Source organism: Xiphophorus couchianus, chromosome 21 (genome assembly GCF_001444195.1).
Source record: "Xiphophorus couchianus chromosome 21, X_couchianus-1.0, whole genome shotgun sequence".
Classification (NCBI taxonomy): domain Eukaryota; kingdom Metazoa; phylum Chordata; class Actinopteri; order Cyprinodontiformes; family Poeciliidae; genus Xiphophorus; species Xiphophorus couchianus.
The window spans coordinates 15,116,144-15,404,501 of record NC_040248.1 but is presented as its reverse complement, the minus strand read 5'-3'; the positions used below and the strand labels follow the sequence as shown (position 1 = coordinate 15,404,501).

Here is a 288,358-nt window from a genome sequence, read left to right as displayed (position 1 = left end):
TGGTCAGTCTCCAACAATTTGTGGAAAATCCCACTTATCTCTATGGACAGACAGGGGGAAAAAACTATGCCCCATGGTTCATTAGTTTGTGGGACCACAGCAAAAACTCAAAGCTCTCGCACATGCTGTTTATGATTTTTATCATAATTGTGGTGAAATTTTGGACTACTGTAAAAACTGCAAAGCATTACTTTATTTCATTGAGATTTTCAGGCATTAATATATGCACAATTATTTTTTACAGCCATTCTTTTGAGAATTTACTGTCTCATGAGTCATGACTTGTATTGGGCCACATGTCAGCTGTTGGATAGATGGCCTCACATTTTACTTCAGAATACTTTGGTATATATACTCTGGCAGCTTTCAGATTAAACTATGGAAATAAAGACCATAAAAAAACAAACAAAAAAAAAAAAAAAATATATATATATATATAAATGCCTGAATTTGCTGGAATGTTCATATTTTAAAAGATTGGGAGCTTCTAAATACTTAGGAAAACCCTCGAATTGAAGCAACGATTGCTTCCCTAAGGTCATTGCTGATGTCTTTTTCTATTTGTCATTTGTCTATCGCCTCCAGAATAGCAAACTGCCCAAACTCCTGCTTTTAAAAAGGTATTTGCACTTGTCATTCAAGTGTATTTGATTGGAAACACCTAAATCCCTTATTCCCACCTAAATTCTTTAGGAGGTCCAAGGGAGTAGATTGTTTTTTCCTTACTATCAATAAAGACATTGGGAAAAGTAGCTCTTCTTTGTGCAGGTCTGAGGTTGTCAGGGCCTCAGAGGGCCAACACAGAAGTGTTTGAGAAGCATTTCTTACTCATGTATGGTAATTTCTCCTATTAGCCTTGTTTTTAGAATAATGGTAGAGACTAAATCCTGAACAAAACTTATGTACAGTACAGACCAAAAGTTTGGACACACCTTTCTAATTCAATGGGTTTTCTTTATTTTCATGACTATTTATAAGGCAAGAAATCCCACTTATTAACCTGACAGGGCAGGTTGACCTATGAAGTGAAAACCATTTCAGGTGACTACCTCTTGAAGCTTATCAAGAAAATGCAGAGTGTGTGCAAAGCAGTAATCACAGCAAAAGGTTGCTACTTTGAAGAAACTAGAATATAAGGGGTATTTTCAGTTGTTTTACGCTTTTTTGTTTAGTGCATATTTCCACATGTGCCATTCATAGTTTTGAGGCCTTCAGTGTGAATCTACAATGTCAATAGTCATGAAAATAAAGGAAACTCACTGAATTAAAAGGTGTGTCCAAACTTTTGGTCTGTACTGTATGTGCACACATAAATTTCACACTCAACACAAAAAGGCTTTAGGCTGAATTGGAATCTTTAACATCTGTGCCAGGTGAAGGTTTTGACTAGAGAAATACATGTTTTGAGTAAAGAAATGAAGAGATTACTTTGAAATCACACTTTCACAAGGCACCAGATGACACTAGGCAAGTTAACTCTTTTAATAGCAAGTGATTTTCAGCGGAACCACGCTCAGGAAAAGCTCTTACTTGCCTAAACCATTTGTGACAAAGTCATAAAGAAATTTAACAAAATGGCATTAATAGCAGGGCACATGTACCTTCAGAACAGGAACAACATCTGAGGAAATCAGAACACAGTTTAACACTCACACAGCAGTGTTTTTGGCAGCAAAACCCACACAGATTTTGCAACACTGTGCAAATTATCTGACTTAGCAGGCCTCTAAGTGTGACCAATCACTCTGTGTAGACCGTGGACAGTTGGATTATCTGAAAACACAGGCAACTTCACTCCTTGTGTCCATACTGTTGTTTCAGTCAGCCATTAAAATAACAATAAGTACAATACATACGCTGCCATAAGCTGACATCCATCCAATATGCTGTAGCTGCAGGGGACTCAATGGAGAGTGTGCGCACTTGCAGTTGTACGCCTGTGTGGCTGCGTTTGCATATATTTGTCTCCAAACAATGAATGGACATGATGATAATCACATCTATCTTTGTCTTTGTACACCCTAGTCTTTCAGAACAGCAACAATAGAGTGTGTGCCTGTGTCTGCATTGGTGTTTGAGTGAGTGTGTCACTGCCTAATGATGCAGCGGTAATGATGGCGGCGCGTGGCGTCCCTATCATGTGGCGAAAAATTGATTAGCTAGGGGTCACATACAGAGGAGCCTGAAGCATGTGTGTGTTTGTGTGTGTCGGTGTGCCCGAATGTGTAAATGGTTGAGTGTTGTTGTGAGTGTGAGCATAAAATGTTTTTGTCGTCAGACCTCCTAAGCTGAATATTGATGTATTGATCAGGCGCTTGTGTTGCTTAAAGCCATTTGCTCCTAAGGGAGTCCTGCTAACACACATACACAGAAACGCGCACACAAAGCACAACTGTATTGACAACTGTGTCATCTTTTCTGTGCGGACAATTGCTGACAACTGGCGTTGTTTCTCGTCATATTGTGTCATTGTCTTATCAGACAGAGACAGTGTGCTGCTACAAAGCACACCTGCCATGCGTCCTTTCACTGAGATGCTAATCCAGACACACGAACCTAATGACATTATACAGCATAATAAGCATGTGTCCCACCTTTTGGCCCTCTACAGAACTGCTATAAAAGTTATTTATACTTTCAAGATGTTCACACTTTTGTGTCTAATATGCAAATTAGGGATTGGAAAATAGAGTTAAGATGATGCGGTACAAAATATGTTTTTTTGTGCATGAACTAGTCATCTGGTTCCCTGTAAGTTTTGCCCAACTTACATTCTTATATCTTTGGAACATTTTTTACATTTTGGCAAGTCACAACCATACATATCAATGTTTGTTATTGACATTTTATGTGATAGTGCATATTTCTGCACGAGAAAAAAACAAATACATTTTATTTCAATTCAGATATATTTCAAATAAAAATTTGAAATGTGTGATGTGGATCTGTTTTTCCAGTAGCTTAGTTAGACCATATGTATCTATGAATTTTTATTTTTATGGATTCATTAAATTTTCGATGTGACTTAGATCTTAGAACTTTGTGCCATTCTAACAATAAGCCTAGCTCTAAGAAACCCGTAAGCACTGTGAGCACTACTCGGAGAGCAGGCAGTGCTAGACAAATTTAAGCCTTGCATAATATCTAGAGTGGAAGAATCACAAATCAAATTGATGGCCATAATCAAATGTCACCGAATTAAAACCATCCAAAAGAAATCAATAATTTTGAATAAGATCACAAACAATCTGTTGAAACACTCCATCAATCATATGGTCAGGTTCGCCTTTTCCCTTTATGTGTCTGAATACTTATATGGAACACCGGAAAGATTAATAACCATCAAACAATGCAGTGGTGCAGCATGGCATGCACTTTATCAATCAGTCAGTATTTGAGAAGCACAAATGCAATTAGCTAATGTGTTTGCCCAAACTCATCAGAAGATGCAATTAGTATGAGGGAATGGATAACCTCACATAATTTGTCAGGGAGGTGGAAGCAAATGTGCCACAGGATGGAGAAAGAGCTACAGGAAGTAAGGACAAGGAGGGGAGGTAACCAGAAAGGGGGGAAAAAATTACAGATGCAAAAGACATAACGTGTTAACACAACGATGAATAGACTGCTGACTGAAATGGGTCTTATCTATTGCACCTCCCAATCCATTGCTCCTCCTCTTCTCTCCCTTCTCACTCTCATTTTCTAATTACAACAGATGGCATTGAAGTGGCAGTCAGAGCATATTTCATCGACAGGGAATAAAAGCAATTAGACATTCAATTTGGAGTGTAATTAATCCTACATCAAAGCCTTCATTAGTGATTGCTCGTTAGTGAAACATGCCTCTCTGAGAGGCCCAATAATGGCCCTCTTCGTCAGGGGATCAGTGCTAAGAGGGAAATCAAACAAGGTTAAACAAAAGCCATTGTTCCACTGGTAGACAGACGAAGACAAATGAGGTGTTAAGGCTGGGGTTTCGACTGACTATTTTACACACATTTTCCAACTCAGAGCTGGTTTTCTGGTTAGAGGTCTTAACTGTTCAAACTGTGGCTTAATGTGATTGCCTCCTATATCAGTACTTCAGCCCTTGAGTTCCCAGTTAGGCTGGATCATGCTAAATGAATTTAAAAGTCTCTGGTGATGGCTCATTTATTCCGTTGACATAACTTTGTCACAATAAGGCATTTTACTACACACAATCTATATCTGGCAAATGTCCTTTTAAATTAGTGTTATTTTTAAATACTACTTTGAACACTCGCTGATTAACTTGATTGGCAGATGTCTGCAGGTGTATCAATGATGCGATGTACGAATATGTAGGATAAGATATAATAGATGAGATGTTACAACAATGTTGCTTCACCGGAATTTACTTACTAGAATGTAAAATACTAGTAATACTAGTATTTTGTTTGAAGATTGATGATCACTACATGCATGTTGTTTTTTTATGTCATCATTAGTGATGTAGTTGTAGCTGTTTTTTTTTATTGTTTTCGTTACTAAGATGCCATATCATCGATTCAAACATTACCTTGAATCGGTAGCGTTTGTCAGATTGTGCATATACCAACTTAACAGGGTTAAAGAAATGCTTTTCATATATACTCATTTCACCCTTTGCTCATCCTTTAATTTATTGAGTTGACTTGCTTGGTTTTTTGCATTTTTTCATAAGTTCTACACATAGAATACAATTAAAAGGGAAGACTTTGAAATACGATGAATATTTTTCTTCTTGCTGTAATCACTGCAAAACACAAAGCTGCATATATTGACTACAGCTGAAGCCAAATGTTGCTGAAAAGTAATGCTTAATTATGCTGTGTTCTGCACTCTTCCTCTTTTAAAATGGTTTTCAAAATTTTTCTCAATTGCTTTGGCAAATGTAAACATAGGACTTTTATAGTTTGTAAACTAACTTGCGCTCTGATGCTACCAAAACACATTTTTTATATTTTCTTTTTACATTCCTGTAGAGTTTTTTTTAAGTTTGGGGAATTTGTGTTAAAGTTGTAGTAAAATTATTGCACAAAAAAAGTTTTTTGTTTTCCAAAAAAAGTTGCCGTAGAAAACGCTAGATCTGAAGAACGACCGTTCATTCTACGAAGTTGTATGTGATTTGCTACAATTATTCCAATATCCAATATTTTAAAACTGCTAGTTAAGGTTAGAAAAAAAAATAAATGATGTTGAAAAAAGTCAAGCGCATTTTGTTTAGTTGAAAATCAGTTTTTCCTTTTGCATTTTATTTTCTGACGCATTTGACATATTGGATTGTTAAAATAACTTCTCAGTATCACTGTTGAGACATTGATGCTCTGTTGTACACATCAAAACATACACTCAGATACTACCCATAACCAAACATCCTGGACCCACACACATCAAGCAATATTATGGTCTGATATGATGAAACTGGTTGAAACTTGCTCCAGGTGTACTGCATCCAGTTTCTTGTATGCTGTTGTTCTGTGAGCTGTGTGCTTCTATGTCCCCAAGAGGGGATTCATATTCAACTCTGATCGGCAAGGAAAGTCAGGTGAGGGGTCGCAGTAAGGAAGAGTACTCGCATGCAAAATTGACACCAGGAGGTGAGGAGCTGGCGAAGAACAGGGGGATGAGGGGATGAATAAAACAAAGTGTGTCTCTGACTGGGGGTGTCTTCAAGAATTCTAAGACTTCATTTACTCCAGAGGATGGTTTGTGTGAGTGTGTGCACTCCAGTGTATTTTATGATACATCAGAGAGTTTGGTTATGTGTGCTGTCTGTGCACATGAGAGTAATACAATACCCGTACAGAGGGCAGTACATGGCGTGTCTGTTGCCCCAGACACACATCTATGATGAGCAGATGAAAAATGAATTAAAGAACAACAGAAGAAAGGGAGAAAGCAGACTAAAAAATGAGAGAGAGCTGTGGCTCCAAATAGTTGTTTCACTAGTGTGTGTGTGTGTATGTTTTAGCATTTCTCACCTTGTAAGGCCAATTTTTCCAACAGCTATAATGTTTTGAGGACCTACTGCTCCATATGGGACCCAAAGCCCGGGTTCCATAAGAGGTGCTGTTTTTGGGTTGGGAGGTTTTGAACTCTAAGGTGTGAATTGTATTGAGAGTTAGGCATGCAATGGTTAGGTTTAGGTAAGGGTCAGGGGTCGGCTTTAGAAATAAATGCAAGTCAATGAAAAGTTATTGTGAAGTTAAAATAATGTAATTTGTGTGTGTGTGTGTGGCCATCTTCTAACACATACATTGTGGGTACCAACTGCTCCGTACAGAGGTCAAAGCACAGACCACATAACATTTGAGTTATGGGTTAGGTTTAGGATTATGCATGCATCTAGTAACGGCTTATACATCACAACCAAAAATGTAGACATTGATTACTGATTGTGAAGTTGAAGGAAAATTGTGTTTTAAAAAGCTTAAATAATATGGCGTACATTTGTAATTATTCCCCTTCATTCTGATGCCCCTAAATAAATCTAGTACAATAAAATAAAAATATTAAAAAAAATAAATAAATAAAACCTCCATGGTGCACTGTGTTTCAACCTCCATGTCGAAACACGGTGAGAGCAGTATTTTGCAGGACTTTTTTTTTTCTTCAGGGACAGGGAAGTTGGATAAATTGATGGGGATATGAATGAAGGTAAATCCCATGTTACAACTGTTAGATGCAGTCAGAGCCTTGAGTGGGTCACCTTCTAAGAAGACATTGACCCAAAGCATACAGCCACACTTACAATAAAAAAGGTTTTGATAAAACAAAAAAAGTTGCCACAATGATCCAGTTAAAAGGTTCATTGTTCTTTATAGGATCATAGAGAACATGTGACAATCAAATATGTCTGAGATTGTATACAACTTTGCTTTGGACTATCACATACAATCTCAAAAAACAAAAACTGTGCCGGCTTTGGTGCTGTAACATGAAAATAATTTGGAAGCACTGTATGTATAATTACTTTACTTCCTATAACAGAATAGATGAACCTATATTACCATATTATTTATAATGTTTAATTTAGAATATTAATAAAAGAGGTAGTGACCGAATTTTGTATGTGTTTTCAGCTAAAACCATATTAAATACATTTGTCCATCTTTAAAGAACTGGTGCAGTTTATCTTATATATTGGATTAGAGGGAGGGAAATTATTCCAAATTATAGGTGTATGTTATATTTTTAAGATCATAGTTCTCAAAGGTCAATATAAAATAATTACAGAATTATATTCTACAGAAGTGTTTTCCTAGGAAAAAAAATATCTCTTTGTGTGGTTTCGTCTCTGTTGCTGCCAATTTTGTAGCAGTCAGGATTTAGGAGGATGCACAGTTTGTCATTTGGCCTCTGAGACAGATACTAAGAGTTTTGGCTGTGACTTATTTGAGCTAATGGTCCAGAACATTGTGAGCACCCCCACACCCACAGGCAATTTCATAGGCGCACTGGGCCAGTGCAAATGGCCCATAGTATACCTCAGTGGTCAACACACACTTGCCAGGCCCGACATAAGTGCACATTTCAGCATGCACATACACCTGTACATGCAGGCAGTAGTCTTTCTAGACCTATTTGTGTCCCTTGGAGGCCATACTGGTCAGTGTTAAACAGTCATGATTTTCACATAGCTTCTTATTGAACGAAGTAGGCCATGCAAAAGTAAGGGTAAATAATAATGTAGATGGGGACAGTGGTAGACAATTGTAGTAAATCACACAACATCAAGAACCATAAAGGGATGGACAATCATATCAAGAAAAAAGGATATGAAAGGAAAAAGGAAGGTATCCCTGGTGAAGTGGAAGAAACATTGAATGTCCTTGATCAGACGGTCAGTCTATGTTTATGCAGTGGTTTAGTTACTGAGAGGGCAGTTAATTTTCCTTGAAAATTCCACTTTAGTCTAGACATTTGAGAAGCACATTTACAATATCTGAACTCTCAGCAAGACACCAAAATGACTGGTCAATTATTTCCACCTGGGGCAGTCACACAAAGCGCACTAACAAAATACACACACCATCATTGACATACACATCAGAACAGAACTATAGCCTGTATTTTTTTCTCTTTTTAAATTATTTTTTTTACACACACTACATGTGCATGTAATAAATGGTCACAAATATCAACAACACTACAGAAACACAAAGACTAATGAAAATGGCTATTTGGAGAAACTTTAATTTGGTTGATTCAGATTGCTTTTAGTTGCCAGAGGTGCTTAACCCACCTGTGGTGTGGTTGGAAATTATGCTGGATTTCATTATAATACATTGCAGATGGTTATATTGTGATGAAAATGATTCTGTTTGGGGAAAAAAAGGTAATTAAAGTTTGAGGAAGTGAGAGAAAACCAAACCAAGCTATAACCTAACATGTTACTTCTTTGTTCTAGCCCGGTTTCTTCAATAAGTTTAATAAATACTGTGTAGTGTGCAGCATTATGACATAGTTTTTCTATAGATAATAATTTGATAGTGAATGTTTATCCACTTTTTATTTGAAGAATATTTTAGAAACGTCGCATTCAGCAGAGGTCCACTGGCATGATGTTTGCAGAGCGCACTTACATTGATAAACAGTCAAATCCCGAGACGAGGTGCCATCACAATGGAAGCACATCCTCACTATTAATGTCCTTGTGGATGCATTGAAAATGAACCAATAGAACATATTGATTACATTGTTTCATTTATCGCTAAGTTTCTTTTCAGTTTTATTTTTCTCTTGGTTTTCATCATGTCCGTGGCCGCACCATAGAATTATTTATTAAATTATCTCGACCATGAGGAAACTGTGTAGATAACATTATTTTCCAGTCTAATCCATTAAATTTCCCTCACTCATGAGGAGACATTCATGCAATATATGCACACCTCCCAACAACCCAGCTGCACTCCCATTACTTGCCTTGAGGAACTCATGAAGAGGTTCAAAGGTTGTATGAATATTATTATTGTTGTTCTTATTTGACCCAAAGCAAAAAACAGAAGACAAACACACAATTAGGTGAAGCTTTTTAAGTTTAGCATGCTTCTAATTTTGCTCTGGCCTGCACATTATCAGATATAATTAACCAGGATGGCTTTAAAACACTGCAGGGTATGTCCTTGCAATGGTCAGAGCACAATCCGATGGAGCCACAGAGCCCTCTGTTAATTTTATTTTCATTTATTAGCACATATCTCCTGGAGGTATTTTGACTAACGAGGTTTCAGAGGGCCTTGCTTGAGTTATATGTGCCCTGTCATTATTGATTTCCCTGAACATTCAGTACAAAGAGGACAACACACTCTGCTCTGCTGTTTATGGGAAATTAGTGCACCACAGTCTTGTTCTTTGCAGGCAAATAGTTGTGTAAAGACAAAACTATACTGACTCATTTTGTGTCGCAGAGGATGAGACTGACAAAAATATCACTAAAGTCAAATACAATCAGGCAAATGTAACTTATGAGGGATCCTTCATAGCTTTATTTTTAACCTACTCTTCAGGTATGTTGTTTTTCAGTTTTGACTTCAGATCTGGAACTAATGCTCATAAAATGGTGGACGACTTCTTAGTCTAAGAAACTAGTTCTTAGAAAATTGAGATTAAATCCCAGTTTATCTCAATAAATGGAATACAATTTGCTGTTGTTTGTGTCTTGCTTATGAACTCTCTTCAATGTTCATCTCTCCTCCTTTGTACCTTTCTACAAGTCTGTGCCAAATAAACATGCCCACTATTCAGTTGAAGTCCATCGTCCTATATGCACTTGTCCTTATGTTCATAAATGGCAGCACTCAATAGCTGAACAACAAACCTACTGCTTCATTTTCACAATCTTTGTAAATCCCAATAAAAAGAGATGAAGTAATATATACTGTATATATATATATATATATATATATATATATATAAACTAATGTACACTTAGTTAGTGTATATGGAATTGGTCTCTTGGCAGATTATATGTTTATAAAAAACCTCATGTTACCAACATGGGAATCCAACGTTAAAAGGTCTGAGCATTCAGTGGTGAACATGTTCTCAGTCCCTTTAGTCTTATGCCCAACCCATTGCCTTCAAAAGTCACTAAGCAGTCCATCTGTGTGTAGTGTAATCTCAGTATTAATAAATATGTTCTGTGAAGGCCTTGGATGTTTATTAAACAACAAATATGAGCAGCATGAGGAAGCATAAAGAACACAGCAGACATATAAAGGCATAAAGTGGACCTTTGCTTTAAAACAAGGTCATATTATAACACAATGTCTAAAGTTTGGAATATCTCATTCATCATACATCAATTTTTCAAAAATATAAATTATTCCAAATTCTAACTTACAAATACTTGGCTTTCCACCTAAACCGATAGAATGGGCATGGAGAGACAATATCAAAGAATCATCTAATCCCCAGTAATTCTGGCAGATTATAGTTAAAACAAATACATTTTATGTTAATTAAATGTAGTCACTTAGAAGCAATATACAGTAGATATGATTGTTTTTATTTTTGTTTTAACAAACAATCTTAAAAAAAAAAAAAAATTCTGACCAGACATTTCCTTTTCCTGGGGGTTTTATTGCATGCTGGATGTAAAGGAAATAAAGGGAAAGGAAAATCACTCATACTGATCACTAGTCCCTTTGGATGAAACTGGAATGTCTGTGATTCCCTCACTTGGACTTCAAATTGACTTGTGAACAATTCTGAAATAATCTTGAATATATACAGGGTTCTGGACTCTGCTAGAGTTTGCATGACTTAATATTTTTTTAAAGTCAAGGTCAACATGATAAAAGTTCAGTCGACTTAAACTAGTCATGACATTGTGGAACTGCAGAGGAAAATGCTTCACAGACAGCTTAGACAGAAGTCTATTATGCCAAATAAAAAGCAGTGGGACACAACTCTGCTCTTCTGTCACTGTGGTCTGAAAAGTTGCACAAAGTTGAATTTGTTTTCTTTTATTTTTTCTTCTAAAACCAGATACCGATAATAAGGTATAGTCTCATCTGCAACAGGTGAACCCACAAGTAAAATTATTACATAGATCATAGTTGTGCAAGGTGGAACGTTATGAGCTAAATTTATTACAACTGGGTCACCTTTGATCACAGTTAAATTTAGCACGCCTACCAGCTGCTCCAGGCGTCTCTCCCTCGATATGCAGCAGGCTGCTCCGGTGACTCTGGGCAGTGGCTCTCTGACTTTGCGGGATGAACCGACATGCGAACAACAGCAGGGCTAAACTCTGTCGGATCCTAAGAATACAGTTTGAACCATGTTCCCAGATGTAGTCTGTGTTTTTATAAAAGCATGAAACTGCCAAGTTAGAAGTTTGTACAAGAGGGGCGATGATATGAGTTGGGTAGTTAAACAAGAGCCTGATATTAACATGCCACACATTATTGTCGTAGCATTATTCCCTGAGAGTGCCAGAGATTGCACTGTCTCTTTGGTAAATTACTTAATATTTTTATACAATCAAACTCACCTAGTAACTCATCTTTCATTTTCTTGGGGGGAGGGGAATTTGTCACATGAGTTTAACAAGTTGATGTGATGTGTAAAACATCATTGCTGAGCAAAGAATCGACTAGTCTAAAAGTTGACTAATTGTTGCAACTCCTATCTACCACAGCTGATCTGAAGCAAAAACAAAACTAAACTTAGTCGTGCCTTTAAATGAAAATGCAGTGCTCAAAAACACAACCAAATGTTAAACAAGTGCTTGAGATTTGTACTTGTGATTGAGCTTATACTTTGATGGCACTGGTTCCAAGTCGCACTCATTGTCAGCCTATCATTGTTTCTGGCTCTCCTCACACTTCTCAGGCTCAGCACTCAGATAAATCATCATAAGATGATGTCAGCTGGCATGGACCTTGAAGGGGGGTTTGCCACAACTGCTTAGAAAGTCATTAGGAAGAATACGTACTATTTTTTTTATTTTTACTTATTTTCTTAAACCTTTAGCTTGTCTTTCAGATACAGAGTTTCAAACCTTTGGATAACACTCATGAGTCCAGAATGTTGTTATAGCAAGGGTGCATTTAGGTCACAAGCAAAGAACATGCATGCATCTACATAAGCAATTTTTCATTAAGGCATAAAAGTTGAAAACGTATTTGAGAGGATAGACTGTGGAATAAAATACTTTTGTAGCTTCATAATGACATGTACCCAAGGTCAGAAATCTGAGAGTTTCTACTACTACAAGAAAAACTAGCCTGGTTAAAAAAAAAAAAAACAAACAAAAAAAAAAAACAACCTTTGTTGTACGCTTTGCTTCATACAGATGGTCTGGACCCTCGGCTATTGAGAAACGATTGCCATGTATATATACAGTATGTTTTGAAAACCATCCCAGAGGATTAAGTCTATCAATCTGGATTTGTTTCCACTCTTAACTTCCCACAGCAATGAAACCTGGCTCTGTCATTTAATTGATCAATTTTTAAATTTTTTTTTTCGAGGGACTCAAGATTTTGGATGACAAGTTGCTCGACATAGAATTTGTTTCTTATAGTCACCCTACATATGCAAAGTATTCAATATGAACTGTGTTGAACCACCTTTGAACAATAGTGAAGTGTCTTAGATGTCTCTTGGTACAGTAGCAGGGAATCTGTAACTAAACAAAAATAGTTGTCACACAGACACCCTCTTGTCTTCCCTTGCCTTTTCATCTGTAAATTGATTTCCTCCTTCCTGAAACTCTAAAACATTCAGCTAAAGACGAAAACTACTTTAACCACAGAGCTAAACAATTCCTTATTGAGTTGCAATCTGGACATTTAGTTCAAAGCAAATCTGATACTAAGAGTATGATGGACATCGATGAACAAGATCATGTTAGAAAGGCTTCTGGAAACTCTTGATTGTATTTCTTTATCTGTCAGACTTCATTGTAAGTCATTGCGGATAAAAAAAAAATCTAAAACATGAACGAAATAATGGGCTTTCTGTGTTGGAATATAATAAATGCTGTTCTGCATTTTGGGGTTTATTTTGTGGTTTTTCATCCACATCCCCAAAAGGTCATAGTACCTTATCCTGCTGACATTTAGAGCATTGATAATATTCCCTCACATATCAATTTCACCTATTTTCTCATCATTCTCGTTTCCCCCTAGCAGAAAATGGAATCATTTGTGCTTTCAGCAATTTGTTATTGATTGGGAGAGCTCTGGAAATAGAGGGTTGCCATTATGGCAATGCTGCAGCTACAGTTAAATTGAGTTTTAAGCAGGCCTGCAAATGTATCATTTCACAGCCATAACACAAAAGCTTTTAAATCCATGAACCTAGGGATGGATCAAATGCCTAAAAATACCAGTCTTCTCTTCATATTGAGGGCTATTAGAATTTCTGTCGTTAAGAGGTTTTCGGTAATTCTGTGGAATGTGACAGTATGTGGCTGCATTTCAGGAAAGAAAAAAAAATACTGTTAAGATCAATTCTCTGTCTAGCATCAGGACTGTTTGAACTGTACCATTGTGGAGGAAATACTGTGATTCAATATTTTATTGTTGGTCTGTGTGATCACTGTGGCTGCTGGGGAAGGATATATTAAATTACATTGGCCATATATATTTATTCCTTATTTACTTTTGGAAGTATTGAGGGAATCAATACATGTCTAACCACATAGGTACCAAGATAGACACAGACGAACGGACAAATATACAATGCACTATCAGTATTGATGCTGGACCCAGACAAGTGGTGGACTGCTTTTTTTTTTTTTCCCAGCACTCAACATCTACCCCTGAGCTCTTCTTGCCCTGCACTCGGGGGACACGTACAGTAGGACTGCCTCAGGCATGGTCTTCACCACATCATCCTAGCTCTTGTGTGGCTGAGATGTGAAAAAAAAAAGCATGAGTATGCAGCAACTCATCTTACCTTCACTCATAAATAATAGAGGCTTTTATTAATTAGTAATCACCTGAAATATTTTATTTCTATTGACCAAGGAGAATGAGATCTTGTGAAGAAGAAACCTTCACTCCCTCCTGGGGCAAGGTCCAAGCCTTTTATCCCCAGGAGGACGGTGCCAAGTCTTTTCAACATGCGAATGGACCAGAGGCCTTTCATTGAAATGATGCATTCGCTTAACATACAAAACCTGTTAATATTTGGTTGAATGTCTCTCACTGTGATCACATTCTTTCCGTTGCTTCTAAGATAGTCCTCACAAAGCTTCAGCATAATGTACTGCCACAGACTCTTGTTAATGCATCCTTGACAAAGTTTCAATTGGGCTTTGGAAAATTATTTCACTATTATAACATTCCATAACATTTTTGGGGTCAATGTCATTATGGGACACTCAAGTTTACACCATTTGTATCTTTTGCCAAGCATAGTCGTAGCAGCATCATGTTCAGTACTTGGTTTAATGTTGGTACTGGTTCTTTAAGCAAAATAGATGAAAAAAGGAAGATGTATTATCTCTTTATTCTTAGCTTTCAACCAGAACCTGTTATTTGAGATCATGACTTTTTTTTTTTACATATTTATCAGAAATATATGCAGTTTATATATACTGTTCTTAGTCAATGTCCATGGCAGGAATTCAACTACAACATTTTACTACTAATTATTTATATCCATGGGAGATTTGTGTAGGAAGTAATATTTTAATTGTTATGCCAAAGTGTTGTTGTTCTAACCAGAAGTAATATTAATTCTTTGGAACAGCCCAGCCAGGTTTATAGCTTAGCTCCCAAAGGAATATGTGAAGCGAGCTAAAAATTAGGGAGATGGAAAAAAGGCCTTTTACGTCTGGACACTTGGATCTCATCACCAAAGATAAATGGTAAAAATACTTGTGGAAACATGCAAAAAGCCATGAAGAAATTCTAAGAAGAGTTTTATAAGTGTAATTCCTATAAATGTGTTTCAAAGGATAATTTAGTTGGCTGTAGATGATCATTGATGTGTAATTTTTTAATGGACTGTTAAATTGTATTACGTTTTGACAATTGGTAGTCCATTTTCATTATTTTGTCTGATTTTCTATCAAATATAAACATTTAAATAACATCTTAAATCTATGTCAGCAAGTAATATGAAAAAAAATTCGAGCTTAACTGTAATTTCTTCTTGAAAAACATAGTCAAATGCAGATTTAGCTTTATCCCCAGAACTCACCGATGGGAACAAAAAACATACAAGTTGTCCTGATAAAGTTTTTCTGTTAGTCTCTGTTTTATAGCAGTAATTAGTTAGGATTAGGAATACAGCCCATTTCAGAATTAATTTTGTATAATAATTTCCAGACTATTCTGCACTCCTGAATATAAGCTGCACAACTAACTTTGAAAAGGCAAAAAAAAAAAAAGTATACTTATATTGGCCACAAGTGTCTATGAGCTGCAGGTGTAACATGAGATATTTACACAGAAAAGTTAAACCCAAACAAATGTATCTCTTGTTCATATTCTATGATCAGTATTTTGTGTTTGAATACACCAAATATTGTGGGGATATTGTGTTTTAATGGAAGCAAACTGTGGCATTTGCTGCAAATATTAAGGTTGTTTTTAGTATGTGAAGGATTTTATTTGTAGCATCTCATATACAACTTGGACATATTGGTTGAATGTGATATGGGTATGACTGCGTACGTAAGTTATGTTTGTATTTGGAAGTATTTGTGAATCATGTTGGATTGCTGAACTGAAAAATATATATTTTAAAAATAGTCATGTTTTGCATGGGGTCTATCAACCTTGTCTCAGTTTGGCTAAAGGTTAGCTCTGAGTGTTTGGATGTTGACCAGCAAGGACTGTGGGCGCGTGTGTGTGTGTGATTGCATGTTTGTGCCTGTATGTGTGTGCATAGGAGAGAGCAAGCGCGAGAAAGAGAGAGAATACCAGACTCTTAATGATCCCTCCAGAGAGGGCTTGCTGTGTGTGTGTCGTACTGAGGCTCGGTCAGGGAAACATGGGGAAATTAGCTATCTCTCTCAATAACCTCCGATGAAAGTCTGCCTCCTACCCACTATACTGTCACTGGCTTCTCAAGACAATAAGCCAATTAGACCAAACCAAGCTAAGGGCCAAGGCCCTGTGTGAGTGTGTTGGGGTGTGCAAAAGTGTGATTTAGATGTGAGGGAGAAAAAGAAAAATGGCCACACTGATTTCCCATGTACATATACTGTATATTGGTTATAAATCTTAATATGGATTTTAAGTTACACTGGAATAGAATTTTACATTTACGCCTCAATGATGGTGATTGCAGAAAAAGACATTCAAAAATACTGATATCCTCCATATCGTCACTGGCGTCCAGTGAGGATATGACAATTAGTTAGGTTTTGTAAGGTTACTTGTTTTTTTTTCTATCAAGATTGTTCATGTCTCTGTCAAAAACATCATTTGAAAAAAAATAAATAAATAAATAAATGTACTGAATTTATATAGTGCCTTACCCGTCATACTGATCACTCAAAGCACTTTACACTACAGTCACATTCACTCTTTGTCATTCACAAACGTGCACACATTTATCCACCAATACACAGATTGGTAGGCAACTTGGGGGTCATTTTGATATGAGCCATGAGGAAACTGGAGGGAAGCTACAACCTTCTGATTGCAAGATAAATTACTCCTCCACTGAGCCCCAGTTGCCCAAACTGGTACAAGGTAACAAGTGTAAAAGAATGTCTAAATATAACATTTCCAAAACCTCCAGCCTTAATCCGCAGGGATAGTGTTTGAGTATCATGACACTATTGTTGTGGGCTTAACTTGGCAATCACAAAGGCACCATGTCCAGTGCTGGAGTACCTTGAAAGACCAGTTTCAGGTAAGGAACATGGTTACGTCCAGAAATCTAATCTGACCCTGTTCTTTGGTGGGAGAAAATAGCACATAAGTCCATGTTAAAGTGCTGCTGTAATGAATTGGTTCACTCTCATTTTAGATCAGGTGAAAAAAAGTAAATGGTGAGGCTCAGGTATACTTGGTTACAGCTTTACACACAAAGGATAACCACTGTCCATACGTTTCCTGCTTTAATCCCATACATCTGAAGTTGATCAATTGATTAAGTGATCACAGCATTTTTTATTGAGTGATCAAAGCTTACCTTCCTTCTTAACCACCTGTTAAAATGTTGCATAAATTGAGTTATTACAGCTGAAAGAGTTATTTATTTTTTATTTATAAATTATACACCGTCTGTCCTGCTAATAGTTTTGTGAAGATTTAACTTTAGTTCAATATTTTTGTTAAAAATTAGTTTGTTGAAGATTTCGCTGTTATTAAAGCTCTTCTATATGTTTGGAGTGCTGGTTATTCCTATTCTTCTTTTGTATTTATTGTAGGTTTTCCCATTAAGTTCTCATAGGTAAGATGTCAACCTGCACTTAGCCTGAGTGTGCAGTTTTGAACTTTAGAATTAAAGCTTAAGACTTTATTTCTAAAGTTGTGAACTCTAGAAAGAGGGTTAGGGTTTATTTCCAGTGGGCATAGTATTTTTCTTGCGGCATGAAATCCCAAGATTTCATGATTCAAACAAACACCTTGATAGTTTTAGACGTTGCGTATTTTGTACAAAGGTAAATTAACTTTAGGTTGACTTGTTGGTGCTATCCAAATTAACTTTAATACTTTTATATTTCATTTGGAAAATATATAATCTATAATATGAAAATATATACAGTATCAAAAATTAAATGTAGTAATTCTTTGAAATCTTGTTTATTAATTCAATATGTATTGGTGTTTATGTGACTTACTCCTCTGGCAATATGTCATGATTTAATTTAGATACCAGTATCAAGATTGTGTCATTATTTGCAAATGAAGTATATTATTGCTGCCTCTCTCTTTTTCCCTTCCCATCCCCCTCATTGACTCTGAGTTATTGGCCTGTCTGTTGATTCCATAATCCTCACTTTACTTGTGATGCTCAATTAAACTGCATGCATTAGTAGAGTTGATGTGGAGGTAGGACATTTGTAATCAAGCATATTTATTCTCTTTAATCACTCCAGGGACCAAGAGACCTCAGGAAGGCATATGCACAAGGATGCATGCAAATGTGTCCACACACACACGTAAATCCTTACAGCCAACCCGTTCTATCCAACAGCACACACACACAGCCATTCATTCCGTAATGGGCAGTCCTTGTATGCATATAAAGTGCTGATGCTGGGCTTAATCAAACCTCAACTTGGTATCCTTGACTTCATCACCTCCACCTTTCCCCCCTCACCACCTTGGTCCCTCAATCCCAAGCCCATATAATGACAGTACGCTAGTTTACATATCAATGAAGAGCTCTGTTTTTTAACATGCTGCTCGCTAAACCAAGCAAGGCAAGCAAACAGTCTGTTAGGTCACTCCATTCCTCAGGTGTATTTTAAAAATATATGGCGACTTGTATAGAGTTCATGACACTGTCCTCTGTGGCAGTTGGTGGGCTGTAGGTGGAAATAAGTGCAAACGTTTTCTCTTATTTTCATCACAATGTAAATTTTGATTACGGATTATGCTGTAGGTAAATTTAGGGATATGTAATTATGATAAGACTATGATAAAGTAACAGTGGCTCTGATATTTTGATGGACAGGACGAGAGAGACATTATCAGTCACGCTTTTATTTCACAGCACAATTTCTCCTCTGTCAACTTGGACAAAGAGTAATCATGTGCAAATACACTCCTCTGCCAGTTAATCTCTGGTCGCTGTCAGTAATCACATATATAAGAGTGAATGGGACTGAAAGGTAGGAAATAATTAGAAATATTCCCAATGGCTGTTCTGGGAGTGGAACTCGGCAAAACTTCACTTTTAATTAAGACAACGAAATTACACACAAGCGTTCACGCCAGCACACACAAGCATCAAGCAGCACATTCACATTATGTCGTATGAACAGACAGCCATCCCTACAAATTGAAACTCACACTAATGGCAACATACCCATTGCAATCTCAGTGAGCAACAGGGGAAATAAAAGGTTAGTTTAAAGAGGGTTTAAAACTGCTCAACACCTAGACTGGGTCTTTATTTAGTAAAAACTGGGAGTCGTGTATTATAGTGAAGTTCCTTGAAAAATGTGCAAAAACCCTGTTAGCCTTCCGACATTTTCTTACATTACAAACATAGTTTTTAATGTATTTTGGAGTTTTATGGGACACAACAATATAATGTAGTGCAGAATTGTGAAGTGAAATGAAAATGGAATCTATTATTTTCAAGATTATTTGAAAATATAAACCAGACAAACATTGTATGCCAATGTGTTCAGTTCCCCTGGGTAGAGAAGTCATTGTTCACTAGATACAGCTGCAAGTTGTTTTTTACATGTTTCTACAAGCTTTGCACATCTAGAGACTCAGTTTTGTAATTATGTCAGATTTTAAGGATTTCTTATTTTGGTTATTGGATCTTTCGGTTTCTAGATCTGCTTGACTGTATAATTGCTTGATCCAGTTTTCAGAATTGAACAAAAGGGTGGAAAGGAGAAGCAACAGTCAAAGGGACTGAGCAGTTTGGAAGCTAAGGTCTTTCAGTTTTTGCCACATATCTTTAAGTTGTGGAGGGTGCAATTTCCTCTGAGATCATGTTTTCCACCACAAAAAAATATTTTGTGTAGGCCAGAACATTTCAGTTTTGGTTTCACCTGTCCATACATCATCGTCCACATATTTTCTGTGTACCATACAATTGTTGTTTAAAACTGCAAGCATGACTTTTTATGGCTTTCTTGTAACATGGATTTCTTGTCACTTATCAATACTCGTCGCACTACTGGATCTGGCAACTAATAACTGTCCTCTCAATAGATTTTCCCACCAGAGCAGCAGATCTTGGTAGTTCTTCAAATTTTTACCATCTTGGCTGTTTCTCTAATTAATTTTTGCCTTGCCCACCCTGTCAGCTTGGGTGGACAATCATGTCCCAATACTTTTGCGATTATTCCATATTTCAATTGATAGGTTGCAAATTGTGGTTAAATTACACTCAGGTGGACTCCATTTCCCTACTCTATTATATTACCTCTTGACTCTGCACTGGATAAATGAACAAAATTTAATTTTAATACACATGCATGTTACAATGAGGAGAAAAGAAATCTAAAGATTTGAACAAGATTTCTTCTTCTTCTTCAACTTAAATAATTAGGTGTTATTTTGAAGTGGTCTTCCAAAAAAAAAAAAAAAAAGCTCCAGAGAATAAAATACTCTGGAGCTTTCAGTTGCAACTTTAGAAAATGTCAAAAGTTCAATGGGCATAAATACTTAAAGGGTACTATATCAATTAATAATCACAGTTCTTTGTGGTTAATTTTTTTGTCTATAAGAATAACAGATATAAATAACATCACAATATTTGAACAGAAATACACCTTATCTTAATTGCTACTCAAAAAGTGCATGAAAAATTCTCTGCATTTGTAAAGTATCCAGATTTTTTTATGGATGCATGTTCACCATATGTAAAGTCTGGAGCCCGTTTGCCTCGTCATTTTTGTACATTTCTATCCTACGGACATTAACTACCAAGGATTTTATGAGATTCCCATCTGCTAATGACAACATAGACAGAGAATAATCAACATTTTTCATCTTGCCTGTGTTCTGCCTTCAGTCTTTTGTACTTCTGCTCTGCCTTAGAACCCTGTCCCAATTTAGTTGGACAAAATAAAGGGATCTTCTTAATATATGTGAGTGTGTTTATATGTGAGATGAATAGAAGTGTATGCATGTTTTTCAAATGTGAATGCCAGCTATCCAAGCATTTTTTTTTTTTTTCATATTTCTCTTTATGTGTGTGGCAGTGGCACTCTGTGTACGTCTGTGGATGGAGTTCACAGACGAGATGCAATAATTGAAGGCCCTCCTGTGGATTTCACACAATCAACATGGCCACACTGGAGGTGATGAAAGTGAATCAAAGATTGAGGGTAGAGTTGGATTTAAAAAGGCTTTCAGAGCCCCCACCACCCACCCTCAATTCCTCAATTATACCCACAATGGCTTATTAATATACCCACCTTCACTGCATTTCACCCTCTTTATTTCCTTTCTTTCCGTGCTTTCTACATCACAGAGCCACAGAGTGTTATATTAATATTACCCTGTGCCTTCATCTCTTCATATCAGACCGAATCTCCGTCATTGCTTTCTCGTTCCCCTCACTTCCTCTGGAATCCATCCTGGTCTCCGTCCTTGTCCTTCATATTTCTTAAAACCCACTACCCTTTGCTTTTATATCTGCCCAGATCTTCGTCATTGTCACCCCCCTCTACCCCCTTTCTTCTGTTCACCTTCACTTCACTGCCCCCCCACTCTCAACCCTCCCACCCCCAATCTCTCCACCTTTTTTTTTAATCCTTTTTAATGAAAGTGCGGACCCTGCTGCTGTTGGAGGTGATCCTCATTCGACAGTCCCAGTGTGCACTGATTGTCTGTCTGCAGAATGGCTCAGGAGAGAGATGAATAGGATAGATGAGTCTGTATTGGGCCTGCTGCTGTAATTCACATAACACCGCTTTTCTATACCATTGCTATCATAGCTCTCTGTGCCTCCCCTGCTTTTAAATATAGAAGGATTAGGCTGAGAGATATCATTGTAGCAATGAATAACGCTCTATTACCAAATTTGAGGGAAATCTGAGCCATTAATTGGTCGGTATTTGATTTCACTGTGACATATTCATTGAGTCTCCGGCTTGTATCATGTCAGGATATGTGGAGGGAGGTGGAATGCTGGGAAGGAAGCAGAAATAGGAGGGAAAGGCACGAAAGCTTTGCCATTATTACTCACAACACGTTTCCTTTTGATGTCGCCATCGTCACTTTCCTACTGCGTGTGTCTAGACCCAGCCAGAGAGAAGTTTCAGGATCACAGCAACAAGGTGTAGAAAACATTGAATCAATGCTTTTGCTGACTCTTGAAAGCAGCATTCCCGTTTGATGCCGCAACGTCGAATGAGAGTTAAAGGAAAAGAAAGGTATGTACAAGGAAACAGTCATATTCCCTCCAACCCCTCCCCTTCATTTTCCTCTCTCCTTTGGCTTCCTTCCCCGCTCCCTCTTTTCAATGCTTACCACTGTCATTGTCTCATTTAGCCCGTCTAAAAATATAGTCTTCCTCCCCAGATGTAAAGGGGGGAGAATTTTCGACATGCGTGTTACCTTTTCATCTGCGAGGCTGGAAGAGGAATCTTGGGGGAAATCAGGTGTCTTAATGACAGCCGAGTGTGCTGCATGGGTAATGCCAAGCGCCGGCATTTGCAGTACACGCATTAAATTATTCACATCAAAAACTCATTGTTTGTTACCTGACAGAGCTGTGGAGAGAGGTGGAAGGATGATGAAAAAGCACGATGAATTAAACATCAGGAGAATGGAGTGCCTCAGAGAAGGAGAAGCAAACAGAGAGAGTGAAGAGACAAGAAGAGAGGAAGGTGCATTCAAATGGGATGTTTAGAATCTAAAGATGTACTCTTGTCTTTTGAGAGAAAGGAGGTGGAGTTGAAAGAATGTGTCAGTATTTACATCTGTGATTTTATGATAATGTGAAAGACTGTTTGTACTACTCACATATTAGCCCTGCCACCAATGACAGCCAGTCAGGATGTAAATCAAGAAGCCAAAACAGGAAGTGAGAAGTGTAAGCACACAGATCCCTAATGGTCTAGTGAAGCTGCTCACATATTCAGAACAGGATATATCATAGGTAAATGGAAGGAGATACTGATTCCTTTAGGAATTGATATTTTTTTTTTAAACTACCACAGTATCAAAGAGTTAACTATTTTTTTCACTGGATATTTAGGAGGAAACCATCTCTTGTTATCCTTTTAAGACAGGCTAAGGTTGAATATCTGAGTTGCTGAAATGAAATAATGTATTAAATTATAATGAACTTAATAGGGGCAGTGGCTTAAAAAATAAACAAATATGGATTACTATTGTAAGCCACTTTGTTATAAAGTCAGAGCAATTCACAAACTATCCACTGATCAAATATTCAATAGCTGAATTCATCAGCCCAATTTGTGAAGTGCTGACCTGCTTATAGCAATTTTATGTGATTTCAATTGTTCTATAAGGGAAGCAAATGCAAGCTTTTTCTGAGTAAGTTGGAAATTAAGGAGTCTGAACAATAAAATGTTGACAAAAATATCTTACAAACAGCCCAGCATTACCGAATTATCTATTTACTACTGAAAATCATCTTAAAATAAAGCCTAACAGAAGAAAGTGCATCTAATCTGATTTATCACTGTACAAGACAGGTTATAGCTCATCTTTATTTTTGCTTTTATATTTATTGTAATATAAACCATTTCTTAATATATGTATTTTTTTCTATAAAATCATACCAAAATATTAGTGGCTTCTAACTTGATATTTGAGGAAAAAAAAAGAAAAAAGAATGGTAACTTGAAAAGTATTTCTGTGGTGATTGATTATTTATTACTTATACAAAGTCATACCATGTGTGAGAGAGACCAGTCAGTGTTGCACAGTTTTGGAGTTGGCAGAAGTTCTCAATTTTTCTGAGAAAAGGACTGTGATTTCAGATTACAGTCATATGAGGCTTGTTCGTCAGATTAAACGTTACTATGGTAAATGGCAACATTTAAATATCAAACACAGTGTATCAAACACACTTTTCATTAAGCCCACATTTATGTGTTAACAATGTTGTTTTAATTGATCTATTGTAATATTCCAGTATACTAAGAGATTAAATGTTGTATTTTTATTAGCTTTAAGTTGAAAAGTATCAGAAATACATTGATTTCTGCTTAAATTGATATCTCACTTAATAATTTGGGTTATTGGCATCATTTTCAAAATGACATTGACTGTACAGTTATCAGCTGGCATGTATTTCCTGTAGAGTTAGTAGAACACAATTTTCAAAATTGTGTGGTTCCTTCCTCAAAAGGAACTTCTGCTGATGATTGACAGCTTACACAAACAGATGACATGTCTCCACTGTAAATAACTTCCAGGCTTCCTCTGACTTTATCATTTAACATGTCACTGATGCTAAAAATACAATAGTCACCATCCCTTAATCACATCTTCTAAACTGAAGAGTGTTATCAGAGCAGCCTGTGCGGGGTATTCACTGGTTGGAAACCCCCCCCCCCAAAAAAACAGCCATCGATCATGACTGGTCAAGCGAAAAAATGCTCTGATTCCAGTCAGGAGCTGATTTCTCTTTATATCTCTTTAATTTACTTAGTGAGGTTAAAAAGGCACCAAGAATCAGTATTTAAAATGTGAGAAAAATGTTTTTACATTAACTGATTATCATCTTGATAGACCTATCAAATCATAAAAAGCCTGTTTCAGTTCAAAACGATTCTCTGGCTTATGTTATTGGATATCAATTCATGTTTTGCGGCAAACACGCAGAACAATTTGATGTAAGAATGCTCTTCCTTTACTCAGTATAATGGGCTTGGTCATTCTATTGTTGGTAGATGTTCTCTCTGTTAGCCCAGTTGTGAGTTGAAAGCCCAATGTCAGTGTGTACAAAATTGGTCAAAAGAAATTAATAAATGAGTAATACTAAGTAAACTTTTTTTGTGTCGAACTGAATGAGTCATAACCTATATTTTCATCGTCATATTTTGTATAAACACTTTCTCAAACAGGCCTTAATGAAGCTGAAAACTTTAGCCTAACCCAAGTGGAAACAAATAAAAAAATAAAGAAGAAATAAAAGCAACTGACACATAAACACTCCCTTAATGTAAAAAGGAAGTCACAGAGGAAATTATTAAGTACAAAGTTAGAGGTGCTTAACTAAAGTGAGGTAATTCATTTTGATGAGATAATACATTAGCAGCTATTCCAGCAAATTAATGTTCAAGCATTCTTTAAATATGGATTAGATTTAATACTTCATGAAGTACAATGGTAATAGCTTGCTTCACCAAAACAAAATGTAGGACTTAACAACGTACTGTAATTAATACATTACTCTAAGTTGTGTTATGCAAATTGTTTCTGCTGAAAAAAATTAAAAATTGATTATACAACTAGTTTAAACGTGTTTCCCTTTGGTTTGTGCGCACAAAACAAGAGGGCTAGAGCAAAGGGAGGAAAAACACATGCATTTATCAAAGGGTGATTAAGTTTAGGGCAATGATTCACTAAATATTTAACAGCTTTGCTTGGTGCAAAGTATATCATGAATTATAGATGCAGAGGATGAGAGTGTCTTGGTGTAAAGCAGTGTTTAAAGACCTAACCTACAATCAGGGAAGAGCAATTACCATTGTAATAAATGATAGAGTTAAAAAAAGTCCATTCGTTATTTCTAATTAATTTCTGAGGATGATCACAGTGGGAGGGATGGGGTGACGTCCATTAGTCTCTGACACTTTGGGGCCCTTTTGGCCTTGATAAATGGACTCCATAGTTCAAAATGACATAAAGTAGTGCACACATGCAAAAGCTTAAAGACAAACATGCATGCTCTAAATCATAATTACTTTTACATGGACTTAATATATGCAGGGCATTTTGAAAATGGCCTGCATATAATAGTTTTTCAATTTTTCATTAGAATATCCTTTTCTTAGTTTCTTTGTATCAACAGCGAGAAGTAAAAAAACAAAAAGAAAACACAATTTTAATCCTCTGCAAAACTGGAACATTTTATAAAAGTCTTCACCACATTTCTTGTATGTGTTCTGTTTCTTCCTTTTGATTTCATAAAGTGTCCAGCATCCTTTCAGCAGTTCTTTTGCTGATTCCATATGGTGAGGGTGGTGGAGGGAGGGGAGATGTTGATGCACTGGTTTTTCAACTTTCATTGCACATTACTTGATGTCATATCACCGAGGAGGAGAGAAGAGTTGTAAGCATGGATCCTATATTCAAAGTCACTGGAGCATTCCATGTGTAGTGCTCTGAAATATTGATGCGTAAGCAAAAACGCAGTGCGTCCTGTCACTTTCGGGAACATGGAGGGGAATGGAAGTCACAAAGAAGAAGGATGATTCCACCTCTCTGCTTTTTTAAAAAAATTCTGGTTCTACCCAGTTTAACTGTCAGTGTGGATAATTCACTTTTTCAGTCCTGAAACAAGTTCAATGAAATACATGTAAGGAGAAGAGGTGTGAGTAAATTCAGGTCAATCAGTAAAATCAGTTATCTATAAACCTGTCCATACTTCTACATGCATGATTCAGGTCCACAATGAAGGTGTTAATCTTGTGCAGCACCTCTAATATGACCAGTTATTCTATTTTACACTCTGACTTACAGTATATTTATCCTGCATGCCAAAACAATGGGCATCAATTTTTTACTGTTGTGAAGAAACACCTTCCTCTGTGCTTGTTTGCATCAAATGAACCATTTCTTTTATTCATTCCGCTACTGTTGTTTAATTGATTATTTGTCTTTTTCCCCATTTAATTTTCTTTTCTTTCCTCTGTTTTTTTTCTTCTCTAGACTGAGGGAGAGTTGGGTTTCAGTGGCTTCTGGGGCAACACTGATGTTAAGCCTATCTGGCTTGTCTTTGTGTAGTCTTATTGATCCTTGGCTAAGACATTAGAACTGAACGTCATGTCAAGGGTTTGGTGACCTCTAGCAGTCTCTCTCCAAGTGATAACTTTGATAAGCCTCATTCCTCTCTGTGTTCTATATAGAGCTGTGCCCTAACCTTTAGCCCATCTCTGTGTTTGAGCCTGACCTTTCTTTGATGTGTAATACATACCACGTGCCGTCCCACCACCGAACACGTTCATTCAGACAAGAGATATACACACATGTTCATATGCACACGCGCTTACCAACACACACGCATACACACACCCCAACGCACACACCGTTAGTCAACACCCTGAAGCACCAACTCCCATGGAACCTTATTAAAACCACCTTCAGTGGAAACGGGGGAAGTTCTCAAAGTCTCCATAACTTGTATAATGTGTTGTATGAATAATGTTTTCTTCTCCTCATTTCCCCCTTTTCAATCGTTAATGCAGAAAAGCACAGACTTCACTCACACAAAAAGACAAACGCCAACGTCCGCTTGCCACTGATGGGCATGTGTTATTTACTAAAGGCAACGAGCTGGCCGGGCAGAAACAAAAAGAAATACACACACACACACACCCACACCAAACCTAAATCACTTTTATACAATCACGTCCTCTTTTCATGTGCACACACTGGCTCAGATACTCACACACACACACGCAGGCATACACACTATTTCCGTTTGATGTTTGCCAGTCATTCAAGATCCCTTACAGCTTTGCCCTGCCTCCTGCCAAATAACAGTCTTCATTAATTAAAAAAGAAAAGGCAGTGTTATTATAATTCTCTTTGCTTGCCCCTTGATGTAAGTGAGGAGTGTGTGTGTGGTGTTTTGTGGCTCTTCGAGAGTTTGCTTTCATCATTGTCTAAGATTCCCCACAGCTTTGCCTTCCTGCCATCAAACTCTCTTGCTTTCTTTTTGTCTTTTTATCCAATGAGATGAAGTTTGGAAAAGTTGCTCCTGCCCAACAGGATCCTTTTCAGCGGTTAATGCCCTTCCCAGCTGGCAGGCTTCTAACAGCCCACCACCAGGCGACTAGTGGCAAAGTCGGACAATGTTATTAGCTTTGCAGCTTTTTGCAAGCCGTGGCTGGTGGCTTGAAATTAGAGATAGCTTAAAGCTGCCAAAAGCTTGCCGAATGTTTGCTTCAGAGCTTGCTTTTGTTTACTTGTTTTGCTTGTGCATACAAGGTATTTTTTTTTCAAGAGAATTGTATTAAAGATATAAGAACTAGTCAACTTATAATATTTTGTAGCTTGTAAAGAGGAAAAACAGACTGAACAGTAGAATTATTTTGCATGCACTACATGATCCTAGGTAAAGTCTTTGACAGACGAACACCTCTAGGCCCAGATCCATAGATGGAAGCTGCTGATGTCTAGTGACAGCTATTCAAGTCTTGAGAAGCGAAGGGACTAGGGCACAACATATGGAAGGACAATTAGAAGGAAAGACAGACTTTAATTTATAACACTGATACAGCAACCTGACAGGGAAGCAGGTTTAAAAAGCTGATGAGGAGAGGAAGGACAATAAGTGAGAAAATGGAGCATGCAGGCTGCACTCTGTTTGCAAGAGCTAAACTTATTAGTCTGTTCTTAATGCCTCTCAGCGCAGATAGCATTAAGAAATACACAGTAATGATGATTTGTGTTCTCCTTTGCCAACTTAGTGGAGCCCACTTATTCCACATGAGTGTTATAATTGGCACCTTATTGCATTAGGGCAGAATGCACTGTGTGATTTCCTGGGTGTCATTTTTGACTAATGGATTCTTAAGAATAGTAATCTAATAACTGTCATTATTTCATCCTTGCTTCTCTTAGAAAAAGCCGTTGTAATTTAGAGGAGGAAGGAGTCTAGGCAGTGGATGTGTTCGGGCATGTTGCAAATTAATCTGGACACCTAGTAAACAAAAAGAGAGCAAACAGAAATCAATTTGGATGAGTGAAGAACTCCACTCTCAAGGCTGTTAGTGTCTGTATTAAGCACAAATTGTTGGGGGTTACAGTTTTTTTTTTTGTTTTTTTTTTTTGACCCTGGAGATGTTCCTTCCATATTCTATAGCTTAATAATCAGTGTATGTGAATATCTGTTTTCAGACACACATGGAGCCTGCTCGTTAGTTGCTGGTGTACTTTTCAGCAGTCCCCGGCTCCACATTACTTTGTGTTCAGTAATCATACCATTTCAATACACACCACAGCATCTCATTCTGCCTAAAAATCTAAAAACCTTTTGCAGTACTACCAGCCCTTCTGTTTCCATTTCCACATACCTTGATCCTGGTGTTGTGTCACTAATAGAGGTGATGTACTGTTTATTTTATTGATCATGTGTTTTATCCGAGCATCAATGCAGGGTTCACTCACTGGCATGCTCATTCCCTTTATCAAAACAGACACTGGACCTCTGCTTTGAGGCTTTCATCAAGCAAAAACACCCATTATGGTCTCTGACTGGCTTGGCTTACTCAGAAAAAAAAAATAAAAATCTGCTGGTGTTCCCCTGACACGCATCATCCCAATTATGCCCACACAGATGAGGATATACACTTACACAGGTCACAGAACACAAATACACACCTACAGCTACATAAGCACTTATAATTTTGTTTCAATCTCTGACACACGTTTTGTGTGCACTCATACTAGCTGATTTTATTTTTTCCACACAGATATACGGTATTATAACAATTTTTTATTTTTTTATTTTTTTTGCCTTGTTCTCAGAAACACACACAGATGAGTACACCCCACCATTCATCGAGTCTGTGTTTGTCTTTTGAGACTGAGGCAGTGCAGGAATGTCAGGATGGAGGCTGATCTGATGGTCAGGAGTGTGTCCTTCTGAATAACCCTCAACAATCAAACGCACACATTTTTCAGCTAAACACACAGCAGAGAGGGAATAAGACAGTCCAACACACCACACCTTCCCGACATGCCTTATCACCCCACCGTCCCTGCAGCTCTTTTCCACCGTCGCTCCTGTCTGCCCCCACCACACCCCACCACCACCGTCGCTGTCCTCTCCACCACTCACCATATCACCCCACCCACCACCCCACCCTACAGGGAGAAAAGGCTGACTTGCATTCAGCAGCGTCTCTCTGGAAAGAAGAAATGAATAAAAGAAAGGAGACGTCCCGTTGACAGTCAATGTCTGCGCTGCCAGGAGCCAAAATAACTGTCAGCAAATGCTTGTGACTGTCCAAAATGCCACTGAGACAAAAAAAAGATAAATAAATACATGAAATATAAAAAAAGAAAAAAATAATGAAATCCTCACTGCTGTCCTGCAACCATAATATTTTCTTGCAAAAAGAGAAGAAATTCCTGCAGAGTTGACAGCATTGGACATGCAGTTATGTAGAGATTTTGTATAAAAATGACAACATTTCTGAGGTGTGAATTGAAAGTGAAAATTCTAATAATAAACTTGCACCCAACACTAAATAGTATGGATGTTCTTGTGTTTTATTGTTCTTTATCTCTGATATAGATTTTAGTCACTTAGCAATAGGCATTTGGGGATTCTGAATATGTCTCATTCTTAGTTACAGAACATGCGTGAGTTACAAAATGCCTTATATAACACTGAATTTCAAATCTAATAACAATTCCCTTTAATATTTCCATCAATGACTTCCCAGGCTATGCAGTGTTTCTTTTTCTTTGACGGGGACAAATAGTTTGTCGAAAAACCTTTTACAGGGACTGGCTTATCATTCTGCTACAAAACAGGCTGTCTTTTTCAGGGGTCTTTTGTATGTTTTGCTTCTGTTGACATTGGTTTCATGTGCAGCAGTTGCTGAAGTGTTAGACTGTTAACATGTTTATGCTCTGTTTTGCTGGTGGATGATGAACTCAATGGTAATTCAACTGAAAGCTTCATCAGACACTTTTATGCCATTCATTTAAAAATAAGATGATTGAAATTCTGACCCAATAGTTGGATTGGATTGTAATATTCCAAAAATACCCACATATGTGACTTTTTTTTCTGACCTGATGCATCCCCAGAGAATACTCTACCCACTCAAGGACAGTACTACTCTAGGCCTCTGTTTAGCCATACTATAGAAAGTTACTTTATTTTTGCACCAAGCTGACAACACTGTATAGCTTTTTTAAGTACATTCATCATCACGTCTTTGTTCCTGCGTAGTGAAGTACGTAAAGTGTAATTGCGGCTGCTTTGATTGTCATACCAACTTCTCTTTTAAATGAAGATGCCTCTTTATTCCTAAATATTCCCCTGTGCAATTTTAAACAGTAATTCAAGCACTTGTCCTCAAGCCACACTGCTGTTGATTAAGTGTTCAAGTTTGATTCATAAGTGCACTTTGGCAAATTGCAATTTACATTTTTTTGATTTTATGGTTAGCGTTGAAATATCTCAAATAAAATGTACTTCCAAGTACATGCTCTTTGCATCTATCTCTGTCCCAGTTATAGCGACCTGTAAGGTGCTGACAGATTCTGACTATATTCACCCTGACTTTTCTCTAATGATCATTAATCGCAATTGGTGTGAAAAAGCCTCAATGACCTTACATATCAGTGTCAAACCTAAGACTGCCTCTTATGGCAGACATCCTAATCGAGTGCATGTCTAATTTATGGGGCTGGAGTTTGCCATTAAGGGCCTGATCTGTGGAATTAAATAACTAGCAGACCTTCCCTGGTTCTGGACAGCAGGTGTAGGGGGAAGGGAGATATCATGATGAATTGCCCACCCCTCCTCTACCTCATCCTTGACTTTGAAAAATACTGTCTCTGCGTTTTAGGTCAGCTTCTGACAACAATTAGGCAGAGCAAAATAGATAGTCTATGACCCCCTCTTTTTCCTTTCCTCCCCCACCTCACCACTGCACTCCTCTCTCTCCCCCTTTTCTTTTTTTCTTTTTTCTAGTACAAGATTATGTGTGGAGGGATTTAAAATGCAGTGTAATGCAGAGCTTGTGAATAGAGAGAGACACAGTGATACTTTGGGAGGCAATAAGAATATGTCAGGAGAGAAAAGTAGTCTCACAGTCATAGTATAATTAAAATGATTTATTTAGAGAACAAAAAATTGAGGGGGGATTAAATTATTGCAAGGCCCTACTGAATATTTCAACCCCAGTTTATGAAAAGCATAAAAGTTTTGTTGAAGCTTTATAATGAACATGTCATGCATGATCACTTATTATATATATATATATATATATATATATATATATATATATATACACACACACACACAGATGTCTTTCTTTTTTGGCTTGATTTTATTTCCACTAGATGTTTTCATGGATGTCACTATTGATCTTGCATTGTGATGGAGGTCGATCCAGCTAATTCCCTTTTTCATTAGAGCAAAGCCCCCCAAATTCTCTTAGTAGATCTGCCTCTTAGAGGCATCCAATCTTTGGCTTCTCCCAGTGACATGAACGTAAGCCCAGTGCTGATGGGGCCTGGTGTAAATGTATTAGCCTGCGCCTGTGCCCCTAGCCTAGCCAGCTATAATTATGTTAGAAACCAATGAGACAGCTGGGAAATCAATATGCTAAGACAGATTGAGTGGAGATGTGTGGCCAGTGGAGTGGGAATAGAGAGGCCTGGCAGCTTCCTGCAGTGTGAAGGAGCTAGAGTCGACGATTAAGCCATAGACTTAGCATTTACTGCAAGGATTCACTGTCTGAATCTAGTTAGCATTTAGGGAAAGATCCCTTTGAGCAGACGGTGTTTCTATTAGATTGGGGCTTCACTTGTTATCTGAATGACCTATTATCTTTGAGAGCCAAGAAAAGACATAACAGTTTCCACATATAAATTGTTTATGGTTTAAATGGGTGGCTGGGTGTCTTTTACTTTTTCAGCATTACATGTGGTTGAGGATTAGTATTCAGATGACATTTAGCTAAGGAATTGTGTTCCCAAAGGTCATGTTATCTTGGTTGCTGTTATTCTGAAGTGGTTTAGCAACTTATCTTAATTAGGCTGCCCCTTGAATCCATAACACATACAATACCTGATTTTCTTAAGTAATATTTGTTGTAAGATGTTTTTTTTTTTTTTTTTTCCATCACTCAATCTAAAATGTGGACAAATCAAATGTGTCTGCTGTCTGCATGTTAATGTCAAGCCTAGCTATTCCTCCCAGAAGCCCCTTTATTCAGCATTGGCTGTGCTGGTGATACTGTTATCCCTGAATATTGACTCAACTCTAGCTTGGTTAAACATGCCATTTGTAATAAGCTAGGGGCCCCTGCTAAGACAGTGGCTCCAAGAGAAGTAGACTTTGTTTTCTGCTGTTGCTTTAACTTGTCTCTTTAACTTCTGGTTAACCGAGTAAGCACACATGTTTATTTATTTATCTCAAGATTACCCAAACTGTAAAGGACTGAAACAAGCAGGGCACAAAATGACTCATAGGCGGGTTGTGGTGAGGAAGGTCAAGCAGAAATGGGTCAAATTAAATTATATGCCAAATAAGACATTGATACTGGTTTGTATAAGATATAAGTTTTAATAAACGATACCTTTGCTTTCTATAATCAGCTAGGTGGAGGGCAAATGGAGGATGAAGTGAAAGACAAAGTTTCAGTGCATTGGCAGGGATTGAGGGATACATTAAAGTGAGGGGAAGAATTTTCTTGGGGTAAGAAGGGTGTTGAGGGCATGGGTTGGGGGGCATGCATCTGCTCTCAGGCCCAATCAATTGCTCCGAAAGCACCGATCCCTAACAATGGGCCCATCAGTGAGCGAGCAGAGTCACAGGCGTAAGTGCACCCAATAAGTGTGCAATTTCTGCCCATATGACCATCCTGACACAATTGCTCTAATTTTCCTCCTTTGAAATGACTGATAAAAGACTTAGGTAATTGCTACGCCACAGAATTTCTTCCATGATTAGGGAAAGGAGGAGGGAGAAACCCGGGGATGAAGAGCAACAGCGAGAGACTGAGAGGCTTGTGTGAGCATGGGTGAGAAGTGACACAGCCCCAGGGCCTGAGGATGGAGACTAGAGTGTCAGTTTGTGAAAAATCCCAAATTAATACTTGTCGCTTCATCTCCCCTCCTCACTGAGTGACCGTCCTCTGCTTCCACCATGGGATCTTATTAAGTGGAGGTAATTTGTCTTGACAATGTATTGGAAATCACTCGCTCAGATAAATTCTGGCAAAATATATTCAAAACATGGTGGTGTTGAGTTTTGGTGGCAGCTAATTCGAATTCTTGTCTTACCCTCTGTCTTGGGTTTTTCTTCTTTTTTTTTCTCAGTAAGTCAAGTGTGAGACAGTGTAGGGATTAAAACATAAAATAAATGTGTCTGGCTGGGGTCGCCTTCCATCACACAAATATGTGCTTATTAGCATTTTGACTACAATATGGTCGTCTACCTTCAAAGCCTCTTAAACCACTGTTGCATTGTGTTCCTGTTGGTGTTTTTTTTTTTTTTTTAATAAATATATGCATCAGTATTGGTGTGTCCTAACCCCAATAGATGTAGGGGTGTGTGTGTGTTGCTGCTGTTTGACTCGGAAAGCATGGCACAACCTATGTCACTCCTCACTATGACCTTGTCCTTTGTAATCAACCCTTCTTTATCTGATTTTGCAGGTGTGCGTGGGGGGGTGGGCGTGATTGTGTGTGTGTGTGTTGTACTCTCACCCATCTCATTGAAAAGATGTGTATTTGGGTCTGTGGCCTTACTTGATTGGAGTTCAGTTACAGAGATAGAGTGGTAGAAGATGTGCACAGGGACAGAGGGAAATAGATAAGAGAATAGTAGTTTAGTCGCCTCAGTAACTAACCAACTTCACAGGACACCCAATCAGCTTCACCAAACTCAGAGTGTGTGTGTGTATGTCCTTCGGTATGTGTGTGTGTGTGTGAGACATTGTGACAGACTCCGGAGGTGCCGATTCTAAACACAGTCTCTGCCAGTGCCTGGGTAATGTTGGCTAATAGCTTAATCAATACTTATTATGGCCCTATTGGTTCACTAAAGTGTGAACAGAATCTCTCCACGCACAATGCCTCGGTGCAGAGAATGAAAGACGGGGAGAAGGAAAGGGAGAAGAAATGTCTTCAGCTGATCCAGACAGACAGCCTAACCTCCCTCATGGGATTTCCTTTTTCAGGAATCCAATGTTCCCAACGTGACTGACTTGGATTGGAGCCCGTGGGATGAGACCAAATCTTTTAGCACACCAGACGAAACACTAAACGTTTTGTTTCTCGTATTCCAACGTTTTACTTCTCACTGGTCATCTGCGATTTGAAAGTCTGTGTGGAGTTGAGAACCATAGTGATGGGGTTCTAGTGATTATGGAAAAAGTAAATTTGGACAAGGAAAGAAAAAGAAAAGACATTAAGTTAGCTACTAGGCGTGTGACAGTTCATCCAGCTACTGAGATAAGATGATGCATGATGTTGAGTTCAAGAAAAATTTTTATGAAATTGTAGCACTATTTCTATGAAAAGTACTACATTTTATATTTTCACATATACAACAAAAGTCTTCTTGGATGACAAAACATACGATTTTCGATTTGTGCGGAATAATGCAGTTCATATTAGGACTTGCCCATATTCATTTTCCCTTTTTTTGTTTTTCAAAATCAATGTAAAGTATACATTTTCTTTTTGCAAGTGCTTCAAATAACTAGCAACTATGCTGGTTAGGTTTTAGCAGTGATTTCGATTCTTTCGTTAATCACTGAAATCACCATTACTTCCTTAAATAGATAACATTGTACGTGTTATGAACTGAATTTGACTCTACTATGTCGAAATTAGAATATATGTAAATTAATTTGAATCTGTTGATATGTGTGACTTGAATATATACTCATGTATATGAATTGTCTGTCTTGTTAAATGCCATGATATGACATGATAGTTGTGAATCTGTACGATATATAAAAACTAAAATGTAACAAGTTATTGGTGATCAGCTACACCTGGATTTCTTTTTAACAGTATATATACTGTATATATGTATATATATATATATATATATATATATATATATATTATATTATGAGATCTTTTTGCAGTCCTATTAGTTAGCACTGTAGGATACATTTGACCAATATTCTTTTAGCACAGGAAAAGTGAATTTGGAGAAACCCATTTAGGCTGCACAGAAGGAAGACTGAACACACTGTAAAAGTAGACATCATAATTACGACATAAGTACCAGTGTTTTGTTGAGGTGTATTAATGCTGCTGGTTTACTAAGGATAAACCTGCATATATATATGCTGTAATAATAAAGTGACGATGACTAAAAAAAGGAACAACATCAACAGTCTTTAATAGCATGAAATGACTCTCATCAAGTGCAATTATGATTTGCAAGGCACAGTTAATGACACAGAAAGAAAAGAAAATGTATAAATGCACCATTTAATTAGATGCATATGCTTTTGTCATGTTCATTAAATTGGAATAGGATAATAGTAATAGTTATTAAGAGAAGGTAAATTGGAAAAAGCAGGAAACGTGATAATTTAGTTTTATATTGAACAACATCATTAAATGAAATTAAGATATTCACGTAAACTTTTTTTTTCTTATCTAACATTGCCTACACCAAATCAGATAGAAGCTTTAGGAATATAAACTAAGCAGAGTTAAACATGTGATGAGAAAAGTTGACCCACCAGTTTTATCTCTATATATGTTTTTTTATACATTAATGAAAAGATAATTCAGCTCCTTTTTTCTGAAGTTAGTTAATACAACAGAAGCAATAGTAATCATCACATGAGAATTTTTTTGTTTTGGCTTTAACATTAGCGTTATATGTTATTTTACTTTGTCACATATGTGTTGAACCTAAGCTACTTTGACAGATATGCTCCCATTAACTATGCCATCTGTCTTCGTCACTGCAAAAGACAATTTCCATTTAAAGAGCCAAATGGTCCAAACTGCAGTCCAATCACTTCCCATCCCTCACCCACAAAATCCACCTTGTTTTATGATTCAAGCCCTGTTTACAGTTAAAGGAATGTTCCGTAAGTAGCTTATTGATGTGTATTTTGGAGGCAGAGTAAATGGAGAAAGGTTAGCTCGGAATAGTGTTGTGCATTTCAGTGGAGTCATGTGAGAAATGTTTTGAATTGCCTCTGATTGTACGAATAAAATACATAGGCAAAATGTGACACAGTCCAACGCCAATCCTGCAAGCTCTCTCCACACAATTCTCACAGGGGAAAGCGGAGGGCTCACTGCAGGAAATCAGAGCAGTGACTGACAGATTAATCATTCTGGTGTTTGGTGTATGCATGTGTGTTCACATGTTTCTGGCTATCTGGGAGCTAGTGTGGTTCTGTGTGTCTCTCTCCTGACCTTGACAGATCCATAGTGGAGCAACAGCCACCTTTAAAACTCAGTCATTCAGACGCAGCTGGTGGCTACAAGACTCTGAAGTTAACACAATGTCCACTGTGGAATTATCCACAGAGAGACGACTTAACCAGTTTGTACTTTAGAATTGCATCAGATTAATGTAATTGATCATTGTCCTTAGTTTTTCACATTTTGTCACTTTCCAATCTCAAACTTCACTGTGTTTTTGGGAGATGTTCAGGAATGACCTACATAATTTCTTAATCAATTTTGAAGCAAAATATGTCTTCAGATTCATTCTTCAAATGAAAATTTAAAACATATTGTGAGAACTTGTATTCATGCTTGCTAAGCCAATATTTCCAAGAACCTTTACTGCATAACTGTTTTTTTTCATGCGTCTCCACCAGCTTTGTAGAACTGGACACTTACATTTTTGCTCATTCCTATCTGTCCTACAATGAAAATGGTGTTTTTCTTATGATATTCTGTGGCAACCTTTTTAGGCCATTTAGGTGGTCTAAAAAGATTCTATTCTTTGTACTCTTCTATAAAAGTCAGTTTTGTGGAGTTCACAGCCAGCAGTGGTCCTGTTGAGATTCTCACACCAGAGCAGTGGCTCTCTGCAGCTTCTCCAGAGTTCCCACGGTCCTCATGACTGCTTTCCTTGCAATCTGTTTGGTGTGCTTTGCTGTCTTTGTGAAACTCTTTGAGGAAGAAAAGAGCTGTGTGTATACTGAAATTAACTATTTACAAAATGGGTGACTTTTGCTCGCCATACTGCAAATTTTCATAGGTGAAAGTTTTTCCAACACATTTTCATTTTCTTAATAATAGTGTAGGGTTTCTCCATTCCTTCTATTGCAATAAAACAAATGTATTTTCCTTTTGTAATTGTTTTTTCTTGAACCAAGTTATTTCATCGTTGGTACAAAAGCAACTGCTACAACAGTTCTTCTCTTCCATAGTGTAACTGAGATTTTACCCTACAGGAGCCTCACATTATACTACCCGTCAGCTACAGGGAGCCCGACCCAGAACTTGGTTACTTCTAATAGCTCTTCAGTATCATCTCCATCCCTCGAGCCACTGATCTTCGCACAGATATTTTCCTTTCCGTTTTATGGTTAAGGTTAGGGAGATGGTCCTGGGATATCTGACCCTGAATCTGTGGTGGGAGATGAGTTATTCCTCAGGCATCTGTGCTTCTCGACAAACGGAAAGAGGCAAGGTAAGCCAGGGGGCAGTATGGGTCCAACAACCTGCCCCATAGCAAGGTTGAAGCAGGCGTGTGCATGTCTGTGTGTCGGGTTTGTTTGTGTGTGTTTCCTTATATACACAGGTATTTTTGTTTTCATTTCACGTTGGCGTTTTAACTTTCTGCTTGGATTTATCTTAAAATCTGACTTTAATTCCCTTTCTTTCTTTTTTTTGGTGCAAATGTGGACGTGCAGGTGTGTTTCCCTGTGTGTGCTGGACGTGCAGGGGAGGGGGAGATGTCATGTTCAGTTTGTGTTTGGCTAACCCTATGGTCTCCACCCCTAATAGCAGGGTCTATGGGGTGTAGACACATGCCAATATTCATTGGCAGTTGAATCAAGCCACTTAGATACCATCTGTAAACAGGACTCAGAGGGCCTGGAATTAAACTGAAGGCTGGAAACATTGGAGCTCACTGCAGAGATTACCAGAGGTTGATCCAGGTTAATGGGCTCTGTGGCCATAGATCAGTTACATAGATATAGGCAGGGCTGTGTGTAAAGCCTCAGATCTTACAAATCATTGTTGGTCATAATATCTGCAGAATGGTAGATGGATTTTAGAGCAAAATAACAACTTTACTAATGATGGGAGATTATTATATTAAGTTTTTGTCAAATTAGCTCCTGATTGAAGGATTATGAATTTCCCAATATATCCAAAAATATACAATAAAGATTTGAAGTGCCTTTTAATGTCTTATTCCCCATTACTTGTTTGCTTAAAAGTCAACAAATGCATTTAAATATATTGATTCGCAATTCAAAAAACAGAATTCGGTAAAATGCCCTTCCTTCCCTCCGTCTTATTCACCTCCCTACCTCTCTGTCTCCTTACTTCCTTTTGCCACCATGGTGTTCTGCTCACCAACACTGATTCATAATCTATAGCTGTGCCTGGGAGACCAGCAGCTATTGATTTAACGCCTACAGTAATCCAGCGCTGTATCCGCTGCTTGTTAGAGATGCTGGGGTCTAGAAACTGGGGCTTGCAGAGGTAGAGAGGGACCAGGACAGATGAAGAGAAGATTTTTTTTTTTTTTTCCTGGGGCGGCAAGTCTTTTTTTATTATAGTTTTATTCTATCGTTGTCAAACTACCTCAATAATTTAAAAATGTTATCTCAGTGCTTTTTCTAACGGTCAGACAGACTAAAAAATGTGGTCACTTTTTTTCCCCCACTAATGCAACACTATTAAATTATAATATCCAAAATTAAAATGATAAAGATATATATAAAAAAAATGTCTTAATGTGGTTAAATAAGGATAAACATTGTAAATGTAAAAACATATAAATGTATAAACAAAGATGACATGCTTTTGAAGAACTAAGGAATTTAAGAAGCACAAATCTTAATAGCCTGTAAAGACTGTTAAAACTAAGATAATTCATCATTATGCAGGAAAATGAAACTAAAATCTACATTTAGGTCAAGCAAACTAGTGTAAATACTTAACCACAGGAATAAAACAAATATAGTAGTGATTTAAATTAATTACAATCAAGACTGGACTAGGACCAAAAAAGTGGCCCTGGCATTTTTGGCCATGGCAAATGACCACTATTGATCATATATGCGTCGGCGCACGACATGCCACAGGACATGTGGATTTTCTGTTGTTTCAAATATTACATTAAAATGCAGAGTAACATGTTTAAAAAATCATCAGCAAGGTAGTGAAAACTAACGTGTGCCTTGTGAAATTCCCCATGTCATTTTATAATATTTTGATGAGTTCTTCATGTTTACCAAAATATTAAATCCAGTAACCCACACATTTGATTCAAGTTAGTTCAATTATGTTTAATATCAATCCCTTTTTTTGGTTATTTCATTTAATCTTTTAAAAATAAATTACAATGACTACTTTCATAACCAGATGTTTTTTGGTATAGCAAACTTTGTTGAAAATTCATGAAGATTCTCTGTTTCTGTCTCAGTAACCGTAGACCACTGACACATTCTGCAATCAAGTTCTCACTTTAAATGAGTGACAGCTGAGATAGCACTGACACATTCATACAAAATGCTAATCATGCATGATACAAGAATAATAGACAATGTCGCTTTCAGTTCATTAAGCATCCAGGTAAGTGGACGTGCAATTTGATAGTAATTATCAAATCTACCCAATTTAGTTTGACCCATCCATCATGATAATTGCACCATTCCCTGAACAAATGTTCAACTGTGATATAGTCATCTATATGTGAGCAATACCTTTATCATCAGAGTTCCTTTTCTTTGGAGATAATTGCAGTCTATGCAATTTAGATCTGTCCACTAAATGATGGCAATGTACTTCATTTCATGAGTGACAAGAAAATGTGCCTACCAGGAAATGCAACACTGAAAATCCATAAAAGAATTCAATTAATGTGAATGTTGGGATTATGGGAAGAACTCTCCTTTTAAAATAAAACAAATCCTCTCTATTCCATGTTTTTGCGTTTCCCTTTTGACATGATGACTTTTCTAGTGCTGAATGCAGGTGCACAAACAATGTGAAATAATGTCTGCCTGTTAGTCTATGACAGTTAAATGAAAACTGTACAGTTAATTCTGTGAGGCTCCATAATCAAGAAGATGACAAATGACAAAAAGGTTGAAGAGGAGTACCAATCTCAATCAAGTGCAAACCGTCAGCTCAGAGACAAGACAAGGACTGTGACCTTCATTAGTCTGGTACAAATAATTAGCTGACCTGAGCTAATGTGTGGCGCACATACGCAAACACATTCATGCACCTTGAGCACTGGTTTTTATGTGCCCTTTAATGAAAACAGGACTGGTGCACAAAGCTGATTGCATTGTTCTGATGAGTTTCTGGCTTGAGTGGTCTTCTTGATTGATGAACGCAAGGATGGATAGAGGAGGATGGACAGAAAAGAAAACTCTTGAACGTATGAGTGCCATTGTTCTAAAATACGCCAACTGGTGGGGAAAAAAAAAACAACCATCTTTTTGTTTTATTGTGCAAATGTGTTTAGAAAGAATGGGCTAATCAGGGTTTTACTGGCTACTACAAATTTTGAGTTCTATTTCAGGGCTGACCTAAAAGGTTTTATTTTTGATTATTGTTATTATTACTATTGTTTTTTGTTTTTTTTTACTTTGTCTTTCAAAAAGTGTGATAAAAAAGAAATACATGGGGCAACAAGTTGCTCAGCAGGATATGAGATTCCTGTCCGTAACATAGATGTCCTCGGTTTAATTCTCGGCTTTGGGTCGTTTACTGCATGCCTTCCCCCTTCTCTTGTTTTTCCTAACAATATAGTATTAGACCCATCATAAACCAAACAAACAAAAAAGTTATATGGATACAGAAGAGTGCAATTCTGCCTGAAAGCCTTGACATTCCCAGATTTATTTAACATATTTACAAATAAAAGACTTGTATATTCCTTGTCGAGAAGTCACACATTACAGAAAATAGCTTTGATGTACCAGTTCACGTCAGATAATATCTAAACACTCATTTCATAAACTTACCAAGTCAGTCCTAGACAAAATTTTGGCCTTTTTTTGTTGCACACTTTAAAATTTCAATAGACTTCTAATTTCTCTTTATTCAAATTTATGAATTTATTAGAGAATATCCAAGTTGTTTGTGAAAATTTAATCATCTGTATGCCCATAACATTTTTTTGTATCTGTTGACTTGTACTTCATCATATTTTGATTGATATGCAGGTTTTGAATGCAGTAAATTAAGGATTTACTAGATAATCCAAGTTTATGCATGAAAGTATACATCCCTAACTTTATCAGATTTTTATCCACCCATTTATCAATTGTCTTTCACGCAATCCAGGATTGGCTTAGAGGGGGTCCACCGCCATGGTCTTTTCATCCAGGGGACACCCCCGGATGTCCACAAGATGTTGCTGAGGTCTTCGTTAAGAGGGCATTCATAATGGACTGACCTGCTGTACAAACATGGCACATTTTCTAGATAATTTCTTTAGAACACTCTCACACTGATTAAAAATAAAGAAACTCTTGCCGCCTTGTAGAAAATTATCATCTTGCTCCATGACTTTGGTTCTGTCATGTGCTATATGTGCAGTCACTTCACCATGACCAATACGCTAATCTCTGCAATTCTCCTTTGGCCACAGGGAGCTGAAGAAGGTTAACTTCACCCTCCAGGGTAGATAAAAAAATGAGCAGGAATGGGCGTCTGAGATGGGTTATAAACAGTGATCATTAACTCAGCGATACAACTTGCTGGCACACAGGGAGATCCATCAAATCAAGCTGCTTGGAGGACAGTTTCCTGTTGAAGGACAGTAAAACACTTAAATCAAATAATAATTTGTTGTTTAAGTCCAACAGGGAAATCAACTGCAATACTTGTATGTATGTCTGATGTAAAAAAAAAAAAGAAAAAAGAAATAAAATAACTTAGGAGTGCAATTCAGTCTCAAATTCACACTGTGTCTGAGAGTGTCGAGGTTGTGATTTGCTTGTAGAAACTGATACCTTAAACTGCAGTAGACAAGCTTTTAACAAAAGGTTAAATGCAAACATGTCACTCTGAAAGCTGTCAGCAGCAAGTAAAATGTGTCAATGACTTGATGAATAAGTGCCTCCGTACTCTTGTCCATTTCTAGGTCTTTGAGCTGACACTTTTAGCACAGTACTAATATATTCTGCCACTAGCGCTGAAGACAATTAAGTGAAATTGCTGCTTTCTCATCTAGATTTGCCTGTCTCCACCATTTTCATCTCAATCCAATCTGAAACCATTTGAGCCAATAAAACGATATTTACTTCATCTTCTGTTACAAGCTTTCAAAATTACAGGCTTCAGGAAAAATCAATACAAAATGCCATCTTAGCAGCAGATGTATGCTCTGTGAGAATGCTAACTTTTCCTCCCTGCGCGTCTCCCCATTCTCCCACACAGAGACGGTAGGAGGAGACTGGGGGAGGAAAGCTCCTCACTAACAACTAAGGGGGTGTGCGGGGTGGATATTGTGGTGGATGTTTATAAACTACTTGTGCTTGCAGGCCGAATGCACGATTGTCTTGTCCAAGACGCTAACCTTTAGCATCTCGCTGCGCTTCGGCGCATCTTACAAAGTTCACTGTGAGAAGGGAGTCTTGACCCTGCGGATGATTTGGAGGACTGAAATACCACTTTCATTTATTATTTATCCAGGCTGGCCGAGGGGAAGGCAAGTCGTGGTGCTGTCATACCTGACTGGCTAATGTAAGAAGTGGCCATCTCTCTGCAACCCTAGGGAATCAAAGCCCATTACTGGTTTGAGAGATTGCCTAATGTCCACTGTGAACACACACAAGATAAAAACATTAGGAAGAGAGGAAGATGTGTATACACAAAACACACAACTCTGCAAACAAGAAACTGTGTAGCCGTCTAAGATGAGAGGTAGACATTGTTCAGAATCCTGAAGAAACATTTATAATTTAGACCCCTGCCTTGTAGGATTTCTTGTAAGTCCAGTAATACCGATTAATCAGGACATACTTTAGAAAGATTTTTCTTACACTCAGATGCAAAAATATATATACATATAAAAATTATATATGGTATTTGTCATTAGTTTTTTACAGAAACCAGCAAATGTACTCCTTGAACTTCTTTACATTTCATTAGATTACAATTTTTAACCATTTATTACATCTATGTAAACCATCACCACTGTGGAACATGGTGGTGGCATCATTATGATGTGGAGATTCTTCTTCAGTAGGGATAGGAAAACTAGTCAGATTTAATGTGAAGATGGGTGAAGGGAGCCCATTAGTCTAAGAAAAAAAAAAAAAACTGAGACTGGGTTTAAAGTTCAACTTCCAGCAGCAGAACAAGCCTAAACATACAGCCTGAGCAATAATGGAGTTTTTAGGTCAAAGCATGCCTATGAGTGCGAGCTGAAGTATAATTCAGGACTTATGGTAGGAGTTGTATGTGGCTATTCAAATATGTTTAGGTAAAGATGTGCAGCATTACAAAAAAGAGACCTGTAGATATAACAGCACCAACATTTTCTGTAAATTAGTTACCTCGAGGGACTGAATACAGGATATACTTTTCAAATTTTTATCTTTGGATAATTTGGAAAACCAGTTATCAGTTTTCGTCTACTTCATTGCACTGCTTTGTGCTGCTGGTGTATCACAAAAAAAATTCAATTGAAACACACTGGTTTGTGATTGTGACTTAAAAGAAATCTTTGATTAAAGGGGTAAGAATAATTCTGAAAGACACTTTAGAAATGACTCGATTTTGTACTGAATAAAAAACTATTCCATTATTTGATGAAAATTGAAATTATTTATTAAGATAATTTAAAATCTGTCAGTTCTAATATCATCCATATGACTCTTTATTTGTGTTATATGGTGTCAAAAGCTTTAGTTTATTTGAAGGTTGTTTTTTTAATTTTTATTTTTAAATCATGTTTTAGCACCTGGCGAGATGTGAATAGCAGCTTTATGAGTTCAGTACATGTTGGTAGATGTATCTGTGTTTGTGTGTATAATTATCAAGATGGAGGCTTAATGACCCTTTGGATCTTCAGCCAATGTGAAGCTAATGAAGCATATATGTTTGAAGTAGAGGCCTTTGCCTTTTAATAGGATATTTCTATCAATACACAGATAGGATTAATATTTCACAGTTAATGTTTTTTCTTGAGGAATTTGCAAAACAAACACAAGATGAGATTTCATAGCTGCTTGCACAGGAAAATGCAATTTTCTCAGACTTAGCTGCTGATCTTTTTAATTACGAACTTAATAGCATTATAGATTTTTGAATGATGAATTCTTATTGGCATTTTTATAATTACAGGTCTTTATTGCTTTTATGAAAATAATTGCCAAGGCTCATTTACCTCTCAAATTCAATGATATGGGCAAATAACCTTCAAAGCATCAATTCCCATTTTTCAGCACTTGACGCTCTTAAGTAAAATGGAAAGTTTTCTATTTTATTTTAAATTCTCATGAAATTGTTTACATTGACAGACCTTTTGCTCAAGAATTATAGAATTTGATCCCTTCCATGGATTTATTTTTAGAGATTACTGCATGTGAGCAACATTTGTCATGCGCTTAATTGTTGGTTGAACACAATGTTCAAAAATAACACAAGGCCTTGAGTCATCTAAAACCAGAACAATGCATTCTGGCTGTGGTGATGCAGGGCTTGGCCAGAATAGCACGTACATGTCAACATAATATCAGATGTGCTGCTGAAATGACGGGACCTCCTCAGCATTATCACATGCACAAAGGCATAGTGTGCCAAGGCTGCTTCAGAGTTCCAACCATACAGTAAATACATCTGGACACTTTAGCAAAAGCCTATTTAGAATAGCTGGCCGGGGTTTCCTCATGTGGACTGCAAAGGCCTCAGAGCAGCAGCCGTAGACAAACAGTGGCTGAGAGCCATACACCGTTGATAAGTTACACAGTGAATTTAAGCAGGCAGGGATAATTCAACCATATGAATTCGTGGGAAAACAAAAGCAGTCTGAAATTTATACTCGCTCAACAGAATCAACTCCTCGAATTAAAGTCTGACTTGTTGCATAAAAACAGGACTTTGCATTTGAATACCCGTATTGCCTCTAAAAAGGAAATATGCATCGATTTAGCCTTGAACTCCCTGTTGAACTTGGCTGCTCTACAATGTTATGGTTTCCCAGCACATTGCTCTGTCGGATATCCAGTATGGACACACAAAATAACCGGAAAGAGTATTTAGAGCCTTTTTGGAATGAGCTGGATGTAAATTTCACCCTTAACATTTGCCAGAAACATCTGTTTTATTCATAAATGCAAAGTTTAAAGAGCCAAAACTGTGACATATTCCAACTCATTCTTCATTTAATTGTCTAGGAGGAACAGAAGGGAAGAAAGAAATGTCAAAGCGTGATTTTTGTTCTTTTTTTTTTTTTTTTTACTGCCTAGATGGGTCGACCATCTTTACATAGCATGGATTTTTTTTCTTTTTTTGTTTTCTCTATGGAGCATTTGTAGAGTCAGTCCCATTAAAGCAATTTCATGAAGAAATTACCACTTTTGCTTACACTGACTTTAGAAATCATATGTTTTTGCACTGTTACTTGAACACCCCTGTTCACCTCAGATGTGTGGGGTAGTTGTTGATAGGGGAATGCGTTTCTCGTGGAGTTAAGGAGCGATGGCAAACAGCAGGCTGGGTCTGCTGAAATTCTCTTCTTTGTTTTGGTTCCAAGATGTTTGGTCTCTATGGAACTGGATCCTCTGTAGTGCAGCGTCAGTGTGGTCTGAGGACTCTCGGTATGTTTGCTACACATGTGAATATGCTCGACAGATGTATGCCGGCTTCCAGGCAGACAGACTCTCCTCCCCCTGGCCTTGTTGGCTCTGATTGTGACATGGTGACACACAGTAGCATCTGGAGTTCACACTGGGTCATCCGGGGCAAACACGATACAGAACCCTACATCACTCACTAAACTGGGAACTTCCACAATTTTTTAAAAAAAGGAACGGTTGTGAGAGCCTATTCAAAATATGTCTACTTACTTGTCTACTTTTACAATCTGACGAAGCAATATTTGGGATTTATATTTTTTTAGCAAGGTTATTACCATTCTTAGTTTGGTATATGGTAGATACAACAGCTTAAGAGTTTTATAGGCTTTGCTGAAGAAGTAGTATCTTGCAAATGTATTTATGTTTTTATAACTTAACATTTCCTACGTTAAAACTACAGCCTCAGATATTTTATTTTTATTTCATGATATACACTTGCATGATGTAGAATTTAGCTGTGAAGTTGAAATAAGCTGGCAATCCATTAAAAAAAATGTGACAAATGAAAATCTGAAATTTGTGTTATGTATATAACCTGCTTTACTTTGATTCAACTAAATAAAATGCACTTGAACCGATTAACTAAATGTTGCCCAATTTTGTGTAATTTAAATAAAGTGCAAAGTGAGCTGTTCTAAAAAATTCTAAGATACTCTGTAAACAACTCTTCAAACATAAGCTTTACCATTTTAAAATGTCAGACATTTCTATTTAATTGTGTTTTTGTTTTTTTCTTCATAACTTCACCTATTTTGACAAAAACTGAAAATCACAATTTTCTCAGAATTTTTGTATTTTTTATCGCCATTTCTGTCCTGGCAGCATGTTACTGGCGTTCTCGACGCAAGTCGTCATTGTATCATCTCACTGAAAATATGCAATGAGTATCTGTTCAATTAATTCTAACTTATAATCTAACTTTAATTGTCATTGTCAGGCGGACTGAGACATGTTGCTTTAAAACAAAAAATAAAAAAAAATCAACCAGTTAGTCGAGCAGAGAGCCACAGCTCTCGTATTTTGGCGATTCAATCTAGTTGGTACTTTGATACAGATGAAAGAAGGTTGGAACTGTTAAGACTGAGATGTGTTAACAGTAATTGTAAGGGGAGATTTTTATTTTTCACTTGAGGCTACCAACAAAAACTTGTGATACCCACTTTATAGAATTGACCCAAAGGAGAGGAAATCAGCTGTGTGTTATTGATTGTGCTACTACTGTGAGCAAACAGTCTAGAGAGAGTACTTCTGATCTTCACTCTTTTTTTAATGGTTCTTTGGCATCAATGTGGCAACCTTAAAATTAATTGCGCACAACCACGATCTAATAGTTAGCCTAATAAAAAAAAAGGTGTTTGTGTGTTGCAGTCACACGTCTGTAACATGATGAAAAATATAGATCTGAAGCGAAATGCTGTGAAACGTTTCCTTAAAATTTTAACCGTTCATACTGTGCTCTTTATGCCATAAAGTCAGGGAGAACAAAATTTATTTTAACAATATGTTTTTTAAAAATGAGGTACTCGGATTGAATTAAATAGATGGATTTTTTTCCTGATTTCTTAAAGGAAGATCTTTGATACTTGATTATACAGAAAAATGTATGTCCACTCAAGAAAAAGCGAAAGCAGAAAACAAACAAAAAACTTTGTCTGAGACTACTTTTCTACAATTCCATTGTCAGCTGACAGCCAGCCGCGCTCACAGACAGTGACATGTCAGCTCATGAAACAAACATTTAGCAAGTGTACAACAACAAACCTGCCAGTTGACGTGAACCCATTTAAATCCATCTAGTCATGTAAATAACGTGTTTCAGTGTGCTTTCAATTAAAGCGGAGGACGAAGTGCCATTGCAATCTTTGATGGATGAGCTGAGATATTGGAGTGTACCGTTGGATGACAAAATGTTCCCGCACTCCACCTCAACTCCTCTTTCCTATTGATTCTCCTGGCGGTTATTCATCAGGGCGGTGGCCACTGTCAGTTCAGTTGCTCCTTCTCCTCACAAAACACATTTTCCACAGTTATTGATAAAGCTATTTGACCTTTTATTCAAATGTCTGTATGTGTATGTGTCTCTGTGAAACATGCACACATCTGTGTTTTCTTTTTCTCTGCTCTTGCCAGAGGCTTGCAGATCACTGCAGCTACATGAATAAAGTCAGGCTGTTTTGATTAACGCCAAATGAGTAGGTCTATTCTTTGCAGATGTCTGTTTCAGCAGTCCTGGGCCTTGCTTTCGCACTACCAAAATAAACCCTGAACCTGTTTTACAGTTTGGCAGGAAAAAAGGACCCGCATACAGTACATCGAGTTTGCACATACATAGGCCTGTATTCATATACGTCAGTGGTTTCCCACATACTGTGACATACTGTATTCCTTCATGCATACTTTTTCACTGTTTTGAAGAATTTCTCCTACTTTGTCTAGGTGTAGACAGGCTGTCTTGGAGACAAGTAAAATATTAAATCTGCATTTGGTTATAGAAGCAAACACTGAAGTCGCTGCTACGCAGTTTCTGTTCAGCACAGTGTCTGATGACTGATGAGATATATTTGCCCTTAATGATTTTCAGAGAGAATAGTGTTTGCCAAACTTGGTTTCATTATTCTTAAAAAAAAAAGACAATGGACACATGAATAAAGATTCAAACAGTCTTTATATTAGAAAGTTTTTATTGTTATTATTTTTAGCACAAGCGGTATTACATAAACATTAACATTACATAAAGGGCAGTTTATGTGTTTATTCCTTATACAACATAGATCTTTACCTCATCTGGAAGATATCCAATGGCTGCAAACAAATCCATCATAGATCATGACTAACAGAAGATGAACTTTTAGAAGGATGAATCTTAGCAACTATGCTGTTCTCTATTATGTTAAGCGTTTCATTTTACCTGCTGAAGTCTTGCTCTCTCTCAATCTCACAACCTGATTGAACAATAAACATGTTCTGACACTTTATAGAAAATCCATTAATCATTTAAACATCTTTTTAGATCTGTTTCTACCTATTAATTCAGCTTGACCACTTTACTGATACTCATAGTAACAAAAGTTGAGTCTTTATTATGTAGTTGCAACATACAGCGATGATCACCCTGGTAGCATTAATTACTTCACATTTTTTATTTCTTGATTTAAAGAACAAAGAGGATCTGATGTTTTATTTAATAAATCAATCCGAACATTTGATTTCTCAGTGCATCTCTGACACCAAATTCGTTGAAACATATCTAATAAAATCGATTGGATCTAGGTATGCTATGTCAATGGGTATTTGGTTTAAAACTAATTCTGGATTCAAAATAATATTTGTGCCAAAACCACAAGTAAAAATGCTATGCAACCATTTTATGAAGGTGACATTTCAAGCACAATCAGTATGAGAATAGGAGTGAAAAGAAAATCTCGAAATGAAATGGACTAAAAAACTTATACGACTACATTTTAGTGCCATGTTCAACATTTTTATGTTAGAAAAAAAATTTGCAATACCTGCTGAACAGTTTCCTATTACATCTTACTTATTTGATTTTTCTTACTAAATGTAGTTAAAGAAAAATATTTGTTTTAATATGACAGTCAACATGGAAGCATCAAAGATGAAAAAAATAAAAAAGAATGTCAACTTTCAAAACAAATCTAATGTAGAATATTTTATATAGAATGGGATTTTAAGCCTGCTAGATTGAATCCTGACACTTTCATCCCACAAATTTCTTACTTAGGTCTTTCCTTCCCATTAATAATTAAGATAGGATCTGAGAGTTGGAAAAAGTAATTTCCCTTGAAAGAACCGGATAAAATTGAAATAAAACCTTTCCCTTAAAAACACAGACCAGGAGATATCCAAAAGCTCAATCGGTGCCAATAAAAGTGGGAAACAGAAATCTTTCTAGCAAAACACAACAACAAATACAAGTCCAACCTATTGAAGTGGAGAAGTGAAAAACAAGAGAGATTTAAGGTGATTCTCATCTTCCACTCCAAAGCCTTGGCACTCCCCAAAAAAGTGGGAATGTAATTTCCCAGACTAGGAACATAAGCCAAGAGTAATCTGGCCTGTAATACCTCCTAGTCCTTAAATGAAAGCCCTCCATTTTAAGTCTTCAACCTCGTTTTTTCCCCCTCCCTTCCACACCTTTAATAGGATTTGGTAGAAAATGGCTTTGTGAATTGCTCCTCTTCGTCTTGCTCAAGGAAGAGCGAGCTATTCTCATTGAGAAGGGCTTAATTGCTTTAAATGACTGATGATACATTTAGGGAGAAGGGCCTAGAGGTAGGGGCCACAACCAAACACACAAAAGATAGCACTCCCAGTTTGAAGGGAGGAAATGTAAAGTGAATATGTTTGATACTTTTTTTTTTCTGCATATGCTGATAACAAAAATGATATGCAAGAGACAGACGTATCTGAAGGAAAGATCATAAGAATACACCTGCTATGTATGTATGTATGTAAACATGCAACTCCTTGCATTAATTTGTGTATGTGTCCACAGAGTTGTGTGTGTCTGTGAGGGTCGCCAGGCAGTGTTCGTCCTATCGACACCCCAGTAACAGACTAAATTAAGGTTGTGATGAATTGTAGCTGTCATGGCAGGAGAGAGGCGAGACTGCACTGTATTCTACCACTGATTAGGTGAGAATAGGAAGAAAGATCCAGAATATCATTATCAATATGTAGCACTATATTTTCATTAACTTTTTGTCTCTACAAACGACAGCTTGATAGCGGAATAATTATTATTTTTTTTTATTTCAAAATGAGATTAAATATTTGTAGGCTTGTCTGTGAAGAGAAGTTGAAAGAAACTTAGTTTATACTGTGTTTTAGCCGATGATGGGAACATATATGTTAACCTTAAATGTGCCAAAAGATCTCTGATTAACAGGGCTGTGTACGTTTTCCACAGCATTAATAAAACTATTTTTAAAAAGTGAGAAATATCCAATTAAAATGAAAGGGGAGAAACTCAAAAAAGCTCTTTCATCATTGCAAAAGAAGCTCTTGGCCACTGAAGACACAGAGGCTTTTGGCTGTTTACTAAAAGAAGCAGGAACTCACAACAAATGAAGAGTATTGAGGGGCATTTTCCTTTTGGTGCACACTGAGCTTTGAAACTGGTTTCCGTCAGGTACACCACAAAGGCTAGTTTATTTGCTGAAGCGATACACCTTAGGAAACAACCTGAAAGGACGAGTTTAGCTCTGGAAACTGAAATTCTCTGTATTTTTGGGGTTAATTAGACAGAATTGTTTTTTTGGGGTTTGAACCAATACTAAAATCACATATACAAGCAATGTATGCCTAAGAAGCACAACTTACTTTCCATAAGGAAAAAAAGTTTAGCAAACATGAAAAAGGTCATCATTCTGTAATCATCATTTTTGTTTGAACATCACAGGTATATGGCATCATTTTTAATAGTGACTGACTTGAGCTAGATACACTTTTTAGTATGGTCTGACTACATATATTTTTCTACTAAATGGCTTGCAGAGAGATGTTAGTGGTATTAAATCAAAGTAAAAGTCATTGCAAATGATAGCAATTCAGCCACAAAGTGGTAGGCAACATAAAATCACAGCGTTGGATCAGCAGATGCTGAGGCACATAGTCTGCCAAGATTGCCTAGTTTCTTCAGAGTTGATGGCCACAGACCTCCAGACTTTGTGTGGCATCAGATTAGCTGTTTGTGGAGAGCTTTGATGGGTTTCCAAGATTTAGCAATTGCTTATAAGCCTTACATCACCAAGTGAAGTGCATAGCTTCAGATTTACTAGTGGAAACCATGCCACTACTGGTCTAAAGCAGCTGAAACATGTTCTGTGGAGTTGAAGTATTGCATCTCTCTCTGATAATGCAATGGATGAGTCTGGGATTGGCAGTCACCAGGAGAATGACACTGCTCTTACTGTATTGTGTCTTGTCGAATTGTTCAACATGGAAATTTCAAAATTTGCTTAAGCATCCTCCTCCACCTTTATTGTTTTATAGCTGCAGATGATGGGCATGCATCACAATACACCTTATGGAATAAGAATGTGATGGTTGTCAAATCCAGATGAGAGTGAGATCAGATGAGTTTCTCAAGATTTGGTGGGACCATTAGTCCTTTAATCCTAGAAACGTTCGTTGGGTGATAGAAGGCCATCTTTGTAATTGTCTTGGTGTCTCCAAAGACTCAGGTCTGAGTCCATAACATCCAGATTTTGGGTCTGATCACTAGTTTCTAGCTGTAATAACTGAAGCTGCGTGCTGACTCTTGATCATTCTTGTTTAGGTCCAAAGATAACTTCAGCGTTACAGCACATACACGCATTGATTTGCTTTATGCTTGGAATCACTGAAGCAAAGACATTGACTCAATGTTTGAATAATCAGGTGTCTGAAATATAGAGCTGCTTATCACTTTAATAATTTTTTTTGTTGTTGTTTTCATATTGCTTTATTTTTACATCAGGTGTATGAGTGGAAATGATTACATGTTTTCTTCTTTGTATGTATCTCATTCAGGAAGAAATATATTATAGCAAAAAAAATCCTATGTACATTAATGGGGAAAATATTGAAAAAAAAATTCTGCTAAATGCAGTTGGGGTTTAAAGGTTTTTAGCATTCACAAATAAATAGTTTGGGGGAATTAGAATTTCTTTAGGGTGATACAGGTCCTCTTGGCTCCTCTAGGACTAGACCTTAGCTTTAGCCATCTAGGTCAAACTAATCTCGATTATTTTGTTTTTTTTTACTGCAGAAAGATACCAAGAGAGTTATCTACAGCAAGCAACATATTCAGTTTATATAATCTTTAAACATAAAAGTGACCCTTTAATGTAACATTGGCTAGAAAACCAGTCTTTGTGTGTGTATTTGGCTAGTGCTTGTTAATATGGCTAACATGCCAGTAGTGGTTACTCTAAAATTACTCACTTAAATGAATTCTGAGTTATTACTGACTTATTATTATAAATATTTATCAAATGCAACAGTGGATAAAATATTTAAATGTGTTTGAAATTGTTCACCCATTACAACTCTTCATGATTCACAGAGTTATCACATCTCTGCTAACCTACCTTCCCTTTAATTAGCTTCTGAGAACTGAGCAAGCTGTGTATGCTGGTCTTCATGTTTGCTTGACATATATGTAAATATATCACAACATACACAAACGTTACATTTATTGCAAAAGCCAGGTGGGCTAGAAAACATGTCAATGAAATAAAGAATTAAAAGAAACGTCGCTTTACACAGTCATTTCTCACACCCAAGAAAAATATTCACTTTGGTGCTGTTCAGCCAGTTACTTCCAATGTCACTGTTCATCTAATCATTTTCATAAATTTTCAGAGCCACCTGTTTCTGTAGGGTTGTTAGGGCAGCTCAAATGTGAAAACAAATGTGTCTCTTCGGCTAGAACTTTCTAACATGTCAGTGGTGGTTACCCTCAAATTACTCACTCAAATGAGTCCTGAGTTACTACTCGGATAAATATTTATGAAATGAAACAGTGGATGAAATGTTTAAACATTTTTGCTGTTTTATGGATGAAATCGTCAGACTGAAAAAAAAAAAAGGTTTAAATATGTTCGTTTACATATGACTGTTTTCAAAACACAGCGAGTACAAAGAGATACTTAGAGGGGGAAAAAAAAAACTTCATCAATTCGTCCTCTTACTTGACCTTAATATTTCTCTTGCGTCATGGTCATCTGTTGTTGCAAAGTGTGTTGTTTGAGTTATAAATTGACAGAAGGGCACATATGTTTTCAGTTTTTCAATTTTTACTGAAGATTATCTAAGCAACCCAGTAAACATTAGTTAACTCCTACTGTTTCCTGTGTGTTTACATTTCAGACTGACATTCCTCTTGGCGGAGTTTCTCAAAAAGTGTTTACACCATGTGATAGTGAAAATCTCAATGGAAAAAAAAAAACTATTTTAGGTGATCCAAACTCAGGTCCTTGGTGGTTGGGAGGATACAGATACATCCTCTTGTAGTGGTGTACTGCGAATGTGTATATACTGTTTTATCAGTGACCCATATCCTGTTTACCTGATAGAGGCAAAAGCTCAGTGTCGAAACTCCTTAAAAGTCAAAGCCAAAGGGGTAGGGGGGTGGAGGAGTGCATCCAAACGTATACCACATGTTATTCCCCCCACACACACGCACACCCACCGACACCCCCACACACGCACACAAACATATCCACCCACACCCCACCACCCGCAGGGCGCCATGGTTACCTTGGAACTTTAACGTGGACCAGCTGGTGTACTTGGGTTGTGAAATTGCATTGCACTCACACACGTGCACGCCCGCACACACACATTTGCAGAGGATCAAAGGGAGCAAGAGCCCCGCACAGCAGCCTTTCTGCTTCTGCCCTTGGCTAAATGGACGACCAAACATTCCAGTCTGTCGAGCCCAGTAATATCTGACCCACAGCCTAATGAAGATCGACTGTGTTTATAATTCTTATGTTTGCTCTGATCACTAACATAATCCCTTCTATACACAAAACATGGGAATAGAAAACACTCTTTGTTTCTTCAGATTAAGTCAAAGTCCAGAAGAGGAAAAGAAGAATGAGAGAAGCACTTTTAGATGAAATCCGAATCCCTGTTTCAGTCGACTTTGCAGCTCTTTGCATTTTCACACAGGGCATCACATGATCTCAAACAAAAGAGAAGGCACCAAGGGATGTTTTTCTGCCTGCTTGAGACTTTGACACCTGCCTCGCCTCAGCAAATTGGAATGGCTCACTCTCAAATGAGATTTCTGTTTGCTGCAAGGGTAGAGAAAAAAAGGTCACCCATTACAACTATTCTACATGATTCACAGAGTTATCACATCTCTGCTCGCCTACCTTCCCTTTAATTAGCTTCTGGGACCTGGGCAAGGTGTGTATGCTTGTCTTCATGTCTGCTTGACACACACCACACAGAGGATCTATTTCTCATCTGCTTTCTCGCACAACATATTTGTTTGCACTAAAATTAAAATCCCATGCTGCCATACTCTGACACACTATTTCTCTTACAACAAATCTATTGACCTGTAAAACCTGCCCTATTTTAGATTGCACTGAGAATCGGAGATTACCCTTATCACTGTCATTCATTTTGGTAAAGATAGTAGATTACAATTCTGGAGTTGAACTTTTACACTTGCACACATTGTTGTCTTTATTTGGTAATAGTTTTTGTTGCTACGCTTCCAAATATTGAAATAATATCAACAGCCACCTCATTCAGCTCAGCTCTTCTCTCAAACTGTGGAGAATGGTTGTTTGCAGCACAGGCAATTTCTGGTAAGCTTTATAGCATCAAACTCGTGCATTAGATATGTCACAGGCAAACATTAACGATTGGGTAACATTTAAAACATCCCGACTGCATGTGGGAGGCTTATGAAGTTCTCTAACACTTCATCCCTGACTTTTCTTGCGCGTCCTTTGGTCTTTATCAAGGGACATGATAAAGACCAATGAACCTTTGAGGCCTTCACAGAATACGTGTATTTTTACTGAGGTGAAATTACACAAAGACTTTTTGATAATTAGTCAACTTTTTAATATATATTTTTTCTTTTTTATGAGGGAGCTAATGCCATTATACATAAACCTCAAAGGGAGAAAAGGAAATTATTTAAAATCTGCATTTCTATCACATATAATCCTACATAAATTGTGAATACAACATGCCAGAATGTGACTAAAATCAAGGTGCATGGATACATTTGTAAGACACTATTTATACATTCACAGACCTCATGTATCAATACCTTAAGGATTTAAGCAACTCTCTAAGGAAGACCCCATTGCATTTTGAATCAAACCTATAGGATCAATAACCTTGTTACACTTTAAATGACAAAGTGCTTTGAAGGTGCCTATGCCGGTACATTGCCTCAGGGTAAGCTTCCAGTGTATAGATTGAAGTCCAGATCGTTTATGGTGTGATTTTGGTTATGTAGATGGCTATATCTGGGGAAAACCCGAAACTCATGGGTATTGGCATTTCTACTAATGAATTATCTGAATAGGGAGAAATGGAAACTGGGATTATTACAAAAACTACTTTTAAATAATTCAGCGCAAGTTATACATGGGCCATCTGATTGCGTGTAGGATGCAATAAAATCCCTAATGATGTGATCAATCTTTTTCTTCCTGCTGATGTTACATTTTAGATTTTAATTACTTTATGCTCTTTAAAAAATATTACAGCCAACCTGGAAAAAGTCAGTGTAAGTGCTATCATGAAAACATGCCTACCAAGCAACTTTATAGAATTACATCAAATAAATGTCCTGAAGAAAATATGTTTTAGGAGAGCTCATTTACATGAAAATAAGGAAAAGGATAAGGTGGAGCTTTAAAGTAAATATGTAATTGTGGTAATTTTAAGACCTATCAGCTGTTGCAGTGGTCATTGTGAATCTTTAAACATATGGAAATGACAGACAAGCTCAGAGATTTTGCTTGTACACACCAAGCAACCCTGATAACTCTATTACCAGTAATACATAGCATATACTGGAATACAAACAACTTTGTTTATTGCTGCAGCTGTGGACAGAATCCAGACAAGATCTTAAAAATCTCAAGACTCCTCACTCAATCTCAGGTAATTCCCACAAAACATGTTTTTCCTCTGTGTATTACTCATACTTTGCCACTCTAGTAATAATCTTTAGAAATCCTTGCATTTTTAAATCATGTGTTAGTATGACATCAGATGACCTTCACTTTAAGTCAATATGTCAATAGCTGCTCAAATGAAGTAGTGGCCTGAAAGCTAACGAAAGAATCAGACGAAACGTGAATTTTCATTTCTCTCCCATGGTCGGTAATTACAGCTACTCTCCCCTGTCCTCATACTCTCAAGCTGTCTTTACCCACAGCGAGTGCAAATGTAAGTATGTACAAGACAAAGAGAATTGAAGAAAAAAAAACAAAACGAGCCTGATGTATTATTTTAGTCACGCTGGCCACGTCTGAAAACATTTCACAGGCAGTGAGGGGAAATGTAAATCTAAGTTTGCAGAATCTTTCACACACACACACCCCCCCCCCAATGCACATGCAAAGAAAGAAGGAAAAAAAGCCTCATCTCCCCTATACACACATAATGCATTAAAATGGAAAACAGTTCACACTGGCACAGACATTGAAGGGGGCCCTAATATTTGTTTTTCCCTCCCCCTGTAGTGTCCTCATTGCCCATGACTAAATTTATAATAATCTCTGTCTCAGAGTCCAGTGTTGCTTTCAGAATTCATAACCAGCCCAGCTATGTTTACCTCAATCTGGCCATGGCCAGCTACAGGCCTGTGCCTTTGCTTCAGTGATACTGCAGCTGGTCCCAAAGCCAGTAATCTGCCTGTAGGTTGGATTTTCTTTGTGTTTTCTGGTTCAGGAATTCTCACAGGAGCAGGATAGACATGTAAAAGAACATACATCACATTGTTCAACCAGTGTTTGCAGAAACATTTATCAAAAACGAATGACACACTAACAGTGTTGATAGGGAAAGTATACCAGCGGTGTCTACAACTTGCATGCCCACTTGCAATTTAAAATTGACATCTTTTGATTTCAAACATGAAATTTTATTTTCTAATCCTGATGCGTTAACAAAATTTCAGAAAATCAGAAAACTAGACTCTTATTGATGGACATTATAATGAGAAACTGCATCAAGATCTTCTTCTCTGAGACCTGTAAATGCACTCATTTACAGCTCCATACGTCAGATCTATAAATGTCAAAGCACTGCAAGAAGCTAAGAGCATGTTGCCACTTTTATGGGCTATGCGTCATTAATGTACCGTTTTAGGAACGGGATTTGGTTAATTTGTAATGCTTTCGATTTTTACTGATCAGTTCCAAGTGTTGCAGAAGCTGCTTATATGAAGTGGAGCCACGTGGATAACATCATGTGTGTACTTTGAAAGCATCATGAAGGAGAGCAGCAACCTGCACCATGCTGGTTCCGCTCCTGTAGAAAATTACAGTGTGGCCGCCTGCCTCACAGGAGGCCTGCAGTTATTACTTTTTATATAAAAAATTAAGTGAAAAATATTTTCGGCTCAAGTCGAGGATTTTATTCCGTCTTATTTCCTTGATTTTGTTGACTCCCTTTTTTATAGAATATTTGTCTTGTTGCTTTAAACAGGCCCCTTTATGTGTATACCTTTGGTACAAAATATGTCATCTGCTTAATCTTTGATTTCAATGTTACGGATGTGGTAAGTTGACAAATGTTCTTGTAAAACATATTTCTCCCTTGAAACAAATTACATTAATTTTTTGCCCAAAACATTTTATGCTTAGGGCTTTAAATATGTTATTTAAAATTTCTGCAGCACTAATCTTCTTGAAAATTGGATTTTCCAAACCACATCATTTTATTTTCAATTGGAGTCCTCAAAGAAACATTCCCGATCAGGTGGAGGGAACAGAAAAATAAGATTTTTTTTTAACTGCTGGAGTTTATGTGACCTTGCGTCAAGACAAATCATGTGACTTGTGTTGCTTCACTCTTGAGAATATATATATTTTTAAATTTGCATGTTTATATTTTCATTTTTGGTTCAATTTCTGTCTGCCTTCAACCACTCCATGAAATGTAACTACGTTTATGCATAAGTAGTTGAAAAGTGACGTAATTGGTAGTATGACGCCATTGAGAACACAAAATCGTTTTGTCTAACCAGGTTATCATGGGTTAAAGGAGGCACAGTCTCTTTCAGTTCCAGGATTTAAATGACATATTCTGATCTTTATTCTAGTAATGTTAGGGTGGATAAGTTCTACTAATACATGTGTGGAATTTGCTAAATGTGACTGCGACTTTAACTTCTAACTGGGATTTTCGTCAATTAGACCAAAGTGAAACATTCTGGCAGCTAACCCTTAAAGTGGGTTAAAATTAAGGATTGGTGTGTGCAAAAGCTAATCTGTATCATTCTTTAGTAAAATAATAATTTATTTTTATTTTTTGTGTAGATCCGCCACCTTTTCATAAAGAAAGAAATACTCATTTCTTGAGCAAGGAGCATTTCTTGGACCGGAGCAAGGAGTAAAATGTATTTTTCTGCAGCCAGACAGACACCAGCAGCCCCACACTGATGGAGGCACACGGTAAATACAACTTTACCTGTGCCACGTGTGCACAAGATGTGTTATTTAGAGGTTTGAATGGTCTTGCATAATCAATTGGCTAAAACAAATTTTGTACGTTATCACTTCCAGGGGCCTTACCTGAGGCAACACACTCTTTGCATAAATCATAAATCAGACAAATCTCATAATTGAACCAGTTATGTTCCTTCCTACTATCAGGTCTTATGTTTCTTGCCTGAAATGCAGAGTGATGATGATGATAATAATATGCATGTCAAACACAGCTCATAAATATTAGTCTTCGTTTCACTTAAACAGATGAGCACTATTCAGGCATAGAATTTACCTATATTTTGTATAAGTATCTGCATTTGATGTATTAATATGCAAGCTATAAAGAATAATAAGGGAACATCCATGTATGTTTTGCTGGCTTTGTATTTGTAGTTGCATTTCAGTTTTAACATGTATGCCAGACATGACAACTTCAAGGTAACACTATCAAGTCACCTGAAAGTGCAAAAAGGAGTCAGTTCCCTTAATACTCTCATTTAATGACTAGCTTTAGTCAGAAGAAAATTAACATCATTAAAAGTAACAGTGTTGCCAACTTCTTCAGGGATTAAAAGTTAATATATGAGCAATATTTAATACTTTGTACATCATCTTCTTTTTAATATTGTCCAAAGTTGACTCTTGTTGATATTTCTCTCTACCATTGCTTTTCAATATGTCTGTTTCATGATATAAATGAGAGCCACTGCAAGTGTGTAGAATGGAATGCATGTGTGTGCGTGTGTGTTGCAGTTTCATCTTATTATTTCAAGGACAGGTCCTAATCATGCAGAGTGAATGTACGCAGGCATTACAGGAACATATGCATTAACCTTTTGAATATTTATGTCATAGCAACACACAGTAGCAGAAAAAGGCACACTCAGGGCAACTGCACACAAGCAATTTGTAGTATTGAATAGCTGACACAGTAAAATTTCCAAGCCTATTAACAATATCACAGCACAGTCATTGTTGGTGCTGCAGCTCTTGATGAATGTGGTACTGGATCCGTTCTTCTTAATTTTGTCCCATGTAGCTTGTAGCAAACGGCAGGTCCAAGGCCCCCACTGATGACATCATAGGAACCATAAAGGGTAACAAAAATTAATCTGTTTCTGAGTCAAGCATCTTGTGTGTCTCCACTGACACGAAATGTATTAAGTTTATAAGAAATGATACACACTTTGGGATAAAAGTTGTGGTATTTTTTATTATTATTTCAAACAGAAAAGACAGTTTGATTACATTATTTAAGAACAGTGCTCTTTGGAGTTTACTGAGTTACATTACAGCTTATGAAAATCAAAAAATGAAGAGCTATTTCATATTGCATACAACTTAAGAACATAGACCCAAACTAATACAGTTGCATGTACAAGTGCAAACAAGTGCCTGTTTGTATTTGTTTACAATGTATGGCAAAAAAAAAAAAAATCCATGACAAAAAATCAAACAGCAAGGTTGTTAGTTTGTCATCCTACTCAACCATTTCAAACACTTACAGATACCATACCTGCGGATGCAGTTCCTATAATTTGGCGATAACAAAACACTTACGGAAATCAACATTCCATCTAGTATTTACACACCATCAATACAATTTTCATCCCATCAATTAGAATTTTTAATATCCCGGTTGACATTAATGGAGATTAATGGTCTCTTTCCATGGTGAATTCCAATGTCATCTATTATCATTCCAGCCTTGGTCCCAGTCCGCTCTAATTACATCCTCAAAATTCACTCTCCTTCGCAACCCCCAGCGTCCTAAGTACAATCAATAATTTTAATTTTCGGAAGCCACCCAAACCTCCGCCGGTTTCTACATTAGTCCTACTCTTTTGCTCCTTTCCTCTTTCTCCGTTGATCAGTTCCCAAATGAAACCAAATGCAGCAGAATAAAGCCTGATGGAGGGAGAATTAATTGTCCATCTCGTCAACAGCTCCAGTTGATTCCTTCGTTTGTTTGTCCGTTTGTCGACTCGCTCGTTTCCCTCGTTTCTCTCTCGTGTCTGCTGTGTCGTTCCTCTCTCGTCCTCTCTCTGTCTGGCGCTTGGGGGGCGCTTCCCTCTCTTTTCCCCCTTCTTGCAATGTAATTAGCATGCAGATATGCATCGCCTTATTCGCAAGTCAAATCGCCTTGGCATTTTTTTCCCCCCTCTCTGGATCTCTGATCCAGTCGAGAGCTGTGATTGTTCTTATTCAGCTTGTTTGATCTGGTAGGCAAGCGCCCATATCCTCTCTCAGCCTAGTCAAACTCAAACCCATACAAATAGAAAAACAGAAAAATTCAATATTTCTCTTCCTATCTGCTTATGTCAGCGGTTTGCACAGCTTTCCCTGACTGACTGCTCTTCGTCTTCAGATGCAAAATACATGAAACATGAAAATTTAAATACACTTATAATCTGTCCTTTTCGAAACACCTGCATGCTCTACAACATTTCCGAGCCTCTATTTCTGAGGCTTCTTTTTATTCTGCCACCACAGCTGACTTCACATAATGCATGTTTGCCTTTGGATGCCTCTTACGTTGTAGGATAGGATATATTCACATGGAGAAGAAATGCAAACCAAAGTGTGTTTTGTTACCCTCATTTCCTCTCTCAAATACACTGAGCAGGTCTGCTGGTGCAGGAAGGTGATTGCTCAGCACATTTCAATATGAACACCGTCTTCCTTTATCTAGTTGCCATTTGTTTCCCTGTCATAAAGTATCTAGAGCCAGCATTTTCTTTTTTTCAGTGCCAGTGAAAGGAAAATGGCTCAAACTGAAATGCAGTTGTCAGAAACAGAAACTGAGTTATGAAATCTATATTTAAAGACACTTGGAGAGGAGAAGTTTGTTAAATGTGTGACCACAACTTTATCTTTCAGCCTTGTTTTTACGCAGGCTTTCATGGATACAAGAATGTCAAAGAGTGCATATAGATACTTTTAAACATTATTCCCTGAGCACTTCCCAATGGAAACAGTAAAACACTAATTGTGATTTATTTATTTATTTTTTTAATAACTGTCATTCCAGGGATGTAATCACAGTACATGAATGTAAACATCAAAGTGCCAGAGCAGATTATAGAGGAGTGTTTCTTTGCATAGTCATGGTATTGTTGGCACTTGACCAGTCTTTCAGTGTGTACCCTCGCCCTACCCCAACCACTACTTTTTCTATCTTTTATCCCACTCCTCAAAGCTAATCTGCGCTATATTTGCAATCAATGCATGCCTGCCATTCACATGGCATATCAGAAGCAGGTGCCAGGCACCCTTTACCCCTCTCTCTGCTCCTCCTCCTCTCAGTAAGCGTCAGATTTTGCGCCTACTTGCCACAGAGTTCTCTGAAGGGTCCAGGTGGCATGATGCCCATGCTCCTTTTGCAATCAGGGCATAAGACAAAGAAACCCAGCAAATGCAACAAAAAACATTTAAAAAATAAAAAAAAATAATCAAAAATCAAGATGCATGTCTCAGACCCAGCTTGGAGCTTCCGGTGTGTTCCATATCCACGGGCTAGGTGTTGTTGTTCCATCTCTCTCCTTCTTCTGGATAGTTTTGAGATCAAAGGCTAAGGTGTAAACCGTCCTCCAACCTTGAAACTTCCTCAGCTTGTGAGCTAATCACAGAACTCCGGTATGTGTCTTAAGCCCATACAGTCTCACACGCGCACAGACACGCCAACAGAAATGCACATGAATGCTGCAGAGTTTTATTTCTCCCAGAGCTCCCTGCCATCTCGTCTGCCCGCTGCCTCGGAGGAACTGGGAATACAATGGGATCTAGCAGGGTATTCCTCACACTTACATACGCTGGATTTAATTTTCACGTGCACTCTGCAGTTGTTTGAGGCTTGAGGAAAGTGAATAATCAATTGAGTATTGATTTCTTGTACAATTTTGTAAATTTCAAAGGCAAAGACAAAGAGGGGTAGCTTAAGGAGAGTCGCTACGAGCAAGAGGAGCCGCAAATTAGCCAGTAAACACAGCCAGCGGAATAAACGAAGGCAAATGAATGAATGAACGAATCGCTCGTCACTGAGATATGCCTCTGTCTTTTTCTCGTTTTCTTCATTGTTTTTATTCCCTCCTTCAGAGGACGTAACATGTGGAACAATGGCTTTCTATGGAGACGAAGAGATGGCGAATGGGCAAATAAGGGTTAAAAGCAAAAGCTGCAGGAGGAGATATAGTGACAGAAGGACATGGTAATTAGGGAGTCTGCTACACACACCTCATCATTATGGGGAGTATGCAAATTAACCGGCTGCCTCTTTCTCTTTGTCATGGATCAGAAGGCAAGACATGCAGGGAAGAATTAAGAGCTATTATTCTACCAAAGGAGCGGCGGGCATATGTAGACGAGACCGAAGAGGAAGAGAAGGAGGAAGACTTTTTAGCCACTGAGATATGCATTGGAGTTCACCACGATGGATAATGAAATAAAATATCAAAAACTAGACTATCCCCGATACCGTAGGAGACGCGAACAGGAAACGACGAACGAGAAAACGGCAATCAGACATGCACCTTGATTCCCTATTATGCCCATCTGCGTATATTGACGGGATGCTCCCTGGATGATAATTACCTTTTGGAATATTGAATTGCTAAATGAGCCTAGGAACGAAGGAACAAGAAGAAAGAACAAAAACAAGAGAGGAGCGGAGGTATGCAAAAGGCGCTAATGATATTCAGAGCGCTGTGTGTCATCTGCATGATGACAACGGCCAATTATGAAGAACGATTTGCTCTCTGGCACAGATAAGCAGCAGAAAAAGGGAATATGGTTGAAGAGGAGGGGTAAGCGAATGAACTTCCTTGTCGCTTTCTGCTTAAGTTCCCATTAATATCTGCTTATTTTGCTCATTGTGGATTTACAGTAGAAGTACAAACAATGGCAGAAATTACGCAAGTTGGAAAAAAAAACAAATAACAACAAAAAAAAACGGACGACCTTTTCTTGCATTGGTCCTTAAGAGAAATAAAGGCCATCAAAGATGAGAGTATCCATCCAGGGAAGATGTATGGCTTCTTGGAGTGGTGTTCCATTGCCATGTCGCTCAGCTTGGCTTTTGTTCTGATGATGCCCGCTCCTGCACCAACCATCGCCCTGATTAGCAAAAGATCACGTTGGAAAACAAGGAAACGCAAACGCTGTGCCATCTTCCACAAAGCCGCCTTCTCCCTTTCCTCATCACACTACAGAATGCCTCCCCATAACCGTTTTGCATATTCACATGCCGCCCCGCCTGCCACAAAGGACTAAACAGTGTTATGCAAAACAGTCTGGTAACCTCACTTACATAGCGATGAGATGCACAGTGTGAGAAAGTGGGGAGAGGGGGTGGAGGGGGCAGGTTTGAAGGAGGTAAAACACGACGGGGGGGCCTCGACGACAAGAAGACACTGTGAGGTGGGGGGATTGGGCCACAGGGGAGCTTGTTGGCACTAAAAAGGGGCACGTGTGCTGATACCACTCCTACTGCGTGATGACAGAAAGAGGCAGGCGTGGGAAAAACAGAGGAAGGGATGGGAGGGGGGGAAAAGAGGAGGATAAGGGCATGTTGGCACTAAGAGGGGGCACGTGTTGCTGGAGGAGGAGGAGCGACATGGGTGGGCGAGGTGCAGTGGGAGGCGTGAGGAAATGAGAGGTTAGATGGGGACACAGCAGGGGTTGGGCACTAAACATGGACTGAGATGAGGAGTTTGCCGATTTAGGGGCACCAGCATTAAAGAAGAATTTTTGTACCATTAAAATTCAAGGCACACGCATCTCTTATCAGATACCAGCAATACATGCCAGGGTGGTTTGGCTACCACACCTGCATTAAATCATGGTAACTTTAACACAAAATCCACAGCGCTGCATGGGTCTAATCTCTGTATGTGCAGCCATTTTTGCATACTGTTTAGTATACACAATAATGAAAAAGTTCTTTATTGAAACCTGCAGCATGAACCAGATGATGTGCAGCAAACATTTAAACACTGTTGCTAAGGAAAAGCCCCACATATATATCTGTATCACTTTAAAGAAATTGCTTATCAAAATCTAGATGCTTTTCTATTTCTTTTTCATGAATAGTTAGTATTTTTAAAATGTATTTACTTAAAAGCTGAATTTTGTGTTATTAAAGGTTCTATAAAACATGCATTAATCTTGCATAAATCTTCTTATGATGTCATTGTATTATTGTTTACTGTTCAACTGTAAAACTAAAATATTCAAATGAAACATGGTCTTCATATGGAAGTGCAATTTAATGTAAGCACACAGCTTTGCTGTATTGAAGTTTGATGTGGACGTATCAATTATTCTCTTTTTGCCATATAGAACAATTGATACTTTGTTCTTTAGGCCAGGGTGTAAACTCTAGCACTCAAGAGTGTGACTGTTGCATTTAGCTCTTACATGTGTTCATGGTTCAACACCAATCGACTCAAATGGCTGCATTGCATCCTCACCATGCTATCCAGTTTTACAGAGTTCTGACAATTACCTAATTGATTCAAGTTTGTTGATGCAAAGGCATATTTTTAAGTTGCAGGACAACAGACATTAAGGGCTGTAGTTGGACTTGTGCTCTACACTATGTCAAATTAGTTGAGAATATATGTAAAACCATAAATGCAGCAGAGGGACCATTTTCTTCAAGTCAGCAGTCTCATTTTGAAGTGATCTGATCTGCATCAAATAGTATTTTTTTTTCTTTGTCTAGTTTCAGATTATTCATTTAATTTTTCTCTGAAAAGCACAGGGCCTTTCATGAAGCTTTTGACAATGAATCCAGCTCAAAAGAATGAAATAAAAAACAAATAATTTCCCATGTTTTCCAAAAAATGTTTTAATACTATGTTATTCATTTAGAATATTATTCATCCATGTACTGCATCTGTTATAGTTGTGCAATTCCATGGTAGTTAAAACTGAAAAAAAATAAAAAACCTGGGTTAGAAAACTGACAAGACATTTGAAAGTACTCCTTTTCTGTTCTCACAAACAACATTCAAGTTTTGCCCCCCTCAAATTCAAATTAGCTTTTTTTGATGTATAATCAGCCGTTCCTCTCTTTACCAGTCTAAATATCGAATATTTTGAACTAAACATATTTAAATGCAGTCAAGAATAAAAATAAAGAATCTGTAAAAGAACCCTTTAATTCTGCCTCAACCTTTAGCATTGCTAGGTTAGCAGGTTCCAGCGTTCTAACAGGACTTGTAAATCATTCGTAGCTTTGTTGTCACTCTGACACTCAAGCCACGAGTAGGTTGCCTTGTCTAGAGTAGACGGTCTCAGTATTGTCTAGGCTCAGGTTGGGCTGAATCTTGACCTTGGTGACAACAGTGCAAAATGGGTTTGACTTCAGTGAGGAGTTCAAGTTCGTTGTCTTAAGAATCATCCAGTGGCAAAACTAATTTGATTAATTTCACATTCTGTTCTAATTCACGAGCAATAGTAGTTTCACATGTCCTACTTCAGATGCAAGCCTATAGCTTTTAGCCTTGCTAAGTGAATCATCTGTGGCGCTATCGAATTACCCTCAACAGAGACCAAAGGTTACTCAAAGGCCTTTTAGTCATCCACGCCAGTATGCCAGCTAATTTACAGCAGACTCATTAGACCAGCATTAAACACAATTTCCTGTCGACAAATTTCATTTGCCAGAAAAATCATTACCATGGCAATAATAAACAAGCTTCTATAGTAGTGGCTAATGGCAATTTGAGTAACCTAATGTGGTTAGAAACCACTCGAAATAGCAACGGTGACTTGAAAGACTCTGATCAAAGTTAAGTTTAAGATAGATGTTGACAAGATGTGTATTACTTTAACTTTGGAGTTTTTATTTCTTTCTCCTTTCTTTATGTTTTGCTTCTTAAGCTTTGTCTTGGGCCTGGACACTGACAGTGGAAATATAATGTTTCATAACTGTCAGTGCACAGGGTTGTGTGTAGCCTGGGGTTACTGTACTGAACAATAAACCATAATTTGATAGATGAGAAATTACAGCGGTCCATCTACTGTGCAGGGCCTTCACCCCAGGCAACGCAATACAGCTTTAGATGATGTGTCACACTTCTCCGACAAAAGGAGAAAAATGAAATTATGCTCTTATACTTTGTTAACATTGTCTTCCATTGTTTTGAATGTAACGACCTTGTTTGTTTTATGTAAATATTCTAATATAAATGGGAGGCCTCTCACTGGCACTACTGGTTATTGATGGGTTGCTGTCCTTTAAAGCACCTTAAATGACAGTGTGAGAAATGCAGGAAGTAATAATTGCTTTTAGTTCATGTGTTGCCTACACTCGTTAGTGCACTAATGATTTATATTTAGCAGACACTGACGACATACCTCTTTTCTCTCCCACATGAGGAAAAACGCTGTTGATTAGCCATGTGCCACAGATCATGCATCATAGGTAGCAAGTTCTCATCAGTAAGCCAATGCTTTCACCACTACCAAACATATATCTCTTGGAGTGTAGCATGGGTTTGCATTGGTGCAAGTTGAAAATCATGTGTTCTCTATAATACTGTGGCTGTGAAGAACACCGACCAACCATTAGTACACCCAGGAGCATGCTCCTGTGCAGTTTCATATACATCAGCCATACAGGACTCATTTGATTCTGTCCTGTAGTGAATGACTGACAATCATCCAGACATAATGGTTGTGTAAATTAGTGGGCCGCAATAATAGAATGCATGAAATGGAATGTTTTATGTGCTAATGTTTAACATGGAAGCCACCACTGCAGCAGTGTATGGGGTGAAGAGCAGCTACTCTTCACCTTACTGTTCAAGCGGTTGCTCCATGATGTATCACAAAGATTCCTTGTATCTGTGTTTACAGTGTCTACATCTCACAGAGAAATCAATACAAATCAAACTAATGGCAAGTCCTTTTAATGTTAGACGATGTACATTGGCTTACACGTTTTCACACTCCTGTCACAGTACAATTACAATGCATTAGTTGGTACTATGTATTTCATTGAGATTACTTGACAAACCAACGCAAAGTACACTACACCTCTAGAGTAAAGTAATGATTTATGAAGTTTTTCACAAGTAAAAATCCCAAAACTGACTTGCATCAGTCCTCTTTACTCAAGATAAAGCTAAATAATAATTTCCCTGCTGGGATGAATAAAGTAATTCTTCAAATCCAATCAATTGCTGTCAAACGTAGCTTAAATCAATCAATCAATCAATCAATCAAATTTTATTTGTATAGCACATTTCAGCAGCAAGGCATTTCAAAGTGCTTTAAATGTTACCATCCTGGATGCAAATTGTACTTTTCTTTTTTTAATGCAGTTGTTCTACAAAGGCCTCAAATGTTTATTTTTTTAGCAGACATCAATGAACAAGTGGCATCGCAGAATCTAGGAAACCACAGACGGATCAGGGATGGAGCAGAGTTACTTTATAAACCATCATTTCAAGCTAAGCATTCAGTAAGAGCATTATTCAGTTTGTTCTATTCAGCTCAGTTCAGTTCAGTTTTGTCATTAAATATGTAGAAGAGGAATGGCAACAGAAAAATTTCTGAGATCTACATATATGGACAAGAAGAGCAATGACCAGAAAAGCAGCCACAAGAGCCAAGGTAACTTTGAAATCCTTACAGAGATCCACAGCTGAAGTGGGAGAGTCTCATAGGATTTCCCTTGTAGTTGACAAATATCGCTTTTCTGCAAGGATTATCTTATCAAAGTCCAGACCTGAATTTAAACTAAATGTTTAAAAAAGTGCTGCTTGTTGTAGATAACTTAAATTTGCAAAGGCAACAAACTAGACAACAATATCCTTCATTTGCAGTGTCACATTAAGTGAGAACAGACCACATATTATGCTCTGTTTGGCAGAAGACCAAAAATACATTGGTGAACATCCCTGACACAGGTGAAGTCTGCATACTTCACTTTTAAAATCCCAAAGCATTACAAAAAAGGGTCAAAGAGGTCCTGTGGACTTCCTGTGATAGCTCCATGGTGACAATATACCGGTTATCTCTGGTGATTTAAGCTTGTTTTGGTTGCCATGAGACCTGAGGACTGTACAGTCAGTGTGCATGTTACCTCCTCTTTATGCCATAGCATAAACAGTGAGGTGTGTTGGGATAAATTGGACAATTTAAAATGAAAATGATCTAAAGTAGGCTTTCAATATTACAACATACTGTTCATAAAAAAACACTGTGAAGTTGCTTAATGTCTCTGTCAAATCCCAGACCACAGTGGGAAAACTTTAAGCATTTCTTTCTCGATGCATGCCAATAAATGTCAATAAAACAAAGTGCAGCATTCAATGGAAGAGCATCCAGCTGTCACCCACAGTGATGTGAGAGACTGATATGGAAATATACAAAGCCTGTTTGGAAATGTTATCGGTTCCTAAGGTGACTATAGGAGCTTAAAACATTATCAATAGTTGCTTTATTAAATAAGCAATGGCACAATGTGATGCGTTGGGTCCTCTTGTTTATCTGAGAATGTTTTTACCTCATTGTTGGAACAGTCCATGTATGTTTTTATCACATTCTGACTGTAAAACCTCAGGAGAGTTGTAATAGGATGTGCTCACATTTTTACCCTGACTGTACATAAACAGTATGCCTTGACAGTTGGACTGTTAAGTGTATTACACCTTTAATATATTTTTGAAAAGCTTTGTCTAGTATCCGCTAGGCTAATCCAACATTTTTATTTTTTTATTTTTCCTGTTGCGCTGTGTGTCTTGTCAGATATTGGCAGCACTAACATTGATGAGGGAAACATTTTGTCCCTGTTTTTGAAGCTGGTGAAGCCCACATCCTCAGAAAAATGATGTCATGTGAAATGAATGGCTTTTATTCTTCAGTAATTTTACGATCTTTGCATGAAACCCTATATGTTAACCTCACCCCCTTCCTCCTCGTCTTAGTTTAACAAGGGTGATATAATAGGTTTTCAGTGAGAAGTTTTTCTCCTCCCTTTGTTCTGGGGCTGTGTCCTTATGCAACGTTTATTGGATTAAAAATCAGTCAGTGCAGTGAGACAAAAAGGTAGAAAAAAAATGCTAAACTCAAAAGTGAAGCGCTGGCATCGCTGTCCCTATTGGTCTTTTTATTACAAATTGAGACCAAATCACTGTGGAAGGCACCAGAGAGCAGGGGGTGTGGGGCAGATTTATCTGTGATTTAAAGCAGCAGCATTTATGATCAGAACCGTGTCTGTGTCTGACAATTAATGTGACTTCAGTCAGTTTTATGGCCGGATTCATGCAGGGACTGCGTTTCATAGTGATGATAGAAGACAGAGGGAACATAAATAAGAATATACATATGTGAAATCCATAAAGGGATACCGAATGGTTTATATGGGGAAGGGAAGTTTGGGTGGAAGAGTTCATCCTCCACATCTGAGTTGCCACAGCAGTAGTAGGACATCTGTGGGGGTTTGTATATTATGGTGCTTTACATGTGTCTGGATTCTATCAACTGAAGAGGTCTGAAATGATTCACATCAGTCTTTCTTCCCTTAAAAACACATTTCAGTTTGTAAAAGAGCTGTACCTTTGCACATTGCATTTGCAAAGGTATATTTTGGAAATGTTTTTAATAATTTATCGGCTATAATTTGTGTTTTAATTGTTCAATTAAATATTAGAATTATTACTGTCTGAATTAGCCATTTTTTAACTTATTCCAAAAGAAATACTCATTTTTAAATTAATTTGTGATAAAAGAAATTTGCAAATGTAAACAAATAAGAACATACAGTATATACTGCTCTCCATGCAGTATATAGTTTGCTTAATTAAACTGAACACACCTATCTTAATCTTGGAATGATGATGTTCTCCCTTGTACCTTGTAAAAAGTTGCATAAAATAAACATGACATTTTATTCTTTTAATTTAGTTCCCTTCCTTTTCATTTTCATTATTTCCTGCAAAAGAATTTTAATCAAGATAACTGGAGCTTAATTGCATTGTTTTTCATTTTTGAAACTCATTTTCAAACTCAATTTCATTACGTACTTTTAATCATATTTATTCGTTCAATTGTCTTGAGGTTAATTTAAAGACAGAACCATGTGACACACTTACAGCAGGGTTAGATGAATTGCTTATAAGGCTAAATTAAATAAGAACTTTATGTATTAAAAAACAGTGGAACTCAGTATTTGCCATGAAAAATCTTAAAATTAAAATGGCATTGCATTTTTATTAGGGAAAACGATTTATCATGATAATACTGTCAGCATGTGATTTGTAATGAAGAGTCTTTGTGTGTGAAGGTTGGTGCTTTACACTTAACTAAATATCTGAGACTGTCTTTTTGACGTAAGAAACATGACAGTTCTTGAGTTGTAACAGTGTGTGGTAGAGTCAGCTGATAAAGGAATCTGCTTTGAAGTGAAACTCAGTTTTTGAGTGACTTTGGACTACATTTGATCATTCTTGCTTTAAAGCCTAAAATATTTGGACAAATCAACTCAGAATTGGATAATGCCATGATTAATCATCCCTTTAAATCAATTTGCGAAAGCATGAAAGCGAGAATTTTTGAAACTATTTTGGTATCAGGACCACCTTAAAATTATACAATCCTTAAAACTGCAACTTAAGGACATGTCAAATTTGGACTGATTTCAGATCATTTAAAAACTGGTCATTCGTGCAATTTTTACTCCAGATGTGAAAGCAAAAAAGAAAAAAAAGAAATTAAACAGGAGATTCTTTGACTTAAGTGCTAAAATCTTGCCTTGTAAGATGATTGTGCTTTGAAATCCTTACTTTTAACAGAAGTGGTCCAGCAGGTACAGGACAAGCCAATGTAATATTAGAAAGTGGGTTAACGTTTTAGGTCTTCAGATTTTAATAAACTTTAAACTTAAATGCTTCAAATTGCTGAGAAGGTTTGACAAAAATACCAACATATTTTTTCTCATCATTTGAAAACAGCCTGCCTCTCTCCACAACATCTCCATTACAAAGTTTAGGAGGGATTTTCAGGGAACACTATAATAGAAAACATAACAATTATGATCTGTATTCCTGTTTGATCTGTGAGACTTCTGAATGTTAAAGGACTGGACACAAAAGATTATTGTTCAGTCAACATGACAACATTCTGCCTCTCTGTCCCTCCTTCTTCCTCTCTAACCATCAGCTGCACCATCCACCTTTCATCAGGCCAGACCATTGATCCTCCACCTGGCAGGGGGTCCTTTCAGTATGCAGCCTAATGTTCTCATTATGTTTCCTGCCTGGTCCCTCTGCTGATGACTGGCTGATTACCATCTCATTAAGAGGCACAGCTAGGCAGGGGAGAGAAGGACCTGTCACAGTTTAAGGAGCTCATCAGAGCACAGAAATAATAGAAGCTGGAGACTTGTTTCATGTCTAATGATACCTGAAGGGAAATTATTTCTTTATAGGAGAAAATGGCCAGGAAGAACACGGACTGTGAAATATGGGAGACAGTTATTGGAAAATGTAACTTTTTTTTTTCTTTCGAAATTTGTTTATCTTCCAAAAATGTAAATGAAGTGGATTATGCTCATAAGTCTAAATCATGACAGTGACAAATAGAAAAAAAAGTTCCTGCATAGTCAAAAACAACCATCACTCAGGATCAAAATGTATATTTCTGAAACAGCAAATTCTTTAGCATAAAAGACAAATTTTACCTCAATAGTAGAATATTACAAAAAATATAAATAGAATATTTAAAAAAAATGTTTTTTATATATACTGGCAGTTGAAGAGCATTTTACCATTTTAGAATATGGTGGATATTAATGTGCATTGATTCACCTGGTTTCTTTCAAGGTTTATGGATGAATCGTTTTTGACACTTGCTTATTGGCGTGTCGGGGTGTGTGTGGGTGTGTATGTGCAATTGCATCTTTATTCCTCCATCAATGTGTGTTGGGTTTGTTGGGGTGTGTGGGGGGGAGGGCGGGGGGTTACTGAAAACCCCAAGGTAATCTGAGGCACAAAGGCAATGTCATTATAGACATGGGAGGACATTATTCTAAAATGGCAAGTGATGCAGTGCTGAGACAGTAGATAAGGTGAAAAGGAGAAAATGTGGAGAAAAGAGAAAAGGAGACGCTGAAAGCTTGAATTTGTCATGGACAGATAAAAACAGGCCAGGCAGGAGGATGCTACGATAGGGCTGTTGTTTTTTTTTTTCTTCTTCTTCTTCTTTCTCTCTTTTTCTTTCATCCATCTGTTGTTCCCTGAATCGCTGCCTCCTCTCTTCCTGCTCTCCTATTTTTGAGCTTTATCTGACGTACAATGAATGCTGCAATTTTATATGAATAGACAAAGCAGCGATGACATGCTGCTTTATTCTGACGATTGACCTTGAAGTAGATGAAAGGAAGGAAGAAAAGGGGAAAGCAAAGGGAAAAAAAGAAGGAACCAACCATGTTGTTTAAATCTTGTCTGCGTCATGTGAATCTTTATTAACAATATCAAACAAAAACTGCTCATATATTCATGTATGCACTGCTAATGAGACAATTGAGACATTTTTACATTCCATACATACAAAACCCCCATTTTGAAATGCATGCGTTTATTAGATTTCATTGAAATGATAATAATAATAAAAGAAAAAAACTCAACCACCTCTGTTCCATACAAAAATGTTAGGAAAGTAAAGCAAATATACAGCTGAAATCTATTTCTTCAGTTTAGATTGTTTACGTAGTAACAATTCAAATCATCTCCGGAAAATGAAACACAAAAACAACTAGATCTAGCTCAAACCAAGTCACACGCAGTCTTAACAATTTCATAAACCATCATATTTACATTTAGCCATTGACACAGAGTCTAATTCAGAGTGCAGTCCAGTCATAAAGAAAAATAAATTCTAAACTTTTTTTTTTCTTTTTTTTTTTTTAGGGAAGCAGAGAAATTAGATCAAATCTTCACTCGGATGCAGTCCTCTTTACCATGGGTCCCCAACACTTGTCCTTTGGGCCCACTATCCTGCTTTGCTTGTAAAATGTGTTTCCCTGCTGCCACATTTGACTTAAATGATTGGTTGATTACCAATGCAAGGTGGGAGAAGGTGAACCAGTTGTGCCAGAGTTGGGAACACTTCTAAAATCATGGACACCTACAAAATCAATCAAGAACATAATGCAAATTAACATTTCTCAGGAACTACTCAAGCATTAGGTCACACTACGAGGATATGAGGCCGAACTGCTCTGACATGGAGGAAATCTATGAATATGATATAGGTGCTGGTGTTGGCTTGGTCAAGATGAGTTGCAATCCTTTCACAAGGGGTAACCGTTGCATCTTCAACATCTAATTTATTTTAATGGAAATGATCTAAGATCCAGAGAACTTGCCAGCTGAGATGTCAGATCTTTATTACAAGGCATTTGCAGAGAAAATTAAGGAGAGCAATAGTCCTGATGTCAAGTAATGAGTATAATGGTTACTGTCCAGGGCAGTATTAGTATACATGAACATTGTGACTAAAGTTTGCTGATGCAATCTGGTTCTCTAGCAATCTGAGCCTAACAGGTCACACTTAAGGACATAGTTGATTCTAGCTAGTCCAAACTATAAGCATTTTCAGAAAGCAAAATCTTATGCTCAGTCCAAAAACTAGACTGGCTTTCAACATTTCAAATCAAAAACAAGACGGTTCTAAAACAGTTAGTGGCTTGTCTTCTTGAATATATTGTTTTTTAGTTTTTTAGACACGACATGGATGAACCTTCTTGTAGACTTCAGAGAAAAAGTCTGTAAGGAAGCCTGTGATTAAAAAACAAATATTTATTTAGTTTCCTTCGTTTTTCTACGACATCGATGCAATTCTTGCCATAAAACAAAGTAAAACTTCCTTGAGAATGTCTAGTTACAAGCAAACCAAATCAAAAGATGGTAGACTGATGATTGAATGTACTGTCAACCTTTTTCGTCCTTCCAAGACTAAGGTAGCAGCTGTCTGATGTTACCTGGAGTGTACGTGTTGATGTAAACACACTTTGACACACCTAAAGTCATAGTGGAGGGGTGCACATTGAAGACGAAAAGGGCTTTTATGTGGCCCACGAATGGCAACTTCACTTGTGATATAAAATCACCCAAAGCATTGACGAGGCTTTAGATCAAGCAAATTAATGGACACGCTCTGACATTCCTTCAAAAACCACTGGCTTGTGTTTGAAAAATAAAGTAAAAGACATATAAGAAAACTCTGCAAGTTTCAACCTAAATGACTTTTGTAAACAACGTTTGTACTCCTTTTAGAATTGTGCTTTTATATATTGTCTAAGACGATTATTAAGATCAGCAGAAATGTTTATAACAAAAACCAAATGACTGTTGTTACACACTTAAAAAAAAAATAGGATGAAAATATAGAAAAATGTGGAGGGCAAAACAGAATAGAAAAATATGTATATTTGACACGGACACTTGTTAATTTGGAAAGAAGCAAGTTGAACTTTTTATTATGTTTCCGTTTAACAAAGATCAAATCTACTCTTTGACAATGGTACACTTTCAACTCCTCCACGTATTTAGGTGTTGTATTTATACTTCTACATGCTTTCACATAAACTGATAATGAGGCTATTACACCTGGTTAAAGCTGATTACGTCCTGTCATTAATTGACAAGTTAATTAAGAATGTCACTGAGCCTCCTTTGTGACAGGTGTGTGACTCTGTCCAGACAGTGATCTTTTAATCTCCTAATGTGAGAGGAAGAATAATCTCACATCTGGAAGTTCTACTACCCTATAATTGCAGATTTGTGCTGAGCAGAACCTGCCCCCTGCCCCCACTCAAGACTTGGAGAAAAAGAATGACCTGCATTCAGCCCCCTCCAAACATGCAGACACAATCACATTTAGAAGGGATAAAATCTGCGTTAATTTCACATGACTTGCCCTTTCCAAACCAATTTAGGTTTTGCTCTGTTAGTTGATGTTGTTTTTAATGTGACACATACTGTGACACGCGCTTCCACAACAGATGGATTAATGTTTTCCTTTTCTCTGTGTACTTTTCTTCCTTTTTTTTTCCCTCTTTCCAATCTTTCTCTTGCTCTCTGGCTCTGTTTCACTGGCTTGCAGGATTTCATCTAGACAGGTGCTTCCTGTCCGGACTTTGACATAAAATTAAACACAAGTCCAGATGTGAAAAGTGTGTGTCTGCTTGTGCAGTATGTCTAAGAGACGGAGGGTAAGGCATCCTTTTTGTACATGACCTGGTTGTTTTATCACAGTTGGGAATAATAGCAATGAAAAGGAATAAAATAGATCAGAAAAGGAGAAGACGGATAAGAAAGAATGTGGCCATAAAAAGACACGTTTGTTACAAATGTATTGAGCTGCTTAATTTTCATTGAATCCACGATACTCAAAATTCAAGCCCACACAGAGACTTTGCTTTACATTAAAACTGCAAAAAAATTGCAAGTTTCTCTTTCATACCCAATCAGTAAGAGACGAAGCACAGTTGCAGTACAGGCATGTGCCATTGTTTCCATGCCACAAGCACAAAACTCTTTACTTCAAGTTTATCCTGGGTTAATAGCATCACAATGAATCTTTGAAAGACTTATTAAATACTGTCTATAAAAAGATGTGTATTTCTGTTGTTCTTTTGCCTTTCTTGTCCTTGTGCAGAGCAGAGAGGCTGGAGACAGAGAGGAAAGAAAGAGCAGGAGAAATGGGAAAGGTCATGAGTGATGGATGCTTTGTGTGTGTCTGTCATTCCCAATTACTGAACTTTGCCTTTAAAAGCGTCGCTCAGATGCATTTCTCATTTCTGCCTCTTTGACTGATGAAGAGCAGGCTCTGACTGGGGGCGCTGTGTGTTTTAAACACTGCATCACTAGTCATTCGGTATTTACTTCAGATACAATCCACGGCTGCAGCAGCTCCTGCTTTGCAGTATTCTACCTCTAATTTATTTTCAATTTTTATCCATTCTTGTGTTTCCCTATCAATCGTTTCCCGCGTGATGACGTCTGCTACAGTACATTGGAAAGAAAATTGTTTAAAGTAGCAACATGTAGAAGTACAATACCTTACAAATGTATTGATTCCCTTTTAACACCATATTTTTAATATTTGTGAAGTAAGAGCCACAAACTTCAGAACACTTTGTGGGATTTGTGCGATACACCAGAAATGTTTTAGGGTGTTATTGTGAAGTTGAATGAAAATCACAAGACTTTAGAATTGTTTTACAAATAAAAATAGAAAGGTGTGATGTTAATTTGTATTCCAGTCCTCTGAGTTAGTTAATGGCTATTGGTGAATATCTCTACTAGTTCTGTACATCAAGAGACTGGAACTTTGCCCTTTTGTCACAAAATCATTCAAGATCAGTCGTATTATATGGAGAGATTTGGTGAACATCAGTTTTCAAATCTTGTCACAGATTCTGTTTTTTTTTCTGGACTTTGACTGGGCTTCTTTAATGCATCAAAATTCTTTGATGTAAACCATCCCAGTTTCTCGGTCTGAATGTTCAGGGCAAATGTTTGACCGGAAGTTGAACCTTAACCTCAATTTTATAAAGGTTGGCAAGTGTAATAGCAGAGTGTAAATCTAGCTGTTGATTTGTATGTATGTTTTCTTGTCTGACCTGCAGATAGTTGCAATTCCTACAGAGTTACTATGGGCCTCCGGGCTGCTTCTCTAATTAATGCTCTCTTTGCCGAGCTGTTCAGTCTTGATAGGTTTACAGCTGTGCCATGATATCTCCATTTCCAGATGGACGAAACGGTGCTTTATCAGATTTTCAAAGCTCGGGACATTGTTTTATAGCCTACACCTGCTTTGAACGTCTTCCATAACTTTCTCCCTTACCTGCCTGTTAGGTTCTTTGTTGCTGATGGGTTTTTGTTTGCCAGTGTTCTCTAACAAATGTTTAAGGTCTTCAGAGAACAACTTCTCTGATTTATACGGGAAAACTCTATTGACTACATTGGGCTTTTGGAAGCATGATTTTATTTATATGGCATTTAGATTTTATCACTATATTCACCATTCATATAATCTTACTTCCACTACACATTTCAATAAAATATCCAAAAGTCGGTTGTTACTGTAAACATGAAAAAGTATTGATACTTTTGAAAGGCGATATAGAAAATGGCCCCCTGAGGGGAAGCTGGAAGTTAAAGCATTAAGGGTCTAGGCTAAGTAGCTCCATAAGAATCTGTAGAGATTTGAATTAGTCATGTTGTAAAACAGCTACTTTTTCAGGTACAGTTTAAAAACCTTTTACAGAGGATCCAGGAATTGTGCCAAAGACGGTGGAGCACAGAATAACCCCACAGTACCTTTCCTGAACTTGTTGCTGTGCGCTGCCAGTCAGCTCACTGAACGAGTACACCTGTTCCTCTCTTACAAAAACAAACAAACAAAAAGATAAGTTTGGCCAAATGAGTGCCAAACTTATGTAACACTGTTACCTGAAACTACTGAAATTCAAAGTAAGAAATAAAACAGCTAGATATTATAATAATGATTTTTCTGTAAACAGAAGGAATATGTTTATTTTCTTTTCTTAACCCTCCTGTTATGTTGCGGGTCAAATTGACCCGTTTTAAAGTTATTTATTTATTTTTTTTAAATACTTGGAAGTATTTTTTTTGCATGAAACTTTTTCTATTTGTCTTAATAGGTGCACTCTACATATAAATTGAAAATTTATTCATTTTACACATTTGTAACACCCCCTGCATCTACTTTTTACATAGATACTGTTTGGGTCAATTTGACCCCGCAGTCAAGTTAAAGTGCAAAAAAAGATTAAAAAATGTCCAATTTTATATGTTTTCTTGCAGCTATGAACCATATTTCACCACACACACACACACACACAAACACCACACCCCTACATGCACACACACACACACAAGCCCATTTTCTCACTATTCTCTTTACTTCACTAGGAAATTGCGAGAAAGCAGGTGTTCATACAACTTTTGACAGGAACCTTTTCTGTTCCCAAATACTCTTTGCATGACTCACTAGTCTGGATTTTAATCAGCGGGTCAATTTGACCCTGAACAATATATGTGTCTCAAGTTCAATTATAAAGATCACCCATTGAAAATAAAAGTGTAATATAAAAGTTATATATATAAGTTGTCGTCACTGATCCTTAATTTCTGAGAAATAAAAAAAACATTCCACAAATATTGATTGAAATGGTTAGTATTGGAGTTAATAATCAGATACAAAAATGTTTTGGAGGAATTTTTTGATTTCTGACAGTACTGCATGATTAAACACTCCCCTGGTCAAATTGACCCACGAACATTTTTGCTGTACTCTAGAAGCGAACATAACAGGAGGGTTAAGTTAAAGTTTATTGACAGTTTTAGCTGCCTAGCTTTACGTTTTTCTCTTAACAGAAAAACCATGTTTTTTTTCACTCAAGGTTTCCACGACAAAAGAATATCACCAGCCAATGACTAATACTGAGCAGTGCAGATAAATGCTATTGTGTATGCTCGGTCTTGCAGCAAATGCACTTGGAACACAGATGATCTGTTTTTAAGGCTTATTGTCCTCACATTTATCAAATCATAAACACAAACTATTAAAAAGTAAAATAAATTCCAGAAATAGCTTCCTAAAGAGGAATGCATTGTATATATGATCAAAAAAATCCTTTAGATGTTTAGAAAAAAAAATCAATTGAAGATAAAAGCTCTTTCCATTCATAGTGCACTATTTTTTCAAGGAAATTATTTTTGAATAAATGAATGTTCCACATTCTTAGATTCCCCATATCTTTATTTCTCTGTATGCACCTGTTTTTTTCCCCTCACTATCTGCTTGATAGAATGGTTAGGAGACTTTCATTGCCCTAGCTAACACAATAGTACTCATACAACCAAAACATGTTGTCTTTGGCATTATTTTACCAGCAAAAGAAAAGAAAAAAAAAAGAGCAGAAGGACAGGTGCTATGGCAGCCAGCTAGGTTAATCTCATCTGTGGTCTGTCAGCCTCCTCACAAAAACTTTAAAAAATGTCATGCTGGCTGGCTGTAACACCGTGACACTCAACAGACATACAAAGAAGAGGTGGGTGGATGGAGAAGAGGGAGTAAGCAGAGATGGAGACTGACCAAAGAGAACCGAAGAAAGAAGGTTGGGGGAGACAACTGTTCACAAAGGAAACACAAACACATTGTAGAACAAAACAGAGATGGGTGAGATCTCCAGCACCTTCCTCGTCCTTTCTGTTTCCACCCACCGACTATGTTAAAATCATTCCCTGTTAATACATCTATTTTCTGCTCATGAAAAGCTCTGTATGTGTCACGATAAAGGTGGAGGTGGTTTGTGAGGTCGACCCGAGCAGAATTTTACGAGACAAGCTGCGCTGATATATGGCCGAAAGAGACTCCATTAAAACGCTGGACCTGTGCCATTTGGGGGAAATGGAGGTCACTCATGCTAAGGTCATGTGACATCTATAAAATCAAACTTTTCCCTAATATCTGGTCATATATCACCTCTTCCTTGTATTATTTTTCTATACATTTTCTTTCAATTTTTTTTGTATGTATATATATATAATATTTGAATTCTAAAAAAAATGTCCTGGTTGAGGATGATCGTTTTTCAAGATGTGCAATATGGGGAGTGCTTTGGGGTGTGCATGTATGTGTCTGTGTATGAAAGGACTGGGTTACGTTCAGTTTTTGATGAATGTACCATATCAGATCTGAAGAAGAGCGCAAGGGAAACAATCTGCTGCAGTGTACTCTTAGAAAGACGAGAACAGGTGCGTAGGGCCACGGTCGAGAGTCCATTTTTTTCTTTTCTGTCATTTCACCTTCTCTTTCCTCCATCACTCGTTGCCCTGGTTGGATTGTGCTTTCGTTTCTCCCTTTGGGGTATCCTAATTATAGCTGCTTCGTGCTTTCTTTTCACTCATCTGACACATTTGTCTCTATACTCTTTCTCTTTTACTTGCAATTTTTGGTGATGATCTTAAACTTATCTGCTTAGTTTAGCTCCATCTGCACCACCTACAAGCCAAAGAAACATGCCATTTCTCTTCTCCACTTTTCTTTTCCTCACTTGTTCTTGCATCTTGTGTCCCTTTAAGCCAGAGCGTGTGTCCTGTCTGTCTTCCCCGTTGCTCCCAACTCCCTAGGGCATCATTTCCAGGCTTCATTTGTTTGAGGGCTTTCTAATCTGGGGACTGGGACAACCTCAGTCCACCGTGCCCTCGTCAATCATCCCCGCAGAGGAGCAGAGAAGAGGTGAGCAAGGAGTAGAGAGGAGGAGGAAGAAGAGTAGAAGGTGATGGCATGATTAGTTATCTGTCCCCTCTCGCCCACTTTCCCTATTGCTATCAACCACCACTCCCTCCATCCTTTGAGTCTTTCACTTCCTGAGTCTTTTACTGCTGCTGCGGTCGCTCCATCTATCTTACCTTCTTATCTGACTATCCTTTCTCCTCTCTACTGGGTCTGGAGAACCTGCGTGTAGCGCCAGCCACTGCTCTGTCCATCCCTTTGTCTATTTGTCTGTCTGATTGTTTGACCTCAGCCCCAACGGTGGTCTCTTTTGTGTCGGCGGACAAATGAGGATGACCTTTTATTGTAAAACAGACACCTATTGGGAAGGATGAAACAGACAGTGTTTAAATTAACAACAGAGAAAAGAGGAAGAGGGAGGCCATTTCAAATGGAGGAAGGGATGGAGAGAAAGAGAGTACAAAGTTTTTGAAGTTGTAATAATTATAGAACAGTGTCTGCGTCAAACTAGCATGGCCACTGTTCAATAATAAAGTCCCCTACCTAGCTGGCAGCTATTGATGAACAGTGGTGGAACAGTGAGAAGCAGACCTCTTGAACGTGCCCTGGACCCATCAGTATGGGTGCATGAATAATAAATGGCATTGACAGTGGAGGCCATAAGAGTAGACAGAGTATTATTGCACATGAAGGTCCATTCTGATTTTGATTATTTTTATTCCAGGGGGCTCACAAAAGGCCAGGAGACCGTTGGTGAATATTCTAAAAGGGCACAGGGCTGAGATGGGCTTGATGGGAGGCTTTGATTTCTGGCTAATAGCCACTTCAAACAGGCTGGGATGGCTCTGAGACAGGGGAGGAAGATGACACAGGGGCTAAAGGACAGAAGGACCAGACACCCACAGTAAGGGAGGCTGCACAAACACAAGATGAGCTGCATTTTACAGTATCAACTCATATTAATATTCAGAACATAACATGGCAAAAAAAAATAAAAAAATATCATGGAAGAAATATTGTCAACTTTAAGATGAGGTCTATAGACCCTGTATGTACAGTAACTACCAAATGTATTCATCGCCTTTCTTCACATTTTGACACTTCACAACCATAAATTTCAATGTGTTTTAGTGGATTTTTTTGTAGAAGACTGGCAGAAAGTAGTGAGTCGATATGAAATTTAAGGAATATGTCATTTTCAACTTTTCAAAAGTGCTGCCTACATTTGTGTTCAGCAATTCTCTTTGTACTTTTGCCATAAGTGCAGCTGCAAGGGTTCCATGGTGTCTCTTTGCAGCTTTAAACATTTAGGCACTAATATTTTGGTGATTGCTCCTTCTCTGTAAAATTGGATACAGAGCATCAATGAGAAGCAAATGAGATCAATGAGAAGCAGTCTTACAACTGATTCTTGGTTAGTTTTAGGTTTGGACTTTGGCTGTGCCATTCAAACGCAACAATAAGCTTTCATCTTAACCTTTCCATTGCAGTTCTGGCTGTATGTTTCAGGTTGCTGGCCTGGCTGAAGGTAAACGTCTCAAGTTTTTTGTAGCCTCTAAAAGGTTTTCATCCAGGATTGCCAAATATTTAGCCAAATTCATCTTACCATCATCTCCGACCAGCTTCTTTATCCTTGCTCAAGAAACGCCTTACCACATAACTATCTGGTGTGCTTATTTATTTATTTTTCACTTGTGTCTTTAATAGCTCCCTGAGACAGTCATACAATAGCTGTATGTATGCTGTGATTAAATAAGCTTTGTATAATAATTAGGTAAGGACAGTTGGTTGCCTGGGTTACATTTAGGCATGCTAAAGCAAAGTACGTAAAAACCATGTGTTTGTTTCTTCCACTTCAAAATTATCTCCAGCTTTATATTTATCTATCCCATAAAACAGTAATTACACTGCCGTTTATGGTTGTAATGTGAAAACATTTCAGAAGGCTGTGTGTGTGTGTGTGGCCTCACTGGATAAAAAGTTGTTTTACTCACACCTCGGAAAATGCAGAAGCCATTAGTGAAATGATCTGGTTCCTCTTGGCAGATTGCATTTATACTGTACTGCCAGCGTACCCAGATGAATGTAATGACACATTTTGTAACCGAAACCAAAAAGACATAGAAATGTCTTGGCATTCGTTCATGTCTTTACTGTATGCCACCATACTCTCTTGCCAGTCTTTCTTCTACTCTCTCAACAAATCAATAAAAATAGACAATAGTGGATGTATTGAACCGATGACTAAAGATTTGGAAGGAATAGATCACAATGTAAGATTAATTAATATTCCTAAATTAATCTGATTCACTATTACAAATGAATGCCATTTCTAATCAGCTCGCTTTCAAACACACAGACATTAGACGATATAAATCTTCCTTAGGCTTTAGGCCCGCCTCTTCTTCATCATCGCAAGTTCTGATTTATCTGCACAAGAAATCCTAATAAATACACACCGACACAGAATGAAATTGCTGCATGATCCAGACAGCCCCCATGCCCCAGTCCCAATCTTTGTTTCTTTTAATTACAAAGAATGAGTCTGGGTAGGTCACACTACACAAATCAATATCTCAAAAAAATATATATTCAAATTTGACCTAGAAAACAGTGTTGGTGCCCTCATTTTATCATTGATTTTAGATGCAAGGCGATTTAGTTTTTAGAGATTTTTCTTCTTCTTTTTTTTTTTTTATTTGCTTGGCGCCAAACAGCGCATAAATATTTACTCCGAAGATAAAGCACAAGTTGCAAGAGAATGAGTATTGAGTTTGGAGGTAAGCATGTGTGTATGATTCAATATCCATTCAAAGAAAAGCTGTACATTGTCCCAGTAAAAAAGACAATATAAATATAGGCATATTTGTTAGAGGCAGGGTCAATACCATAAGGTAGCTCTGAGGCTGCTTAGAGAGATGCTTTGAAATCGATGTTTTGTCTGGCATCCAGCTCATTGTCTGATTACCATTTTGTTTCTTACAGCAAGCCAGATTAATTTATTTTTCAAATTCAATCAAGATGAAACATCATTTCTCTCTGTTTTACTACATCAAAAACTGTGGAAGCTTTTCTTTTGATGGACATTTCTTTCTTGAAATAACATGGAAAACTGCACAGTTTGGGGAATGCTGAACTTGCATACCTTTTTCCATACTATGCTGCCTCCGAGTAACCACATATTTTCACCAGGGAGCTGCCCTGTACAACCACAGACCTGTACTGTTGGTGATCGAGTGTCACTGGGGCTGCTGGGAGTCAAGTGCTCCTTTAAGCCAACTATCCACTATAGCTGGCAGAAATCTCTTGGGGTAGACACACAGTGGTGAAAACATTTAGAAGATCCACATCACCCTCAGCTTCTATCTACACAAAGAGGTGCCAAAAAAAAAGTACACTCACAGGCAAGGATTCTTTGGAAGTACTGAAGAAGAATGGATTACCAACCCACATATTTTACCTCCACACAGGCGTCAAGCTATTTTTACTTTCCTTGTATAAGGTGCAAGAGCCTGTGCTGCTGCATAGCTTAGTAACAAACCTCAAGTTTTTCAGAAAAAAAGAAATTCTGTTAAAGTTTGTTTCAGTACAAATATAAACTTTAACACAAAAATGAAAAAAACAAAAATGTTTGCACACATTTAGTTGAAGCTTTGTGCAAGACATAATCTTCCAGTCATACCCATTCCATTAGTTTTCGCAGGCTAACAATACATTTTGCTTGAAACAAACTACTGTGTGAAACAGTTGTAGTCTGATATAGCAGATTTTTTAAGATTGTAAATAAAATACTGAATATACCTGCTTTTGATTCAGATAATCCGAAATAAAAGGACTTTAACGATGTTCCCATCTCACATTTAGTTACTTTTTTTTATATAAATAAAACCTTTTTTTTTACAGACAAAAAAAAAAGTTCAAACATGACATCTTTTATTTGTAACTTGGAACCAATATGAATAAACATAGTAAATAACTTCAGTTTATCCTAATGCATGACTTGTAGTAGACTAAAAAACTTAAACCATTTTTTCATTTGCTCATTTAATGTCAACATATTCATAAAAACGTGTTAAAATCCATAATCTATTAGCATCCATTTGACCCTCTCAGAGGGAAAATTCCAGTGTAACAGCAACAAAGTTAGAGGCCATTGAACCATATTGATTTACACAAAGACATGAATAGAAAATAAACAAGAAAAGGGAATTAAGAACTCTACAGTTGAGTGTATCGTTATACAGTGGAGAAAGTGCAAAATTACAACTGTGCAGTTATTAAAAATAGAATACTCTGATCCAAAGTAATGTGTATATGAGTATGGGTATTGAAAAATAAATGTGCATTTGTATTTGTGCATGAAAAATAGAGGGGTATTTACAATAAGGGACAATAAAAAGGTTCAAATGAGCGCAAGAATGTTATTTGAAATGAGAAACACTGTCCTCATACCAGCACCTATCGATCCAATAACTTACTTGATATGTGATCCATTACTTGGAATCCCACACTCGTGGTGTCCAAAAAAGTCCACACAAAACATGTTGTTGTTGGCATAGAATAAAGCTTTGCTGAGGAATACCAATTGAACATTTTCTTTTTTTTTGTTTTTTTTTTCCGAAGAGTTTTTGCGGCGCTAGTGGCTCGTATTTTTTGTACAGTAGGCAGACAGGAAGGAGGGTGAGGAGAGGGGGGAAGACATGCGGTAAAGGTCGTCGAGACCGGGAGTCGAACCCACGACGTCCGCGTCGAGGACTAAGGCCTCCAAATGTGGGGCGTGCTAACCCCCTGCGCCACCACAGTGCCCTCTTAGACTGGTCACAACCCCAATTGAACATTTTCAATCTTGTTTGAAGCTATAATCACTGACGTTAATGTATATTTTTGTGATTTTATGCAGTGGGCCATCACTAAGTAAGCCAAAAAAAAAAAAATAATAATAATACATGAGTTATAGCATTTAGTATTAATTCATCCATTCAGTCAGACTGGATAAAGTTGTGGAGAAATTTCAATCAGGGAAACATTGTAGTGCATTCCACAAATCCGGCCTTTACAGGAGATCGCCAAAAATCATGTCATCGGTCACCATTGCTTTCAGCAACATCCTTTTTCCATTCACAGAAACCCTTTTATTGCATCACAATCGTGTACTACTTGTGTTTGTCATGCATAATCATCCTAATACATACCAACATTCCTATTTGTAATGAGACAAAGTTTCAGAACATTAAAGGACACGTGAAAAAAGTTTGTTTTCTTTTTACAAGTTAGCAAATCTAAAAGGTAAACTGTCTTAAAAGTCCTTCCTGATATAGTTTGTATCTGTTTAGCCCTATGATTTCAAATGTGTGTGCGTGTGTGTGTTGGTCCAGTTGACTTTTGAGTGAATTTTTTTTTTCTTTTTCCGGGAGTAAGGAGATGAAGAGGATATAAGCCTGGATTAAGTTCAGAGGATGGTTTTTATCCTTGCAGGGGGTCTCTAAACGGTAAGCAATGGATGCAAGGTGACCCTCTCTGGACACCCCAACACACACACACGCCCACACCAGCACACACAGACAGAAACTAAAAACACAAAATAAAAAATAAATTAATTAAAAGACAAAACAGGTAATCATCATGCATCCTCAGAGAAACACACACCTGCACACATGCATATAAACCCATAGTCACAAGCGCATGACACACGAGTCTAGACTAAACGGGTAATCATTTCACCCACTTACTTACAAAAGCGCACACACACGGGACATACAGGTGTGTATGATCCACAAATAGGGATTATATATTGCTGATGTTGGAAGTGAAAGAAAAGATTGCTCTGCCAAAGCTTCCTTCTCAGTGTCAAGGCACCAACACTAACAGCATTGTCACCAGGTAGAATCACACCTTCAATAGCTTCTACTTCCCTTTTATATATATTTTTTGTATTTAGGCTTTAGATATATATATATATATATATATATATATATATATATAAAAACAGGAAAAGCGGTCATGAATGCGACAGTGATCTATCAAGAGGCATTAGACCTTGATCATTGATGAGAACTTTGAGTAGTGAGTGACTTTATCCTCTGCTTCTTTGTCTGTACTGTCAAAGAACAGCAAATGAGCAGGTGAACAGGAAATCTAAAAGAATAGACAACTGATTCCTCTTACGTCTGTGTTGTTTTTCATTCGCATACATGTGAAAGCAGTTTATTCTTTTTTTTTTTCTTCAATATTATTCCAGTTCAGTGTTCAGGTCTGAGGTGCTGATCAGATTTGGGCCTTGAAAATGAGATTTCAAGGAACTCAGCTCATCCCACAATGTTGAGTATGACCTCCTCTTTGTTTCAACGCGAACTCAGAGGCACACCCCGGCAAGTCACATTCTCTTTGAAGCATATTTGACAAAAAATATCTCAACACAGTTTATTAAGAAAGAAATCAATAGGGGAACAAAACAACAAAAGCTACAAAGATAACAGGAACTTATATGAAACAGGCAACATAGAGTAAAATGGTTGTTTGAATTTGAAGACTTGTGCCTTTGGAGCTTGACTTGGCCTTTGAGGTGGAAGTTCAGGTGTTATGTTTGATTGAAGAGCAAGTTCTTTAAATGCTCTCATTTTTTCCACATTTGTTAGCTAGACTGCTTGTAAAGTTCCAGAATATAGTAAATATCTATAACACTTCACACACAAACTTGTTTTGTGTATCTATCATAAACCAACACAAAGGAGTGCATAATTGTTAAGCAAAGGAAAAGGAATGCTAGGTTTTAGAAGTAATTTGCAAATAAAAATAAGGGTAGAAATCTTATGTATTTAGGACTTTGACCGGGTCATTTTGACATCAGTATGGTTTTGTCTAAGCCATTAAATTGCACCTCTGGCTGCAGTGTGTTCTTGTCCAAATAGAAGATGACCCTCTGCCCCTCTTCTCAAGTTTTATGCAGCCTCTAACAGGTTTGCCTCCAGTTTATTCAGCTCAATTCACCTCTAACCAGCTTCCCTGTCCCTGCTCAAGGAAATGTCTGTCATACCTATGACATGATGTTGTCATCGATATGCTTCACAATGATGTCTAGTGTTAGATTAATGCCACACATTGCGCTTCACATGCAATCCATGCAATTTCATTTTAGTCTCATCTGACCTTTGTCCCATGCATAGTTTGTGGCAAACTGCAAACTTAACTAATCGTGGCTCGTCTTTCAACCGCTTTTTTCTTTTCTTTTTTTTTTCTCTCCAAGGTGAGATTTGTTGACTGTATGACTGATGGTCGTCATTTGAAAAACATTTTCCTCTTTCACATTTCTGAACAACGTTGTGTTGATCCATCACCCCAAATCCTAATAAAACACATTGAAGTTTGGGGCTGTCTTTTGACAAAACATCAAAAGGTCAAAGGGTATGAAAAATGATACTGTAACCACTTTTTCCACTGTCCTATCATACATTGTCTCCCTTCTAGCCACCTTTAGCTGCTTTCCTCTCTGTGTTCCCCTGCTCAGCTGGCAAACAGCTCCGCTCCTTCACCTTGAAGAACACCCCCCTCCTCCACCCTCCCACCAACAGGATCATTCCAAACAACTCTTTCATTCAGGGATGGTAATCAGACTGTCACACACTGACACACTCCCACATACACACCGTAATGGCAGTAAGTGATTAGCTTCACAGATGAGGGATCATTTTTGTCCATTTTCTGTGAAACCCTGATTGCTCCCGGCATTCATTAGCAAATCACAGAGGTCAAATGATTCAGCGGCAGCACTCACTCTTTTGAAACCACCTTGCACAGTCCAAGATGAATAAAACGAGACTACAAATTAATAGACCCGCCGTACCCAAGACGACTAGTTTTAAAAATGACAAGGACAAGAGTGTTATTATGCCTCTTTTCTTTATGTCCGTTAAGTCTATTTAGAACATTTGAAACAGTAAAACTATGATTATTTTTAATTATCCTCTGAATTCTATGGGACTTTTTTTTTCCCCAACAGTATCCATCTGTGGTGCTTAAGGATGTAAAGCACGTGGGGGGATATTTCAATGGCACCGTGTGTGGATGTATGATTGAAATGTGTAATCCCTGGGCAACTGGGGAGCCTTGTGTGATGGAGAGAGCCCAGCTTCATCATAGCCTCCACAGGAGACTAGATGAGTCCAGAGTGTGGGAGACAGACAGAGACATAGAGACTGAGGAGGGAAGGGAGGGAGGGAGGGAGGAGAGACACCATACTGACAGTATGAATGATACATCATATGATTGTCTTGGACAGAGCTGTTCTCTCTGACTGCCTTTACTGCTCTCTCCAACTGTCCTCCATTTCACAAGCCCTGTTGGACTGATTTATTGCACTCAACAAAACTGCAACAGACTAGACTTGGGTAGTGGTGCCCGTTAAGTTTTCAAACTTTACTTCACCAGAATGATTTTTTTTAATTCTTTTCTTTTTTTATTTTAGGGGGCAGGGTCAATTTTCACCCAAAGATATATTATAACTAAGTTAAGTTTAACCAACAGAACTTGCGTCAAGACTTAATATTGTCTGCAAGATTATTTCAAGAGGGTGTTTGTTTGTTTTTTTTTGTCTTTGGTTTTGGTTTGCGACTAGAACACAAACAGAGGTGACATGTCAAGACATGTCTAAGTACTACCAGCATATCAATAACAATCAATAGCATTTGAAAAACGAAGGCTTTCTGTTTCCTTTCTTCCCACTGCTCAACAAGCAAAGGGCTGCAATAAACACATGTCATCATTGGGATAACAGGAATGGTGCATTTGTGGGATGTAGGTTACATTTCAAAGGTTTGAAAGGCCAGAGAAAGCTACTGTCTGTGAATTATTGAAGAGGTAAGGGATACGATGGAGAGTGTGAGCAGCATTTACAGTTCAGAGCCTAGAAAGACAACTGGCTCTCACCGTAAGTTCTGTGGATGACTACGATGGGAAATCTATACACACTAACCTTTCTTTGTCTGTGGTGTTATTGAAATTGACTGGTCAGAGGGACAGTATTTCACAAGAAGATGATGGAGGGAAGCCAGTCACTTCTGATACCTGACCCCTTCAACCCTTTAACTCGAAAACTGTGTTTGTATGGTTTATGGATGATGAAAACCTTGTAATCTGTGACATACTGCTCCCCGATTGCATCTCAAACCCCTCCTCAGCTTCTTTGTTTACTTTTATGGCTCATAGGAATTCTCACATCTGATAGGTGTTTCTCTAACTACCATAGCTATGCAGCTGAGAGTTATTCAATTTTTACTTTTAATAAAACACCTTTTTTTCCTGTTTTATGAGAGTATACGTAGTTCCTTCTAAACTCTGAAATATATCACATTATGTCCATAAGAAACATCTCTGGAACGATGTTTTGCTTTGGACAAAAATACCAGAAATTTTTACCACCATTTTGCACCTATTTTCTAAATTCGCCAATTTACCATAAATACTGACAATCATCAGAAACGACAACATATGGAACTGCAAAGAGGATTAGGTGTAAACATCTCCCCTATCTCCAGCAGTCACGCCATTGAGGGAGGGCAGGTTGGCAAATAGGCTTTTCACATTTCAGACGCCACAATGTCACTCCATCTCATTGCGGCATCCATTACGTGCTACCTTGGGAATGAGAAGAGGTCCATGCTGAGAATCAGGGCAGAAAATGGCCGCCCGCCAGGAGGGGTAAAATGGACAGCGTTATTATTCCGACTCCCCCCAGGGGGAATTGGCCTGAATATAGATATGCAACATTATAAAACCAGGTTATTATCTGGGTGCAGGGTAACGGCCTCTCGCCTGTCTCTCCTCAATGAAACTCACACGTACACACTCTGAGACAGACACACACACAGCCTGCACACGTATTAGGAAATCTAGTGCTGCGTACTGAGATGATTGTAGTCTTGCTGGCGATTGAGGGATGTTTACCATCCTTGTTGCTAATGGGTATTTTTTGTGTGTGTGTTTTCACAATATCACTGTTTTGGTCATGATTTCACTGTTCTTTCATTTACTGGAAATTAGAATCAAGCTTCCCTATGTTCCCATATCTCCCTTTCTCTCAGCCATAATATCGTTTTATGGTGCAATGATATTTCCGATTGCAGGAAGGGATAGAGCCATTCGCCTCATATCAGTGAGCATTATTCACTTATGGGTTTCTTGTTTTAAAAGATGTTTCTTTTGTAATAAAATCATTGTTTGGATGAATAGCTCTCTGTTGTTGCTGTGTGTGCAGGCTAAGGTTTATCTAAAAGTTGTATGGATTATGCCTGTGTGTAACAATCTCATTGATATAGCTCGTTTCTTTATAAATAAAACACTCATATGCACTGACAAATGGACATTTAATGTTATTTTTGTATGCTGCTCCAGACTAGCACAAGCAATTTCAACTAGGCCCAAATCAGATGGCTACTTCCTTCCATCTAAATATGTTGTCCTTTTGTTTCTATGTATGTACACATGATACTTTCCACCTCTATTTTCATCCATTGTCCATCTGGTACAATCTGTCTTTCTTCTCCTGTTCTAGAATTTTCCTCCTCTGTTGATCTTTTCTGATTATGCTTCCCCTCTGTGGATTTGCTCTTACCTTCTGATGTTTTTCATACAGTCTAATAGCTTTCTCCTCTTCCTCTTCTTCTTCTCTCTATCTGTCTATCTGACTTCTCCAGGTCTGCTCTAATTCCTTCCTTTATTCATGAACCTAGCCCTGCTGGTGTGGCGGTGCGAGTGGGCGTGTGTGTGCGGGTGTGTTTGTGTGCATACACAAGAGCAGAGGCAGACAGTAAATAGGAATATGAATCTTTAAGGGCCTGCTGTTACTGTGGCTGAAATGACTTTTCAGAGTCGCAGTGATTTTCCAAGAAGGATGTTGATGAGGGCCGAATAGCAAGAGATGTTTGGGTGTGTGTGTATGTCCGTGCCTGTGTCTCTAGGCTTTAGATCTGTTTTGTCTCTTCACAAATGTAGAAAAAAATTATCCTGGTCTTTTCATCTTCAAATCCCATTTGTAAATCTGCAATCCTTTTAACTTCATAATCTCCTTTCTAACCAAAAATCAACATTTGTTTAGTGTACTCTTTTTTTTTTTTTTTTTTTTTTTTTTTTTTTTTTTTTTTTATGGAATAAAGACAAAAATAGCTTCCATCGCCCACAAAAATGCAGCATTCCATTTTCTATTTTCCCCTTTGAGCAAATTTTTGTTGAGGAGAGAAGACGATTTTGCGTTTTATCAAATGTGGCGGTATTTACAAAGACGATGGATGGATGGATGGATGGATAAAATACATGTAAAAGAATATGTTTGTTGATGTCTAAATGTAGTAGTAAAGTTTTTGAGGTTCTTTTTAAACCAAGTCTGACTTCTGAAATCTGTGCCAAGGGTCAATTCGGACTGAACATCTAGACTGTCTGTGCCAATCACAGATTTTGTTGCCACTTTCTGGTCATTGATTACATGAAGTTATTTTCTTTTAGACACTAATTTCTATCTGAGTCTTACATATTGTAAATATTACACATCCAAAATTATTCACAGCCAGAGTAGATTTAGTTGTAACAACATAGTACATTTTTACCAACATCTTTCCTGTGAGTTGAACTAGGATTAAAGTTTTGGAGGGATGCAGCCAGTGATGGAAGGAAGGCCTCCCAACCTGAAATGCTTGAAGCTCATGACCAAATATAAATAGGCAAGCAGTAATTATAAGAGGGGTTGGAGTGCTGCAATGCCAAAACTATTTTTTTGATTTGATTGAAAAAAACTTTTCTTTTTCTTTTTTTTGACAATGAGGAGTTCACTGCATCCTGTTTGGGTTGGATAGATTGCCAAGCGAACAGTGCGTGGTGGCAGAGTGTCTTCAGGATAAGGTGGTACAGTCATTTCAGGAAAAAGGGTCGCTGGGAGATGGGCATAAATATTTTTGCACATGCCATTTTCTGAAAATGTAAAATAAATAAATAAATAAATGAAAAAAACAAATTTTCTTTCAAATTTGAGAACATTTTTAGATTTTATTATCAGTAGAGATCCCCAGTTAATTTATCATGAGAAAAAAGAAAAAAAAAAAAAAAAACTCTTTGATTGCATGAAAATAATTTCCATTCTTAAACTGCAAGGGGTATGAATGGTTTTGGGTTTATACTTATATTTTTTTCTGCTTTTGCAAAAATGTAATTGTCAATGGCAAAATAAAATGCTTAGAGCAACAAAAGGGTTTGTTTAAGCATCTCAGAGTTGCCAAACTCCACATCCAAAAAGATTAAGATCATCCAGGGAAGAAATTTAAATAAATCTCGTTTTGCTCATTCACAAGACATAATACAGAGTGGTATTTTCACAAAGATATTACACAGATTACCTTTTGTTTATCAACTTTAGAAAAGTATATTTAACTATTATCCCAGTAATTTCTGTAGAGTTCGCAGGCTTTAACCTGAACTGTAAGGTTAAAGCCTGAGTTCCAATATTTTCCAAAGATAGATTGTACTCTACATTAGAGTAAAATATTGCAAATTATCTGTGATCTATTTTGTTTTCTGTTATTTGTTGATGTTTGCCTCTACAGAAGAGGCAGCCTGAAGAAACAGCTGACATGATCCTGAAGAAAATGCAATTTTCTTTCTAGATGTTTCCTCCACCTTTGATGCTTTCTCTAACATATCTACTGACATTATTGTTACTAAAAGTAGATTTCTTAATTTTCATCACTCATTAACAACTTTTGCACCAGATAGTGCTGCTCACAGTGCCACCTTGTTGTGCTTTCATGTGGTGCTTCCAAAAAAAAGAGGAAATTTGTTTTTACAACCCCTGGCAAAAAGTATGGACTCACCAGTCTTGGATGAGCACTCATTCAGACATTTCATGCTGTAAAACAAACTCAGATCAAAAACATGATACAATATTAAGGTCGTTCCAAAGTGCAACTTGTTGGCCTTCAGGAACACTCAAAGAAATGAAGAGAAACTATTGTGGGAGTCAGTGAATGATACATTAATTGACCAAGCACAGGGAAATAAATATGGAATCACTCAGGTCTGAGGAAAAAAGTGTGGAATCACTCAAATTGGAGGTAGAAAAAAAAGGACACACCCAGTCTATTTCCTTTCCCTAAATGGACACCTGCCCCAGATTAGATGTGCCCGTTAGTGTGCAGTTCAAAACACCTGCAGTCATGACACCTTGGAGGGCTGCTGGACGAAGTGGAGTGGTGAGAACCATGGCTCCAACAAGAGAAATGTCCCTTGAAACAAAAGAGAGGATTGTGAAACTTCTTGAGGAAGGTAACCCTTCACGCATGGTTGCTAAAGATGTGGGCTGTTCACAGTCAGCTGTATCCAAGATATGGACCAAATACAAACAGCATGGAATGGTTGTCAAAGCCAAGCGTACTGGTAGACCAAGAAAGACATCAAAGCGTCAAGACAAACAACTTAAGGCCATTTGTCTTGAAAACCGAAAAAGTACAACTAAACAGATGAAGCATAAATGGGAGGAAGTTGGAGTCAATGTATGTGACCGAACCGTAAGAAATCGCCTAAAGGAGATGGGATTTCAATACAGGAAAGCTAAACGAAAACCAGCATTGACACCTAAACATAAAAGAACGAGACTCCAATGGGCTAAGGAGAGGCAATCATGGACTGTGGATGACTGGATGAAAGTTGTCTTCAGTGATGAGTCAAGAATCTGCATTGGACAAGGTGATGATGCTGGAACTTTTGTTTGGTGCCGTTCCAGTGAGATTTATGAAGAGGCCTGCCTGAAGAAAACAACCAAATTTCCACAGTCCTTGATGATATGGGGCTGCATGTCAGGCAAAGGCACTGGGGAGATGACTGTGGTTAATTCTTCTATCAATGCACAAGTTTACATTGACATTTTGGACAGTTTTCTCATCCCTTCAATTGAACAGATGTTTGGTGATGATGAAATAATTTTCCAAGATGACAATGCATCGTGCCATCGGGCAAAAACAGTGAAGGCATTCCTTGAAGAAAGACACATTCAGTCGATGTCATGGCCTGCAAATAGTCCAGATCTCAACCCAATTGAAAACCTGTGGTGGAGATTGAAAAAAATGGTCCACAAGAAGGGTCCAACCAGCAAAGCTGATCTGGCAACTGCTATCAAAGAGAGTTGGCACCAAATTGATGCAGAATACTGTTTGTCACTCATCAAGTCCATGCCTCACAGACTGAAAGCTGTTATAAAAGCCAAAGGTGGTGCAACTAAATACTAGTGATGTATGTTGAATGGTCTTTTGTTTATGCGTTTTTTATGATTCCATACTTTTTTCCTCAGACCTGAGTGATTCCATATTTATTTCCCTGTGCTTGGTCAATTAAAGTATCATTCACTGACTCCCACAATAGTTTCTCTTCATTTCTTTGAGTGTTCCTGAAGGCCAACAAGTTGCACTTTGGAACGACCTTAATATTGTATCATGTTTTTGATCTGAGTTTGTTTTACAGCATGAAATGTCTGAATGAGTGCTCATCCAAGACTGGTGAGTCCATACTTTTTGCCAGGGGTTGTAGTTTCCAAACGTCCGATCAGGTCAATCAAGCATAAAACAGTTTAATTTCTGTTGCCAAACAATTTTGCAGTGCTTTTTTAATTGTCAACATATTTTTCAGGCCAAAATGGGATAAGATTTTTATGTGGCCGGAAATTGCAAAACCGCCATGTCCACAAAAGCCCAGTGTTTGAAGTGAACTCTCAGCAAAATGAGCATCATTTGTGCACTCACTTTCACTGATACATATAGAAGACTGGGATGGTCTGATAGTTGTTAGCCTCTTTGAAAATGAATTGGCAAAATTACAGTTCTTACAGTTTTTCAGTTTTGTCTGTTTTAAAAATGTGGGCACTCATAAAGTCCCAACTGTACAGGAGAGATGCTCATTTGAGCACCTAAATCATGTGTCATGAGCCGATTACGCATTACTGACTGTGATGAGTCAGCAATAATTCACTAGTTGCCCAGAGTTGAGCGATGGGGTGCCAGTTGAAGGGTGAGGGTCAGGGTTTGGGCAGGAGGTCAGGTGGGAGATCTTACACAGAATTAAAATGAGCGTTCAGTGTTAAAGTGTTGGCAATCAAAATGTTTGACATGTGAAGGGATTCAGCAGTGAAAAGATATAGTAGATGTATAAAAAAGGAACACGTGTTCCTTAAAATGTGCATAAAAAAATGCATAAATGGATCGGGATCGTATACACGGCTGACTCAGAACTGGTGTGATTGTTGCTGAGATGAGAAATAATTAAATATATTTAAAACAGAAATTGCAACAAACATTTCCACTGGGTGTAATTACTACCATGCATTATCATGCAGGTCAGTACTTTAATTGTGACAATGTTAATGTCAATCTTACAAAATATTCACCTTTGTTTCAGTGGCGTTAGGCATGGTTTAATCAGTATGGTTAATGTCTAAAGCATAAAGTCATTTTCATGCAGATGGTTTTCTTCTTTGTGCAAGAAAGCCAAAGAAACAGCTCTCTGACATGACACTGTCTTAACTTTTACATTTTTCTTGTTTTCTTGAAAGCTCATCATGCCTCACAAAGTTGGCTCATGGGCTACAACTGTTTTTAAATTAGATTAGATTTAGCTTTAAATGGAAAGCCACAAAAGGTCAGTGGGTGAGATACTCCAGTTTTACAAGCTAATCAAAGCTGACAGCCCCATCAAAACGACCCAAGTGACTGCTGACAGCTTCTAAAAAATTAGACTGTGGTCCAGTGTGTGGGCGTGCATGTGTGTGTGTTTTAGCATCTACTTGAACGTGTATGCTGTATGGATTTAGGTCTGTACCTGCGGCAGAGTGTTTGCAACTTTGTGCTGTCTGTCACAGGGCTCCATCACATTATCATAGAGCCGTGACATTTCTGGCATCCTTCTGAAGCCTCAAATCTGATAAAAACAGGGATAAATTTGATCTCTGATCTTCCTGATGAATATGATAAGACCTGCTCCAGGTTAATGGACCTTGACACCTATCAAGGCCTTTGGAGCCACTGATCCTGGATCAGAGGTGGAAGATACAGCAGAGGTGAAGTAAGAAGGAGTAAGACCCAAGGGGGGAGGGAGGATTGTGGAAGCTGCCCTGGAGAGTTGCTCACAGACTGTGCTTGGGTGACAGCCATGGCTGTTTGACGGTCCAAAGCTCCATGCAAAGCCCTCCTCATTTTTATTCACACACTCACTCAGGCACACACACACACACAGAACTTTTGCTTTCTCATCTCCTGTTTTTAATTCCACTATCCTATCTCGCTGTGCTTCTCTTTCTCTTATAGACTCTTTTTTGTCTGTATTTTTCCGTCCATCTCTCTCTCTCTCTCTTTTTCTCACTCACACACACACACACACACACACACACACATGCAGACTGATATACAGGGATCTGGGGGATATATGGGTGTGGTGGAGCTAGTGATGGGGCTCTGCTTTGATGCCCAGTGGGAGATTACATGGCCAAGAAGAAGAGATAAAAGTACAACCAAAACACAGGTATCTGCTCTTGCTTATGCCTTACAAACACATTCACACATATGCCTCCACGCATCCATAACACATGTTCAAGGAAGACTGGGAAGCACCTAGAGATACACACTCACTCGCACGCAAACAGACACCAAACTAAGTACACATCTAATGGCTAGTCGGTGACACAGAGGTCTTAGCCCCTGTCTGCCAGTCCTTATTTGTTTCCCAGCCCCTCCTCTGTGTGTAGCAGTAGCACTTGCTACTGGGTGTCTTGTTACTCCTCAGAAGGTCTATTGATTTAACTCTTGCCACAATCTATAACACTATTGTCTTGCCTTAAGTGTCTCATCTGTACAATACACTGGCAGGAGTCTATACATCAAAAAGCCCCGCCTGCTTAAGGATATTGGTATTCTGAAACATGCTGGGAATACTTTCTTTTTTTTTTAGTGACTTTCCCATTTTTTGTTGCACACTCAACCTTACTTTTTTTTTTTTTTTGAAGCAGAGATGCTCGGAGCTAAGCATAACACTGGCTGGAACAGGCTTATTTTTACTTGTGTTTATGAAGTCAATATTTTCTTTTGGAGTATCATAAAGCAGAGGAGTATTGCATAAGTTTAGCTGTGCATTGCAATTTCTTTTGGGACGTAGATGAAATATTCACCCAAGTTGAGGGGTTTAAGAAAGAAACATCAGGTCAAGAAACGGCAACCTTTAGTCAAAATATGCTCATTTAATTGTAGTTGCCCAGATATGTTTGCTTGAATGGCTGGGTTAGGTCCTCGAAAGGCTTTCACGTTTATTGCCAGATTTGTTTTGAATCGAACTTCAACTCTTTTTTTTTTTTATGTTTCTTTGCATTGTGTTGCAGTATGAGCAAGCCTTTTCATCCTTTCTGTCAGATCTACCTAAAGGCAACAAATCATCACAGTAGTCTGATAGGAAAAAGCCATCGCCTTTTTCTGATACGTGAAAAATGCTTTCTTGTAAACAGCCCACTCTCTCAGGGGTTCAGCTTATACTCTGATTATAGGTTTTCATCGCTGTAAGAAAATCACAACTATGGTAAATGTAAGTATCTACATTGGTATTCAGTTGTTCTGAATGCAACATTTTGCACACTTTAGCCTGTAGTTCGCAAATCTCAAGGTTGCCTTTAAAAATATGAAGATCTGAGTACTGGTTCCCTTTAACGGGCACCTCATTGGACTTTGCACTTTCCCTTAGGTATTATTTTAAGTCTGGAGAATGTTTAGAAATGATGACTGAATAACTGAATTCTCACTAGAGAGAAATCAGAGATACGTCTTTTCTGTCTGTTTAGGAATATGAACATTTTTGATGATTTGCATGGTAAGTTTTTTCAGCTGTAAACCTGTTCACTAATGTGCATTTTCTGTTAATTAAAAATGGTTGAAACATTTTTTTAATGGTGCATCATTCTGAACTATATATATATATATATATATATATATATGTATTTTGTTGAAGAGTTGTTTTTAATTAAATTTTAGTTTTCCATCTTTGATTGGTGTTTGTCACCAGGATGCATAGCAACATCAAATTCAACATACAGTACCTTTCAGAATGGGTGGAAACCCCACAAATGTTCTATCTTTGTATTATTAAGTCAGAATTCAGACTCAATCTTGGCTCCAGTTTTATTCTAAAAAAATATGAATTTTCTTCTGGCATGCTTTAGATCTGAATATATTTTTGGATTTATCACACTCTTAAATCACCAGATTTCTCTTCCTATCACAGACATCCACAAGTTTTTGACAAAAGTGTGTGTGTGTGGGGGGGGGGGGGGGGGGGTTATAATGATTTCATCTACATTAGGGAGAGTCTAGTTCCATTTCAAAAAAAGTAACCCAAACACGATGCTGCAGTCACCATATTTCAGAGTGCTCTTCTGGTGATGCTGAGGTTTAACATCATTCAACCATAACACATTCCTAAAGGTTTTGGATGTTAATCATACTGTCGAAAAAACAGAAAAAGAGACATGATGTCTAATTGCTTTATTATTTTAAGCTGTAGATTGAGGCATCCATTGCCCTGGCATTGACCAAAATTATAACTTTAAAAAGCCAGTAACTACGGGCAGATGGCTGATAGATGTAGACTTCCTGTGTGGATAACCAATGAAGACATTATTTCAATGTCAGTTAAAAACTTTTACAATGCGACTTCATATAAACAGTCTTTCACCCAGTGCACTTTTAAAAGGTAAATTGTTCATCTAGTATAGACAATTGTAAGTCCATAAATTATCACATCTGTTTGGCATAATCTTGTTGTTTGCATAACTGTCTGCTTTTCATCTTCATCTGCCTGTCTAGCTATCTCCCCATAAGATTTTAAACCTTGAGTCACACAGATGAGATTGTCACTGCAAGGGCCTCTGTGACTGCGGAGACATTAGCAGTGCAACCGGTGGGAGATGCATGTGCCTCATCCTTGTTACTGTGGTTGAGCTCAGCAGGATATGACACAGGCCCAGCAGGAATAGGCAGTGATTAGAGAGAGTCTGGGTTATGGAAATGCCGTAGGACTGGTAAATGATCAGAGGTTCTCATTAGGAGCCACTTACACATGATGGTTGTTTTTCCCATGTTGGTACACAGGCGTCAAAACACATCTTCCTATGGCAAATTCCTACAGTTTGCAAGCTTATCTTTCTATCGAGCCTCTGCACCGGTCGTTAATATTTGCTGTGAAAATCAAATTCTGTTGCTGTTTGTGTTGCAGGCATGAATAAAAACATGAGGGTGATATATATATTTTTTGTCTTTTTCCAAGGCAGAACAATGTGCCATTGGTGCTATTTCCCCCTACCCCCCTGGGGCTCTGTTGCCCTAAAATGAGGTTGGTCAGATCGGGAGTGATAAGTTTCCATGATGGTAATGCATGATCACTACCTAGCTGCACACTTTCTTCACCTTGTTTTTCAAGTCACACTCTCCTTCACTGTATCACTCCTGCCTCATTTTACCATGGCCTAAACCTCCAAGTGGGAAAAAAATATTCTAAAACTCGTCCATTTGTAGCGATGAGAAATTACAGCAGCAACAGATTTAGCTTTTTTAATGTTAGTTTATATTTACAGTACTTTCAGGACACAGGACACATGGGTGCAGTATATTAAGCTCACAAGCACAACGTTAGACAAAAGTTTTGCAACATTTTTAAAGGCCAGTATTATGTAAAACTGGTTATTATTAATCTTTACATTATCTTACAATGTTATCCCCTCATCAAAAACAAACTTGGAGTGGTTCTTTGATTCTTTCATGCATGCTTGAGAAATCCTTTAATCTCCCGCGGCAGCTGTGTAAAATGATCGGAGGGACAGAACGCCACCTTCGATGATCAAGCTCCTCCTGTGGAGCTACTGTTTCCAATCCAGGCTTCCATATTACAGAACTCAGCTCCTCCAGACTGGCAGCAATGATAAGCAAACACCTGGTAGGATTGCATATCTGCTGAGCTCGTTATACAAGCTACTTCTTCTGGTTAAGGTGCTGTTAAAGGGTTAATAGAGGACCAATGTTTTGATGACTTCCTGAAGGTGTAGTTTCAGACAGAGCAAGAGTTTCTTCAAAAGAAAGAGGCCCAATTTCAAGGTGCTAAGTTATGAAGTAAAATTTCTTTTAAGTCATATTTGATATAAACAGCATGTTTTGTAACAACTGAAGGTAACATAGTTACTTGATTGTGCTATAAGATGGCACCATGTGCCTGGAAAATACATGACACTGTTCCTTTAAGAAAACAAAACAATTATATCTTTTTTTCTTTTGTTTGCACAAATATTGATTCACATACCGTCTCTTAGCAAGTCTGAGATGTGCAGAATATTACAATTCAAATTCAATGATTCTATATATTTCAGATTTTATGTTTGTCCAATTCTAGAGTAGCTCTAATGCCAAAAAGCATAATGTCTCCCGTGTTGGTCAGTGTCAGGAAAAAAAACAATATAAAATATGTGTTTTTCTTGCTGGGATTGTTTTCTTCATTAAGTTTCTTGTGAGAAACCTTTACCATGTGTTTGTTCTTGGGCTATTTTCCATTCGATATGCTGAGGAATTCATCCATTGGTGATTTTAGGTGTGTTCAGTTAATTCTGTCACTTTTCTTGCCTCTTTATGAAAACTAGTCCTTGTGTAAAAATCTTTTTCTAAAGACGAAAATATACAAATAATTGAAAAGAGTTGTAAAGTGGCGACGCAAATCTACGTGCAGATTTTTGAACTTTCGAAACTTGCCTCTTTATAACATTTTGATCAACTGCTTTTCAAATTATGAACACATTGTACATTGACATTATCCTGTTCATCCATGTAAAGCTTAATTCAAAATAATTTTCTTCTTAAAGACCTCATTTTTCCAGACATTTTTTCTAACTGGAAGCTGTAAAAGAATTGTTTTGACTTCTACCAGCTAATTGAAGTTTTTTAATCAAATAATAGTGTCTACTCTAAGCAATATCAATTTCATGTATCTAGTGTGAATGGTCACATGACCAGACCTCTTTACTTCTTGCCTGTAACGCTGGAGGTAAATGTGTGTCACAAACCTGTACAAGAGAAAGTCAGTAAAATACTTTAATAAAAAATATAAATAAAATATTTTGTACATATGTTCTTTCAAATGTCTTCTTCTGACATATAAAGAAAATTGTATCCATTCATTCATCTTTTAATCATAAGAAGAGCGAATGTAAGTGTGGCAACAATTGTTGCCACTAGCATAATACATAGACAGCACTGTGCTATGTGTCCATAGCTGTGTTGTTTATTCTATATGTCTTGCTGTTCCCACACAGCTTAAACTATAAGATGTTTTAGATTTTCTAGGCCTGAAGCAAACTCAAAATGATGTCTCCTACATCACTGTCATTCCCACAGTCGAACGCCTCCCCATCCCCCAAAAGCCGACCCTTTCCACAAAGTGTGGCCTATTCACTGAATGACAACTACAACTAGTTTGGGACAAGGCAAAGGCCTTGTACTTGGCCTGGTGGAACAGGGGCAATGTCCTCTCAGATACAGATGTGTTCATACTAACATTTTCACCTTATTTTGCCTAATTAATGAAATAATCAAATGAGGTCAAAGGTCACTTGGCACATTGAGACAATGACATCTGCAGGATGTGGCATTGATTTTTTTATGTTTCTAAAATATTTCTGAACACTCTTGTAACCATTCTTTGTTATAATAAGTCATGCATGTCATGATTTTTCTTATTTTTTTATGCGTATAAATAGGCCAGATTTGTGTAATTTAGACTACGCAGTGTCCCACCGGCAACAATTGTTGTCGAGTATAAAACCTACATTTTCACTAACATAAAATTTCATAATTCATGAATATCATGTGTTAGGGAGGTTCAAGGATTGAAATGCATGCACTTATTTTGCAGGAAAAAATTTGGGATTAAACGGGTTAAGATGGGAAATACCTGGGAATACCTTCAGGCTTTAAGGGCAGAACCTTATCATACATGGACCTGTTTATGAGTATTTCAGATGTATTCTTTATTACGTTCATGTATATTTGCAAGAAATAAATGTCTTAAAATTGCCCACATCAAGTAATTTACATAAAAATAGTGAGGCAACATGAGTTTAACATTAACGGAAGAGAAATGGAAACAGTGACTTACTGGGTGTGTTAAACATCTTAACATGAAGAGAAGACAACTGCGTGGTTAGTAGTACATTGTTTTATTTATGTAGTTTATCTGAACTTATCAGCATTACAAGAAACAAATCATGTAAAGTTAATTGCTAAAATGAACAGAGACACGAAAACGATTTTGGAAAGATTAAATATTTTGATCTATTTCAGCTTGTGCTTCAGACCTGCAGGGAGAAAACAAAATGAATAATAGGAATGGTCAAGGTGAATTCAACAACAGATGTTAAATGAGACATTTCTTTCTGAAAATGATTACATGTTTAAATCCTTAAAACTGCAGCAATTTATGGACACAAATGCAGCTGCTGTGATAACATTTGGCTCAGACGCAATGACAGTGAAAAGTTTAGAGTGAGCAGAGCGTGAAGAGAAACAAAACACAAGTTAGACATGATACGAACCATGACTGTACCCTAACATACACAAACTATAAAAGCGCATGTCGCTGTTTAATTCTTCGCCCCATTTTCACTCTTCTCTCAATCCAATTTACTCTTTCTTTCTTTCTTTTTCTTTTTTTTTTGAGAGACATCTTCTCCCCCCTCGCTACAAAGCCCAAGTCATGTTCAGAGCTTTTCTACATAAGTGTTTCATGTCACTCCTTTTCTTCTAAAACACACTTCTCTATTCCGTATGTTCCTGGTCTTATATTTGGGTTTGAGAGTGGATAGGTAACATTAAAGAGCTATCACTTTTCTCTCTGTGTCATTCCCCTACTTCATACACCATTTGATCTGAAGCCAGATACGGCTTTTAGATGTAGGCGTGGACACACTCTCGCACACACACACACACACACACCCCTTCAATACAACACATGTTTGAGCGCAGTCGGTGTGCGCGCATGCCGCCTGACTGACAGATAAACAATTTTAGGGGATCGCACACTCTCGAGCCTGCAAAAACATTCCTTTATTTTACAAGGCTTTTATTTTTGTGCCATTCCTCTCAGCCAAACATCAAAAGCGAGAAGCATTTCTTTTCACATCACACACAAGCACATTACAATCCTATGCACTCTACAATGCCATTTTGAAATACCCCGCCCTCGACAACTTGTGGAATAAGTTGAAGGAACAGAGTATTCAAACAAAAAAAAAGACATAAATACACAACAAATACCACCTACAGCCAATAAAATATGCACGGGAGAGTTCAGGTGCCTTTCCTGTCAGAATTAATAAGACAACATAAAGACACAGTAAGTGGCTGTCTTCCACAGGTGTGTCTCTGTGTGACTTCATATTCTGTTTCAGCCATCTTCTATTTTTGCAGCTCGTGTTTGTGAGTTTTAAAACGGAGACAGTTGCTCAATTTTCCAAAGTTAAATGTACAACTCGTCTTATTAGTTGGGAGTGCATAAAAAGCAAAAAAATGACAGAAATCTGCAATTTCCGCAAAACCTATCAGAAGGCGTGCAGGAATCTTCTAAAATGAAAAGCTTTTACAAGAAATATTACTTAGAAAAATTTAGTAAAAATTATGTGACCCTTGTGAACTATAAATATTCAAGAACAAAATGTTCTGGCTGTCAAAATTAAAGCACTTAGATTTTAGAGGCACAAAGCTTCTGATATATTAGATCCCAATAACTTTTTCCCTGTTCTCCTGCCTTTGTTCACTCTCTCTCTGATCTGTAATTGAAAAAGCATTCCGTTTTTATTTTGCTTTGCTATCCAAAGGCTAAATCCAAAACACCAGCCAAGAGGTTAGCCTGGTCACCTGGCACCCACAGGCGCTCTCTCTCTCTCTCTTTCTTTATCACACACATACACACACACGCACACCCCCACCGACATCCCGATGTGCACACTCGCACACATACCTGACTGCTGTGCTTCAATAAACTGTAAATTCCTCCTCTGCACCCAGCATACCCAAGCTAACCCTTTAAAAGTCACCCGCCTCCACCTTGTAATGCATGAACACACTCACCCAGACATGCACATACATACTTACGCACAATCGCGCACAACAGACAAGCCCGAACACACACAAAAAAACAATGTGGCTTAGTGGATGGTATCAAATTTAGTGGCCACGGGGATCTTGCTGGGGTCATAAATCTATATCCAACATGTGAGAAAATCTCTCCATGAATATCTGGAGACGCAGAGGGAGCGGGAGATGGAGAGACAGACAGCGGGATACAGGAGGAGACAGACACAAAGGAAAAACAGGCAGAAAGCAAAGTGAGAGTCTTGCAGAAAAGCAGAGCCACAGACAAAAACAGCACGACTGGGACACGACGGCTTGAGCGAAGCAAAGCAAGAAATATACAAACTCGTGCAAGATGGTGGGGAAAACCAGGCGACACTAGCCAGCAGACAGCCAGGAGAGTGAAATGTGGACGGATACACAGAGCAAGAGTCACAGATAATGTCTGACAGTAATAGAGGAAGACTGAAAGACAGAGCAAGAGACAGAGAGAGGGAGCGATACATGACCCTCTCACTCTAACAATGGCTCTTCATGTGGTGCCCAGCTTAGCAGGCGAGCTGTTGGAATCAGGACTGTGGAATGTGGGATTTTGGACCTGCAAACGATCGCTACTGTCTGTGCGTAGCACGTCGGGCTGTGGCAGGGTGTCCCTCTCCCACCATAAAACAAACTGACAATTTGTCTGCTGCATATCAGTTTGTCGTTGTGTTGCTGTGAAGAGAAGTGTTGGAACTTCGAGCTCTCTTGTCCTGGGTGCATACAGTATTATCCCGGAATAATCTTTGGAGTTTAATGTTCAACCAGATTAGTAGAGCAAGTTTCTGCCCTTTTATAGAGAGAAATTAAATTTACAAATCCATCTTTCCCATATCCCCTGTCATGTGTTGGGTGTAGTGCGACTGGAGCCTGACTTAGCTGGGGAATATGGTGAGAGGCAGAATGTCTCCTGGTCATCAAACTCTGCGCAGGGAGGCAGCAGATCTTACTCTAAATTCATAGAACGACACCGGATATGATGTAAAGTGGAATAAATAACTGCAATGTAAAACCACTCAAGCAGGACTTTATTAAAATTCCCCATTTAAAATTGATCTTAGATTAGATTTCTAATTTATTTTGCAACAACAACCAAGGAAGTAATCATTTTTCCAGAGTAATTGAAATTTTTGTTTTGTTTATTTTTGGCAATTTTTTTTTGTTAAAAACAGTTATCTGAGACATAACTCGTGAGTTATCGTAAATAAATGCACAATACTGGAATGTGAGTGTTTAATGTAGATTCTATTTTTTCCTTCCCTAACTGTACTACAAAAGTGGAGCTCTCTTAAATACAGCATTAATATAGAAAGAATAGATCATGTATTAAAGAATTTTAAAAAGTTGAGATAAAAATGCAACAGGTGAAATTAAATTAATTTCTAACTTAATTTCTAAGAAAGCTCTAAAAGGAGAACAACATTATATTTTTATTCATAAATAGTGGAAACACAACCAAGTAAAAAAAAAGAGAAAGAAAAGAAAAAGTGAAACAAAATTAATATAAAGCTTTTATATTTTCTTTTTAAAAGGCATTGCTATTTTTTGTAATATACATTTCTACACTCTTAATGCTTTATATTTGTTGACTTTACAGAAAATCTTCATTAAAACTGCTTAGAAAATTTCTCAATAGCACAAATTCAGATCACATAAGGAACTTGTTCAAAAAGTTTCCCTTCTAAACAGAAAGAGTCATGTTCACACACACATATACAGCCTATAGCCACAGTCACTCTCTGAAATGAAGCTAACACTCACACACATATGCACTGCGGCCGCTAACACAGGAGACAGTTGTTGTCGGTCGCCCCGATGACTGTCATGGCTGTCAGGCCAAGTCCCATGAATTACGGCTGTTCCAGATGTAAGAGATTTCTGAGCTGCCTCCAACGGCCTGCGGTCTATAGTGAGAAAAACAGAGGGAGGGGGAAAAAAGTGAAAGAGGTAAGGAAATTTAAATTCATCCAACCACATGTGAAAATTCTTCCTTTCTCTATCTCTGCTTTTGAATCTTTACGCCATCAGAAGTAAAAGCTGCGATTACGGTAAATTTTCGTTGGACAGAGTTTTATTGTGTGCACCGCTGATTTGAAATCACTAATGGATGTGTGGCTTATATTTTCAGTACAGACAGACCATCAAAGATGATTTTATATTTAAAATGTGATGGAAAAATTGTTGTTTGTTTTTTTTTATTTTTTGCATTCCTTTTTTTTCAATTTGGAAGATGGTGTTTGTGTAAGAAAAAATACCTGCAAATTTGCATTTCCCCTTTATGTGAATTTTCATAGAAAGTACCACTCTGATAAAATTTTTTGATGTCCCATTATCACACAATAGACATTTATTTCTGTTAGCTACCGGGTAGTTCAGTTTTGTTTAGACCGCGGCAGTGTAGTTTGTCCAGAGCGGTAGTTTAATTTCCATACATGCGTGTCAACACTTAAAATTTACCCACCATCATTCTCTTTGTTGTTTTTGGTCTTCTCTCACTTTTTCTCTCATTAGTACTTCGTAACTAGACAGTTTATTTGAAATTATGAAAGCATTACACTCTCTGATGTAGCAGTTTAAAAATCAATAGTCGAAACCCTAGCTGCCTCACTTAAGCCCTCTCCTATGGCAAAGGGGATGTCTCTTTCTCCCTCTCTCTTAAATGGTAATTTCATTTGCAGTCACTAAGACCTCACCGATAATTACCAATGCCCTGAGAGAGAAAGGCAACTGAAAGAGAGAAGGGGAGGGATGGGAGATGGGAGAGGGAGAGGTGGATTAAGAAAGCAGAGTGAATGCCAGTCATTAGAAAAGCTTTCCTCCTTGGCTGCTTTGATCAGAGTTAAGAACGCGTTGCCTTCACTCTATCGCTCCCTGACACTAACCTGTGCAATGAAAACATGGGGAATGGAAGGAGGAGCAGGGTGATGGAGGTGAATGAGGAAGAACCAAAGAAGAAGAAGAAAAAAAGATCCCTCTAGTCTTAAATAGCAATTCTTGATTCTAAATTTTAGTTCCTCCGTTTTTTTGGGTTATGCCAGGGCCGTCCATTTTCAGAAAGTGCATCACCTTCCACCCCAACCATCCCCTCCCCTCTTCATCTTTCAAATGAACTAATCAGAAAGGGGAATATGAAGTGTCCTGCAGGATCCGTTTCTCTGCAGGCATATGGCAATGATTGATGGGGAACAACTTTAACTTTCTCAGGTCATCCTCCCTGCACACATCTGGGAGCACTGCAATAATTCTCCTAATTTTTGACCTGGTCTCTTCCTTCTGTCTCCTTTCCCCCTCTCCTCCACAAACATCAGTTTCACTCTGATGAAAAAAAAAAAAGTGGACTCCTCCAAGTTGGTCCCTTTTTCTCTCTCTCTCTTTCTCTCTCCATTTCCCAAGGCTAACACAAACACTAATTTTAGCAAAAATAAAAGCACCATAGTAGTTTCCAGATGTTTATAAGGACTGCTGGGGCAATCCCCCATTCCTTCCAACTTTTTTTCATTTTTTTATTGTTATGTTTGTCTTACTACTACTACAAAAAGACTATATGTGATGGAGCGTTGGTAAATGGCTTTACCATGTGTATAGTAAATACAAATGGTATACAAATGGTACCACAACAGAACCACAACAAATATAATAATAAATGAAACTTAAAGGCATCACCTTTTGCAGACAAAAAAACTCATATCCTTTTATGTCCATTTTAGACTAAAGCAATGTGTGTTTTTGTCTTACATCCTTTGTTTATGCCCTGAAAGTTAGAATTTAGAATTAATACAAAGAATTACAAATAAAAGAAAAGCAATCAGTCACACAAATAGTACATTTGAGTGGACTTCTTGATTAATATTAAAAACAGCACCAGAGACATACAGCTGTCTTAACCCCCCCCCCCCCCCCCCCCCCCCACACACACACACACACACACACTCCCTTCCTCCTCCTCCGCACACCAGCGACAGCAACTGGACCTTGTTAGCTGTAGCACAGAAATCATCTCTGACTCCTACTTTACAATAACACTGAGGAACTTCAACCGCTAAATGCTTTTGGGAAACCCAGCTGTCCTCCTGCTGCCATGTGATGATCCCACCTCTGAAATATTCAGCCCCATTAGCATTCCGATGGGTATCATCCCCTTTCAGACACAATTCGCTTTGCTCCTCAGACCTGTGGGCCAAGCCAGGGAGAGGCCTGGAGCAGATGTTATCTGTCCTCATTCCTCACAAAGACCTCTACTGCTCCAAATAAACACTGAAAATATTACATTTTGGTGTAAGGGAGACAGTACAAGAACAGGTGACACAATGACTTTAAGAAAAAAAAAAGTAAATCCGTCAGCAGGATTTAATTTTAATTTTTTGTAAAACTTTATGATGATGAGATGTGCAATTTGATGTCTTTTGTATTTTCTAGGGTTCTGTATCTTCCTTTTGGACAACATATGTAGCTCAGTACTCTACCAATGTTAAAGTGCATAGGTCGATAAAAAGCAAATACTGTTTCAATCTGGGTCGACTGACCTCTCAGCCAAGACGCAGACCATTTCAGTGTTTAGACTTTAACAGAATACTGTATGATTTGGTGCAATTTGATGCTATATATATATATATAAAAGACCTATGCTGGTTATTTTGAAAGACTCACTGCATTTATCTTCCCAAACAGTAGGGGTCACAACTTGGAAAGATAATACATTTCCAACATGCACACAAGAAAGGCCAGAAGCAGAAGAACACTCCCAGTTAAAGATTCCCTTCTCTGCACTGGGGACCAGTGTAGTTATTATCATACTCTCACTTTGCCATTAGCAGTTTCTGACCAATTACACAATAGTTTTGCATGCAAAAGTTCACCAGTTGGACTGTTACAATGAGGATTGGAAACAAGAGGCTCAAAATGCATGGATTTTCATCATGCAACTCAACGATGAGCACCAATTTTGGCACAGTTCAAGATCAGTAACATACACTCTAATTAAATATCAAGTTCAATTCAAAGTGGAGTGATTGGATATTTGCATAATGTTCTTTTCCTGTGACGCCATGTATTTTGTCAAGTGCACCTCACCATTTTGTAACGAAACCATGACTAGTAATTCTACCAACACCAAACATTGGAATGTTGTTGTGAGATTCCCCGTTTTTTCCCCCGGAAATAATAATGGTTCTGACGGCCAAAAACTTACATTTTAGTTTCACCAATTCCCAGCCCCTCTCTCAAGAAAAAGAAAAAAAAAAGATTTTGTTGTTAAGTGGATGTATATATGTTGTCCAACATTTTAGGTTGCTTTTCAGAAAAATGGCTTCTTCTTGGCTGAGTGGCCTCTGAGTTCATGTCAGTAGAAGACTTTTTTTTTTTTTTTTTTTTCTCCGAAGAGTTTTTGCGGCGCTAGTGGCACGTATTTTTTTTGACAGTAGGCAGACAGGAAGGAGGGTGAGGAGAGGGGGGAAGACATGCGGCAAAGGTCGTCGGGACCGGGAGTCGAACCCGCGACGTCCGCGTCGAGGACTAAGGCCTCCAAACGTGGGGCGTGCTAACCCCCTGCGCCACCACAGCACGCCCCAGTAGAAGACTTTTAATGTAAATAGTGACACTTTCTTACCATCATGAGTCACCAGTCTCAAAGGGCCTGAAGCCAGTACACAGGTTCTTTACCAAACCACTGCCTTATTCATGAACAGCGTGGAAATGCCCATGTTGTTTAAAGTGGTAGAATTCTGATTTTAAAGAAAGTAATAAAGCCCATAGCTTTTCTCCTTCAATGTTTTGGCATTTAGTAGATAGAAAAAAACTTTAGTAAACCAAATTAACCTGAAACAGAAAAGTTTTCTCTGATTTAACATCAGTAAGGAAAAACAACCTATCTGTCTTTTTAATATAATGTGCCTAAACATCTGGTTTTAGCTGTTGCATCTGATACTTTGCCATCTAGCAACGTCCTGTGACTCTGAGGACTGCCAGTGGCTAAATTATTTACTCAACAGCATGCAACACTGCACAGATATTTAGTCACAAACATAACTTTCATCTTTTCACAACAAAAGGATCAGATTTTGCTTTTGTAAGCGTCAAATGTGGTTGGTGTTAATTGCTGATGATGTAACTATGCGGGCAAACTGCCTATCGCAGTGTGCTCTTTGAACACACAACCGTTTTCACCGTTAAGCCCTGCAGCTGAACTACCTAGAATTAGTTAGGGGTGTGTGCGCGCGTGTGCGTGTGTGTGTTTGTTAATCATTTGTGATCATGTGAGAGACAGACTACACTTTGAGCTCAATTAGCCAGGCGTTTAGGCGTCTTAATTGGTGACTTTCGATCTCAGGCTCTTGCTGATGAACCACTTAGCAGAAGACTTATGGATTAGCATCCCGGAAAGCTCTCTGTTCTCAGATGTATCTAACAGGTCAGGAATTAGTGTTCTTAACTCTGACTTACAAATGAAGACAGCAGTATTGACTAGCGTGGAAAAAACTCTTCACTTCCATTTCGCTGTATCCAAACGCACTCTGCCGTTGAAGTTTCTCCTGCCTCCTCCTCTTATCATCCCATGTCATGCATTTTCTCTTCTTATCAGCAGAGATGAGCTTCTGTTTAAATTTTGCTTTGCTTTTTCTGGAGAAAATTACACGCACAATGTCTCACAATTTGGCAGTTTTGTCGTATGGCGCAGAAGGCGTCCCTCGTCATCTGTGCAACATGCTTCATGGCTCATGGGAGCCTCATAAATGTCATGTATTAACGGAACCGCTCTGGAGAGCAGGAAGTCCTTGCCAAAAAGAAGATAGATAGAGCGCCACTGGTGTTGAGGATGCCATGCTGTATTAAATCATTTTTTTGCACCATGTGTTGTCTACATGTACAGTGACGGCACTTGTGTTTTCACAAGCGGCTGTTCATGGTGTTACCACAAACGCAAATACACAGATATTACAGATGTTTTGAGTAAACCGTTCCCCCGCTGTTGCCGCTTTTCTCTTGCCCTATTCTTGCACCATTCAATAAGCAGTCTCAGCATCCCGCCATCCATAGGTGTGTCATTTTTTTTTTTTTTTTTTTTTGCCACACTTCCTCCTCCCCAGGTCATTGTCATATGCTTGGGTTTTCTGAACAGGGAGGCTTTAAGCAGCAGAGACAGCACTTGTCCGTTAGATTTGCATGTCCCCAACATCACATGCCCGGCCTGCACACGTCACCAACTTGTCTGGAGGTGAATGTCGAGGTTCATTAGAAAATGCCCAGATTCAGGGAAATTTGTCAAAAGGTAGACAAAAGCGCCTGTGATGCATGATGTGTGGTTTCCAAGAAGATGGGAACGCAAATTTGATTCGACTCTGTGCGAATGCTGGAATAAAAATAGGACTTTTTTTGTCAAAAGAGAAAAAAAAAAACTGGCAGTTTTAAATGTGATACATTTAAAATACGTTTCTTTTTTTATTTCTAATCAACAAAGCGAAACCAGGTCAATTCAAGGGCCAGTCAGCCTTTCAAACGCCCCTGAGATATCTAGATATCGGGGGACCTTCCCTCAGATTTATTGTGGGAATCAGAATTTATGATGAGTAAATTGGGCTTCTTCATCTGTGTGCCGGGGGGTTTGCCACATGCTGCCGAGATGGCTTGACTTATTGATTCCAGGGAGTAGTATGCCCCATTTCAAAGGGATGGAGAGCCCCCGCCACGCAACGTCTGAGAATTAATTTGCCTGGCATGGGCCTTCATGAGAAACACATGTACATACACACACAAACGCAAGCACAGACGTAAACAAGCACACAGTATCCAAAGCCTTCAGGTAAAAGAATCACCCCTCCCCATCCAAAATATATCTAAAAAAAAAAGCAAGAAAAAAAATACCCTACACATCCATTCAGCCCTTTTTGCCCTCACCAACACAAACATAAATAAAAGTAGATTTTAGTGGTAGTGAAGATTGTGCAAAGCATGTGACAAAACTTCTGAAACAGAAAACATGAAGTAACTATCTCTAACATTCTCCTGCTGTATAGCAATTACAAAAATCTAAATGTCTTTTTTATACTTTTATTTCTTGTTTCTGCATTTATTCTCACTAAAAGGGATATGTTTTCTTTTTTTTTTTTTGTAAATGAGTAATATTTGTAAGTAGATTCCTGCAGTTGGTTCCTATAATTTCCTGTTTCAGATTTGTAAATAATAAATATATTAAAAAAAAAAGAAAATTCAGCCACATTCTTTCCAAAAACTGTTTAAAGAACCGTTTTTGCGCATGCCTGCGGGCGTGTGTGTGTGTGGTGTACCATCTGTAGTAACTGTTCTGGAAGAAAATCTAGCACAGTTTCAGCCAAAGTACTTCTCCAGACCGGCAGAATCACAGCTGAACTATCAGTGGTTCATCCCTGGCATTGTCCACTTTATCACCCTCTGCCCTCAGACACCAGCTCCTATTTCACCAGCAGCACCCGTGCTAATTTATCATCGCCGTCTTGACAGACAACACATCTGTGTGTGAACGGATTAAGTGAGGAAAAGTGTAAGAGGGACAACGGGGGCAGAAATGGGGAAGAGCAGGAGGAAATATGGTAGCTAGGAGGATTCCAGCCCTTACAAACAGGGCTTTTAAAGGGTCATATTTTGTTTGAAGGGCCCCCTCCTACCCTTCACTCGACCTCTTCCCTAGCCCTCCTGCCTCCACGCTCATAACACAATGTCAGCTAACCCCCTCGGCAACTGGACAGCTCATTGTCTTGGGCTATCTTATATTACAGCCCATATACCGCAAGTGGGATATGGAACAGAATTAAAGAGCTTAAGGACTGAGCTGAGAACGTAGACCTGCAGAGGTTTATATCGCCATATAAAACCGTACCTTCACAGGCTGTGAAAGGGCACGTCCGTGACGACCGTTCCTTTTTTTTTGTTGACTGTCCTGCCGGAAATATTCTTTTTTTTTTTTTTTACTTTTTTAAATATTCATTGACTGAATGACACTGCTGCGTTTGTCAGCATGGCAAAGGCGTGCAGATATTCTGGCATGAAGATTGATGGGCAAGAGAGGTTAAAATACACACGGACAACAGATGGGGAGACACGTACTACAACTCTCGTGTTCACATGTCCCGTGTCCACATCCATGCTGCATTTTTGTGTGGGTGCACACGCATACGTACGAGATGGCAGGTGCGCATATACACGCGTTCTCATGTGTGTGTTCAAGCAAGCATATCTGTTTACTTTTAGCCTCCAAAAACCCATTCACATTTGAATGCAGGAGACAGGACACATCTCTCTGCTCTGTGAGCCGCTAGACAGCTCAGTCAGAATATTTTAGCATGCACACACACACACTTACATATTTCACCCCCATGCATGCACACCCACACACACACACGCCCACACACCCCACACACACACATGCACACTTCCCTGGGGTACCCCCGTTTGCAGAGCCTGGGGAGTGCAAAATGGAACTTTTTAAAAGCCAAAAACACTTCTCCCGAACAAACTAGTCTTTCTTAATAATACCACGCTCATGTTTTTCTCCTCTCTCACGACAGGCTGTCATTATCTACAAGAGCTTGGTGTTTCGACTGTGTTTTAGAGAACGGCTTTGGTTGTTGTTTTAGCATCTGAATGCCTCGCTACAAGACAGACGGCAAATAGACTCTAAACTATTTGGAATCTGTGCATCAGCAAATGTGTTTTGCTATTGAAATGAAAGAAGGAAGAAGTTGGGGAATTGCGGATTTAGTGTGAAGACAGAGGCGCTTGCAAACTTCCGAGACATTTGAGTTTCTGAATTGCTGATTCTTGGACCTGCAGCACATGGTGCAATGTATTTATGTCCATTATTTAGGAGGGAATCAAGACGATTCTACGTTGTTAAGTTCTTTTTTGTTTGTTTGTTTTTTATACACATGTGAGTGTTTTTCTTTTTTTATTATTATTTTTTTAAGGTGAGTAACATTAAGTTTTGTGCGCACACACACAAAAACAAATGCACAGAGCCCAGATCCACAGCCACTGTTTATACAGGCACAAATGCGGCTTCTGCTCTCATGAAGATAAATATGGCAAGGTGTAGATTTTCACCCACACCTACTGAACAGGACACATGCATTCATCTTTGCTGTAGGTTGTGTTTTCGGATTTGTGGGGGTGCGTGTGCGTGTGCTTTTGTGTGTGCTGGGGCCATGTTGGGGATACAGCAGCGAGGGTGTGCGCACCTCACTGCCTTTGCAATGTATGGAAATGTATGTGCATTTTTAAAGTAGGAGGGGGGCGAAATTTATTTCTCTCTCTCCCCCCTCTCACCCACCATGCACCCTTCGCACCCCTTCCTCTTCCTCCACACCTCATTCCCAAAGCTGATAGACCTATGGATGCATGATAGATGGGGAGAGAGAGAGAGAGAGAGAGAAATGAAGGGGGTCTCTGCATGGATGCATACATACATGCATGCATAGATGTACATAACACCCCATTCCCCCTTTTCCTCTCAAGCGCACACTATAAAGTCTCTAACATGCACCTTTGCATACAAAAGAACACCTCTGAATGCAGGACTCATGCGCATACCAAACATAATCCATAGTTTTACATAATAGGGAGGAGAAAAAAGGGGAGGCAAGTCAACTCCTGTGGTAGGGTGATAAAGATAATATGAATCATCTGACTCTTTCTCTTTCTCCCTGTATGTATACACATTCACCCAGAGAGATGCTGATATGCTATAGAGGAATATAATGAGATATGGAGAAGGTCCCCCCTCCACCTCCCTCCCCCCTCTGATCCTCTAGAACACATGTGGGTCATGTGTGTGCCTTGTCCATTTTTCACAATGTTTAAGGATTATGCTTCACGGTGTACTGAGATTTAAGTAAATTGCCCCAAATGGAAGTTATATTTGCAAGCAAACTACTGCACCATCTCTGTATGTTACATGAATACGACTGCAAAACATGGACTCCACTGTTCTGATGAGTGACTGATTGATTCTATGCACACTGGAGAAAGTGCAGTGTTTGTTTGTCTCCAGAATAAATTAAGTAAAAAGTACCAGATACACTCTCTTTGCAAACAAAAAAGAGGACTTGCTGTTAATTATTCACAAAAAATAGTTAATTTTTGGAATCTAATTAAAGGCATTTAACCATCGGGGACAGAGCGAGATCAAAGATGTATATTTGATGTCATGCAGATAGCATTTTTAAATTAGAAAACCCTCTTAACTTTATAATTATCTTTGCTGGGAGAAATGAAGCAGGAAGTTCCTTTGTGTTAATTCTGGGATTCAAACAGTCTCCTAAGAAATAGATGAAATTAATTAGAAATAATTACAGATAGTCATGCAGTCTGCATTTCCAATGCAATGAACCATATGCAGAGCAAATTTTAAAAAAAAGAAAAAATATATTTTTAGTGGGTTTATTCTGTAATAATTAAAATATATGAGAAACACGTCATATGAAATTAAACATTTACCTTTTTTTTTTTTTTTCAAATATATGGAGTGCAAATATTTACTGAATCGAAATCCAACAACTTTTCATTCATAAGTATTTCAATACAGACCAAAAAAATTTCAAAATGCCCAGCAGTTATCGCTGAGGGAATTTTTTTGGATTTGTGTCTCACAGCTACTGTCCGTTTGCACTCTCTTTCAGGGTTGTTGCTGAAGTCAACAAACATGCAACAAATGTCCAGATGTGTCAAAAAAAAAGAAAATACCAAAGAGTGTGCGTGGGGGTGTGCGTGTGTGGGGGTGGGTGCACGCAGGCAGGGGTGTGTGTGTGTTTGTGTAAAGGAGAAATAGAGGAAGAAGCAGATAGGATGAATTCTGCCTTCTTGCATTAGCAGCCTCACCAGAAAAACACTGCCGTCTTTGTATTGAAAATCAAAGCTAAGGCCAAGCTGATATTATGTCCTTCTTTTTGATTACAGGCAGAAACAATGATTATTTATTTACCAATTAAATTGATTTGTTGTTTCTGAAATCATATCATGCAGAAATGAGGGGATGTTTTCGTATGTCATGAACTACAGCTTCCGTCTCTTTGCTTTTCTTGAATATGGTTGGCTTTTTTGTAACACCAGTGCACAAGCATGTATGCCTGCAGGTGTCCATGCCTCGTGTGTTTATAGTCTCAGGAAGCTGTTGACCTAGTCCCCCCCGACCACAACCGCCACGTGTGTTCGTAGGAGATCCCTTGAACCTGACAACGGTGGGAGTGGGGAGGTGGAACTGGAGTCAAGACTTTGAACAAACCATTCTGATGGACAACAGGACCAAGAGGGGTTGGGCTGAACAGGGGAGGCAAGGCAGGTATAAAGATTCCACAAGGAAGGTCATATGAGTCAGTAGCCTATTATGGATGACTATTAGCTACTATATTTCAATTTATTTTGTACTCACAATACAGTTGGGTAAATAATAATAATAATAATAATATCATATTTTTATTTTATTGTAGTTTAAGGGGTTTTTGTCGTTGGTCATGGTTTTGGCACTTGATTCGATGCCGAACAGACGATCCCATAGCTCGTCAACTGAGCTGAACACTCCTTTCAAACAGCTAATGCTTCCAACAGCAGGTGGACAAGGGGTGAAAAATACAGCCGAGGACTGCTGGAAAGTGAAAAAGTATTTCTGACACAGACCAATACTCCAAATAGATGCGGTAAAGATGAGTTTAAGTAAAAAGCTTAAAAGAGAAGATGAAAGGAGTCGGACTAATGGCAGGGAGTCAGATGGAGAGGATGGTTGTTTATGGATGAAGATGGTCTGAGAGGATGAGAGGAGGGGAGAGGCTCCGGTGGAGACGGAAGGTAAGGGAAATGGAGGTGAAGGCGAAAGAAGAGGGAGATTAAATGGAGAGGAAAAATGGAGAGGAAAATGTTTGCGAGGAGGTGAAGAAGAGGAAGCTGGAAGGAGAACAGGTGAAGATGGGAAGGGGTTGAAAGAGGTCAAGGAGCACAGCCTTTTATGGTGAGAAAAACGAAGGAGTCACGTGTGTTCGTGTGTGTGTCCTCCTAATAGTGAGAAGAAGGTGAGGGGTGAGGTCCAGGCCCACGTCTTATCAAAAATAAAAATGAAAAAATAAAAGTAGCAGATTAAGATGGACAGTCTGAGACAGGGCTGAGCCCTGTGTGTGTCCGTGTGTGCAGGGGTGTGCGTGCGTGTGCGTACGTCCTAATGCGCGCACACATGTGTGTAGGTGTGTCTCCACACTTTCTCTGCATGCGCATGTGCCTCTGAGTGTGTGTTTTAATAGCCACAGTCAGAGAGCCTCTGTCAGACGGTCAGCTAATTGGCCATCTTACAAGTACAGAGGAGGCTGCTCGCAAATTGGCAAAAAGGGCAACCGGCTTCAATCTGATACCAAACTCCCCTCTGTCATGGTGCTGTCCATTAGACAACAGCTTAAGTCAGGGAAATGGAACAAAAATAAGGAAAAACAGAATACACAACAAGGGGAAAATAGTGCCGTAATTGTGCTTTGGAGACTCCAATTGTTGTGCTCGACCCGTGTGTAGCGAGACAATGGGGATCATGCAAGACTTAGCGTAAATAAAAATTTGGAGGAAAACATGGAACTCAAGGGGATGATGTGTTTTTTTTTTTTGTTTTTTTTCTTAATATTTGTGTGTGTGTGTGTTTTCCTGTTGCAGAAGCCTCATGTATTTTAATCCATGTAAAGTCCCAACTGGGTTCCAATTAGGAACAGGTTTCCTAACGCCCTGTGGGGAAACTGATAATTATGCTGTTGACTGTGGTTGTGACTTGCAGTGTTTGTGTGTGGGCGTGTGCGTTGGGGTGTGCGTGTAAAGTGTGGTGCAGGGGGACTCTGCACATTTTATGATACTCTTTTTTTTATCTTTCTGTAATGTTTACATTGCTGAAATTGTTAGTTGTATCAAATGATCCTTCATAATTAGACACAATACTGAAATTCAGATCCTCTTTATCTCAGTTGTTCATCATAAGTAGTGCATCTAAAACACGCACACACACACATACACACACACAAATTTTACCCTTAAACTAAGCTTGAAGGCAAAATAGGCCATTACTGTTGGGAATAGTTTCTTAACATTTTTAGGCCATGACTATTAGGCATTTCTTTAGGTGTTTGTGTGCTATTTAGATGGACCTTACAGTAAACTGACAAAGTTTTTCTCATTTTTCTCTCATGTTTAGCCTGCTATTAATCACATAATGTTTAGACTGCTATTAATCACAACTCTAGCAAATAATTCTCCATAATTTAACATGATACACAAATTTTAATTCTCTTAAGCAAGTTCTTTTCACACCATTTTGCAATGATCAGTCTTGCAAAAGTATTCATCCCTAAACTGTTCTCACATTTTGGGAAGTTAGAACTGTTAACTTCAATGTTTGTTTGTTTTTTAGAAATTCTGTTTTTTACACTTGGAGAAGGCAGCAAATAATTGTGAAGTGGAAGGAAAAAGGATGGCATGTTTTCTTTTTTTGTTTTTTTAACTATTTCCAAACAGTGTAGGTATGTGTACCACCTCCCTGAGGCCATGCCTTTTTCTACAAGTCTTCTGGGGGTATGTTTATACCCTCTTTGCATGTCTAGAAACTGATATTTTTGTTCAGTCCTCTTTGCAAAATCACTCACACTTAGTCAGACTGCATAAAAAGCATAGAAAGCCTTGCCTCAACAGACTTAGATCTAGACTTTAACTGGGCCATTCAAACACAGGACATGCTTTGATTAAACAACTCCATTATAGTTCTGGCTACATATTAAGTCTCATCATGAATGGTGTATTTAGGGTTTAGTTTAATTTTGATCTCTTAACAAACTAGAGCTTCTTATTGCAGCAAAATGCAGTCTGGGATTCTTTTGCCTTTCTTTCAACATAACTTGGCCCTTTTCCATAAAGCGCTGATATAAGGGCAACTGATAGTCGGCTGTGGATCTCTGCAGCTCCTCCACAGTTTGCTCTTGGCTAATTAGTGCTCCCTTTGTCTATTCTTTTAATTTAGCTGGATGGCTATGTCTTGGTACTTTTGCAGGTTTACCTTTTTTTTTTTTTTTAACTTTACCCCTGACCTGTCTGCTGTGTTCCTTCATCGTAAGGATGCTTCTTGTTTATTAATGTTCTCCGAAAAATCTAGGAAGCATTCACAGATCACCAGATATTATACTGGACACAGATGAACTGCTTTTACAAACGGGGTCAATTCAAATTCATAAAAGTGTATTGGATTTTTTTATCACAAAAAAGGGGGTAAATACTTTCCAGTGGGTGGAAGCATGGAAAGTGTTAAGCGTGAGCAGTAATGTGAGCTATTTTCAATGTTACAGGTAGCGGTGCTCTGATGCTTATACCCTCCATCTAACCTTGAAAACAGAGAGTGACGCTGATGTAGTGGACACTGTGCCTCTCCTATCTAACCTTAAATGCTGAAAAATGTCCCCTCAAATAAAATGGATGACCAGGCTGTCACATCTGTTATAACATATATATTGTTTTACAAGGTTGAGCCAACAAGCATGCAAGAAAAGATTCAATTTTAAAGCAGTTGCAAACTGCTTTTAAAAAAATGATAGTGTTAAAAAAAAAAGAATAAGTAAAAAAAAAATGGATTTACATTTAAGAGGACATCGAGGTAAGTTTTTACAAAAAATTCCACAGATCCTTTTTGTTGTTTGCACTCTTTCCATAACATGTTAGAAAAGTGCCTTGCAGAACAAGTCTGGGAAAAAGGGCAACATTTTTTTCTTTATACACACACATGTGCAAGAGGGTGGAGGGGTTCCATTTTTTTTTTTTTTTTTTACTTATCCATGTCGGACAACATTCTGTTAGGGGGTATCAGGTATAAATTCCACTCCAATTTACAAATCAGAGATAATTTCCATACGCCGCTGTGAAGATTTTTCACATTCAAATGAGTGGGTGTAGAGTTGAGAGGGGCACAAGGAATCTTTTGAGTCTGCAAAACACCAAAATTGTTTAGCTGTCCAATCGGGTGTTATACTACACATAATATATGGTTATTTCATACAGCCTCCAGACTGCCAAGATGTTTTCAATTTGGCATGGCCCTGCGATCATGATATCACAGAGAAAAAGTGAGGGAGAGCTTCCAGTCTAGGATGGCCAGAGCAGCGAGAGGGCGATCATTTCGCCAAACTCAAAGGCTGCCCCCCCGCCTCCCTCTCCTCGCCTCTTTCTCCCTTTCTCACTGGGACGAATAATTCCACAGTTGCTGAGGCACTGAAAAAGCAATCTGCGGAATACCCCAGGGTCATGTCTGTGGCGGGATGATTTGTGTGAAATGTCATACATTAAATATAAGTTTAACATTCAGCCCGGTGCACTGTAAAACTGCCCTGTCGTTGCCACAGTCCACCATTTCCCCGAGTGCAGGGAGGGTTCGGGTTCAGGAAAGCGGTCACAAAGGAGTTGGACACACATACGCGCATGCACACCACCCCCCTGTGTCGGCCCAATCTCAAAGGTAGTGGGAGGAAGGTGGAGTGTAGACAGCGGGGAGTTGTGAGGCCATTCAATCTACAGCTGCATTTCATTTATGATTGTGAGAGCAAAAACTTTTTTGTTTTTGTCTGTGAAAATCTGTCTTTCTGTTTTTCTTATTGTCTTTATTTACATGTGTGCACTGTATAAAGGAAGGGTCACAGAGAGAACAATATAGAGAAAACATTGGATAGACTATGGTCCCAGGGACGTTTGTTGCTTTGCATGGAATTGAGAAAAGTAAGGTAAAAATAAAATGGAGGGCAGTACAGTAGTAGCAGACAGGCTGATGGACAAAGATGGACAGTGGGTTTGTGAGGCAGGTGTTGAATGTGTGTCCAGGCTGTGAGATGAGAAAGTAAGAGAAGTGGTGAAGAAGGGGGGTGAAGGAAAGGTTTGTGACTAATTCATAAAGTTTCAGGAAAATAGCATCCCACTGAAAACAACAGAAGCGAGGGACAGGAAAAAAGGTGTCTCAAGGGACTTTAGTGAAGCAGTCATCCCAAAGAGCAGGAGAGAGAGAGAGACGATTCTGTCCATCCCAGTAGATGAGAAAGAAATGACAGAGGGGCTACAAAGGATGTCATCTGGCAGAGGGACAACTGATGAGCTTCCTCTCTTTTCTCTTTGTCTTTCTGCCTTCTTTCCTCCTGGCTTGTTTGTTTTGCTCTCTGTCTTTGCCTGGAGAAAGTTTCTGTCTCAATGACTACAATCAGATCATGTGTTTGATATGCAAAGAAGCGTGTTGTGGCCATTCCAGAAATGCGAATTTCAGTGCAGATAGCCAACTTTGGGGATGATCAAAGGGCAACAGTAGATGTTTTAAATGTAACCATAAAACAGTGTATCAGTTATGATTAGTCTATGCCAGGCCCAGGTGGATATAGTTCATGAATCTAATTATGTACCCCTGTGCGTTCCCAATATATTCTTATCTACTTGGCACAGTTCAATTTAGTCTTTGCCTGGTGGTGTTTGACAATATTTGCATCTAAAAAAAATCCATGCATCCTTTCTACAAATTCTGCTTATTATTGCCATGAAAGAGCTCACCACTAGATTTATCAATTTCACCTTGAAGGTGTTGTACTTGCCAGTGCATTTGTAAGCAAGCTGGGACTCTTTGAAGACGAACACAGTATCGTTCAATCTGCAGGCCCCCCTCTTCTCTGCGCTTCTCCTCCCATTTCACCCCTACTTCAAAGCAGAAAGGCTGAGATGAAGGTTTGGAAAGAAATGGAAAACAAATTGTTCATTTGTATCTGGGAGGAGACCAGACACTTGAGCAAATGTTCTCCGCATTCTCTCTTTAAATGCGCTGCACTAAAGTTATCTTAAGGTTAGTCGCAGGAGAGACGGAATGAGACGAGATCTCAGTAGCTGTTGTTTTTAAGATCTCAGCCAGACAATCAAACGTGTAAATAAACGGGAGGCAGCTCAATGATCACCTCCAGGGCAAATTGCAGAGATACTCAATGCATACAGCTGAATGAGAATCTTCCACAAGCACTGTGGAAGAGTTTGTTAGAAAACCTTATTTTAAGTTTAAAAACACCCACCAAAATACATAAGCAAATAATTGCCATTGCTTTGTATAATTGTTCTATATTACAGACACATTTTACTTCTGCGAGACGATTCTCACTCAACTGATACTAGAAGGAAACTACACTACATGTGAATATGAAAGGTAGTCATTTATATTTTGGTCTGATAATGAATAACTAAGAAGTACCCAGGGTACTTATTAATGAACGTTGCATTTTTTATCATTAGCCATAATCAGGGCACCACCTGATTATCAGAATATTAATAGCCAAATATATATTTTAGACTGTGCCAGGTATTGTTCTATGAATACTGCCAAGTGAAGAGTGGTATTATAGAGGAAAAGATGACACAGAGTGAAATTGTGCACTGGTATTCCCAAACAGCAAGAACTACATCATATACAGAATTAACACACACAACTTCTGTCCAAAATACAAGAAATTAACAAAACACTTCAACTTTTTAGCTGAAATACTCTAGTCAACAAACTCTGTAATGAAGCTAATTACATTCAATAATATGATAAATTACAGAAAAAAACTAAAAAAGAAACAGATAAAAATGAAAAACAATAGTCAACAAAATTATGCAGTGATATCACTGTGATATCCCATTATCATGCAGTGATATCAAATTATTTTGACAAATATTAAGCATACAGCCAGAATGGTTTAAAAAAAAATATGTGTTAGAATGGCCCAGTCAAAGTGGAATCTGTTGACTCTACTTTGACTATAAAACAGAAAATTAATGCTCAGATTTACAGTCTATCCAGTTTACCTGAACTAGAATTGCTTCATAAAAATGAGGGGTCAGAGATATTAGTATCTAGATGTACAAAGCAGGAACAGACATAACCAAAAAGGACTTGTGTCTGTATTTGCTAGAAAATGGGGGTTTACAAAGTATACAGTCATTATAAATGTAAGGCACGCTTCTGGTTTTTACGAGTGCATTTTTTTAAAACCACATGTAATTTTGTCTCACATTTTTAACTCATAAAAATCCGATAGAATGCAATAAGGTTGAAGAAATGTGAAAAGATTCCTCAAGGGGAATGGATACTTTGCAAGGCACAGTTTACCAGGATTATATATATATATATATATATATATATATATGTGAGATTACTATATGTTTCAGGTTGTTGTGATAATGAATATAGATCAAGAACCATAGTCTAAGATCAAGCCTTTGCTATTAGTAAAATAACACTGCTCACTACCACTATTGAGGCAGCCATTACATTCAGTGTGCCATAGATAAAAGACCTAGTGGCTTTGATCATTGGAAATAAAATTATTCTCTTTCATTGAACAAATAAGAGTGTCTTTTTGATGACATGCTTGACTTGACTAAACACACCATGCTGAGTTAAATAGATGCCTTCTATTAAAGAATCTGAGAGGCATTCAGAAAACATGCATGTCATTGTGCTTTACTTGCAAAGGTTATGTTGGACATTTAAAAAGATGAAGAAGAAACTGATCTATGCTCTCAATCACCTCTGAACCAATTTGTTGTGCCTGTCTTCTACTGATGAGACGGTGGACTGAAATGATGAGCAATACTTAAATGGAGCTTTGTTAGCAACAACTTGCTTTGATGTTCCAGAGCTGGATTTCATTGTGATTCATACACAAAGGCAGGATATGAGACATGCTGAGCAACTGACTGAGTTATCATTTGTGAACACCAACAGTCTCAGGTCTTTATTTGGTTCCTGTCAGAAGTTTACATACATCCATCAGAGGCAAGAATGTCATTGATTTGGGGCTTTGAAATGTTTTTTGTTGTTTGTTTAGAGTGAAATTAATCCAAATATAACTGCAGTAATTTAAAAAAAAATAACTTGGTTCGCAAGTTAATTGAGAATCCATACAAAATATTCAAATGCGTCTCCATTTTGGGAAGTTCAAGAAGACCCAAATTGTCACCCTCATAAGCTATTACATTGATTGGAACAACCCAGGAATCAACAAGGCGCAAAACAGCCATAGACTGGAACTGAAGTGTTCACTTTCACTGTCCACAGTCATAGGTTTAGCATCAAAATGAACAGATTATGAAGTCCAAGTAACAATAACAGGAAAAAAAACAAAAAAAAAACAATAGGAATATCTTCAAGCTCTACTAAGGTTTGCAGCCAGCTACCCAAACAGACATATCAAATGTCATCTGAAAAAATCTTGTTCAATGGAGAAAAAGATTGAGCTATTTGGCCCGTGGGGCAAGACTTATGTTTGAAGTTAAGGCAAAATTTGAATGGAAATAACGTACCATCTTCAACGCAAGATAGTGACTACATCATACTTTGGGTCGTTTTCACCATCAGATGTACTGGTAGATTACAGAAGATTGATGGAATAACGAGACAGGACAATCCTGAATTGTTTACCTCAAATCAATGGCTTGATGGTTGCAACTTTAATGGGGCAACAATTTCAAAAGCACATCATGCTTACATTCAGCTTCTGGAAAAGCCTTACAAAGCACCAACCTTTATCATATTGAAGATTTGTAGGACTTAACAGCTCTGTTCTTGGCATGACACCAACTTCTGCAAAGAAATAAGTGAATAAATATGCCATCAGAATCATATCAAATGTTTGGTAATTTAAAAAAATAAATAAACAAAACAAATAAGGTGAGGATGGAGCTTCTTTGGGATATACATAAAAGTCATAGAATGCCAAATACCAAGCCCATGATAATGATACGTGGACTGATGGAAGCAGGACAGACTATGACTCCTTGCCATTATCCTCAGGCAGGCAAATCAAGGCAGCAAATCAGGAACAATGGAGCCCCTCAAAGAGCAGAGTGGGGATCAAAGCACTGCTAACTGACCATTGCAGTCCAATTGAAATATTCACTTTGCATCTTTCCAAACATAATGGATGTTGAAAGTGGGAGGTGAAAAGAAAGAGCTGCTTGCTCACATTTGATGTCAAATTATAGATGGTAAAAAGAGGGGGAAAGTAGAAATGCACATGGCAGTCCAGGCCTTTTCCAGTCATCTGCTAAGGCCTCATAATGTCCCTTGGTTATTTTTTGACTTTGAATTTGCAAAGACCCATTCTGCCTCTTTTTTTCCCTTTCTTTGAACCCTCCAATGGTAACATCATGATGATATATGAGATGTTATACTATAGACGTTGTGCATGTGGAGTCGATTGAAGCAGGCCATTTCTTAAAGTGTCCTCTCACTTTCATTCTCTCTGTACTTTCTAATCTTGCTTCCCCATTCTTCCTGTCTCTGTCTCCCCCATCACTTCCTCTCTCCATCTCACCAACTCTCCATTTGAATGTGTTGATCACCTGGGGAGATGCTGCATTAATGCTGACGCCCAGTAAAAGGCAGAATCTCCTCTTTATTTATCTGCACTAAAATTCCTCCCAATCTTTCCAGCACATTTCACTCAATCACACAACTCAGGCCATTCCATTAGCCACACAGGGGCGTTTTACTCCATTGAGCACAACACGCCCCGCACTTCGATGAATATAGATTCCCTTAAATTATGTATAATGGGAGTGCTCAGATTTTAGCATTTTTGCTAAGAGGGTTTGAAGACGTACAAGTTGTTTCTGCTGCTTTTTTGAGTGCATCTTGAAATTTGCAGTATGTAAGAGAGACCAGAGACACTTCCTTTGAGTTTGTACATGGAAATGAGGGGAGAGGGGAAAGAGCGATCATGCGAAGCTAGCTACACATCACATACAATTTCTCTCCAAGTGGGGATGACAGGGAATTGTGGATGAAAATCAAAACAAATACACATTCAAGCTGTGCACTATTTCCCAGGTATTTACAGCAAATAGCATCAAATGTAAATGCATACTTGATTATTTTTAAAAGGCTGTTGGCTCAGCGTAGTGTCCATTGTTGTCTTTATTACCAAGCCACCACCTCGAGTTATGTTAGGCGGAGGTCCTATTATCAAAGGTCCCACTATCAAACGTCTGAGTTTGATCGCTTATTGTAGGGACCATTTTTCAGCTCCAAGTGTGAGTAGAGTGACTAATTGGATAGTGACTAATTTTAATTCAGATGCAGGCAGTTGGTGTCCATGTCCCTCAACAGGAGGGATGGACACAGCCGAGATATAGCAACAAACAGACCAGGAATTCTATAATCAGAACAAAATCAACATCCTCATTACTGACTCCGAGCTGCAGCCGGCATCAAAAAGAGCTTCAAATCTCTCTGCCCTTGTTTGCAGGCTGTGATTATGTTCAGTGTCAGGCCCAATACATGGCCGTTTTTCTCTGTTGCTTTGCATGGAAACACGCTCGCCGAGATGTTAACAACTAATCGGGCAGGGGATGCTCAAGTTATTTTATTGGTGTGACTAAAACCAAGCCAGTCCAATTTTGAAATATTTTTTTCCACGCACCAATCTTTGAAAGTGCAAAATCATGAAGCCGCTCGTCAGAACCTCTCTGAACACAGAGTAGATGGTGTCATATTGCTTTCTTTACTTCTACCAAACTGTTTATCAATGTGTTCATAAAAATCCTTTATTAACTATACTATTATTATAGTATTTTTAGTACGTTTGTGTTTTTTCACTGCTGCACACGATTACCCACAGGGTGTTGCTATAGACAGACCAAAGCAGGATGATTAAAATGTGTCTCTTTAGATAAGACTGTCTTTTGAAAGAAATAGATTTATGTACCTTTGCTTAAGGAATCAACATTAATCACTATCTGATTTTAATACACTTTGTCTGTGTCTTCAACAGGAACTGGAACAAAAGCCTAACTTTACTTTTTTTCTGCATTTTTAGAAACACATTTTTTTTCACCAGTATGTTGTCTGTCCTGCAACAGCCTATAGCCATGCCATTTCAGACATTTTTTTCAAAATTGACAAATATATTCAGTTCGTTTTGTTTTCTTTATTAGCTGTGCAATTCAAAAATTGACCCTTCTGGTAAGAAAAAAAAGACAATTATTGAAAGACAGCCATAGGAGGCCTCACTTTAGTTTTCCAGATGGCATGTAGTGATCTCAGAAAATAAGGAATAGTGTGTTGTGATCAGCAGACACATGCTGTATGGGGCGCAAAACTAACACTGCACATCACCCAGAACACACCATCTCCATGGTGAAACAGGGAGATGACTGCATGATGCTCTGGGGATGTGTTTAATCAGCTGTCAAATGGAGACTGGTCAAGGTTAACGTGAAGATCAATGAAGCCAAACAGGAAAATCCCAGAAGAAAAAAAAACTGATAGGTGTTGCAATTTACCCTAGATATAGAGCAGGACAACAGCCCTAGACATACTGCTGGAGTTGTAAGGGAATGGTAGAAAATCTGATCTGAAGTCCAGATCTAAATCCTATTAAGAATCAGTGGCAAGATTTGAGTTCAGTTGCTCTGTTCTGAATGTGTCTATGCGATTTGATTTGCAAAGAAAAATATGCAAAACAATATAGTCTTCATGTACACAAAGCTGGTAGAGACATACTGTAAACCTCCAAAGACTTGAAGTTGAAATTCCAGTGAAAGGTGGTTTTACAAAGTAATAACTCATGTATGTTGAATATACATGCAGGCCACACTTTATAGATTTTTATTTGTAATAATTCTTGAAAATGAGACCATTTCCCTAAACTTTACAAGTATGCTTTACCTTGTATTGGTCAGTCAGATAAAAATAACTTGTTTAAAATTATGATTGCAATATTGAAAAATATGGAAAAGTTGAAGTGCTGTTTGTACTTTTACAAGGCAGGGGGACTCAACTTTTTTTTTCTGTTACTCTTCATAGAAATTAACTTTAATTCATTTATAGTTGTAAGTCACTTCTGTATATGAAATTTTTTGGCCCAGTCTCTCCCTCTTTGCTACAACTTGATCCATTCTGACATTTCCGGCTATGCTTGGCAGCAGCCAGCATAAAGCAAGGGCCAATAGGTTGACAGTTTCCAGGACCTTCTGCATGTTTCATGAACATTTCACCTGTGACACCTGCTAAACTTATGCCATTTAAATACAAACATATGTCAAGATCTTTTAGGAAAGAACTCGTGGTGATGTAGCAACAGTGGTAGTATGCAGATGAGTGGCAGAAAGGGTGTCAGAGGGTGTCTAAGTCTGTGCAGGTTTTGGACGCCGCCTGTCCGTGTTGTTGGTGTGTAATGGAAGTGTCACCCTCGAGGAAAGCTGCTGGAAGTTTAGGTCACGATGCCCTTCAGCGTGACACACACACACACACCCACACCCACACACATCGTCGGTGTGACAGAAACATGCAAAAAGCATACGGCCGCCATGGCAACTGACTCTGTGTGTGCGAGTCCTCGTGAGGGTCTGCATCTGCCGTGTGTTTGTGCGCGTATTGATCCGACGTGACGTCTAAACTGTATTATTGACCTAAATGTTGTTTCTAACATCTAATCTGTTCTAGCTCAGATGTAATTTTGTCAAGAATTTAGAAACACTTGTTAGTTTCACTTAAGAAATTGTCGGCTGATGGGAATTTATTGCACCGATTCAGATGGATTGCTTTCATAAAACCTGATGTTGCATTGAGGGAGCCAAATATAGCAAGTGTTCCAGTAACTGTATGATGCCTCAACACACACAACCCTGCCTACACAAACACACAAATAAATATACGACAAGCACTCTCACATATACAGACGTACACGCACACTTTTATTGATCTACAGCTAAGCTCATGCCAGCAGGTAGTCCAACTCACCGGTTATTCTGAGGAATTGCTTTCAGTAGTTCCATCCACACACATGCTACGTGATTGTTTCCAGTGGCTAAATCTACACAATTTGTACACGGCCAACTCTTAAGACACCATCACCTCCTCTTCACAGATCAAGAGCCGTATTTGTCGATACCACACACACGCATTCAAACTCAAAAGCATGCTGCCTTTTAACTCAAGCGTGTTTAAAGCTGCAAGAGTATCAAGTTAAATGCTGTTGCATAGTTAGTTCTTCTGTCCTGTTCTCCCGTCCCTCCATTTCCATCGCTTCCTCCTCCCAAATATTGCCTTCCATGCTTTTCTGTCATAGTCACGCTTTTTGATTTCTCTTTACAGCCCCGAACGCAGCACGAGGTGTAAAGAATAAGGGATTAAGGCATCTCGTTTGAGTAGGTTGGAGTGGTTGTGGTGTGCATGTGCACGTCCGCTTTGTTTAGTTGCCTTGCATGTAAGGCTGTGTCGCCTCTTTGAATCCAATATGAAAACAAGGAGAGAAAAAAAGGGGGCACAAAGTTCAGTTTGTTGAACTAACATTTGGCACAATGGCATGTTTCTCATTAAAGTCAATCAGTCCGTAGACAACAAAAGAACCTTTCACTCACGAGTATGAAGTGAAAATAAAAAGCAGGGAAACAGTTTGCTGGCACCCACTCTCTCTGTAAAATGTTATGTGTATGGCCCTCCACCTCTTCTCCCAAAATTGGCCTCTGTTGTTTAAAACGAATCGAATTAAGATGTTCAAGGATTTTCTTGGTGCCCCCCTCACTCTTCAGAAAGGTCATAAGTCCATTATAAATGTGGCAAATAACTGTGCTAGGGGAAACAGATGCTGAGGGATGATATGAACATAATTTGCTGTAAACTGGAACTTTCTCTTCACTAAGAAGAATGTTGTGTGTGTTTGGTTTTTTTTTTTACAACTGAATCAGTACCTTTAACTAGGGCTTGTAAATCAGGCCTGTTAGAGACTTTATTTAGGTTTACCTCTATCTGACCTCCTCATACTCTATGAGAACAGCAGTGGGTTTTGCATGAGAACCAGGTGTTTGTGCATATTGTGGTCATAAAATTGTCTCCGAGGGGCAGACAGTAAAACAGACATTTAATACATTTGTTGTGATGTTCAGAATGCAGTTTCTCAATTTGAATATGCTCAAGACTAACTCCTAGCTTGTGTGCTATATTTACAGGTTTTAAAATGTTCAAACTGTTCAATGTGTGTAATGTGATATAGGTCTGATCAGCATATTTTGTAATAAGGAAGTCTTTTTTCAATAGTAAATATGACTGAAATAAGTGTTTTCCTGAAAGTTTGGCAGGAATTCTTAGAAAACCGACTGAGTGTCTGTTTGTGGGACATGTTTGCATCTTCAGAACACACTGTGCATTTATTCAGTGCCTGTTTTGCAAAACGCGTTTGGTTTTTTTTTAAATGATGTGCTAGTTAGGAAACATAGAATAAAGTACTTCTGCACAAATCTGGCTGAAAAAGTAAACTATAAATATTGTCTCTCTGTCCTCAGTTGCCAAAGTTTTCATTTATGACAGTGTGTTCAGAGTGATGTGCAATGTTTCCAATGAACATCAGTTATTTTTGTTTTGCTCTCATGAGACAAGAGCATGTTCCTCACGTTTGCCATGTGACCAAAATCAGTTTGTGTCACTTGTAGTTGTCGGCACGTTTTTCCACCCAGTTGCTGTGGGACTTTCGGTTGATATTGTCTAACCTCCCAGTTTAGATGGCCAATCGTTCGGAGGTAGACTTGCAGTTGTGCTATACCTTTTCCTTGTTTTATTTTTTTTTTTGGTAGGTTAAACTATGCTTCGTGTTATGTTCTGAATTTGGGGGGAAAATACAACCTAACACTGACAAAACACACCTGTGGGTCTTTTACAGAGCAGCTGTATTTGTATAGAGATTCAATTCCACATATGTAGACATTATTATTAATTTGGAGCAGGGTGATTGGGGGAAATATGCAAAAAGCTGGTCGGCGATCAAAAAAACAGGTTTGATTGCTGTAATGCCAAGAAAGAGTTTTACGTTTTCCGAGACAGGTAGGAAAATTTCCCGGCATTCCATTATCGTCAATGTTTTTTTAATCACTTTTTACTAGATAGACTGTATAGTACCATGCTTTCATGATGTGAAGATATGAGTTTTTGGTGAACATTATCCATTAACGATTAAAGACAACAAAAACATGAAGACAATTCCGCATCTTAACAGAAAGGGATTTTTTTTCTGCTTTTGTGAAGATGTGCTTTAAAATTTTAGGGTAACTGCATTTAGAGTTTGTAGTTATTACATTCTTTCTCAATACCTCAATACAACCTCATACATCTATTGGAAATTAACCTGCTTATGCCTTTGCTCATCATGGCACTCACACTTAGCAGTTTAAGCCATCCATCAAGAGCATCTATACATACAGAAAAGTTGGACAGCACATTAAGAAATGGAAAATAGTTCCTATCTGAGAATCATCAAGAATAGTAACACACCTCTCTGTGTAATACTCACCCACAATGTTGTTTTTTTAAAGGGTATTTTTATATAATTAACTTGATATTAATGAACAAATTTGGGATCTCTGAATTCTAGACTGAGATTGTTTGTTTTCCAAATGGGTCTAACTTTTATCAAGACAAATCCATAAATAATGACAAAAAAAAAAAAAGGAAACTGTTTGAAAATGGTTGAAAAAAGGAGAAAAAAAATACAAGTTCTTATGATTCCAATAATCAGTACACAGACTAACCAACAATGAAACAGGTGTATGTGCATATCTGTGTAGGAGGATGGAGGTGGCAGTGTGAGCATGCTCTATCTGCTATTTGCTTGACTGGTAATCAGGCAAACACGCTGCAAGTCTCCTGCTATGATTTGCCCCCCAGTGTGTCTCCAGTCTCAGCGCCTGTGAGTAACTCTGTATTTTTCTATGCAGACATGCATGTATTTATATACTGTCCAGACTCTACAGCGCATTGTGCATGTCTGTTCATGTCACAGCATTTGCATGCGACTTTGTCTTTGCCCGAGTCTACTGTACGTCCATGCTTTCTGTGTCTCAGAATCTGTATCTCTGACTTCCCTCTGCTAGGAGATAGTTTGGCAACTGAGGTTTACAAGTTGTGTGTGCGCACATGCTGGCGTGTGCGCGTGAGCTGGCGTGCGTGCGTGTGTGTGTGCTGGCTCACAGATATGTGTGTATTCCGGATGGGAGTACAACTCCTAGGACATTTAATCTATGGGGGAATTTCACGCTAGTTACAGCTTGTCATCAAATGTTTCTAGAGTAAAATACAGCGGCAATCTTTTATCGTAGGATATTTGGGACAAATTTACTCAGACCTTTGAGTTTTCCGCTGCCCTCTAGATAGATTACAATGTGTCTGTGTGAGAGCAGACTGAAGGAAGAGGAAGATATTCCTGCCAAAGTTTTGTTTCCGTTTTGATGCTTTTCAACCGAGACATGATTTAAGGTTGGAAGACAAAGTTTAGGAGCAAACTCTACTTTTAATGTTTTGGAAAAAACTCTGATTCCAAAGCTTTAGGAAGGACTGGCCTCATATATCTGCAGTCATATGTGTTCACTTAGTAAGCCACAGCTGCTAGTGCCATTAGAATGATTTCCTGTGTGCATATGTCTTTTTATCTGTCCCTTCAACACACACATGCATCTAAAGGTTCATTCCAAATTGAGTTTAGCAGGACACATATTTTACAGCCGTCTGAGTCACTCTGATGTTCAGGTGCTTCACTGTAAAATGTGACCGGGTTTGTCTTGTAACACATATCACAGCCTGAAAAAAATCTTATATATTCCTTCGTTCAACATTTTTTTTTATCTGACAAAGGAAGTCAAAGCATGAGGTTTAAAAGACTGGAAAAGAAACTAGGTTAATAGCTTATCTAGTTTTCAATATTAAAAGCTTTTAGTGTTTAAGCTGGCAGGAGGGAATAAAAAAAAAAAACAAAGGACACATTTGTTTAATAGAATAATCCTTCTTTGTTTTTAAGACGACTCCAAAGCTTTAATATTTGAGCCTTAATGTTTCGACAAGCTGTTCAATCAGTTGTTTTTTGAGGACATTGCAAATGGCAGGCTGTCTCAGAAATACGTTCCCTTGTTTTACCTGACCCACTTTTTTGTGTGTGTGTGTGTGTGTGTGTGTGTGTGTGCGGGGGTGCGCATGTGTGTGTGTTGCAGATCCCTCTTTGCTCAGAAAGTTGTAAATATAATCTCAGACACATGTTACTCCGGCTGATTTTTTTATTTTTTTTCATACTCGTGTCAGCTGTGATTATCATAACTTCTGCCAAGACAGAAGAGTGCTCTTTCGAGTTTTGCCCTCATACATGCTTCCTTGCTTGCTTTCACACACACACACGCACGCCCCCACACACAAATGTATATATTCCAACCATTGGGTAAACCTTAACTCAGCTGCCATTTCCAATGATTCCACAATGATTATTTGATGCAGTGATTTAGCTTGAATGCAGTTTGAAAGCAAACTGAACCGGGAAAAGATGAGAAAGCTGACTGACAAGCTCCGAAACAAAATCTTTCTCCCAGACTATCTCCCGGAAAGCTGTTCCGGGCAACGTATTATTACATGCTGGCCTCCAAGAGCACATTTTAACACTCCCTGGCCTCAAACTTTTAATGTCACCCTGTCTGTGTCTCAGAATGCAGCCATGTAAAATGCAGCTGTGACCATTGTACTCCTCGCCGAAACTGTTTCATTTACATTCATTTTGTGCATGGGAACGGAGGTTTCCTATTCCATCATGAGCCGAACTCTGTGCAAAACGAATTTCTCGCCTACCCTGGAGAGCAAGCAGAATAAGGATTCGGAACACACCCATCAGACAATGGAAGAGGTGGGGGTCTCACTTTTTTTTTTTTTTCATATTCTCCACACCTCCCTGACCCTGCTTTCCCTTAACATGCCCCAGTAGACGGGGGGAGGAAGAAGTGCACTGGCAACAGAGGGTGAGAGTGTAGGGACTGCAGACATGCAAAAAAAAAGAAAAAGTCAGATAAAAGTAGTTAAAAGAAAGAGAAACAACAAGATGGTAGCTGACCAAATGCTCAGCGACAGATTGCGAGAGGAAGACGGATGCAGTGAGGGATGGGACGAGGGGGAGAGAAGATGAGAATATATATGCGGTGGCCAGTGTTGTGAGACAAGGCAGGTTGCTGTCACTTTAAAAATGACTGTAATAAAAGTGACCGTCGGAAGATGGATCTGGTGATTTTGGCTTGCTAATCAGTCATCTGTGAAGAGGACCACAGCCCAGATTCAACGGCCGCCTGACACTTCCTGATTGATGCCTGTGCCCGATTAAAAAAAAAAAGAAAAAAAGAAAAAGGATGAAAGAAAGGCCCATTATCTGTACTCCCATTAAACTGTTGAAAACTTTAATATATATATATATATATATATATATATATATATATATATATATATATATATATCATCCTTTCCTCCATTTTGTGTTGTTGGTTTCTATTCTGTGCCTTTTTTTCTTGTCTATTCTGTTTTTGCAAGATATTCTGTTCCTCTTGCTTATAACTGGCATAGTGGGAAGAGATGTTAATCAGCAGGGCCCAGTTTTGCATCCTGGATGTCACTGCTGTACTTTGAGTGCAACCCTCGGATCAGATCCATTAGGCCTAAGCACACCAATCAGCTCTGGAACCTGATTTTTTTTTTCTTCTCATTAAATATGCAAATGAGAATATTCTCAACACGAGAGATGACTCAGCCTGTATGACCACGTACTTTTTCTTATTTTTGCCACATGACATGCGAAGGAAAAATAAAAAAATAAAAATAATAGCCCCACAGTTGAATCTCATATCTCCTCATCTCTCCAGCACTAGACACATACACAAACACACACATACACACGCACAGAAAGATTGCCTGCAATAATAATAACCCCACAGACGACAGCTTCGGCCCCCTCCTTCCAATCCTCACCTTACCCCCATCCCTCCTCCCATCACCACCACAATATACAATCAAACAAAGCCTCACTCTTACCTTGCGCATGACCAATCCTTCCATCTCTCCCCCCTTTTTTTTTTTTTTTTACCTCCACCATTATCACTATGCATGCTCTTCCCTTTCTGGAAACCAAACCACACCTAGCAGTAGCAACACCTTGCACTGTCCCGACTGTCCCACAGCCTACAGCATGGCACTCACACCCCCACCAAATGCAGCCCTGGTCTGCCGTTTTTCCCATCTATCCCTTTTTCTCTGCCCCAGTCTCTACCCCCCACACCCCCCACACACACACCCTCACTCTCTCTCTCTCCCTCTCTCTCTCACTCTTCTCTTTCTCTCCTTTCCTCTCCCTCTGTCTTTTCCCTCTCCCCTCGCTCCTGGCTGGTGCTGGTGAAATATCAGGGCAAACGGATTCCAGCTTTTTTCTCTGGCTCAGAGGGGTTGTTCTGTGCGATTTGGCCCTGGGGTGCATTTCAGCGCTTCTGATGTGAGAGACACAGGGAGAGAGAAGGTATTGGAGGGGAAGAAAAAGCACGGGTGCACGCGGGTGCGTGTGTATGTGTCTGTGTGTGTGTGTGTTGGTGTCTGTGCATGTGTGCTCATGATGGAGAGAAAAAAGAAAGGGATATATAGAGAGGAAGGGTTTATCCTTTCATACTGACGGGGGACAGTCGGCAGTGTTAAAATGACAAGCCTTTGACCGGCACTGAACCGCCAACCAAAGGTTCGCCTGTTGTTGATGGTTAGCAGAGGCCTTGAGGTGATCTCCATACATAATCAGGACAATCCACCACCTCCATCACAGGTGTGCCGCCATCTTGGTATCTCTGAGTCAGTGGGCTCAAGCGAAGTGCCCCAGTGCTGGATTTCTAATAGAAATGATGCATAAACATTGCAGGACTTTTAAGCAGTTACATCATGTCACCTGTCAAGTATTTGCATGATCTAGAATATATATGTACGTTTTTGGATTGACCATCTTCTTTAATTACACTCAAAAATGTGCAAAAATATTTAAGATTTATTTATTTATCTATTTCATTTTATTTTATTTTATTTTTTTTTTTACATTTGTTCTGTCTGGATTTGTTTTTAGGCCACACACTTATTTTCTATTAGAGCGGTAACTTTTGTTTTGGTTTGTTTTGTTGTTTGGTTTTTTTTTTGGGGGGGGGGGGGTGGAAGTGGGGGGATTCTACCACAGATTATGTTTTACCCCATCATACATCCATGCGCATGAGCAGTTAACACAACATGGTGTGTGTGTGCGTGCGTGTGTCGGCGTGTGTATGTTTCATAATCTCACATCTCACTGTAGGGCGTCCTAAAAGGACTTGTCATTCTCAGCTCAGTCTGATTGTGAATTAAATGTATTTTTAGGCACCTTTTTTTCATCCCTTTGTGAACTCGGTCACAATTGAGGTCAAGCCACAAATACACACACACCCATCCACGCCTACACACACACACTTCTCTCAGGAAAAAGGACACATAGCTTTCAGAACAAATCACTGTTGAACTACCCTGTGTAGAACGTTTCTGACATTTTGTTTGGGAGAAGCAGCATTTAATTGAAGGGAGGAGCGATATGGATGGCAGTTATGCAACCGAGGGAAAATGTCTACATTTCAACCCAAATTGAAAACATAACAGAGTTTGTATTTGTGTGTGGCTTTGTGTGTGTGGGGAGGGAGGGGGGAGGTCGTGTGTGTGTGTGTGTGCATGCGCACAATTTCAACATCATGCCATTTATTTTCATGTTTTATTGAGGATATGTTTAGATTCAGGGATTGAAAACTTTCCAAAGCCAGATATTTCAGTTAATTATTCAAATATTGTCTTTGAAAAATCGTGGAATGATGCTGCTTTTTGTTTTTATTTTATAGTTGTTTCTTTCTTTTTTTTAATGAATTTGCATTTTTTATTGGTTCAATTAATAATTTAATAATATGATTTATTAAAAATCACAAACTATGCACATATATATCAATGTCACTTCTTCATCTACGAAATAGAATGTTTTTGTTAAGTAAATTGATGTGCTGCTAGTGTTTTTAAAAGCAAATTGAATAGTTTGCTCCTTGTGCGGACGACTGGTTATATTGTCATCTAACTCAGTAAGGTCAGAGGTCAGAATCACCGGAGCACAGGAGAGCCTGAAGAACAGCCTTTTGCTCACAGGCACTTGGGTGACCACAGAAATGTGCTGCTTGAACTCGGGTCACCCGGTTTAATGATGTTACTGAGAGGGGAGCCTGAAGAGCCCTCGTAAGCACCCTTCTAATGCAGCGATGAAGCCAACGAGCATTTTTCAGGGTCACTGTACTTCACAAAAAAAAAAAAAAGGACAAAGCAAAAAAAATACTAACAAAAAGAGATGCCTCCCTTTTCTCTCTTTATTGTCTTTCTTTATCTCACATTTTCCTTTATGCGTTAACAATTTGTTTGGGGCACGCATCCCTATAATCCACAAGCATTTCCACATTGGTCATTGCGCCTCAGGATGATTTGGGTGGCTCTCTTAATGATGATGGCGTCTGACTCTACAGCCTCCCAGCTGAAAGCCAGTGTTCGATGTGGATTTTTTTATTATTATTATTTATGTGCCTGCAACACAAAATAAAGAGTGCTGAAACAAATAATTGAGTCAGTAATTTAGTAAATTTGCATTTATAAATTAAATCTAATAATTGCCATATTTTAGGGCATGTATTTAAATATTTTTTTGTAATTCTTAATTTTTAGAAATTGAACCATTTCTCTTGTAAAAAAAAATAATAGACTATATTATTTCCCACGTTTCAACTGCATCACTCAAGTTCTTGACTAAGAAATAAAAAGGAATAATAATAATAAAAAAATAATAAAATTTAAAAAAAAAACGACATGAGGGGGCTTCTGGCGTTTTTACCCGAGGTGTCGAGATGTCAATTTGTTGCCATGGAGTTGACTTCTCGGTACTGACCGGGTTATTTGCCGTGTTGGGACGGCCGACTGAGTGTCAGAGGAAATGCAAGGCAAGAGAGGGGTTTGCTGGAGTGGTGGTGGTGGCGGGGGGGACGGATCGTTGGATGATGGGCTGGAAAGGTGGAGGGGTGACGGTCCCCAGGAGAGCAAAGAGCAGGGGTGGGAGTGGCGTGGGGAGGCTGCTGGAGGTCTAAAAAGGACCTCTCGAACCACTAAATTGACACGTTCAGGCCACTATGCTGACATGAAGAGAGGACTTTAATAAGCCATAGGAAGACTTACGGTAACAGAGATCTCACGTTCATTAGGCCATCAACTGCATGCCTACAGAACTGGACGTAGGCTATTATTTTAATTTCCAAATTATTATTATTATTATTATTATTATTATTATTACATATTCAAGGTATTTATTTCTCCGAAATCATTCAGTTTATTATTTATTTCGATTTTGTTCTTCTCTAATTTTCTTAAGGAGACAAAGTTATTAAGCAATACATCAGCTTCAAAAATATAAACTTACGTGAATCTGATGAACAATGAACAAAATTCGTCTTTATACGGGGCCTTAACCAGATCTGTGTCGGGACATCGTGACACGGCCGTTTCAGGGGTCGTTTTTTCTACTCCTTTGTCCATATATGGAAGGCATTCACTGGACGCGTGTCTATTAAATAGAGTTCAACAATGAGAAAGATCGGAGGACCAAAGGGGCAAGTGGGAGGAGGGCAGCAGGGCGAGGTGAGACTGAATGGGAAGTGTGTGCTGTGTTAGAAGAGTGTGTGTGTGTGTGTGTGTGTGTGTGTGTGTGTGTGTGTGTGTGTGTGTGTGTGTGTGTGTGTGTGTGCGCGCGCGTGTGCTCGGTTAGTGTGGATTTCCTCTCGTGTGAGCGGCCCGAAATGTGGGGCGACCAACTCTGCCATGTCATCCTTCTCTTGTTTCTCCTTCTTCCCTGTTCTCCTTCCATACTTGCTCTTCCTCAGAGGCAACAGTAGTAGCATCAGCTGTATCACGGAAAACTTTGCCCCCGCCTGCGTCTCTGGAAAGAGTTTACAGTCGTGTTTGGGTGGGGGCCTGGGGGGTGCACGGTTTGCTCTTATCAAATAAACACAGTGGCACCAGCAGACCGACCTCCCCGCACCTTCACCCTTCTTCCTCTGTCTCCTAATCTCAAGAGCCCCTCCGCAGCCCCAACCCCTCCACACACACACACACACACCCCTTTCCTCCTCCTTACGGCTGCACCCCACCTTCTCTCCCACTCGAGAGCCCCAGCAGCTGTGGTCCCATGTAAATTTTACACCATTGCCACCTCCTTTTTACCCCTCTCTCGCACCCCCCCCCCCCCCCCCCCCTGCCTGTCGTGATCCCCGCCACCACCATCCCAGCCCTCCCATATCATGTTGCATATTAATGTACAGTTTTATGCAACAGCTCATCTGACGGTGCGCACCGGCTGTCATGTCCGTGCCTTCGGCTGGACTGAATTTGCATACGTGATTACAGCGCCTGAAGTGGCTGATTTGTTCCTCGCGCAGGTTATGTGATGTCGAAATGTGATATTCGGTGCGCAGGCGGAAGATGGGTACAGAGGGCGGAGGCGGGTGAGGTGGGGTTCCCCTTGACCCTTGAAATGCGACTTAATCCCGTGTGGCCCCGTTTGATTAGGGCATTTTTCTAATTGTCGTCATCAGGGGGTTGCGCTATCGCGGTGCATCTGGAAGCACTTTGACATCCAGGTCCTATAAGGGGGTTCAAGAACCTCTTTTAAAAAAAAAAAAAAAAAAGCTATGCGTGGCGGAGGGGGTCAGCGAGCAAAGAAATTGCTTAATTTGGTCGTGTTTTCATTAATGCAGAATTATTCCAATTAGCGAACATATGTCTGAACACAGCTTTCACTTGTAGCACCCGCAGCTTTACAAAGCAGTTCTGAATTAATAACAACAACAACAACAAAAAAAAACACATTGGGCATCCCGGGGTCAAAATCCAATTAAATCAGACCCCGTTTCCTCTACGATGGGTTAATTTTGGGGGGCCTTGATGTGAAAATGTTAGAGGGATCCTGCTCTTGGACTGATGTAAAGGTCTACTTTGAGAGTATTTGTGTTTAAGCTTTCCCTTTTTTTCCCCCTCCTCTTTCTTTCTCTCACTCCCCGTGTCTCCCTCTTCCTCTCTCTCTCTTTCTCTCTTTAAAAGCGAGCGGAAGAGTGGGCTGATACCGGTCTCATGTTGCGTATGGATTTTCGTTTATATAATCGATCGAAATGACCCAATACATTGATTTTGGGTTCAGTGTTTTACAAACAAGCGTTTATGGATCTCGATTTTATGTTAGGGGATGATTCCAGTGTGACACCGACAAGCAAAAAAAAAAAGAGAGAAAAAGAGAGAGAGAGAGAGTCAGGGGGGGTTGTTGATTTCTAAATAAATGACCTGAATACAAACAAATAAATATCTATTGTTTCGTTTATGAAGAGAATCTAAGATGTGACTCTGGAGGGGAGGGGAGTGAAAAAGAAGAAAGGGGAAACAGAGAAAAAAGACAATATTGTGCTGCCTTTCTCCTTAATCAAATAAAGTGGTGTAAAAAACACACACGCACACACACCCACACGCGCGCGCGCGCAGACACACAAAAGCATTTCCTTCCCTCTGAATTTCTCCTTGAATTATATGCCATCACTAGTGTGTGTGATTGCGGAATATTAAATTAAAGTGGGATAAGTCCGCACCGAGGCGGGCTGCGTCCAATCCGCAACTCATTTCCCCTGTTGTAGCACCGCATCACTGCGCTCCTCTCTTTTCAATGACAATGTGCCAAATCTGGGCATTTTGAAAACACTTTCCATATGCTATTATCGGATCGCTACTGAGCAAGAGAAAGACAGGAAAAAAGAAGGAAAACGGAATGCTTTATACCAAAGGTACCAAAGAGTCTACAGTTTTATATTGCTTTTTTTCCACTTTATGCTTTTCTGGGGGAATTTCTTTAAAAAAAAGAGGTAAGAAGAGGTACATTTTGGAAGTTTTTTTTCTCTCTTTTTTATATGAACGTTTCTTTCTTTCTTTTCTTTTTTTTTTGGGCGCACCGCTGCTGGGTGGCTTCAAGATTCACTTTGAAAATATGAAGACACTTTATGTTTGAGCGTCATTTGTTTTCATGGTTTTTCCCACTTTTTCGAGTTTCATTGCTGAAAAGTCAAAGGTTGAAAGTCTCTTATCTCTGGAGTGTCCCGTCTATAGAACTGACGTCTACGTTCGGTAATTTTTATCGGTTATTATTATTATTATTATTATTATTATTATTATTATTATTATTATTCCTTTTGAATGAAATTGTTTTAGAAGAGCGTGCTTTGAAGATTGTACATTTTGTCTTTGATTTAGGACAGTTCTGCCAGTTTCTTCATTTGGCTTTAAGGACAGTGTTGAGGGAAAACTGTAATTTTGTGCTTTTTGGGCGGATTTGGTGTGTCTGGTGCGTGTCAGACGTTGAAAGAGTGGCACATAACTTCTTGTCTGCTTTATGGGCCTTTATAATTTGACGCTTCCTTTTGCATGTGCTCTTCCTGGAGGATCTGTGGGGCAGGCTGCGGGTCAGATCTGGTGTTTTTGTGTGTGTTTTTTTGGTGAAGCAGAGGGGTCAGCTCTGCAACCCCATGAGGGCGCCGACGCACAGGACTAAAAGAAGGTGGAAACCTGACTTTGATTTCGGAGGGGGGAAAAAAGACAAAAGAAAAGATCTCCAGGTGTTTGTAGGGGACAGAATGCAAAATGAAAATGACATGATTACTTTTATGATTTTTTTTTTTTTTTAAATCAGCCTGAGCATCAATGGAGTTTTCTAGTCTGATCTAGATCAGAGAACATATTGGTGGATTGACAATAGTTCCATCCCGTGGCATCGCCCAGTGTGTCAAACCAATATGGTAATGTCTCCGGACGATTCAAAGGTATTGATCTCCTGATGTGACAGAAGATCACTGAAGGTGTTCAGGGCTACCTTTTAAAAAGCAGTTTACAAAACAGACAAAAACACATTTCCTTTTAGGGTTTTCTTCTTCTTCTTTTTTTTTTTTTTAGCAATTACACATTTACTGGGATGTTTAGTTTTAATTCTTACTGATTTACGAGAATATTTCTAAGACATTATTTGTTATCTTCTTTACACAGCATACTGGAGCCTCACACTCTGTCTCTCTATCTCTCTCTTCCTCCCTCTCCCTCTTTCTCTCTCTCTCTTTTACACACAAACACACACTCCCACCCACACTCTCTCACACAGATGCGGGAGTTTACTGATAAAATCTATAATTAATTGAGGATCGTACTGATATGGAAATAGGGCAAAAAATATTAGTTAACGCGCCCTATTGTCAAGCTGCGTCCGGAGAAAGAGCATCGTCTGCCGGGAGAGAGGGAGGGTAGAGACCAGAGAGGGGGATTTACAAAAAAAAATGCAAGATATTAAGATAAGCGCTAGCCTGTACCAGCCGTCTAAATCCACTTTGCACTTTCTCATTTTCTAGGAGAAAACAAGCAAAAATAGCAAACGCATCTCCGCTGAATATGTGGACTGTGCGCATCAAGTTAATCACTATAAAGTAGGAAATAAGCACATCCTCTCAGAAGCGTAGAAAAGCAGAGAGAGAAAAAAAAAAATCACGCCGTTTTATGTAAAGTCCTCCATTTAGGTGTTGCAAAGTCGCAAATGATAAATAGGTCCTTTTCCTGCAGCTTTTGGGTAGGCGCACGCAAGGTCCCTGCGGACTCTATATGCGCGTTTCGCTGCAACAGCGGGGTCGACTCGACTCTCCAAGCCGTCTGTGAGCGACGCCTCCCAGGGCGGACGGGGACTAGAAAACCCCCCTGGAGGACAGGGAAGCAGCTGCAGCAACAGCAGCCACGGCAGCAGCAAGCGCCTTGGATCCGGGTGGAAAGTGACGCCTCCGTTCATCACCTCGACCCACCCACCCCTCTTTGTCAGAGACCTCTCTAAACCCAGAATAAACAGCCTCGGGTCGGGTCGGGCTCGGATCTCTTGGCTTCTTAAGGATCCAGTTGGTGTAAGTGCAGTGCAGTCAATGTGGCTGCAAAGCAGACCCTAGTACTTCACTTGCCAGCAGCAGCCTTATCATCACATCCCAAGTCCCGGCTCATGCAGTTCAATTCACCCCCAGCTTCGATTTTTTTTTTCTTCTCCATGAAGGCGAACAAGATCTCTTGATTTTCTCTCCCGTTTGAGAATGTGGAAAGTCTTCCTCTAAAGCCCCCCAAAAAAGCCTCTATTAAGGGACCCGATGGGGGGAAACACAGTAAATGGTTTGCATTGAAAAAGAAAATACGGTCAAATAAGCGGGTCACTTTGAGAGAACAGTAAACATAAACCGAGCTTTGAACACCTAGGGGGGATTTTTTTGAGGGGGGTGGGGATGGGGAGTGACCCCATATTGGATCTTTTTCAATTTGACTCTATTGAACCCACCCGGGGCCTCAGCGGTCCCGAAAGGGCACAAGATGTCTTTCAGACATGCGTTGGATTAGTGTGAAGCTCTGTGGCTTTGATTTTTAAGCTTTAATAGTCATACATGTAGCATTTACACAATACGCATTTTTTATTTTTATTTTTTTAAAGTGGCATACAAGTTTAGATACACGAGTTTTGTCACACGTTTTGGTTTGTGTTGATGTGCGGCACAGGCCAGTTTCACCGTCCGATTCTGTTTGATTTCTTATCTTCACGACAGCGTTCGTCTGTTTTGTCAGAATGCTTAAAATTCAATCAAATAAGGACATCAGTAAGATTTAAAAAAAAAAAAAAAAAGCAACCATCCACATAATCTGCAGCAGTCAGTCTCATTCTGCGCGTAATTCACCTGTGGTGTCATAATCAATAAAATCAAGCTGATGACAAAACAGCAGTGCGCAAACTTTAAAGGTAATCTTATTCTCCGAAAATCAAACTATTCTAAAAGAATTATCTTTTTAAAGATAACTTTCAATTGTGGGATAAAAGCGGAGATTGACTTTTAGCATTAGGGTGGTTATTATTAGTATTGGAGGGAGGCGTTTGTCCATTGTTCTACATGTGATTTGGTCCCTCAGAGAGCAACTGCACGAATGGGATTTTCTGAGCGCATTGGACCTCTGCGGCCGCCAGGGCTCCGTGTGCGCGTCATTTGCAATGTGGAGACTGTTGATCAACTCACTAATTACACTTCTCTCCTCTCTCCCTCCCTCTCCGTCTCCTTTTTTTTTCTTGCTCCCTCCCTCTCCTCTCTCTCCTCTCTCTCTCTCTCTCTCGTTCGCCCTCTCTCTCTCTCTGTCTCTCTACCCATTCCCAGAGTGCATATCGGGAAATAGACACACAAAGACATGCGCACTCAACTTAATCAGCCATTTTTTTAAACAGGGCTAAAACGATAATAATTAGCAGAATAAAGACATATCGGATTTTCATTTCCTTTCCTCCGTTTCCCCGACCTCCCGTCCAACGAGAGAAACTGCGAGGCAGCCCCCGTCGACACGTCGTTTCCACCGCCACCGGAACCAAAATAAGGGATAGCTCTCCAAAAAAAACCCGCTTGTCATTTGTGATTTTTACCCCCTTTTTTCCCATTATAAAGTTGGAGGATTATTGTAATTTTCCACGTTTTTTTTTCTTTTTTTTTTTTTTTGTCTTTTGTTGTCTAATTTTGCAAGCCGCTGGATGTGACTGTTTTATAAAGCCAGGAGCAAAGAGTGGAGCGGAGGTGACGCTTTTGGAGGGGGAAGAAAGTAAGTTTTTTTTTTTTCTTTTCCTTTCCACCTCTCCCTTTAACTTTTATTGAGTAGTTTGGGGGTGCGTGTTTTTAAATTTAGGGGTCGGGTATCGATTATCTATCCGAGTGGAGGATCTTTGACACCATGGTTGCCCGGATAACAGGTGCTGGCTGTTTTTTAACCCACAACACAGGGGGGATATGGTGATGTTAGTGCAACTCCAGCGCTTTGGCTACAGTAAAAACAGGCGACTGTCAGGATTGGAGACGCTCTTTTTTACGCGTGTATTCTGGGAATACGTGCCGAACACGACCGTTCTTTTGCAAAGTTTACACGAATTGCAGTCCGTCTCGAGTCGTGTGCGGATTTAGTGATAAAAGCGTGAGACGAGCGTCTGTGGCTTTGCAGTGCGGATGTGTGTTGCCTTTTTCCTGGAGTCCGATCCCTGCTCGGACATGTCCGCTTCCAGCTTCTTTCCCCTCGATGTGTCCGGTTTTTGTCGTTTCCACACATTGTACCGGTCCATTATGAGTCTTTAACCCTCCGAGAGCCCAGTTTAAGCCGCAGTTTTGGATCCGCCGCGCTAAAACCCCAGTTTTTTTTGTTGTTGTTTTTAAACAAGTCGGCTTTCACGCACTGAGGTGATCAGTTTCTCTCCCCCGACACGATCCTCTCTCATCTACGAGAGTGCAATTCTTTGAAAGCAACCGGACTGGAATGCTTTATTTTTATAAGAGATCCGCGACTTAAGCACACTGTATTTGCTACGACCTGCTGGACTTATAGATCGGTCTGTTTTTTTGTTGTTGTTTTACCGAAGCTCGGGCAGCTGCGTCGCCCGGAAGGGGGAGAGCGATCGCCGGTCTCCTGACTGCACGGAGTCCCTTTAGAGATAACTCCTGGTGCTTCTGGTTTTCCCAAATATTGGCATTTGCAAAAAAAAAAAAAAAAAACAGACTTCATTCTCAATTTACACCATTAATCACATCAATAAATTTAAACTAACTTTTAAAAAAATCTTATTTAGCTTGTTTCTTGATTTTTTTTTTTTGTTTGTTTTGTTTTCATAAAAAGCCACGAGTTCCACGACTATCATTTTATTACACAGATTCACCTTCTGTTATAGTCCTGGAAGATGCTGGTTGCAAAACCCTCTTAAAGTGTTGTTTAGTAATATTTAAAAGGGGGGATAGGAGTAGAGATGTGGATTCTCTGACGTTTTTGCGTCCTGGTTGCTGTTCTTTCTTTTCTTTTTTTTTTTATATATCTCGAAGGGGTGGTCAGTGACGGGGGGGACATCGATCGCACAGGAGGTTGGAAAAAAAAAAAAATCACCAGGGCCAGGGGTCTGGTCATTCTCCAGCGCGGCTATGCAACGGTCCAAAGAGAGTGTGTGTACGGCAAGAAAGAGTAGTCGCTCCGGGTGAACGATGCGCTAATATGAGCGACCTTATTTTTATAGGACTGTTTTTGTTGTCCTTTATTATTCTCCGAGTGTATCCACTTACCCTCAACAATTTCTTTCATTATTTTAGACGGCTTAACACCGGTTAAATGCGTTTGATTGATGAGTGCTTGTAGTTACTCATAACGAAATCAATAATTTTAATAAAACAAAATACAAATGTAGAATAAATAAAAGACAGATAAATAAATAAGAAACGATCTTCTGTTACATTTAGCATAGTTGTTATAATAATAATAGTAATTATTATTAATATTTTTTACAAAATTTTAATTTGAAGGTGAAAATAGAATTAACTCTACGTCTCATCTTCTACATCGTCTGCATGATTTAGTTGCATTTGCCTACTTGTTTATTAAGCAAAGGATTGATGTTTATTAGACAGGATTAGATCCTCAGTTCAATCAGACAATCCAGCTCCATTTGCACAAAAGCCTCTATTTCCACACGAAAACACGCAGGCCAGGCCTGATAAAAGAATTAAAATTATTATGAAACGAGATGATCCTGTCTAATTACAATGCATTTCATCAGTTAATGATGGTGTTGTCTCACGCTATATTATTCCATAATAAGACACTTTCTCTTTTCCCCCTCTCGTTTTATTTTTATCCTTTGTCTTATATATATATATAAATAAATAATAATAATTGTAGAATTCCAGGCCTCTTGTTTTTGTTTTTCTGTGCTGGGTGCACTTTCAAAGACTGGTTGTATATCTCTTTTCTTGTTAGTTAAGCAATTCACAACATTCATTTTACACATGGCAGAGGGAGGGATTAAAACACACACACACACACACATGGATATATAGTGTAAAAGATGGGTAGACAGCCCTCAAAGGACAAAAGCTGTTGGCTTGAAAATGCTTCTTGATTATTAAAAGCTAATGCATTTCCAGCATTGCAGCCTTCATTAAGGGTGTGGATGGAGGGGGGCAAGAGGGATGAGAGGGTACTGGGAGGAGGAGAGAGGGAACGAGAGAGAGAGAGGAAGAGAGACAGAGAGACGGGGGCTGAGTCTGTCCTATAACTCCTGGGTCTAAGACACATGCAGCTAGAAGATTGGCTCGGGCCTCTCCTAGGGGTCGACAATGTGTCATTTCCACCCGGCTAGATTGCCCTATGCCTATCTGATATTAATGTGCAAATCAATATTTCAGGGATTAAATTTCCCTTCTTCATTTTTTATGGTTTCTACCTCAATAAGTCTCCCGTCTAATAGAGGAGGCTGGATGATTTAGAAGCCGTTGCTGCAGAAAGAGACAGAAAGAAATAGAGAGAAGCTTTGCAACAAGGCTATCGCTGCATTTTAATGTTCCTCTTCGTGGATCCCCCCATAGGCCATTGGTAAAGAGGGGTATATCGCTGCTTTACAGTGTAAAGACGGCCAATTTGACTAAAAAGGCAGAATAGAAAAATAGGAGCATGGTTGAATACTTAAGACGCTGTGGTAATCCGAGAAGCAGGTATTAGTAAAGGGGGAGCTTCCCACTGCCTCAAAAAGACACACGCGGAGCTACATCCGAACCTGCATTACCAGCTGTCATGCTTCAGTGAGCAGTATAGCTCACTACACGCTGGACTGCTGGAGCAATATCCATTTTTTTCTTCTTCTTTATTTTTCATCTCTTTTGAATAGGCAACCATCGACACCCATTGGAGAGATTTACTCTCCTGCATAATAACATCTGGCGTGCGCGTGTGATTGAAATGAATAACTCTGACACAATGACCTGCGTATGATTATCGGGGAAGGGAGGAGCGTATTACCATAGCCATAATGCTGCATCTCATTGAGAGTCAACTAAATGAGCTTGGACCTTCTGACTACCAATAGACATTCATTAAGGGACAGTGCACACAGAGGCCTCTGTCTGGCTATAGGTGTGTGTGCGTGTGTCCGTGAGTGTGTGTTTATTTAATTTGCCTTGCTGTGCCATCTGGTGCGTGCATCGTCCACACATGTGTCCGTGCATGTCCAGCAGCAGCACAGTGTGAGTTTTCCTCCATTCAGCCCAAATTCTCCCCTCATTCACCCACTGCAGCAGAGCTGTGTGGACTGTTTTAACGTACCCTCGATAGGTAGAGTGTCACGAATGAAAGCAAGAAAAAAAGAGGGAAAAAGAGACAGAGGAAGAGGCACAAAAGAACTCTAATTGTAGCTCGACCGCTTGGCTTCCTCCCTGATTCATGGCCATTACAATGTGAAAAGCACAACCGCCTGTCCTCCATTATCAAAACGGCAGGCCTACACACTCTCACATCCAGGCACACATGCTCCCTGAAGGGAATCATGTTGGTTTTTTTTTCTTGTCTTTTATCGATAGCTCCAATGACTGTTGTCCTTCCTGGCACCTGTTTTCTGTGGTTTCAGTGTTGGGCAAGTCCAGTGTGTTCCGTACGTAAGAGGTGTTTCTTTTACACAAGGGTGGAAATAAGTTCTTCAAGTTTAAAGACGTGTACCTGCACTTGTTTTTTTACAGTTAGGGTAAATATGTCCTGTTTCAAGCTGTATCTTTTATACCTCCTCTTCTCCCTTAGCTTTTCTTTTATGCAACATCTATTACGCAGCCTTTTAAAATGCTAACTTTTTGATGCAAAGATATTCAACATCTGTACCTTTTGTTTGCACTCGTGTGTGTGCGTTTGTGATGGTTGACTAGTAGTTGTGTCAGGGTCTTCTGGCCCATGGAGGTCTGAACAGGGGAGAAGCTAAGAAGTTCACTGCAGCTCAGCATCATGCCTGAGAGAGGGGAGCTTCCTGTGTCAGCCCTGGGGCACCACTACTAACTCACAGTTTCTTCCTATCACACACACACATACACACGCACCCCCTCACACACAAGCAAGGCACGGCGGAGGGTTAAAGACTTGGAACGAGATCAAGCTCGTGCATAGCTCCCGGGGAGGGTACTTGTGAATATGCGAGTTTTAGTGTAATTAGCACTTAATTATATTAACATATGCAAATTGTCAGGCGGAGAGCTTGTACTGCCGGTGGGTATCGGCTGAGATACAAGTGCATCTATTGTACCACGGCGGCAGAAAAGAGAATAATGGGTGTGTGTAAGGCAACAGGCCAGAAGCAAGCAGCCAGCCCCCAGTGCTAGCACCTAACCAGCTAGGTCATTTAAGTCTATGGATGGCCACTTTGCTAAATTTCATTAGTCACCATGACGACATTTCTAATTGTCCAGACTAATGTCCTTGTCCCTGATCTGTCATCAGTCGGGATGGGTGCACCGAGCACCCTCCCACCCCCAAAAGTAGAAAAAAAGGCCTGATTGTCCGAGATTAAACAAGTCCACACCGACTCTTGTTTACAGCGTTTCGCTACTGTGAGCATTTGCATATTCAAAAACACTCTGTCTGCCCCGTGTGTGTTTGCATGTGTGCAGTCCAGCCTGTCTGCATGTGGAGACAACATGTTGGGACGGGGGAACAGCAGATAATTTGTGTGCCACATATGTAACACACTTACAGACCATGCAGCAAGACAAGTGAGAAAAGTGTGGGACTGGCGTAGCCCTGTGTTGTAGTGCCCCTGAATTTGTTTTATGGGGATTTCACAAAGCCGAAATTCTGGCTAAGGAGGTTTGGAACAGAAGAACAAGGACGAGGAGTTCTGCCTCTGAAACTTCCAGACCCTCTCTTCATTTCATCTAAATATCTAATTACAACACATTAAAAGCCATACCCCCGACCGTGCAGCCTGACTTCCCTTTATTAGAATAGGGTGGACAAACATTTAACGTGCTGTGCTTTCTGATAGCCAAAGGTGGATAGAAACTAGGCCTAGTTTGGTGCTACTAGAACTTGCATGCTAATCCTGTTTTTTGACAGGAACGTAAACTGATATAATTGCTTTTCAGAGGCAGGAACGGCAGTTTATACAAGTGTGAAAGCACGGGAAAAGGGATTAGCATTATTTTGCATAATGCTGGGCAGGCGCTGAATGGGGCATTGAACGCTTGACTGGGTGACAGAGATGAAAGAGAGATGAAATGCTCTACCCCTTTGCTCTTTCTCTCTTCCCTCTCTCTCCTTCTTTCCGTTTGGCCCTGTCTCCCAGGCCGCTACCAGTACTTGACTGTCTGTGCTGGGGAGAACCCCGGAAACTCAAGACCAGTGTTTTCAGGTGTTTGTTCAGACTCCAGCAGAAGGAAGTTGTCATGTGCAGCAATATGTATGATAATAGAGTAACAGTGGAGACTGGTAAAATCCCTAAGCCTCCATATATATACTAAACTGGATCCCTAAAGCACTCGAGTGTACAATTATGTAGTGGATGGTCGAGGCTCAGGTAGTATTTACATGGAAGGAAGGGAGCGGCTTTCGTGGATCAAATCAAACTACACTGCTCTTACATTTTTCTTTATTGAGATGTTTGCTGAGGATTTGGTGGGATATCACCCAGACTGAGGCAACTGTGAAATTTCGAAGCAGGTGTGTTTTATGTGATCGCCCGCGAGTGCGTGTGGGCGTGTGTGTGTATGTGTGTGTGTGAGCTCGGAGGGCCTGCCAGGGTGGTTTAAAATCGCCACCGTGACTACCATATGACCCAGCTCGACATAGTAAGTAATTTATGATCAACCGTCATCTTCTGGTGTATGGAAATGATCCAGGGTTAAGGGAGGGGCATGAGGTTAGACGGTGGAGAACATGAGCAGCACAAAGGCCGGTGTGGCCTGTTTTTGTTGTCTCTCATTGGATGGGATACTCTTTCTTTGACCTTTTGCACGCCTTCCTTCGCCTTTCATATGCTAATCCCCCGGACAGACCCGAGGAGGAAACACGCTGGAGCTGAGTGGAAGAGGACAAAGACTTGCTCTCTTATTCTCTGCCTCCTTTCCACGCTATATCTCCTCTTTTCTTGCCTCTTCCCCTCTCAAGCAACTTGACAGATTTTGGCTTGAAAGGAAGTGAGTGCTTAGTGGATGAGAAAGGTGGGGATGCCATTCTCACCGTGACCCACACCACCTGTGAGGATCAAGTGTGCTGCAGAGATCCTGAGTTATGTGTACGTGGAGTTTTATCTGGAGTGGCCCTTGTGGTGTGTATTGACATTCAGTAATATTGTGAGCCACGCTGCTGGTAGTGCTACAGCACAGGCCGAGTCAGTTAAGGAGAGATTTGTTGCTTTTCTTGTAGCTCCAGTCAGATTGTTGTAAAGGCTCTATATTTTTCCTGTCTCTCTCAGCTTTGGCAACTTCTTTCAACCAGTAAAAGAACTGTCTCTGGCGAGGTAAAAGGATACTAATATAGTTACTAAAACCCTCCCCTAACATAATACTCTAGTGCACCACTCTTCAGCATGACGTGGTTTCAAGGCTCTTTTGACTCTGTTATGGGAAGGGGGCATGTTATCTGTAGGAAATGTAATTTTTGTCCTCATTGAAATCGTTCATTATTGAGCGCGGTTATCTAAATGTTTTTGTTGCTGTTGGTCCAGCGCCAGCAAGGATTGCGTTACCCTCTCTCTCATGTCTCCATCTCTCTCCCTCTCTCTCTTTTTCTCTCATCTCGACAGGCCTTCATTGGTCTCTTAAGGGAAAATAGAAAGTGGGGGATTTTTCTCTACCCTCTGTGCTCTGTCCCGTTCTCAGGCTCTCCTGCCTATTTTGCATCAGCCATCCCATACAGGATATTAGCCATGGAAAAACACGGGTCTGAGTATTTGGAATAATATGTTTATTCTTTTCATTTCCAAGTGGAAGTGGGGGGATTTCAGAGGGTGGGGAAAGAACAATCAGGGCCGTGTGTTTGAGTATTCTATCTGTTTGATCTGAGGTCCTGAGGGCCTTGAGGGTGGCAGAGATTCTCAGGTTTAGGTCAAATAAAATAGACTGAAAAAAATGAGGCCTCTCTCTTGTATTGCTGATTGCTTTCTCTGTATGTCCTTTTGGTGTGTCTGTCTCATGTTCTCCTTTGCTTTTTGTCTCATCTCTCATCAGTGGACGTTCTTCTTTTCCTCTCTGACAGGTGCTCTGATACTGAGAGTGGACAAAAAATTACTAGGCAGTTTGAATGCAAAGAGAATCTACTAATTTCATACTGCATATCATAATATACACAGTATAGTGTGCTGTTTTATTTTAATTGGCACAAGTCAGTTTATTTTCACATGTTATTGAACATATGAAGTAAAAGCAAAAAGGTGTGGTATTCAATTAATTTACGACTAAAAATCTGAAAAGAAGTGTGAGAGTGTATTCAGGCCCCCTTACTCTGTTACTCTAAAAAAAATCAGTCCAACCGTCTGCCTTCTAAATCACGTAATTAGTAAATCAAACTCTTTTGTGTGTAAATTATTCTCTGTATTAATCCAGCTATTCTGTGGAGACCTTAGCAGGAAGAAGGAAACTGGACAGGGTCAACAAAAAGATGAATGGAGTTAAATGTAGGCCAGTCTTAGAAATAAAAGTTATAGACGCAAAAGACTTAAACTTGAACAGCAGGAACAAAACACTGAACCACAATGGATAGGTTTAGATTTAAGCATATCCATGTATTAAAATGACCCAGTCAAAGTTCAGAATCAAATCTGTGGCTGGACACAAAGGGAGCTTAAGTTATTTTGCCATGAAGAATAAGCGGATATTTCAGATCAAGGGCTGAATGCAAATCAGTTCAGTTAAAATGTTCACCGTAAAATAAAAAGGAAAGACACGTATTCGTGTTAATAAAGAATACAGTACATGGTATTGTGACAAGATGTAAAAAAAGTTTATGCTGGCCAGACAGTCAGGCTCTGACATTGATTGTCCTCTACAATTCAAAATACATTCACTGTCAAGGACACTTCCTCAGCTCTTTAACTCCATGTGAGAGCCTCAAAGTCCTTACCTCACATATTCACCAAAGTGTTCAGCAGCCTTTTATTTTAGAAAGGTTTGTCCCTCCTGTACTTACCAAGAAAACAATACGCGGTACAAAAGGTTATATGCCACGTTCTATCGATTGCTCTCAGAAGTATTTTCAGAGCTATGAATGCTGGAAAGATAAAAAAACAAAACCATGACAAATATGCACAACTACTTCATTCAAACAGAGGAGGCAGCAATCTCTGAGCTTGGAAGGGGAAACAATAAAAAAGTTGATGAATGACTAAGTCTCTCCAGGTTTGAGAAAGAAAAAAAAAAACACCCCACAATAGCATAAGACATCTCATGACAAATGATACATTCTTTTCCCTGTTGGCCAAAGACAAAGGAAAGGATTGAAAAGGCAGAGAGCCCAGTCACAAGATGTGCACATTAATAGACCTTAAGGAAAGACTGAAGTCTGAGAAAACACGGAGACTGTGTCAATAGGGAATAATCATTAAAATTTATAAATCAGATAAATCCTGCTTTCTTTTTAATTCACTTTTTTTCTGTATGTGTCAGTGTTTGAATATATATTGCAGGTTTGTGACATGATTGACATTTGGTATTCCTGAAGGCAATTGCATGTGGATATCAAGGCCATTGGCAAGGTTTGCCAGGGAATAAGTGGCTAATTAATTATGCATGACTTGTGGCCTTAAACAAACAGTGTAATGAGAGTTGAAATGAAGAAACTAAGGAATTTGATTTGGATTGCATGGAAACGCTTGTTCTGATTAGTATTAAATTCCAGATTCCACTGACATAAAAAACAGCCCTAATGCATAATTTCAGGAAATTATTGACATGGCATTAAAAAGCGATATGACTGTGCATGACGTCCCTGCAAAAACAAGTTTCTCTATGGTATGCTAAGGATTAAATTACAAATAACACTTTTCTGTTCCAGTTGCTAAAATACTCACTCGGAAAGGCCTCCCTAAAAAAGTCTGGTTGTGTCCAATTTGTATTTGCTGGATTAATAGCAATAAAATAAATTGTCAAACGATTTATTTTCCTTGTGTTGGTCTCAGTCTGTTCCAAAGCAGAGAAGCAAACATGTGTCTCCACAACTCCCCAAGGAGGTTTAAGCCAAAAGTATCCCTCTCAGAACCCAACTTCTTTTTCTGGCCTGGCACCAGCTGTGGAATAATCTTAAATTATTTGCTTTTTCAGAAAGGGGGGGGAGAAAAAAAAAGAGAAAGAGACAAGACTCCTCTTTTCTGTGACAGTAAAAGAAGAAGAGCAGAGCAGGCACAGGAATGTTCTTGTATATGAAATTGCAGGTATTAACAAGGCTCGTTTTGTCAGCGGTTTTCACTGATGTATCAGTTCTCTGCACCTAGACTAAATAGTGAGGGGAGTTTTGCTTTGTTTCACCACGGCAAAGATGAGCAGATATTAGAGAGGCTTTGGAGGAGCGGCTAAAAAAGCAAAGTATTTTGAAGAATGGACCTCTTCCTTAATGTTATACCTAAACAACTGCCACGGCGCGGTGATGGATGGTCTGTTAGTCTTAAGGTTGTTGGAGACCCTAACTTTCCTTTTAGCATATTTTGAAATGAGAAGCATAACTTTTCATTTGCACTTGAAACATTGCATTTCATTTTTTTATCAAATGTTATTTTTCTTTAGTATTCACAATCTATGGCGTTTGTACATTTTACTTGTCGTGTAAAGACCAACGCTCCAATTTTTTAAACACAGGCCAACAAAATGATTTAAATTTGGTTCTATTTTTGGTTAGATATAAGCAAAAGGAACTAAGGTAATGGGTCCATTTTTTTATCAGTTTTTTTTTCTCAGCAGGCTGGCCTAGACGGGGTGTTTATTTGATAAAGGAATATTGTGGCGTTAATCTAAAACTATGCTAATTACATGTGGCAGTTGTTTGTTTGTAGTAAAATCCAATTAAATTGTACACTTTTCCACGTCTCTGCTCTATTTTGTTTTTGTGCTTCCTTTTCTCTCGAAGCTCCCTTTCTATCCTCCTACAGAAAGAGCCTGCGATGGCATAAATAACAACTGAGCTTTGCTTGTGGGCTTTTTGTGAGAAGAGGGCAAACTCACAACAGCTGTCAGAAAAAGGGGGTTTGTTTAAAAAGCAAATGGCTTTGGTCTAAAGTTCATTTGGAGACCTCTCTAATTAAATAGAGAGCCGAAAGCTTAAGTTAATTAGTAATTCCCTGGGTCCAGAAATTAGACCTGTCACGAGTAGTCAAGCTCTTGGAAAGCCCAAAAGGTATTGTGTGTTTTTCCATACACCCCCTGTTTCTGCTTCCATCTGTATGAGGCTAAATGGGTGTTCATATGTTCTTTTTTTTCTAATGTAAGGTAAGCACTTTTTTTTTTTTTCCTGTTGAAAAAGCTCGAGACATTAATGATCTTTTTGTGGCGTGTCAGAGAGGTGTTCAGGAGATGTTTTAGTCAGCGGCGCATAGCTCGTGGCGTCAGTCAGGATACCTGCCCTATGATTATTTTTATGAAAATAATGACAGGGCCAGGGCCCCGTCGAGTGCTGTCTTTAGAAAACAGTGGGGACCTGAACTTTAAACTTTGTTTTCAAAGGAAGCAGAAGATTTGCGGAGGATTCGGTAAGCACTTCTGAGAAAGGACAATAAAATATCTGCGGACAGTTTTTGGTTCGTCTTTTCTCTCCCCTTGGACTGTAATCAGTCTGATAAGGACAGGTTCTGCAAACATAAATCAGCTGACTACGACACACAGGAGAGACGAGGTGTCCCTACCTGCTTAGGCCATAATTGAGTAATAATAAGCATTTGAGACACCCGGCAAACACACGGCTGCTGTAAAACCTGTTGACTTGCACAGTGTTTTCTGTGTTCAGACATATTTCCATGTTGTCGCTTGATTCCGAAAGAAATCTTTCACCAGTTAGCTCAACATTTGTGACATTTTTTTTCCTTAAAAGGAATTTGGCAACAAGTAGCAGGAGTTGCTACATTAGTTTGTAGTGCTTAATAATAGCCTTCGGAGAATCAGCAGGACCTACTGGTCTTGCAAAAGATATTTGAGAGCTGGAAAATTACATCATGTTTTTTTTTTTTTTTTGCTTTCTCTACTCGTGGATATTGTGTCAAGTCATAAACATTCACACAATCTTACATTAATGTACATGTTCATGGTGTTTTGCAGTTTTTATTTTGTAACATTAGCAGAGAACCTGACTCTGGTGTTATTGAATGCAGCATAACCCTATCATTTATATTTGCCAGTTGAATATGAAGTGTCTGCGTCAGAGGCTGCTTTCTGTGTCTGTGCACACTACCCTTGACTGACGTGGACTGTGTTTGCTTAACCTCTTCTGAGCTGCACCACCAAGGCCTTGTCGATTTAAGTGTGTGTGTTTGGGCGAGAGATTTCGGCAACAGCAGCTTTCACTTTTTATGGTTTCAAATGTGTATGTCCAAACAAACTGACTGAGAGGCAGGGTGAGATGTATATATATATAAAAATAAAAAAAAACACACACACACAAAAAAACTAATCAATGCAACTTAGAAATATTTGTGTGTATCTATGCACCTCTAAAACATTAGAGATGTTAGAGATTTTTTTTAAGGATTTGTATTTAGCAGGATTATTAATTTCAGAGGCAAATAATCCCACACTGTCAACCCCTTCAGCCTGATGTGTTTTTGTAGAGAGGAGGTGTGTGCGTTTGCGTGTGGGCGTGTGTGCGTGTGTGTATGGTCTCATGATTTGGTCTCATCCAAAAGATAAGGCTATGATTTATGTAACAGCTTAACCCTCTCATATTGTGTATGTTGTACCTTGCAAGAGCATGATGAGCAGGGAAGATTAATATTTATTTAGCACAGGCAAATCAAGGATTAAGCAGTCATCATTTTAGCACTAATCCACGTCTTTGGTGAGATGCAGAGACAAAGCGAAACAGATTAGTACACACATAACACTGCAACACCACAATTAGAAGGTGACTTGCTTTCGTCGGTTGTCCAGAAGTTGATAGTAGAAGTGGAAAGATCTGCACAGACACGCTCTCAAGTTGAGTTTTACTCCACTTGATTGCTAACTTTTCTCATTCTCACAGCAGCCCATCCATCCTGAGAAGAAGCCTTCATTGAAATTAGCAGTGGTTAGCCTGAATCACTCATCTGACGTAAATGCGTCTCATGATCGTTCCACTGTAAAAAACACACACATGCCCACGCCCGCTCTCGCGCAGCCACACACCCGGATTCACTTGCGCCGACACATACACACGCATGGGCGATGAATACTTCTTTCTTAGCTCCAACCACGTGGGAGAGGGACAGTTTGCCTAAACTGTGCAAGTCTGTGCGTGTGAATGCGTGCGGAGGTGTGGGGACGTGTGTGTGTGTGTGTGATTACTTGGAACTCTGTAAATAAAATTACATTCTTTGCTAATTGAGTTTTGTTGCTGTTCTGGAGATGTGGCAAAAAAGATGAAAGCTCCCTGTGTATTTCTTTGGGATCGCATAATGCAAATGTTTGCATGTGTAAGCATGCGTTTGAGGGGTGCTAATTCAGTTTGTCCTTAGTGCTCTCAAGTGGTATCCAACCAGGATGCCTTGTATACCTGTCAGATTTTTCTTGGATGCTTTAGCCTGAAGACAGAACATGCAGACAGTCAGAGGCTAGTTTGAAACTGTGTGCGTGGTTGAAGGTTTGTGCTTGGGGGAACCCCTCACTTAACAAGGACAGACACCCACCCAATGAAGGGATGTAAAATAAAGCAAAACGGAGCTATTTCATATGGGTAGGAGTGATGTTGAGGGAGGAACAGGGGGTTCATGCCAGCTGTTAGGCTGATTGAGGAAAAAATAAAAAGAAGAGAGATAAATAATGCGAATGAACGAGCGAGTCATGCTGCGACAGAGAAAGACGGGGAAGCAAAAAGAGAACGAATGCCATCCTCAGTTCCCCTTTGCCCTCGTTCCTCTCTTTCACCCAGCCCCTGAATGTTAATGGCTTTTCTGACCCCCACCCTATGAACTTCCCCCCACCCCCCATCCAACGTGCACACACATATATCCCTCCCCATGGACACTGCCACATTGTTTGTGGTAGTGCTTCTATTCTTTCAAACTTAATTACCTTCTTGGCTTTTGTGGCATAAGGGGCTGGAAGTTTTGCTCCCTGGCAGTGGAGGTCGTCACACATTCTTCACAGCACTGGGCTTCGTTGGAGGAGCAATGGGTGTGGGGAGGGTTGGGGGGGGGGCAGAATGGGGAAGTAAAAATAAAAAAAAGTGAGAAGAGTCCACATCATCAAGCTGCAAGCATCTTGCACTCCCAAGGTGGCTTAAGTAACCTTTGGTGCACGTGCACACAAGCATGCCTGGTTGTAATAGCCAGGACATAGGCTGCCCTTTGTTTGTGCGGTTCATTTCCAATCAACTCTAATTAACTGGAGAGTGTTTCCAGATTGTCGGCAAAAGAAAAATCCCCATTTTTTTTTTCACTCTGCTCGGTCTTTGCTGTTTTCACTTCGTGCAAAGGGAGGGGAAAAAGTGGAGGCATTAGCTATGTAGATTGGCTTCTCCTTTGATGCCAGAAAAAATCTTTAGCAAGGGCAGTAAGTGGGGACTGTGACCCAGCAGTGTCTCACTGTTTATTTTTGTGTTTCTCTTTGAATTTAGTCTGAAATATAGCCTATTCAAAGCCGTGAGGCCTGGGTATATATTTAAACTGGCCTGCGTAAGCCCAAAGTCCACTTGTAAGAATGTTAAATCCAGGCAAAGTTGCCTTTAATCCATTAAACTTTGTCTCTATGAAGCTGTACAAGCAGCAGATAATCGCCGACACTGACCTTTAGGGTAAGCAGTCTACACAAGTATCGCAAACTGAATTGGAAATCTTTGGAGTGAATGTCTTTGGGTCTGTCTGGTTGACGTTTGGACAGAAGCTTCTGTAATCAGTTCTCAATCACATCCAAAAAGACTCAAATTGCCATGGATTGTTAAGAAGGTTAATGATGATAACAACAACATACAATAAATTCTGGTCTGCCTATACATGTACACTTGCATACATGAATCTCATTTGTTTCCTTTCATCTCCAATGTCAACCTATTTTTTTTTTGTTTTGTTTTGGGGGTTTTTTTCTCCCTAACAATGAAATATCAGCCAGAGGGGAGTTAGGTGTAATGTTACCTGAGCAACCAATGAGACCAATTTACTTGTCATCAACCTGAGGGATAGAACCCACATACCTGGTCTCAGAAAAGGATAAAAATGCCTCTTCTGTCCTCCACATTCTCCCCTCATAGCCCCACCTCCTGTAAGTCTTGTTTTTCGTTCGTTCACATTTAACAGTCCCATATCATTGTTGATGTAAACCAGCCTTAGGTTTTCCAAATTTTTCTAAAAGACATTTTAGAAGTGTGAGTAATTTGTTTCACAGGATTACTGTGTTAAAGTGGATCTTAAGATGTCTGGGCTGTCCAATGCAATAATGACAAGGTGTTTCTTGGTAATGAAGGCCCTTGCTCACAAAGGAGACACAACGGAGAGGACAGGGGGACAAAAAAGGGTGTGGGGAGGCACTGCTAAGATCTACTGAAACTTGTGTCTAAAATTACACCTTTAGGCCACAAACAGAGGCTGCATTAAAACCCTTTGTGTGTGTTAAGGAGCAAAGAAGACAAAAAACAGTTGGTCATGCTAAAAGCACTACCCCCCCCCCCACCGCTCCTATCCTTTCCCATTTTCTCCCTCTCTCCTTTCTTTTAAGATTTTAAACAGAGCATTAGGCTCTCCTCTGTGATCATGTGCACATGTGCATATGTGTTTGTGCATACATGCACCGGGGCTCTTTGATGGCAACCGAAGCTTCTCTTGCATTGTGAGGAAGGGAGGTAATTCTCCTCCTCCTTTATCCAGTTTGTTTTTCGTCCCTTCATCTTTGCATGGCAACAAATAAACAGGTCTAATTAGACAGAGTAGGCCTATTCATGGCGCTGACAGTGGGAGATGGATGCAAAGACATTCATTCCATCTCTCCCCTTTGTCTTTGGTTAATGCTCGGTGACATTTTGATAGAAGATTTGGTGTCGGACTGAGGGGCCACATGCAGGGAGAGGGCTAACCTTCTTGGAGACCTTAAAGAATGGACACACATCTATAGTTTCATGCTGACTTCAGACTTTGTTGTTTGACATTAGTCGTCTTGGGTCGCGTTGGACATTTGGCCTGGTTGTATTCTTACCACTCATTAAATGTGTTCTCACATTCCCTCAGCTAAACAAGAGTAAAAAAAAAAAAAAGTACTTTTGAACTTTGCCGTCCGCCTCACAGATCAAGGATATGTCAAATCCCAGTATTTATAAAAGGCTGTAAATATTCACCACTGCTTTAATAGCACTTGTTGCCTTTGAAATAAAATGTCAGACAGTAAGCGATGAAGAATTTGAATCCAGCAGATTGCGGTGTAAACAAAGACGGCAGTGTGGCGACACTGCAATTACAGGTTTGACATATAACAGGCTGTGACTCCGGCTAATGCGCGATAGCCTGACAAGACAGGGAAAACAGGAGGAGACCGTGACATCAGCACCTGCTCAGTAGCTCAGGTCTGAAAGGTTTGCATATTGTTGGAGCCCTGTTGTATCAGCGTATTAATTATACATGTATAAGCTAAAAATCCTAAAAGACGTGCTTTAGCATATTTGGAAGCCTGTATGCAACTTTGTTTTTGTGTAGACTATTGCATTTAGCTTCTGTAGCGTCAAGCTGAAATGGAAGCATACTATGATTAATTTGAGTCTAAAAGATGAAAAGTTGTAAAAGACTAAAATAAAAAAGAAATCCCCTCCCACTGACTGCTTCTCGGCCTCTCAGGGGGCTACTGAAAAGCAGATGGAAGGATAAGGGAAAGAGCAAAGGGGCGGGTGGAGAAAAACAAAAGGCTAAGGAGTTTCTTAGCCCCTTTCACCCATCAGAACTTGCGGTGTCCAAAGCAGGCATTCCTGGGCTATTATTTGCCTCAGTGGATCTGATCTGCCACTTTAATTACCTTAATGTTATGTGTGTCTGTCTCACTGCGTGTGCGTGTAGATGTGTGTTTGTGTCAGCCAGTGTCCATGTGTATATGTGTGAAAGCAAGGGGGACATGCTTAATTAAAAAACAGAGGTAGGAGCAGCTCAGGCCACCTCCTTTGTTCTCCTGTTAAAAGAAGGGAACTGTTTCTGCATTGTGGAAAAAAAGCCCTTCATTGTTAGTTTCTCTCTATGTATCTGTCTGTCTGTTTCTCTTTTGCAAATGAAAGTAGTCTGGTTGGTTAGCAGAGCGAAGGAAGCCAGTGGGGGAGAGAAACAGGAATGTTTCTTAGCTGGTAGTAATATGATCTGCCTTAAAAGAAGGACAAATGGGTACTGCTGCTGAAAAAGGTGTGAAAGCATAGACACTGAAGAGCAGTTAGAAGGGAGATGACTACAAGTACTTTATGGATTGGTGAATGTTGAGCATCTTTGTATCTAAAACTAAACTTTAACTTCAGATAAACTGGTGATGGACTTGTCTGGTTTGTTTACTATCAAGAGAATGCAGTGAGTTGTCTGTAACCATAACAGTACACTCAGCTGAAGAGACAAGACAGCATAATATTGAGTTCACAGAACAAAAAAACAGATGAGAAATTCTTATTGTAGAATAATCCACTTCAGGTTTTACTAATCTACATATTGTGGTTTTTAATTACGGCTAATTCTAACTAGGTCCTCATAACAGAAAAGCAATCAAAATGTTGTTTTTTGTGTTTTCACAGATAATTTCTACATAAATTCTACATGCATCTCAAGCTGTGCTTTTAACATTTTGAAATTGAACTGAATAAATACAGTCAAGCAGCTTAGTTTGGTTCTGCTAGGAGTCCCTTAAGCAGACCGTAAAGTTTAGTATTGCTTAACTAGCCGAGGTCTGCTGACAATGCTTACTAGTTGTTTGTCTCCTTTGTTTTAGAAGGTGCCTATATGGCTGCCACTAAAAAAAAAACAAAGGACAAAAAAACCTTTAGTGATTGTGGAGAGTCTTTGAATGCTCATAATATACTGTCAGCCCAACTGCATCTTTAGCAGTGTACTCCATAAAACAACTCAGAAACTTGTTTGTTTTGTGCTTCAGATTAAGAGTTTCGAACATAGCGATCAGGGAGTGAAGCCAGAAACGGTTAGTTTGTTTAATCTCCCCACAGTCACATGCAGAAATATTGAGACATTTAAACATTGAAAGATCTTGTGCCATATTTAACCTCTTCCTAGCTAAGAAACTATGACAAGTTACAACACTTACACACAGTCAGTCATGGGGAATTCAGAATTAATATGTGGTTTATGGGCCTGTTTGACTATTCTGCATTTTTATTCATTTTTACTTTAACAAACGCTTCCTATTAGCTGTTTGCCTTGAATGAAGGGAGAAACATTGAGTACACCTAACTAAAAGCAAAAATGATGTATTTAACACCAAACATTTATCACTACATGTTCTGGACATTGTCAGTGCTTTATTTATGGAAAAAACGTTGCAGGGTCAATTGGAATCAGAGGTAAGAAAAATAATTGACTCTTATGTTATTGTTGGCAGGCAGCGCACATGTAAACAGCTTTTAACCTGTTAGTATTAGGGGGGATGATGTGTCAGTTCCAAGTGCTTAACACACTGGCTTAACTGTAAGACATAATTCCATTCTTAAAGAGATGCATAATTCATAAACCACAATGTTTTATGTCCGAGCTACAATTCAAAGAGGTCGCTCCCCGATGAACTAAGAAGCAAAATGACACCACTGACATGTAGTAAATCCTGTTGTATGTGTCGCATTACCCATCAAACCCACTGCTGGGGAGAGGCTTTACCCACAATCACATGTTAAACAGGCTCTTTGGAAGACAGACACTGGAGAAAGATATGAAAACATCCAACTGTGGGTTTGTGAGACATCATGAAGAAGCACAACATTTTATTTTAGTATTTCTGGGACGCAAACTATGACTGATATTAACAAAAAAAAAGTTGAAACAAATTGTTAGAAGCCTTTTTTTTGTCAAACGTTTTTCTTTCCATACACCACCACAACATTTCAATTGTATTTCAGACAATCACGCAACGCAGCAAAGTTTATGCTAAGCTTATACATTAGTGTAAGAACTTCATGTGTGCGTCATTACCATACATGCTTGCGGCTTGATGCAGTTGCCCCATTTCATCTCCTTGTATTAGAATGCAAGGCTAATTGCTGCTAATGCTTTTGCAATTACAATTAGAGTTAACATAAAAACATATGTGTTTGCATGTTGAGGTACGTGATGTGGATGACGACAGCAGTTATTGTTGAATAAAGCAGAAAAACAACAAAAAAGGTTATTAAAAACCTATGCATAGAATCTACACAATAGATGTCTGTGTATATATATATATGTATATATTTAATCCTGGTGTGGTGGGCTTTCAGTTCTTATACTTGGTAGTCGATGATGTCATGAACATATTACATGTTTATTTCTTTTCCTTCTGTTGCATCCACGCGTAACTGATTGCCACATTGTTTATCTCCTTTTTGTATTTTTGTCTTTAATCTGACAAACATAAATATGCAAAGTGAGACAGAAACACAATTTCTCTAGTATTAATGGTCCAATGGAATTATCTCTTGGATATATCAGATTAAACCTGATTGTAGCAAACGTACGCACACACATGCACCCTGAAATGATTTCATTCCTCACGCTTTTACTGTCCCTCCCACCAGCTTTGTTTAGCCCTGGATTGTTGTGGATTAATCCCCTAATTGCTTTGTGGCTTTGTTATGAGGAAAACGCAGACAGAAACAAAAGAGAGTTAAGCAGCAGGTGGATTGGGTTAAAGGTTAACATAGCTCTTTAAGGTTTTCTTTTAAGGGTATCTCATTTACACTCAAGCTTCTGAATGAAGTTCTGTCTCAAGAAAAAAAGAAACAGGGATAGTTGTCATTTAAAGTAAGTGTCTCAACAATAATGTATTTTAGTAGAAATATAGTTGTGGATCTTAAGCTTTTTGAAAGACATTATGCTTGTGATTACACCATATAATTATTTGAGTGAGTGCCACTGGATTTAGGATGATATTTCCTGTGTTGTGTGTTTGTTGGTAGCTTAGCATTTGTACCTTGTGAAAAGCCAAGGGATAGATGTAAAGCGGGGTTGAAAGATGGGCTGCAATCCAAGATTGATAACATCTCACTGGTATTCCAAACATCATTCCTCATGGAAGCTGGTCCTTTGTGATCTGGTCATTCTTTGTGACTCTTTACTTTAAGCTGTCCTACGTTACATGAAAAAACAAGTAATTATTGTAGATTGTCTTTGATTTTTGTTTTTGTAGTGTTTTGCTATATATTTCACTCTGTGTTGTGCTTCATTCTGGTCAATGTGATGACTTTCCTTTGCACACTCTCCATTAGTAACTCTGGACTGGTAATATTCTCCTCCATTTTTATTTCTCATAAAGAACAAGATTGTTGTTTTCTAATTTTTTTTAATTATGTTGTTTTAACTGCCTGTCAAATTGTTTTAAATGACTGAACAAAAACTAGTTTTGAATAAATTGATCTTATGCCTTCTAAATATAGGTGTACTGTATCACAGTTCCACAACACAACTTGGATGATAAATGTTCTTTTTTTCTCTTCTTAAATCAGGTCCCTGTTGGGCTCGATGAGATGAGATCCCTATGTAGTGGTCATCATGGCAACTTGTGACTCTCCCCCTATGGTGTCATCCCGGCAGCAGGACTATGGTGGCCAGAGGTTGGATGCTGCTGCTGAGGACAACTCAGTTGTCTCCACGGAGACCACTGTCACAAACAGCACCAACAACCAGTCGTCACCTGTTGCCATTGGAGAGTCGGAGAATGGCCTTGGAGGGCCAGTTGTGAGTCCACGTAGATCCACTACTACCCCTACCACTGTCAGTGCAACTATCGACCCTGTAACTGATCAGAGTCGGAGAGAAAGCTTTACTTCCGGTAACAAAGGGAGTGTTACCGGAACATTACCAGGAGTAGGAGGAGGAGCAGCTCTGGGTTCGGACTGTTCTGCCCCTGCCACATCCCCTGTGGCACCGGCAAAGGAGATCCCCTGCAACGAATGTTCTAATTCCTTCTCCAGTTTACAAAAATATATGGAGCACCACTGCCCTAATGCCCGCCTGCCTATTGCTGGAGATCATGAAGAGGATGAGGAGATTGAAGGGATGATGGGGGAGGAGAGTGAGGATGAAGGAGAACGTGAGGTTGGTGTTGCAGATGTAGGGGATATGAACAGTGAAATGGAGATGGAAGAGGATAGTGATGTGGAGAACCTGTGTGGTGAGATCATCTACCAGCCCGATGGCTCTGCCTTTATCCTGGAGGACTCCAAAGAGCAGCGTGGCAACCAGGGGGGGCTCTCTGGGGCTCTTCAATTCAGGCGCCTGTTGTCACCCCAGACCTTCCCTAGTGCCCAGGGCAACAGTGGCCAGAGTGGCCTAAGTCCAGGAGGGGAACGGTTGGAGCAGCCCGCTGCACCCATGTCCTTCTACCCCCAGATCATTAACACCTTCCACATCGCCTCATCCCTTGGGAGCAAATCACTAGCGGCTGACCACCCCTCCTTCCCAAATACCTCAGCTGGAGGGCTGGTGGGCGCTGGTCCTGTGTTGCACAGTTTCCGTGTCTATGACCTCCGCCACAAGAATGACAAAGACTATCTAACAGCGGAAGGTGCAGCCAAAAACTCCTGTGTGTCCAAAGATGTCCCCAACAATGTGGACTTGTCCAAATTTGAGGGCTGTGTGGCTGATGGGCGGCGGAAACCTGTTCTGATGTGTTTCCTGTGCAAGCTGTCTTTTGGCTACAGCCGTTCCTTCGTGACACATGCTGTCCATGACCACCGTATGACCCTGAATGAGCAGGAACAGAAGCTTCTGAGCAACAAGCATGTTTCTGCCATCATCCAGGGCATCGGCAAGGACAAAGAACCTCTTATAAGCTTTCTGGAACCAAAAAAACCCCCAAACGCTGTGCTACCCCACTTTCCCTCACCTGCCAACTTCCTGGGGCCAGACACGGGGCTCCGTGGCTTGTGGAATGCTTTCCACAATAGTGGGGAGAATGCAGATTCTCTTCAGGCAGGGTTTGCCTTCCTGAAGGGCAGTGCCAGCAGCTCCTCTACTGACCAAACCCCCAGAACCCAAACCATGCCAAAGGCTGAGACCAACCCAAACCTCGGGGGAGGGGCTGGTGCCCACAGGACCCTCAGTGGGAGTTCTGCCGCTGCTGCCACTGGTGGTAGCCTAGAAAGACAGAACTCTGACAGTGACTTCAAAGGCCACGTTAGGGACACATGCACTTTGCAACCCAATGGGCCGGACCTGAGCCAGTACCCGTCCATTAAGCGGGAACCCGGTACAGTGGGAGAAGAAAGTCCAGAACAGGATGAGGATGCTTATTCACTTGGTGGAGGAGTAGAAATGGAGGCAGATGAGGAGGAGGAACAGATCATAACCATGGCAATGGCGAGCCAACGGGCCGATAGCACCAGTAGCAAAGATTTCCCTCTCTTAAACCAAAGTATTCCCCCCCTTTCCAACAGTGTGCTTAAGTTGAGCAGTGAAAGCAAAGGCCCTGCATCCACCTCGTCTAATGCCCTGCCTATTTCTGAGAAACTGGAGATGGAAAAGCACCTTCTGTCCACTGCCCTATCAGCTGGCAGAGAGCGTGAGAACAGCAATGACTCAACCACTGATGGCCTAGCAGGACGGGACGGGTTATCACCATCCTCCAATCCACTTGACATGATGATGTTGCGCAGAGATGACGAGAGTCCAGGTCCGCTACATCAAAACACAGGAAATGCTAGTACACCTGGAACGCCAGGGACTCCAGGTACCCCTGGTCCAGGTGAAGGATCCCCAGGCAGTGGGGTGGAGTGCCCCAAATGTGACACAGTCTTGGGATCCTCTCGGTCTCTAGGAGGACACATGACAATGATGCATTCACGCAATTCCTGCAAGACACTAAAGTGTCCAAAGTGTAACTGGCACTACAAGTACCAGCAAACACTGGACGCTCACATGAAGGAAAAACATCCGGAGTCTGGTGGATCGTGTGTGTACTGCCGCACAGGACAACCTCACCCTCGTTTAGCTAGAGGCGAAAGCTATACATGTGGATACAAGCCTTTCCGTTGTGAGGTCTGTCCATCCTTTATTTTATCTAATGGATTTTGTTTGACTTATTTTTTTATTTTTTATTTAAAATAATGTGTATTTGTGTTTATTTTTTTGTATCCTTTTTGACAGTTTCACCATAACATTTCAATTTGCTTACATAACATGCTTAAAAAATTGAGTAGTCTCTACAAGTTTAATAGGGCAAATTTATTTTTAAGCCGTTTCATCAGGCATGTGTCAGTTAGGATATGTAATAATAATAACACAACAGTTTTCAAGATAGTCCTCAAAGGAGAAGATATACAACAAAGTGCCTGTGTCAACAAAGTGTACTTGAGATAATTAAAGCTGGTCTCAATTTAACTGATTATTCATTCATCAGATACCTCTTGCTGTTTGTCATAAATGCTTTTAATGTTTTGTTGTTTTTTTTTATTTTTTGAAACAATCCCTCTCTTTTAGGTATGCAATTATTCAACTACCACCAAAGGAAACCTTAGCATCCACATGCAGTCAGACAAGCACCTGAATAATGTGCAAACACTCCAGAATGGTGGCAGTGAGGCACCATATAATCACAACCATGCCAACCCTGTGTCTAGTGCCAGCCTTGGTGGAAGCTGCAGCGCACCCTCTCCATCAAAGCCGAAGCAGAAGCCCACTTGGCGCTGTGAGGTATTGAAATAAACAGAGCATCATTGTAGCATAGAGAGAGTACACATGCCAATTAGCTTGTTGCACTGTCTGCACAATGAGCCAGTTATTTCTCTGTGCGTCACTGTGTCTATTATTTATTTTTCTCAACCAGATCATCTGACCTCTATAATAAAACAGTGTCTTATATATTCAAGCAATATCTAATTATTGTTACATCAATTCAAAACATAGCATCTTTGCACCAGGACTATTAACACATGGATAAGTTGTGTTTTGTCGGTTAATATTGAAATTTTGCTTTTGATTTCTTAGTTTCCATTCCAGACATCATGCAGCCGTAAATCAGTTCGTACATACAAACTGTTTCTTACGTTGCAGTGTAAAGTAATATTGAGGTAACCAGTCATGCTGAATATGAAACCTTAATTTTTTCACCAGGTGTGTGACTACGAGACCAATGTCGCACGGAACTTACGAATACACATGACCAGCGAGAAGCACATGCACAACATGATGCTCCTGCAGCAGAACATGAAACAGATCCAACACAGCCTCCATCTGGGCCTGGCCCCGGCCGAGGCAGAGCTCTACCAGTACTACCTGGCTCAGAACATGGGGCTCGCCGGGGTTAAATTGGAGAATCCAGCTGGCAGCGGTGGACCAGATGCCCAAATGATGATTAACCCGTTTCAGCTAGATCCTGCAACTGCAGCTGCTCTTGGATCTGGCCTAGGTGATTTAAATGTTGCCTCATAAGATTGAGATTGGCATCCCTAACAGCTTTTAGAGATGAGTCAGTTATAAACCCAACAATTCCTTTTTTGAATTATTGTTGCTCATAAACTTCACTTTTATGTTGTTTTTGGTTCATTGTTTCCCACAAGCAGTTTTATCTGTAGTATCTAATTTATCTGATGCCATCTTGGTATGCTTTCTTTTATCTACGCGTGTTTCTTCTAGTTCGTCTTCATCAATCTTTGTGCCCTCTCACCTTCTTTGTCACTTTCCATCGTTTTTGCCCTAGCCCCTTTACGCTTATCCTTCTCTTGATTTCTTTCTCTCTTATCTCTGCTCTCATATGGTGCCTCTGTCATTGTCTCCTTTCTTTGACCCCTCTCGCTGATTAAAAAATGATTATGAGATGCCACACGAGAATTATTCTTAATCTTTCGTTTGTAATTTTCTTAAATCAGCTTAATCCACCCGTCTCTACATCACAACTGCCATCACCACAATATACACACACCGTCCAACCTTTACTCATTCTGCAGAGATGGATTCGCACATGCCTACACACGCACACACACGCACACACCCCAACAAACAGCAGGAAGCGGATTCCCGTAGGAGTGAGAGAGATTTAACAATGACCCTGCAGTGCTGCACACCCACTCCCTCCTCTAGTGTGGAGGTCACAGCCCAGCTAGCAGATGTACTCTCAGTGAATTACACTGATAACTCACAGCTCCCCATAGTGAGTGCAGATGTACATAGGTATAAATGGTGGGAGCAGGAAACCGATTCAAATTCAGATCCATATTCAGCACAATGCATACATGCATTAATGCATATTTTCCGTTTCCGCAGTGTTTACCTTATCATTTAAACCTGCTGTAAGTTTATTTTACTTGGTGAAGTTCTGTTTATTTATACATGCCCTAAGTGGACAAATTACTTTTTTAAACAATCTGTTTAGATGTGATATCTTAAATTAAAAAAAAACAAACAAAAAAAGAAAACCATGATTAACTTTGGTAACATGCATGGAGGGACAATGAAGGGATCAAATGCGTGAGTTAATTACATTTGCATGAATTGCAGATCTCGTTTTTGTCCCAGGGTTGGTGGGCAGAGGAAAAAGAAACGTGTGTGTAATGCATTGATCAGCTTTTCAAATCTTTGGTTGAAGCAAGAAAAGCCCGCAGCCCTAAAACCATTGTGCCACTGTTGCTGAGAGCAGTAATTAAAGCTACCTGATGAGCGAGTTAGCAATTTGAAAAGGATGATTGTAATTGATCCTGATTCAATCCTATTAGGGTTTTTTATAGACAAGACTTTGTAAGTAGCCTTAGTTCTCTGCAAGGCTTTATTTTATCAAACCCCTTTGTGCAGGAGAGGCCTGCATGGGTGAAGCTTCTTTTCCGCACTTAATTTCATTTAATAAAAAAGTGTATCTTCCTTTTTTTTCTCCCCATATGCATGTTAGCCTTTTCACTTTCACCTCAGATTTGTATAGCTGGCATATTTCTTTTCCTTCCTTTCATTTAACTTGTTACCTTTCTGCGCTGTGCAAAAGCAATTTTTACCTTTTACACTGTCTTAATTTATTTCCAGTTCGCTGCCTAACTTGTGTTTTCACTCATTTTCTCTGTAGTGAATAATGACCTATCAGCAGAGTTGCGCCTTGCCAGCGGTCAGCTGATGGCAGATGATCTATCCATGGTGTCTTCAGGTGGAATGGGGGGCATGTCCTCAGCAGACCCTTCCCTTTCTGCCTTGTCACCACCCATCAGCGACCCCTCGCTGCGCCTCTACCAGTGTGCCGTGTGCAACTGCTACTCCACAGACAGCCTAGAGGCCCTCAACGCCCACATCAACGCGGAGCGCTCCCTGCCTGAAGAGGAGTGGCGCTGCGTGGTGGGTGATGTCTACCAGTGCAAGCTCTGCAGCTACAACACGCAGCTCAAGGCCAACTTTCAGCTGCACTGCAAGACAGACAAGCATATGCAGAAACATCAGCTGGTGGCTCACATTAAGGAAGGAGGCAAGGCCAACCAGTGGAGATTAAAGTGCGTGGCGATTGGCAATCCGGTGCACCTCAAGTGCAATGCCTGTGACTACTACAGCAACAGTGTGGATAAACTGAGACTACATGCCACCAACCAGAGGCACGAGTTCGCCATCCGCCTCTACAAGGTAAAAAAAACAAACAAAAAACAAAACAAAACTCTTTGCCTGCAATCAATTATGCAAAAATCACCCTCATTTCAAAGAAGCGGGATAAAAAGTCCCAGATGTCATTGATCACATGAGAAATATTTCTTAAAGAAAATAGATTTTACCGTTTGCTTCCATTGGAGGGACTGGTAAAGTACGGTAATGCATAATGAACTGACATCTTTTTGTTTTAAACAAATCCTTCCTGTCCTCTTAAGTGCATCGTCACACAGATAAAAAGTTCCCATGAGAATGGAACGACAAAGATAAAAAAAAAAAGGTCACTGTGAGAGTACCGAATCAGATCTCCATTTGATACTGTTACATTTCCTGCTTGCTGTTCAGCTCTATTACACACACGGTCATGTAATATCAGTGACTTTAAATTATCCTACATGATTTACCACCGTCAGCTGTCTTCACTGTAATAAATAGCTCTAGAATTATTAAAAAATAATAATAATAAATGTAATGTTAGGCATAGCCAATGCATATTAGTTTTCTCCTGGGCTAAGGGAAAGGCAAAATGTTGTGAATGTTACTCTTGATATTTGATCTGCCTTTTTTTTCTGTGCACAAAAATAAGCAGTTTGAATGCAGTGTTTATGTTTGCGAAAATAGATTTTAAAATATGCATTCTCGGTGGAATGGGCATTTTTTGCCTTTATCTTGATATATCATGTTCCAAGTGTACATAATGTGTCTCCTTAGCAGACAAACATTCTTTTTTTTTTTTTTTTTTTGGTTGAAAAGAAGAAATGTTGAACTAAAGATCATCTACTGATGACATGCTTTATTGTTTATGTTTGTTAGCTATTATAGAAGGATGCAACACAGCAGGAACTCAGCTAAATAAGTAATTAAATGTTATACACTTAAAGGAATAGAGCTTTTGCGAAGAAATTCCAACATGTCCAATATTTGGCAATGTTTTCGGGTAATTTGAGCTGTGAGACATCTCCTTCAGCTTAATAGGATGTTGCTACATTTCTGAGGCCTCAACGTACAGGATAGAATCAAGTGCATTACAATAATGAGGTCTCCTTTACAGCAATATGCAAGATTGGGCATTGAGACGCAGTTGTGTGTAAATGTGTATACGTTTGTATGTTGTTATGCCGTAGATGTGGGAACAATCGCAGGAAGAGTACATAAACATGAATGAGTGGTAATTGGGTAGAGTTTTATTTAGATGATTTGCACAATTTTAAAACAATAAAAATAATAAAAAAAATCATAGTTTTATTTCCTTTTCATTTTCTTATCAAGAGGTGATTTACTATATTTAAGCTAAGACACACAACATAATGCTAAAGATGCACCACTCAGAGATGTGTTACTGCCTTTTAGATCTTTGTTTTTTAAAGCTATACTGACTTTTCTATTCAGAACTATATTTACCAGTATTTAAAATATTGTTTCGTGAGCAGTTACTAATTATTTAGATTAGCAGCAGAGGCTGGATCCCACCGTGTGTGTGAGACAGCAGTAGCTGTAAATTAGAGTTTTACTAATTCAAAACGAAAACAAAATGATTACGGTTGACATTGTGGACTGTCGTTAGCATCTTATATTAGCAATTAGTGTTTTTAGAATTACTAATGAAAAACACCTGTCCGTGTGTGTATTCCCTTGAGAATGTACGGCGTCCTTACTGCCCTGCTTTGATTTTTTGTGACATTGAAATATTTCAGATCGTCAAACATATTTAAATATCTGACAATGATAAACCAAGGAAATCCAAAATGCATTTTGCAAAAGATGATTATCAAAAAGCTGTACAAACCATCATACCATCAGATGGTATGAATTTCTCTACGAATTCCATTCTTTTAAAACATAATCTGGAATTTCATCAATAAATGACTCCAAATGAAACCAAAAAAAAGTCTTTGGAGTAGTCTAGTCAAAGTCTGACATAATGCTAAAACTCAGCCTGTTTAATGCCAGAGAAAGTAATTAACGACTGAAGCATTAGTCATTAATTACCTTCATACCTTCCCCAAGTATGAAATGGGGAAGGAAAAAATTGACAGAATTTATGATTCCATTTGCTGCAGCAGCCTCAATGAACAGCTACAAGCTAGTAAAATGAAGAAAAAAAACTTGCAGATACCAAAGCTTCTTCTCTTAGTAACACCTTTCACAACGAACAGTGTTGTGATCCGAACAGTTTAGTAGCACTTTGGCATGGTACATTTACCACTGATCATTGACCAGCTAGTGTTGATCAAGTGGAAATTGGCTAATTATGGTTAACTGATTTTTCCCCACCAGGCAAATTCTTGATGCATTTCCACATCATGTGAATCACATTTCTTTAGCTAAATAGTCAACAGTCATTTTGTTTTTTTTTAATTAGCCACTTCACCTATCAAATTTTACATCAACATTTTTATTTATTGTTTTTTTGCTTTTATTGAAATATTATTCCTTATTTTTTTAAGGATTTGCATTTATTTAGGAAATCTCTGAGTCCTAACTGTACTAGACTAATTGGCATTCTCGGGGTTATGTAAAACAGTCTTTGCTAACTTCAACAGGATGTTCATATTAACACAAGATTGTCAACAGTCTGGCAAGGGCTGAACTTGGCATGAGATGAACTGGAGACGTCTCTGCTCAGGGGAACTTGACAAATTCTTAGCGAATGTGCAGCTTTCACATTATACTCCATTACCTGAGGCCGTAGCATATTGAATCAGCATGATTAGTTGACTCAAATCATAATCTCCTTTTTGTCAAAGGAAGATTTGAGCACTAGTCCATGTGTCTTTGTTTCCACACATGTACAAGCATTTAAAAGAGTGGAATCACGTCTGACTGCCTTTTCCGCTGAGTTCATATGAGCCACTTTTAGTTACCAAGGTTACACTAAATATTGGCAGGAATTTAATCACACAAAGAGGTTACAATATCAATGTAATGTGTACAAACTGGAGAAGCCTTAGAGGTCTATTCAACTTTTATATATATATATTCAAGGCAGTTTTCAGAATCAGGAAGTACCTTTTAAGACACACATATGCCAGCTTTGCCAAGGCAAGTGAGGGTCATCCCAATGTCCCCTGAGTGCACCCGAACACCCCTGTACCTCATCTACCCACCCACCCATTCCACAGGCCTCAACAAATCTGTTCCACAGATGACGCTTTTAATGCCTCTGGCAGAAATTCCACTATTTTACCCTTGGACATGTGGTGGTAAAACAGAGAAAGAGAGCTAGAAAAAGTGTAGACGGGGCTAAGTGAGCTGCAGAGCAAAAGCGGAGGGAAAAAAATCATTTCTTTATTTGACCAGAAAAAACACCTCTCCTTTTATGTATTGGCAGAGGTGAGAAGCACATGGGGATAGAGGTAGCTTGGCCGCACGCATAAAAGATCCGAGTGTTGACGACTTTACCATCTGGCTTTTTGGAAACAGAGAATATCTTTATGGCATGGGAAACCATTTGAAGATACAAACAAAAAGCATATTCAGGAGATTTTATGGCCGCTTTGTAGCCGCCATTGAGTACTTCTGAGGGGAATTGAGAGTTTGAAAGTCGTTTTTTTTCCAGACTTTGAAACAGCAAAAGGGAAATGACATTAGCAGTTCATGGACATCAAATCATCTGGTGTCCAGGGCACAGCAGGTGGCGAAGGAGCTCATAGGCCTTACATGGAAAAAATAAAGGCCTGCTACTCACCACTTATCGGAAATGTGGGCAGTCTGGTTGGCCCTGCATTATTCATCATAAGAATAATTACAGCCTAGAGTTTAAACATTGTATTTTTGCATTTAGATTTTAAACAGTGTCTGTTGAACCTTACTTTGAGGTTATTATTACAACTGTCAACCATGTACAAGTTTCCATCCCTCTAAGAAAGTTGACAAAGCAAGAGGTGTTATGAGAAAGTGTCTGTACTACCACTCTATGAGGTGTAGCGTAGCATGTCTATAGCTGACCTGGCTCGTTTTTAGTTTAGACTCGAATATTATGATATATGGCTTCGTTATGAATTTCAGTAACAAACACTGGCCTTAATGCACATGGAGTTGAGAGTAAATCTGTCAGTGCCATTCACAAGTGCTGCCTGGATAAGTAGGGGGTTTAGTTTGAGGTGAACATATGTGTTTGTGTGCATGTGTCCCAAAAGGGCTTTGAGGTTGAGATCTACGTTGTGCTTGTCCCTGGGTCATTAGGAGTTGAGAATGTTCATGGCCAATGTGGCGCAGTCGAGGACCACACACACACACACACACACACACACACGCACGCGCACCCCCGCACGCATACACACTGTTATAGAGACCATGGCACCTGTTTCTCAGATGGCTATCCAAATAAATCTTAAACTGTTCTAAAATCACTTCTACTCAATCCAAGTTTCTGTCATAATTCAGATGGAAATGGACATACAGGATCCACATAGTTTTTTCCATAATTTCTTTATTTTCCTTATTTTATTAGCATTTTAGTCTTTATACATTTGCTCCTAATCTCTTTTTAAACTAAGCCTGAAAGAGTCTTAAAAACCTTTCACAGTTTATGACCAACGTGGACTTAAGGAGTGGGTGCTAGTAATTTTCCCCTGTGCCTTTTCATACTTTACCAGTTTATTTGTTTAATCTGCTGCTTGACATTTTCTACCAAACAAGCATCAGTTTATACCGTACATGGGCACATTGCGTACCAGTTTTGACAAGTGACCATTTAGATAAATGTTCTATCTACTGTTAATTTAATGTTAATCTAATTGTAGTCAACTGTATGGAAATAGAATGATTTGATTCCATTAAATTAAATCTTACACAATGAGTTTCCCTTCAATTATTTTGGTTTGATGAGGGGTTATGATGAACAATAGTTTGAATTCAACTGGAATCTTTGGATCATTTAGATATATTCTTTTGCCATGTCTTTCCCACTCTTTGTTGAGTCCTTTTCATTCTGCCTCCCTCTTTCGGTCCAACTCCTGGGGAGCAGTAGGTAGGGCATCTCATTACCTATGATCCTCTTGGCAACACCAAGGCTTGGAGTCATGGGGTATGGCTGAATTAATCTAAGGAGTGATAGGAGGAGAGAGAAAGGAAAGGAGGCTACATTTTTAGATCAGGCTTTCTGTGTTTCACTGTATTTTTTTTTTCTCTTGGCCCTGCCTTTGAATTTAATTTTCCTCCATCTAGCTCAGATGGTGGTAGCTTTGCTTGTGCATCAGCGATATTAGGTCCACCACTGGGGCCTTGACTATTAGCAGGGGTCAAGCCTGTCTCTCTCATTTAAAAATCAAATGGCCCAATATATATGCAGCTCAAATTATTGGACTGTCATTTGGACTTGTGTGATGGGGAAATGGACAGGAGATTGACTCCCATAGATTTGCATAAAACATCATTGTGCTGGTCCGTATAATAGAAAAATGTCTGGGTCTATTTCAGACGCATGGCCTCATTTATGGCGCAGGCTCTCAGCTGCACACACAAACACACATCGATGTACTGAATATGCACATGCAGAGGTGCGGTACTACATAGATTCATAGAGACACTCACAAATGTGGGTATCAGGTTACTGTTTTTCCACTTGACTCCATGTACGTCTGTTCCAGACACAGGCTGTTGATAACGGCGTCCTTGTCTTGCACTCCTAGACAGACGTAGAGTTGATATTCTCTTCAAAAGGGAATCTTGTCAGACACTTCACGCCAGATGCTACTTGACTGCAAGATATAGATTTTCATCTTCTGTCATGGAGACGTATGATGGCATGAAAAGTTCAGAGCTGTAAACACGATCAGGCAAATTTTCACACTTTTTATTTCTTTCCCAAGCCAAAAAGCTTGTCTGTTTAACGGTTGCATTTCATCCCTCTCTACGAGCAAACTGATGCCGGCTAGTAGATTAGTCAAATAGTCTCCTGTTTCACCTGCGCTGTGATTACAATGGAAATCTTTCAGAGGTCAGGGGGCGGGGTGCTTGGGGTGGTGGCTAATTAAAGCATAAAAGCAGGCGTGCGTTTGTGTGTGTGTGTGTATGCTGTGCCGATGGCTTTGTGTTTGAGACAGGTTTGAATGGACGAACGTCCCCACCCTCGTCTGTCTTCTTAATAATCCTCATAGATATTAATAAGAGTTGCACCCATTCTCCTACTAACTCCTTTACCAGATGGTTGTGTGAGATGGGGGGGTGTGCGTGTGTTTGTGTGTGTAATGTCCAGCTTTGATCCGGCTTTTGGCTGACACTCATAAATGATGCTTAATTACCCTAGCCACCCCCCGCCCCTCACCTCCTCTCTACCTCTGGACTCCCCAGTGAATTAGTTCTGGCTGCAACGTAAATGCTTTTTGTGTATTTGATTATAAAAGGTGAGTTTCTGTCTTTTCGAAACGGAGAAACAGACACTGCCGGTTTTCTCGGATTAATAGCCAGATGTGATCCTTTTAATAACCATTCCCACCCCTCACTGTGGGTCATTTGGGCTGTGTCCATGTGCAGGAGACTGTGAAGCAGATCTGGGCTGACAGGTATGGGAACGATAGCAGAAGGGGGTGGAGTGGAGACAGAGGAAGGATGAGGGTGGTGGTGGGGGGTGGAGGGGTTGTGAAGGCCTTGGAAGCAGGGGGAGTAGTATGAGGGATGCAAGAACAAAGAAGCTGGCAGGAGTTTGTCTTTGCTTTTCTGTCTCTTCCCCGTCTCCTTAACCCGCTCATCCTCACTATATCCTGGCCAAAATACACACTCCCCTCCTCCATATTCAAATCATACACCCCTTTCTCAAACACATTTTGTATATACCTCCGACTCCTTTCTATCCCTTCATTTCTCTTGGGGTTTGATTATCTTGTTTTCACTAAGACAACAGACACCTTTTGTTTAAAAAAAAGTAATAAAGAAAGAAGGTGCTTTGAGCACAAATATGATCCCTGGTGGCATGTTGTCTCCACTTTTGAAGCATTGATTTGATCAGACCAACTTCAGACAGATCACATGGCAGGGAGATCAGACGAATTCTTTAGTGGGAGTTAATTAGATTTACTTTTGAGATCACCTGACATTAAAACGTGCGCTTAATTTGTATGAAAGTTGTCATATAATCGTTCGATTCAGCTGTTTCAAACGTTGCATTAGCTCTGCAATTGTATTTAGATAGCACCATCATGCTCTAACCGCCTTATGATTCTATCAGGATATTGATATGGACAAAGTTGAACTGAAATAGTCCTCAACGCCCTTCCAAATCAATAATCAGTCGATTGGAGGTAATTGTGCTACTCCCTTGGAACAATCCCAAGTCACTCTCTTTCTGGGCTCCCCCTTACCCCCAGTCTCACACGCTCTCTGTCATTATCAGCATGTGTAGCCGTATTCGGCATTTCAGCATACCAGCTGTAATTGATTTTAACCATTAGGTGCTCAGTGAATAGATAAGTAGTGGGAGATATTCGATTATACGGTGAGAGAGAGGGAGACAGGGATGAAAAGAGTGTGGGGAAAGAGGAGGGAGAAGGATTTGGGGATGTTGTCAGAGAGCTGTGGAAAGGGGAACTGACCTGTCCTGCTGTCTATCTGCGTCTACCACAGGCTCTCCATCTTTGCAGCAGCACAATACCGCTGACCTCCTGTGAGTTCAAGCAGCTTAGTTTCTGCGAGGTAATCCCTAATGCTTTGAAATAGACCTGATAGAAAGCCCACTTACTTGTTCAGGATTAATGTGGTTTGTGTGGGGGTGAGTGGGTCCCGAGTTCTCCACACATTCTGTTAAATTAACCCATTGGAATTATTATAGTCCACTCTAATTGTGGATGATAGTAAGTACAATAAACTTTCCCTACCCTAAGAAGCCGACTGGTAAATAAGGATCAGCAAACTTATGTGACACTTGGTCTATCATCTCTAACTGTTACTGCTGCGATTTACCTGCAAGTGATCAGTCTGCAACAAAATCTCTGTTGCCCATCGCTTACAGGAGAACGTTTTGAATCAGAGTGCTTATGATTCACCACTCTTTCCTTTCTCATCTTTTCCTCATTTTGGAAGCGCTCTAGGTTAAGACTAGGAATAGGAGCGGAGGGGGTGGCGGGCAAAGGCAAACATTTGAGTAATCTTCAAAGGCCCCATTGGTATGTTGAGTGGACGCTGGTATGCGGACTGTGGCTGAGGCTTTTTCAGGGCAAAACAATATCTTTCTTTTCGACGGCTAGGGCCTGGGCAAACACCACCAGCCAGGCCATTCTGCCCAGTGTTGCCAGTGCTATTGGCTTAACCTCTCCAGTGACTCCTGCAGAAAACATAGAGGTCCCCGTGTTCCTAGCACAGCTCATCATTATGGGTTTATAGGACTGATTGGAACATCCGAAGCCTGTTTCGACTGTACGTTTCCGAGGGTTTATGTAAGGAGTCAGTAAATGTTCTCTCTGTGCTCGGTAATATGCAGTTGCTTGAGTTTTGAAAGAGGTGGGCAAAATAGACAGAGATGGCTGCCTTTTGTAAAGAGAGAGATCAAGTGTGCCATCTTGTAGGTCAACTGCAAGGTATTTGATTTCCTGTGGAAATATGCAAAATAGCTCCACTGAAGAGGTGCTTTCATTGTGCTTTTCCTACAGAGCGCCACTCTTGCATAGGCTTACATTTTTGCTTATTTAAATGCCGTATGCCCAATAAGTGACACAGAAAAAGCGTTGACCATCTAACTTTACTTGAATGTGCTGAAGTGTAATAATCACAGATGTTGAAACTTCATTATGTGTAGATTCCAAAGAGGAATCTATTGAAAGCTATTTGTAGAGTCGTTCTGTGTAAACATATGCAGTGAAAAGTCTGTAAAGTGTTAGACAGAGTGGTTGTTTATTTGAAAATCTTATGGAAAGCAGTCTGCCATTTTCTGACAATTTCAAAATGAATTCCCTTTGTCCAGTCATCACCAGCCATTTTCTCACGAGGATCCACCACAGGGATAATTTCCCCCATTTCTCTGTCATTAGCAGGCCCTGGTATTAGGCTTGTGTTTTGTTCCCTGTACCTTTTGTTTTGTGCTAAGTAAAACCATGCGACAGGGTAGGGGCTAAATGGAAAACAATACTCCCCTTCACAAGCCCAGGAATGTGTAATTAGTGATTTGAACCCAACTATGCTCGTCTAGATTCTCCCCTATCTTTCCCTCTCTCTATATTTCCATGTTTTGTTCTTTTGTTCTTTCCGCCACAGATTTCCCTCTTTTGCTTCACGTCTGTCGATGTGTACTTTTATCATATTTTATTCTCCTTTGGATACTATACAGCAGCAGAGCTTCATAATGTACAGTGTGAACAACAGGCTTTGCAAAAAAAGCAGTGTTTCTTCTTTTTCTTAAGTGTTAATTAAAATTGGACTGTGTTAATTAAGTGTTAAATTGAACAAAAATACCAAATTTGAAGCAAATTCAAAGCAGTGTAAACAATGTCTCTAATATTGTCGCCTGAAAAGGTAATCCTCTTTTTTTTTTTCTTCCATCTTTGACCTCTCCTTGGTTCTTTTCATGATTTGAAAATAGTTAGGCTTGTATGAAACCATTCATGTCTGTGTGCTTGGAAAGTGTTGAGGAAAGAAATACACCCCAACTAGCAGTTCAATAATGAAGGATTTTGTGATCTCTGTCCCAATGTGAGTCAAAGGAGAAGATAATTGCAGCCGTTGATAGTGTAGGAAAATGGTGAAGTCTGGTCAGTCTCACCTGCCAGCGATGGAGACAAGCAGCAGCTTTTAGACCCTAATGGGCTAAGGTCAGGATGGTTAATAAGGACTAAGTGGCTGAGCCACGCTGTCTAAATCTAATGCTAATGTAAATACTGATCCATTTTCAAGGGGTGATGGAGGTGAGTTGACTTTCAAGACTCCATACACACATGAGCCAATGAGGAAGAATGCAGGTGTGTCTGTTTTCAAAGATGGATTATTTACATTTGCATGGCATATAATTGGTGTGATACATGGAGAATACAGTTCCCTATATTCATGCCCGCAAAACTGCTTTACCTTTCCATAATTGGTCGAACTCCAACCAATAACCTTAGTTTTTTTATAGCATTATTTTTGGTTTGCTTATTTTTGAGAAAGATCAGAAAAAACTAACACCTCATTATGAAGTAGAATAAACAGAACAAATGGTTTTGTTTTTGTTTTTACAAATAAAAATCTGATGTGAAGCATGATTTGCATTTGTGCAAAGCCCTAAATACATTCCAGTGAAACCAGTCGTCATTAGAAGTCAACTACTGAGGAAATAGGGTCCACATGTTTCATTTTAGTGCTTTATAAATATGGCTGTTATGTGAAGGGCACAGAGGTCACAAATCTGGCCTTTATGTAAAAGTACCAATAAGAAAGCAATAAGCCACAAAGGAGACACCACAAGGAGGTGCTCTTTATAGATGAGACCAAGCATTATTTTTGGCTTGAATGCAAAACACTATGTGGAGGAACATTAACACTCCTCACCACATATAACATATTAACCCCGTTGGTAGCTGCATCATGCTGGAGGGATTCTTTTTTTTTTGTCAGTGGTTACAGCAAAATTGGACTGAGTTGATGAGAAGATGTATGAAGATAAGTCCTAGAAGTTTTTTTGTTTTTTTTCAAAGATGGGCAAAAATAAAAATGTGCCTCAAATATTTCAGCTTTTATTTTTTTTATTTGAAAATCTTTAAAATATTTACAAATATTCAGTACCATATATTGGTCAAAAAATTCTGGTAAACTTAAAAACTGAGACAAAATGTGCAAAGGTTTATGGGGAATAAATCTTTGTGGAAATACTAGGTTTAGATCTGAATACCATAAGCAAAGAAGACACATTATACTGTAAATTTACTGTTATTAATATGTTGTTACATTTTCTATGCTCTGGTATGGGTTGGCTTTATGGGATATCGTGTTTGCCTTGTCTAAAGACATTGTAAGAAGATAAAGACATAGTAATTCAACCAGAAGAGAGGTTAGAGGTCAGAGAACTATGGCTTTTACCCTGGATGTCTAGGCAGAGATACTGTACATTAGGGCTACAAGTGTGTGTGAATGACGGGGTGTGCGTGCATGTGTAAGAGTCAATGAAATGGAAGTGGCCTGTGTGTTTGTATAATTTTCAACAAAAGTTCCAATAACTGTTACCGTTCTTTGCTGACAAGTAGCAAAGTAAAATTTAGAAAGCTTGGGAAAATTAGATAACATTTAGAAGAAATTTTCAGTAAAACTTATTAGAAATGATGTTGTGATAAGTCATTAATTTCTTTGCCCAAAATAAACAAACTACTTTGCTTTGGGTGACCGAAGCCACATTCACCATCACGCCAATGTCTCTCAGACAAGCTTCAAAACCGAAATCACATGGTGGTTGCTCGCAGGCAGAGCTGACAAAAACAATTTAGCAGTACAAAATATTATTCTCTGAATTTCTGAAAACGCCAGATAGTGAAAAATTCAGCAAAAAGCTAAAGGTTGGGATTTTTAAACAGTTTTGTGTCACATCAATGTGTAGAACACACATTATAGCTTTTAAAAGCAAAGAAAGAGAGAGAGGCCAACTTTGAAAAAGTGCATACAAATTCAGCAGTTTATGTGCCTTGTTGTTTTTGTGCCTGTGCAGTGCCAAAACAATGTCAACATACTTCTGTTACCAGAGTAAAGCAAGGTGGCACATACCTGGGCCTTCAGTGTATCCTTTCAGCGGTGAAGTCTGCCAGCGGTTCCGTTGGCAATGATCTTGTGTTACATCTATGACTTGGGGGCTGAGTGGCGGTTAGCAGTAACATGTGTTAGAGAGGTGGTAGCACTGATGGAATTCTACTCTTGGCAGTCTTCCAGGCAGTGCTGGTATGTGTTTAAAATACTTTCAAGGAACAATGCATGCTTTTGTAGTTTACTGGTCCAAGTGGGGCTGTTTTTGTCTCTGATGGCCCCCGGGGGCCCGAGGGGGTAGCACCGGAAGCTGGTAGCGTTTCTAAAAGAAGGTATACTCAACAACAAGCTCCAGGGTTCTGCTAAAAAACACTGATAAAAGTCTGTAAAGGGTTTTTTTTTATTTCCGCAGTGTTCATGTGTACGCTTTCAGCAAACTCGAGACGACGGCAAGATCACTGATTCTTTACGTATAAAACGTGTATGCACATGCTACAACACTCACACTGGTTATTAAGACACAGCTGCTGTTGAAGAGCATTCTTACTTTCAGTATGTATTCATTAGCTGCCTGGTTCTACACTTAATGACAGGAGAGACTCATGTTTGTACTGAATGCGCTAATTTGTCATTTGGTTTATGGAGGAAAATGCAACCCCAGTGCTCTGCGCTGCTTTCAAAATATTTTTATGATGGCGGCGAACAAATCACAAGCACACAAAAAGACAAAAAAAAAAAAGTGTATTGAAATTATAGACCAGCGCCGAAATACACTTATGAGGTAAAATGAAGAGTGGAAATTACCCATGCATAAAAACCAAACACACAGAGCCAGAAGAATGGATGGATTGAAACCTTATCCACACACACAAACTCGCGTTTTTGTGTGCAGGGAGAGATAAAAGAAGTTGTGAAAAGATGTCTTTTGGCTTGGCTTATTAAGAATTCAGTTAATGAGGCAGCTTTGTCACCCCAGATAGAACAAATGGATATCAGACAGCGGCGCAGAGACTCTCCCCACAAATCCTTGTGAGTGAGTGAGTGAGCGAGCGAGTGGATGGGAGGTGCGTACACGCATTTTGTATATATGTGTGTGTGAGGAAAGGTGTTTTGTAAACATTTCATTCTGCATAATGAATGCGGTCCTCTGTCATCCACACATAAACAGACACACAGCAGCAGAGGTAAAAAAGGAAAAAAAAAAAAAACTACACAGGGGAGCCTCCTTTACCTGTCATATTGGCTCCCCTCCCCTCGCCTAACATACGCTGCAGTGAGTGCAGGCGTGTGTTTTTGTGTGAGGGGGGGGTGTGTGTGAGTGTGTATGATTGAGTGTTGACAATATTGTGCTTCTGACAGGCGAACAGGAACTCATGAGAGTTGTAATTTGTATTTCATTTATACGATGGGTGTGCATCCTCCTCCTTTGTCATCTGTAGCCATCTGTGCCATGTGTAGGTCCACCCGGGGAATGCTGTGTAGCTGATCTTCATTGGCCCACTGGGAGTGTTAGCTTATTTGGTTGTTTGCCAAACACTAATCCACAACAATTAACCACCAGCCACTTTGGAAAGGTGCCATATTGACATCGATGGCCCTTTTTTCTTTTTTTTTTTTTAGAGCCATTCTACCACATGACACACAAAGACACTCAATACAAATGTTCATGCAGCGCATTTCCAGACAGACAATCCTTCCATGGCATAAATTACATACACATTGCAAGCAGATGCATGAAGACGCAAATCCAGAAGCAGGAACAGTGTGTTTGTGTGTTTGAATATGCATTACACAGCCCACGCCTGGCAGGAGTCAAAGTGCTCCTTTAAAAGTTCATAAATCATGGATGGTTCTGGCCTGTGATCACCAGGCCGCCTGCGTTTCTGGCCCACAGCGTTCCACAGAGCGACAGACAGCCTCTAGTTTTGGTCTTAGACAAACCCTCTGGAATGTGCTGATGGGGAGAGAATTAATATTTAGCCTAAACCTATCCGGCAGCTTGGTTCAACACCAAGTATATCATTTGGCTGCTCCCAGCTGACGCCTCACATCCTAAAAACCTTACAACATAAGTTGAGGGATGTGTGGTATTTTAGACCACAACTGATGGATATGAAAATGTTAATTTTGACACTGTGAAAATTCTCTCTGTGGCCATGCCTAAGGGGTAACTGTAAATAATAAGTAAGACTTGCAATACGAATCTCGTTAGAGGCATCTTCATGGAACATGACTGCATTAAAAACAGTTTTACAGCACTAAGCCCGGTCTCTTGTCTCTATAGTAGAAATATGTATTGGTTTTAATTTTTTATCCACCAGTGTTTTAAATATAAGGTGTACAAATGTACGTTCTTAAATTAAAGTATGACTAAGTGGTGAGACAATTAAAAAAGTGCAAGGTTACTTAAGATAAGTATTGTAGTTTCCCAGTTTTATTTTATTAGTATTTTATTTTGCTCTGCCAATTCAGATTTGTGAAGAAATGCCACTCATACCATTTTATTTATATTTTTAAACAAAGAGAGAATGACTTGTGGAATGGACATTGCACAGTATTCAGCATCTTTATCAAATAGTCCACTTAATGCAGCTAGCTATACTAAAACATCAGTTAGAGATCATTACTCTAAAATTTTCAAAGACTTTCCTAATCTTACATGATGGACACAATTTACATTTTGCTGAACTCCATTTACCCTTCGTGTTATCTGCTGAAAATCGTGCTCTCGCATAGTCGGAGTGAAAGAAAATACAGTTTTCTTTTAGATAACTTCTGAAACCTGACCTGGTAGCTTATACATGCAGTGTCAGCAATGAGAAAATGTTGAGTTTTTATTGTGTCACATTTCTTGTGACATAATAAAAAGATTAAAGGTGAAGATATTACTGGTTCACTTTTTTTATAAAACACATTGAAAGAGTGTCCATCGAGAAAACAGTAGTAGCATTTTTATGCATTGTGTTGCGGAAAGTATTACTTTTTAGAGTCTAGATTCTTGTTAGAATCCATTGCCGTGCTATTTGGAATAATAGATAAAGTTTTGATTTCAACAAAATGACAAAAATATATATAACATTCTTGCCTTTGCCAGTGATAAATGCTTGTTTGCTAACGTAGCACACGTGTGTGGTTTCTATAGAAAGGCTCAGCAGTTCGGTTCTCCTGTAAAAGAGGGAGGGGATGAAAGAAAAGAAGCAAAGAAAGAGAGGAAAAGCAAAGGAGGACTCCTTTCACAGAGAAACAAAGATAGCTGTAATTAATGGCCCTGAGCTCTGGACTAGGGGAGCTTTTTCTGACAACTCCGACTTAATTAAAACTTAAGACTTCTGAAAGGGCCCTCTGCGAGGGGACGTCCCACCGTCTCGTGAGAAAAAAACCTCGCTAGATTCCCTACAAAAGGAAAGAAAGAGGGAGAGACAGAGAGAAAAGATGTGTTAGCGGCTGTAGCTATGTTGCTAATCCCTGTTTGTCAAAGGGAAAAATGGGAAGAGGGGGGTGTTGAACTCACACACCTGCGCCTCACTCCTCCCTCCACACACATGAACATCCAAAAACACACACGCATACACGCACACCCTCCTCCTTCACGTGCATCTTTTTAGAGTCTCTCCTTGCTCTAAATGAAATGATGCAAGGATATGAAAATATTACCTAAGTTTTAATTGCACCATGAAAGAAACATCTTCCTATAGAAGGATATGAGAGCCGGTTAGCACACATTCACAGACTTATGCACACACACACACACACCCACCCCCACGCATACCCCTGTACGTATTAATTAATGTATGAAGCTCTGCACCTGTTTCTCACAAAGCAGTGTGAATAAATCTTAACAAAGTAGAACCAACCTTCATGAGCCACCTCTGTGTATCTGTCTCCATGCTTTGCTCTCTTCTGCTCCCTGCGTCCCCGCTCTCCGTCCCCCCAGTCCCCTCCCTCAGCAGAGGATCAGATAATAAAAGCTTGGCCTGCTCTTTTGTTTTTGTGCATTGTTCATTAGCCCGGCAGCAACAACAGAAGCACACTTGATATGCTTGGCTTGACTGGGTGTATGGGAGCAGGGCAAGGTGGGATGGGTGGTGGGGGGTGAGGTGGAGGGGGTTGGCGTGCATGTGGGTTCATGCACCTATACAACACAGAGGGCGGGACAAGAGGTAGGGGGTAGCTTTGCATGGCTGCAATGCCATTAAAGAGGCAACTGGAAAATTAAGGGCTTGCAACTGACAGCACACGTTGAATGAGAAACCCCCACAGCTGCCGACAATGAGGAGAGCTGGACAAAGTGCATGTGGCAAAGACAAAACAGAAACCTGGACTTTGAAAAAAAAAAAAATCTTTAAACTCTTTCAATCACAGGACATGTGTGCGGTTCATTTTAAACGTCTGTGCAAGGGGTCGCTTTTGCAGGTTAAGCATATTAACCCGGTCTCTGTGTTTTTGTGCGACTTGCTAACACCCGTTCTTCTCTGTTCCGCAGCACTTGCAGAAGCAGGACAGCGCCTACAGTCAAGAGTCATGTGTCTACCTCTGCACTCTGTGTGACTACTCCACCAAGGCCCGCCTCAACCTGGTGCAGCACGCCCGCTCTGCTCGCCACCAGCAGAACGAAGGCCTGAGGAAACTCCAGCTGCACCAGCAAGGCCTGGGAGGGGATGATGATGGACTGAGCCTGCATGAAATGTTTCAAGTCAAGGAATGCCTTGCCAGCCCAGGTCTGTTCTTCGAGCAGTAAACCTGCTTTCTTACGTTTATTCGTTCCAACTTGAATTTATTAGGTTGTCTCAATGGTAGCTCATCTTTTACTTACCTTCTTTTTTTTTTTACGTGCTATTTCTTTTGGTTCCATACACAGTTTTTTACAGGAATTTTTTTCTTTATTTGCTCATATCGCCCATCTTTTCTTCTAAAGATGCACTAATCAGAGTTTTGTGGCCAGTTTCCAATCTGTGGTCTCTGTAAAAGTTTTATCTTCCAATACAGATTTTGGCTGGTTCCTATTTTCGTTTGAGAATAATAATGTAATACAAGACGCATTCACTGTGTTTTTTCTACCATTTATGCCTAAGTGATCATTGACATCACAGTTTTTCTGAGAGACAGTCGCTGTAACTTATTGTTTTACTCTTATATCTCTTTATTATATTTAAAGACAAACACACTATGAATTTGTATTTCAAACTGGGAAACTTTGGGATTTTCGAAAGCCTGCCAATGTTCCAATTTCAGCATGGTCAGTGACAGATAGTGGTCGGAAATCCAAAAGGATAAAACAGAGGAAATGAGCTCTTCTACCTTCAGCTTTCCTCTTACCTGCTTTAAATTTCTCCATCTTTCTATCTCTGTCTCTCTCTTTCTGTACAAACATAATTGCTTTATATATTAATATTTTTTTTTAACTAGATTACCATCCTTTGGCTTCCCTTGCCTTAGTTAAAAAGAAGTCACTGAAACAGAAAATTGACAAATTCAACCCTGCTTTTTTCAGTCACAACTTCAACACTCTAGAGTTGTCAGCGAGACCTGGCTGTGATTTTGTTGACTGATTGGGTAAAGATTCCATCATCCACCCCTCAGTCAGGGACGGTGAAGATTGAAATCAGCTGATTCTGATCAGATGTCAATTTCTCAGTACACCTTTGTTTTTCTTTATTAATTGTTACATGCTCCTGCCTTTATTCCCTCTTTTCTTGGGCCTTCGCATCCAGATCACGTCTCTCAGTGCAGACCCGTCCGTTTCTCCCTAATCTCCCCAAAATGAGCATGCTGTTCCCATTAGGCTGCCGCACTTATATTTGAAACACACAAGCACGCACCGTCCCATGCGTAGGGACATCCCAGGCCGGCAAGCAGTCAGCTTATGAAATTTCACCTTGGGAGGATCTCACAGTGGAAGGCCCGTACACACACATACGCATACACACGCATGCATTGCTGACACACACTCTCATGTATGCTATGGCTACACAGTCTCTCCCTGGAGTGAGCTTTCATTTCCTTTCTCATGACCAAAGCAATTTGGCTTTCATTTAAGAGTCTCCGTCCTGCCAGCAGCTAATAAGTGTAACAGAACTGTAAAACATTCAGAGAGACAAAAAAAAAGGAAAAAAAAAAAAAAAAAAGATTAATCGTTTTCTTTTTTTTTTGGTTTTTTTTTGAGTGGGGGTTGGATGGTTGGTGAGGGGTTGCAGGGTGTAAGAGGAGGGGGCTGTGCTTTAATTTAAACCAGAAGACTGAGAGTCAGGGTCCATTATTTAGTCATCCCTATGTTAATGCTGCTGGGAGAAAATGAGTGCTTAACTTGCTTTTGCTTTGCTTGACCTGAAGGGGTGGGTAGAGTGAGGCGGAGTGTTGGTGCAGGGAGCCGAGGGGGTCCCACGTTTTCAGAAGAACTTCTGCACACCATTATGCCATCCATCCATTTTGTGCGTGCGTGCGTGTGTGTGAGTGTGTGTCAGCCCATGTTCATATTTAAAGCAGTGCACCCCAAAGTATCCTGTTTAGACTGTGTCTTTACTCCCAAAAACAGATGGAGACTGAGACTCACTAATATGTATGAATCAGAACACACACTCACACGAACAGGAGAGGAGAGGAGATTTCAGTCCTGAAATAGAAATGATGCTGGAGGACGTTTGGTTTTAATTACACATGGATCAAAGCTTTGGTGAGAAACAGGGTGCAGCAGCAAAACATGCTTAGATAAATCATTACCTTACATTTTAACTTGGCCCCACCATCCCTCCCTCTTTCTCCCTCTCTCCTTTTTTGTCCTGCTTGTTGAATCTCCCTCGGACTCCTGCTCATGTCCATTTTTTTCAGTCCAAACAGAAGCTTTAAGCCACTTTTAACATCACTGGTTAGGTAACACAAGCAGGTTTTGAGGCTGTCAAAAGCAATATTTGCCTTCTATACCTCTCTCTCTGATAAAATACGGCACATTTGTTGCTCGGACGTTTGCTTTCGCCACAGCTTTGAAGACAAACAGATCCAGATTGCAACACACAGGATGCTAAATCAGGGTTATTTAGATGCCCATTTTATTGTGTATTTTCACTGAACACATTTTAACATGATTAATGTTTCAGTTGCATTATTATATTGGCATAAATACTCAGTTTTGGTTATTGATCAATTAATAACAAAAAAACAGGAAAAATCTAAAAGCAAAGTCTGACTTAAAAAAAACAAGATTAGATTTTCTGACAATTTTAGGCTAAAATTCAAAATCTCCTTTTTTGTTTATTTTGTAGAAAGACTAGTTCAGTTGAGTTTCGACTTGCCTATATATTTTTGTTTTATTGCTTGTGAAAATCTAAAATGGATTTACTGCAAAAAACTACTTTGGAACTATTACATGTTTCTCAAATTGTTCTTTACAAAAATCTCTCATTAATGTAGAATGATCTAGTTTAGTTCAGTCTCAGTGGCTCAAATTTTGACCAATTATCAAACCGTCAAGCTTTGAAGCAGATGCTAACTTTAGCATCAAAAGTCTTGCAATAACAATATCCAGATACTGTATTTTCACATTCCCCCTACAAAGTACTTCACTCATTTATCCTGTCATTGTTTCTTTTCTCCACGGTAAGCCAAAACGCTGCCACGTATGATTTAAAAGTGGTGAAGGCTCCTGGAGGGCTTTTGAAACGGTTTGTGGTCCAGTCAGACGATGTCTTTATTAGCCGACTCTGACTACAGAACAGTGCCACTCAAGAACTACAGTATTTCCTTTTTAGCATCAAAATAAGAGTCGCAAACAAGGATACAACAGCATGTTGAGGTTAACGCTCTCACGCTTACACCCAGATCCCACACTAATTAGTTATTTCACCAGAGCAAGTTGCATGTGAAAAGCGTTTAACCAGACTGGACTTGATCAATATTGTTAGAACTAGCGACATGAGGTCTCATTACTCTCAGACGGAGAGTTGATTGTAACATATAAGGATCACCTTCTTGTCTTATAATTTTAGTCTAGTGGGTTTTTTTTTTTTCTACAAGAATGCACACATTTTGCTGTGAGAAAATATATGTACAATTTACTGCTGTATGTAACCATAATGATAGATGATGTAACTGTTTTAAAGGTGGCAAAACTTTCTATAGTCTGCAACATTTTTAACCAGTCTTGGGTTTGAGGGTGATGCGTGTTTTTGTGCATGTGTGAATGTGGGCTGTTAGTTTTCTGGGGCTGCAACTCCTGACTCGAGCATTTTCTGTTCATTAGAGGCCGGTATGAAAAAGATTAATTTAAGTGCTGACCGGTATCTTTCTCTTAAAGCCTGGGACTTGGAACCCAGCCAGATAATTATAGGCTCATTTGGGAATAAGAGTTCTAATGCTCTGGACTTTATGTACATGTGAATGGCTTTCATTAAACAATTTGGATGCAGATTTTATGGCCCAATTAGGGATACGGCAATGCGGAGACACTGTAAGAGTAAAAAGTGTTTTCAACAAAGACAGGAGCAATACTAGTGGTGCATTGTTTGATTAAGTTTGTGAGTACTGTTTTATTTATTTTTTGGGAATTTCAGTATTATTCACCCATTTAAGTCTAATTTTTGGAAATGCATCTTAAGATAAACAGTTATGTGAATGAACAGTGCAGGGAGTGAACAGTCACTGTGCATACGCTAAAAAGTTTTCATGGTGATCTTTCATCTCGGTCCCTTTCAGACAAAAAGCCTCACTGTGTGCACATTTCTGAGCTAAACTGTCTCTTTGTGTACAATTATAAGCGATGAAGTAAATTGAGTTTATAAAAAATGCCAGTTTGCATCAGAAGAGCAAGCATAAATGAATTCCCTCTCAACATGGAGGACGCGGATGCCATTTTTCTTTGAGGGTCGTCCAAAAGTGATTAGAAGAATTATATTTTTTTCTCTCTCTTTCTCTCTCTCTGTTCTGCGATGAACCCTGAGTGGAGCTGTGTAGTGTAATTCAAGCAACAAAAAAAAAAAAAAAACAGAAAAGAAAGGAAAGAAAACTATGATAAATGGCAAGTCAAGGGTATTCCATCATCAGTTTCATAATTTCAACAATTTGTTTAGGTGGATTTTTGGAGACATTAAGGCTCTCTGAAGTTCGGTTGTTACAGTGATTTTTCTGTTGTCGGCTCTGTTTCAACCATTTCACCATTTGTTTAGCCACAAAGCACATCGCTACGAGGTGCAGTTGGTGTGTGCATGTGTGAGTGTGTAACCTCGACCATTAGCCCTGCTCTCCATCATGTGTAACGCTCCACATAAGTCAGACCGAGCAGAAACATGGGGCCTTTTCTGCATACTTTCTGTCATTTCCCCCCCTTCTGTGTTCCCTCTCTCCCTCTCACCAAAAAAAAAAAAAAAAAAAGAAAAGGAAAACGAGATGGGATCTTATGGAGGTAATTATTTCAGAGAGCCCAGCCTGTCATCCATACTCCACCAACCCACCATCTACACATCTCCATCCTGCTGTACCACCCCACCCACCCATCCACCCACCACCCGACATGCATTAAAGAGGGAGGGAGAGGACCCTCTTTGTCTGATTTCCCCCCTTTAAACAAAAGACCTCTTCTGACTTAGAGAGACCAACAACACTTTTATCATGTGCACAACCCTGTGCGTATGCGAGTGTGTGCATGTGTTACAGTGTTTCTGTGTTCCGGATCCCTTTGTTTTTCTCTGAGTGATAAGGCTCTGGGACATTTTTTTTGTTTTTTTCTTTGGTCCTTGTCAAATTAGTGTAGCCGCGCCAACCATTTACATAGCAGCTGTAGGCTAAAAAACAGAGCCTAATGCACTCCTCTTATCCCTGCGCTTGTATGAGGATATAGGCGTGTTTGTGTTCATCCAGAAGGAAGTGATGGAACATGGGCACAGCAAAAGTGGGCTCCAACCCACTCCACCCAAGCTGTATTTCAAGCTGTGTCCAAATCGCTGCGAACACATAAAACGATCATCTGATTCTCGTTGTTGGAACAAGCTCTGCTGTTTCCACAAGGAGCATTTTAAGAGTCATGACTCCAAAAACCTTTGAGGTATTAGGTTTTCTCTCCCGCCTTACTTTCACTACTTAATTTTATCCTTTTTCTCCCTCTGGGTGGTGGAGGTGGTTTTTGTCATTCCAGTGGTTTTTGTCTTCTTTTTTTCTTTTTTTTTCCATTTTGGGCAAGGTCTCTCCTCAGACAGAAGTCTATTTCCAGGGTTTGTCTCAGTAATTTGTGGCCATTACATAAACATTCACAAATGCCCACTAGAGTGACAGAAATCATAGGACATACTCCCAGAGCTAAATAATTACCAGCGTTAGTACAGGGGTGGCCATTTTGTCTTATAAGTTTACCAAGAGAGGACTTGACTATCTTCAAAATACCAACATTTTTACTTTGACAAGTATATTAAAAGGACAGTTCTGGAGTTTTAGCATTCTGTTAAAAGCTTTTAAGCAATAATAAGTCAAAATCCACCGACTTTCACTGTGGTGCAAGCAGTAGTAAAGATTACATAGCATTTCTGTTAGCAAAAGCTGTATGAAGTAATTAGTAGTATGTGGAATGCTGGATATACAGTATGTGTTTTGCACAAATAATGAAAATTGTTTTCATACTTTTTTGTGAATAGCAAGAGTGAAAAATTGCTGCACTCTGCTGCATTAGTTTGTTCTTCCAAAAAAAAAAAAAAAAATTAAAAAATAGCTAGTGACTGTTTCCAAAGTTTCCAAATGTATATCTAAATCCGCATTACATCTTGATCCTTATCTTATGTCCTGTAGCAGACAGCTGTCTTGGGATTTTGACTTGGTAGAAATCTGAAGGCTGAAATGAAAATAGACGGCAAGAATAAGGTCCACCTATTTCCGTGTAAATCCATTCTAATCTCAAAAACATCATGCTAATACAATTTCATGAAAATTTTAACGGTTCTCATGTTTCCATCGGAGAGTTTTTTGCATAGAGTGAAAATTGTTTGCACAAAGCATTGCAAACAATGCTATGTGAAAACAATTAAACCACTATATTATTAATGTCAATTTTTTTGTGTGTGTTTTACTTTATATCTGACGGCTATTCTAACAAGAAGCACTTTAAATGTCTTGTTTTTTGTAGCTTAAGTTTTCAGCAGGTATATTAGCGGTGGCGCACCGCCCCCTACTTCCGTTTCCTGTTAAATAATCATTGACTTCTGTGTATTCGCACACAACAAAATTTCCATCGGCTAAAGAAATTTAAGGCCTAATTTATACTGGCTTGCAGTCTATGAGTCTTCTGTGACACATCAATGGGGGAAATCTGTTCTCCACTTGCAGGAGTTCTGTAGGAGCATCATGTTTGTGTACAGCACAGGTATTTGAGACCAGGTTGCATGTGCACAGCAACAGGGACAATAATAATGGGTGGCTCCAAACATGCAGCAGATATGGAAAATTAACATCAGATCAAGAGCAGAAGAAGAAAAACACCAACAAAAATTGTTAAAGAAATACGAGAAGAGATCTGCTGTTTTCATAGTGTGAATGATTTATCTTTCAGGGACTGTGATGAATTACTTTATTTCTTCTTTCCAGATTTTTTAAAATGTCTTTTTATTTTATTTTTCTGAGCATGGGTTACATTAAGTAGCACATTATTGGTCCCAGTTACTTTCCAGTAACAACTAATCTAGATTTATATTTGATATTCGCTGAAGATGAGTCATTCACTAAAGTTTTTGTGAAAAGTACGGCCTTTGTGCATTATTTTTTTATTACATTGTATGCTCATTGCTGTGTCCATTGTAATGACTTTTATAAAATTTATCAAAAATGTTGTTTTTTCTGTATTTATATGGTTAAGAGGAGGAACAATCAGTAGAATATATATATTTTTTAGATCACTAAAAGGATTTCAGTTGTGAATAAAAACCTTTTAACATATGGGCAGTCAAGCCTGCAGATACAACTTTTAACTTCTCTGTCCTTTTAAGGTACACAAATATTGTGCCTGTTTATCAGCTTTGATTCAAATGAATTAATTACTTAAAGCCTTTCTGTCTCATCTGGTGAGTTTATGGACTGTAAGTACACACATTTCTGTCAGATTCGTTCCTCTCATCATCAAAATCTTGGAATGTTATTTTTGCATGCCCAAAAGGAGCCTAAAGAAAAGTGGTCCCTGATGAGACTGAGGGATTTCACTCCAGAAGTTCCTTTTTTCAATCACTGTGCAATTAGCTGGAGACAATGTGCTGCATTTTAAATCATTTGTCAAATCAAAATGAGACACATTCATATATGTATATTATTATATTTTCGTCAAGTAGCAATTTAGCCCATATTTCCCAAAACCATATTCTCTTGCAGTGGGAGTAAAAGATGTGGTCACTTTTTGAATAATTCCATCCAAGCAAATTATAATTACTTTGTGGTCTGTGTGTGCACATAGAAGAAAAAGGGCAGAGGCCTGACTTGTGCTTCAGGGGGAAAAAAAAAAAAGAGCTTCATTCACCATAAACTATTTTTGAAATGGTGTGTCGGGGCGGTACGGGCTCAGGCCGATTGTTTTTCTTTTGGAGCTGAGCAGCTCTTTGGTGAAGGGGTATTACCCGAGCTAAATTGTTCCCTCATGTTTTCCGCCAAGGTTCTGTGCCCACCACACTGACAGTTATAATTTGCAGAAATTGCACTGATTATCTGAATTAGCATACCTGACCAATGCCACATTAGCCTTATTTACAATACAAAGCCATGGAACTCTGAGGACGCATACTAAATATGACTTAACCCTTTGAAGAGGGGACTGGCGTCACGGGGCCATGATGTCTTTTATATTGGCGATATCACAAAGAGCTCAAGGCCCCGCTCCATATGGAACTGAAAGCCACCGAAGGCTCCTGGAGCAGGAAGCGGTCTATGTAAAGAACCACATTAAAATCACAGGGTCATTGCACCTTTATCCTTATCCGCAGGTTCTTTTTGACCTTTCGCTTTCCATATTTTTTTTTTTTACCTTTTAGCTGTTGTTTCCATCCTTCTTTCCTTTTTTGACTGCACACCACCTCTTTGCCCCCTCTTTTTTTTCTTCTCTCTCACCTCCATTCTCTTCCGTCCCTGATCCCCTCATGCACCCTCTGTCCATTGACTCTTAACCACAGATGGACAAAACAATGGGCCATGTCACACAGCATTAAGACAAACAATCCAGTGATGGGAGGAGGGTTGTGTGGAGCTGGAGTCACGGTAACCAGGCAATGCACTCGCAGGGTCCAAGCACCCACTAATCTCTGACGGCAATGATACAATTCACAGATGAACATTGAAAGAAGTCTATATGCGGCAAAGAAAGAAAGAAAGAAAAAAAACAGCTAAAAAAAAAGCAGTTTCATCAGACCAGTCTGAAAAGGTAAAAATTGTCCCCTTTCGCCGCTATTTTTCCTCACTCTTCTTTTTCAATCCTTTACCTCATCCATCAATAACAGTATGGAATTGATAGCAGCTATTGATTACCAATAGGCTAGGGCTAATCGTCGCTAACCAAAGGAAGCTTTGCAGTAACAGCAGCTGTCAGAGGCTTGTTGTGTGTTCTTGTGTGTGCACGCGTGCGTGGTGTGTGTATGACCCTTCAGAGTTTCACTAGCAATAGCTGTGCCTCTCTATTGTTTGCTTACAGCAGGCTAATGGTCTAATAGCAAGGCATAGTATGGGGGAGGAAAAGGAAACATTCAGAATCCTGCTTCTCTTTCTAGAATAAGAAAAATGTATGTTTTGTCTGTCCAAAAAGGGGAAAAAAGGAGAAAAAAAACAGAGGTATGTCAAGTTTCACCTCCCTACCTATCTGAGCAAGACCCATCTCCCTCTCACTTCTTTTCTTCATCTCCCTAATAGGAAATTTGAGCACACTGTGCGAGATTAAAGCAGAGAATCAATGCCTTGTGAGCAATCATTTCCAGACAAATCTCTTTCATCTTTTCTCTCCCCCCCTGAAGTTCTCTCGTTCGCTTTTTCTTTTCTCCCACCTCCTAATGCTAACAGGGGGTCCTGTGTCATGACATCCCTTTTGCTTTTATCATGTCCTAATAACGCTCTGAAAATAGAGAGGGAGAAAGAGGAACGTGACAGAGGGTTAAAAAAAGGATGCTGGGAAAAAAAAAGAACAAGAAATAGATAGACTGATAAAAATCTATTGAGTGAGCATGGAGCTTGATTTGTGCTTTGATGTGAATGTCTTTGTGCAAATTAGACAAATATGCCTGCTGCTTTAGTTATCTTGAAGCTCTTCCCAAGGCGCTGTCTCCCTTTGGTTTTCCTCAGGTTGGAAGGAATGAAGGAAAAATGAAGGACAAGTGCATTGTAGGTCATAAAAATATAGATTTTGCCAAATTTAGGTGACTGCACTGACAGAATGAGATATGCTAATGAGGAGTTGTTACATAAAAACACATCATGAAAGAAGTGCAGTGTCTGGCGAAAGTTGCCGCACACATTGGGCATTTTGACGTGTTGCAGCCTTGCAAGAATATCATATGGAAGGAGATGCTCTGGTCAGAAGACACCAAAAAATTAAAGTGTTTGGTTTCTTCTCCCTTTATGGGAGAAATAATTGGCCAAAAAGTAAATCTGCCCCATGTCTCCCTGAACACACCATCCCCAAAGAGGAACATGGTGATGGCAACGTCATGCTGCAGGGACTCTTCTGATTAGTAGAGACAAGGAAGTTGGTCAGATGGGTTCCTGGATGAAGCTACATAAAAGGGCAAACAATGTGTATTGAAATTGTCCTGTCAAAGCTCACAACAAAATCCCACTGATAACATATAGCGAGGGTTTAGAGGGCCTCTTTACCTAATCTGATAGAGCTTCAGCTTACAGAAGAATGGGCAAATACTTCAGTCTCGAGAAGTTCACAAATTTTTTGCACCTTACCCCAGAAGACTTTCAGCTGTTTTGTGTTGATCTGTAAAATAAAATCCCATTAAAATATCTTAATGTTTGTGTTTACTACTTGTGAAAATATCTAAAAAAAAAAAAAAAGAAAGAAAACATTCAAGAGGCATGAATGCTCTTAAAAAGGACTGTGGCCTTTGGATGATGGTATATCTCCCTGGCTAGGCCTGCTAGACGCTTTGGATGGTGCAAACGTTTCACGCACCACACACACAGCTCTGCCCGGCCCTTTGTTTCAGAAGCAGGTTAATGGGGAGTGAGGAAGAGGAGCATTGCAATTTTCTGCTCTTTAGGCACTAGAGAATTCTCTTCGGTGTAAGAGAGACCAGACTCTCGGTGTAATAGGCATTTTACACCCTCATCACCCCTTGCGCATGCACACAAATATAAACCTGTGGAATGAAATAGGCATTCTGTGGTGTGCATAGCCAGTCCCTGGAGCGCCAGTAAGTGTTAGACATGCATGGAGTTGGCAATGAGACAATCAGCATACTGAAATTGAAACCTTGTCTGAAGTCACACAGGAGAGGAGAGTAGAAGAGTGGAGAGGAGACGTAGTCTGGAGGAGCAGAGATCGGAGCAGATGGTAAGAGAGAAGAGAGCCACCGAACAGGAGAGGAGAGGAGAGACAGAGGGGGAGGAAATAGGAACTGATGTTTGTTTAATTGCCGCATAAGTGATGACACAGATAATTATGTCGAAAAAGGAGATGCTCCTCTTAGGCAGGGCCAATGAACAGTTAGATCTGTTTTAGTCATTTTTGTGTGCGTGTTTGTGTGTGTGTCATGCTGTCTGTCCCTGTAGCCCCATCAACCGTCGTCCCCTCCAGCCACATCAAGTATAGGACACCATTAAAACCCCCGTACGGTTTGTGTCACATCACATCTTTCAGCTTAATTAAGAAAAACAGAAATAAAATGCACCCACAAAGCACACTCATCACTTGGAATCATTTTAATTACTCTATAACATCCAGGTTATTAATATCTCTGCTTCACATACCTGGGGATATGAAGATGAGCACGCTCAACCTGATTTCCTGCGATGCGCGTTCGGAAGGGGTGGGGGGGGTCTTTTTTTTTTTTTTTTTTTCCCCCTGTGTGTAAGCGACGCTCCCCTGACTTCATATCTAATTGTCTTTTTTTTTTTTTTTTTCTCAATCGCAATATTCTGCCATGTGCCGACTGTACGTAATGAGTCAGGGCGTGTCAAAGTGCGGGCCTGAGCTGTCCGACTGAGTTAAGCTCTTCCTGTCTACTGTAGAAGCCTCCGGCTTCTGCGCTCGCACACTCACACAGTATCAATGTGGGAGTTCCTGTATCTGACACGAGATTAAGAGGGCCAAGTGGAGGAACGTCGAAGAGCTGCCCTGTTGCATTTGCGAGAGGGGAAAAGGACCATCCTGTCACACGTGCGTGCACACACAACAACACACAGGCCGAGCATCCTGCGCTGTAAGTGAGCAGCAGCCTGCCTTGCATTATTCACAGTGGCCGAGTGATCGAAGCCCGGTTCAATAGCACTAAAGCGGCGCACGCTGGAGAGATTTGTCTTACAAAACCTTGACACACATACACAGGCGCACATATGCTCTCACACACATTGATTTTTAGGTGGTGGGAATCTCTCAGGCTTTGGACGAAAGACAGGGACGTAAGAGGGGCTTCCACCGTCAGAGAATCCCCCACTCCCCCAAGCTAACTCTGCGCGCCGCTACACTCAGTCACATTGAGAGACACGGGGAAAAAAGCTGTAAGGAGAAGCTTAATTCTCACAAAATAAGATTCGGTGATGTCCGCTGTGAGCATTAATATTAAAATGGAGGGGGGAGAAAAAAAATGGGAGAGAAAGGATCTGTTTCTTAGATCTGATGTGGTTTCATTTACTATGAGATGAGCTGATGGTAAAAATAAAAAGCAAGGAAAAAAGCCTAACTGATCATATTTCTTTTTTGCTGAGTCTCCTCTTTTGCATTTTACCATCAGGGGGCTTTTTGCAAGCAAGGCAGAAAAGAAAAATCATGCAATGCCTGATATGTCACATCTTTCCTCTGTGGTGTATGTTTTAATGTTTTCTCTCTCTCTCTCTTTCTTTCTCTCTTGCTCCCTTTTTTATTTTATTTTCTTTTCTTTTTTGTTACAAAGAACTGTTTATACTTGAACTGAATGAATTGAAAAACATTTTTTTTCATATGTCTGTCACTTTATTCAGTTCCCCAATAATTTTCTGAGACTCTCCAGTCACTCCAACTCCAGCTGGATTTTTATTTATTTATTTTTTTCTCCTTTGGACAAATTAACATATTGACAAATGAGCACTTTTGTGTCTGTAAACACAGAGGTACAAACACACACGGATACACACCTCAGTCCCCTGAAGACATGTGATCAAGCAGACCCAATCCCCTGTAATCATCTGGAGCTCCCACTTGCACCCACATATTGCTCCGCTTCAATCCCGAGTAATGGTTTGGGGCAGGGGGCCGAAGCGGTGGGCTTCTTTCCCTTAGCCCCAGTGTCTTAAGCTGCCATTGATTAAATGTTAACTGATATACTCGGCCCTGGCAATCTTGTTAGAGCCGGAGTAGGCAGGCAGCTCGACAGACAGTTTAGGACCTGCACCCTTCTGATCAATAGCACAGATAAAGATTTCATCCATCAATGGGCTCCCAAAACAAAAGGTACCTGATACCTGATTAGGCCCACGGGGACACACACAGACACATGGATTTGAACATGAAGACCTGCTATCACATGGCTGAAGGAGATGAGTATAAAATAAAAATGAGCGTAGACTTTCGTGGATTTAACACAAAGCCCACACGCTCATTCCTTGCACTCTCTTATTTTGTCCAAAATAATACCACAAACAACCCCATCTAAAGTCAATCTATTCCACAGTTAATGGAGTAATTATAATAGACACACACGCATGCACACCCAAACATATGGGCAGTCAAGCCTGCAGATACGACAGCTCTGACTTTTCCCGGATGAAGGTTAATTATGCTCCGTAAGTCCACTTAGGTGTGTTCATTTTGTTTGTCCGTGCAGGTGCGGGGTCCACGTGTCTCCTCTGAAACAGCGCGTGTACTTAGATTGGGCGTGCATGCATGCCAGAGACACCGCAAAGTGGTTGGATCAATGTCTGGGCGACCACCACTGTTAAAGTGTATCAATAATGTTTCCCTATCTTCTTGCCGAGCTATTGTCACAGGGCAGCTTGAAAGTCCAAGCGGAGCTGCAATTAGGACTTAATTATTAATCAATATGTGGGGTCATTTAAATATTGATTTTTCCTTTTTCCTCAAATTGTTAACATATTCCACACCCTTCCCATGCTTTTTTTTTTTTTTTTTTTTTTTTTTTGTGGTTACATCTTCAAGAGGAATCAATACTTTCCTTAACAGTCAATTGAGAGGAGCTTTTGCATTGCTGGAGCTATAAAAAAAAAAAAAAAAAAACACACACAATTGGATCTATGAGAAATGTTACAACCTCTCAGATTCTAATATCCTTTCTCATAAAACTAATAACACTTTGCAGCTCTGTAATCGTGGTCTCACTTGAGGAGTTTTTTACGTTACAATGTCAGTTCTGCAACATTTGGGTTGCAGAACTGACATTTTCTGTGACATAGCAGTGTGTCAGAGCAGCCTCCATGCAAGAATATCAGCCCAGCCTAATAACCTGTGTTTCATTTGATTGAATGATAAATTAGCTGTTTTTTCACCCTCTTTTTATTATCCTGCACAGCCATTGCAAGCAGCAGAAAGATTTTCAAGTGGCATGTCAGGGGGCCGGAGGTCTAATGCATGGAAACATGGAGCTTTCTGTTTTTTGACGGCTAGCAGAGATAAGGTAGAGATATGGCTCTTGCACTGGCTCAAATCTAAAACAGATCCCACCGAGGAGGGGGTGGGAGAGGAGAGAGTTAAGAAAGTGAAGGAAAGGAAAAGAGGGAGAAAATGGGGGCGGGGGGTGTAGCAAAAAAAGGGGAATATTGTCAATCCTCTAAGTGTCTAGCGGTGTCTCTCTTTCTTTTCCTCTTTCTCTCACTCTTTCACTCCCCCACTCTCCCTCAGTAATCTGATTTATTCGAAGCATATGTGTGCTGCTCTGTCTTTGTCTGCTTCTATTAGGGCCAGGGGGGCCCATATGACATTGTTTAGTCAGTAATGAAATGGACATTTTTTGCATGTTTTTGAGAAAGTCAGAGGAAAGCCAACACTCCTTATTTGTAACAGTCTGCAAATGCCATCTCCAGGGCAGCTCAGTATCATCTCCGGCCCTGTGGTGTGTATTTGTCGGCATGGGCGTGTGTGTGTGTGTGTTGTTAATATATGTGGCCATGCATTACAAGTTCCATGTGGATTTTTTTTTCCTTTTGGATTTTTATTTTAATTAGATGGATATATATATATTTGTTTTCTTTCCGTATAGGACTTTATTTTGTTATTTTTCCTCTTCCTCTGTACCTACCTACATAAAAATACAACAATTTTTATTTCTATGTAGATGGGTACAGAGTCTTCTGTAGGTAGGTACAGAGGACACGCATGTTAATAGTTTCCCTTTAAACATGCTTGTATAAAAAGTCGTCACATATGAAATGAAGAGGTAAAAACAGTTTGCCATGTTAAAAAGAAATCCTTTAATAACATAAAAGAATGTGTTACTTTTTCAAAATGAACATACAGAAATAATAAAATTAAGACTACATGTAGAGATGCACCAATCAGGCTTTTCCAGACCGAGGCTCATTTCCGGTTTTCTTTGAGGTCAGAGTTGTTGGTTCTGATTTTGGCCACTTATGATTATTAGAACAATTTTAATGAGTTTTTTCATAAGTTCTTTTGTGATGATTGCTTTCCTTTGCTTCCCAACCAGGATTACAGCTTTGTTTGTGATGGCTCTGAAAGCAGATGGTTTGATGCTGTCAAAAAACAGGACAGTAGCCCAACGGGATAAAGATCTGTTTAAGCATTATCCATTTGGCCACTGCCCGTCACAGGCCTATTTTAAGCAGAAACACACATACAAAGACGCAGACACACAAACACAAAAACCCATTCTTTCAAACCATGGCAGCCATTTTATTAGATTCCCCGTTTTCAGGGCTTGTATTAGTTCCCGGAAAATAAATAAACCTTGAATGCATGACAAGGACCAGTCTGGTCAATTCGAAACTATATCTATCCAGGCCGCATCTTTGTTTACCGGTGTAGTGATTGATGGAGAGATAGAAGGATAAATGGAGACACGGAGAAACAGATGGACCGGGCATATGGATGGATAGCTGTGTGAAAAGATAGAAAAATAGATAGACAGATAGGAAGATAGGTGGATAGATAAATGGATGGACAGATGGATGAGTAAAACAGGCAGATCTCGTTGCGCTGATAGAGTTGAGCAGGTATGCCGAGAAACAGCTGCTTTCTTCATTAGGTTCATCTATCGATCTCGGACCCTTGTTGCGTGCGTGGGTGTGTGTTTGTGTGTATGGGCGCGTAGTTTGAGACCAAGGGAACAGAAAGACAGGAACCTCTGTAGATAAGTGCTGGTAATAGAACAGAATGAATTCTTATCACAGAGATGGGGAGGCCATTAACCCTCAGCTCCTAGTTCTCTCCCTCTCTCTCTCTCTCTTTCTCTCTCCGTCGCTGTCTGGTCCGACTCCCTTTCCTCCTGTTTCCCCCTCCTTCCATTCCCCGGTCTGGACGTGACAGGGTCACGTTGCCGACTTTGTGTGATATTTCCACTGCATGTGTGACTCTCACTGAGCGTGAATGGGTCTGTGTGTGTGTGTGTACATGCGTGCGTTCTTCAGCTGCTGCTGCTGTGCAGGCTGCCCCATCAGCCAGATGTTTATAATCAGGGGCTGGATAAATATTGGACAGAGGACTTATGAAAAAAAGAGAGAGAGATGGGAAGAGATGAAACAGAGGAGAGGAATCTTCTTTTAAAATTATTCTTAAATCCCTCGGTAAGCTTGCCATGCCGCCTCTTCAATTCACCTCCTCAGCCTTAGGTGCTTCAAACAGCCGAAATGCCAATATGGCTCTTGTGTAAGATGCAGGTGTGTGTTTGCTTGCGTGCGTGGGGGGGGTGCGCGTGTGTGTGTGTGTGGTGTCCAGTAGCCCTGCTTCTCTATTGTATAAAGCCAGGTGTTGGTGCATCACTGTGCCTTTTGAAGCCACATTTTTGTTCTGTAAAAACCTTTTGTATTTGCCATTAAGGAATCATTAACATTACCACGCCAACGCACACACACGCACAGTGCCCACAGCTCTGAAAATGAAATCCCTCTTTACGCAAAACAACAGTTTCTTTCTGCACAGCAAGCAAGACACGCAAGGCTTTAATCCTGGCTATGTTTATTCATATGATTTCCTTTTTTCTCCTTTTTTTAGGAGTAATAGGTGTTTTGTTAGTTGCCTGCAAGACAGCAGAGCGGGCAATATGAGGAAAATGAAAACACAAGAGGTGTTCCAGGAAGTTGTAATTGACAACAACAAAGCAAATTTGGAGCTGCTGATACAAGCACATTTTGAACACAAAAATCTTTTCTTTTTTTTTTTCCCTGCCAATTCTTTTGGTTCAACTTATTGACATTCACACCAGGAGCGAATTAAATGTGACAATTCTATTGTCTTGCTTTCACAGTCTCCCTGAAACATTTTCAGTTTCTTTTTTTTTTCTTTCTTTTCTTTGTCGCTGATGTACTAAGTTTTCGTGTGTTTTTCACCCAACAAATGGCTGCGCGTGGGTGGAAACGTGCGCTTGCTCGCTCTGCCGTGTTTACATGTTAGCATGCGAGCTGCGGACGCTTGTGCATGAAATACTGCATGGGAGCAAATGTGTGCCGTATGCATGGGGGCTTCGTTGGTTAGGTGTGTGTGAAAAGCGTGTGCGGCGAGTGAGTGAGTTTTTCCCAGGCCCTGTGCAGGAGCTCTAGACCCTCTCCGCTAGGTTGATGTTTAGTATTTTAGACATGCTACATTAACAACATCTGGTTAAGATCTAAATGCTTGTTAAATGCGCTGAAATTCGGGGGAAAGGTACAAGGGGAATAAGGGGAAAGGGAGGAGGGGGATACAGAGGGAGAGTAGGGTAAATAAAGATTTGAGGGTGAGAGAACAAGAGGGAGGGAGATCAGTAAGTCTGTAAGGTTATTACTCTGGCAGTATTACCACTGGCCCTTGACTGTGTGTGTGTGTGTGTGTGTATGTATGAAGGCCTGTGACTGTGTGGGATGGTGTAATGTTTCAAAGCTTTCCCCTTAAAACCTAGAGGCCAAACTAGAGCCACGCGCGCGGCGCAGGAATGTGACATCACAGGGCCCCTTCCTGCTCTCTCACGCACACATATGCACAAATAGTCTCACAGGGGACATGACCAGAGTTGTAGAAAGAAATCAGCATCAACATCAAACCTAACTCAAGGAGACATGGCAGTCAGGGGTGCAGCCCAAAACATTAAGGCTGTATTACTACCACTGATACACTGGACACAGTGCATCTAGTCTTTATTAAAATGTATACACGAATAAACAAATAAATAAATAAATAAGACAGTGGTCAGAACTATACAGTAGAATCCTGTGTATTTATTGCTGATTTTTTCCAATTACAGCTTCAGTTGATGCTCCATTTGTATGGAGTCTCTGGTTTAAAATAAACAAAACGTGGGGAGAGAATTATTTCCCCCTCCTTTATCCTTTTAATGAGCCCCATCCTAGCCCTGAGGAAGCAAATCAGAGGTGGCTGAGCTAAGAAAATCAGCCATTTTGGAGCGTCCAAACGTCCAGCTTCCTGGCGTGGCATCACTCTGCAGTTTGAGTGCTTGTATGACTGAGTCCTCCACCGGGCACATAATGACCCAGCATGGCGGTTATGGGCCCTTAGGGGCAGACGGGAGGGGGAGCGAGTGGTCTCAGAGCAGGTCATTATATAGCTACAGGGCACGCTCGCTCGCACATACGCACACATACACGGAGAGAGTGCTGACACTTTCAATACATTCTTCATTGCTTTCATCTCCCATATGTCTATCGCTCCATTTTTCACTTTCCAAACATCTCATTTAATATATTGTTCAGCGCATTCTCCGAGACCTATCTGTGTGAACCTCTTCATTGTCTTTAGAGTTAGAGTAAGGGTCTTCTTCTCGTGAAAACGTAAAAGAATATGGTTTAGATTTCATGTCAAGCACCCTTCCAACGTTTCCACACTGACCTCCAATTAATGGTTAGATTTTAGACCAGACTGTTTCAACTTTAACTATGATCAAGAGTCACTTAGTTATTCTTCCTCTTTAATAGTTAAATATAGGCTTGTGTCAGTTGCAGGGTAATCAAACCCAGGGTCTGTGGTTAACTCAAGCCCACCGGCCGGCTTTAATGTTCCGACTGACCCACATCAAAGATAGTCCCACCAGGCTGCCAAAATCACACCCCCTCCACATCCACAGCCTGGACTGTTCTCTCTTTCGCTTTGTATGTGTCTGTGTGCTTGTGCACAGAGGCAGAGGAAGGTGACTGCGAAAGTTTTGCTCTGTCCTCTGGTAGCGATTAAGTTGATGGTTAAGAGTCCCCCCGTCTCCTTCAAACACAGACACACACACGCACGCACACGCCTGCACATGACATCTCGCATTCAAACACTTGCAGTCAGTGTCTCTTTTTCCCTTGCGTTCTCTCTCTCTCTCTCTCGCTTGATCAATTTCGCACACATACTAACAAACCTACGCACACACACGGGCAGGGACAAGCACACACGGGCGTACGCACAAATGCGGTACGTAACTGTCAGGGTCAGTCGGAGGGCAGACGTTGGGCTGATGTATGGAGAGAGCTTGTCTGGGAATGTCCTCAGTGTGGAAGCACATTCCCTGGATCCACACAGACACACCGCAGATATCACCGAGTATGAGGAGAAAGAAGCAAAAAAAAAAAGGGTTGATTGGGCCCAGATGATCGCCCTGTCTTTTTTTCTTTTATACGGTTTTCCTCACCACTCCTGTTCCTTCTTCATCCCTTTTTGTTCATTTTTATGATTCTATTCCTCTTTTCTAGCTACAGGTATACTGCCCCCTAGAGGTTGGTTGAAAAGGTGTTTTAGTAGTATTATCATCTCAGACAGACTTCCTTTTGACCTCTGTGCTGGTTACTTCCTTTGTCTTCTTGTAGAAAAAAAAGAATAGCCAACTTCATAGAACCATTTAAAAATGCTACTTCTTTCTTTTAAATGTGATGTCGAATACAGTTTATTTTTTACAACATCAAATCGGGTTTAATGTTGAGATTTAACGGAAAATTATAGTTTATGAATATTTACTGTTTTTATTCAGATCTTAAAGATTTTTCGGAACAATATCAAGAATTAACGTAAAACTTTGAACTGATTCTTAATTAACAAAGCATATGTATATTTACATTATATGCTGCTATGTCAGCATGTAATAGCAAATGAAGTTCAGTTTCACCTTTTTTTCTGGTTTTATTTACCTTATTTTCTCTTCCAAAATTGTATAAAACATGATGCTCAATATGTCCACTCTTGGCAAGTCAAGTATGCAGAAAAGATAAAACAGTCACAAAGGACATTCAAGCAGTATGCACATACAACAGTTCCACCCACTTAACACACACATCCACACGCCAATTTGCCGAGTATTCTTCCTCTCCTCCTTTATATGTGAAGGTGAGGTGAATTAAAATACAAGATGGACGCTGCAGCAGCACCAGCAGTGAAAATTGCAATTTCTGCAGCCCAGGCTCTCCCAGCTGACAGGAGATATTTCATCTCCGTTGTCACCAATGTATTAATAAAACATCAGGAGCAGAGTACTGTCCCAAACACACACGTACACGCGCGTACTCACACACTGACTGCGTGTGTACACATGTGATAAACATGCACAGCACACACATGGACTAATGCAGAAAGATAACAATGACTGCAACACACACAAACACTGCAGCAAATTTCCCCAACAATCACATGCCAGCATCTGCCATGAAAATTTCATGCTGTATATAATGTCCTCTTAATGTGTTGCTGCTTAAAGCAATGGCGCCAGTGCTTAGTCTCCGTTTGTGTGTTTGCACCATGTGTTATGTGAAAGGGTTAATCATATCATGTTTCTTAGGTGGGGTTTGGAGACCCCGTATTGCCATCATACAATGGCCAAAAGTGATTGTATGCAAATGCAAGCTGACCTCAGTGCACCCATTGCCTGACTTTTGTGCATATTACTCATGTAAGTGCAGTGTGTGTGTTTGCGTTTCATAAAATATGGTTATTAAGGCTCCGCAGGATTGATGAGCACAGCTTTTTCTTTTTTTTTTTTTTTGAAACACACTCGTGCACACACACACACACACATAACAGTTTAATACTCTGGCAGAGTGAGAGGTTTGTGGTGAGGGAGACCCCCCTCTCTCTCTGCCTCTCTTTCTCTACCTCACCCCATTTAAAAGACATGAAATTTTTAACGGTCTTTGTGTCTGTGTGGGGGGGGTATATATGTTTGGGTTAACACAATAGTGTATGTGTGCAAGGTTTGATGTCGGTTTGCAAGGGTTTCACTTTGATTTTGGACTGGTGTGTTCTACTCCTGAGATGGAAGAGTTCACTGTGTGAATATATATATATATATATATATATATATATATATATATATATATATATAACCAGACACACACTCAAACATACACACATATACATATATACGTATATGTATATGTGTGTATGTTTGAGTGTGTGTCTGGTTATCTGGCCTCTCTCAGACTGCTCAAAATTCATTACCAAGTGACATCAGCCCAGCCGGAGACAAATGATGGCTGGATGAAAGGGAGCGCTGGGGCTCGGCTAGGATTAGTGTTAGCTTGTGCTGGCGACACGTATACACAAATACACACGCATACACAAACACACATGTGCGCACTTTAATCCACTGGCAGAACACTGCAGATACACAGAATTATCAAACAAGGGGCTGAACTCGCAGAGATGGGCAGGCTAATCTGCTAATAGTACGGAGCTGCATGCGTGTGTTTGTGTGTGTGGATGTCTCTATGAGTATGCAAAAAAAAAGAAAATAAAATCTATATGTATATTGTATATAAGAATATGAATGTTCTGAGTTATTTTCCATGTATAATAGTTCAGAAAATGACTTTTACAATTTGAGCGTGCACTTTTTTTATTTCTATTTTACTGTATTCTTATCCTAAACCTCGCATTTTAATATTTTTTTATATGTGACAAAAAAAATAAAATAAGCTGAAATTAAAATAATTCTCAATTTAAAATGTTGCTATCATCTACTTTTCTATGTAATTCGATTCACATCAATGTGGGTCTATCATTTCATGACTTCTTAACAACCAAAAGTAAAACAGAAAATGAAATATAGCATATCTTTCTTCTAAAATATTGTCACAGAAACAAAAAAAAACTTAGTTATAGTTAGATATGTTATCCTAAGGAAAAATATACGTACTACATGTGTTAAAATTGGTAGGACTATGCTCCACTTGTAATTTTTTGTGTCTAAAGTCTGTTAGATTGGAACAACTGTATAAAGAATGTTTTTGTTAGCATACTGGTAATACAATATAATTAATCTAGATTTTTTTTTCTCTTTTTCACACGCCTTTTTTATGTTTTCTCTTTCTTAAGATGCATACAAATAATGTAAGCTGGACAAATAAGTACCAAGTACCAAGGCATAAGTGGACGATTCACCCTAGCAAATTGGATTGAGTCAAAATAGTAATTGTATAATATATTTTTAGTTGCTGTGACCAAGTACTGCATTTTTTTTAAATAATTGGTTTTAAAACCTGTATGAATTCAATTTGTCCAATAAAATCTTTTCAATGTAAACTATTGTAAACGTTGACATATTTGATGTCTCTTCCCCCCACCCCCCAAAAAGGTAAAAAGAAAAAAAGTACTTTATATCAACAAAAGAACACAGCTGTGTTGGGTTTGAATTATTTTGGAAACATTCATTACAATAAAATGAATTTGAAATTGTTTTCCTTGAGGACATTTGTAAATGTGGGGCACCTTCCCTGCTTCCAGGCCATGAATAGATTGTGTTTTACTTACTAGAAGTGGCTTTGCAGGGCTTTAGTCAGTAAAGACTCTCTTCTTATTTATTCGATAATATGGTATACCGTCCATTGTAGAGCAAATTTGAGCTTTACACTGTAAAAAAAAACAACTGGTTATTTGAAATTAGCTGTAGATGAACAAGAAGCAATACTTGCAACAACAAAAACAACAACAAAAAAAACTTACTATTATGTAGCTGCACATTTTCCATCACTTTTTTAAGAGAGAATGATGGGTAATGAATTCTGTCTGTGTTTTCAGAAGAGGCTGCAGAGGAAAGTGAGAGACCTCTTCGATCCTCCTCCCGGCCTGGACTCAACCTGACTGACCGAGATTTGACGGAAAGCAAAAGACCCGACCGTAAGTCTGCACACGAGATGCAAAATAAAAAATTTATTTGACATAAAAAACACCCATTAACCAAGGCACAAGCCACTCTTCATCTATATAGCCTTCACTTAAATAACATTCGAGTGTGTGCGTAACATGTGATCGCTGCTTACAAGCCACCATGACCTGTTGTAATCGCTTCCATCTGACAGATAGAGGAGAAAGGAGAGAGAGGGGGGTGGGGGGTATAAGAAGAGAGAAAAATGAAGAGAAAGAGAGAGGGAAAAGTTGAGTGTTGTGGATATTACCAGGCAGTGTCCAGGCCCTAGATTATTTTTTAATCAAATCAGTTTGCGTGCTTGTAATTTATAAGCGCCTTGCATTAATCTTTTCTCGTTCTTGTGCCCTCTCCGATGACATATTAATTTTTCATAAGCGCAGGATTAGATGGGGGTTGTGTATATGTTTTTCTAATATTGTTCTGCATCCCTGCAACCCTTAAATTAGTTTTTTTTCCCCAGCACCATCTCCCCCCTTGCATTTTTTTCTCTCCTATTTTTCCCCCTTTTTCAATCCATAACTTAATTGTTGTCCAATCTGTGACCCTACCACCAGTAATACCACTGACAGAAAAATAGCACAAGATCTTTTGTTCATTTGCTGAAATAGAAACATTGTGAGCTGGAAGAGGCCACAGTCTTGGCGTTTGTGTTGTTTTGGGTAAGGTTCAGAGTTGTGGTCAGGATAGTCCCGGCTTTGTTTGGTTTGATTTGTTCAAATAAGAATTCATCTGGTCTTATGTATGAGATGGAAATCCATGGCTGGGGATGAATATTGCATGGGATCTCTGAACACCTTTTTTTTTTTTGTTTCTTTTCTCATTGCATAGGGTTCTCATTTTTCCTCCCCTTAGAAATGTCTCTCATTTTTTCTAATCTTACCCCCCCAACCCCGACTCACAGACACACACGAACCTACTAGCTCCCACCCTCTATCCATCTGAAGCTCCCTCCTCACCTTCTCTTCCTACCGTGCCATACCTAGCTCCATAATGTGAGGCTCAATGAGGCAGAAGGAGAGCTGAGTGAGGCTGGGGCCTATTAGTTTAGCTAGTCATCTATCTTTTAGCTCTATCATTCTGACAGGCCCGTTTGACCGACCGGTGGGGAACCACCAGCCATGCATTTGCTGCTGCATTTCACCCAGAGTGTCATTTAACAGCCCCGAAGACATGCAAAACAGCAAAGAATGCGAAGCAACACAATGTCCAGACCCCCCCCCCCCCCCCCCCGTTCAAAGGCGTGCATTCGTTATGTATGCACGTGTCCTTGCATGCTGTTTGAGCATAGTGAGGTCTGTTTTACAAGTAGGAATGCGTGCCAATTGTATTTTTTGTGAATAACTGCTTACAAGAAATGCCTTGGGGGCCAGATCTTAGTTTGTCAGCCAAGCCAAATATAATAGTGCAAGTGTTTTATTTTCTATTTGGATTAACAGCGGTTTGAGAAAGTCGAGTCGTAGAAAAAGCAATGGCCATTGTGTGTCAGCATTAAATCTTGTATTCCCCCCCAATCCCCATTCTTTTCGATCACCTTCAAATTTCAGGCCAGCTCAAAATGTTTAGATTAGTCAAGGGTCGGTACAAGATTCTCATGCAATGATAACCTTAAATAAAAATACCATGATATGACTGTACTTACACAAAATCTAGAATTAAAAAAGGACTATTGCAGTCATCTGTATCATTTATTTACAGTTTTATTTTTTTTATTCATTAATAAAAATAAATTTATTAATCAAATAAAGTATATGCCCAATATTATATTATATACTTTTTCTTGTTCTGCTCTGTAGAAAGGAACTCTGGCAAGATAACAAGCAAACAATAGCTGGTTAGTTGGGCTGACTGCTATGGTAGCCAGCTGCTTTATTGGCATACTGCTCCTGGCTTTTATTTTTAAATAGTTTTATTTATTTATTTATCTATTTTTTATTTAACTATTATCTTACCAGGAAATCCCTTGAGATTTTTTTTTTGAAGGAAAACCGTGACAACAAGCACTTAGAGCTGCACAGTATATTGACTTGTAATTGTTTTCACAAAATCGATGAGTCCAAAATCTCAGCCAGAAAAGAATGCTTTGATGTAATATTTGGTGACATGCATGCAAGCTCTGCTTTGTAATTAGATATTTGACCACTTGCATGAACTTTCATTGTCCACAGCTGACCTAGAGCTTGGTAATTAAGACGCTAAAGCTCAGAGAGAATGAAGAGATAATGACACATAATTGGAAAAATTCTGGATTTAGCACCAATTGGAAACATAACCACAATGCAAAATGATATTGCACTATCATCTTCTCTTAATATTGTGCAGCCCCAGTGTTACAGTAATCAATAGTTCCTTTTCCAAAATTAGAACCGTGCATGTCTTTCACAACAGAAATCAGCGACTGACCAGTACTTGCATGGGTTAGGGACCACAAACCGCCCATGAATAGATGACATCTGTGAAGACTCCTTCTAAAACAGCTTTTATTTTCTTCTTTACTTCAACTTCTTATTACTTTAACACCAAATGCACCATAATGTCTATTAATTAGAACTGTGAAGACTGTTACAGTACTTCCATAGAATCTACAGTCTTCCTTATCTTTTGAATATACGCTTGAAAATATACAATATTTAGAAGAAATTTTTGGAAATTATTATTGTGAAAATAATTTCACAGAATAAGAGTCACTTTCTACAAAAAAAATCCTCAAATGGATAAATCTATGAATACCGAATCACTAATAGGCTTAGTCCACTGCATAGTCAAACAGCCATATTTGTCTTCTTTCCAAAATAGAGAAACATTAAGTAGCTTTCTGTACACCAGCTGACTGGCAGTGCACAGCAACTGAAAAATGAAGGGCTGCTAGGATGAAAAATCACAAAAAAATCTAAAAAAAACCTTTGAATACCTTCCTATATATAAATATAACTAACCCATGCCTAGTTTCAATTGGGGGTGTGACCAGGTGAAGGTGATCAGTGTGTGCACTTCATCTCCAAGACAGAGCAGAAGAAAGATATAAAACAATAATAAGAATAACTGGTAGGAAAAGACTGAAATATCTGTTGTTTTCGCTTTTCTTTTTTTGCTTCATTTACAGTCTTTTATATATATATAAAATGTCAGTTTACATTAACTATAATTTCTGTTACAATTTTCATGCAAATGCTCTTGATCTGGATTACTTCCAGATAGCTTTGTGCTGTGTGTGTAGATGGCACATGTCGCCCCCATAGCTCAGGGGCCCACTTCTTATAAATAACCAACCAAACAAAGGCTCCAGCATAGAAATGAGCCTGTCAGACAGCCTAAGAAATTAGACATCTCTAACGGATTCAGATTAGGAAAGAAAGTACTCATTGTTCCTGCAGTCAAATGTTATGTACTAATATTGTGAAGGTGAAATGGGGGGAAACAAAATCTTTGGCAAAATGCTCCATAATTCCTCAGTCATATTCTGAATAGTATCAGGGATTTATATGTGCATACATCTTGCAAATTTGCCAAACTTGAGAACAGCGATGTGCTGCTTTTCTGATGAGATTAAAATATATTAAAAAAATTAGCATGTTTAATTGCAGGCCTGCAGCAGTTCCTATGTGTGTTTTCTTTGTAATGACAGCTTGTTGAATGTCTCACACAGTTTGTCAAGTGTGACAAGACCTTGGACATATTTATATCTCATTAGATGCAGAGATGGAGAGAAAAAGGGAGGCTAGTCATTAAAAAAACACAAACTATAAAAGACAGCTGCTGTTTAATAGCCTTTCTTTTTTATTTCCTGTCTCTCTCTCTCTCTCTCTTTATTTCCTGCGCTCTCTCTTTCTCTTTCTCATTCTACACTTTTGCCCCTTTCCATTTTGCTCCTTTCCGAGTCTATCTCTGTGTACTTCCCTCCGGCTAGACCTGGGCCTGCTGAGTGCTTCGGTGGGAGTTTGAGGTTCAGAGTGTGTTGCTGTAATGTTATCAGGTGACCGGAGGTCAGCCTAATGCGTAACCTCAGAGCAGTAGGCCAGTAAATCATGCTAGTCGGCCCTCCCCGGCCCGCTTTGGCCGGCTCTGCCTCCTAGATTTACTGCTCTGTAACGCTAGCCAGTCTGCCAGGGATCAGAACAGCTAAATTGAATACTAAATCCATGCCACCCAGCCCCCTTTACTCCATGTTTGTGAGGTTTTTTTTTTTGTTGTTTTTTTTTTTTTTTGTGGTATTTTCATAAAGGAGAAAGACATACGGTACATGGAATCAATGTTGCATTTTCTATGCTTTGGAAGATAAAATTGTTTTAGAATAACAAGAAAGTTTGTGGCAGAAATTCATATGAAGACATATAAGGAAAGATGTAAGGGTTTACCGCGTAAAATCTAATTCGAGTTGGGTTCAGACTAAAAGCATTATGGTGTTGCTTTGTATTTGATATATATATAAGTATGCATGTATGTATGTACTTCTTTCTATTTCAATGTCAACCATGCATTTTTGCAAGTGTGTATGTGTGTTTACATGCAGCTCTTTAAACACCATTGACAGTTGCAAATAAAGATGGGTGTTGTGTGTTCCACTCTTTCCCCCAGCAATGCAAAAGGGGCTTGAGTGTCATAAATCACTTTTTGATTTATCTAATCAAGCAAGGTCCTGCTGCTCTGTGCAGACATTTGTCACTGGTGGGGTTTAGAAGAAAGGGGTTGGGGAGGGCTGGGTAGTTGTTCGGGGCGGGGTCTTGGGGTGGGGATTTGAGTTTGGGGTTTATTTTGCCAATCCACTAAATTTGGTGAAGGGATGAACGGAAGATTGGACAGTAGGAGACGCAGATGGGGATGAACAGTCATTAAATGTGGTTTGCAGACAAAGAAGAGTACCATTAACCAAAAGACAATGTTTTTTTTTTGTTTTTGTTTTTTTCTCTGAAGAATTAGCAATGCTATGATTGCTACAGACACTATTTTATAGGCAACTACATCCTTGGACTTATTCTGCAGTTTAAATTCACTCCAATGCCCAAAAATGTGTTTTCTTCACCACTGAAAGCCCTAGGTGAACGACGCATAAAGCCGGGGGATGGAATTTTATGTTGCACATCCAAAAGAAAAACAAAAAAACAACTGCAGACATTACACAAACATACATTTACATTCAGCATGACAGTAATCAATGGTGATGTCCTAGCCTCTATTCCCGAGCCACATTGTAAATGTGTTCGCAGGCTCTCGTCCGACAATCGCCTCATCTCCTTTCTCCTGGATGTAATTTAGTTGCAAATTGACTGGAAGACGGGGCCAAAAATTGAAAGTTGAAATTAGAAATGGTTATAATAAATGTGGAAGGCGGCGATGCAGACTTTGGTAAGGTCAGGTGATGCTACTGCCACTTCTAACCCGGGCCAATCTGACCAATGGCGTGTCAGAGTCCTGACGAGAGGTACATATACACACACATATAAATATATATGCATGTATACACACATATGCAGGGACCATCACGAGCAGTTGAAGACAAAATTACCTCGGTCTTCTGAGCTGCAGAGCAATTCTCGGATGTTCTTGGAAATTCACATTGTGCCCTTGTGTCCCCCCCTCTCACCCTCCCCCTTTCCTTCTTTTTTTTTCTTCTAGCCCTCTCTCCCTCTTTCTCTCTTGTCACTTTCCTTGACAGGCCAATATTTCAGGCTCCAGATATAGGGGATTACAAATAAAATAAGTGGAACGCCTACTTAATGCAACAGAATTAAAATGCATGAACGGGCCAAAGGAATTGATATGCGTCCAATACAAACACGAGCCACAGAATAATATGAAATACAAAATGGTTTTTTTTTTTCCAACCCCCCCTCTCCATGTATCAGTGCTTTGATTTCCCCTTTTTTCCATTTGTGCATCTAGCGTGAAGCGTTGATTCGCAAGAGTGAGGCTCACATATTGCCTTGAGTGACCAGACGAGGGAGGGGACACGAAAGCGGGGGCCGGGGGGAGGGGGGGATAGCTTAGGGAGACGGGGAGGAAGAAAGCAAGTAAAAGGGAGGGAATGAGGGAGGGAGAGTTGCTGTTGCTGTGTCTTTGTGTCGAGCAGATTGGGTAAATTGCAGTGGCAGAGTATAGCAGGGCCTGCACGGCTTGTATCTTAGGATGAGGCTAATGAAAGATTTATCAGTGGCTGCAGCATTTACTAAATACAACCAGAGGCTGATCTCTCAACACTGAGCCCTGCTGTTTACGTCTCTCGCACACACACTTACATGCACACACACACCGCTACTGTACCACCAGCCGTGACCGAGCCCTGAAAATTTTGCATCTTGTACAGACACAGGAGTTGTTGAGGCAGTCGGGGAAATGTATATGAACTAATGAAGTGTATAATATTACCATAACATTTAATGTATGTCGTGCTGTGATAATGAGCCTGACTGGGTTTTTTCCCATTTTACATGTCCTCAGGGCTGCACCTCGTCACTGTATATGAATATGAATTATACAATTTGTGCTTGCGCCCATGCTAATGTTGTTTTAGAGTCAAATCATTTTTTGAATCATCACCTATGCCCCACTGAATATTAATTGGGAATATGTGCTTATATTCACAATATTACTTGTAAATCAATAATCATTTGATCAATTTCTAAGACGAGATAGCTTCAGCATTTCACAGTGTCAGCATATTTACTAAAATAAATATTTCCTAGCCTTATGCTATATATTTAGAGTAATATTGCAAGATTCCCTCTTTTATTGTGATAGATTCCATGTTCCAGCTTAGATTTATATGTTTGCCTTGCATTTCAGTGGCATAAGATATGCTGTCTTGAGTAAATAACACTTCAGCATCATATTCCTACACATGTGATCTTGTTGCAGTGCCTGAGCCACACTGCAAGAGCATAGAATTGTCGTAAAGCACAACAACTCTGCAATGGCGTATGTGGTGCATGTATGCATTGCAGCTGCTGAATTTGTGTCATTCAAATGTTGCTCCCATGACACAATAATTACATTGTTTTAATTCTGTACCATGCTGTGCAGAAGTTTCATCTATACAGATGAAGATCCAGTTATCGCTGCACTTCAGAATGTTAGAAATGGCTTCAGCTGAAGCTTTTTACCTACTAATTATTATTTGACAGTGTAATCACCAGTGACTAGCTTTTGAACTGAGTATTGTTTTCTTTTCCTAGAGAGGTGGGTGATTCCCTAAATATGATAAAAGAATAAAACATGATATTGACGCCGCAACTAAAATACCTTATGCCCATTCGAGTGTAGAAGAATTTTGTACCTTTTGACCCAATACATGCTATGTAAAATGACATTTGTGTGTCAAACGTCTGTTTGACTTTACAGACATAAAATAGTAACTGATTATTTTTTCTGCCTTTAGGATCTAATGCCATGTCCAAAGAGGTATCCGGACTGAATGCTATGGGTAAACATTCCCTAATGGCAGATCGTCAAATTGAAAGTCCACCCAAAAGGCCGAAGTCTGCAGAGGGGAAGATGTCAGCCAGCGACCAGGTAAAGGTGTTTAGAAAATCAGTAGAACACTGCAAAGTGTTGGGGTGTGTTTCCTAGCAACTTAAAGATTGTCCTTTTTACGTTGATTATTGAAATGTAAAGTTTGCACAGGCTGGTGATGAACCTGTTTTTAAGTTAAACTCTAGCCTCATATAGCAAATACTTGGATGAATTTGTCAGTGCATGTACAGAAACCTAATAGCTAATAAGGCAGGTTCATAAGGCCTAATGAAATTTAACCTTCACTGTCACTGTGGGATGAGCTAATGGGAAAATACTTAACTGTAAGAAGCAAAAATGCTAAGCCAAGCATTTGGCAACTGCTGGCGCCAGCTTTCATTCAAAGGGTTAAACGCAACCCTACATTCCCTTCCTGACAGAGCTTTTTAACATCAAGCACAATAGGCCAGCTTTTGTGTTCTTAAGTGGAATACCAGCACTAGCCTTAGGCATCCCTCTCTGCTTCTTTTTCCTTTTTTGCATCTCTTTAAATTATATGTGTTTTTAAATTAGATTATGAAGTATTAGCCCGTCTGGTTCTGGGTCCTGCAAGGAGGGAGGATGTACTCATTTCAGAAATGGATTCTATTAAAACAGGTGATAGAGACGTAGCTATGCTAAGAGTACTCCATCTAATGAGGGCAGGACATAGCTCAGGAGAGTACACACCTTTATCATCTCTAATCTTCTGAGTAGAAATTCTGGCCAATCATGTTTTCTTCAAATAAAATTGCCTGACTTGCCCTAGATTCCTAAGTGAATTACATGAAATATGGTTGATCTACATTTTTTCTGTGTTTCTGGTGGGCTTTTGAATTTGAAGCAGAGGTGAAAATCATGGATGAGATAAGACAAAATTGAATAAATAACACAAAAACTAACTCAATGTAATTTTGCTAATATTTTTGAAAATCTAGATCGGTTTTGAGTTGAGATTCAAAAGGATATAATGATGCGTTCTTGTTTTTCAGGTTCAACAGTGCCCATATTGCAACTACAGCAGTAAAGATGCCAACCGTATGCAGCTCCATGTGATGTCCCAACATTCCATGCAGCCTGTAATCCGCTGCCCACTGTGTCAGGATGTCTTAAGCAACAAAATTCACTTGCAGCTGCATCTCACGCACCTTCACAGTGTGGCTCCTGACTGTGTGGAGAAGTTGATTCTAACAGTACGCGAGGTTGATTATTATGAATGAAATTTCTATGCATGTACTTGTCAGTAAATGTGATTGAACTGATTTTGCATTTAAAATGTAGATAAAGGACAGTAATTAGAGTGTAGCTTTTAGTCTAATTTTCCATTTATTTTAGGATATTTTCCAAAAGACTTATTTTCCATGATCTCAGTGTTTTTGTTTACACAATGTCCATGATGAAAACACATCGTCCCAATTCAAGAATGTTTACTAAAAATAAGAATTTACAGTAAATACATTATTATGTCTTTTTTTTTTACATTTGGATTATGCATGGAATTTTATGCAGTTTATTTTGTATACATATATTTTATACAGTTGTAGTAACTGATTCCATTTCATTAACTTGATAGGTTGTTGGACCTGATACAGCCACACCAAATAATGTAATGCATCCCCAGACTGGACAAGGGAAAACTCCATCGTTAACCAATTCCCCAACCTCTCTTACTGATGGACCAGGTTTGCTTAAAGGTGAGCAGAGTACAGTTATATTCCCCCAATTAATGTTTTTTAAACTATTACAACTGATGTCACACTCTATTAAATTATTATGAAATAAAAAATTAAGAACATCCATAAGATGTTATAATAGAAATCTGTGAATAATGCTGCAAATTGTTGTTGCATCTTGTAGGAAACACCTCAAAGGAGGGCCAAACCAGTCAAGACAAGAATGAATTAGAGCAACAGGAACTCAAGCCCCCCAAAGAGGCTTCAGAGGCCCCAGACTGGAAAAGAACCACTGGATTAGGACATGATAGCAAGTCTCCTGATAACCTACAAGACCATCTCAGTGAGCTCCAAAGACTTCAACAACAACAGCAGCTTTCTGTTTCTGATCGCCATGTCTATAAATACCGTTGCAACCATTGCAGCTTGGCCTTCAAGACAATGCAGAAGCTTCAGATACATTCTCAGTACCACGCTATCAGAGCAGCCACTATGTGCAGCCTCTGCCAGCGTAGCTTCAGGACATTCCTAGCCCTCAGAAAGCATTTGGAAAATGGACACCCTGAACTGAGTGAGGCTGAGGTGCAGCAGCTAATAGGAAATCTGCCACTGAATGGTGACATTACTGAGAGTGAGGCCAGGGCGCTGGAGGAAGCTCAAGCCTTTGACCATGACTTGGACAAAGATGATGAAATGGACCAAGAGGATAAACCCAGTCCTACTGGAAGTGACAGCAGCTCTCTGCTTGATGACATGGGAGCAGAACCAAAACGGACCCTACCATTTAGAAAAGGCCCCAACTTTACAATGGAGAAATTCTTAGACCCCTCTCGACCTTATAAGTGCACCGTATGTAAAGAGTCCTTTACCCAGAAGAACATCTTACTGGTCCACTACAACTCAGTTTCCCATCTACATAAACTGAAAAAGGTTCTTCAAGAGGCATCAAGTCCTGTGCCACAAGAGACATCCAACAGCATTGATAACAAACCATTCAAATGCAATATTTGTAACGTTGCCTACAGCCAAAGTTCAACTCTCGAAATTCATATGAGGTCAGTGCTCCACCAGACCAAAGCAAGAACAGCCAAAACGGACGTGAGCAGCAGTGGTGTCACTGGCAGCAGTGGCCCCACCCCTGCAAAAAGTCCAGGTCCAAGTGCACAAGGGAATACTAGCAACTCTGACAGTGCTAGAAGTGGGACTCCTTCTTCTAACAAAGAAAATGCAATTGAACACAAAGAAACCAACAACAGCAGCAACACAAAGACAACACCAACTACTGAACATGTTTCAGCACAGGCAAGCAGCCACCAGTCAGCACAGTCTTCAGCCCAACTGCAGCTGCAGCTTCAGCACGAACTCCAGCAACAGGCAGCCTTCTTTCAGCCTCAGTTTCTTAACCCAGCATTCTTCCCTCATTTCCCAATGACTCCAGAAGCTTTGCTCCAATTTCAACAGCCTCAATTCCTCTTCCCCTTTTACATACCAGGAGCTGAATTCAATCTAAACCCAGAACTTGCACTACACTCAGCAGCAGCTTTTGGAATGCCTGGCCTGACGGGGTCATTCCTTGAAGACTTGAAACAGCAGATGCAACAGCAGCATCAGTTGCAGCAGGCTCAAGCTCAGCAACAGGCTCAACAACAGCATCAGGCTTCTCAGATACAATCCCAAATTCAACATCAGAAAAGCCAACAGCTGCAGAATAACAAATCCAAAATGGAGTCTAATACTATATCAGTTTCAGAAATACACATGTCTGCAGAGGCTGAAGACCACTTAGATAAACAGGAAAGCAGAACTAAAATGGAAAATACAGGAGATGGAGTGAATGATGGAGTAAAAGAAAATAAGGATCCTAAAAAGTCAAAGTTCCCAGAGCCATTGATCCCTCCTCCACGGATTGTGTCAGGAGCAAGGGGCAATGCAGCCAAAGCTTTATTAGAAAACTTTGGATTTGAGTTGGTCATCCAATATAATGAAAACAGACAAAAAAATCAAAAGAAAAGCAAAGAAGGCATTGAACAAATAGACTTCAGCACTGATAAGCTGGAGTGTGGCATGTGCGGAAAACTATTCTCAAATATGCTGATTCTCAAAAGCCACCAAGAACATGTGCACAGTCACTTTTTCCCATATGTTGAGCTTGAAAAGTTTGCTCAGCAGTACAGAGAGGCCTATGACAAACTCTATCCAATAAACCCTGCATCCCCTGAGACACCTCCGCCTCCACCTCCACCTCCTCCTCCTCCTCCTCCACCGCCAACTGCTTCTACACCAGTACCAACTCCTCAGCCCCCGTCTACATCGATGACCAAATCTCAAACGCCTGTACCATCACCAGTTCCTGTTTCTCATCCAACTACACATCAAACTACTCTTCAGACCCAGCCAGTCCAGCCACCACCACCGCCTCCTCCTCCACAACCCACTGCCCCACCTGCACCACCCCAAGTGCAGCTCCCTGTTCCCTTAGATTTGCCACTTTTCCCACCTTTGATGATGCAGTCTGTCCAGCACCCAGGTCTCCCCCCTCAGCTGGCATTACAGCTGCCCAGTATGGACTCCCTCTCCACAGACCTTACACAGCTCTGCCAGCAGCAGTTGGGTCTTGATCCAAACTTTCTCCGTCAGTCTCAGTTCAAGCGACCACGCACTCGTATAACTGATGATCAGCTTAAGATACTCCGTGCAAACTTTGATATAAATAATTCCCCTAATGAAGAACAAATTCAGGAAATGTCAGAGAAGTCTGGCTTACCACAAAAAGTCATAAAGCACTGGTTCCGCAACACTTTGTTCAAAGAAAGACAGAGGAGTAAAGACTCTCCCTACAACTTTAATATTCCTCCAATTACTACATTAGAAGATATAAGAATGGAGCCCCAGGTCAGTGCACATGAGTACTACAGAACTGACTCAGCCATTAACAAGAGGTCCTCTAGGACCAGATTCACTGATTATCAGTTGAGGGTGCTACAAGACTTTTTTGATACTAACGCATATCCAAAGGATGATGAAATTGAGCAGCTCTCTACAGTACTCAATCTGCCAACACGAGTCATTGTGGTGTGGTTCCAAAATGCCCGCCAAAAGGCTCGGAAGAGTTATGAAAATCAGGCAGATTCAAAGGACAATGAGAAAAAAGAGCTCACCAATGAGAGATACATTAGAACCAGCAACATGCAGTACCAGTGCAAGAAGTGCAACATTGTATTTCCACGCATCTTTGATCTTATTACTCACCAGAAAAAGTTGTGCTACAAAGATGAAGATGAAGAGGGGAATGAGGATAACATGAGTGAGGAATACACAGATAATCCTGAACCATTTCTATTCAAGGCAAACCTGGCACCGTTAGAGCTACCCAAACCATCCCAGACTGGGACTGCTACCAGTTCAGGCTCAAGCTCCCCTGTGATGGCCTCACCTCGTGGACCCATGGGGAAAGCATCACCAAAGCCAGATATTTCCCCTGAAGCAGAACTGAAACAATCTGAGATCCCCCCTTCACCAGTGATGAAGTCACTACCAGAACCAAGACCGTCTAAGGCTTGCACACCTCAACCACCCCCCCAAAAAGCTCCCCAGCCACAGTTGTCAAGACCCCATTCTCAGCCACAAGCAGAAACAGTACCTTCAAGTCCACTTTCTCTTGCACTTTCCTCACTCACAAACAGTATCCCCCACCAGATGCTTCAGTACCAGTGTGACCAATGTAAGATTGCCTTTCCTACAGTAGAGCTGTGGCAAGAGCACCAGCACATGCATTTTCTGGCAGCCCAGAACCAATTCCTCCATTCTCAGTTTCTTGAAAGACCCATCGATATGCCATATATGATATTTGATCCAAATAACCCCCTAATGGCTAGCCAACTGTTATCTGGGGGGCTCTCCCAAATGCCATCCCAGAGTAGCTCAAGTATGGCTACAGCTGTAAGCTCTGGGTCAATGAAGAGAAAACTGGATGACAAGGAGGAAAATGCTAATGATAAAGATGGTGGAAACAGTAGTGAAGAGCAACATAGAGATAAACGTTTGAGGACCACCATTACACCAGAACAATTGGAAATCCTTTATGACAAATATCTACTTGACTCTAATCCAACAAGGAAGATGTTGGACCACATTGCACGAGAAGTTGGCTTGAAGAAGAGAGTTGTGCAAGTCTGGTTCCAAAACACTCGTGCAAGAGAGAGAAAGGGTCAGTTTAGGGCTATAGGGCCCTCACAGTCCCACAAGAAATGCCCCTTTTGCAGAGCACTCTTTAAGGCTAAATCTGCTTTAGATAGCCACATAAGATCAAGACATTGGCACGAGGCTAAACAAGCAGGGTTTAGCTTGCCGCCAAGCCCAATGATGAATCAAGACAATGAAAGAGGTGAAAGCCCAAATAAGTATAATTTCTTTGACTACCCACAGCTGCCCAACAAGACAGAGCCAAATGACTATGAGTTGCCAACCGCATCCTCAACTCCAGTCAAACAATCTGAGGCTCAAATAAAAAACTTCTTAAGCCCTTCATCCTTAAAAGCTGAAAACTGTGATGAAACTGAAGGGCCTAATAATAATTCAGCAGAAGCTTCATCTTATGATCTCAGTAAGATGGACTTCGATGAGACATCATCAATTAATACAGCCATTAGTGATGTCACAACTGGAGATGAGTGTAATAACAATGAGGTTGAAAGCCTAACTGCTAATGGAGGAGACAAGATGAACGACAGCAAAAAGGGCCTGTTGCTAAATTCTGATGCTAGTAATGAAAGGTTTCAATTCAGCATGGTGAGCCCTGCCCTCAGCTTCTCTGGAAAAGACTGTGACTCCTACTATAGCTCCAGAGATGACGAAATGGATGATAACAATGACAGAAGTGAATCGTCCAGCCTTGCTGACCCCAGTTCTCCCAGTCCATTTGGGGCAGGCAACCCTTTCAACAAATCTGGAAAAGTCAACAATAGTGGAGATCGACCAGGCCACAAACGTTTCAGGACCCAGATGAGTAACTTGCAACTGAAAGTACTCAAAGCATGTTTTAGTGACTATCGCACTCCTACAATGCAGGAGTGTGAGATGCTGGGCAATGAAATTGGACTTCCCAAACGTGTTGTCCAGGTTTGGTTCCAGAATGCCCGTGCTAAAGAGAAGAAGTTTAAGATTAATATTGGAAAGCCATTTATGATAAGTCAGGGTTCACCAGAGGGGCCCAGGACTGAGTGTACACTGTGTGGTGTGAAGTACACAGCCCGGATGTCTGTGAGAGACCACATTTTCTCCAAACAGCACATCACAAAAGTGCAAGAAACTCTAGGAAACCAGGTGGATAGAGAAAAGGACTACCTAGCACCGACCACTGTCCGTCAGCTGATGGCCCAGCAGGAGCTGGACCGTATGAAGAAAGCTGGGGATGGACTCAGCCTACCTAGCCCACAGCAACAAACGTCAGCAGAAAACAATAAAGCACTTCATGGCCTCAGCCTACCTTCTGGTTACCCAGGATTGTCTGGCCTTCCACCAGTCTTACTTCCTGGAGTAAATGGGCCATCATCACTTCCAGTTTTTCCTCCCAACACACCTGGTGAGTTACTATGACAAACAGTGAAAAAAACTGACTAGAAGCTTTATGAACTGAACTTTATTCTGCACTATTTTATTGTTCTATATAACTGGTTATTCTGTATCACAGATATGTTTGTCAATAATTTTTACTTTTTAAAGCTATTTTAAATTCAAGAATGGTGATAGGGAGTGCATGCATTATGTTAGCAGCAAAGCTGAACTGCTTTTTGGTAAAGATTTTTCTTACAGCAAATTATCTATATCACTTTGTGTTCCCCCTATTTTAGGTTTGGTATATTTAGATTATAATATTTAGAAATCTTTAAATTATTAAAAAGCGCATGTGACAGTTTTGATCCATAACAAAATCGTAACAAGAGATTTAAAGACTCAGCCAGTGACAGGATCTTTATCTTATAACATCAAATTTCCAAAGTGATTTGGGGTTGAATATTGAATTGTTGAATATTTCCATATTTATATACCACTGTATTTCAGCTTTAGCGTCTCCAGGTGCTGGCATGCTTGGGTTTCCTACACCAGCCACTCCCTCTCCTGCCATGTCTCTCAGCACTACCCCAACCAAGACTCTTCTGCAGACTCCTCCTCCTCCTCCTCCTCCTCCTCCTCCACCACCACCTGCTCCTTCCACACCTTTGGCAACACTAAACCATACAGAGCAGCAAGGCAAAGATGCAGAGAGAGACAACAACAAGAAACCAGGAGACAAGTCACCTCAAATGAAGATGAAGGACAGAGAGAATGACAGCGGCTCGCGCCCCGACACCCCTAGCATGGCCAAATCAAGGGAAAGACTATGCCCAGTGCCAGGAAAAGCTGGGAATGAGACTTCCCTAGATGCTGCACAGCTTCAAGCACTGCAGAATGCTCTTGCTGCAGGTGATCCTAGCTCTTTATTGGGGGGCCAGTTCTTGCCCTACTTTCTTCCTGGATTTCCCAACTGCTTTTCTCCACAGCTTCCCAGAGGGGTTCAGGCAGGGGGCTATTTTCCACCACTGTGTGGAATGGAGAGTCTGTTTCCGTATGGACCTGCGGCAGTCCCACAAGCTGCCATGGCCGCTGGTCTCTCCCCAACCGCTCTCCTGCAGCAGTACCAACAGTACCAGCAGTCTCTCCAAGATTCCCTGCAAAAGCAGCAGCAGCAGCATCAAAAACAACTTGAGCAGCAGCAGAAAAAACTCGAACAGAAGCAGCAACAGAGACCAACCCCCGTCAAGACACCTCAGAGCGTACAGAGCGCCACAACTAATTCCTTCAGACCAAAAGAAGCTATAGAATCTAAGGATGACAACAAAGGCTCTTCAACAGAAAGCACAAAAGAAGAACCGAAAACAGAAACCAAACGTATCACGGATTTTCCAGATGCTTTTATTGTACCATCTGTCAAGCATGAGTTTATATGCAGGAAGTGCCAGATGATTTTTGCTGACGAAGATTCAGTGATACGTCATCAAAAGTCCTTCTGCTACTTCGGACATCCTTTTACTGACCCGCAAGAGACAGTGCTTCGAAAAGCAGTGAGCAACTACACTTGTGTTGCCTGCAATGTGGTTGTTAATGGGAATGAAGCACTTGGCCAACACCTTCAGTCGAGCTTGCACAAAGAGAAAACAATCAAACAAGCAATGAGAAATGCCAAAGAGCATGCTAGATTATTACCTCACTCTGTCTGCTCCCCTACTCCTAACACCACATCTACCTCGCAGTCTGCAGCTTCTTCGAATAACACCTTTCCTCATCTCTCTCGCTTGTCCATGAAGTCCTGGCCAAATGTCCTGTTCCAGGCCAACACAGCCCGGAAAGCTGCTTCCTCTTCCCCGTCTGCCTCTCCCCCTCCTCCCCTCTCCTCACCCTCAACGGTTACCTCAACTTCCTGCAGCACCTCAGGGGTTCCAACCTCACTACCCACCGAGAGTTGTTCAGATGAGTCTGACAATGAGCTAAGCCAGAAGCTGGAAGACTTAGATAATGCGTTGGAAGTCAAGGCTAAGGCAGCCTCTGGCCTAGACGCGAGCTTCAGTAGTATCAGAATGGATATGTTCAGTGTGTAGGAGTGACAAAAGGATCCCTTGCTTAAAGAAAAAAATAAGACTTTTTAAACTGCAGTTCCAAAGTTTCTCTTAACCCAAAAAAATTACAGTACCAAATGATTGACTCAGGATTGTTTTTCCCATATTGATATGCTGGCAAGATATTGATTGATTTTTGTTATGGACAGAACTGTTGCAGATGCTTGACTGAGCTTATATTGTATACAAAAACATGGAGTAGGAAAAAAAATCTCACAAGCTCCCTTTAGGGGGCTTGTTTCAAGCCAAAAACTCTCACGATAGCAAATTGCACCTCAGCTGGATTGTTTTCCAAATGCTAGCATGTACTGTATGGGATGACGATCCAGAACCCTCAAAGAGAATCTCTCTTAGTTTAGATAGGTGTAATTCAGTAGCTTTAAATTCTCAGGTCAGAACATAACATTTCTCATTTGTTAAAACAGCACCAAGCCTGGGTACACTTGGCTTATAACCAAAACATGTCAAGCTTTATCGGACGCATTTCCTTGATGTGTATAGAGTACCAAGAGACAATATTACTGTTACAATGGACGATGTGCATATCCTTTTAGTTTTACCCTACAAAGACAGTATGGGTTTGCCACTGAGGGAATTTAGAATGGTGAAGTAAATGTGTATGATGCCCCTGTGTTTGCCAGTTTGTATTACAGCAAACTGTATCTATTTCCCACCCCTGTTTTTTCTTGTAGTATATACTAATCTGTGCCAACTCTTACCTTCTCACTTTTACCTCTGCTCACACCCTTTTCTGAAGAGGTAATAACTCTAGTTTTGATAGACTCTCGGATTATGTGAATATAACATTTTTCATTTGTGAATTGCTGTACTGTTACGGTACCTGCTTGTGTCTGGACTATAGTGCACTTAATTTGAATTTATTTGTCTTTTTATTATTTGAGTAGGTCATTTGTTAATTTAATAGATTTTGTTTGTATGTATGTGTTTTAATTATTATTTGTGTCAATTGCAGCAGCATATTGGTCCATATTTGTTACAGGATTAATGCCTAACAATCTAGAGACCTATTTAACAATTGGTGCATCAAAGAAAGCAGTACTGTATACTTGAAACTGTTAAGGTACAAGTTGGTCACAATGTTAAAAAACAAAAAAGGTATAATAATTTGCTCTACGTTGGCAAACATGCTGCTCTAAGAGGGGGGACAACAGCATTTTTTGTTTAATATTAACATTTTTTTACGCATGTGCAAGATTCAAAACAGTGTTAAACCTAGCCACTTAGTGCGTAGGTTAACGTCCTCCCATGATCTACTACAGTTGAAGTCAACATTGACTTTCCACATTTAGTAACATTTGAAAATTTCAAAGTATTACCATACAACATTTGCTGCTACTGTGTAATCTTAATTTGCTTGCCATAAAGTCTTTCAACTTTCAACCAAAACTGATCCATTGATTGCTTTAGTTTTTTTGTTTGTTTTGTTTTTGTTTGTTTTTTGTTTTTTTTATTATTCTGTGGAACTAAGAATGTGAAAGCTGTCAAAGGGTGTTCAATTTTTTACGAATCACTTTCTAGTTTGGTAACCAGTGTGATTCATTCCAAAGTAACAGAAGGCTACTTGTATGAAAGAAAAAGGCTTGTGAACAAAGAAAGCTAAGCTGTTGTACATATTCGTAGTTGGCTGTGCATGGTACAAATTTATTAATATGAAGAAATGCAAAAATGTATTGCTTTTGGTATTTCCTATTCTGAAATGAGCAAGTAGCATGTAATGCAACTGTTTGACAGGTTAAATCAAATCATGCTTAGTTATTGTTTCAAACAATGAAATCAAGTAACATTTCCTCCTATGTTTTATATTTGTAAAGGTGTTTTTTTTCAAAGTTTTAAGCAAGACATCAGTTTTTAATTTTCTGTGTGAGCTTTTCAAATGTCATTATTTAGATTTTTAGTATTTTACATTTACTTTATTCCTGAAGACACTTTTCGATTGTGTTTCATGTGAGACATCCTGGCCTCCCAAGGTGCAATTCTGCCATTGTACAAACATAAACGACTGTCCTGATTCCAAAGGCTTTCACAACTCTGGCTTTTTGCCTTTCCCCACGTTGTGGCTCAGCATTATAAGACTGAACTGTCAGCTAGCATCATGTGCTAAGATGCTAGCATCAGACAGGACACTTCCCACATGAAGGACTGGTAAAAGCTACGAAACCAACAAAAAGGATGGTCTAACAATATAACTGTACATATATATTGCAACTGCACAGCAGCCAAAAAGAAAAAAAAAAAAAAAACTTTTTTTTTTTTTTTTAAATGGATGGATTGTGTCATGTTTATGCGGACAGCCTTCAAAAGGTTGAAATTGGAATTGCTCTTCTGGATGTCAAAGGGATTTTCATGGCGCAATCATATCCTACACAATATGTACTCTACAACATCTGGGTTACATAGGAAATGCACCCTGAGGTTTTAATAAGAAGAAGCCCCTATGGCTAAAACTTTAAATAAACTAAACCAAAAATGTTATTGATGTTTTATATATAGAGAGTAGTCGCATTAGTTTTTGTTACTGTACTGTTTGAGGTCTCAACTGTACCGTATCACGGTAATAACATGGTTTTGAAACCTTTTTTTTATTTTGTCACAGACCTGTTGTCATAGTTGAAATGACGTTTATTGTAGATGGTATTTGAACAACTTCTGGAAATAGTTCATCAAGTATGTTTGTTGCTCATTGTTGTGATACATTAAAAACTGTATCTGCAAACCAGTTATGTCTCCCTATATACTTATTTCAGCAAAACGGATGTTTCAGCTATCGACTCTCTTTCATGACATTTCATTGGACTGGATCTATAAATATTATTTGATATTTTATTTATTTGGCTGTTTTGTGCCGTTTCTGCTAATTATCTGTCAAATATGCATAACTGACGATTTTTATAGGGATATATTTAGGTTTTTGAATATGAAAAGTACCTAAGATGTTTGCTAAGTTTTTGCATATTTAATGAATCTCTTTTGACTTCATTCACATTTAATGCTTCTTATTTCTTTTGTATGGTTTCAAGAGCACTTGAATATTACAAGCAAATTTTTGGTTTGATAGCAATCTAGGTATCTGCTCACTGGTGAGATAAAGCATATTTATGTTAATTAAACTATTTTAATTTTGTATTTTTATGACTGGATCTAAACAATTTGGAACAAATATTTTCCCTTTCGGCTAAATTACCTCTTGCAAATCAAAGTTTCTTTTTTAATTAAATATTTGTCTTGCATAGATTGAACCCTATTTAACTTGTTACATGACTTTTTATGTTTACATAAGTAACGTGTCATTGTGAAGTCACTTATCCTATTGTGAGGCACTTTCTTAATCTCAGTGATATACTATATAATTCTTGAATGATATTTCTCACCAAAACATTCCTCCTAAAATGGACTCAAAGTGTCAGCCAGTGAGTGTTTCAAAAAAAATGTTTAAGACCTTAATAAATCTGGAGAACTGCAAATGAAAAATCAATTAAAAATGTGTAGGATAGTCCCGCTCTAAGAACATATGCTAAAATAAAGGAGAGCTCAAGGTTATACAGCATAGTTCTACAAGCTGGCTTGTTTTATGGGGAGTTTTGAGTGTAAAGATGTTCGAAGTAAACCAAGCTAAAGATTTATTGATGTTACAAACAAGAGGACCTGTTGGTAATTAGTGTTTCAGACTGAAAATCCAATGGAAGGCAATTTTATTTCATTATGAGAGCAAAACATTACACTGTCTTTAAACGCCAAGATTTGTTTGTACCAGTTGCAATGAAAAGGAAAATGCACTCTTTACTCTACGGTAAGTCTGAACAGTGCAGTATTAGTGCTTAAAAAACATAATTCAGAAACTGCATGAATACATTTAAGGCATTTAGAATGGCAACCTTATGTGTTGTGTGTTTGTGTTCCTTTTTATTTTCACCGATTTCCTCATTTTATTCAGATTATCTGCAAGGGATTGTCTGTCACTCTGGCTTTTTTCAGTTTTGCTTCTCCACTTCTGCATATTGTCATGCTGCATTATCAGATTTTGGCCAATCTTTAGTCATAAAACAGAGCAAGCTCAAATCATCAGTCTTTGGTCACTGTGGTTAATGGTTAGCAGTTCATGTATAGTATTTGAAGTAAACTGAAATGTGTTCTATCAGAGGATTTATCATTTAGTCATATCACAATGTATAAAACACTATAATTGAGAGGGTGTACTTTCAACTTTATAGGATTTTAATTTTATGTTACTTTTTCAGTTTAGTTGTTCAATGTGCCTAAGTGTTCTTCAGCTTTTGTTTAGCCATTCCATATATGTTTGCCATGCCAACATAGTAAGGGACTCACTATCAACCATTATTCACAATTATCTAACAGTTGCTTCCTTTCTCTGGGCTAGACATAAGCAGATGGATTTTTGCTTGCAAGCTGGATCTGATCAGCTCCTGACTGGATCTGATCAGAGAGAAAAAAAAATCCACCATGATTAATGGCAGTCATAGATTAACAGATGTACAGCCACAGCAGACAGCATTGAGCATTTTTCATTACTTGAAATTGGTGAAAGAACATAATATTTTTACCCTAGATTTCCTATTTGATAGATCGATGGACAGCTATATGAGAAATTGTTTCATGTCCCAACTTTATATCGCTTTTAGAATTCTATTAGGAGGCAAAATGGATGCTAGTGTCAGACAAGAGGGTGACTTTTTAGATGTGAGGTCAACAGAGGCTGTCACATTAAAAATTGCACCTCAGGAAAACCTTAACACAATATATCACACCCTGCCAGCGAGAAGTGTCCGCCACCGGTGTCAGGGTCACGGAGAAAGCCGACATTCACAAGTTGTTAAATCCACCTAATGAAATTTCACAAGGGCAACAAAAATAAAAAGGGAGGATGAGGATCTTTTCACTCGGGAGGCGTGGTGGATCTTATTGGGCCTGAAAGCTTTGGTGTGTGGCAGCGATGAAAATTCAACAACACATAAAAAGCCTCAGAAATGGCATTTTTCTCCCCTTTTCTGTATTCACCTTTTGCCCTTGACAAATATGCTTGAAACACAGGGTGCAACTGTTCTGCTGAATGGCCCTTTCCTGTTGCTCTCCCCTAAAATGTGGGCAGTTGCCAGGTTAGCCCACCCCTCTTTCGTATTATGGGATTGAATTGCGATTGACCTTTGTGGAGAACAATTGCTGAAGGCTTTTCATTTTTCTGCCCTTCTCAGCGCCTAGAAGAAGGACCTCTTTACACTCTATTTTTCCTGTGGTCTGGCAGGATTTTGAGCACTATCTGTTTTGTGTTTTTGTACACAAAATAGCATCATTTTGTCATATTAAAACTAAAGAAATAAAGAAAATGAAACTTTCTAATAGAGCTTTCAGAAGTTGACACATGTACTGCAGTGTGGGCTAAAAAAAAAATGACTGAATAAGTAAGAGTATTTCATAATTTGGGCACAGCATTGCTAGAGAGGCCACTGCAGTGAGCGATCTTGCCCTGAATACACGATAAAAGGTTTACTGTAAATTCTAAATGGCGAATTTTTGCTACCCATACATCACTTATGACCATTAGATTCCACCCTCTCACTACAGCGCAGCTTCCTGGGAGCAGCTTTCCAGATGATACAGTACAGAAGCTGCAGTGGAGGCATATTTGGCTTTGAATAGCCTGCAGCCAATGGATTTTCTCTGGATAATACAATGTTTGGGACGGAGAGGCAGGGATTAGTCCAGACGGATACATCCACCACCATCACCCCCGCCCCCTCCCCCCACCTTTCACACACACACACACACACAAATGCCCAATCTAATTAGACTGGAATCAGTTTAAGATGAAAGCAAGCCCTAGCATCACCGCACTAAATACTGGAATTAGTATTCCCCGCATGGGAATTTAATGATGGAGACCGAAAATCCAATCACATTCACTCTCAGTTTAGCCCCTCATGCATTGGGTCTGGACAATGACGACATGAAAAACAACAACAATGATTTGTTTGTCAATAGATATTGACCAACATCACATCTGAGGCCACTCATGTATTGGCATAACCATGTTGTCATCATATAACAAGGATAAACAGTTAATAATCAGATGTTCAGACGGTCTGTTTCAAATGAACTCCACTGTGACATTTTGACTTCTGCTGGGATCATAACAGAGTCAGATGCTGATAAATGAAAATGGAGAATGTTTCAGGGTGCGTCTGTTGTCTTGTGTGCTTGTTTAATAAAATGTCTGAAGTGTTAAATTAAGACAGTAGAATCCAAATTACTATTGGATGTGAAACTATGCTCAGGAACAATGTCTGTTTTGTACTTCAGCTTCACAAAAAAAAAAAAAAGAAAAAATCTCATACATATCACATCTCATATCAGTCATTTTTCATAGATTAATTATACACAGAGTGCTGTAGTTTCTGTTTTTAATTTTGTTGATTTCAATCATTGTAGCTTACGGCTAATGAAAAACCCCAAATACAGTTTCCCGGAAATTTATTATAGTTTATTCAAACAATAAAAAATGAAATGCTAAGGGAAGGCTGCTGACTTGAAAGTTGTTAATCAGAGAGTCATTAATACCCTTCACAAGGTGTTATTAAGGTTCTTACTAAAGAAGCCGGTTGTGCCCAGAATGTTGTAACCAAACATAAATGGTTCTGTGGAAGGAAAATGACAGTGAGAAAAAGTGGTATGCCAGTAACTGAGGAAAATGGTGCATTTTTTGCACTTGAAGGTCAGATTTTCTAAGTTCCCAGTTCCCAGGAAAATAACAAACAACCCCTGAAGTCAGATTGGGAAATTCAAGATTCACTGAGCAACACAGAGCTTTGCATGCAATGTGGCTGTAATCATTTAGAATGAAGTTGCTGGTCTAATGTCTTATTTAACCAATTATACATAAACTGCTGTAAAATATCTACTTGTGAATATGCTTATTTTGTTTCAGTATATAACATTTTGGGAAAAAAAAAAAATATTTATAGTAGTTGGCACCAAAACCAAAAGGAACTTTTAATACTTTTCCAATTGGAACTAGAATGTGCTCAATTTGGGTGTGAAGTCATGCCAGGCACTAAGCATAGCAGTAGTCTTGATAGGATTATGAATAAATATATAAGGTATTGTCAAGATAAACAGCTGAATGTCCCAATTAAACTAGCTAGGGTTTCCTTATTGCTTCAGCAGATCTACAGGTGGATTGCCTCCATGCCATGCTGCACTGATGTAAGAATTCACACAGAAAGAGTCCAAAATAACCATTTACTGTAGCATAGTACATTTGCATACTTTTCAGTTTACTGACAATAACTCTTGTAATTTTTTTAATTAATTTTATGTAATATTATTGTTTTTGATTAACGTAACAGAAATTGGTTGTTCCTTCACTTTCCTTTACAGACATGACTTGACAACTTGAAACGTATTACTCTGTATTTACTGAATATATCCAATAATAGAATGCGGTTACTGGAATAAGTTCACTTTTCATTGATAACTACTTCAGTGCATTTACTGCCTTTTAGAAGCATTTCCCATATTAAACAATCTAGTTTTGACATTAAAACTTTGGTGGCTACATTTGGAAACTGTCAAACAGCTGCAGAGTGTAAAGCATTAGGTAGCAACTATTATTTTACAAACTTTGAATGCAGATTTGCTTCTAAAATAGAGCAACTATTTACATGCTACATGCTTACCGTCTCTTGAATTTGCCCTTGTTTTTTTTTTCTGTTTTTTTTTCACGGCTAAGTATATGAAGCCAAGGGAACTCTATATTAAAACCACTAAAATGCGAGCCATACTTCAGCGTCAGGTTGGTGATTAACGGCATAGACTGGAAATAACTCCTGCACCTGGGTTCCATCAAGCACACAATATTCCCTACACCTGCGATTCATCCTATTCCACCTGAGAAATCAGGAAGCCATTGTCCCCCGTGCACAAATACTCAACATGAAATCTTATTATTTATTGCTAGCTCTATTGGGGGAGTATGCACCTAAACAGAATGTGTTTTTTTTCTGGTAAACAGATGTAAAGCAACTTTTCAGCCTCTCTTTTTTGTGATTCTGCAAAACTTTGTTGTGTTAACCCATAGGGGGGGATTTGAGTGTGTTCTTGTTTTTATTGTGTTGTTGGTAGCACTGGGCCGGTGGGAAGAGTGCAACGATATCCTTTAGCGGTGAAAGTATATATCATCAGCTTCTTTCATGATTCTAGTCACATGTTGAGAAAAGCCACACACAAAACTAACATCTAAAAAAACAGCAGTCTAATCTATTCTCTATAACTTTGCTTTGGCCTTTCTGTCTTTAATGTTTACTGTTGCAATACCTCATTTCTAAAGTACAAAAGGAAAGAAAGAACATGAAGAAAATGGAGAGGGCAGGAGTATACTTGCCTTATTATTGCGGATAAAGGATGCGATCACTGCTGGCATTTCCAGAAGATACAAAAGCCAACTAACACGAATTTTAAAGTGAAAGAGAAGGAGGAGGAGGTGTAAGGGGGCGGGAGGGAAATGGGCCCAAGAGAAAAAGAGAAGGAACCACATACAGACAAGCCAACAGGTTGACAGGGACTGACTGGCAGGGACAGGAAAAAAGAGGAAAAAAGAAAGCAAGAAGAGCCACTGATACAGACAACGAGATGAGCAAGTGATAAAAGTAATGTGAGAGTGAGAGGAGCAGAAAAGAGGAAAGGAGGGGCAACCTGAGAGAAATCAAACATGGGCTCTGCGTAACTGAGGTGCGTTGGCAAACGAGCATGTTATGGCAGCCCGCTGGGACTTCCCCAGCAGATCGTGCTGCTTCCCAATCTGTTCTGAGGAGCGGCACAGCCCCACATGGGGACGTGTGAAGGCGTCAAGATGGGATTGCTTAAGACAGATGAAACAAGGTGTTTTTGATGCCATCTAGAGCGGACAAAAGCCTGATTTCCTGTTTTGCCTGTGACACAAAGGGTGTTGTGTAGTTTGCTGAACAGTTCAAGGCTTTTTGTTGTCAGGGCTGTAAATAACTAAACACAAGAGAGGAGAAGTTATGAAGAGCTGGATCCACATGCCAAACACTGAAAAAATGTGTGACACATTCTCCTTTTTCTGCCGTTTACAATGCTTAACACCTGTGACAAACACACTGTTAGTCTTTTCTCTTTTTTTTCCTTCAGAGTAAAATCAACCAACATCTTGAAAGTTTTGGCCCCTGATTAACTCTAGACATTGGCTTGTATGAATTCCTCATTGGACAATTAAAGCAAAATACTACAGAGTCACAATATTTACATGAAGGTTTAAAACATTTATATATAAGTATGGTTAATGTTTTCAAGCTATGATCATTCTTTTTTTTTTTTAAATCACATACATTTTTTTATTGTATTCTGCACAACGTCAGGCAAGCAGATGAATGATATGCTGAGAAACCTGCATAGGTTTTGTTACCCTTTATAAGGAGGATCTTCATAATGCATTTAATAGATGAACATGCTTGGATAGCAATTACAGATCAACAAAGAAGTCATTTAAATGGATTGGTACCAGTTTATGTTTTGAAGATGTTCTTTATGTTCATTAGCTTTGCCTTCGTTACCACCCATCCCTGTGAATCACCAGAGTCTTATTCTGGGTCAAACATTTGTTTGAGCTCTCTGCTTCAGGAATGTCCCATATGTCTGATCTTTGTTATATTTAATAAGTCATCTCTGGTTGGGAATCTCCCAACCCATTGTTATTACTTACAGAATGAATAACTGGGCTTATTAGTGTTTCTATACAAGTTTTATACCTCAGAGGGGGAAGTCCATCAAATCTGATGGAATTACTTCAGAATCCATGTTGTTGGAATCAGCTGAAATTCTTTTGTCTAGCTTAGCGTTTACTAAATCCAACCTGAACCCTCTTTGTGTCAATCCCCACCTATTGGGCAGGAAATGAGCCTCTGGCTGTTTGCTTTAAGCAGGAAAATAGGATGAATATCTGTTACAGTTAAAAATAGTTTTCAGGTGATTACTTCCTAGAATATCATTTTTTTTTTTTCTGGGAATTCATAATTTAATTTAAAAACAAAGGAAAGTAGACTCAGTTGGGGAGCAAATTGCAACATTTGTGATATTTCCAGCTGGCGTGGTTTGCTTTCACACTACACAGTGTCGAACGAACCGAACCCTTAGAGCAATCAATTTACCTCCTCACCTGTGTTGGTGGTGAACCAAGAACCACTGAAGGAAATAACACGAAAACCTCTGAGTAAGACAACTTCCTTGTTCGCAAAAATTAAACATAAATAAAGTGGCGTCAGATTTCAATGGTTGTTGGATTTCTACACAAGCTATTTCTCCCACTGGCACTAGACACTTGCGTTTGTTTTGGTTGTGTTTACTTAAAATGCACTGTGCTATAGTCCACTTCATGCTTTTGGAGCAGTTTATGGTTAATTTGGCATTTACATATGCATTTGAAGAACATCAGAGTCCACTTCAACGGAATGGAAACCTAGGATTTTAGGCAGACCAGAGTTCACCTTTTTGTTCGATTTCATATTCGTACCTCCCCAAACAAACCAAACTTTCTAGTCAAACAAACTAGGGTTTGATAAAAGCAGACAAAACAGGGCTGGTTTGAATGAACCCATAAGAACCTACCTGATTGTTCACCATTTAATAACTAAATTACAGAAAGGCTGTGTCATTTTGCTAATTCAAAACTCTTACTTTCAAAAACCTTAATATACCAGTATACTGGTATATTATACTGATTCCAGTATCCAGTCTATGCCCACTTTTAACAGCAGCGTCTTCAAAACACATTCACTGAAAAACAGCAAAATAACAGATTCTCGAGTAAAACTTGAAATAACACTCTAGATTTGAAAAGTTGCTGATGCCAGGTTTTAAAAAGCCACGCTGAGTCAATGGGGAAATAAGAAAGCAATGGAGGAGGGAATGAGCAAAGTTTAGAGGGTTATGGGATATCACTGACTTTTTTGATCATGTGTACACATGTATAAGGTCGCTGACAAAAATCATGCTTTGAGCAGTGGAAGAGCAGGTAAAGTGAGACTTTGCATTCCCCAGATTATTCACAGGCACCACTCTGAATCAAAATATTCCACAGCTTTGGTGTTCATCAGTGGGAGAACTAGATTTTCATAGAAAGGGTGGGCAGAGGGTGGGAAACGTTTTATCAGGTTTACCATAACGCTAATAAGGAAGTATTTTAAGATACATGGTAAGAATCTAAAGAGAAACTGAATCCCTATGTCTCTAATGACAAAATTTAACCACATTTTTTAATACTAACCCCTTAAAAGATGTTTAATGAGGTGTTCAATCAGGTTCCAGAGGGGGCCAATGCCACCCTGGACACTCCTCCTGGTCCACCACTGTTATCATACACAATGGGCTTAATCTCACAAAGAAATAAATAAAAGAGAAAGAAAGAAACAAGCATACCTTTGCATTTATAGAATCGTCAACAAATGCATGAGGAAATGCGTTTACATCAAATTGGCTCAGATGCTGGCGGATTATTAGAGTCCTCTTTGTAAATCAACTCAGCTTCTTGGCAGGAGCATTTGTAACAAAAAGCTTTTTTAATGTCTAAATGAAAATTTTAATGAGACCCTGTGTTGCTTTTCCTTTTGAGTCTTTAAGAGCTCTCTAAATCATTAAAACTTGCTCTTTCTTTGATTTCAAGGTCATTTGAAAAAATAAGGCAGCTTTAAGTGGCCCTCGGACCAAAAGTGGCCTATATGCCAAAGACCGCAAATGAATGTAGCCTAATGCTTTTTAATTTGCATTCATCTTTAAAAACATAGATGAGGCATCTCCAACTTATAATAGGCTGAGATGGCAGTTGGAGGCCTTCTAGTCATTAGCGGCAATGCTCTCTTCTAAAATGAAGGCCTTTCTCATCTTGTTTCAACTTGGTCCCATTATTTCAAAGATGCATTAGCCTGTTGTCCATTTCTTGTTTAGCATCATGCCATACTTCAGTCTAACTACCTCTTTGTGTGCCCACATGCTGCATGTTCAAATTGGACTCACCTCCTTGTATGCCTTGCAACATGCAGCAGCATTTTTCTGGAAGCGCATGCATAAAAAAAAAAAAAAAACAAAAGGAAAAAAAAAGAAACACGCCTGAAATGGGGACCTTTAGGACGAGATGACATGCATTGTTTGTTTAGTCATGTGCTATGAGAGGATTCTCTGTAATTATGTTGTCATCCGTCTGCTCTATCTGCGTAACGCTGGGCTGCTGCAGCCTTCCACATGAGTCCACACTTCCAGCTTTAACAAAGCAGGGCGAGAAGTTTATTTGAATTTTTTTTTTTTTTTTTAAACATTTAGAGGGTGAAGCTGTGTCATTTAAAATTTTTTTCATCCCATATTAGAGGCCCAATGTTTCACCTTCCAGAGCACATAAAGTCACGGTGACAAAAAGGTGCATTTACAGTTTTACTGAATTGATGAGATGGCAAATATAATTATGTTGTACTGAAATCAGCAAGCAGGGTCATTCTTATTTTATCGTTTCTTTTATTTGTTTTTTTTTCCATCACCATTGCACTTCCTCAGTGTTTTGCATGTTTCTGTCTTTGCTCGGTGGATTTCTTTTTGTTCAGTTTTCTTTATCTGCCTTGATTCCCTTCATGGGTGTGTCCTCTCATTCTGTGACGATAGGTAGTGCGCGTCGGAGGAAAACGGAACATCTCCAGTGAAATTGGTTTTCGTGGAGAAACTGATGGATCACTCTGTGTTCCTGACGAGAGACTGTAGGGGGTTGTTTATGCCACACGGACAAATACACGCCTACACACTTATACACACACACATGTGCACGCCCACGTATATGCAAGGGTGAGAGGACAAGGAGATTGTTTATGCTGAAGCAGAGTGAATTTTTATGAGCTGTAGATTGCTATTTATGGGAAAATACACTTTTAAGCTGCGAGAGATGTAATCTAGATTGTAGCATGACCAACAATGAATTATGGTTTTGGAGCCAACAGCTGCAACAGCATTCCTCTCAACCTCCATTTTCTCAGCAGACAAAATTACCGAGAGGCACTAACGCAAAGATTAGCAGCGAAACGTTACCGCTTATAAATAACACAAATAAAAAATAAAAATAAAAAAAACGCTGATGACTTCATTCATCGCTTAAACCAGACAAATTCATGTACACACATTAATCAGAAAACCTACAAAAAAGTACTGATATAATATTCACTTGCACTCAAACTCCAAGCATTTAGCAGAAATCCAGAGAACAAAACTGGCTGGTTTAGCTGGTTATGACCTTTCCTTCCTTTAACTTTAAAAATTACAAATCAGTCTAATATGTGCTTTATTTTTATAAAACAATTTGCTTGACTACAATAGTCATATTCATCTAGACCACATAGGAATATTGAATTAATTTTAAAATGCCTTTCATTTTAAAAGTACCTTTTGAAAATAACATTTAAGCAGGTATTAAAGATATGTTCCATGAAGCCCACATTTCTGTAATATATATTTTTTATTTTATTTTATCGACACCTGAGATTATATTTTAATCTTCAGTGTCATATTTCCATTAGCTTTAAATGAAAAATCATCATAATTAACATAAATAACGGCTGTGGGTGATTAATCAATAAAATGTAATAAATATGAAATAAATCAATTTTCAAAAATATCGTAATTTACTGAATAGGAAAGTTCTTGTCATATCATTGACATGAGCTACATGATGATTTTGAGTTCAGTTTACATTGGAAATAAAAAGAAGTTGATGAAAAACTGAGAGACTTTGGCTTACTTTGATCTTTTGTGTGATTTTAGTTCAGTTTTGATCGCCATTTATTTGTCTAAGAGATTACATCCTTCAAGACAGAAACACTGTCAGGGATTACATAGAAAAACCACAGAGACAAGGTCATTAAAAATAATAATCTTGTTTTTCACATAAAGACTAAAAAAACTATCAGAAATTTTAAGCTCAAGCCAATAAAGCAGGTCAACAACACATACGTCACCTCAGGCCTTAACGCAGGGATTTCAAAAACTAACTTAACTACTAAGTGTGACCGGAGGAAAAGTTGATCAGTGACGGATGAGGGCACTGAAAAATACACAACCAGAAACCCTGACACCGATAAAACAAACTTTGATTGGAATTGTGCTAAATAGTGGCCTAAAATGTCTTGACTAGCTGATCAAGCTGAAAGTGGAAGAAATAAAAACTGAATAAACTATCAATGGCTATGCAATTTTATAAGGTGTGATGCAGACTAAGATAAGTTAGGACAACTGGTAATACAAAGGAAAAATACATTAATCTGCTCTGTATTATGAAATAATTCAATTACAGCTGGGTTAAGAAATAAAGTTAAAATGGTGAATATTTTCTAAGGTCAAAACATATACATATCCTTATAAAATTTTTAATTAACAAGTTTGTTTCTGACAGGAAATGAGACAGTTATTGCTTAAAATATAAGAGAACATAAAAAGGAACATCAGCTTAGATTTTTTTAGGTTTTAGATAACTTTTTTTTAAATAGCTTGTCTTTATTGTCATTGCGGCAATCAATCTCTCATAATTGCATGCCTTTACGTTTTCTCATGATTTATCATTGGTAATGAGTTCCAAGTCTTTGAGGTCAGAAAGTCTTCTCTCCATCACCGTAATTTTTGGCTCCCTTCACAGATTCTATTTCAGATTCTAGTCAGTACTTTGGCTAGGCCACTCCATCGCATTAATATTACATCCAGTCAGAAGAAAGTCAATTCAAGTCTAGTTTATTTGTATGGAACATTTTAGCAATAAGGCCATTTCAAAGTGCTTTACATTAAAAAGAACAAAAAACACAACACAACAAAAAATTACGTTGAGAATGTAATATAGCAAAGAAGCAACAAATATTACATTTTCTCAAATATCATCACCAAAATCATCATCATCATCATCAAGAGTTAATATAATCAAATATTAGGATGAAGAGTACAATTAATAAATATTCCAGTTGTTATTATTCAAAGGCTATTTAAACCTAAATCTGCTCACAGGTATGAATTATTTTGAGTTCAATTGTATTTATAAAAATACAGTCAGGAAAAGAAGGTATACAACAACTGTTAAATGTCATGCTTTGGCTTCGGGTTAGGGTTAGAGTTATGCAAATGCAGAGACAGGGATTGCAAGACTGTGGCGAATAAAGAACTCAGACGATGGGAATGGACTGTGTGCGTCCACCACAAAGGATCAGACAACAGAGCAACTGATCCGCAGAGTTCTGTTGTCTCCTTCATTCACACACCCGTGTAGTGGATGAGTAAATGAACAGATGAGAAACAACTGTGGAACAAGAGGAAACTAAGGCACAGAGGGGAAATATTGAGCAAACCAGGAGACAGACAAACCAAACACTATGATACCTAAAAATACAAGCATAGGGAAATTCACAAAAACAACCTGAAATACAGCACAAGTACTTAACTGAGCTCAAAGTCCACCAGACTGACATGAAATCATCTGATTAAAAATACACATCATGCATGTTTGCTCCTATTTTATTTAATGATGCTTTGAAAGTAATATATCCTTTTGTTTGCTAGAAATGGAAAATATTCCATTTCTTTAAATCAAACATGACTAGAAAATCTTCTGTCGTTTCTGACAGTGTTATACCGCAATCCAGTGATTTCAGTGGATATGTTGTGTCTGAAAACGACTGAAAGAGTAAAAAGAAGTAAAAAAAAAAAATAATAATAATTGTAAATTCCAAGATGAGTAATAGTGAAGATGCTGTTGTCGCATTAATTCCTCATGTCTTTTCTCCTTCTTGGCCCACGTTTAAATCAACTGTCATGTTATAACTGAAGCAAAGAAATGCAGTGGTCGTATATGTATGAATGAATGAATGAATAAATATGATTTGCCTGTCTTGGACCCTCTCAAGGACAAAATCTTGTGCTCCCTTTGTGTCTCTTGTGAGCTGCACACATGCATTTTAATCTTCGTGTTTGGCAGTCGTAGATGCATGATTGTAGTTTTGACTAAGAATTTTCTCGTGTGTTTGTGGGTGTCTTCATCTGCATTTACAAGGGCTTGTGTGTTGCTACCGGATGTCCTGTAGGCCTCTCTCCTGCTTTTTTTTTTATTTTTATGTGTGGCATAATGACGATCTACTTCCCCCAGCAGTGCAAACACAAACAAACACCCATCTCTCCCCGTTCCCCCGTCCTTGCCTCATCTGTGGAAGTCACATTCACATACAGCCGTTTGCAGGTGATGTACCCAGGAAATGCTGCCCTGTAATTGTGTCACTCTGTCTTCCTGTGGTGAGGTAGCTGATGGCTTGGTGCCTGCAGCCTGCGACTCCCCAGAATTACCAACTGAGCGGTGAGTGTGAGAGGAGGGGCTCCATTAAAATGCAAAATCACCACTGCTGTGCACTGCGGCGCCTTGCACCCTCACTTTTTCTCCAAGGCAGCCATCTTATGATGGAATGAGTATGTGCTTGATGGTGTGTGTGTGTGTGTGTGTGCGTGCGTGTGAAGGGGTGTGCATGTGCATCTCTATGTCCCTGCTTTTGATAGAGTGTAGAGTTGAGCCGCGGCATGGAATGGTGAGATGGTGTGGTAAGCAGGTTTGCGTGTGTGTGTGTGTGTGAGCAAGGCAGGGGTGATAAATCAGAGCTAGGTAAAGGCTTTTTAATGCAGCGGACCCCTCTCCCAGCCTCCATCCTCTGTCAGGGCTCAGTAAAAGATGAGAGCCCCCTGGGGAACGGCACTAGCCCACAGAATAGCACGGCTACGCCGCAGGTCACTCACATGCATGCAAACACACACAGGGATAGACGCATGGCCACTGACTGGGCCTTGTGAATGAGTGAATACATGAATAACTGAATCAACTGAATGTATGAATATATAAATAAAACTTTGCACAGGAGCTACATTTATTGATGAACACCCCAGCAAATAAATGTGTTTTTCAAATGATTTCCAAATGAATCCCTAAATGATTTATGGCCGGTGATATTGCATTTAGATCAGAGAAAATATTTTTGCACAAAACAGAATGAATATTTGGTTCATTTCTGCCTGTGCTCCGAAGGTCAAACAGAGTCCCTCTCCATGATGTGCCTTGAGTCTTGAAGCGGCCCCAGGTTTCAGGGGGCCGGATATGAAAAATATGTGGAATTTGCCAACATCTGACAATACTTAGTCGGCAATATATCTCCTGTCTGATAGAAAAATGTGTTCTGAATTGCAGATACGCTCTCCTTTCTGGCATACCTTTTTAATTTGACTTTAAGGGAAAACATGCCAAGCTCCGAGATAGACAAGGAGAGATATGACCGCTGAATTTTGGGCAGACCTTTGCGGATGGGGCAAAAAAGGACTCCAGCAGCTTGGCTCAGAAGTTGAGCACAAATACTTGAGAACATAATACTTGACAACGAGCCCGGAGTGTCAGTGAGGGGCCCTACAGAGAAAATTCTGGCATGTGTGTTTAGAGGAAAAAGAAAAAAAAAAGTGGCAAGCAATGCGATAGATTTGATTCTTACTTTGGATATCAGATAATCTGGGATAACAATTTATGCCCCTCTTTTTTTTTAATATTATAAATTAGTTGAATTATTAAACTGTCTAGCATTACTGTCCAGAGAAGAGAAGTGCACATAATGCAAGGCCACAAAAATCCTCTTGTTGGAAAACATTTTTTTTATGAAATTAAATTAGTTAATAGATACCATCTGACAATCCATCCTATTTCAGGGATCCAAAATGGATCCCTGAAATAAATAAATGCTTTTCAAATGAAAGATTTACCTTTTCATAGAGATGGATGGATCAGACCAGTAAAAATCTTAGGGTGGCACAAAAGAAAAATAAATAAAACAGAAAAGAAAATGTGGCCACATTTTTCCAGGAGTGGCCATGGCCCTTGATCTAGAAGAGGTGCAGTGCTGGATGGCTAATAGCATTTCACATTTTAATGACAGAAAGTCACAGTAGGTCTTTTATCTTGGATCGCACTTTATGCCCTTGACATTTTATCTTCTTCCCAGGTCAAGATTTTAGTTGTTATATTTAATGGTCATTTGAACTTTTATAAAGAGATTGGTGATGTGATAAAGAATTATGTCTTAAATCTCAAAACTCAAATACATTCTCAATAACTGCGACATGAAGACAGCTATCACTGCTTTAATTGCCCCCAGGTTAGACTACTGAATTTCTCTTTGTTTTGGCCTGAGTCAGTCTCTGTTATCTTCTGCTGTCTTACTTCTGACTGAAACCAGAGTAAGAGTACTCTGTGTTTTTATCAGTTATATTAAGTATAGAACTGATTTAAAAAATGTTAAGTTTTACAAGGTTTGGAAACTCAAAAATATTTCCTAACTACTCTTTCTTTAGATTATAGAACTTGGACATTCTAACATTCTAGATCTAGCTCCAGAGATTATTCTTTTATTGAATCAGTCCCAAAGGTCTGCGGCAGCCTCCTACACTCTGTTAAATGTGGGTCTTCCATTCACCCCTTTACAAACAACTTAAGCACATGTACAGTATCTACCTAATGTTTTGGAACATTTTAATGTAAAAAATGTAGCATGATTTGTAAATTGGTTCAATATTTCTATATCTGGTTTTACTCACTTTATCTCATTCATGTTTACATTGTTTTAAAAGATTATTTTCACTCTACTTTGATTTTAAATGTGCTTTAGAAATAAAATGTATTTAATACAGAGAGGCAAAAGCTGTGTTTTACACACTGTTTACAATTTGACAGTGCTAGAAGAGGTCATGCACATGTTCTGTTTCGGAGGTTTTAAAAAAATATACAAGTACTAAATTTAGCTGACATGTACCCTGTCTTACATCTTAGACATTACTCCTCTCTGCCTTTATTTCCATGTTTAGGAAGATGCGCTTCAGTTTGAACTCCACTTAGAGACCTCGCTACATTACTCACAGAGGCAATGTGCATATTGCTGTGTTTATTATTTCTCGCGTTTTATGTGTGTTTGTATTTGTGTCTCTCTGCATCTTTTGGACAGAGCAGGTTAATGCTGGTTGACACGTGCGGCTCACTCATCTCCAGGAGGAATCAAGACTCCCGGCTAAACCTTTGCACACAGGTATCCATGGCAACTACTAAAATATATTTCTTTTTTAACCACGGCAAGTTGGAAATTCCAACGCTAAAAAACATTGTCATTACCTGGCGGCTTCATACTTAACAGGGTTATGCTCTCTGTGCCTCCTGTTGATATTGTTTATTGTTGCCTACAGATGTAATTTAAAATTTGGTATTTTCTTGCCGTACACACTGCCTTTCAAAAGTACACATACCACTTAAACATTAAAACAATTTCTCCCAATGCAACCTTAAACTTTGATGTACTCTGTTGCAATGTATGTGATAAAACAACAACAACAACAAACATAGCGGAAGGAATATGCTGCAGCAGTTTTAAAATATTTTAGCATATAAATCTCAAAAGGGTGGCATGCATTTACAGTTACTCCTATTATCCCTAAAAAATAAAACTAAGAAAATACTAATTTGTAAGCATGTATAAACAAAGCAATACATGCTTTGTTTATGGAAAATAAAGCATGCATTGTTTTCCATAGCTTTTTGTTGGTCTACAAATAATTTAATTAAAATACATTAAACTCATTGCTGTTGTAATGTAGAGAAGTTCCCAAAGTATGAATACTTTTGCAAGGCACCTACAAAAGAAAACATTGCAATTTTCACTTGTACTTAACAATACCGCAGTTTGTCAATAAACTGAAGTCAGATTGGCAGGACGTTATCAAATATTCATAACACTTTACACATGTTGCTGCTTATATTTGGTTCCTCATGTGCATTAAGTCTGGTCCGAGCATTGATTGATGGAGGACAAAGAACACAAGTATGCGCTCTTCTAGTTTCTTCCTTTGTAGTTGCTGATGACTATCAGACTCATTGTGATTGCACAATGATTCTGATGCTTATACTAACTATACAGAGCCTTGGAAATTACTATGTAGCATATGAGCTTAAATGTAATCCTATATGCAGTACTTTAACTGAACAACACAGTTTACAAAAAATATCCTAACCTAGAAAGTGATTCCGGTGTCTCTATATAGCCGCAGGACATTCAACTCAAGACAAATGAACTTATATGTAAAGTCAAAGTGATGAAGGGTCAATATATATTTTTTCAAAAGATAAATAAAAACAAACAAACAAACTCAAGTGCATACCTCCTACTTCATTTCTTTTAGGGGAAGAACAGAAAAAAGCACATTGTGTCCTCCACCGCATTCCTAGACAAGCAGAGGTTCAATCACATTTGCAGAAGTTATCAAAACTTTCAAAGGGCTCAGCTGGCGCCTTAAGCCACAGGAAATTCACTGGGCCATCTGGAGGGATGTGTGCAGATTATTGCTCATTTAGTCTGCTCTAGACATCAGTAGGAAGAAGACTGAGATGGCTAAAGTCGTGCACAGACAGGACAGTGCGTATGCACACACACGAACACAGACGCTAGTGCTGGTGCACACAACACACCTGTGCGTAATCCCCCCATAATGCCCTTTGGTATCTTGTTTGTCCCATCCCTTTGCTGCTCCTACCCACCCAGTCAGATGGGTCGGAGGAGTTCAGTAACAGACAAAGATCTTGCAAGTCTTTCCAAGTAAGGTATGAAACATAAAATAATATATATATATATATATATATATATATATATATATATATATATATATATATTCTTGCTTGATAATTGAAAAAAAAGCATCATCTTGATTAAATGTCATTGAAATCACAATTATTTGAATCAATTTCCTATTGAATTTCTTGCTCAGAAACATGCTTTCTATTCCAACAATAAGACTCTATAAAATACATTCCATCTGTCATTATTAGTTTTACCTTATATTATTAATTATCTGTGGTTGAGTCGGAGTGGAAAATGATGGATGGATGATTTATTTTTGTAACAAATTAACAATGCAAACATTCCATATTTAACACATTCACAAATTCGGTTTAAATTTGGTTTTGGAGAAGGTGTGTATGAATTAAAAGTTACATTTTTTTTTAACATGAAGTGTCTTTAATTTAAATAAAAATAAAAGTGACAACAATGATGTCTAGATATTCCCCAGGTGTTAGTTTAAAATTTGAATGGAAATCTGAGTAACTTCACAGCTTTGCATTTTTGGTGAAATATTAGTTTTTTAGGAACAAATATTGTTCAGCAATACTTTTTTTTAAAATCATGAAATGAAGTAAAAAAACAAACAAACTAAAATGCATCAAATAGATTTCACACGGTAGAAATAAATGAATATCCACCCTTTGTTTTGTTGAATGCACGTACACATATCGCTAAGATTTGCCTTCAATGTCGCAGTCTAGCTTTTAAAAGTTCCAAAGAATAACAACCTTTGTCGACCTACATCATGAAACGCAGCACTCTACAGAGCATCTACGTGATTTTTGTATTTGCCCATTCAGCTTACACATATTGGGTCGGACATATGATATTGTAAAAATTCCAAATTATCCTGGGACCTGAGATCAAAAAGGAAAAGGCCAAATTCTCTGAATTCCCCAACCATAGATGCTCCAGCTTTGTGTGAAATGCAACCAGACAAAACCTAAACACCATGATAAAAGCAAAGGAAATTACTTTCCTTATTTTAGGTGTGATTGATTGTCCCCCTGACCTGAAGAGGTGGTTAAAAAGAAGAGGCAGACTTAGATAATTGGGCCCGGTGGTATCCAAAGCCCGGCAGGTGTTGAAAGAAGTCTCATAATGCAGGTACCAGCAGCGGCTGCAACCCTGAACTTCAGCACACCTAGGATTTGTCTACCTTGAAGGAATTTTGGTGTTTTATGTTTGGCATGTCTTTTATTGAATAGATGAAATATGAGCTACTTGTAACTCCTATTGACGTATTGGACATGCCACAAGAAAAAAAAAAGGCATAGAGGTGTCAAAAATCCTCAGAGATGTCGACAAATAAATAGAGCATTTTTGTTTTATCTTTTCTTGGCACGAAAAATGATGTCATTCAGTCTTTGAAAGTGGTGTCAGTTAGAAATATCTTGCCGATACATGAGGGATGTAATTCCCTTACCTGTTGAAAAGTGAGTTAGGAGAAGGATCAGAGATGGAATTTAGTTGAACAGAAAAAGGCACAGATGTTTTCACTCTTTAATTTCATTAGTGAATCATAGGGCTATCTGAGTCCTTCTAGCCATTTCAAATGAAGAGGTAAAAGCCAGGCATGAGCATTAAAGATGAAAAAAAAAAATTCTTAGAGAAAAAATATGCATGTTCTATCCTTACTATTATCTGCAAGCCACGGGCTCTGTTCCAATTAGAGAATACCACAGACGTACCATTCAACAAGCATGCACACAAACGAACCTACAATAGGTACGGTAAAGTACCCGGCATTAGAGAGCCAAGAGAAGAGCTTTTTACTTAAAAAACTATTTAATCAGGAAAATCAACGCTTCACATCAAAGAAATGGAGATGAGGGACAGGCGGATAAAGAGGCTCATCAAAGAAGGAGATCTAGTTAGGGATTCAACGCCCTAATTCCCTTTCTCTTAAAACCGTCGTCAGAGGGGGCACAGGGCCAATTTGCTCCCTAAATGGCTGCGTGTGAATGTGCAGATTGCTTTGCGTAGCCGCTGGGAATGTGGGTTTCCTCCTCTTTTTCTTTTCCACACGGAGCCTGAGAATTAGAAAAGATCCAAAGACAGATAGGCTTAACTGAGCCCCAGCTACCTTCCTTAAGTCCAGAGCCCTGTTCCAACTTCCAACTAATTTAATACATGTCCTAACTCAATTAATAGACTCTAATGCAATGTTTCTTCTTTATCTCTTTTCCTTTTCTGAGGATTGGGGCTTCAATTAGAGTTACAGAGTAATATCAGAGAAAAGGTTTGGATTGCAAGTCTCTCTGAATGTTAAGACAATGACATGTCCCAGTGGCATTAGGGTTGATCATATATGCATCCTTAATCTCAAACATCATCCTAATCTCACTTTCTGGGACTTACTTCACATTAATGTAATGTAGTGCATAAAATATTGACCATCGGTCTTTCCTATCTAGGGCTTTATATGCATTAGTGTTGCATTCATTAGTCACAACATCCTTGATATAAAAGAGGACCTCAAAGAATCCTCAGGATGTGTCCTCTGTTTCCCACAAGATGTCAACCCAATCACCATCTAGGGCTGTAACTCCCACCTCAAGGTTTTAAGTTTTCTTTTAATTCATCACAAGACTCTGTCAAAATACTTCTATAGGAGGTTTAAACCGTACAATTGATTCATGTTGGATTACCTTACATTACCACAAAGGACATCTGCCATAGAGACTTGGAGAAATTCTAGGACAAAGAAAGAAGCCATTGGTCAGTAACACATACATAATTTAACACAAGATCAAACCAATGCAACAACCCAATGTTCTTCAGGGCCCTCATGAACCTCATAAGTGGAGATATTGCATGCTTTATTCTCTTAAGCCCAACAAAAGTCTCATCTGAGCGCAGATTCATGTCTTTGTGCCAGCAGAACTGAGGCCATCTCCCTCTGCAATAGGCTCTCTGTTACGCCTGCAGTGACAATTGATTGTCTTGGCAATCAGCAATTAAGCACTGGTGATCAGAGAAGGGAAAAGAAAGAGTGGGAAGAGGAGGTGGATAGTAACCATCACAACCCCCCTCCATCCCACTCCTCTCTTGTCAGCCCAGGAAAGGCTTCACTCAGCTGGGGTGAGTTTGGCCTGGGGCTGGGCTCACTGGTGGAGGTTAACTCCAGCATAAATAAGCATCTTTGGACTCATTACAGGGATTAGAGAGTAATTCGCCTGCGAGGAAGGAGACGACTGCCAGGGTTTTGGTACAGTTTACTACAGTCTTATAGGGGCGAGGGCCCATGAGATTACAGAGGGAGAGAGATGGAAAGGCAGCAAAAGAGAGAAAGGCCAAGGGAAAAGAGAGGATGGCTGTCAAGTGTGTGTGAGTCAATCCAAGCCCCTGGCTGCCCCCTTGATCTTCAGCATGTTGGGGTGCTGTGAAAACGGATAATGGGAGTTAGAACGACCAGGCCTGTCTAGAGAGAAGTGTACTGATTGTTATAACTTTCCCTCATCCCTCGCTCTCTCTCACTCCTCCACTTAACTAAATAAACACCCAAGAGGTAGCACTCTATCAATTTTAATGATGTTGAAATACAATTTAGGCACAAAATACACAACAAATGCTAATTTGACCATGATGAGAGGCATCAGAAATTCCTCCCATTATTTATTCAGCTGACTTTCTGCATTTTTCATCAGAACAAATATTCCCATTTCAACAAACACACACACACACACACACACACACACGCGCCCCATCACAGAGCCAATTTGGAGCATAAATCAACACATTCACTCATCAAATATATGCCCCATGTGGTGCTCTGTAGTCTGTCCAGTGCACCAAAGACAAATAATTCCATCCAAAGTCCAGCCAGAGAAACAGAGGGCACAGAAGACTGTCAATATATGCACACATACATTAAACATAGCAGACAACTGTGTGCTTAGAAAAGACACAGTAAGGAAAAGTCCTCCTATCATAAAGTCATACGTGACTAAATATTTTGAAAGAAAAAAAAAGCAAATACTGGGAACAGATGAACACAATTTCTTCAGAAATTAACATTTCTATCAAGGAGATAGGAAACAGAGGTAGGAGATGGACTACCAGAAATATTCCTCATATATGAAACTCGTACTAAGAACCAAATGTAAAGTTTTTCTGTCAGAGTATCATATATTAAAAAAAAACAGCATGAGAAAAAAACAAAAAACAATGAAACGGTGTTTCTACTTTCTTATACCACCTTCATATTACTGGTGCCACACAACCTCCTGAGTCCGTTTTCTGTATAAATAATCAATGAATAAGTCAATCAAGTTTAAACATTGGCTTCTCTAAATATGACTGCCCAATGCTAACATAAGTTTAAAGGGTTTTGAAAATGTTTGCAAAAACAGTTAAGATGTTTCTGAGACTCAAGTTGTTTCAAGCTGACAGAAGTCTGATTTGGTCATGTCTGTTAGCTTCACCTTAATGATCCGGATTCATGGTAAACAATAAAAACAAAAAACAAAAAAACAGAGTTATTTGCTAAAGATAAAACACTACTTGCTTCTTACATTTTTACCAAATCTTTGCTTAAATAATCCTCAACTATCCCTTTCATTCAGATCACATTTCTAGCAGTTTTCTCTCAGCAGGATGGAACCATCACCTGCCCACAACCCGCATGTCCATCTTCACCACATTGGGCGTCCCTGCTTCTGCCCCACATTTCGGACATGTGAGGTAAGCGTCGGCTATGCTGTGGCTTTTAATGCAGTAGTAGCAGAAAACGTGCTGGCACCCCACCGTATGAGGCATTGTTGGCCATTCTCCACATAGTCCACAGTTTTTCCACATGTCTTTTCCCTCTCTTTTGCTTTCTTCCTCAGAATCTTTTCTTCCAAGCACATGCAATAACACCGCTGCTTTCAGTTTCCTTAAATTTACCAGCGGTAACAGGAAGATGAGGAACTCGGCAAAGCCATGCCACAGTAGTTCCCGGTTCATGTACTGGTAAGTTACATCTCGAACCACATTAGGTTTACTGAACACAGCCTGAGCTCCCGCAATTCTTTCAGGTAGGGCAGGGTGGCGGCCATTTCTTAGGAAAACTAGGAAGTTGACAAAGGTAGCAAACTTTGCCAGACCAGAAACAAGAGTTAGGGCTTTACGGAGACTTTGTTGCAGCAAGCCACCATCCAATTCCGAAACAGCCCCTCTTGGACTCAAAGACAAATATGGCAGCAGACGGTAGCAACGCTCCTGCAGCCAACGGGGGCCTGCAGTAAGTATGGCAAGATCCAACTTCTGACGAGGGGACAGTGATCTGTAGTGGGGAGATGATGAAGATGTGCTTTGATAGCGCAGGCTTAGTAGAGATTGACCTATTGTGGCATTGCTAGAATAAAGAGTAAACCTCCAGAGCAGCAGATAAAGTAATGCTTTCAGTTCAGGCTCCACCGGGGTGAGCAACCCTGGGCGGCAGTATTGGAAACACTGAGTGAACTGGGTCCACAGCAGTTGCTCAAGAGCTGAGTCTAGCTCCAGGGCATCCAGCTGGCTGATGCGCAAAACTGGTGGGTCAACTGCAGATTCTGAATCATTAGATCGAGCTGTCCTTTTGTTGTGGTCCCTGTTCAAACCTGCTGGAAAAAAAAATAAAAAACCCAGTCAGATATTAATTAGGCTTTGAGATTTGTATTTGATGTATCATTTTCATAATGATTTAACTTTGGTTTAATTTGGAAACCAATTCATTAATATAGCTTCTCTAAATGTAGAGTTCGAATAGAAGAACCTGTGATCACTAACATTTTTCTAAAGGGAACCTGGACAGCAAGATACAAACAATCAAAAGTTTTCAAGTAACATATTAAGTTGAAATAGAAACAGAGTGGATTTTTCCCAAGGCTCCTACACATTTTTCATGTAAAAATTCCATATATCTTTAAACTACAGAGTTTTCAGACTTTTTTTTTAGCCCATTTTGAAACTAGACCCACCAAGATTCATAATAAATTCACAACAGATGTCAGAACAGACAAATGTGATTGTATAGGTGAATGCATGTATGGATGGATAACTATACCATCTATCCTATTTACTCTCCAAACTTTATTTCCAGGCAATATTCTCTGGATTATACTTTTTTCATTAATCTTTTCCCCATAATTTTTTCATAGAATTTCAGACTCATGGACCTTGTTGTGAAAAATGAGCAGTAATGAAGAACACTGATGTCATATGACCATAATTACTTTATTATCTTAAAATCTATTTAGGTTAAAATCCGCTCTGAGAAAAAGAAAATGTATAAAAAATCACTTCTATCACAGGACAACTTTGTTATAAGGAGCAGAGAGACCCTGGAGGGGAAGCCCATCCTATTAGAAAGGTTATTTTTCTTTACACAGAAACGGAAATCACTTTTCACATGTAAAACCCGTTCTTAATGCAAGCTTTGAGCTACGGCATACGGTGAAGCAGGGGGTCTTAGAATGCTTTCTCCACTGTATAAACACTCACCATTCTACACACTAGACACACACCCACATAGTAGGCAAAGCTAAGGGGCTATCGTTGCTGCTCCCTCCAGAGATAGGGGTGTGTGTACAAATCACATCACCAGGGATTAGGCTAACGGCACAGTCTCTGGTACACCATAAACATCTGCCAAATGTGGAACAATCCCCCCTTCCAAGATTCAGCTCCATATGGGATCTCACCATTGTGTCATCTGGGCTACTTTGTGCTGCATACATTTGCAAACTGCTCAGTTCCCCAGTTTTATCTGCCCTTTGCCCGACTGAAACGCCTAAGAGGTGGAAGACTAACTAACACATTGAGAGACAGACGAAAAAGGCCACCGAAGGAGAGAGCGAGAGAGAGAAAGAGACAGAGAGAGGCCTTTTCTTGACAGTAGCTTTTGTGTCTCCATGAACAAGATTTGTCACGAGGCTTTAAAAGAGATTTCCACCGGGTAAATATGGCAGTTTTGACAGAAAGAGAGAGGGATGATGGTCACTTTAGATGCTTCTCAAGAAGGTTAAAAAAAGCCCATCCTAACATACTGGGCCAATACTGAGGTATACAGGACTGTATGTGTATTCAAGACATTTAAATAGAGCCAGGATACACCATCCAAATAAGTGAGAATTAGCAAATCGTTGAAAAAAAGTGAATTTATGCTGAACTAAGCAGGTATGACAAATTTATTGAGCTTTCTTTGAAATGCTGCCATGTTAAGCGACCAGGACCTCGTTTGTGATGGGAGAGGAGTGTGGATTATAAAATATATATAAAAATATAGCAGAAAATAGAAGTAGCCTGAATGTGTATGCCAACCAATAAACAGGCTCTGTTTGTTCTGCTTAATCTGAAAGTTTTCCTTTGATGGAGGAAAATTTAGAGATTATATGCATGTGTGTCTGGCCATGAATGCATGCCAAGGAAAGCCTTGATCTATGTGGGGCTCTAATGCAACACTAAGTTAATCTATCAGTCTATAGCTGACACACACACAAATACTCAAATCGACAAATACACACACTGCCAGGTGGTGGAAATCCCCATCACAGCAGCAGCACTCTCAGGAGAGTAAACCCGACCGGGTCCAATAGTCTTTTCAAAGCTTTTTATCGAGCAGTTTACAAGTTATGAATGAATATGTTTTATTTGGGGAAACACGGTATTGACAACCACCTATCAATAGTAATGTGACTATTGTCAAGGGTCTGTCAATATTAATGTAATTATGATGTAGAGGGATCAGAGGGAGGCTGGAGTCGAGGGCCAAGTAACATCTCCTGCCCACTGCCATATCAATAGCTGGGATTGTTATTGACAGCTTCCCTTCAGACTTGCAGGACTTGCCAAATATATAACAAGCAGGCACTTCAGTCAATGCCGGGCTGCCTATAAAAATTAAGCATTTGAATTTACATGGCTTTTACCGTGGACAGCTGGAAATCCATGTTCCTTATGTAATACTCAAAAGTCACAGTCGATACAAGTGTTTAGGCAGCAGTGACAGGGTGTGTTAGAGGCAGTGATTTTTACAGTTCCCATACAAACCTGAAAGATCAGAGATACAGGGAAATAAATTATTTATTTGAAATACGTAGACGCATATAGTGGCATCCACAGTTATTAGCAGCCATGGAAAAATGTGAAAAAAATAAATTAATAAAATAAACTGAAATAAAATATAGCTGTCTTTTATTTCAGTAGTATAATATTATGTTTTGATTTTTTTTTTTTAATTCAACCTATAATTCATGTATATTTGTTAAGTGAGCATAAACTCCCATATTGGGCAATAAGTGTTTTCTATTGTTATCATTATTATTATTATTAAAAAATACAATAATTGAAGTCACAATTAGCTGCACACTTGCTGCAATTTTTTTTCAACCACATCCTTTTTTATCAATAGGTCAGGAATGAACACTGAACCATTTGGTGAGAGAGATATTTGAATAAGTGTAAACATTACACATATTTTAAAAGATACTTACTAATTATTGCTAGTTTTAATAGCAATACATTTTTGGTTTATATATATTTCCCAACATGGGACTTTTTTCTCTCGGTGTCTAAAAGGGAATTAAATAAAAAGTATGACTTTTCAAAAATATTCAGTGTGAGATTATGCTACCACAATAACAGACAAATTCATCTCAACAGATCCTTTGGTGGCTGCAGATTTCAGAATTCTTTTGGTCAGCCAACCAACTCACAAATAAAAATAAAACTATTTAGGAGAGTTGGTGGCAAATGAAAATGAATCTGAAAGCAAATTCATCTGGAAAACCTGTTGACTTCCTTTTTTTAAAAGTCAGACAAGAAAAAAATAGATAAAAAAATCAGATTCCTTGGAATGTTAAAAGGTATTTCGATTCAGATCAGGGCTGATTCTCTGGGTTGTTCCATTAGTTTGTGCATGCTATTTAGACAAAGATAGCACACTGACTCAAGGCTGACTATGATAGCTTAGGGACAACAACCACAACAACAATATCCAATCTAACATGAATCCCACTGTAACACTGCTCCGAGGCAAACGGGGCCATGGCCAATGTGAGGAAGAAGAGGAGAGGCTACAAAAGCATACAGAGCATCAGCCTAGAGCTTCGGAGCAGAAATGGGTCCTCTGAAAGTTAGACAATAAGCCGTAATGTCAGTTACCCTACAGAACGATGGATAGACAAAAAGACAGACACGTCAGCTGGCACATCAAAAAACCGCCAGATGGGAGCTTTGAGCTATCGTCTACAGATACATTGAGACAAAAAAAAAAAAAAAAAAATTGGCTGAAAAGATAACTAAAGTGAAAAAAAATATAAGGGGGTGGGAGACAGATAAACCCAAACCTTTCCCTAGAAGCTGACCTTGAGGATGACGGTCACAACAAAGAAGGAGGGACCATTCTGTAGCACATACAGCTCAGCCACACTGAGGTGAATCCATCCAGGGAATAGCCTATAGACAGAGGAAGACCTCACTTTCTTCTTGACCTTGGCTTTGGTGTCTGGGGAGAGCAGGAGGGTGTTTAGGACAGGGGGCTGAAGACTGAGGGGGTGGGGGGATGCTGGGAAGATGGACAGTCTCTAGGGAACTGCATTTTGCGTTTTTTGTTTTTTTTTCTGCAGCAGTAATGCTACGAAGCCACTCACAGAGCTATCACTCGCTGTCACTGGAAACAGTGTGTCCAAAAGGTCTCAGTTTGGCTTTTTATGTATTGCAACACTCGAATTACTAGGCACTTAGGTGTGGTATTTGCATAATGTATTGGCTAAATTAGTGCATAAATGTCCGCTTGGCTTTCTATGATGCTTGGAGAGGGAAACAAGCTGTGCATTGGCAAAGCATGCTGGATTACAGCATTACATTTTTGTTTCCTTTTTGTGCATGCAAATTAATTGCTATAAAAGCTGTGGTGGGAAAATATAGAAAAAAAAAATCTCTCAGCACTACTTTTTCTTTTCTCCAACTTCCCTTTACTAGCCTTCTATCAACAGGAATGAGTGAGGACCTATTACTCAAAGCTTGCAATGTCTGCACTATAAAAAAAAAAAATACGGATGAGAATGTCAAATTTAAAACTTTTAAGAGAGTGATGTCATACAGCAGACTACAGACAGTACTGGGGACACTAAGATCACCCCGGCGGTAAGCAGACTAATTGTTATGAGTCCGTTTCATGAAAAATGAATGTGAGTAGATGCACAGAGGGGTCTTTGGGTTGTGTGTGCATCAGAGGCTAATGCTTTATTAAGGCTTCCCCTCTTTCTCTAATCACCCAAGACTCCTTTGAGCCATGGGGTGAAAGCCAAGTTAATGCATGAACACACACACACACAAAAATAAAAAATACACACCAGCTAGAACCGTACATGTGATGCACAAAAAATGTCTTCTCCTTATTTGGGTTTGCTCAGAAGGTAAATTATTTAGAAGAGTTAATTGATTTCATGAGTACGAAGGTTGAGTATGCTAAAACTGTATGAGTAATAAGTACGAGGGTCTGCGGCAAACAACTTAAAAAGCCATGAAACATTAAAGAGCAGAAAAGCACAATGAGTGCGCAGGAAAACGCAGAGCACCTAATAAATGCGAGAACCAAATTTGCGTGTTCCTTAAGAATCAATGAGAGAGCAAGTCATGCAAATAAAACATGCTATCCCATTGAATATTTGAGCCGTATGTTTTTTTTTCCAGCTTCTTCTCATGCCTGAAAAGTGGGAAAATATATAAAAATAATGTTGGATAAATGAAAAAGCTGCTAGTTATTTAAATCTCTTAAACTATTTGCATGACTGCTGGGTGGAAAATGTTCAAAGTGAGATGAAGCTGCTCTTTGTCTACTGTAAAAGAATGTGGGAGAATGCGAAGGCTACAGTAAACGCAATCAATCAAATCCAAAGTATAGAAGCTACTTTTAAAGTTCTGATTCATTTTAAATTAAAAATTGAATTCCAATAAAAATATTTTGCATTTTGACATTGCACACATTTCTGATTAAATGTTCAGTAAATATCTTCACTAATGTCATGCTCCCAATTTTCTGGGAACTGTTTCTTATTCTAACATTAGTGTGGATCTGTCCACAAAACAAGATCTAAAATGACGAGAATAAGCAAGATCGGTGTGAAAGAACTTGACTGGCCTGAGCTTCATCTGATAAAACATCTTTAGGATGAAGAAGAGTGGTTGGTGTCAGCTAGCCAGGCCTTCCTACCCAACATCAGTGTCTGGTCTCACAAATGAATTTCTGGAAGCATGCTCAAAAAAATCCCAGAAACACTCCTAAATGTTGTAAAAATCTTGCCTAGTTAAAGCTATTTTTAGTATAAATGGATGTCTTTTTTTTTTCTTTTTACTGAATTAATGCATTATGTGGGTTTAAGTAAAAACTGGTCCAAATGGTCAAACCTAAAGCACACCGGTTTAGAATAAAAAGTAGACTTATGCCAGCATAGTTCAGTTGTAAATCTATGACCTTAAAACACACATTGTTTAAGCTGAATTCTAGTCTCCATAAATTATTTCAAATGCTATATAATCATGTTCCAAATGTGAGCCTGTTAACATGCCTATAGTTCTTTTTTTATATTCTGCCAATTGGCTAACACAAATATTGATATCACAAGTCAAACAGCCATACCTCAAATATGTGTTTTTTTTCTTTCTTTTTTTGAAAAAATAAAGCAAGATCAGTATGCGATTATTGGGGCAGGGGAATTGGATTTGGGTAGCAGATTTGCAAACAGTACAGTCAGCACTGGAAAAGAGAGATATAACCAAAAGACAGATAAGGGTAGAGGAGAGATGATTGGGTTGAGAGGAATGAAGTGAGTAGTCTCTTGAAGAAAATCAATAAGATCAACTTTGCCTTGAATCTCAATGCGGAAGGTTTTGATCTCTAGCCCTGATTATTTTTGGGAATAATGGAATTATGTGCGTGGATGCAGAACATAATCTTGAAGGAGCCCAGAGTCTCACACGGTTACTAATCAAAGTTTCATTAGGTATATATACACCTGGAACGCACACAAATTGAATAATAATTCCCAGTATATTTGATCGTTTGGGTTGTATGCTGTGTGCATTAAACATACCGATAGAGATCAACAATCGATTTTACTTTAAATGTAACCATGAAGCAAGTGGAAAATAAGACCACAGAATCGAGGGAAACACAGGAAACCCTGACACTGCAGATTAACCGCAATGCTGGACTATATTGAGCTTTTTAACGCCATTAAAACGCAGCAGGTTTGCCATTACTATAAATAATACAGATATAGTATCCAACTAATGTTAATACGTGTATTCTTACCCATTTCTATTCGGTGAAACGTACACATCAACTGTTCTCTCTCCTGATATATCCTGCAGACAGCGTGTTTTTCCGGGTTGTGCAATTTAGCCCCGCCTCTTAAAGGAAACAAACCAATTGCGTAAACAAACGATATGATTGACGGAGTTGGAAAGGAAATTAACCAATAGCGTAACGCAGTTCAGAATCAGCGGCACAAAACAGAAAATGATCGTTGATTTGCTGGGATTGATCCGATCGCCGTACTTTCTGATCCGTATTTGTTCCGTTCTGTTCTGAAGTTGCGACTCAAATAGACAAAAGATGCAACATTAATGTGCATAAAGTAACACAATTAATATAGTTTACACAAAATATCTCGTGTGAATTGTACCATTAAGCATACAAGTTTTGGATTTAAAATAAGGGAAACTTTCTGCAGCCTGCTGCGAGTCGTCCCACGAGCCAAACCGAGGTCCGGCATCCTTTACCTTTTAAGACAGATTTCCAATAAATCTGCCTATCAGTCACTTACAAACTACAATTGGGTGTTGAGAATCTATGGAGTGAAAATAGTGTCAAAAAGATTTGTGTGTGCGTAAAATGATTTGTGCGTGCGTAACAGGATTTGTGCATGCGTAAAAAGATTTGTGCGTGCGTAACAGGATTTGTGCGTGTGTAAAACGATTTGTGCGTGCGTAAAAAAGATTTGTGCGTGTGTAAAAAGATTTGTGCGTGTGTAAAAAGATTTGTGCGTGCGTAACAGGATTTGTGCGTGCGTAAAAAGATTTGTGCGTGCGTAACAGGATTTGTGCGTGCGTAAAAAGATTTGTGCGTGCGTAACAGGATTTGTAAACCTTAAAAATAAAATACATGTTGAAAAAGTACACACAAATCACCTGGTACGCACACACAAAACTGCAGTTACACACAAATCCGGTTACGAGTGCACAACTATTTTTGAGACTCATTTCACGCCTCGGTGGAAGCTCCAAAATTTGTGTGTAGATGGTGCGTTTACATGCTAGTAAAAGCTGGGACATCTGAGTTTTCTTCGGAACTGTTTCTTTTTTCCACAGTTCAATACATATTTCTCTCTTTACTTGTCTCGTGGCTTAGACATATTTTTGTGAGAGAAAAATACATATGTCATTACACCCACGTCTACTTTTTAATACTATAAGATTGTTTATATATGAATCCGCATTTGGGACCTATTCAACTGTAATTACTTGGGTAAAAAATTCAACCACTAGGTGGCGGAAGTTTATTCCGCTCTGACTGGGAAAAGCCTTCATTCAAACTGAGAGAAGAAACAAGAGAATGGCGGGTCAGCCGAGTGATCATGTTCGTGGTTTACCGTCCGAAGTTAGTGGATGTTAAAATTTGCACGTTTTCCTGACCGTTGTAATGCGTATTTGTTAGATTATTTCAGATTACGTTTTACGTTTCAAGTAGTTCGACCCAAAGTTCTCGCCCTTCTATAGCAATAGCTCATGTCTACGTTAACTAAGCTACTATTAGTCCTCGATTAGCATCGGTCCAGTTTAAAACAGAATCTTCCTGGCCCATTACAGCTATGTCTACGTTTATCACCATGCTCAGCTAGTTTTATGATGCCGACAATAATGTAGGCTTAGGTGACGTCTTTTATTATAATTTATTATAATTATATTTTATTAATTATCTGGCAGATAATTAATAAAATATTCCATATTTAATTTGTATATGTCCTTTTTCAACTATGCAATTTATAAAGTGAAAAATTGAACACTGACTGAAATGTGGAAAACACATACATTATTAGCACTTTTTGGGGACAATAGAAATATAATTTCACTAGATGGCTACAATTACAATTTAGTTAATGTGAAGCACAACTTAACATATTATCTGTCCAAAAATGTAAGTCATCACATGGAAGTAATGAGAAATGTGGTTTGCTCATAATGAAGTAACAGAAATATTAATATTTTAAAGATTCAGCCGAGTTACTACACTTATATTCAGCTGCTTACAAAGGCTTCAGTGTTGGATGAGGTTATATTTTCAAAATTTGAAATATTGATGATCTGCATGAATCTAATATAAAAAACGGTGCAGATGTATATGTATGGCATAGAATACATTTGTACATTTGTTAAGAGATGTTCTACGTATTTATTTCTGGTACGAAAGCAATGACCATCATATTCCAGGAAGAAATGTAGAGAAGAGTAAATCTTAAGTGATTACAGTAAGATATAAAATATACAGGTGATAGACGAAACATACGTCTGTAGCAGAACTAAAAAAAAATTTAAATCAAAAACTACAATTAGTGAGGAGAACTGGGATGAATCCTTCAAATAATAAAAGACGTCACCTAAGCCTACATTATTGTCGGCATCATAAAACTAGCTGAGCATGGTGATAAACGTAGACATAGCTGTAATGGGCCAGGAAGATACTGTTTTAAACTGGACCGATGCTAATCGAGGACTAATAGTAGCTTAGCTAACGTAGACATGAGCTATTGCTATAGAAGGGCGAGAACTTTGGGTCGAACTACTTGAAACGTAAAACGTAATCTGAAATAATCTAACAAATACGCATTACAACGGTCAGGAAAACGTGCAAATTTTAACATCCACTAACTTCGGACGGTAAACCACGAACATGATCACTCGGCTGACCCGCCATCCTCTTGTTTCTTCTCAGTTTGAATGAAGGCTTTTCCCAGTCAGAGCGGAATAAACTTCCGCCACCTAGTGGTTGAATTTTTTACCCAAGTAATTACAGTTGAATAGGTCCCAAATGTGGATTCATATATAAACAATCTTATAGTATTAAAAAGTAGACGTGGGTGTAATGACATATGTATTTTTCTCTCACAAAAATATGTCTAAGCCACGAGACAAGTAAAGAGAGAAATATGTATTGAACTGTGGAAAAAAGAAACAGTTCCGAAGAAAACTCAGATGTCCCAGCTTTTACTAGCATGTAAACGCACCATCTACACACAAATCTTGGAGCTTCCACCGAGGCGTGAAATGAGTCTCAAAAATAGTTGTGCACTCGTAACCGGATTTGTGTGTAACTGCAGTTTTGTGTGTGCGTACCAGGTGATTTGTGTGTACTTTTTCAACATGTATTTTATTTTTAAGGTTTACAAATCCTGTTACGCACGCACAAATCTTTTTACGCACGCACAAATCCTGTTACGCACGCACAAATCTTTTTACGCACGCACAAATCCTGTTACGCACGCACAAATCTTTTTACACACGCACAAATCTTTTTACACACGCACAAATCTTTTTACGCACGCACAAATCCTGTTACGCACGCACAAATCTTTTTACGCACGCACAAATCCTGTTACACACGCACAAATCTTTTTACGCACGCACAAATCCTGTTACGCACGCACAAATCTTTTTACGCATGCACAAATCCTGTTACGCACGCACAAATCATTTTACGCACACACAAATCTTTTTGACACTATTTTCACTCCATATTAAACCATTCAGAGTACGAACACAACAGAGACACAAAAAAAAAAAAAAAAAAAATTCCCCATGTCCCCTAGGGGGCTCCGTAGAGGTCTGTAAGGTACTGAGAAATCAGTTTTGCAGCCAGAGGAAGAATGAGCACTAAGTCTCATTGGATGAGTGTTAAAGTTGTGTTGGACGCATCTTGCGTACAAAATGGGTGAGTAATGACTTAAATAACACTGGCTTGTGAAAATCTGCCTTCAGGAAAATGCTTAAAAAAATAAACAGTAGCATAAAAAGGTGATAACATACAGCAGTTACTGCAGCTTGTGTTTTCTTGCTGCCATAGAGCTATGTATAGAAATTAACACGCATAAAATCAAGTATAACAACCTTCAATTATTGATCTTTGATTTGACTATCAATAAGTGCTGTTATGAAAAAAATTGGATGTTTACAATCAGCTAGCTTCATACAGATGAATATGGTAGTTTCCGTCAATCATAGTTTCATTCAACTGGACTTAAGGTTGACTGCAGGCCTTAAGCCGTTTCTTGCAATATTTCCTCTTGGGTTTTGAAATGTAATAAATTGTATTCCGCCCTCTACATGCTCTGGGTCAGGTGTGCTCAAATCCAGTCCTCGAGAGCTACCATTCTGCAACTTTCACATGCATCCCTGCTCCAACACACCTGAATCAAATGAATGGCTGATTACCAGGCCTGTTCAGAGATGAATGACTGCTGGTGAGGGAATTCAGCCATTTGATCCTGGTCTGCAGGACTGTAGCTCTCGAGGATTGGACTTGAGCACCCTTGCTCTGAGTAATGGCTGCCAGGATTGCATGTTCCCCACTGACAATGTTTGACCAACCATCAATTGGTCAGTTGCTGATAAAGCCCCTTGAATGATTGACATGTTACTGGATTTGTCATATTCTGCTTCTATTTCTAACAGAATACAAAATGTGCATTGTCAGTTATAATAATGCTATCTATAATTTTTTTTTAAAAAATTGATCCACAGACTTAACCATTTTTTCTATGTTTTTGCACAGGATGGGATTTACAAACATCTGCTGTGTGCAGACACCTACCAACAGATAGGTGACGAATGATGGATTGACAAAAGATGACATCTTCTTCAGAAAAAAATATTTATAGTAGTGTTTGGTCCTGCTCTGCATCCAGGAATCATCCTTTTCAACTCCTCTTGGATTTGGGATCGTAGTTCAGGTATTATTTAATTTTTTGAGATGCAAATCAGCTGTTCCCAGTTGTAAAAACAATATGCCTTGTTGCTACGGTTGCGCATTAGAACAGTTGTCCGAAAGGCAGAGCAAAAACACTTCCAGCTGTGCAGCATCCAAAACCAAAAACATACAGTGCTTCAATCAAAGAAATTATGACTACAAGTCTAGAAGAACAACAAATTGTAACTAACATCACATAGTTACTGAGAGATTCTGCCACCATCAGATGTGCAATTTCAGAACATTATCCAGACATAATGACTTATTTTTATCAGGTCTGTTGAAGCAGGGATATGACTAATTTCTAAAGTAATTTCTAAAAGACTGATGGTTTGACAAAATTGATTTAAAATACCAAAACGTCACACTATTATGGCAAATAATTAAGACTTTGTCACTTAAAAAAATAAAATAAAATAGAAAAGCAACAATCATTCTTAGTTCTGCTAAATGGACATTTATGATGAATATGATAATAATAATAATAATAATACTTCTAATATTAACAGTTATCTTTATTTGATAACTAGAGATAAGGAGAAAAACATTGAAGGCTAACTGCCCTACATTATTTGGTTAATTGTCAGGCTGTCAACTCAGCTAGCCAGCTGACGTTTAGCTGCTTTACATAGATGCCATGCAGTGTTTTGACAGCAAAAACTGTATTTTGATAACGGTGATTGGAGGTGTTCTTTTAGTTTCCAAAAAGCTGGCTAATCATGTAGAAGATTTGTGAAAAGTGTAGGAGTAGCTGATACTATATGTAAACAAGTGAGAGAGAGAGCGATTGTGGCACCACTCTGCTCTTTACAGAGAACTTTAAAATGCCATAACGGAAAATGTTATGGCATTTTGTACCTCTGGCATTCAGGGCAGTGGGTTACAATAATAAAGATTTAGGAATATCTAAGATTTTTAGTTAAAATTGCAAAAGGATGTTGTCTCTGACACAAATAGAGGGATGGTATTTCCTCCTGACTCAGTTTATTACAGCAGAGTGTACATGAATTTAAGTTTTCTGTGACAAATAAAAAAAAAATATTGAAGACAAAATGTTAAACAGCTTTAATAAAATCCATACTTTAGAGATTGGGTTAACCCTTCTAGTTTACTGTTTAGCCTTCTGACATTTGACTGAACTCATTGATTAAATTATGAAACGTATAAAATATATCTTCAATCTACACTCATTCAGTGTGTATATTACCATATCCACATTATGTGTAGCTTTGAAAAACTGTCATTCTTTTGCTATATATCCATTTTCAATTAGAGTGTCATGTCCACCCTGACTTGAGCATCAGTGGATGACCTCTGTCCTGTCAGACAAATGACAGGAGGAAGCGCAGCGGTGCTTTCATAAAGCCACAGCACTTGTAACAGGTGGCAAATTTCGTTATGCTTCCATCTGAGCGGCAGAGCTCAGGAGCACTGATCCACACTCATATTTAAACAAGAAGGGTTTCTAATCATCAAGATTGTCATGTGACATCATTTAGCTGCAGAATGTAGCCTGCGTGAGCTGGACTGTGCATCAAAGCAAAAATAACAAGGTTTCAGAGATGGCTTTCGGTCAGCTGGCCCCAGTTGAAGGCCCACATAACAAGGTTATGTGTTTAGAACCCAGGAGCGCCCAGGTCTTATAGGTTGATGTGGTCAGTTAATCATAAGGCTTGTCTTCTGAAAGTATAACAGTCATTCTTTGTTGAACCTATACAAGGGTTGTGATGCTTCCTGAAATATTTGAGCAAAATGCTAATGAGAAATTCATATTATGCTTGTTACATATTTGTTTTGTTTATTTACCTATCCATACATACACTTGGTAGTTTGGCTCATGCAAATCTGAAAAACAACAAACTGAAAAACATGGGTTCTCAATCTTTAATGTTACACAAATGAACTGTCACATCTTCCATTTTTGTAAATATCCTTTTCTTGAAGATACGCACAATATCAGTGTTTTATTTTACATCAAAGCCTAGTTTAAACTTTTTTTATTATTGCAGGAACCCAGTTATTCCTCCATAGTTCAAAAGCTTTCTCACTGGAAAACAAACACAATACCTCATACTTGCCAAGAAATTATTTCTCTGAAATGACAATGTGAGACCATCAGATTAATTTAGTTTTAAAATCTATCTATTTATCAATACATACATACTGTATATTGTATGTGCCAGCTTGTCCACGCAGGGTTGCAGGAAAGCTCTTCTCTATTTTCTAGCAAAAGTTTACAGTAAAAGTCACACCGGAGATAAATAGCACACTTTAAACTTTAAATAAAATCTCTGCATCAACACACTGTTTATACCTGATTATTTGTGCTTGGAAGAGGTGGGGTTTGGTGGTGTTTCAATTACCCCGCTTCAGTTCAAGGTCACAAACCTAAGATGCCCACCTTCTGCTTAATCCAGTGCAACCAGTGACAGAGTGATATATTGTCATGTTACAATGTCCAAACATGAGAAGATTTTGCATTGGAATGTTTTTTTTTGTTTCTTTTCCTGTAGTTTTTCTAATAACATCCTGCATTAGTCTTAGAATAAGTTTCTGCAAAGTTCCCTGTGCTGTTGTACCTCACGCATCCCCAAAGCACAAGCGATTCAAGCTGTCTGGGTATGTGATGATGTTCAGGTGGTGTCTCACCTTGGTCATTTTGATCTAAATTATTAATTTTATTAATGACTGGCATTAGCATTTATTAATAGTTATTCATAGCCAAACCAAGCTTATTGTTGCATAACACACCCCAGCCAGGCGAATGTGGGGAGGCTAAAACAACTTAAATTTTGCCACAAATGTGTTACCAATATTTTTATGACATTTTGACTTCTATACTTTCTAAGAAATCCATTCTTGCATAATTTTAAGATATTTTGGGAGCTAATGTTCTTGATGCACAAGAATTGTGTTTCTGTTGGACACATTAACGCCATTCCGACACAAAGATGACAGATGAGCATGAACTGACACACATTTTGTATTTCTGACTAGGTGCAGTCTGTTTATTTATTGAACATGTCACATGTTTATCATATTAAACAATTTTAGGCAAGGTAAATAATGTAAGTTAAAGGAATTAATGTCCTTTCAATACAGAGCATTAACCATTAATACAATACAAACAAATAATAATATAAAGTTATGATGTATTTCAGGACATGGGAACTTTGCAATGTGTTGAAGTATCTTAATATTTTACCACAACTATAATCTTTGTTTAATCTGGGAAGTTGTTTTTTTTTTGTACTGTACATCCGGCAGGGTAAAAATATGTCAATAATAAGAGAAGGCTACTTGTAAACAATATCAAGTATGCATGAACACGACAGTTAAAATAATTTATTTGATGTAGAAAATTGAGAAAAGGAGAGAAGAGCAGTTCATGGCATCCTTTTCTGCAATGCCATTGTATCTAGATCTTTTGTTTGTGTTCGCTAATGGACATGGAACCATTTCCAACCTAATAGAATTCAGCCAATGGCCATCACAATGAATATGGTTAATAGTACAGTTTGTGACAGTTCTTTATTGGCTGGGTAGAGAAATATAATTTTGCAGAATAATGGCATATAGAAAAGCAATTAGGAGCTGCATGGCGCTGTGCATCAGTTTTCAGTGTTTTTGCATAATGGCAAGCATTCTTTGTTAAAGATACATTCAACTCTCGAATATAAACTAAAGAATAAGTCAAGTATTGAAGGTCCGGTGTAATTACTTGCAAGGGTTGTGGCCTCCACTATTTTCTTGAGAAAACTACAAATTATCTTTCACTTTTTGCAGAGTAAAAGTTCAAAGCAAAAGAAAAAAGGAAAGTCTTCTGTTGAGGTTTAAACTGAATTATGCAGTCTGCTTTAAAAGACTGCAGCGGCATGAGAACGAACTAAAGACATCAGCACCACTTAATGTAGTGACCCTAAGTTATTGTTCCATTTTACTTATGGTCTGACTTCTATCAGTATTCGCTGTTGTTAATAAATTTTGCACACAGAAAGTAATTATAGGCCTATTATGCATGAAAGTACTTACCTGCTATTATCGAGAAGGTCAGAGGAATAACTTTATGTGCTTTCTATGCTGCAACTATATTATACTGTAACTGTGTGTTGCATTTCTTGATTCTGAAAGCCGTCCAATAATTTTTATGAATGCAGAACTTTACTTATTTCAGTGACCATACTTCCCCAACAAAATGCCAGAATCTTTGCAGTTTCCTCTCCATGCTACGTCCATACAGGGCATATTAAATCTGTTTTACTGTACTGTATGTCCTTTACAGATTTGCTCTGTTCTTGCTCTTCAGTTGAATTTGAATATTTCAGATCGTCAGAAATAAATGAATATACATGCATAAAGAGTTAGTTACGTCTAAAAGTAAAGCCAACACAGCATTTCAGAACGAGAAAATTATGTTGAAAATAAAACATGGTGGTAGTACGATGGTTCACGACTGCTTTTATAATCAATTTTACTTCGGGATCTGGACAACTGGCTGTGATTGGTGGAACCATGAACTCTGCAAGAACATTATGAAGGAAAATTTTCCCATGTTATGGCCTTAAGCTAAAACGTACTCGGCTAACAATGTAGCAGAATGTTTCAAAGCCTACCAGCATGGCTAAGAATGTCAGGTTTTGAAATGTCACAGCAAAAATCCGGCCTTAAACCTTAAATGTAAAATAACAATACGTTAAATCTTACTAAATATCTTAATATAATTCTTTTCATCCAGTTGTTTATTTTGGTTTTGAAAATAAAGTTGCTTAAGGAAACATTGTCATTTGACGCTGCTACTGCTCCATCTTGTTAGCCTTTTATTCTCCATTTTCACCCATTTTAAATGATGCTCTGGTAGTCTTTTCTTGTATATTTTCAGAGTCTACATTGGTAAACAAATACAAATAAATGGACTGCCTCACTCAACAGTCTATTAGGATAGTCAGAGGACAATGGTGTGTTTCTGCTCTGATGTCCGTAATGTGAAATCCAATCAAATGAGGAGCATTTAGAGGTACTTATGGACCGTTCCACCATGAAAACGATGCAGTGAGCTCTGTAATAAGAGCTTGGCTAACGTCTGATTGAATCGTAGTGTATGGTCTTGTTGATGCACAAAAGGGCTAAACTCTAATGGACACTAAACAGAGTTTGTTTTGCGGTCATAATGTCATCAAACCCAAGGCTTGTATTCTCTGTTTAGACTACCACAATTAGCCTGTCCCCTGTTTGTCATCCACCAAATGACTGAAACATTATTAAAACCTCCTATGCATACAATTTCGACCTGTTTTGTGGAAACAGGGTGAAATACCAGTTTTGACATACAGCACATGGAAAGTCATTTTAAGGGCAGAAAAACAATTATGATAAATTTTTTGGTGACTTCAGAAGATATTTTTTGTACTCCATGGTGTCCATATTACAGATTTATTTGTCTTGCCTTTTTAAAACCCACTTCAAAAACACCAACATGTTGCTAAAACTAGAAACAACAATATCTTTAAAAACAATTCATATAGCTTTCATTTACTTTATGCCAACATGCCAACAATATGTTATTGCAAAATTCCATTCTCTCAAAAACTTCAGTAATCACCAACATGCATAAATTTTAATTGTGTAATACATTGTATAAAAGGCTAGGCTATTTTTTTTTTCAGTTACACAGGATAACAGGTCCATATTTACATTTACTAATATAGGCATAATACAACAGGCTTTTCTAGTCGTACTGACCATTTAAAGTACTTTATACTTGAACCACATTCACCCATTTGCACTCGTTCATACACTGACACACAGATCCATAGGTTTCTTGGGTTGAGTGCCTTGCCCTGGGACACATCAAGGTTTAACAGGAGGCAGCTGGAATTAAAACCACAACTTTACAATTGCAAAATGACTACACTAACCACTAAGCCACAGTAAGCTGTTTTCCACCCATAGCAGTTGTATCTGCATCATAATAAGCTGTTAAATCTATTTCTTATATTAGATGGAAACTGAAAGATCCTCAAGTGTTCCTGACCTCGCTACTAAGAATGGGCTGGACTTCAATATAAGCTGGAGTGAACCCATACATGCACAAGGAGAACATGTAAACGTCATACAGAAAAACCTCAAACTACGATTTGAACCCAGAATCTTCTAGCTGCAAGGCAGCTAGAAAACAACTCTCTCTGCAAGAGAGGAAAACAACTCTACCTCTCAAAACTCGTATTATCCCCATAACATTATAGGTAATACTTCCTGTAATAGTAAACGGTGGTGATATCTCCAGTGTGATGTATCGTAGATTTATGTGGAATTCATAAAATTGGTGTAACATTTCCTCTCGAATATGAAGATTTTAAGGCTCAAGAAACAGAAAAGGAAAATGAATCCTATGACCTAATCCATGATAATGAGAAAAGATTTTTTTCTGTCTAGTGGAGTCCATTTTATACTTACAGTCCCAAACCCAACTTAGCTACATAGGCTGTTATTAAAACAAAAATAGTACTACATGAAGAGTGAGTGTAAATTATACTGCCCAGTGAAAACCTCTTGATCTTCAAAAGAGGAACATTTCTGGAATCAATCAAGCAGCCCCATGATCGGAATGACCACAACTGTTAGCTTTACCACCACATATGGGGGAGCATTAACACTCACTTTAATCTGTTTCAATGGGAGAGCAGTGACACAAATATATTTACAGCCGTTTCCTCAGCACTTTAGTTAGATTAATTCTAATAGCAATATTTATATACATTTTTGTGCGATAAAGGATGAATAGCACAATAAATCTGGCTTACTTATGTATAGCCCCTTCACTGAACATAATGCAGAAAGCACTTGCTTCAAACCTGGCTGACCCTTGGTTGTAATAATGGCTCTGTTCAAGTTAACGAGAGAATGTGGAAACTCAACTCAGCTCTGCATCAAAACCAGCCTCTGAACTGTGTGACCTTTATCATTCTCTCTCCTCACGCCCCTGCCCCTTCTCATGCCCTCACACAGACAGTATTTGCTTATGTAGCAGCTGCTTGGAGGTAGAGAAGGAGTGAGAATGAAAAGGACAGAGCTGGGGAGGTCAAAGGGTTGTGATGGTTGACTATGCTAATGCTGTTGTTAATGACTTTGCTGTGAGTGATAATTGATCGTCTTCATTACCGTATTAACTTTGCTGCCCAGACCAACTATACCCTAAGCAACGCCCACCCCCCCACGCCCTCCCTTATTCCAAACCCCTGCCTTTTTCTCTCTAGTCAGTAATGAATGACCCTGTTTGATCCTTGGAATAATGAACTAGTTAGCTTAATTAAAATCAATAAAAGTGCCAATACCACGTTGGACATTTCACGGACACCATTTTATTCTGCAGAAAAAGGAATTTTCTGAAAGTGCAGGTAAAAACAGCAAAGCGATACATAAAGACAAGGTTAAAAGAACTAGAGAGGAGCAGGATAAAAGGAAAAGGAGTTTGTTGAAGTCAACCAACAAGGGACTGGAATCAGAAGGGAGAATCAGAGGAACAGAAAACAGTCATTTAAATGGCATGGCTATACGTTTTTTAAATGACAAAATGGAAGACATAAAATGGGCAAGCTAGAGTGAGGACAAGAAAGCATGAGCGAAATAGACAGAAAACATCAGAGGAATGGAGAAAGCCAAAGAGAGGGGAGTCTAAACGAGAGAGAAAGAGGGCGAAAGAGGTTCCTAATGCTGATTTATGAGTGCTTGACGGTCGTTAGCTGCAATAAATGGCTTGTAGGAGTGGTTGCAGCATTACTCCCTGTACACGATACTAAGTGCATTGTAAGGTCAGCCATAAGGCCAAACTTACATATGTAAAGCTATGCCCTTGTAAACCTTTGCTAATGAATCTGCCACAGGATAGAACTGTAACAAGTCCATCTGATAATCCTGTGGCTCCCTAAATCTGCGTGGTGATTATTTTTATTTCAGTGTCATTTTAAAATAAAAATGAAAGTTTAGTGGAGATAACTTGTATAGGAAACTGCTACAGCAAAGAGCTGATGCTGTAGTACAGAACTAAAACAACTCTATAGACTCAATAGTTAATCAATAAAAAAGTATAAATGATCTTATCAAATAAGTAATCACAAAAAGCAAATGCACTGAAAACAAAAATAAATAAATAAATAAATAGTTTATTTTATGACAAATCTTAGAGTTTATTCGGTATCACTTAGGAATTAGTCATAAGGATGAGACACATTTCTTTCTACATTGGCCAGTGAGTTAAAACATATATATATATATATACTATTTATAATAGTTAAAATACATAATGTATACACATACTAAACTTGTGTAAGTATATGCACTTATGCAGTACTTTTAGTATAGATTTATTGAATACAATATGATCCCATAATATATCTCTTCAACAGCCTACAGTAGAAGTAATGGAGCAGTGTTTTTTTTTTCCTTCAGGGTATCAACATTGCTGCATCACTTTACATTTGAATCAAGCTCTTTTTCTGTACTTTCAATACACTGTAAACATGAAGAACAACAATTTTTGTGAGCTCCTTCAATTCTCCATCACTGTGAGGTGAATTAACAGTTCCATTAATTTGTCACTGTCTGTTGTGACGACTTGGTCTTCCTCTGTTCGTTTCAATTGACCAAGTTCCAGAGACAAGGACTGAAGGGGAGTGAATATTAGGTAATGATTACTCAAAGGAACTGCTATTCTGTTATATAAAACAAAATAAAAATAAAACTGAGGAAGTCCACATAGGGCAAATGAAGGTTAGTTTAAGGGCAAATGGTTTAGACAAAAAAGTTGTGCAACTTTGAAGAGGTTGAAACAAACAAGAAAACAGGAATAAAACTTGCATAAGGTCTAGATATTCTATTGTTATTACAGAGGTGATTTATTTTCCATCTGGCTGTCTCAACATGACAAGTCAGGTATTTCATCCTTGTCTGTGATCTGGCAGGGTACGCTGGTGATAAGATAAACGTAAGAAAAAACAAAACAAAAAATAACAGCCTTACAACTAATGAAGCCTATCGAAGTAAAACAAGCGAGAGGAATACAGAGGAATAAAGGGAAGTGTTTGTCTAAAACAAAACCTTGTTTTTGTCAAGAAAATAAGTCTAATGTTATTGCTTTATTTTTCAAAGTTATCATCACCAAACTGTAAAATGTTTATTTTTTTTACTTATTCTGATTTAAAAGCATTAATTTACTAAGTTCTATAACATTCTGAAACTATATATACAGTATATCACACAAATAGCCTACATTTGATGATTTGCTGGATTATTTGTTTGGATTCCAGTATTACAAACAGGACTTTTATTTACAACTGACAGACAGAACGACTCAATTGGACAAAATTGTTCCAGAACTAAATTACTGACTTAGTTTACGGTAGTCCATTATCCCACCACAAAAATTATATTCTGTTATTGCACATAAAACAACACTCCTGCTAACAAATGCATTTACCGTAGTTATAACCCTCCCAGGGCTTATTATCATAGATTGCAGGCCTTTTCATAAAACTGAGACCAATGGTGACAGATTACTAACAGGATGGACAGAAACATACAGTCACACACAGACACAAACACCCCCACACACACACAGCCCACACACGCACGCAGTGATCTCTAATGAGACCTTATTCCGGACACACAAGCCAGCTGCCTGTAAATTACAGCCGCCACTCCGCTATACATTCTTAATCAGCTAATGTTATTTTATTCCTTATTATTAATTTGTTCCAGTTTCTGATTTATCTGAAGCTCTTTGCATCACACCAATATTTTGCACCCTTTACAGTTCATAGAGGCAGAGCACAGGGGGAGAGCCATGGGCTTATTCATTTACTTAAGGGATTGCATCTGTAATGAATTGACTGGCTGTTTAGGCATACATAACCGAGCCTACTACTCACCTTAATAATGTAAGCAGGTCGTAACTCCTGCTAACCCAAGGGTATATAAGACACGCATGCACACACGCATGCAGCTACACTACTAAACACACACATAGCCTACCAATATCAGCCACTGACCTCTACAATTGCCAGGTGATCTTATTGTCACATTGCAGCTGCAATGGAACATGAATGTTTTATGAAGGGGGAGAAAATGTTGTTTCTCGTATTTTCTATCCGTCTTTTCAGCCTAGATGGAATTTGTGTTTTGTTTGCTTGCATTTGCCTCATTTGGAGCCAGTTGGAACCTACCATTTGTCAACAAAAAAAAATCTGGTTGAGAACCTGTAAAAAACCAAACAAACCTGCTTTTTCAAGAGTGAACTATAACATTATTGATTTAACTTACAGATTGAAAAAAAAAAGATATGTTTGGCAAAGGTTAGTGAGCAACATTTTTCAATGTTACTACCAGAAACCTTAAAATCCTTTAGAATAGTATAGTCCTCCCTCTCTATAGGGCTTTTGTGTGATTGACCTAAAAATATCAGCAGTTTATGGATTCTAAAGGCTTTTTAAATGAAAAATCGTAAAATGTATTCAATCCTCTTGGTCTGATACTCACAAATGCAATCAAGTGCAAACAATTGCCTTCAAAGGTTACTTCATTGCTAAGTAATGCCTATCTATGTGTAATTTATTCCCAATATAAATACAGTTGGTCTGTAAAGACCTCGAAGACTTCTTAGAGAATGCTAGTGAACAAACAGAATCATCAATACTAAGGAACACAATCAGTCAGGTCAGGGATAATGTTGAGGAGAACCTGAAAACATGGTATTCAAATTATAACATGTCCAATTCAACTTCTAATTGAGAATCTTTTACAAATCTTGAAACTTGATGGTCACAAACCCGGTGTTGGCATGAAATGATTTTGATTCAGAATTTGTGTCCGACTTTGTTGAAGGAAAACATACATTCAAAATCTCCAATATGGACCGGGGTGTAAAGTTTAGTTCTGACATCTCATGTGAAAATGTCTCTGGAATCCATCAGCCTCACACCTGAAACCTGAAAACTATTGCTCTAACACCAAAAAATGGTCCAAAATAGTATCTTTCTGTGCTTTAATGTTTCCTTTAATACATCTTGTTTACTTATTTGGCAGAAAAATGATGTCATATACTACATTTCTGTTATTTACATGCTGCAGCTCCTTCGTTGGACATGTTTTGTTCTTTTGTGTGCATCGATATATTATAGCCAGAAATAATGTACACAGTTTCACATATGCACACAGTAAGCATATGCATAATTGAAACGCACACACCAGCTTTTACTCACAGCACACTCAGACACACATATACTCACTCTACGTGTTGACCTGTGAGTCACTGCTGCCACAATTGATTTCCTTTTCTTAGAGTGACCCCAGTCACCACAGCGATAGAGTCGCCGATATTTCAGCAGTCCTGCAGTGTGTCTCTTTCTCTGTCAAGCCTCATGGCTTTCTTCTTTGTGTTTTGTTTTAAACTGTCCTTTTTTGCTTTTATTTTATTTTATTTTAAGTGTTTACTTTCATTTTATTGCTATGTCCCAGCCACAAGTCACAGTCATGCGATAACATATATTTCTTCATTTTCTTCACTAATGTTTAGTCAGACAAAAGTCCCATTGGGTCAAAGTCAAGTGAAACAGGAAAATGCCACTGATTTTTAAACTGAAGATTGTGTATGTGTGTGGGGGGTAGGTGTGCGTGTGTGTCTTTTTGTCGCATGTTTTGTTAAATATCTTTTCACATCCAGAATCTCTATTTTTCATCATCTTCTTTTCAGAGCAAGTGACATCTGACTCTACAACTGGGTGCGATATAGTCTTTTTAAATCTCCAAAGAGGAAACCCAAAGTAAAGATTAGAGTCTCATTTATTCTTCCATCTTTGATAATATTATTTTTGGACTGAATCTGTCTTTTTCAACATTGTTTATTTATATATTTTCCTTTTAATATATTTTTTTTATACGATAGCATTTTTATACTGATGTGTTCACCTTTTTCTCCATGATAATATTGTCATGTTCCTTTGTTAACAAGATGCTAATTCTCACCTTTAGTCAGTGGTGACACTCCTCACACTTTAAACCCCCTGGGAGCTGTCAAACCTCATCACAATTTGTAAAACATATAAAAATCTGTTTTCTTTTTCCTTCCAAGTTTTAATTCTCTCAGCTGTTGTAAGTTATAAATCCTAAACAGAAGTGAAACAAAATCTAAAAGTATAAAATGCCAAGTTTTATAAAAGATAAAATGAGACGGAGATAAATGCGTTTAGAACATTTTTGACTTTTACTGTGACCTACAACTTGTACCACTAAACTGCACAAGAAGCTCGATTCTTTTAGGTAGAAAGTAAACAACTAATCTAATTTGGTTGCACACCCCCTGTTGACTGAATATATGGTTTTAGTTTATAATTAAACACCACATTCAAAGTCAAGTTGATAATAAGTTTGTACACCAACTACAATTTATAATTCATCTTATTTGCTCCAAATTATGTGAAGCTAAATTAAGAGGTGTTCCTGTTCTTTTTTTTTTTTTTATATTCCTAATCTACAGCAAAGGCCATGACCCACAGACAGAAAGCTTTCAAAGCATCTCAGGAATCTCACTGTCAATTGGTCACAGTCAGGAAAAGGGTACAAAAGACTTTTTAAGACATTATCTGTTCATGAAACAGTCACAGAAAATGTGACTAGAGAAACTCCAAAGTTGTAAAAAAAATAAAATAAAATGGAGGAAAAAATAATTCACATGTACTGTGAAAATAAGTCACAGTACATAAATTCTCCTGATAAAGTCATGGTTGGACTTTTTGGTCATATATTCAGAAGATGAAACTGGTGGTGATAGCATCATGATTTAGGGCTTTTTTCTTTTGTTGGAACTGGGGCCTTAGTCAACAGGGAGAGAATTATTGACAATTATACATATAAAAAATGTAGCAAAATGATTTGTCCCATGATTTTATATCACACAATCCTAGTACTTTAACAAGATTATGTAATCTTTTATGTTCTATAGTCAAATGCAAGTGAAAAACATGTCGTGCTTGAGTCGGCAGCATATTTTGTCAAGGGTCACTAACATAATTGGTTCTATTTGATGTTGGATATAGCATATATCAATATGTATAGGAATTTAAAAGTTTAATCAGGAAGGTCTGAAATAAGTAAGATATTATTTTACCTCTATAGAAGTTGCTTTGAAGGTTGCTGGTTATTACATAAACTTGCCATGCTGATGGTTGCCATACAAGTGCAGGTATGCAAATGCAGTCCATTTAGCTGAGTTTTGAACCAACATTCAATTCTCATGGCTTCAGATAAAAAAAAAAAACTGCTTCATCTCAAGAAAATTGTACCTTCTTGACTAAAATAGCTATTAACTTCATGACTCAACCTCACATAAACTCATGAATATGCTCAAATATCCACCAGCAGAAATAGGTAACATTGCTGGCCTCAGGGACTCTGTCTATCTTTAGGGAGGTTGAGCTCCTCAGGGAGTCACTGCAACACCACTGTCCCCATGGCAATATGCAAATACTCCGTATGATATTTCCCACCATGCAGCTCTCTGAAAGCCCCACAGACTCGTTCCGTTTCAAACGTTAATCTTTTATTTTCCTCCTCCTTTTTTTAAAGATTTTAATTTTAGCTTTTGCACATTTTGACAAGGTTAATCAAAGTAGCATTATGTTTATAACCATAAATATTGCTACTCTTCTTCTTACAGTCTTTGACGTGCAATTAAACATATTAGATGAGCATAGGGTTTGCTAAGAAAATATTCTGAGTTTTGTGTTTTGAATTTGAAAATTGTTTAGCAAATTAAACAATGGAATCAACTTAACACATGCACCTGTCATGGTTTTTAAATGCAGTTTGCCTGCACACATTTTGTAGTAATGTTGATCAAACTACTGCATTTATCATTCTAAAGAATAACATAACATTTGTTGTGAAGGAAATGTTAATTTCCATATAAGTGGGTGCTATTGCAGTCACTTGTTATTTTCTCCAATCTGTCATTTGAAACCAAAACACATCCAAATATGGTCAAAAGTAACAGTCAGTAGTTTGACAGCCTGCAGTGCAGCCAATTAAAGCAGCCAGCCAAGCAGGAATCAGTGGTCTTGCACAATGTGACACAGCTGAGTTTGTTGCCGTGCAAGGTTTCTTTGCCATGTGTGTAAAAGGCACCGAAGGCCGTGATGGATCCTCAGTCAATGTACTTGCTGTCAGAGATGTGGGGATTTGCATCACACCTTTAGCGTTTTAAATGGGTGCACATATAATAATATAAAAAAAAGTGAAATAAATGAAATGAGTAAATCAGGTCTCATGAAATGAAATGACAGGCAGGTTTAAACAGCGGGTGAGTGTGTGTGTTTCTTGCCACTAGCGTCAACATTAAACACCATCAGATTGAAGCCACCCTCCAGGGTAGCATCACTCAGCCAGGTATGCCGGCGTGTATGTGTGTGTGTTTTTCACTTGGTGAAACCTAAGTCTTTTATCTACTTTTCCATTTCTTCTGTTTTTTTTTTTTGTTTATCTACAAATTTATTTATATATTTCTGGTGAAATGGTGTACAGAACACACACACAGACTCCCCCCCACACACACCCACACACACATTGATCTATCAATGTATTGATGTGTGAGTGGATGTCAGTTTTTTTTTCATTTTCCATCTCCCCCAATATTTTAATTATTTTTTTTCAGTATAATCTCCTGCAGAGTTTTTTACACTTGAGTTACCTTGAGTGCTGTTTTCCTTTAGCAGAAGCAGTCAAATGCTGAAAGTTAGTTAGAAAAAAAAATGCTTTGACAGAATATCCTGATTGTCATGTGGGAAAGGTAGGAACTTATTTCACACACAGTCAGTATCCCTCAGTGTAGCTGTTCTTATTCAAACTCAAAACTTTTTTTCTTGTTAACAGCAGTAATAAGATATTTAGGCTGCAAGGGAGTGAAAGTTCATAATATTTATTTAAATACATTTCTTCACAGCATACCTTGTTTTTCTGTTGTCCAGCTGTTTTACTGATAGCCACTGATCTCGTCCCTTACCGTTTTTCCCTTTGCACTGACACTATAGATGTGTTACCTCTGTCTATGTCTCCGCACTGTTTATTTCTCTCCTTACCTCTCTCTCCTCCCTCTCTCAGGACAGAAGGAGGATATGTCTCTTTTTCTCCATATTGACTTTCCCAGGTCAGGCTCCTCTTCTCCTATTAGGCCCAGCTAACTGATCAATATGTGGGCCCAGTGGGCTGCCATATGGACCTGCAGGCAGGTGCACACAGTGGACTGTGTCCTGGTCAACTACTATGCTCACTTACAAACATTTGTAGCATGCATATCTACTTATTCATTTAGCTTTTTTTTTTTGTACAATACAAAATTATTGATCATAAATTATCCCGTCAACTTCCAATTACCGATTTTATGAAGATCTGACATTCACCTTGATTTGAGAACATTTTGTTTATTCTCCAATATGAAAATGCATTTAAAACGTTTGAATTGCTAAAAAAATATATATATTTCTCAAAATCAGACCAAAGTTACAAAGTTTTTTTTTTATTTGTAGGAATCTAATAATTTAATAAAATCCAGCAGTTTATTATTTTACAGACATTTCTGTAACAATGCCAAAATGAAAAGAATTAGTTAGCAATTTATAAATCTGATTCTAGTTGATTGTTTCTCTGTTAATTACACAGATGAACACAACTCCTCCTTTCCCCTCAGTTTTTTCTCCTCTCTCCTCTCCTCCCCTGCTGTTCCCATCTGGCAAGTTGTCATCTGTTATGCAGATGTCATCAACTTGACATCTGCAGTGCTGCAACATGGATAAGCAGCTGCCAGAAATGGTGCTACGGAGAGCAGGGAGGGAGAACGGTAAAGAGACGACAATACTGGTGTATAGAGAGGAAGGAGGGGTGCCTTAGGAATTGCTGAAGGACAGTGACAACCAGCAACAGTTAGATGTTCAGCGGAGGGAGACCTGACGGAGTGTGTGTGGGTGCGTGTTCTCTGATGTGTGTGTGCTGGTGTGAGCGCACTGGTGTGGGCATATATGCATGCATGTGTGTGCATGGCAGCTTGCCAGGCAGTGCCATCTGGCTGCTTGACAGAGCTCCTCTCATTAACAGGGAGGTTAATTGCAGTGGCAGCACCCAGGCTGTGTTAAACACCACCCTGGGGACTTGGAGGCAACAGACTATCTACGTGTTGGTGTGTTTACAAGCTCTAACATGCAGATAGGAAACCCCAAAACTTGTTCTTCAACATAAAGGGGGGGAAAAAAGCAATGAATGAGGCCTGTCACATGAGGAGGGTGGCACAAGGGACCTTTGTCCTTTGTGTAGGTGATCATGCATGCATGTCAGACTACATGTATGTTTATATTATTCTTATGAATTATGCCTTGTTGCTGTAATGATGTAGAAAGAATTGGGTTTACAGAGCCAATGTCTATAGCCCTGAGGGCAAACACATATACACACTCACACACGCATGCACTTGGGGTGGGGGGAAGTGGTGGCAATTTGCATGCTATTACTGCATATTCATGACTAATTTGGTTAGCCTTGCTTAATAGGCCTGAGTGACAGCTTGAGAAATCGAGAGGTTGCTTTAATATCACACACGCTCACCCCGACACACACACACACACCCCAACACACGCCTGCGCACGCCCTCACTCACCCTGTTCTGTCTGTCCACAAGCTAATCATAACAAAGCTTATTGCTTTAAACAGGCATCCTGTGTTCATGTGTTGGTCTGACATTGTGCCATTTGTTTAGTGCAACTGCTTATTGTATATAACAATATTGTAAGTTCTATGGACTTGTTTATTACATGCATAATCATGACCTACAATAATATGCACGCATATACTTGTGACAGACATGAATAAATTTGCATTTTGACATTTTGCAGACAAAAATGGTGGTAATTTGCATTTTACTTGGCAAAATAATTCTTAAATGCTTGTGTGGAACTTTTTGATTTTACATGGATAATTTTCAATGATAAAGAGTTTTAAGGACATTATTTTATTTTATTTTTTTATGTAGCCCTGTTTGAAAATGATGGCTCTGCATTTCAGCTGCATCTAGTACAGCAATTCATGTTCAATACACACATCAGTCTTAGTCCAAAAAGGAAGAAAAAGTGAACTAAATTTATTTGATTTTACATTTTAAGTCTATTTTATGATGTATAATTTCATTTAGTTTCAGGCTATTTTCTACATAAAATTTGCATTGCCATGTATTTACTTTAAGCATATGAAAAACAAACACCCCAAAATTTTGAGCGAACTGTCCTTTCTAATTCTGGTGAGAAAATATGTCCTTAATTTGGGATATATAAATAGCAGCTTATCTGTTACACTGTTTGCTCAACCAACAATTTTTGGAACAGTATTACCCAGCCCAATAATAGCTCAGAAAAGTGACACTGAGGTACTGAGGTGGAATAAAAAAAATTATCAAGTGGATTAAGAGTAGAGCACACATTCACTCATTCTTTTATAGACACTAAAACAGACTTATAATTTAAAGTCGGATTTTTCAAGTTCTCCTTTGTGACTTATACTACATTTCACTGAAAAGTCTCAGCGCGCTCTATCTACTCACATGTCACTTTTGTCAAATCTTACCATTCCGTCTTTGCTTGGTGCGAAAGCATAGACGCGCTTGATCAAATGTAAGTTTAACATTTTTAATCTACACAAAGTTTCAGCAGAACAGCTGATCTCATGAGGCTGGTAAATATGAAATTATGCATGTGTGCGTGTCTGAACGTGTTTTTTTGCGCATGCTTGCGTGTTTGTGAATTTCTTCCACCCAGAAGTGGAAGATCTGTTTCTTCTCCTTTTCATTCCATCTTGGGTGTGTGACAGCTGTCACTAGTGAATCAGAAAGGTGTCTTGGGCAGAGCTAACAAATTTTCACCGTTGGGAAAGACACCAAGTCACACGCAGACACACTTCAAATGTAGCTGCTGTCGACTAGCACAGATTTAATCAGACTCTGCACACGTTTTGTGTTTTAAAACAAAATGTATTTTATCCTAATGTACACAATGTACACTGTTCTCAGTTTAGTTGTCATTTAGCAAGTCAAAGGTATTGGGTAAATAAGTTAAACCAACAATGTGCTCTTAGGGCTTGTCTGCTCTTTCGGAATATTCTAAAGGACAGACAATTCAAGCTACGGTGTACACATTCATTCCACATCTTATATTTTTTTCTTTTGAGAATCCTTTTCTATATGTACATTGATTAGACTTGGTCGCTCAAACCATACTTACATTCAAAATTAGAAATTGTAAGAGTACATTAGCACAATTAAGAGAAGTATGCTATAGTATAAAAAGAATATTGTAGAGTTTGCACAAATAGACGTGTATTTCTGATGGTAGTATTAACATGTTTCTCTAATCTGTTAGGTGTTTTTGTTCCCCTCTTTACTCTGTTTTGTTTGCCGTAGTACTGGCATAGTGCTGCTGATGACCTCTAAATTTAAGCTGGAAGACATGGTCATGCGGCTTCATAGTGCTGAAGTGGAAAGTAAGACGTCCTCCAACACACTCACACAAAATGCTTATATAAACATAAACACAAATTACATAAACAAAACAAAAAAACAGCTATCTTAACAGAATTCTTTAGTGTTGCTCCAAGACTGACCACACTAGTAAATACCTAATTTAGGAGACTGTTTTTGCTGCATGCTTCTTGTTTAGAAGCCTGCCCGAGAAGTGGCAAAGCCTTTTTTTATGATATTGGTTTGGCAGCTGTGCTACGGGCGCTTCATGTGCAGCCAGATTTAACAGGAAACCGTGGCGTGTGTGATGAATTACCAGCATATCTCACAGCCCTGGGTAACAAACATGGCATTGCCGGCTGGGATTAAAAGGGAGAGTTTTTTACGGCCTTCCCACACCTCCTTACAGGGTGTCACTAAATTATACCCACTGCTGTTTTACTGTCTTCTGTGGCTTATGGTTAAAACACAAGCTAACTCACACTCACAGGCCTGCAGAAATGAACACCCACAGTCATATGTGTTTGTGGTAAACCCACGGTTGTTAGTTGTTTATGTGCATGTTGTTTGGTTACCATTTATCTATGATGCATGTGAGTTGACTTATTTGTACTGTTGCTAATTGGCGGTTTGTGTAATTACAGAGCCTTAGAGCAGCAATTAAGGAGCAGCCAAGGTTGTTCTGTTAATGATATTTTCAGTAATTTTCTTTTTTTTTTCATTTTGCTTTTGCCTCATTTTGTTTCTGTTTGAAACTGCTCTTAAATTGCACAAGCAATATCATACAAACCCAAACAATCCTTTCACATTACATGTCCGCAGGATGTTCTTTTAAATATTATCTCGGAAGACAAAAATAAACATTTTAGGACTTTGGTGGGTTTATAGAGTCCTGCAAGTATTGAGCCATATGCAAATAATAATGTGAGAAATGTACATGGACTTTTATAGTAAGTTATTCTCTGTTATATATTATTTCCCTTCTTATATGTCTTTTTTTTATTATAGTATTTAAACATTTTGCTGATTATGAAAGTGTTTTATAGGAGCAACTGTTGCAGTTAGCTTTACAAAGACATCAGTGTCTGTGTTTAGTCCTTTGAGAATTAGGATCTATAACTTAATCTGTAATATTTCAAAAACTTCTCCTACATTTCCGAATCCATAGTATATTCTTGGGCATTCAGAGGTTGAAAGCTGAAAAAAAAAAAAAGTCTGAAAACGCTGCAGAACCTGTTACAATTGCTTAGTTTGACTCTTCTTTCCTCAGTAAGAGGGGCCACACAGAAAAGTGTTACTTTTATCATCTGACCATAATTATGCACGGTGTGCACAAACTGATTTTTGTCTTTTGGACTAGCCAGTTACTAGACTCGGGAAATCAAGATGGGAATCGTCTGACTCAACTCAGCAGCTGATTTCTCAGTGCATGTCTAAAAAATAACATTTTTCTCTTAAAAAAAAATAACAAAAAAAACAACCCTGTTACATTTTAATAGCACTGAGGTTGAAGGCAATGACAAGGCTGGAAATGAGCGAGACGTTGTTGCACCTGCAGAGGAAGTAGTTATTTACTCTGTTGTAACTGCATGAAGATTATTGTTAAGAAATGACCACATGGGAAGCCAATCTAAGCTCTTCAAGGCGATTCTAAGAACAAAGAGATGTTCAAGAAGAGATGATGAAGTTAGAGCTGGGCAAAACATAAAATGAAACCAGGAAAGCAGAGGTAATGAAAAGGGACGAAAAGTGAAAGAGAGACAAATGTAAAGGGAAGCGGAGAGAAGGACAAAGGGAGAGAAAGAAGAGAGTTGAGGAGAACTAAAATACCAAGATTCAAGCTGTTAGAAAGTGGCAGAATAAGGCGACTGTTCTGGACTGTGAGGTAAATATATTACTGCTGTTAGTGACTAATTTATTTACCGAGCTACAAAGCAGTAGACAAAACTGTCTAAACTGGGTTAAAGAAAAAAAAAATGCATGCTATATTTTTGGCTTGCATACTTTAATTGTCTGGTGCGAGATAGTTCATTTATCATTTCAAAGAGCGTTAAGATTTGTACCTTCACTTTATAGACCAAAACAACTTAATGCATATAAATATAGATTTTTGCCATGGACTGAAGTCAATATATCACACTCTATAACATTCATGTATAATGGAAATAGTGCTTTCACTAACAATGTGATCTACACTCTCCTGAAAAAAATTCTTCATTACCCTTAATCTTTTTTTTTTATTATTTCTTCATGTTACAACCACAAACCAACCTTGGGTTTTCTTCCAGGACAGTCCTGTACATAGTTCCATCTAACTTCCCATCTATTCTGACCAGCTTCCAGGGGTGTTGGAACCATTTGCAATGTGGGCTGGAAGGCACAGGGGGAGGACATTGGCAAGGGCAAGAATTGCTAATACGCCACTTCTCTCTCTCCTGTGTGGGTCCTGGCATCTTGACTGGTCTATCAAGGTTCTCATTTTAACTGCAGTTTGTGGAGTACTTCATTTTTATTTGGTAAAATATCAACTTCCATTCAACTTCTTTCCAGCAACGTCGCTGGAAAGAAGTTGACACAAGTCATGTTGGCCCGTTGGCAGAGCACACATATATGCCTTAACACCAGTGTTACTGTGACACACATGACAAATTATTATTCTGACGTACCATTTGAGCCACTTCGTGATGATCTCTTACATAAAATCACATTTGCAGTAGGAAAATTTGTACCCCCCCCCCCCCAAAAAAAAAAAAAAAACAAACAACAAAACAAAACAAAACAAAAAAAAACTTATACAGTATGAATGGTACACACTCAAAATGTGCTTTCTCTTTTTGGAAAAGCCATATTTATGTGTTTTAGTTTGAATTTAAATGTACATATTTCCAATATACTACGTTTAAACTAATCAAGAAGATTTTAATGGCTCCCTCTAGCTGTCCCAAAGACATCACACAAATGGACATCCGCACTCTCAAATTCGAAAGAAAAAAAAGAAAAAAAAGGAACATCACCTTAATTCAGACCTCAGACACTCTCCCTTCCTCCATCCCCACACCCCTACTTCCTTCCATCCTGCCATCTCGCCACAACTGCTCCAAATTAATCTGCAAAATATTGATTTGAGTACCAAGGGTGTGTGTGTGGAGGGAGAGAGGCCGGGGGGGGAGGGCACAGGATTGCGGCCGCATATTAATACGAATGAGCCGTACTTCGTCTCTCCTCTATACTTTAAGATCCTCATATCTTCATAATTGATTAATGTTCCTTTGTGAAGTGGGGATGAATAATACATTAGTGGGCCTGCTGCACCCTCAGGCTGATGAGAAAATGTTTAATTT

The 288,358-nt window shown here is 39.0% G+C and overlaps 2 protein-coding genes and 1 long non-coding RNA gene across 7 annotated transcripts; 1 reads left to right on the top strand and 2 right to left on the bottom strand.

The window, feature by feature from the left end:
• Positions 1–104,244: 104,244 nt before the first annotated feature.
• Positions 104,245–137,283, bottom strand: LOC114136655 (uncharacterized). Its single transcript, XR_003593856.1, has 3 exons — positions 137,062–137,283; positions 126,763–126,822; positions 104,245–108,118 (listed from the first exon to the last, which is right to left on the bottom strand). It is a non-coding gene; the product is annotated as an uncharacterized LOC114136655 (long non-coding RNA).
• zfhx4 (zinc finger homeobox 4) lies at positions 133,853–231,488 on the top strand. Of its 4 annotated transcripts, none has more exons than XM_028004783.1 (12): positions 133,853–133,921; positions 166,777–169,309; positions 169,751–169,963; positions 170,384–170,678; positions 172,320–172,861; positions 189,000–189,234; positions 211,815–211,913; positions 219,314–219,447; positions 220,419–220,619; positions 221,000–221,120; positions 221,284–226,680; positions 227,160–231,488. In XM_028004783.1, the coding sequence occupies exons 2-12, from the start codon at positions 166,823–166,825 to the stop codon at positions 228,731–228,733; spliced, it is 11,298 nt and encodes a 3,765-aa protein (XP_027860584.1). In that variant the 5' UTR covers positions 133,853–133,921; positions 166,777–166,822; the 3' UTR covers positions 228,734–231,488. The 4 variants fall into 4 exon arrangements, with proteins under 4 accessions (XP_027860584.1, XP_027860583.1, XP_027860585.1 ...); XM_028004782.1 differs by lacking the exon at positions 133,853–133,921 and adding an exon at positions 142,767–142,922; XM_028004784.1 differs by lacking the exon at positions 133,853–133,921 and adding an exon at positions 146,336–146,775 and having other exon boundaries at positions 211,818–211,913.
• A 21,510-nt stretch (positions 231,489–252,998) lies between these two features.
• Positions 252,999–261,923, bottom strand: pex2 (peroxisomal biogenesis factor 2). 2 transcript variants are annotated; one of them, XM_028005725.1, is made up of 2 exons: positions 261,770–261,923; positions 252,999–255,074 (listed from the first exon to the last, which is right to left on the bottom strand). In XM_028005725.1, the coding sequence occupies exons 1-2, from the start codon at positions 261,795–261,797 to the stop codon at positions 254,095–254,097; spliced, it is 1,008 nt and encodes a 335-aa protein (XP_027861526.1). In that variant the 5' UTR covers positions 261,798–261,923; the 3' UTR covers positions 252,999–254,094. The 2 variants fall into 2 exon arrangements, with proteins under 2 accessions (XP_027861526.1, XP_027861527.1); XM_028005726.1 differs by having other exon boundaries at positions 252,999–255,071; positions 261,770–261,858.
• Between the last annotated feature and the right edge of the window lie 26,435 nt (positions 261,924–288,358).

What these genes read in the sequence shown, in the direction of transcription:
- zfhx4 (XM_028004783.1), top strand. Translation starts at nt 166,823, where the DNA reads ATGGCAACTTGTGACTCTCCCCCTATGGTGTCATCCCGGCAGCAGGAC. An exon ending in ACAAGCCTTTCCGTTGTGAG is followed by an intron (nt 169,310 to 169,750) that starts GTCTGTCCATCC and finishes CCTCTCTTTTAG; the next exon opens with GTATGCAATTATTCAACTAC. An exon ending in GGAAAGCAAAAGACCCGACC is followed by an intron (nt 211,914 to 219,313) that starts GTAAGTCTGCAC and finishes TTCTGCCTTTAG; the next exon opens with GATCTAATGCCATGTCCAAA.
- pex2 (XM_028005725.1), bottom strand. Translation starts at nt 261,797, where the DNA reads ATGTGTACGTTTCACCGAATAGAAATGG. An exon ending in GTTTCACCGAATAGAAATGG is followed by an intron (nt 255,075 to 261,769) that starts GTAAGAATACAC and finishes TTTTTTTTCCAG; the next exon opens with CAGGTTTGAACAGGGACCAC.